Genomic DNA, 213,715 nt, shown 5'->3' with positions numbered 1-213,715 from the left:
ACCTAGCTCCTAACTATTATTAGGCCTAAGGAGCCCTGGTGATGTACTGGTTAAGCTCTGGGCTACTAACCAGAAGGTCAACCATTCAAACCCACCCAGCAGCTCTGTGGAAGAAAAGACCTGGCAATCTTCTCCTATAAAGATTACAGTCTAGGAAACCCTATGGGGGCAGTTCTACTCTGTCCTATAGGGTCGCTATGAGTTAGAATCAAGTCGATGGCACACATTGTTAGTCCTGCCACACTGTACTGCAGTTCTTGGTTATAACCACCAGGAGGCACCAGAGCTCCACACATGAGTGCTTTCATAAATTATGGCTGCCTTAAAAAAAAAAAAAATTACCACCATTACTTCAGATTTACCACAATGTAACAGTTACTATTTATTAAGCCTTAACATGCTTAATAAACCACTTTGCATTCATTATTTTATATATCTCTCACAACAACTCTGAGCTGAGACACGACTTCATTTCATGAATGAGAAAAGTGAGCTCAGTGATATTAAGAAACTCATCCAAGGCCATACAGCTAGCAAACTCTGAAGCTAAGATTTGAAACAAGCCGCCTGTCTCTGAAGCCCAAACTCTTAACTATTTCCTCAGTGAAGGTCACAAACCAGACACGTTCATGCTGCGTTTGACTTCAGCCAAGCTTGGCTTGTTTGGCTGCAAAACACATTAAATTCAAATGCTTTTTGGTGGGGCAGTCACTCTGCACTTAGCCACAGCCCTCACTGCTCCCTGTTGTATGTTTTCCTGTCTCCTTTGTTTACGTGACCTACCTGACCCCGATGTCATTTAGAGTAGCAAATCTATTTATGCTAATAGCAATTTGCTGACTCCATTGTTAATAATGACATTTTGTGGACTGGAATCAACGGATGTACCAAAAACAAAACGAAAAGTGAAACAAAAAACCAGAGGAAACTTTGGAGGTTTAGAAGGCACCCAGGAAAAAGATGACACATGGTTGTGGCTCAAAGTCATTGTAGAAATGGGGGGGAGGGGGCGGGGCGGGGGAGAACAACCCTGCTTTGTCAGGGCTCTTCCCTGACACATCACTAAATGTCCTTTGAGCTCCTCCAGCAGGTGTGGCAGCATACCAGGTGTGTGGATTTCCTGGAATGGACAACAGTAGCTGGAGGTGTGGCACTTTGTGGTATTTCGACTTCACAGCATCCTTTAAGAAGATTGATTCTGTTACTTTATGCATAGATTAACCGCATCTGTGCAGAATGTTTCCCAATTTGTGTTTCTTTCCTTTTGCCTGGCCCATGAACCAGTGGTTGGAAACCCTGGTGGTGTAGTGGTTAAGAGCTATGGCTGCTAACCAAAAGGCCGGCAGTTCAAATGCACCAGACACTCCTTGGAAACCCTATGGGGCAGTTCTACTTTGTCCTAACGAATCGCTATGAGTTGGAATCTACTCGACGGCAGTGGGTTTGTTTTTTTGTATGAACCAGTAGTTAGACTTAGCATCATGGGATTTGTCATCCTTATTGAGGTCCCCATCTTCACCAAAGGTGGGCTGGGCAAGGGCTCAAACCTGGCTAAGTCTGTGGCCTAGAGCCAGCTTGAGGGAGGAAGATGAAGGAGCTTGGAGACCACCCTCCCACTCCTCACTCTTGCCAGCGTGAGACACTTATGTGGGGGAATTAATGGATGTGCTTTGTCCCTCACACTCATCCTTCATGGAGAGGAGCACAAAGAAGCCAAATTCTTGGCTCCGAAGTTCACAATTATGGCCAAGGAGTAAGACAGAAGAGGTTGGAAAGGAAGATGCAATCCAACATTCTGTGGGTTTATTCTTTTCACAGTTTACTAAGCAGCTGGGAGAACATCAGTGAATAAGAGACCAGGGGTGAATGAACCAGCATGCACAGCACACACTGGTGTACGCAGAGGCTTAATTGTGCTTACTGACTAATCTGCAGTGCACAATTTCACATGGGTGAAAAACAGGTGAATTTGTACACTACAGATTAGTCAGTAAACACAATTAAGCCCGTGTGTATCTTGCTTGTTGGGTAAATCTGTCTCTGAACAAGACAGACAACAATCTCTGCCCTTATGGAGCTTACATTCTGATGGAAGGAATAAGACAATAAGAATAATAAGTAAATTATATAGATGTTAGAAAGTGATAAGTGCTATCAAAGAAAGAACAAATAGAGCACAGTAAGGGGGAGTCCTGGGGGCAGGGACACTCTTCTGTGACTATGTGGTCAGACTAGGCCTCATCGAGGCAGTGACTTCAAGCAGAGTCTTGAAGGAGGTGAGAGAGTGAGCCAAGTGGCTGTGTATGGGAAGAATGCCCAGGAGTACAGTATGGATGTAATAAAGGCCCTAAGGCTGGAGTGTGCCTGGCATGTTTAAGATATTTGAAGAAAACCTCCAACAAGAATGCCAGCGGTTAAAGCAAAATAGCCTAAAAAAGGAATCCAGCGGAAATAGAGACAACGCAGGAAGTAGAAAAAAAGCTTTAGGGGGAAAAAAAAAAACTTCTACCCAGAGCGGGGATACCATGTCATCAAATCTAGGGGATAACATTTAAATTGTTTTTTATGTGAATGGCATTCCCTGGAGTTGTGCAACACAGCAGCCCTGCTTTAGTGAGAGAAGACACTGCATCCATAAAAAAGAACAGAATGCTATACAAACATAAGATGACAAGAAAGCTCATTTAGAAGTTAAGATATTACAGAGTTAGAAGATAAGTAAACAAAATTTCCCAGAAAATATCCCCCAAAGACAAATATATAGAAAAGGGGGAGGGGGGAGAAAAAGGAAAAGAAAATGAGGAGATTAATCTGTGAGGTCCAATATCTGTCCAAAAGCAGATTACAGAAGACAGAGGAGAGGAAATAATCAAAGAAGTAATTTAGAAAACTTCCAGGAAGAAGACAGGAGTCTTCAGATTCGAAGGGTCCACCTGATCCAGCATAATGAAAAAAGATCCATGTAAATGTATATCATGGTGTGATTTCAACACATAGTGGGAAAAGAGAAAATCTCGAACTCACCAGAGAAGGGGAAAAAAGCAAGCTACTTACGAAGAAATGGGAAGCACAATTGCTCTAGGCTCTTCAACAGCGATGTTGGAAGCTAGAAGGTAATCAAGCTATGCCTTCGAAATTTAGAGACAAATGACTTTCAACTTAGAAGTCTTTACCCAGCCAAACTATCAATCAGGTGCCAGGGTAGAATAGACGTTTGCAGACTTGCAAACTTATTTCCCATATACCCTTCCCTAGAAAGTTTACTGGGAGGTGTGCAGTAAACAAGAAAGAAGCAAAACAAGAAAGAGGACCAGGAGGAAACCAGAAAAGAGAGAACACTTCAGAGGAGAAAAACAAAGAAATTTGCTAAGTAACGATAAAGGGAAGCTTCAGATGACAGCTGTGGTCCCGTTTAGAGAAAAACAGACCAAATTGGAGCACAAAGTGACCATATTCAGAGGCTATTTACGGTTCTGTCAGAGTTTAGGAAGAATGGAGGGTAGAGGAAAATTATGAAAAACAAAGAGTAAAATCAAAAAATTATTCAAGGAAAAATATAATTAATGCATATACCTTGGCCTATTAATAAATAATAGCTACATAATAGTAACAATGTAAACATGGAATATTGATTTAACCAAAAATATTATGTAGCTTCATTGAGAGGATAACCAATTAAAAACCAGTTGCCACTGAGTCGATGGCAACTTATGGCAACCCCAAGTGTGTCTGAGTAGAACTACGTGCCACAGGGTTTTCAAGGACTGACTTTTCGCAAGTAGATCACCAGGCCTTTTTTATGAGGTGCCTCTTAGGCTTGAACCTCCAACCTTTAGGTTAGCAGCTCAGTGCCTTAACTGTTGGCATCACTCAGGGACCACTGGAAGGATAAGAGAAGGGGAAACAAAGAAATGTATGAGTGCTAAATCCTCTTTTTCCACAAAATACTATTTTAAAATGGATAAATCAAGAAATAGCAGGATATGCTTTCTTTATTTGGTGAATAACAGAAGAAAAACAGCCGAAAGAGTTCCAAGTATCTACGTCTAACTCAGAGCTGGGAGGCAGGAGCTGGAAGGAGCAGAGACCCATGTTTCACCCTGAGATTTACGGCACAGTTTAACTTACTAAGTTGCTAAAGTCAAGAACCTTGAAAATTAACATTCTTACGCCCGTGGAGGTGCTAATTGCTGTTATAAAACAGCGTGAAATTACTGTGTCAGTGTAGCACAGGCGTGATTTTACACTGTTGCTGCCCTGGCGAGTCCTGCATTCTCCCAGCACTACGGTGTCATAACTTTGCCTTGCCCCTCCAGAGCCCTTTCTAATTCTGAGGGCATCAGCCAAGTCACAGCTAGCCTCCGCGTCCCCCTCCCCCTTTAACTGTGTCACATCTGCAGTTCAGAAAGCCCTTGCGTGTCCAGTGCACCACAGGATTCCCTTCCCTTCCCCTGAAGGCAGTGTTAGCCTCATGGGACATGGAGGCATCTTGTCCAGAGACACATGGAGGTCCCTGGGTGGCGCACATGGTTTACTTTCGGCTAGTAACCAAAAGTTGGCGGTACCACGGAAAAAAGGCCTGGTGATCTGCTTCCGTGAAGATTACAACCAAGAAAACCCTATGGAGCAGTTCTGCTCTGTAACACATAGGGTCTCCTAAGTCACCAGTCAACAACAAAACAAAATCAACAGACCCCAGATTGACTGTCCCCAGTTAAGGATGTGATCCGTGGCTGCAGTGGCATCTGGCTGGTTAAGTGGCTGTGGAATGCAGGCCGGCAGCTCCGGGAGCACAGGGGGCAGAGTGGGGGCATCCATGGCCTCAGTGCCTTCAGAATGGGCGTGGCTCTGGGCTCTCAGGGGCTCCATGGGTTGTGGCCACCATCAGAGGACAGAACAGAGAGAATGCAGCAGGCACTGCTTCTCAGGAGAGGACTTCTGAGTGTGTGGGGACCTGGGCAAGGCTTAGGTTCATCAGGGGTTGGAAGTGCTGCTGCGTTTTGCAGGTAGGGTCTGAGCCAGTTAAACAATGTGGAATGTTACTGAGGTGGCCTCACGAGTGTCCACGGGCTCAGGTGGTGCCCGTTTCCCTGAGGATCCTTGTTCCAGTGATTTATTGAGGCAGTGATCTCAAAGGGGAGCAGAGGCGGCAGGGCACGCAGGGAAGGAGCTGAGCAAGGACGATGCTGCAGCTGGAGACCTGCTCCCATCTGACTTCTGGGAGCTTTGGAGCAGGAACGGGACCATGGAGTTGGTTCCTCCAGTGGCTGTGGCGGCTATGGGGGACAGAGCCTAACCTTCCGGGAGAGGTGGCTCCCTTCTGACCAAGGGCAACACTCAAGGCTATGAGCCCTGAGAAGCCTACACTCAGCAGCTGGGGGATGGGTGCACTGGCAACAAGGGGCATCTAGGTGGGGCGCCGCCAGCAGCCACCATGGCCAGTGTCCACCCATGACCTGGAATCAACATTCTTGCACCTTCCATTGGTCCACTGGCTCAGCTTCCATCCTCTGGGGCTACAGAACACACCCACCTGCAACCCCCTGGTATTCGTAGGCAGGGCACTTAGACTCTGCTTGGGAGCTGCTGAGTGTCCCTGGCAGGTGTGGGGCCAGCCTTGGCACCTGGATGCTTCCAATGGATACCTGAGACCCCAGTGCAGGCATGAGGGGCGGGCGGGAGGCCTTTGCCTCATGAGGGAGAATCTGAGAGCCTCACACTCTCGTCATTTTGGGTTGTCTGCATGGAACCCGATGATGCTGTTTTCTCAAATGTAAAAGCAAGAGTGGAATATTGAACTGTCTAACTTGTTCACTGTGTTACTGACAAGCTCCACATAGGAAAGGAAATTGTAACCACATGAAATATTTATGCTCAACATTGCAGTGATTCTTCTGACATGCCAGCATGTGGTTTTTATTTGCTTGCTTGGTTTTCTTTTTCCAAAATGGAGGACAAAATGCTCTCCAGTGAGGAAGCTGCCTGTACTCGGGGCTGTTAGCTGGGAGAAGGGAGAGCTGACCACGGTTAGAGAACCAGGGGCCCTGAGAGCTGTCATAAATGGGCTCCCACCTGAAATATCTGTGTCTTGAGGCCCAATAGCTGTAGCACCCCCCCTCCAACAACCCCTTCACACTAGGCCATTGTTATCTTTCTCCAGATACGGTCAAAGTTGTCACGTAATTATTGCTTTTTTTTTTTTTTTCCTTAAGTACCACTACCTAACATCCACCACCTGTCTGTTTCTTGCATTGTGGTAGTTTTCGTGTTGCTTGGATGCTGGAAGTTATGACACCAATATTTCAAATACCAGTAGGGTCACCCACGGTGGACAGGTTTCAGAGGCGCTTCCAGACTAAGACTAGGAAGAAAGGCCTGGTGATCTGCTTCCAAAAATTAGCCAATGAAACCCTATGAGTCACTGCAGAACATTGCCCAGTTCACTTGCTTTGGGCATGCCATCAGGAGGGATCACTTGCTAGAAGCGGACATCACATTTGATGACGTAGAGAGCCAGCAAGGCAAGGGAGACCCTCAATGGGATGGAATGGCACAACAGCTGCAACCATGAACTTGAACATGCCGAGGATCAAAAGGGTGATGCAGGACTGGGCATTGTTTCATTCTGTTGTACGTGAGTTGGATTTGACTTGACAATAGCTATTTATATCTTTACCTACCTACCTATCTATTATCTGTTGGGAAACCTGGTTTAAACAGTCCCCGTCTAGGTGCTTTTCTACACTCAGATTTGAACAAATGTTGACCATGCCAGCAGCCAGAACATTCTGAACGCTCCCTGTGTGGCCAGCACTCTATTCCATAACCCCTTTTAATCACTCCGAGAACCCTACGGATGCATACCATCATTATCCTCATTCCAAGGATGGCAAAACTGAGGCCAGGGAGGCCCAGCCACCTCCTCAGAGACCCACACGGGCTGGTGAATGGCAGGCAGGATTTTTACCCAAGTCTGCTTGACATCAGAGGCTCTGTCCCCGCCAAGCCCCCTCGAATGCCACGACGGGAGGCCTGGCCCCAGCTTATGAGGCAAGAAGAGACAGGCTTGTTTCCAACTTTTCATAAGTTTTATTATAAAGGAATTTGAGAGAAGCACTGGGCACCGAGACAGACATTGCCAGGGCCAGGAAACAGCTGCAAACAACATTAAAAACTTAAGCCGAAAAACCAAAACCCCCAAACAAAAAGCCACGCACACGTTATGCTAAACGGTAGTTTTGTTCTCCATTTTTCTTCATAAATAGACAAAAGTCGTCGTTGGCAATTTTAAATAGATGGACATATGGCTAAAAAAAAAAAAAAGAGCAACACTCAGCGTGTGGTCGTAAATCACCCAGGGCTCGCTGTACAGATAGGAACGGGTGGTAGTGCCTTTGTGCACGTCTTCCTTCAGATAAAATGTAAAAAAAAAAAAAAAAAGTACTAAGGGGCATATAAAATGCTTTTTACCTGAAAGGAAACTACTTTTTCCCCGACAAAATAATCTTACAGATGTCTTCAGCACAGTTCTAAAACACTTAGTCAACTACTTACACGGAGCCCACAGTTCACAGGTTTCAGAATCTTTTGTTCACGCTGTATCGTTGGATTTGCGCGTCCAGGGCTGGGCCGGTCCCCGCCCCATGCCCTGGAGGTGGGCTTCTGTTGGTAACTGAGCCAACTGGGGGTGGCCCACGAGAGCTGGGGCCGGTCCAGACGTCTGGACTGACGGATGGCGGAGCGGAGTGCAGGGCGTGGACGAGGAGGAGTGCGGTCCACAGCTACTCTGGAGCAAGCAGGTCGGGCAGAAGGTTCCTGCAGGTTCTGTGGGCCGGCGGTGGGCAAGGGCTGCCTCTGGAGAGTCCAGTGGGAGATGACGGAGGGGACTCAGCCCCGGGCATGGGTGTGTCACGGCTCTCTTGCTCACCCTGCTGCCTGCGCCAAGGCCTCTTTTCTGCAGTCAGCCCCTCAAGCTCTGAGCAGCGCCCTCCAGCGAGCCTCAGCAAGGGGGCAGGAGGGAGGCAGCATTAGGTGAGGTAGAGAGATTTGTCCCTGGGGAGCAGGCTGCAGAGAGAGGAGGGGCTGTCACAGCCGGTCCTCTGAGCTGCCTGGCCCTTGGGGGCCTAACACAGTGCCTAGGAGGCACCCGGCCCTGCACTCTAGTCCTGTTCCCCATGCCCTGGATTCTGCTGTCCCTCTGGACAAGGACTGAGGGACACGGGACAGGTCTATTCCCAACTCTCTACTAAGCAGAACCAAACACCCCTCCTGGCATCCTAGAAGGACCCACCCAGTCCTTAGCACATCTGCCCCTCATCCATACCCATTCCAACACACCACCACGCTTATATCCGTCTGTAATCATGTAATCACGGTGCTTCCAGTTGTAAATCTTATACAAAATTCAAGGTGGCAGGCACTTTCTATGTTTTTCACATAGGGCAGTGCTGTGGTCTCTTCTCCACGTGGGGAAAGTGAAGCTGAGGGCAAAGGGCTGGCCTCAGGAAGTTCTGAGAGTCTACGAGGTCCACTAAAGACTCCCATACTTTGGGGAGAAATTGTAGAGAAGGGAAAGGGGTAGGGTAGCAGGGTCTGTACCCACTTGGGGTGTGGGGAAGGGGATTTCTGCTGAGCTGAGTGCCCACAGTGCTGATCTCTCACCAGGCTTGTCAGAGACGGGGGCATGGCCACGCTTGACTGCTCTGCACCCAGGAGCTGCCTGAACCGATGCTGAACTGGTGGCCTTGGCACCGAGGGTCCCTGTGCTTGAAGGCTGACCGTTGGGGCAGGGGTGGCTGGCCACCCATCCATCCAACAATCACTAATGCTCAGCCTTTGGTGGTATGGAGCTGTTTCTGGGAGGCGGCTGCTCAGCACTACCTTTCCCAGGTGTGGCCAAGGACTGAGTCTTGCCGAGGGAGAGGGGCGAAGCAGGCAGGTTAAGGAGCACATGTGGCTCCTCCACTCTGTGTTTCCCCTTCTGTTGGCTGAAATGAAAGTCACTCTCCCTCAATTACAGGAAGCAGGAGGGATCACACAGATCAAGCTTCCTTGAGGACGGAGCCTGGGTTCAAGGCTAAGTGTGCAGACAAGGAGAAAGGCCCAGAGGCCTGAGCCCACAGGAATACCAGGGAGGAGCCCTGCAGTGCTGGAGTCTAGTGTCTAGTGAGGATGGCGGGCTGCAGAGCAGAGTGGAGGATACCTTTAAAGTTTGGGATTCCTTGGGTTAGATGCCTGGTCCCTTCTGGGTGCACTGAACACTGCTGGTGTTGCCCCCAGCTTTCCTTCATTGCATGCCCAGCTGCCACTTCTCCAGACCACTGCCCTTGCCTGAATGGAACTGCCTTGTCCAGGGACTATACTCCCCCAGGGGCAGCCCACAGCCAATGGCTGACTGGCACAGGGTACAAAAAGGCAGCTCTCTGACATCAAGGTGGGACCAACTCTGTGGTACCAATCATGCTCCAGAGCTCCCCATAGACTCAGGTGGAAGGAGGCCTCTAGCTGAGACCACGCCCTTGCTTAGCTCCCTCCTTTGCCCTGTCCTGCTGCCCTCCTTCCCCATCTCCCGAGAGCACTCCCTCAACACATCATCAAGTGCACCGAATCCCTGCCTCAGACCCTGCTTCCAGGAAACCTAAGACACAAAGCCTTTCAGTGGATGTCACATGGAAGCATTTGTGGGGGGCGGGGGGAGGAAGGTGGAAGGAAAAAAGGTAAGACAGAAGACCACCCTCATTTTCCCAAATAAGCCCTGGAATCAGACCAGCCCCAGGAGGCCTCACTTTGCTCTGCATCCATCTCCTGGATACCTTTAGCATCCAGTGCCCAAGAGGAACCCCAGCAGAGCTGGCAGTGACTTGCAGGGCCTCACCAGGTCCAAATCGCCCCTGGCCTTTTCGCCACCCCGCTGCCATTCCGATTCCCACTCTCCAAGCATCAACAGGGCAAAGGCAGTGCCAAGGGTGGGATGGGTGAGGACTGACCTGCAAGTGCTGATGCCACACTCCCCGCTGGGGTAACTGCTGTCCCAGTCCCCACTGCTTGTGGGGTTGGATGGGCCAGGTGAGCGGGACCCCGAACCACTGGGGAACTCAGAGATGTGAGGGAAGTCCTGCAAAGAGGGAAGAGGAGACAGGTGAACAGGAGAGACAAAGTGGTGAACTGTCTCTGTCAGGAGAAACAAAGGGGTGGACTGTCTCTGGCAGGAGAGGAAAAGGGGTGGACTGTCTCTGGCAGGATGAGGGCTTTCTGTGCTTGAGGATGTTAACACTCTAAAGAGACACTTCCTCTGGGTGACACAAAATCTCCACTTTGCCTCTGCCTGCAATGTGGCTTCCTTTCCCCAGCAGAGCACCTTTTCAAAGGTGCTTGTCTGAGCTGAATCTAAGAGTGAAAGACTTTGCCTTTTGAGTCCTTCCCCTTCTGGGCCTCAGTTTCCCAACCTGTAAAATGGAGTTATACATTCTCCTCACTTATAGACTATCTCATTATCAGACATTTTGCTTTTACAATAGTAAGAAATCTACTATCTAGCTATTTTGCACATTAACAATGTACGTCTGCAGTAACAAACACTGAGGCGTGAGGCGAGAGTAATGCTGGCTGTGATGGTTAAGGTTATGTGTCAGCTTGGCTGGGCCGTGATTCTCAGTGGTTTGGCAATTACATAATGATGTAATTTGGTAGTTGTGTGATGATGTAGTCATCCTCCATTTTGTGATCGGATGTGGTCATCCTCCATTTTCTCATAATTTAATGCCAATTTTGCATAATGACCTGGTCTTTCGAACCTAACCGTTTTGCTAAATGAGGAGAGGGTGTATTGGGCTGGATGACCTTCAGAGCCATGTGAGCCCTGTAACAGTCTCTGTGGAACAATTAGTGGGAATCAGGTCTCCAAAGCTTTGGGGAGAGCCCTAGGGGAGAAGCCACTGTGCCTCAGATCCTTGAGTCAAGGAGCAGAGGTGGACAGAAGATAAGATGAGGAGAGCCTGGAATAGCCAAAGGATGTATCTGGCAACTTGGCAACTGTTCACTGCAACCAGTACAGCTCAGGTAAGGTGTACTAGACACACTTCATAGATGTGGTAACTGAGGCTCATTAAGGTAAGGTGCCTAGGCTAAGGCTGCATAGCTGGTGAGTTGCCAGGGCCAGGATTTGAAATCACAAGCTGCCTCCCCTCTCTGCAAGGATCACCAAAGGGCCCATTCCCACCCTGCCCCGCTTACCTGTGGCCCTGAGGGCGAGTGGCTCATAGCCAGCTGCACTTGGAGTGCCATGGGGGTGGGCAGGACGGGAGGCTGGGGAGCCGGGGACATGCTAACAGGTGGGCTGAGGAGGGTACCCTGTGCATGGTGGGGCAGTGGCAGCTGCTGGTGCAGAGGGGGGCTGAGTGAGAAGGAGGGCGGCGGCGGTGGGGAAGATGCGCTGAGGCCTGGCAGCAGTGACTTGGAGCCCAGTGTCCGGGCGAGGCTGGCGGGAGAGGCCCCACTGCGGAAGGCCTGAAGGTCCGATGGCGTCAGGAAGGAGGCCAGACCTGGCATGGCGTACATGGGCTGCTTGGGCGGGAGCATTTTGGCTGGAGGGTTCGCTTGAGTGCTCTTGGTCTCACACTGGTCTGGGGAACTCTGGAAGGAAACAGAAACTAGTCACTCTGGAGAAAAGGGAGAAGCTAGAACAGGGGCGGTGAGACCAGGTGGTTGGTTATGCAACCCACTGACATGGCCCCTGGCTGGCATTCTAGCCCCTTGAGGGAGAACTGTGCAGTAACCAGAGATCATGCAGGTCCTTGATACACTTGGATGGCGGTGCAAATGATTAACATGCTTGCTGCTAACCTAAAGTCTGGAGATTGAAGTCCACCCAGAGGCGCCTCAGAAGAAAGGTGATCTACTTCCAAAAAATCAATCCCTGAAACCCTATTATGGAGCACAGTTCTGTCTGACACACAGTGTGATCACCATGAGCTGGAACTGACTCAATGGCAACTGGTTGGTTGGTTGGCTAGTTCCCTTGGCTCTGACCATCAGATCACCCCTGCTTTAATCCCTGTAGGCTTTCCCCCATCATGGGGGAATTCCATGCTTCTCACCAGCCAATGAGGCCAGCATCATCCAGTTGAACTAACCTTCCTTCATGCTTCTCTCCAGCCTCTATACCTTTGCACATGCTGTTCTCTCTACTTGGAACACCCTATTTGCTTGATTCTTTCTGGTGGAACCCAGAAGTCATCTCCTCTGCGGCAGCTCCAGGACAACCCTCTACCCCACTTGGTCTCTACGCCCACAGCCACACCTAGCATCCTGACTTGCTGGTGTTCAAAGAAGTGACAGTCAGTGTGGTCGGGAGTAAAGGCCAAATTGGAAGACCAGCAAAACTGGGTTTGAACCTATACATCCATTTAATAAGCCAGATAATTTTGGTCAAGTTACTTAACACTTCTGAGTGTTGGGTTCTTGTTGGGAAAATTAAATGAGACGCATGTAAAGTGCCCAGCATGAGCCTGGCATATAGTGGGGACACTGTAGAAGTGACCACATTGGCTTTAGTTATCCTTTCCAAGATCTATGTTGTTGTCAGCTGTTGTTCAGTCAGCCCCTGACCGCTGATAACTCCATGCACAGGGAAACAAAATGCTGCCTGGTCCGGAGCCATCCCATGACTGGCTGTGGATTGGACATGGATCGGACCATTGCGATCCATAGGGTTTTCACTGGCTGATTTTCAGAAGTAGATCACCAGGCCTTTCTTCATAGTCTCTCTTAGTTTGGAAACTTGGCTGAAACCCGTTCGGCATCATAGCAACACACAGCGCACCATTGACAGATGGGTGGTGGTGTGCACGAAGTGCATTAGCTGGGCATTGAAATCGGGTCTCCCACACGAAAGGCGAGAATTCTACCACTGAACCATCACTGCCCCTAGTGCTGGCCATTCCTGCAGGCCCTGGTTCTTGCTCTATCCCTCAAGTGGCCCTATTCTTAACAGTGCTGTGCCCAGGGATTCCAGTGTTACCTTGGAGACGAGGCTGGCCCTGTAGGCTGCCAGAGCCTTTAGATACTCCTTCTTAGCAGCTTCCGTCTTCCTCTTATAGGCCTGAAACATCCAAGAATGAGCAACGTTGGGGAGAATGTCACAGAGGAGATGCGGCACAGGGGCCTGGGATGGGAAGGGGCAGTCAGCAAGGCACGGATTTGAGAGATGGACCTGAATGAGGGTGGTGAGATCCGGAGCTGGTCGGTCAACTGCTGGCCCCTCTCTGGGAGCACTGCAGAGGGAGTCTGGAGAACAGGCTATATATCTCAGTTCTTCAGCCAAGTCGCTGTGTACCCTGGGGCCATACACTTCACTGGGCCTCCAGGTCACCATATCTGGCTGTAGGAAGACAAGGCCCCTCAAAGACCCCTATTCTGACCTAGTGCAGTACAGATTTCCCAATGCTGAACCATCTTTTCATCCTAGAATGAACCCTACTTGTTCACAGTATGTTACTCTGGATTCAATTTGCTAATATCTTTGTTAGGATTTCACACCCAGGTTCATATAGGTAGTGGATCGATTGCAGGAATGGCCCCAGTTTGTTCATACCTCCCTTTTGGCAGTGCCCTCTCACAATGACCCTGGGCTTAGACTGTGACTGGCTTTGCCCAATAGAGCAATAGCTAATGTGATATAAGTGGAGAGCTGAAAAGTGCTTACACATTGGGGCTTGCTCTCTTGCTGCTCTTGGAACTCTGAGTTGCTATGTGAACCAGCCTGAGCTAGCATGCTGGGTGATAGGGACACACGACCCAGCTTGCCTCGGGTGCTCCAGCTGACAGCCAGCCAACCCCCAGCAGCAGAGCCACCTGACTGGCAGCTGAATACAGACATGTGAGTGAACACAGATGGAATGGCGGAAGAACCACCCAGCCAAGCCCAGCACAATTCGTGGACCCTCAGATTTATGAGCTGAACAAATAGTTGTTTGAACCTACTATGTTTTGGGGTTGTTTGCTATACACTCAAAACTAATTAACTTGGAACTAACTGACACACTCCAGCTCCCTCGCTGCTCAGATGCTGTAACCCTAAGGCCCAGTGTGTTCTGTGCTAGCTCTCAGAGTTGCCCAGTGCGATTGCCCTCTAGTTGCCCACAGTGGTACCTTCTTTGATAACACACCCTTTAGCAACTGCCTTCCCTTCCCTGACTCACTTTCCCGCTCCCTTACCAGCAGATCCTGGGGTCACCTCCTGAATAAACTCCTCATACTAATATATTCTAAAAATACTTTAAACTTCAGAATATGATATAGGAAGCATTTCAAATATGTAAAGACAGGACTGGTAAGTCACCAATCCATTTCTCTGGCCCCAAACCTGGTACTCTTCCCATGTTTCTCACCTTAACGAATGGCATCTCCATTCACCTAGAATGCTAGCCAGAATTCCAAGAATGAGTCTTCCTCAGCCTGTCCCTCAGCCTCTACCCCATCCACCTGGTCCAGGCCACCGTCAGCTCTCACCTGGGTGACTCTAAAAGCCTTTTGCTCTGCCACACCCACTCTTACCTGCTCCAGGCTGCCAGACTGATCTCTCCTCTGCTTAACACTCTTCAAGGGTTTTCTCTGCTCTTAGAACAAGGCCCATCTCCTTCCAAGGCCTACAAAGCCCAGCATCGTCTGGCCCCTGCCCACCTCTCCAGCTTCATCTGTATCACGATGACTCTCACTACACTGTAGCCATCCTGGTCTCAGTTTAGTCCTGTGTGCTCGCCAGGCTCCTTCCCACCACCAGGCCTTTGCATGCACGGCTCCCCTGGACCAGGATAACTCACTCTTCAGTCTCACCAGGAGACATGACTCCCGTGACTCTGTCCATTCCCCTTCTTTTGCTCTCATGCACCATGTACCCACCTGGTCCATGACACAATCGCAATTATAATTTTACATTTATTTATCTGCTTATTTGATTAATGTCTCTTCTGCCAACACCCCAGTTGATCCCCCCAGCTCTACAGGTCTGAGTTCAAATCCTGACTCTACCCTGACTCACTGTGGTGACCACGGGCATGTCACCCAGCCTCTCAGTGCCACCATCCCCTCCTATCAAAATAGGAAAGCAATGGCGAACTCCACAGGGTGCTGCAAGGATAAAGTGAGATAACGGAGGGAGAGCCCAGCACAGTGCTTAGCACAGACACAGCTTGGATAATGGTTGCCAGTATTGTTTCACAGATAAGGAAACTGAGGCTCACAGAGGCTAGGCAAGCAGCCTGAGGTCACACAGCTGGTAGCTTGCATTTACTTACAAGCTAGTGCTGCTCCCTACTCCCCTTGGAGGCCCTTTAGAGGGGGCCCATAGGCATGCAGTCAGTGAGATGGGGAGCTCTGGCTTGGACTCCAGACGTTCAGAGTTGGAGGGACAAGATGGATGGAGATGCTTGTCCTCATTTTATAGATGAGGAAGCAGAGGCTCAGAATGGTTAGGTTGCTAGCAAACACAGCTGGTAAATAATAGAATTGGAAGAGGCCTAGCTTCCCAGCTTACAGATGGGCAAGCTGAGCCCAGGGGAACCTCTGCAAGAGTCTCAGGCTTCAGGACGGCCTGGTTTTAGACCTTCAAAGTCTGTCCTTGGCTGCAGGACCACAAAGCCTTGGGGACCGCCCAGGATGGGATCAAGACTCACCTGCTTCTGCTCCTCTCCCAAGCTGTCCCACATGGAGGCCACGATTTTGGACACGTCACCAAAGGTAGCGCTGGGGTTCTGTCCCTTGATGGCAGCCTGAGTGTCTCTGAAGAACAGCGCGTATGCCGACACCGGCTTCTGGGGCTCATTGGGGTCCTTCTTCTTCTTCTTCTTTGGGTTCTTGGCCTTTTTTCCTGGGTCAGCTGAGGGTCTCTTCTCTCCCGAGATCTGCCCAGGTGACAGAGGTCAGAAAACCTTAGCAGCCAAGGACCTCCTGCTGAAGCTGATACAACCCAGCCTTGGCCAGAGCTGGACTTAGCTCAGTAGCCTCATTCACGGGCAATGACAGGGAACTAACCACTGTCTGGACTCAAACATGTGCAGAACAGGCCGCACTGTCAGGCTGACCATGCACCAGGTGGGGAGGCAACTGAAGCCCTGCCCAGGGTTGGACAGACAGACAGATGCACACACACATGCGCACGCGCACACACACACACACACACACGTCCTAGGTAGGAGCCCTGGGTTTCTGTTTAACTCATTAATGAGAGAATCAGCATGATAGTAGAGCTGGCTCAAAGAAATATAGGAAGAAGTATTTACAGTCTCTGAAAGAATGCCGGGATAAGATTACTAAATCACACGTAAAACTGGTTAATAACCCTATCAAGCAATCAGACTATAACCTCTAGGGGTTTTACTCTTTTCTACTGGACAGAAATCATTTGCATCCCTATAGGAAAAAAATAATTTGCCTTGTCATCAGACAAAACCATTCACAGCTCTGTTCCTCTTTTCCAGGTTAACATCTGTTTTTACAGAGCTACAAAACACCCTAATCCATAATCAATAATGAATCAAACAAAACAAGGGTACATTCTCCTAGAGAATCAGGTAATTTCTGAATGAGCCTGTTGGACAATGCTTTGGGATGACATCGAAAGAATATGCAGTTGTTCTTTTTGTTTTGCCCTGTTCCTATGTTTTGGATATATATATGTTCTCTTAACAGCCTTCCCCCTTGTGATCACAGATAATCTCCAAAGATTATTCTTGATTAAAAAGCACTGGTGTCCTCCACCACATTTCAGCTGGGCATCTTTGGGCAGGTTGTTTAATCCCCATGTGAGGGTGGTTGGAGGGGAGAGACCAGCACTGGAGCCAGTGGCCTCATCCCAGACACCTGGGTCTGGAGCAGTCAGATTTCAAGACCATAATCCTGTGAGTGCCTAAGGGCTTCCAGGGGCAGCTATGGGGTGCTTACCACACACCTCAGGACACGTAGGGACCCAGGACTTTGGCAGAAGGCCCTGGATCCTGCAGTGATGACCACAGCTCTAACTGCCAAGAAGATGAAGGTGACACCACAGAGTGATAAAGAAACCATGGGCCTGTGGACAAGATTCAGGCCTCCAAGTCTGAGAGACAGTGAAGGGCAGGGGTCTGGGGCAATGCTGGTTCTGTTCCTGAGTCTTTCATGGCAGCCACCCACCTCTCTGAGCCTCAGTTTTCTCAGCACCTTACAAGGTAAGGGATGAAGATGCACCTTGTAACTGATGAAGAGCTCAATAGACATGGTCGCGTGCACATATGCTGGGGCCAGACTGTGAGCGTCTGGGCTTGAATCCCAGCTCGGCCACTTACTGCTGTGTGATAGTGGATAAATTACTTAACCTCTCTGGGCCTCAGCTTCCCCATCTACCAAATGGAGATAATCAGGGTAACCTACCACATAGGGCTACTCTGAGGATTACAGGGATGAATACATACCACGTGCCTAGAACAACGTCTGGTCCATAAGAAGTGTTTTGTGTTAGAAAATATGAAATAAAATAAAAACCCTGTCTGGCCTATGACAGTGGCCGAGTGATCCTGAGATCAAGTTGGACCAAGATTCAGAGGCACCCACCCTAGTCGACAAGGTCAGGGTCTCTGACAGTTAGTATGGGCGCCATGGCTACTGCCCTGGGCTTCTGTAGGAAATGTGGAAAAAATCTGAGAGGCCCTTAGGAAGAAGAAAGGGCACTGGACTGACTGTGGGAGGCACCAGTCATGGGATCGAGTCTGGATTCTGTCACCAGCTCATTGGGAGACCTGGGAAAGCACTTCCACCCCTGGCCTCTCCCGGCCTCTCTTTCCCTTCCTCATAAAACAAGATGCTCTGACCAGGAGACAGAATTGGGAAGTGCAAAGACAGGACCGCAGTGGCCAGGTGGTGGCTCTTATCACTGACATGTTCTTGAAGAGCCTAGACCACCCCTGGGCTCCAGGGATATTGCAGGGGGACCCCCCAATAGGAGGGTGCATTTTTAGCACCCCATCCCCATTGTCAGTGCTGAACACCTTGGGTCTAGAGGTACCCTCTGCTGTACCCCACATTTTTGCTGGAGCATCTTCTAAAAGGCCAAGGTAGCCATAAAATGGGACCCTGAGGATCCTACAGATGCCACTGAAATGACCCCCTGGCCATTCAGGTATATGCCTTCTGCCATGTTCTCATGGCATCCTCTCACCCCAGCCCATTGACATTTATTGGTGTTTTCTCTGCTTTATACACAAGGCTGTGGAGGCACAAAGAGGATAGAGCTTGTCAAGGACACACAGCCAGTTTAGCAGCAGCAGGTGCTATTCCCATTGACAAAGTGTTCTGGTCAGTGGTCCCTGTTCTACTTGCTGTTTTTCTTCCTCCTCCTTTTCCAGCAAAGGGTACAGACATTCTTCTAGTCTTTTCTAGAGGTGGTGATGCCCATCTCCACGCAGGGCCCACCCCTGCTGATGGGAGGGGCATCTGCCCCTACGTACCTTGAAATGTGCTTCCGACTCCTCCTCCTGGGTTGAACTGGAGGGAGAGGGGGTCGCTGACTTGCTCCCTGGGGGTGATGGGGAGCTGTGGGTGATGCCGCTCCGGATGCCCATCTGAGAAATGAGCTGGGATTGGCTGAGGGCGCTCATGTGACTGGCCAGCATCCCCGGGCGGCCCAGCAGGGGCCCTGGCCGGCCTGAGTCGTAGGCAGCAACCTCCGAGTGGACCATCTCCTGGATCTAAGAGGAGGACAGGGCATTTTGAGTTAGAAGAGATCTGCCCCACCACACCATCACGTCTGCATTTAGGGACTCGGGGGAGGGGGCATTGTAGGGGCGACATCAAGGGTGGCCCGGCTCCACTCTGGGCTGTGGCTTCCCCGTGGGTCTCCAGGTGGAGTGGCCACCCCATTCCACTTTGACCCCTGCATGAGTGGGTGCACCTGTGGGGGTTCTTCTACTCCTTGACAGTTTGTCATCTTGTTGGTATTCACCCTAGATGAAAGGTTAGTATTTCTGCCCTTGCCAGAAAGCTCAGTCCAGTTGTGAACTAATCACCTTATGATACTGAGTCTTCTCTCCTGGAATGTGCTACGTTTCTGCATTCATTCACTACACAGCTCAAAGTGTACAGATGCTGGAAACTAATTGCCTTTTGAATTCTGGTTCTGTCATTTATAAGCTGGGTGACTTTGGCCAAGTTTCTTAACCTCACTGTGCCTCAGTTTCTTCATTGGTAAAATGTGGATTATAATCAAACCTACCTATAGGTTGTTAAAGGATTAAATGTGCCTGGAATTAAAACAAAACAAAAAACAGTTGCTGTCTAGTCAATTCTAACTCATGGCAACCCCATGTGTGTCAGAGTGGAAGTGTGCTCCATAGGGTTATCAATGGCTGATTTGCAGTAAATTGCCAGGCCTTTCTTCCAAGGCACCTCTGAGTGGACTGGAACCTCCAACCTTTTGGGTAGCAGCCAAGCATGTTGTGTTAACTGTTTGCACCACTCTGCGACTCCACCTGGCACACAACAAGCTCTATATTGTATAAGGGTCTGTGAAATGCATAAAATAAATAAATCCCTTGATAAAGTTTAGCATTTTTCTTCCTAACTTTATTCACCATGATAGTCTCTAACTGGTTAACTTTGGAATACAAGAAAGCTATTGACTTTTACATATAGGCATTTCTCATATTAAACACATATTTAGCATAGTGTGTACTTTTAACCTACACATTATATACAGACACACACGGTAGGGCAAGGCATAACAATTTGCACACTCATAATTATTTTTATTTCCTCTGTATCTGTGGTTTTTCCCTCTTTCTAACCTGAGATATTGAGTATCCAGGTTTTCCTCCACTTTTCTTTATTAGGCAAGCTAATGGGTTTTCTTATTATGCGAGTTGTTTCTCTTCTCCTTCAAAGAATCAGCTCTTAGATTTATCACTTCTACTGCTTCTCTGTTTTCTAATTCTGTAATATCTAATTTTATCTTTATTGATCCCTACCTCTGCTGTATAAGGGTTTACTATTGTCACTCCCCTCTCAATTCTGAGTTGCATGAAATTTATTTATTTTCAGTCTTTACTTTTCGTAACATATTTAATGCTATGAATTTTCCTGAGTATAACTTTAACACTTCTCATAGACTTCATCACATAAAAAGCTTTCGTTATTATGACTTTCAATTTATTTATTTCCATTTCATTTCCTCTTTGATCTAAGAGTTGTTTAAGAAGAGTTTTTAAATTCCTAAATGGTTAATTTTTTTGTTTTCTCTTTTTGCTTACCATCATATTTTCGCAAACAGCGCACCCATGTAAATAATGTGTGCACGCATATAACGCGGGGCACGTCTCGCTTATGAAAATGGTGAGGTGGGGTTTGCGTGGTGGGCAAAAATGTGTGCGTTATTTGTGTAACATACAGTGATTTCTAGAAACTAAAGTGATCAAAGAATATGCTCTGCATTATTTGCCTTTTGAGAATTGATATGCACCATTGGCATCAAATCACGCTCACTTTTCTCCTGTCTTTGAATAAAAACTTCCCTTAGCTCCAGGTCTCCTAAAAGCTTCTGTCCCTGCGCAAACTTCTTCAGAGAAGAGTCTATCCTCGCTATCACTAGCTCCTCTCCTCCCAGTGACAACACATCTGGAGTCTGTCCTCATCAAGACCCCTATCACTTTAATCATCTTCATCGCTCTCAACACCATCTTCAGCATCAGGAGGAAGAAGAGGACAAGGAGGAGATAGAGGAGAAGGGGAAGTTTTTATTAAGCATTTACCAGGTGCCAGAACCAGTGCTAAGCATTCCCGTATGTGACTCGTTAACCACCACAACTACCCTAAACCAAAAGACCAAACCCATTGCCATCGAGTCGATTCTGACTCGTGGTGACCCCACTCCATAGGGTTTTCAATGGCTGTGATCTTATGGAAGTAGATTGCCAGGCCTTTCTTCTGCAATGCCACTGGGTGGATTAGAATCGCCAACCTTTTGGTTACTAGCAGAGCACAAAGCATCTGTGCCACTCAGGGGCCCCACAACTACAGTTGAAAAAAAAAAAACCAAACCCATTGCGGTTGGGTCAATTCCAACTCATAGCGACCTTATAGGACAGAAGAGAACTGCCCCATAGGGTTTTCAAGGAGTAGCTGGTGGGTTCAAACTGCCAACCTTTTGACAACTACTACAGGAGGCAGGTAATGTAATCATCCCCAGCCGAGGTAACCAAGGCTCAGAGAGGTTCAGAGATTTGTTCATGACGGCATAGCAACTAAGGCTGGAGGTGGCTTTCTCCAGACCATCACATTTTCTCCCTAAGCTAGGAGGATTCCCCAAACATGCCTCTGTCCTCCAGCCCGGGGGGTGATGCCTACCCTGCAGCACTTCCCCTTTGCGAGGGCTCAGCACTGGGCTGTCAGCTACCTCTCCACCCAGGCCTTCTCAGCTTCTTCAGCCCATCCTCTAGCTCTGTCCACCTGCCCTCCTCTCTCTTACACTCCCCTGGGTGAGTCAGCTGCTTCTACATGGATAACTACAAACCAGGGGGCATGATTCTAAATTCCCATCTTCCACCCAAGAAAGTGTTTCATATAAAGCCAATTACTGGCTTTCAAAAAAAAAAAGGTGAACTCAGAGGAGAGGGACAGAGAGAGTCTGATGACCACGTCTACCCCCCGCAAACCGTTCCCGGAGTACTCCACAGCTCACAGGGCCCCTACCCAATCAGAATCTACCCCCTCTGCCCAACATGCTCAGTGATCATTCCCTTTTGTCCTAGTCAGCTACAGCAGGTGCTGTGGGGGCACTGCCTGTGTGCCCTTGGCCTAGATTGAAGGTTACTGTCAGAGGGTCACTGTCCATGCTAATGGTTTCCAGTGTCTCCTTACCTGAGAGCATTCTCTGACCCGAGGCAGGCTAGAAGTGCTGAGGAGCTGAGGTCTTAGAAGTGACCTTCAACAGATGAGGGACATGAGTTTGTGGCTAAAATCTGGGCTTCTACTGCCCTCAGTGTGACAGTTTTGAGGTGTATTCTATCCCATAGTTGTTATCCTTGGGTGCTGTTCAATCGATTCTGACTCAGAGCGACTTCACGTGACAGAGTAGAACTGCCCCATAGGGTTTTCTAGGCTGTAATCTTTACAGAAGATCACCAGGTCTTTCTCCCATGGAGTCACTGGGTGGATTCGAACTGCTAATCTTTTGGTTAATAGCTGAGGGCTTAACTGTTGCACTACCAGGACTCCTTAACATCCTGTTGGTGTTGTTTTTGTTGTGTGCTGTCAAATCAATTCCGACTCATAGAGACCCACAACTACAGTTGAAAAAAAAAAAAAAAACCAAACCCATTGCCACTGGGTCAATTCCAACTCATAGCGACCCTATAGGAGAGTAGAACTGCCCCATGGGGTTTCCTAGGCTATAATCTTTATGGAAGTGGATCGCCAGGTCTTTTCTCCCATGGAGCAGCTGGTGAGTTCGAGCCGCCAACCTTTTGGTTAACAGCTGAGTAATTAACTATTGTGCCACCAGGGCTCCTTAACATCCTATTAAACTCATTGCCATCAAGATTATTACAACTCGTAGCGACCCTACAGGGCAGAGTAGAACTGCCCCCATAGGGTTTCCAAGGCCGTAAATCTTTACGGAAGCAGTCTGTCATACCTGACTGTCATACCTTTCTCCTGTGGAGTGGCAGGTGGGTTTGAACTGCCGACCTTTCTGTTAGCAGCCAAGCACTTAACCATTATGCCACCAGGGCTAATTAACACCCTATTAACTCCACCCTCCCCAGCTTATGGCCTTTCTTCCCTTCCTGGTCTCACCTCCCCTTCCTTTGCAGCGCTTCCTGGGATCACCCTTCAAACTACTTGTACCCAAACCTTTGCGTCAGGGTCTGCTTTTAGGGGGATCCCAAACTAAGGCACCAGCCCTCCCCCTACCCCCCAGCCTGGCTTCCTTGGGCCCAGGCTCCATGCGGGGCACCAGGGTGGTCCTTCTGGGGTATAAAATGTCCCCTCCATGCTTAGAATCTTTCAGGGGCTCCCGTGTCCCCCTGTGGGATGGCAATGCTCTGGCCTTGTAAAATGCCCTGTAAAGATCTGCACAGTCTCCTAACTCCAGCTCCTGGGGACACGTGGGCTTCCCTCCAGGATGGGAACCTCTTACCCTCTGGTCACTGTCCTTTTTCTCCATGTCATCATCCTTCGAGGCTCACCAGAAGCATGACCTCCTTGGAGAAGACTCCCCTGACCTCTCTCCCCTCCTGCTTCCTCTGACTGTGCCCTCTACCTAAGCCTTTCCCAGCATTCCCCAGGTGTGTCTCCCTCACCTGCTTATGTGCAGACACCTGCCTGCCAGCACAGGGCAGAGGGCTGGCACCCAGCCGGTGCTTCCGACATGTCTGGGAACCAAAGGAATGGAGCCACCCGCTTCCCTCCTGGAAACATATGGCCATACTCAGGAGTACATCTGCACCCACTCCAGGCAGGATGAAGCACAGGGAACAGTAAGGAGGCAGCATTGTGAGCCTAATGAGGTTCGCCTGGTATAACAGATTCTCAGGGCTGCAGGCACACAGAGCCGCTTTTCACAAATTCCCCACTCGCAGTCTCTCCAGAGACAGCCAGTATATGCTGAGGGTAACCCCGCTCAGTGGGGAGAGAAGAAGTCACAGCTTTTCCTTCCCTCCTTCTGCCGCTGCACAGAGCTAACGCCCCGCCCGCTTCCTTGGCAGCTCGAACAAGGTGTCATTAAACACAGCTTTGCATTTTGCCTGGGGAATTGGCACGTTTCTTCCCGTGGAGGCAGCAGCACTGTTCAACTGTATTCTCTCAATTAAACTGCTGCCTCAGAGGGTCCAGAAACTTCTCCTTCATTTCTGAGCACAATCAGGCCCCAAAGGAACATTACCAAGTCGCTGACCAGCATTTTACAATCCCTCCCACGGTCTCAGAGTAGCCCTCTCCAACACATTCTAAGGTTCCTATTTTAGAGAAGATGGTGGTGTAATGGTTAAGCGCTCAGCTGCTAACTGAAAGGTTGGTGGTTTGAACCCACCCAGCAGGTCCCCAGGAGAAAGACCTGGTGATCTGTTTCTGTAAAGATTAAACCCCCCAAAAACCCTATGGGGCAGTTCTACCCTGTCACATGGGTTCGCTAGGAGCTGGAATTGACTCGATGGCACCTAACAACAATGCAGAAGATGGTAACAAGAGTAATAATGACAATAAGACTATTATGTTTAGTGAGTGCTTACTATGTGCCCCATGCTAGGACCTTCACAGACAAAGCTTTGACATAAGCACTATTATCATTCCCATTTTACATTAAAGACACTGAGGTGGAGTGACTTTCCCAAGGTCACACAGCTAGGAAGTGGGAAGACCGAAGTCTAAGCTCTTCGTACTGCTCCCGCACAGATCTTAGTGGCTCTCACATGGCTGGAGGCAACAATGAGCCTGCCCTCATGGGGCAACGGGTGGCCCTCAAATGAAAAGATAACTTTACACAGAGCCCAGCACACAGTAGGTGTTCAACATGAGGTTTCCTTCACCCCCTCACGAACTTGCTCAAGGTGTGAGCTTGAACCAGATCTCAACTGGGCTAAGAAGAGATCAAAAATAACAGAAGGTTCTAAAAAAAACGAGCAGAGAGTGAAGTAGAGAGGGGGGCTCCCATGACAATAAAAACAACAGCACAAGGCGTGGCATAGCCTGATGCTGATCAAGAGTTGGCAAACTTCTTCTGTAAAGGGCCAGATGTTAAATAGTGTAGGCTTTGAGGCCCAGATGGTCTCTGTCGTAACTACTCAATTATGCTGTTGTAGTGCAAAAGCAGGAGACAATATGTAAATAAGTGGGTGTGACTCCATGCCAATAAACCATTATTTACACAAACAGGGTGGTGGGCTATTTGGCCTATGGCAATAGATGCCCAAGCTCTACGTTACACGAATAGAAATACACAAATGGTAGCGGTGCTTCCCTTCATTTGGTAGCTACCATTTGCCAGGCACTGACCTTCTGACCCGTTGTGCATGGGAGGAAGGTTCGTTTATCATCAACATTTTACAGAGGAAGAGGAGTCTCAGGAAGGGAAGTAACATGCCCAAGGTCATTGAGTTGCAGGTGATAGAGGTGAGATTCACACCAAGGTCTGTCCAGTTCCCGAGCCTGATCCTTACGTTCTGTGCCGTCAGCCCAGCCTCCTGTTGAGCATGACCTCAGCCCACACCTGCCCAGTATGCTCTCCCTCGGCTCAGCCCTGCCCTGGCCATCAGCTGGGCTCTAGTTCTGCCCCAGCTGCCAACCTTGCATCCCAGCCTCTCTCTAATCCATGCAGCCACAACCCCTATAGTGAATACCGTGGTGCACCACCAATCTCTTGCTTCAGGACCATGACACTCAGCACCCAGCTGCCAGGAGTGTTGGCTGCTGACGGCTCACAGCTGCATTCCTCCCCGGGCATCCCTTTAGGTGATGGAGCTGCCTCAAGATTACCATCCCTCCCAAGGGCCGGGCTGCATCCACTGATGTGGGGTGCAGAAGCCCAGCCTCCCCGCCTCAATTTGGGACATCTTGAAAGGCGCATCCCAGCTCCAGAGTTCCCCATGGAATCGGCTGAGGCCCCTGTAGCAATACATTATGGTTCACATTCATTCTCTGTGCAACCCTGCCTCCTTTACTCTTCATGGGTGATGCTCCAGAGGTGCTCCCCAATAAACTTCCTGCGGACCACCTCCATCTGTTTCCAGGGAACCTGACTGATGACAGCCCCTTGCTGGCCCCTGCTAACTCCTCACTCAACACGGTCAAGTTCTCTGTACCTCCCAGACCTTGGACAAGGTCCCGCTGAGCAGGGGCAAGGACCAGCCACTGGCTGATGAATTCAACATGCCCCCTCCATTCCTGGAGCTAACCTTGTTGAGCATGACCAGATGTCAAGTCCAGATGCTGCGTTCAGAGAATACAGGGTTGACCAAGACACATCCCTTCTCTCAAGGTTTGGGTGGTAGCGATGGGAGCAGTGGGGGCAAGACCTGTGCAGATACCCCCCACCCAGTCTGGAAAAGAAGTGAAGTTCTGAGAGGAAGTAAAGTCTACACTGGGTCTAGCAGCTGATCAGGAGTAAGCTGGGGAAGGAGGGGGAAGGATGTCCCGGAGGAAGGAAAAGCCTATGCAAAAACCTGGAAGGGGAAAAGGATGGAGCAGCACCCTTTGGAGGTCAACAGGGATCAATAGTGAGGGGCCTTGAATGCCAGGTTGAGAAGCCTCTCCCAGGCCAGTAGGGAGCCATCAAAATGTTTTAAGCAGGGGAGAGGTGTATTCAGGACGATCCTTTGGAAAGCCCATTCTGGCTGCATATGGACAACGGAGTTGGAATAGGAGGGAGGCCATGTGTGGTGCAAATGGTTTAACCAAAAGGTTGGTGGTTTGAACCCCCCAGAGGCACCCTGGAAGAAAGACCTGGTGATCTGCTTCCTACAGTTCACAGCCTTGAAAGCCCTACGGAGTACAGTTCTACTGTGCAATACATGGGGTTGCAATGAGTCAGAATCAACTCAATGGCAGCTGTTTTTTTTTTTTAATAACTTTTATTGTGCTTTCAGTGAAAGTTTCCAAATCAAGTCAGTCTCTCACACAAAAACCCATATACACCTTGCTACTTACTCCCAATTGCTCTCCCCCTAATGAGACAGCCTGCTCTCTCCCTCCACTATCTTTTTTTGTGTGCTTTTCGCCAGCTTCTAACCCCCTCCACCCTCTCAAGTCCCCTCCAGGCAGGAGATGCCAACATAGTCTCAAGTGTCCACCTGATCCAAGAAGCTCACTCCTCACCAGCATCCCTCTCCAACCCATTGTCCAGTCTAATCCCTGTCTGAAGAATTGGCTTCGGGAATGGTTCCTGTCATGGGCCAACAGAGGGTCTGGGGGCCATGACCACCGGGGTCCTTCCAGTCTCAGTCAGACCATTAAGTCTGGTCTTATGAGAATTTGGGGTCTGCATCCCACTGCTCTCCTGCTCCCTCAGGGGTTCTCTATTGTGTTCCCTGTCAGGGCAGTCATCGGTTGTGGCATCTGGTTTTTGGGTAGCTAACCAGGAGAGGTGTGGACAATGGCAGTGGCCAAAGGGTGGAGAGACCTGGGTTGGTCTGAGAGGCTCTTAGGAGGACTGACAGTTGACTGAGTGGGATGTGGGGGATGGGCAGTGGCAGGAGCTGAGTGAGACTTGGGAGAAATGGTGACAAAGGGTGGGTATGGCTGTTCTTCGAGGCAGACAGAGGAGGAGGAGCAGGACTGGGGAGAGGGAAGGTAATGAGCCCAGGCTGAGATGTGCCAAATGTGGGGAGCCCATAGGGCATCTAGGGAAGGAGACATCGCAGGTTCTGAGGATTAGGACATGGAACTGTTGGGGGTCTGCTGTTCAGCCTACCACCCTCTGCAATCAATGATGTGGTAAGTCACTACTAGAGCGCCCCCATGCCAGCCTTCTCTGGGGCATACTGCTCTCTGAGATTTCCTCCTGCTTTAAAAGTCAGATATTTGAAAATGATTTCCTTTCGGGGGAAAAAAAAATTCCAACACAGAAGAAAAGAAAGCCAATCAGAAGCCATTTCCAATGCCTGTCCCTCACCCCGCAGCCTCATCAGTAAGTATTTCTAATAAACTTTCACGCTTGGTGGGAGATCCTTCGCATGCTGACAAATTCCTCCTGAAATTTGAGATGTCTTGCTCAGAGTAATAGCTACGGTGCACAGGTGCCCAGCTGCTATTGTAAAATCAGTAAGCATTTAATTGAAACAAACGACCATAATAATAGTACATTATCCCTGCAGGCCGAGTGCTATCACAGTTTTAATTATTGAGTTAAGAGACTAATTTATCCTTTTGAAGCAACAGCCCCATTCCTGGTTACACTGATCATCCTGTTACAAATATGAAGACTCCAGCAGGGAAGGATGGAAATGGAAAGCAATTTGTCCCCTCCGAGGCTGCTTTTCTCTTGGAAGAAAGGTTTGCAAACATGCGTTGCTGAGCCACTGGGTCTGGGACTGCTCAGCTGGGGGTGTGAGATTTCTATGCAGGTTGGGTGGTGGGCTGTGGTCCTTCTGCTTCCTATTTCGAGGATGCAGACCATTACTCCTCTGCTCGGAGCCTGCACTAGCTCCCCACTTCATTCCGAGGAAAAGCCAAAGTCCTTCCTATAGTCATGGCCCCTATAAGGTCGCCCCGCCCCCATCACCTCTCTGGCCTCCTCCTTCCTCCTGTCCCCTCACTCTCTAGGCTCCAGCATACTGGCCCCCTTGCTATTCCTTGAAGGCCCAGGCACGCTCCATCTCAGGGCCCTTGCTCTATCTAGCTCAGTGTGATTTTGCCCCTAAGGGACATTTGACAATGTGTGAAAATATTTTTGGTTGTCACAAGTTGGAAGATGCTACTGGCATCTAGCGGGTAGAGGCCAGGGATGCTGCTAAAAAAATAATCAAACCCACTGCCGTCGAGTTGATTCCAACTCATAGCAACCCTATAGGACAGGATGGAACTGCCCCGTAGGGTTTCCAAGGAGCAGCTGGTGGATTCGAACTGCTGACCTTTTGGTATAGCAGCCAAGTTCTTAACCACTGTACCATCAGGGATCCAGGGATGCTGCTAAACACCCCATAATACACAGGACAGCTCCGTGCAACAAAGAAGTATGCAGCCCAAGTATGGTGCCAAGGCTGAGAAACTCTACAAGTTAGCTGTTCCCTCAGCAAGAATTGCTCCTCCCCCCAGATACCCACCTGCTCACTCCTTTACTCTTACAAGTCTTTATTCAAATCTCACCTTTCCAAGAGGCCTTCCCTGACCATCCTACCTATCAAGTCGGTTGCCATTGAGTTGATTCCAATTCATAGCAACCCTACAGGACAGAGTAGAACTGTCCCATAGGGTTTCCAAGGCTGTAATCTTTACGGAAACAGACTGCCACATCTTTCTCCTGAGAAGCAGCTGGTGGGTTCAAACAGCCAACCTGTCCATTAGCAGCCAGGTGCTTAACTACTGAGCCACCAGGGCTCCTTAATTCTGCCTATGGCATGACCTAATACCATATCCCTTCCCCACATCCACCCCAGCATTCCCAACCCCATTTATGCTTCTGTTCCTTTTCTTTTCTTCCGAAGCACTTATCATCTACTAACACGCTCTAGGACTCAATCATTCATTGCTTATTATCCTGCTCCCCCCTGCTAGAATATAAGTTCCATATGGGCCAAAACAAAAAGATCCTTGCCCATAAAAAAAAAAAAAAATTTTTTTTTTATGGGCAAGGATCTTTTTGTTTTGGTCACGAATCTATCTTCAGCACCTAGAACAGCGCCTGACACATAGTAGGGGTTCAATGAACGTTCACCATTCGTTCAACTGATAGCAACTAATAGCAGAGGAATGAATGTTTGAATGAATCCTTGTTGAATGAATTATCTGCCCGAACTCCGCCTTCCCTTCACCTCCCACATCCACTTGTCTGACACATGCATCTCCTCATTATCTCCCCAAGCCACCCCTCTTCTCGCCAACCTCGCTGCAACCGCCAGGGTTCAGAGTCTGTTTATTTCTTCTGGCTAATGGAAAAGGCTCTCGACAGGCTGCTCAGGCATTTCTCCAGCAAGCAGCTTTGGGTAATCCCCTTGGTTTCTGGAAGGCAGATACTGACGCCGGGGGTCTGCCAGAGCCCCAAGCCCATATGGCAACTGTCCATGAGCCACAGACCCTGGGCCACAAAGAAGGCAGAATCAGGCCCTGCCATTCAGCAAGCAGCACCATGTCCATCCGGACAGACAGCCAGGGGAGTCGACCATGCCCATACAGTGTTGCCTGCACCATTAGTGCACCCAGTATCGACAAACAGCGTGGTCCCTGCAACACAGTGCATTCCACCACCACCGCCATCACCCCCATTAAGTGGAAGCTCTGTCCAGGCATACGCGGTTCTTCCAGCGTGTTAGTATTTTGTGCCACCAAGTAGCAGCCGCTGAGCAGAGGACACTGACACAGCTGGACCCAGCAAGCAGTTAAGTGCTCTTCCCAATGTCCACTCACTCGCCTTCTTGCTCCTGTTCCCTGTTGGCGTCATGCCCTGGCTTCAAAGTGTGTACTGCATGCTTCTCCCCAGTCTTTGCGCATTTTGCTCTGGTTTCCATAACCCAGCAGCCAAACTGTGTCCTTCCACCCCCTGCCACCAAGCTACCTTCCCAGTTTCTTCCAAGGCTTTATTTAGTAAGAATTTAACGAGTATTTTTTAACTGTGCTGATGTAGCCATTAGGACTGTGATGGGCTTTTGTTAGTGCTCTGGTTACAACGGCGCATAGACCTTGAGTGGTTTGTCCCAACTCTATCTTTCCGATACGCCCTGTTATTTTTAAGATTTTGCAGGTTTTTCAGGAAGGCATCTATGACATTGTAACAGAAATGTCTGTGTTTATTACATACCCACTTCAAGTCCACCCAGAGGGGCCTTGGAAGAAAGGCCTGGTGATCTACTTCTGAAAAATCCGCCACTGAAAACCCTGTGGAGCACAGCTCTACTCTGACACACATGGGGTTGCTACATGTCAGAGCTGACTCACCGGCAACTGGCGATGGGCTACGTGCCAAGTATTGTGCTAAGCACTGGGTGAGTAAATAACACAGGCACAGTCCCTGCTCCATGGAGTTTATGTCTCATGGGGAAGACAGATGTTCATGAATTCAACACCCAAGTCAATATACGGTCACAATGGTGATGAGTGCTAAGAAGGAAAACCATAGGCCGTCATGAGGCTGTAAGAAGGGGGCCACAGCAGACTGGGGGTTCAGGAAGGGCCTCTGTCTGGTTGGAGTGAAGGACAGTGGATGGGAATTATAAGCTTAGAGAAGCAGCAGGGCCAGGCTGGGAACGGCCTTGAATACCAGGTGAAGATGCCTGGACTTTATCCTGAGGGTCACTGGGAACTCACATGGGTTTTAGGCAGAGAAGAGACTTGTATTGACAAAGGCCGGTTTGGCTGCTGAGTGGCAGGTGGCAGTTGGCCGGGGAGAAGTGATGTAAGCACCAACTGAAACACAGACAGAAGCGAGAGGTGGGCATGAGAGGTGCTAAGTGGGAGACTGCAGTACGTAGAGTTGGTTGTGGCAGGTGGTCAAGGATGACACATCACTGATGATGGTCACAGCTGGTCACACAGGAGACGAGACGTGTCCAGATAGGTGGGGAGGAGTGGTCAGCTTTGAACTGGCTAACCTAGGGCACAACATCCAAGTGGGTAGACCTCCAGGTGGTACCAGGTTGATGGCACGGTCAGGTAATCAGGAAGGGGGACTGAGCAGCAGAGGCCGGCCTGGGTTCCCCATGGTACCCAGCCACGATGGTGGAGGATCAAGCAGAGAGACAGATGCTGGATGGGCCCACAGAGGCAACTGAGAAGGGGCAGCCTAAGCAGTGGGTGGAGCACCAGGGGCACATTACATTGAAAAAGCAGAAGAGGGAGAAAGTTTTGGGAAGGAGGGAGTGGGCAGCTGGCCTAATACAGCCAAATATCAAGTCTGATAAGACAGCACGTGCCCAGTAGACTTGGCAATATGGAGCTGCCATGCCCCTAACTGGAGCATCTCGTAGTCATGGTGGTGGCAGAGGCCAGAGTGAATGGAAGGGGAGGAGATATGGAAAACAGTGTTGACGATTACACCTGGAAGCTCCGCTGGCACCACACTGGAGAGTAGGACAGTGGGCCTGGGTCCAAGGGTGACACTCAGGGGAAAGTAAAAGTGTGGCAGTGGGGCGTGCCTGTCTCAGTAAGGCCCCCGTGGAGACCTTGACCGTAGAACCACCTATGTCTCCCTCAGGCCATGCTCTTGTCTTCTGTCTCCAACAAACCTTTAACAACCCTGGAGGGAGGTACTGTTGTTCCCACTTTACAGATGAGCAAATGGAGTCTCAGGGAGCTGAACTGAGCTGCTCTCTGTCTGCACCTCAGAGGGAGCAGAGGCTGGGTCCAAACCACAGCCCATCTGACTCCAAAGCCTGAGCTCTTTTTACTACTGAGGGCAGAGGGGCATGGTGTGGGCTGGCCTCACCACATCCTCTCCCCCAGGACCTTGTTATCACCACACGGGGAGTGAGCACAAAACTCTCTGTCTTGTTTTGACTAATGCTGGACTAGCCTGTATCTCAAGAGGAACCAGGAGGGTACTACAGGACAAAAACAATGACAAACCTACAAAATTGCTGTGGTTAGAACTGGTGAAACTTGAGGGTCAGGGGTTGCTAGAACCCTGGGTTCACTGTGGTGGAGGCAGGGATGAAGCTGCAGGAGTTACAAGGGCTGGATCACAAAGGGAGGACATGGTCCTGCAGTCATCAGGGTGGCGTCTAAGCAGAGGGCCCCAGCAGGTTTCTCTGTGCTCAGGGTGAGAGGCTAGAGAAGGGTCAGGAGGCACCCAGAGCAGATCCAAGGCTGAAGTGGATGCAACGGACAGGAGAGGGGCTGAGGAGGGGCCGCTTGCTGTGCTTGTTCGCAGGAGAAAGATAACCAAAAACGACCGACCTAAGCTGTGATCCCTCCAACTTCCTGAATTTAATCTTCAGTTTCTCTTTTGAAGGGGGCCTGATGTCCTTGCCCACAGCAGGGGCTGAGCCAGTTCTGGAAGGATGCCTTAGCTTATCTGGAAGAGAGCCTTTGCTTCCCCATCTGAGTGGTGCGGAGGGCGTATTTTACTTCATCTCATTGTCTACCCCATGAGAAAGGAAGCTCCATGGGCCAGAGACTGCCATCTCCTTTGCTCACTGCTCGGGGCTTGCCTGGGATCCCATTGTTGTTGTTGTTGTTAGTTGCCATTAAGTTGGCTCCTACTCTCAGCAACTTTACGTACAGTATCACGTTGCCCAGTCTTGCACCATCTTCATAATGGCATGCTTGCTGTCATGCTCGAGTCCATCGTTGTGGCTATTGGGTCAATTCATCTCATTGGGGGTTTCTCTCGTTTTCATTGACTCTCTGTCCAACATGATGTCCTTCTCTAGAGATTGGTCTTTCCTAATGATGGGTCCCAAGTAAGCGAGTTGAAGTCTCGCCATCTTTGCTTCTAAGGAACATTCTGGTTACATTTCTTCTAAGACTGATTCATTCATTCTTCTGGCAGTCCATGGTATATTCAATATTCTTCACCAATACCACAGCTAGAACGCATCAATTCTTCTTCGTCTTTCTTTTTCATTATCCAACTTTTGCAAGCACATGAGGTGATTGAAAAGATGATGGCTTGGATCAGATGCACCTTAGTCATCAAAGTGACATCTTTGCTTTTTAAAACTTTATAGAGGTCTTTTGGAACAGATTTACCCAATGCAATACATCGTTCGACTTCTTGACTTCTGCTTTCATGGATGTTGACTCTTGATCCAAGTAGAATGAAATCACTGAAGTTGTCAGTGGGACCTGTTAGCGGGCTCAGTATAAGTTTGTAGAATGAATGAACAAATGCATGCCTGAATCCTGATGAAATGTGGTTCAGAAATTCCACGGGACTTGGTCAAGGTCTTGTAGCAGGATTCGGGACCATAAAAGGGGACTGTTGTCCCTTCTCCCAATGAGCTTCCCAGGAAGAGACACCCATTCCCTATTACCAGTACAGCCCCACCCCAGGCAGCTGCAGGGCTCTACTAGACTCTCCTGTCCTTAGCACTTCCCCCTGGGCATGGGGCAGCCCTGAAGCCCTGCTGGCCCAGCTCCCTCCACCTGGAACCCTGTTTACTTCCCTAATCCCTATTTGCCTATCAGGGCTCAGCTCAAATGTCACTGCCTCCAGGAAGCCTCCCCTGGTCCTCCCACCTAAACCAGGGTTCCCCAGTTACTGCCTCTCATGGCGCCCTGCTATTTTTCTCTGGGCTTACCACAATTTTTAATTTCACATTCATCTCAGTGTGTACACAACTCTGGCTGTGAGCTCAGCCACAAAAGCAAGGACCATGGCTACTTTCCCCGGGGCCATTTCCCAGTGTCCAGCCCCAGACCTGGCATACAGCGGGTGCTCAGTCAATACTGAATGAATGAGCCAGGTGGGTCTGGGAGCTCTAGGCCCCTGAGTGGCAGCCTCCCCGAGCTCCAGGCCAGGTCTGTGGACACTGAGCCCTCAGTCAGGGCCTGCTTCCTGCAACCTCCCTGTCCAAGCATCCAAGGCGCTCCATGGCTGGGCCCCTGCCTCCTCCAAGCTTCCCCATATCTGCTCCCACTGGCAGCTCACACACTACACCTTCTGCCTCCTGGCCTTTGCTTGTGCTGGTCCCTCTGTCACTGATGGCTCTCCCATCCCCTCAAGCCAGCTGGCCCTGGTGTGCCCCTCAGGACCTGCATGGCCTTGACAAGCCACTTCATCTCTCTGGGCTTTCTCAGTGGAGGGTCCTCAGAAGGAGTGAAGAAGGAGTCAGATCTGCGTTTCAGAAAGCCCTCAATGGCTGCCCCGAGGGGGTTACTGGGGTGGGGGCTGGGGGACAGAGCAAGGATGCCAGTGCAGAGCCTCTGTGCCAGTCCCAGCAATGACGGTGGACATCTGAGCACAGACTGGGCAGTGGGCATTCCCGAGGCAGGACCTGAAGAGCCAGGTAGCGGGCTAGGGGCGGGTTCAGCATGGGGCAGTGGAGCCCCACATTACATAAGAAACATAGGAAAGGTAGAGTTACCCATCCCCTCCCCCTTCACGTTGAACATTCTACATTCTGAATTAGCACGCGTGCTAATTAAAACCATCTTTTCAAAGAATTTATTATAGGATATTCCAAGCTAATTATAAATTCTCTGTAGCTGATCCTGAGCAGTCTGCTAATGCAGTGTTGAAATCTCTTTGGCCACCCTCATTTAAATTATTCATCAGGCCCTGCAACAGTTGTGAACTGTAATTTAAACAGTCAGCTCATGAATATTCAATTACCACAACAAACACTGGCGTGTTTTACTGCCTTGCTGCTCAATATTTTGTATCCTCGCCTGTGTTTACATGTTTTTATGAACTCTCGAGAAACGTGTTGCCTGTTGAAGTTCCTGGTTAAGCTGAGAATGAAATGCCGGGAAAGGGCGAGGACGCAGCCAGCAAAGCTTCTGTGCTCCTTTTGCAGAGGAATTGCAGGTGGTCAGTCAGGAAGGGCCCAGGGTTGAGGCTACTCAGCCACCTTGCTCTGGAGAAGAGGAAGGAAGCCCAGAGAGGGCCAGGACTGGCCTGAGGTCACACAGCAGGTCAGGGGAATAGATGGCACTTGAAGTTCTTGGGCCATTCCTGCTGCCTAAAATCTGTCACTAATTAATTGGTGAAGAGGGTCTGGAGAGATCTGGTCTCTGAGGCAACGCCAGGAAGGCAGTCCTTGCTTCCCAGCCTCTTCTGGGTACCGACCAAACGTTGACAAATCAGGTACAGCTTGTTCAAGGTGACAGGATATCTTAGAATCCAGGCTAGCTCCACTCTGAAAAATTAGGGCTGCACCCCTTCATGGCCAGGTCAGAGGAATATGAGTCCTCTCCCCCCATGAGTTTGGCTCCTCACTTATTCTCACACCCCTCCTATGAGGAGAGTACTGTAATGATTTCCATTTTTAGGGATGAGAAAACTGAGACTCAGAGGGCTAAGAAGCTTGCTCAAGGTACAGCCGGGGCTTGAGCTAGGTCTTTGAGCCCCAAGGTCCCACCTCTCCTTATTGCATCAAACTCTTCCACCACTGGGGATACGGATTCCAGGTTGGTGGGCTGTAACATATTTTTACTAAGGATCCAGAAAAGTGGGGAGCAAAAAATACTACGTCTCAATCATCTGATTAGTTTAAAAATTGAAAAATCTGTAAAATCCAGTGCTGACATGGATGGGAGAAAGCTAGCACCTTTGGCACCGTAACTGGGGTATAAGTTGATGTACCCATTTGTTGGGCTGTGTGTGGCGATCAAGAGCTACAACACTGGGGAGACAGACCAGGTTTGAACACTGGATCCAATGCTGACTCAACAGCTCCATAACCTTCAGTTGCCTTATCCATACAATGGGAGAGGTCAACAAGCTTAGCTATTAACCAAAAGGTTGGAGGTTTGAGTCCACCCAGAGGTGCCGGCCTGGCAATCTACTTCGGCCATTGAAAACCCTACAGAACACAGTTCTACTCTGATATACCTGGGGTCTCCATGAGTTGGAATCAACTCAACGGCAACAGGTAATGGTACCTCATAGCTTTGTGGGAATTAAATCATGTACAAGAATGCACTTAGCACAATGCCCAGCAAATAGTAAGAAAGTCCTTAGTAACTTTATCTATTATCATCCTCATCAAATTGCCTGGCAACAGGCTTATGAACAAGTAATTATTGAGTGTGTACTACATGTGAGGTGTTGTTTTAGGTCCTCACGACACAGCAGTACAAGTCCCTGCTCTCAGGGCAGCACATTCCAAAGAGGGAGATAGAGATAAAGAGGGGAAACACATAGCATTTGAGGTAGTGGTAAGTGCCATAAATGAAAATAAAGCAGGGAAGAGGGCTAGAAAGTGTTGGGGTGGGAGGACTGTCATTTTAGAAAGGGTGGTCAGAGAAGGCCTCACTGAGAAGGTGACATTTGAGTCACTTCTAAGACATGAAAGAGACATGGGCACAAGCCATAGAGATCTCTGCAGAAGGAGTACGCCTGGCAGAGGGAACAGAAATGCCAAACAAAAGAGAAGCCCTAGGACTAAGCCTTAGGGCCTTCAGTGCTTTCGTGAACCCAGTAGACTAAGGTGGTAAGGCAGAGAAAAGTCAGGAAAGTGTGTGTTTTGGAAGACAAATGAAGAACATCCCGAGCAAGGATAAGTAAGTAATTAATTGTGCCAAATGTGATGACCAGTCAAATAAGATGAGGCCCAAGAACTGGCGGCAGGGTTTAGCTCCATGGAAGTCACTAAGACCATGACGACACCAGTGTCAGTGAGGTGACTGGAACAAAAACCAAGAGTAATTGGGTGGACAGGGTTTGGGAACAGTGAAGTCAGATAAGTACTTCAAGGAGTTCTGGGGTCCCAAAGGAGATAAATACACAAATAAACAAATACGAAAAGAAAAACCCACAAAAATGTGTATTTCAAGATTGTTTACATAGTGCAGGATTTCTCAACCTTAGAACTATTGATAGGAAACCCTGGTGGCATAGTGGCTAAGTGCTACGGCTGTTAACGAAGAGGTTGGCAGTTCATATCCACCAGGTGCTCCTTGAAAACTCTACGGGGCAGTTCTACTCTGTCCTATAGGGTCGCCATGAGTCGGATCGACTTGACGGCACTGGGTTTGTTTTTTTTTTGTAGCACTATTGATATTTTGGGACTGAAAATTCCTTGTTGTGGGGGGCCGTCCTGTGCACTGCCAGTTGTTTAGCAGCATCCCTTGTCTCTATCCACTCCAATTGTGACAATCAGAAATATGTCCAGACATTGCCAGATGTTCCTTGGAGGGCACAACTGCCCCCAGTTAAGAACCACTGATGTAGTGGCAGCTTTTGGAGTTCTATCCAGCTAGATCTTCTTCACTGGGCCAGTACACCCTTCTCCTGAGAAACTTCTTTGGCCAACAGGGGTTGCCTTCCCTGAGGAGGTTACCCACCCCCTTCTAGAGTCTGTGGGCAATGACCGACTGACATGAGGGTACAAGAGGCCAACCCCCTTGCCTCAAGGTGGGATCAACTCTGTGGTGCAAGACACGGTCTAGGACTCCCTGTGGGATCAGGCTGAGGGCAGTCTCCAAACGACAGAGACTCCAAAGGATGCCTTCCTCACCCCCCTTTCCTGAGACCACATACTCACAATATCATTTTCATAGCTTCTAAGGAACCCATCCTAAGAAATTATATGATAGAGAAAAATCAGAAACAGCCTAAATGTCTGTCAATAGAAGATTAAGTTCATGACGGAACATCCATACAATGGAATGCTCTGCAGGCCATCAGTGAAGGACACAGACCTATACTTATGGACAAGGGAATACATCCATTAACACTGTTGTGGAAAATTGGCAGGCTACAGAATAGCTCCAATAGAACAGACTAGAAAGTAAAGGAAAAGAAACCATACTATGGTCTCATTTATGCAAATTATATACATATAATGCATAAAGGGAAGACTGAAAAGATACTTAGCAAATGGTAGGGTTAATAATGGTTATTTATGGATGGTGCAAATTTTAATGATTTTCATTGTATTTGCTTGTGTTTAAGTTTTTTGCAATGAACATGTGCCATTTTTATAAAACCAGTAAAGCTGTGTTTTTGGAAGAAAGAAGTCAAAGATGTAAGAACATTTCATTTCAAAATTTATGGGATGCAGCGAAAGCCATACTCAGAAAAAAATATATACGGTCATAAAATTTTTATTATTAAACAATAAACAATACCAATAAATGAACTAAAGAATCTTAAATGAAAAATTAACAGAAAGAGGGGGAATTAATAAACATAAGAGGGGAAATGAATAAACTAAAAAGAAAAGTAATAGTATTGAAACTTAGCTTTGATGGTTTGTTCTCCGAATAAAACAAAGTAGATAAACCAATAAAATAGATAATCCTCTAGTAAAGAAGAGCATGAAAAAAAGAGATTAAGCATAACTACACAACATTAGAAATTAGAAATATGAATAGGGGTATAATTACAGGTACAGAGGCTATCAAAATTATTAGATAATACTATACACAATTCAATGGTATAACTATACAGATCTCAGTGAAATATACTTTTCATTTTATGAAGATGGTACAACCTTGATATAGAGAAAGCTCTTCTAAAAAGAAAATTACAGACTGATTTCACTATAAAGTATATTTAAAAAATCTTAAAATAGTAAATTAAATCCAGTCTCATATTAAAAAATATATGCATATATGTATGTATAAATACGTATGTTTATATCACCATAACTAAGTAGAATATATTAATATTGGGGAATCTACTAATAAAATTCATCACTTCAATATGCCAAAGAAGAAAAATTATATGGTCATCTCAATGCACACTTAAACGGCATTTGATAAAACTCAACAAAAACTGGAAGTAAACTGAAATGTTAAGAATGTTTTTTAAAGTATGCTAAAGAATATTTACTTTACGACAATGGCGAACCACTAGAGGCATTCCCATTAAACTGGGGGACAGGGCAAAAATCCCTGGTCACTGATAACATTACTATTTAGCGAAAGTTTAATCCAGTGGAATGAAACAAAAAGAAATGAGTTACAACCATTGGTAAGTACCTTCTTTGTATATGTTATAGCATTTCCAGAAACCTCAAACAAATTCTTAAAAAAAAATTAGAATTTGAGACATCTAGATAAAAACCCTGGTGGCATAGTGGTCAAGTGCTATGGCTGCTAACAAGAAAGGTCAGTAGTTTGAATTCACCAGGCGCTCCTTGGAAACTCCATGGGGCAGTTCTACTCTGTCCTACAGGGTTGCTATGAGTCATAATCAACTTGACGGCAGCAGGTTGGGTTGGAGATAAAAATAAATAAATCAATTGATTTCTTATTTACCAGCAAAAAAAAAAGGCTAGAAAACGTAAGGGAAATGTTCTAATCACAACAGCAATGCAAAAATATAAAATCCCAAGGAATAAAATTTACAAGATATATGTATGTGTATGTATATACCTATATATGCATTCTTTTCTATTCCAATTAGAAAAAAGCAGCAGAAATCGTTCGCAATCATGTGGGGCAGACAATATTCATTTACAGTTCTGCCTCAGAGCTACACTAACTCTCTTGCTCTCTGTTAACAGTCTGAAGAGCTCTGGGCATCTCACAGAACAGCACACTGATCCGTTACATTGATGACATTCTGCTGACCAACCAGGACAAGAAAGAGGTGACTGGTATGCTGGGGTCTTTGGTGAGATTCATACATGCCAAAGGGTAGGAGATAAATCACATGAAGATTCAGAGACTTTTATGAAGTTCTTAGGGATGCAGTATTCAGGGGCACACTGGGGTACTCCCTCCAAAATAAAAGATAAATATCTATATCTTACTTCCCCACCACAAAAAAAGAAGCACAGGACACCGTAGGCCTCTTTGGGTTCTGGAGGCCAAACATTCCACACCAAGGTTTATGCTCCAGCCCATATCCTGAGTGACAGAAAGCTGCCAGCTTTGAATGAGGGCTTAGAAGAGGAAGGGCTTTACAGCAGGTCAAGGGTTCAGTTCAAGCAGCATCCACTTGGACAATCTGATGCAGCAGAGCCTATGGTGACGGAGATACCAAAGATGGGAAAGATGCACTTTGGAGCTTAGAATCACAATGCAGATCCCTGGGGTTCTGAGTAGAGCCGTGCCATTTGCAGCACATAATTATACTCCTTTTGAGAAACAGCTCCTGGAGTGTTACTGGGCTGTGGTAGAAATGGAATGCTTGACTATGGCACACCAAATAACCATACATCTGGAACTGCCTTTAAAGAGGTGGGTTCTGTTGGACTAGCCAAGTCATGTTGGATGAGGCCAGCAGCCATTCATCATAAAATGGAGACGGTATATCTGGGATCAGAGGGCATAAGTAAGCTGAATAAGAGGATAGTCCACACCCCCATGTCACATACCATAGTTGCACCAATGCCCCTCCCTCAGCTGACACATATTTGGGAGGGGAGGGGGTCCTGTACAACCAGCTGAAGAACAAGAGAAAGGTCCAAGCATGGTTTACAGATGGGTCGGTTCCATACCTGAGTACAAGTCACAAGTAGACAGTGACTTTAATATAACAACATCCATGGGGGACCTTGAAAGGGAGTGGAGAGGGAAAAAATTTCCCAGTGGACAGGGCTGTGAGCCTGCACCTGACCATCCACTTTGTTGGGAGAAGTGGCCAGAAGTGAGAATACAGACAGATTCACAGGCAGTGGCCAATGGCCTGGCTGTCTGGTCAGGAACCTGGAAGGAAACGAACTGTGAACTTGGAGACAAGCAGGTCTGGAGTAGAGGCATGTGAATAGACACATGCGGATAAAGTGTGATTTTTTGAATCTCACATTTTGCTAATCGGAAAGCATTCACCACAGAAAAGGCACTGAACAACTGAGCAGACAAAATCGCTCAGCCAATTGGCATTTGTTAGCCTTCATCATCGGCCAGCAGAACTGGCACTAGGTATACAAGTGGAGTAGACAAGGTGGCAGAGATGAAGGCTACACATGGGCCCAATGGCATGAAGTCCCCCTTACTGAGGCCAAGCTAGTTGCAGCTGTCTCTAGGTCCCATTGTTGTGCAACTAGTCAGCAACATAGATCCCTGCTGAGTCCACAACTGGCACTATTCTTTCAGGAGACCAACCAGCCTCTTGATGGTATGTCAACTACACTGGGTCCCTTCCATCACAGAAGGACCAGCAGTTCATGCTCTCCGGGATAGATAACAACTCTGGGCATGGTTTGCCTTTCCTATCTATAGAGCCTCAGCCAGCACCACACTGTGGGCTGACAAAAGCTTGACCCATAGCCAGGGAATCCCACACAGCACAGCATCCAACTAAGGGGTTCACTTCAGAGTGACAGAGATGTGGAAATGGGCCTGTCACCATTGGTCATATCACATATCACACTTTCCAGAAGCAGCTGGCCTCACAGAGTGCTGGAATGGCCTTCTAAAGGCACAGCTGAAGTGCCAACATGGAGGCAACACTCTGAAAGGAGGGGCTGCTGTCCTTCAGGATGCAATATATGCATTAAATCCAAAAGCTCCATATGGTGCTGTGAAGATACACGGGTCCACAAACCAAGGGCTGGAAGCAGGAGTAGCCCTATTTACCATCACTCCCAATCGGGAGAAAACTATTGTTCAAAAGAAATACACTGATGACCTGCCTGGAGTGGAGGGTGGATTCCAAGGATGCTCAAGTAGGAGCAAATGGTTGCTAAACTGTTGGTAGGGAGGCTTTGTTTAGGTGAGCACAGAGCTAAGTCTGGATCTGCAAGTGGGGGAAGACGCTGAGGCTGAAGGAGTTACATGAGATGGAACTGGGAGGATTTCCAACACTGAGCAAGCCATGAGAACTCATCACAGTGACAGTGTGGCCACAACGGCACTTGGGAGCATAATAATGTATAAACTGACTGTGGTGGCACTCCTATAAGATCCCCAGGGAACCGACTTGGCTCACTAATACTTGGGCAGGTAGATTCCTTTGGGGAACCAGAAAGGGTACAGATCCTCCATGTGGGTAGGCTGGACGCAAACACAGAGGCAGCTCACACACAAAGTGCTTAGAGATAAATGATAGCATTGTTACGGCTACCAGGCTGAGCATTTTATAAGCATTGTATCATTTAATTTTCAAAACAACCCCATAGGTAAGAAAAAGGGATTATTAAAATATCCATTTTACACATAAGAAAACTGGAGTTCTGAGGTTTCGATGACTTACTCAGTGGGGCAAGTAGTTGGAGGAACTCAGATTTACATGCAGGTTTTTCTAAGTCCAAAGCCAGTGATGTTAATCCAACAATGGACAAGCCCCCTTCCAGCAGGGCAGTGGGCACAGAGATGTGGGACAAGTGTCCAGGCTAAGGGGCCGCAGTGGAGGACAAAACCAGTTTCCAGAGGACAATTCTGGCTCCAGCTCCATTGACTGGCCTTCTACCACATGCGGGGGGCAAAGTGAGCCTCGTCCCTATCAGGGTTGGGGATCATTTTTTGCAGGGGGTTAAGGGAAAACTACATTTCCAGTTTAGTATGAGCAAGATCACAATGGTGGGGCATGCAGAAGGGTGGGGCCAATTTGCTGGTTGGGCTAATTCTGCTTCTCATAGCAGGAGAACTGGAGCAGCAAGTAAGGCTGTGTCAAGTTCACAAGGCAGACGAGACGGAGGGATGAAGATGGGCCTAAGGTCTGGTGTCTTCAAGGCAGAAGAGGAGTCCTGTGGGATGGGTTTGCGGCCATCTCCAGCTGACCTTTTGGACCCAGGATCTCAAGTGGGCGTTCTACCTTTTGCTATCTGTGCTTTTGACCAAGGTCCAATTCTTCTGGCCCAGCTGCTGCCAGCACTGCAGATGTCTGGTTTGAGTTTTTTGCTCACACTCTGTTTTCTCATGATTTCTGAGAATGGGCTTCACTGATTACCCCGTGTCTAGCACACATGCACACTCACCCCCATGCTGCTGGCAGAGCCCTGCCTACTGGGCACTCCCCTGCCCTGGGCTTTCCTTTCTTTTTTCCTATTGCATTTTGTGTTCCTGACTCTGCTTAGGCTCATGATGCACAATTACCCGTGAAGCCTCCCAAGGATGACGCATTCTACAATTTCAGGTGACCCGAGCCAACAGGACATGTGAGGGGTTGGGAAGATTCAGAACCACAGGCACAGGTGTAGAGCCCTTGTTTCCCTGGGAGGAAAAGGTTTGCAACTGTCACAGGTGTGACGAAATCCTCAAGGCAAACAAACACAAACGACAGTGTCCTAGAAACAGGAGAGCTGGGTGGCTGCAGCCCAGTGGTCCTGAGTGTGCATCAGAATCACATGGGGAGCTGGTCAAACCAGAGTCCGATTCAGTGGGTCTGGGGTGGGGTCCGAGAATCTGCATTTCTAACGAGTTCCCGCTTGCCGGCTGTGTGTCTTTGGACAAGCCACATGCTCTTCTGAGTCTCGGGTAAAAACTAAAAAAAACACAAAGCCATTGCCATGGAGTCCATTCTGACTTACGGCGAGCACCTGTGTTACAGACTAGACCCATGTTGCATAGGGTTTTTTTCCTGTAATCTTTATGGGGGCAGATTGCCAGGACCTTCTTCTGTTGCGCTGCTGGGTAGGTCTGAAATGTCAACCTTTTGGTGAGCAGTTGAATGCAAACTGTGCCACACAGGGACCTCGTGAGTCTCAGGTACACATCTTTAATTCTGACCATAATTCTAGCTCCCTCCAAAGCTGATGGGAGATGAGATCAGGTGGACTGTACTATAAGACAGAACAAGCTATCAGGCCCCCCTCCTGCTCACTCTCCAACATGGATGCAGGCAGCACTCTACAGTTTATGAAGCGTTGCCACAGGCAGCATTTATTTTTCATTCATTCATTCATTCACTCAGTCAGTCAACAAACCCTTAGCAGACACCCGCTAACTCTCACACACATACCAGGAATATTTCATTAGCACGTTTGATCCTCACAACCTCCCTGCAGAGTAGATATCATCAGTTCCATCTTACTTGAGGCTCAGATGAGGGAGAGTAACTTGCCCACTGGGTCAGAACAGGGACCCCAGGACTCCTGGCTAAGTGCTCTCACTTCAGTACCACCACAGTCCAGTCCGCAACCCAGCTAGGGTGCTTAACTCTCCAACAAGACACTCTTCTCCCCAGAATGCTGGCGGCTCCTTGCCTTCCATAGCGCATGGATGCTCTCTTCTGGAGCTTTAATATTGAGATGAGTTGTATTTGTCTTGCTGCCTTTTATAAAGACTCCGAGTTCTAAATGGGCAAAGCCGCAAGATGGGAGAGCAAGCGCGCAGGAGGCTGACTTTTTATTATCCAGCCAGAGCAGGGAGAAAATGACGGCAATAAATCTCAAGTTTTATGTGCTCCAGACATTCTGCAGAGCCAGAGATGGCTTCTCAGCAATGCCGACGGTACATTAAAAGCTCATTTTCCCAAACATGGTACTGAATATGCACTCAGAGGAAAGAGCCATTATACCAAGTAATAGCGAAGCAGCAGCTGACGGATGCTGCTGTGATTTTCCCTGAATTTTCCCCCATGGCTCGGAAGCAGATCCCACAACTCTTACTCTGCCAAGCTTGGCATCCTGCCCAGAATGGAAGTTAAATGCCTGGCCCTCGCACTCTTCATGGGCAGGGGGTCACGGCTCCGATTAGGAGTCTGGCAGGGGGTGGCGGGGGTGGGCACCAGAGGGCACCTAAGTGAACATTACAAACTGGTTTGTAATGTTCCCAGGGGAAGGACCAGTTCACAGTGAAATGGGCAGCGGTTGAGCCCAAACAGGGAGGTCTGTGCAGGTGAGGCTTCTTCTCAGGTTTTGGCCGCTGTCCTCTGGCCCCCAAGGCCACCGCCTCCAGGAAGCCTTCCTTGTCCTGACCGCCTCCTGCACTTCATCGGTTCCTTATCCCACTCTCCAAGCACCTTCCACTTCAGGCTATGTCATTTATGAACACAAATGGCTCGGCTCAGAGTCAGAGAGATAAAGCAGGTTTCAATCCTGGCTCACACCCTGGCTTGCTCCCTCCCTTGCTCATTCATTTACTCATTCGCTCATTCACTGGAAGGCCGTACAGGTTCGATATTGAGAGCGCAGGCTGGGGAGCCAGACTGCCTGGGCTCAAATCTCAGTGTCATCATTTAATGGCTGTGTGGCCTTGGCCAAGTTATTGACTTCTCTGCACCTCCATTTCTTCATCTGTAAAATGGCATCAATAATGGTATCTCCTTCTCAGGGTCATTATGAGGACCAAATGAGATGACAAATGTAAGGGGCTTAAATGGGTGCCAGACACAGAGTAAGCACTAGATAAATGTTAGCAGGTGACATAGTCACAGATAGTGCATCCAGTCACCTAGAGAACACAGGGTTAAACAAGGCGTAGCCTCGGCCCTCCAAAGGTCAAGACAAGGAATCCGTGACCACAGTGAGCATGATCAGTGCTCCACAGGGCTGCCTGTCATGGTTCTGTTCTTGAAGATGCCCCACGTCAGTGAGATCTGTATCTCAGGTCTTGCTTGGCGCCGGGGTTGTGAGGCTGGAATGAAGATTGGGATAGGGAGAGCCAAGTTGACACTGAGCTGAAATCACAGCTGCTGTTATCTGCTCCCCTCCTTCGGGCTGTGAGCACCCAAGCATCTTTGAATCCTTCATGGCTTAGGTATCATTATTCACCCACAGGCAACTTGACGCTTTCAGAGAGCACTGGACTCGGAGTCTTAGGCTCTGGATCAAGTTCTGGCTTCACCCTTTCTCCAGCTATGTGACCTTGGGCAAGTAATCTCTCTTCTCCCACCCATCCCATCAATAAACAGATATTGAGGGTTATCTGTTTGGCAGGCTCTTTGCTTGATGCTGATGCTAGAGAAAGGTACAAAGCACAGACACAGCCTTCAGGCTGTCCCAGGCTGGTAGGGCAGATGGCCGTATATATAGACGCCCACACATTTCCATGAATTCAGACTCATCTCGCCTTTATTTAAAATTTGATATTTTGTTCGGCACCAATTTTTTGCATTAATTTTGATTAAAAAAATATTGCATTAAAATATTATCTTGAGTACCGAGTTTTCTGGCATACTCTTAGATTTTGTACTGGAGGTGAATGCCTCACTTGCCTCACCCTAGTCCCCATTCTGATCCAGAGAGCCTCAGAAAGAAGGTAACTTCTGAACCGGTCCTAACCCAGGAATGAGAGTTCACCGGGCTGACAGGAGGGAAGAGCCTTCCAGGCAGAGGGAACAGCGCGCAATGGTTTTCAGCTGGAGGTGATTTTGCACCTGCCCTCCCCATCTGGCATTGTCTGGAGACTTTTTTTGGGCGGGGGGGTATTGTCAAAACTGAAAGAGGCATCTAGTGGGCAGAGGCCACGGATGCTGCTAAACACTCTACAAGGTACAGGGCAGCCCCCATGACAGAGAATTCTCTGGCCCAAAATGTCAGTGACATTGACGTTAAAGAATCCTGTACAAAAGCACAAAGGGGTGAAGCGTTATGGCACACGACGCTACCTCGGGCTGACTCCTTGACTTCTCAGCCTCAGCTCCTGCATCTGACAAATAGGGATAATAATGGTACCCACCTCACACGGTTGTTGTGAGCCTATATACACAGTAGGTGCTCAATAAATGTAGGTGCCCCATTCTGTCCTCACTTTGAACACGCCCTAAATGTTAGCACAAACAGTTCTCAAAAAAGACAGCATCCTCAGGTTCCAAAGAAAACTGGGACAAGGAAAAAAACATGTTTTGTTCTCTTCCGACCTTTCTTATAGAAAAAAAAGTCTTATCTCTCAACAAACGTGAGCCTGTTCACAGAGAACGCGCCTGTGTGTTAGCTTATCACTGGCCCCAGTTTTAACAGGGAGTGAATTTTTATGACCAAGTTATAAACCTTTGCAAAAACCATTTTTAAACTAAAAAACGCTGACAGATTCTTAACTACTATAGCTGCTAAATTAAGTATGAGGGATGGGGCGGGGAGAATGTGTGCAAAAGAAAACAAAAGTTACCCTAATAGAGTTAGTGGAGGTAAAATAATGTTCATTAAAAATAGAAAAACAAACACACACACACACACACATAAAATCTTTTGTGTTCAACTTCACACTCGTACATCATAATGTTCCAGTAAAAGGCCATTTCCCCCTGAGATAATAAAAGAATTGAATTTTTCCTTATCGGTCATCTATTTTTCTAGCAGAAGCTATTACTCCCGCTCTGGGGTTGCTAGGCAACAAGAAATATTAATAGCAGCTTTTATTAGCTTAGCTTTTGCAGCCGAGTACCAGAATGAGAAAACGGGAAACATAAATGTGTTACATAAATCTTTCAACCTTTCAGAGCTGGTGTTAGTCTCTGTTTTCATAATGATTTATGAAAAGAAAGAGGAGCGCAGGATAAGAAAACGGAGCCGTCTCCTGCAGGAGTGTTTGAAAATAAATAATTATAGCAGGGGAGCAAAAGCTGTTTCAAGCCATTTTTCTGAGTTTTATAAAATGTAAAAAGACATATTTCTTTCGTTGAGTGCCTTGGAGAAACACAGGGAGAAAGTTTCATCCGGACTCTGCTGCATACGATAAAACCTCCGGGCCTCTGGTTACCCCCATTTAGGCCCCTCCGAGGGCCCATTTGGGAGATCAGTCTCTCCATGGCTACCCCCAGAGGGAAATTAGAAAAAAACATGGCACTCTGGAAAAGCCCAAGCTGGAGGGTCCCCTCTCGACGCCCTGCTTTTACTAAGATGGATCCTTCCCCTGATCCTGGAGCCAAGAAGACATGGGTCTTGGGTCCTGGCTTTCTTGCAAGCAGTAGAACTGTTGTCTTAGTTGTTGCTCACAGGTTCTGAGCCTGTCCTGGTGTAATTAAGCGCCTCCCTCCCCAGCTCAGCCCTCTCCCTACCCCCAGCCACCTTGGACTCTGATCTGCCTTTCCCAACACCCACGTCTTGGATCCCCCTTTGGTCAACCAGTCTGGCCACTGCCCCAGCAAAGCCAACATAGATCCCCAGCAGGTCAAGATGGACAAACACTGATATAGGGCTGAAGATGCCCAAACCCAGTCAATTAAATGGCTAAATTAATAAACACAGTAGCTTATACTTATTAAGTGCCTACTGTGTGCCAAGCAGTGGGCTGAGCACTTTACCTACATCTGATCATTGAGTCCTCATAAGTTCCTAGGAGGCAAGTGACATTACTTTCATTTTAAAGGTGAAGAAGCTGAGGCTCAGGGAGGATTAATGTGGGTCACAGGGGTGGATAACAAATAGAGGAGCTGGACTTGGAGCTTAGGTTGGCCTGACCTCAGAGCCCATGCTCCTAACTACTAGGTGATATTATACATCAGGAAAAAACAAAACATTATCATGGTAGATTACAAAAATGACCACACATTTCTTCCCTCCCTATATCCAGGCCTTTCTGCAATGTGACTTTGCCACTTATCCCTTCAAGAGCTGGGGTCTATTTCTCTACTCCTTGAATCCAGGAAATGGCCGCGTCACTTGCTTTGGCCAATGGGTGACTAGCAAATGTGATACAAGCAGAGATTTGAAAAGTGTTGCATATTGGGGCTGACACTCTCTTGTTGCTCCTGGAAAACCTGTGACCATTATCATGTGAACAAGCCCAGGCCACCATGTGATAAGGGAGCCAAGGCCAAGTCATCCTCATTGCCCCAGCTGACACTGTGTCATCCTCATTGCCCCAGCTAACAATGGGTCAACTGCCAACACACAAGGAAGCCCATCCTAGATCATCCAGCCCTAGCCAAGCTGACCCCAGAGATCAGCTGAGCCAGTCCAGATTAAAAGAACCTTCTTGCTGACCCACAGAATTGTGAGGGATAATCACAGTTCATTGTTTAAGCCTCTAAGTACTCGGATGGTTTGTTACCCAGCAAAACCTAATGGACACAATCATAAAACAAAAACATGTTACGTGTTAAAAGCAATAAAGTGAACAGGCTGGGCTAAGAGGTCTTTAAGGAGCCCTGGAGGTGCAATGGTTAAGTGCTCAGCTGCTAACTCTAAGGTCAGCAGTTCGAATCCACCAGCCACTCCACTGGAGAAAAGATCTGGTGATCTGCTCCTGTAAGGTGACAGCCTAGGAAACCCTATGCAGCAGTTCTACTCTGTCCTCTAGGACTGCTATGGGTCGGAATAAACTCCACAGCACCCAATAACAACAACAACAACAACAACAATGAAGGAGGTCTCTACTGCCCCCTGTGGCTGAGAGGGCCAGATAACAAGGGCTGGTGGTCTTTGGCCTCTGCCTCAGGCGCTGGGTATCAACTTGTGAGAATCAAACAGAGATAGGCCAAAACTCCTGGGGGAGGAGAGATAATGCAGGCTCCGGGCAATGAGAAGGTGGAATAAAGGTGGAGGAACAGAGAACAGGAAGAGAAGAGGGTGGTGTTAGAAGGTATATTAAGGACCTCCCAGAGTCAGTACATAGGCCTGCCCCTAAACTCAGGACTCTGCCCCCAGGCTCCAGGCCCTAAACCAGGGCTAGGCTCTAGCATTGGAACCATCACTAAAGCAAAGAGGTAAAAGGAAAACTAGGGTACTTCCCAGTCCCCTTCCCAATAGTCTACCTCAGGATACTGGCCCTTCACGTGGGGTGAGGGTGCCTGGGCCATGGCCCGCATCCTCTCCCTGTGGGGAGAAGGACCAGTCCTGGCAAGATGCTTTGAGGCAGGGAGCTAGAGCACAAAGGATCTAAAACAACAGTCCAGCACTCAGGTGGCAGTGGAGAGCTTATCCAACCTCATACAATTGTCCAGTGTGGCACAGCTGACAAAGCAATTATGCCCATTTTCCTAATTGTGAGTTCACAGAGCCGGAAGCCCAATCCCCACTTCATAGAGGAAGACTTGAGGCTACGAGAGAAGTGACTTGTCCAAGGTCCCAGAGAAACCAAGAAAGAGTCAAAGCTAGGAGGAGAAGGCCTGAATAACAGCTGCATGCCACTCCTGTGCTAACTGAGGCCCAAGACTGGACCACACAGCCCCAGTGACCCAGAAGGCTCCGTTTAGGACAAGCTCATATTTTCCAAATCACTAGACTCCATGGCTGGTGTAGAGAAAGCTTTGCCTGAACTCATTCCCCACCAGGCCCACCTCTGCCCACCCAAGGCACTTCCAGAAGCTTCTCTGGTCTTACAAAAGGGACAGGTGGCCCACGAACTTGTCCGAGGAACGTCAAGCTTTGTGTCTTTCCAGGATAAATCCTCTCCTGGGTAAGACCACAAGCTTGAACACTTTCCAAGGACGACTCCAAAATAAATTATTTCAGACTTAACAGAAGCTGCTTAATAAATTCCACTCTTCTAGTTTCCTTGGGTATTTTAGAAACTGATTTATACATATAATATCTCTCTCAAAATGAGACAATCAACACAGGATAAAATTATTGAGTTATAAAAATAGGGGTCAGATGGAGGTGCAGTGCTTTAAATTAAACCGGCAAAATACATCTTTCATACTAAATTGACTCTTTTTGTCTTGGAAATGAATGTTTAATCAGTTAAGACACTGAAGTTGGAGGGACAAGCCTTAAGCATATTTAATTTTGTAAAAGGCGCCTGATTCCAATACTGTTCATGATTCCTGCTAGCAGCCGTGCCTTCAAAGCGGAAAGGCTGATTCCCACGCAAGCCCAGGAGGTCCAGCAGGCTGGGGCAGGGGGACAGGAGGACTCCGTGGCCTCTGGGATCACAGCCAAGGAGGGCCTGACATGAGATGGCTGTCAAACACCTTGGCCTCACCCACCCCTCCAGGGACAACACCGTTGACTCATCTCAGTCTCTGCAGACAGCCACGGAGGCACCCTGGCCCCCAGGGCATCCTCTGTGCTACCTGCAGCCCAGTGGCTGACAGCTCTGTCCCTTCATCACCTGATAAAACTGAGAAGCGGATGGTAAGGGACAGAACTAGGTTTGAATTCTGGTTTTGCTGCTTAATAGCTATGTGACATTAATTTATTCATAAAATACTTACAGAACCTACTAAGGGTCAGGCCATCACTTTCCCAGGAAGTGATAACCCCACATCGGAGCCAAGTGCCTCTTCTGGGTGCATGGAGACCATGTGTGGACCTTCTTGGAACATTTACTACATTTTTAGAAAGGGGTGCTTTACTTGTCTCTCCATCGGCACCGGAGTTTCTCAGGGGCATCTCGTAGATCCAGAGCCCAGAACAATGGCTGGTACCTAGCAGATGCTCAATAAAGGCTGTTCTAACGCTGAAGATCACTGTGCTGCAGGACTTCAAACCAGTTCATTCCAGGTTTTTGGGTTTGTTTTTTTTTTGCATTTCCACCCCCAGATATACTGAATCAGAATCTACATTTTAACAAGACCCCAGGTGATTCTTATGTGTAATAAATTTTGAGACCCACTGCTCTACTAGTGGTTCTCAGAATTGGTTCCTAACCAGCAGCATTCACATTACCTGGGAACTTGTTAGAAATGCATGTTCTCAGCAGGGGTTTGAACCTGAATGAACCAGTTCAAAGCCTTGCTGTGCTGGCTTGAAAAATGCGCCCACCCCCGTCCCCACCCCCGTCCCCCCTCACACAAAAAGATATCAGAACCTAATCCCAGGAACCTGCAAAGGTTACCTTAATTGGAAAAGGGTTCTTTTTTTTTTTTTTCTGCAGGTATGATTAAGATAAAACCAAAAAACCAAACCCGTTGCTCTCGAGTCAATTCCAACTCATAGCGACCCTATAGGACAGAGTAGAATTGCCCCATAGGGTTTCCAAAGAGCACCTGTTGATTTGAACTGCTGACCTTTTGGTTAGCAGCCATAGCTCTTAACCACTATGCCACCAGGGTTTCCATGATTAAGGTAAGGATCTTGAAATAGGGGAATTATCCTGGATTATCCGGTGAGCCCTAAGTGCCACCACAAGAGCCCTTATAAAAGAGAGGCAGAGGAAGGCTCTACTGACAGCAGAGGAGAAGGCCATGTAAAGACAGAGACCAAAGAGTGGAGTGATGCAGCCACAAGCCAAGGAACTCCTGGAGCCACCAGAAGCTGTAAAGGGCAAGGGACCAATTCTCCCTTAGAGGCTCCAGAGGGACCATGGCCCTGACAACACCTTGATTTCGGCCCAGTGATTCTGACTTTGGACTTCTGGCCTCCAGAGCTGGGAGAGAATAACCTTCTGTTGTTCTAAGCCACCCAGTCTGAGGTAATTTGTTACAGCAGCCACAGGAAACTAATACCATCACCTACTTCCTCTCAGCCAGTGCCCATTAGGCCAATAGGGCTTATTCCACGTCCTTGGTTTATAGCAATTCCTACCTCACTTGTTTCTTGGGAGCATTATGTGAAAAACATTTATAAAGCCCTTTGCTCAGTGCTTGACACCTAGTAAGTGTTGACACGAATTCCAGCATCGCCCATATAGTGTACGTGCTCACACACACACATACGCACACACACACAATCCACCATCATTCTGCAGTTCAGACAAATTTAAAAAATTTCTTTCTCTGGCTCTGTGTCACTCTTTGCCAGACATTCCCCATGTATGTACATATTCTTATCTGGTTTTCCCAGTTGGTCTGGCCGCCCTCCCCTGGGTCCCTGGGTAATACGGCTTGGCTTATCTCTCATTACATAACAAGGGAATATAAAAATCAGCGAACCCTCGCAAATTCTGACTAATGGAAGAATTAAAGTGATCTGAATTTGTGAGACATCTTACACTGAGCTCATTTTAAAGAAATCTGGAAAACGACTGCAAAGTACCTATTTGGACAGAGCCCAGCAAAAGCATTTCATAGGCGGGGCTGCCAGGGGGTTACCGCTGATAAACAGATAATACACTTTGTAATTATCAGAGCTATTTTTTTTATTATAACCAGGTGGTCCTACAAATGTACCTGACAATCTGTGCCGTCTATTTCTTTAGGTCAATGAGACTTAAGGGAAAACACCGCAATTTGGTTACTGGGGAATTTATTTTTTTTCCAAATAATAACAATAGCAAATATTCCCTGATTGCTTCCTCTCTGCAGACATTGGTGAAGACTTTACACGCATTATCTCCGATGCTCTGCACCAAGAACTTAAGGTGGGTACTATTATGATTCCCAAGACAAGGAAACAAGCTAGAGGGGTGGAGCCAGGATTGTTAACACAGGTCCGTGGGACGGCAGAGTCTACAAATTAGCCCTTCATACTAAAAAAGCACACATTTCCTTAGCATGGGATTCAGGACCCTTATGATCCAGGCCCTGCTGGGCTCTTTTACCTCTTTTCTCCCTCCTTGGCTCCAGGTTCCTGCCCAACCCAATAAAGAATGAATCCCATGTCAGTCTCCAAGCACGACATGAGCCCTCCCACCTGGTGCTTTTGTATATGCTGTTCCACTGTTGGGAAGAGTCTTTCCTTCTTTTTCTACTGGCACATTGGTCTGCCTGCCAAATTTCTACTTCTCCCACAAATTTCAACTCAAGAATCACCTTCTTCCGTGGCAGCTTCAACAAGATATATTAAAAAAAAAAAAAAAAAACCCATGGTTCCATTTATATAAAATATCCAGAATAGGCGAATCTATAGAAACAGAGAGTAGATTAGTAGTTGCCTAGGGCTGTGGGGAAATGGGAGAGTGTGGGGTGATGGCTAAGGGGTACAGGGGGATGGTTGCACAATTCCAGGGATATACTAAAAGCTGCTGAATTGTACACCTGAAACGGGCGAATTTAAAGCATGTGAATTATATCTCAATAAAGCTGTTAAATAAAAATGAGGTTATACTACATAAAAAAAAATACTATCAAGATACATAAACAGCCCTCCAGAAGCAAGCAGTGTGAAGACATTAATTTCCCTTCACACCCACCCCCAACATTCCGTAGATCCCCATGCAGGCAGCCAGCTGAACCCAGGCATTGCACATGAGCAGAGGGTGTGTTCCCTATCCAGGCATTGGCATTCTGCTCCCCTCTCAATTCTCTTCCCTGACGGAAACCATTGTGGGTGATGGGGACTCACCGTGGGCAGTTGGCCTGACAGCAGGTGGCTGTCCTGGGCCAGCATATTGGACACCATGATGGCCGGGAGGTCCATGGCCTGGTAGGAGTAGGCAGGGAGCAGACCGTTGGGTGTGAGGCCGTGGCACAGCGAGTGGTAGCCGGCTTCGTGGTCCCCCAAATGCAGGAGAGATGGCTCAGGGAGGTTGGGAGGTGTTATTGGGGGGATCTCATAGTCTTCGTTGGTCTCGCTCTGGCTGTTATAGGTCTAAAACACCAAAAGGACACGTCTTTGGTCAGAGTCGTACAACTTGAGGATATGCTCCACAGCACCAATAATAAAATAACAATAACAACCCCTTAGCAAAGGAGAGAAGGAATGATCCCCTTGTAAGGCAGAAGGCCAAGGTGGACCCCTGATCTGGTCATACTCCTGCCCGATCTTCAAATGGATGCTCCCTCTTACTAGAGGCTCCCTCTATGTATACAAAATCCTGCTGTCCTGGAGAGTGGGGGCCTGCTCCTGTTCCCTCATGCCTCTCTGTTTTCCCACCAGATATGACCACTACAGCTCACCCTGAGTCCATCTTTCCCTACTCTACCCATTTTACAGATGGAAGACTCAGGTCCAAGAAGGAAAGTGGTCCTTCCAAGGTTAGTAGAAGTGTTGGGAATGGAGCTAAAGTATCCTGACCCTTGTCTGGTAGTCGGGGATCCCAGGGGTCTGGTTCCTCATAATCCTTATAATCAGCCTTATGCCATGGCTGAGTGGATGGCCTGGGCACCCAGAAACAGGATTTGGTCAACCTTGTTATTGAATGAGCTTGCAACAGGCAGAGACGCTGAGTGTTCTGTTTTTGTTTTTTGTCTAATTTTGTGTATTAGTTTCCTGTTGTTGCTGTAACAAATTACCAGAAATTTAATGACTTAAAACAATGCAAATTTATTATTTTACAGTTCTGGTGGTCAGAAGTCCAAAAATGGGCCTTTTGGGCTAAAATCAAGACATCAGCAGGGCTGCATTCCTTTTGCTGGCTCTAGGGGAAAATCTGTTCCTTGCCTTATCCAGCTTCTAGAGGCTACCGACATCCCTTAGGTTGTGGCCCCTTCCTCCATCTTCAAAGTACATCATTCCAATCTCTGCTCCTATCATCACATCTTCTTCTCTAACCCTGACCCTCCTATTTCCCTCTTAAAAGGACTCTTGTGATTACACTGGACTCACCCAGACAATCCTCTGGAAACACAGAGGCAGGCAGACCCAGAAGGAAGACAGCTATGTGAAGACAGAAGCAGAGGTTAGATACCTCTATAACTCAAGCAATGCCAAGGACTGCAGGAAACCACTCACTGGCAGCTAGGAGAGAGGCATAGAACAGACTCTCCCTCAGAACCCTCCAGAAGGAGCCAACCTTGCCGACATCTTGATTTCAGACTGCTGGTCTCTAGAACTGTGACAATACCTTCCCGTTGTTTTAAGCCACCCAGTTTGTGATCATTTGTTATGGCAGCCATAGGCAACTAGTACAACTATGCCTGATATCCTTGTCCTTGCTGCAAGCAGAGACATTAAGAGATTTCCCCCAAAGACACAGAGCAAGTAAACAACAGCACACTGGCTCAGTATCCCACAATCCTTTTTACCACTGTGAACATTCCTAACTGCTCACATCACAGGTCTGTGTGCCGTGGGCTGATGTCTGTATTCAGCCTGGCCACCAGGATGGTGGGAATCAGCCATGGGTATCATATCACCCCAGGAAGCACAGTCCCACTGCTAGCTTTTCTGTTCAGAGTCACCTCCTCATGGAAGCCTGGCCATCTTAAGGCAAGACTCCCCTCCTCTGACTCCCTGCCTGCAGCCCTTTGTGTGGGTCCTCCATAGTATTCATTACCACCTACAATTTTTTTTTTGACTCTTACCTTTTACCAGCTCCCTCCCTCCTCCCAGATCCTAGGTTCCAGGAAGCCAGGAATGAAGTCTGTCTTGTTACCAGTGCCTAGCAGTGAGGATGGCACATAGTAGGTGCTCAGTTAAAATGTGTTGAATGAGCACATGAAATGGGGGAATGCCCCAAGCTCTAGGTCTAGACCTCACCAAATGTTTCCATGTCTGTCCCTCGCAACAGGCTGTAAGTCCCTCAGCTGTCCACTGTCCATACCTGTCGACCACCATCCTCAGCCCCCTCGGCACCCAGCACAGGTGCTGGCACATAGTGGGTGCCCAGTGAATGCTAAATGAATTCACGAGTCCAGTTCTTTCTGTTAAAAAACAAAACCTCAATATATTGGAACCCGCCCAGTCAACCAGAAGCCTTTGGAAGAAATAAGCATATGTTGTATCAAAATATTGGAATAACACAATTATGACAATTCATTTAAAGAGGCAATTAGCACACTTAAAAATCACTAAACTCGCAAGCATGTACATGCCTCCTCCAAATACAGTCAAATCCTAAGTGTGTGATACCTGATCACCAACCCATTCTGCTAGTATTCATACTGAGCACCTACTGTGTGCCAGTCACTGGGCTTGCCACTTCCACATTCTCCATTTCAACCACTGGAGTTTGGCAAAGGAGTGACTATTATCTCCATTTTGCAGATAAGGAAGATGAGGCTTAGGGAGTGGAACTGTCACATACTCAGTAAGTCTTAGTTGGGATTCAAACCCAAGTCTTCAGAGTCTGACTCTGACATTTTCCTACACTAGCTCAGATGCCTCTTCAAGATTTGTATCTCAGACTTCCTTAATTAAGATACTGGCTGCTAATTTGTTCTTACTACCAGTGTCCTCATGAAAATATAGAAAGACATCAAGTTGTAAAGCTCCAGAAATTAAAAATGTTAGTAAAACCTTCCAGAAAAAACCTCCTTGAAATAGTTGTCTCCAATTCCTTCTGTCCACTTTCTCTCAAACCCACTTTAATCACATTTTCGTTCCACTCACCGCCACAGCTGCTTGTGAAGGCTACCAATGGCTTCCATGTTACTAGATCCAGTCATCAACCTCAGTCCTCACCTGGCCATCTTATTTGACCTTCTCAGTAGCATTTGTTATAATTGGTCACTCCCTCCTCCTGGTAACACATTTCTTCACTTGGCTTCGGGAACACCACAAATGTTGATCTTCCTACATCACTGGCCATTTCTTCCCCATCTCCTTGGCTGGTTTCCATTCTTTTCCTCAACCTATTAATGATGGCAATGTGCCAGACCTCAGATCTTATACCTCTTCTCTAAACTCCCTCACTCCCTTGGTGATCTCATCTAGTCTTGGGGCTTTAATTACTACCTATAAGCTGCTGCTGACTCCCCAGTTCATATCTCCAGCTTGGACCTCTGCCCTGAACTGCAGACTCACATACCCCACTGTTATTTGCAATCTCTGTTTGGATTTTTTATAGACATCTCAGAGTTAACATGCCCAAAAGAGAACTGCTCCTCCCATAGTCTTTCCCACCTCAGCTAATGGCAATTTCATCCTTCCAGTTGCTCAAGACCAAAACTTGGATCTGTCCTTGACTCCTCTCTTTCTCTAATAATCTATACCAAATCTGGCAGGAAATCCTATTGGATCCACCTTCAAGATAAATCCAAGATGCGACAACCACATCTACTGCTATCACCATGGTCCAAGCCACCGTCATCTTTGGCCTGGATAATTGCAGTAGTCCCAACTGGTTTCCCTGCCTCCACCCTTGCTATGGTTTATTTTCACTCAGTGGTCAGAATGATCCTGTTAAAATGTAAGATCATGCCACTCCTCTGCTCATAACCTTCCCGTGTTCCCTTACTCAGAGTAAGAACAGGGTCCTTACCATGCATGGCCTCTGACATTCTGCTACATGGTCTAGCTCCCCGACTCCCACCCCTTTACCTCTCTGACATCATCTCCGGCTATTTCCAACCTTGTTCATAGCACTCTAGCCATATTGGGCATGCTTCTGCCTCAGACCCTTTGCACTGGTGTTCCCTTTCTCTAGAACACTCTTCTCTCAAGTATTCACACAGCTCTTTCTTTCATTCCATTTGAGTCTTTACTCAAGCATTCTTTTCTCAATGAGATCTACCCTCACTGTTCAATTTAAAATCACAAACCATCATCCCTGTTCTGTTTCTTCTATTATTACTTATCACCTTCTAACATCCTATACGGAGCCCTGGTGCTGCAGCAGTTAAGAGCTTGGCTGCTAACCGAAAGGTTGACAATTCAAATCTACCAGCCACTCCTTGGAAACTCTATGGGGCCATTTTTCTCTGTCCTATAGGGTTGCTGTGAGTTGGAATCAACTCAATGGCAATGAGTTTTTTTTAACATCCTATACATTTTATTTATGTTTAGTATTGATTATGTCTCACTCCACTAGAGCAATTTTCATCTGTTTTATTCACTGCTATATCCTCAGTTCCTAGAATTGTGCTTGTCATGTAGTGAGCACTCAAAAAATATTTGCTGAATGAATGAATGAACAAATGAATATCTACTCACCAAATGCCAGAAGAAACAGTGGTAAGAAATGAACTGATGGCAGAAGATCATGATTCTCCCTCCCAGGAATTCCAGAAGAAGGCTTACCCTTCTCTAACTCAAGGGTAAGTCATAGGTCACCTGAATCAGTCCAGCGTTCTTCCCTTCCAGTAATCAAAAAGCAAAAACCAAACCCACTGCCATCAGTTGATTCCGACTCATAGTGACCCTACAGAACAGAACAGAACAGAACGGAACAGAACTGCACCATAGAGTTTCCAAGGAGCGCCTGGAGAATTTGAACTGTTGACCTCTTGGTTAGCAGCCATAGCTCTTAACCACTACGCCACAAGGGTTTCCTTTCCAGTAATTGGTACATGAAAAACCTTAATGGACAGACTGTCCTTCTAAGGGGAGTGTCAGAGGCTGGCATGGGCAAAAGGCGAGGTTAGGAGATGGAGATTTAAAAACAAGTGAGAAGATAGAGCTAGCCTACCAGGGACCGATGCAGTATGATGCTGCTGGAACCATCTTGTCCCTCAAGTTCTCCATTGTGCTTCTCTTCCCAAATCAACCAAGGAATGGGAATTTAGAGCAAAGTAACATGGCTGGGGTAGAAAGGGCAATCAGAAGGACAGACTGTCAGTTATGTTTTTCATGCATCAGTTGTAGGGAGGGAAGAACGATGGACTGATTCAAACAAACTGTGGCTCACCCTTGGGCCAGAGAAGGGTAAGACCTCTCCTGGAATTCCTCATGAATCACTGAGGGCAACAGCTCCCCATGGCAGGGGAGTAGAGGGGCAAAGGGGAAGTCTCTGGGACTTGAGGAAGTGGTGGGGAGGAAGGAGTTTGAAGACTATCCAATGGACCAGAAAAGCCTGTTGCAATGGTAAGTTTATGTTCTATCAAATTATCATAATAAACTCATTCACTTACCACAATAAAATGACAAACTAATAAAAAATTCTACCACAGGGAAGTTTAAAAAAGAATATTCTGTTAAATGATTCTTTCTGAAAATGTACCTAAAGCTAGAACCTGGTTATGAAAAATGAGCAGAAGAAAAGTATTCTAGAAAGAATTGAGCAAAGAAAAAAACCACTACAACTTATATTAATTCAAAATAGTTTCTGATAAGATGACTGTGGAATCTAACGTGATGGTCAAATAAGGATTCATAAAATAGCAGAGGATAGGATTAGAAACCGTGTAACAACCCCAAATTAAAAATCTAGAGGATTTCAGCTAGAAGCAGTATCTTCCTTAACAGGGGAGATTAAAGTTGCTGATTATTAATATTGTCAGGAAAATATAAGTTTAAATATGTTTGTTATAATTTTAAGGGTAAACCATCCAAAATATGGAAGTTTGAAGCATAAATTTCACACCATTGGAGGAGCATAAAAAGGAAAAAGAAAATACAAGAATAAACGAAGAAACATAATAGATAAACTCTCACCAAAAAAACCAAACTCACTGCCCTTGAGTTGATTCACAGATAACCTACAGAAGACTAAATATTAGTAATCACAATAAATACAAATGATTGAAATTCCATTAAAAGATAAAAAATTTAATATTTTTGTTAAAATAAATGAATACGATCATATGACATTTATAGTAGGCATGCCAAAAATAAAATGACACAGAAGATTAAATACAAACATATACCAGGCAAATAAAAACCATAAATGGCAAAATTAGTAACAAATTAAGTATAATTTAGGGCAAAAAGCTTTAAAGATACCAGGAGCAATACTTAAGTTGATAAATGATACAATCCCCTAAGAAGAAATGACAGACATAAACTGCTATGTAGATAGATAATCTGCAGGAAAAAAAAAAACTGTTGGAAGTACAAAGAGGATTTAACAAAACTATAATCACAGAGAAGCACTTTAACACATCTCTTCAAAAACTGACAAATCAATCAGATAGAAAGGAGTAAGAATAGAAGATTTGAGTAGTACAATTTATCCTCTTGATTTGTTCCAACATTTAAAGAATACATTCTTTTTAATGTCTACAGAACATTTACAAAAAAAATGACCATGTACTAGCTACAAAGATAATCTCAAACTTTTCAAAAGGTAGAAATGATATGGACCACAGTCTAGGATCCAAATGCAATAACCTAGTTATTAACAAAGCATAAAAAAGGAGGAAGGGGGGTGGGGGGGGGAAGAAAGGAAGGAGAAAAAAATAAGAGGAGGAAAGGAAATACAAACGAAACCCATTGCCATCAAGTCAATTCTGACTCATAGCAACCCTACAGGACAGAATAGAACTGCTCTATGGGGTTTCCAAGGAGATATGGGAGGAGGGGAAAAAATAAAGGAAGGAAAAGAGAGAAGGAGGAAGATGTTCTTGGCAGGGCTTTGAACTGGTTCATTCTGGTTTGAACCCCTGATGAGAATTTGCATTTCCACCCTGGATATACTGAATCAGAATCTACATTTTAACAGATCTCCAGGTGATTCTTATGTATAATAAATTTTGAGAACCACTGTATTCTAAGAATTGGTCCCTAACCAGCAGGATTAGCATTAAATGGGAACTTGTTAGAAATGCAAATTCTCAGTAGGAGTTTGGACTGGAATGAATAGGCTCAAAGCCCTGGTTCTTGGACACTTTATGGACAATATTCTAAATAATTTTTGGGTTAAAGAGAAAATCACAACTGAAATTACATACAACGAGGACACTATCCAAAGACCCTATGGGAGATAAGCAATGGGAAATGTATAACTTCTACTTAAATGAGTTTATTAGAAAACAAGAAAGACAAAATGAATGAACTCAGCCTTCATCTCAAGAAACTAGAAATAGAATAACAAAATAAGCCAAAAGTCAGCGGAAGAGTGATAAAACAGAAAACAAATTTTAGATAAGAAATATAAGGAAGAGCTGGTTCTTTGAAAAGGCTAACAAAATTGGTAAACCATTGACAAGGAAAAAAAAAGGATACCCAAAAAAGAATGAAAACAACTATACTGATTGTTTGAAAGTCATTGAGAATTCCTTTGTAATGCCAATTCCTTTGTATAAGGCCAATTTTGGTAAACGTTTTTTATTTAAAGAAAAAAAGTTTTTTATTTACAGCCTGTTAATTCTGTTGTTTAAATCTTCTAAAGAGCTTTTTTTTTTTTTTTTTCCCCTGCTTGATCCACTGGTTTCTGAGAGAAGTATGTTTAAAATTTCCACCATCATCATGGTGCTACACACAGAAGCTCCACACTGTCCTGCCATAGCAAAGACCCAAAAAACTAAGTAAAACAGAGACAAACGTCAATCCTGGAACAATAAGCATCAAATGAAACCAAAACCAAACCCTTTGCTGTCAAGCTGATTCCGGCTCATAGCGACCCTACTGGACAGAGTAGAACCGCCCCATAGAGTTTCCAAGGAACACCTCATGGATTTGAACTGCCAACCTTTTGGTTAGTAGCCATAGCTCTTGACCACTATGCCACCAGGGTTTCCAAGCATCAAATGAAGAGATAAAGAACTCAACCAAACACTGAATGGAATAAGAAACTCACAGAGAACAGAGAGTGAGGAGAGATACAGAGTGGAGTTTCCCTATAAGCTAATGTGGCACGGATTCGCCATCTTGGATACCTCAGCCACCAAGAACGGAGGACAGGGAGTACGGGAAGGCAGCATCACGGAGCTCCCAGCAGGAGACAGAGCACCCGCTAACCAGGGATACATGCTTCCCCACCATCCACCCTTCTTCTCCCTGCTCAGCCTCTGCTGCTTTCTGGCGGGTGGTGGTTGATCCGCCAGAGATATGCCAGCTCTTTGTCATTTGGATTTGCCCTGCCCACATCGGCTGGCTTCTTCAATGCCATTTTTTTGTTGTTGTTGCCTTTGTTGCTTTTTTCAGCTTTTGGTTTCATCTCTTTCACCTCTTTCCTCCCCTTTCTCTTGAACACCTGGCTCCGTGTGCCATCTCCACTCTTTGACTGGCTGTAAAACACCACTCGGCTGGGGAACCACTTCCCTGGTCCATGCTGCCACGCCAGTGGGTTCTCTGGGGGCATTTTTTTCCTTTTTATTTTTCCTCATTTCTCAGTTCCTTGTCTCTCTACCTTTCTTTTTTCCCTGTCTCCTGAATACTTGGTGCTGTGTGCCATCTCTGCTCCTTCTAGACAGGTTGAGCAGTGCCGCTCAGCTTGGAAGCCATTTCCCTCATCCACACCAAGCCAGTGGGCTCCCTTGGGGACTCTTTTTCTTTTCTCAGTTTCCTGTCTCTGTCTAACATCCTTCCCTTCTTTTCTCCTGAACACGTGGCACTGTGTGCCATGTCTGCCTCTTCTAGATGGGCTGATCAGTGCCACTCAGCTGGGGAGCCACTTCCCCAGTCCATGCCACTACACCAGTGGGCTCCCTCAGAGCATTTTTTTTTCCTCTTTTCTCAGTTTCTTGTCTCTCTCTACCTTCCTTCCTTACCCATCTCCTGAACACCTGGCACCATGTGCCATCTCTGCTCCTTCTTGACAGGTTGTACAGCACCATTTGGCTAGGGATCCACTTCCAGTGGGCTCCATTGGCACATTTTTTCTTTCTTCTTTTTTTTCTTGGTTTCTCGTCTTTCTCTACCTTCCTGTCTTACCCTTTTCCTGAACACCTGGCACTGCATGCCATCTCCACTCCCTCTTAACGGGTTGTACAGCCCTGCTTGGCCAGGAACCCACTTCCAGTGGGCTCCCTTGGGGCATTTTTTTCTTTTCTTTCTTCTTTTTTTCCTCAGTTTCTTGTCTGTCTCTACATTCCTTCCATTCCTTTCTCCCAATCACCTTGCCACGTGTGTCTTTCTTGTTCTCTTTTTTTAGTCTAGTTTCTTATCTCTCTCTCCCCTCCTCCCTTTTCTTTCTCCCACCCACCTAGCTGCATGTGTTGTATCTGTCCCTTCTTGCCGGGCTGTGCCTCACCACCTGGCTAGAGAGCCACCAACACACAGCTTTCCTGGGTCTGTGCAGCTCCAATGGCAGGATCCCTCAGCACTCTTTTTTTGGCTCTTATTTCTTTCTCTTCTTTCACTTTTTTCCCACACCCACTTAGCTGCACACATCACAACCTCCTCCCCTCCCTCCTGCCTATCTGCACTGTGCACTGAGCATCACACCCCCAAGCAGTACAGGTATGGTCTACCGGAACCTGCTTTGCCTTGACCCCCCCCCAACCCCGCCCTGTTGGCCCCAGTACATGCCACAAATGACCCATCCCAGCCCCTCCCCCTATGCTGGACCTGTCCTGCTGCACCATAGCTGAGTGACTGCCCTTGCCCATTGGACAAGGTGGTGAGAAGTTTTGTGCCCACAGATGATCAAACAACAAAGAACACCCAGCCCGCCTGCTCAGGCATAATCAAATAAAACAAAAAAGGGGGACAAAACAAACAAATCTACAATCAATAAATGAAGAAAATGATTACTGAATGTCCGGAAGACAGCAGACAACATCAAAACATGTTAAAAAACCAGAACAGGATGGTTCCAGTAGGCATCCAAAATAAAGCACTAGATGACCTTCCAGTAGAAGAAAAGGCACTGGAACTACCTGATAACAAATCTCTAATATTCAGGGTGAACCAAGAGTTAAAGGAAAATGCAGATAAAAATGAGGAAAAAATAGACAAAATCATGGAAAAGACAGATAAAACAATGGAAGAATTCAGGAAAATAATATAAGAACAAAATGTCAAAATAAATTCACAACCTGAAATCATACAAAAACTGCAATTACAAATCCAAAAGATAACAACAAGATTTCAGAAATAGTGTCATAGAGGGTTTGAGGAGTAGGTTTTAAACAACAGAAGGAGAGATCAGCAAAATTGAAGACAACTACTTGGATATCACTTTGAGGAAAAATCTGAGAAAAGAATGAAGAAACCCTGAAAATGATATCGGATACAATCAAAAGCAAAAATTTGTAAGTTATCAGAGTTCTAGAACAGGGGGAGAAAATGGGAAACAGAAAGGGTCATTGAAGAATTGCTGACAGAAAACTTCCCTAATATCATGAAAGATAAAAAGATGACCACCCAAGAAGTTCAATGAACCCCATACAGGGCAGGCCCCAAAAGAAAATCACTAAGGCATATCATAATCACACTTGCTAAAACCAAAGACAAAGAAAGAATCCTGAGAGCAGCTCAAGAAAAACGAAAAGTCACATACAGAGGAGAAACAATAAGACTAAGCTCTGATTACTTGGCAGAAACCGTGCAGGCAAAAAGGCAATGGAATGACATATATAAAACCTTGAAAGCAAAAAAAAAAAAAACCTACCAACCAAGAATATATATCCTGCAAGACTCTTGCACAAACATGATGGTGAAATTAGGACATTCCCAGATAAACAGAAATTAAGAGAATATGTAAAAACCAAACCAAACTTACAAGAATTATTGAAGGGAGTCCTTTGGTTAGAGAACCAACAACATGAGATGACAGCCTGAATCTAGGACTCGGGACTGCATCAGCCAGATACCAACCTAGGTAATGAACTCTGAAAGATAAATCAAAACTAAAACATTTACAACAGGGAACCAGAGACGTCAATCTGTAAATGACAACAATGTCAGAACAATAAAAGAAGGAATAAACGGTGTAGGTATAGAACTTTCAAATGGAGAGGAAGTCAAGGCGATACCAAGTAATAAAAGACTAGTTCAAACTTAGGAAGGTAAGGATAAATTTCAAAGTAATCACAAACAAAGTTAACAAACCTACTCATCAAAATAAAGAAGAAAAACATAAAGTCTCTGAAAACACAAAATCTACAAAATCAAAAGAAATGAAAAAAAATCCACAAACAAAAGGAATTTGGCACAGGAGAATAAGAGGATCAAAGAAAACATCAGCACCACAAAAAAACCATTACAAAATGACAGCAATAAACTCACACCTATCAATAATTACACTGAATGTAAATGGCCTAAATGCACCCATAAAGAGACAGGACAAAAAAACAGGATCCACCAATGTGCCGTCTACAAGAGACACACCTTAGAAACAGAGACATAAATTTACTAAAAATCAAAGAATGGAAAAAAATACATCAAGCAAACAGCTACCAAAAAAGACCAGAAGTGGCAACACTAATCTCAGATAAAATACACTTTAAAACAAAATCCACCATAAAAGACAAAGAAGGGCATTATACAATTATTAAAGGGACAATGCATCATGAAGACACAACCATAATAAATACCTATGCACCCAATGACAGGGCTCTGAAATACATAAAACAAACTCTAACAGCACTGAGAAGGGAAGGTGACAGTTACAAAATAATAGTAGGAGACTTCGACACACCACTCTTGGTGAAGGACAGAGCATCTAGAAGGAAACTCAATGAAGATACAAAAGATATAAAGGTGGCAATCATCCAACTTGACCTCACAGATATATATAGAACACTCTGCCCAACAGCTGCAAGATACACATTCTTTTCCAATGCACATGGAACGGTCTCCAGAATAGACCACATCCTAAGCCACAAAACCACCCTCAACAAAATCCAAAACACTGAGATAATACAAAGTATCTTCTCTGGTCACAATGCCATCAAAGTAGAAATTAACAACAGGAAGAGCAAGGAAAAAAAAAATCAAATACATGGAAACTGAATACACCCTGCTTAAAAGCCATTGGGTAGAGATGGAATCAAAAAAATTCCTAGAATCAAACAAGAATGAAAACACATCATACCAAAACCTTTGGGACACAGCAAAGGCAGTGCTCAGGGGTCTATTTATAGCAATACACACATCAAAAAAGAAGAGAGGGACAAAATCAAAACATTAGCCACACAACTTGAACAAATAGAAAGAGAACAGCAAAAGAAGCCCACAGCCCCCAGAAGAAAGGAAATAATAAAGGAAGAACAGAAACAAATGAAATAGAGACTAGAAAAATCAACAAAACCAAAAGCTGATTCTTTCAAAAGATCAACGAAATCAACAAACCACTGGCCAAACTGACAAAAGAAAAACAGGAGAGGGTGCAATTAACCCAAAAAAGAAATGAAATGGGGGACATTACAACAGACCAAACTGAAATAAAAAGGATCATAACAGAGTACTATGAAAAACTATATTCCAACAAATTTGAAAACCTAGAGGAAATGGATACATTTTTAGAAACACACTACCTACCCAAACTAACACAACTGATGTTGAACATCTGAAGAGACCTATAAACTCCCAACAACGACAACAACAACAAAAGAAGCCTTAGCCCAGATGGCTTCACTGGAGAATTCTACCCAACATTCAGAGAAGAGCTCACACCAGTACTGCTTAAACTGTTTCGGAAAGTAGAAAAGAAAGGGATACTTCCGAATTCATTCTATGAAGCCAGCATAACCCTGATACCAAAACCACGTAAAGACATCACACACACAAAAAAAATTACAGACCAGTATCTCTGTAATTTTGAACACAGACACAAAAATTCTCAACAAAATTCTAGCCAATAGAATGCAGCATCATATCAAAAAATAATACACCATGACCAAGTGGGATTCGTACCAGGTATACAAGGATGGTTCAACAGTAGAAGATCAATCAACATAATCCACCATATAAAAAAAATAAAAGATTCACATGATCATCTCAATCGAAGCAGAAAAGGCATTCAACAAAGTCCAACACCCATTCCTGATAAAAACTCTCAATAAAATAGAAGGGAAATTCCTCAATATAATAAAGGCATCTATACAAAACCAACAGCCAACATCATTCTTAATGGAGAGAAGCTAAAAACATTCCCCTTGAGAACAGGAACAAGACAAGAATGCCCTTTATCACCACTCCTATTTAACACTGTGCTGGAAGCCCTAGCTAGAGCTATAAGGCAAGAAAAAGAAATAAAGGGCATCCAAATTGGTAATGAAGAAGGTAAAATTGTCCCTATTTGCAGATGATATGATTCTATATATAGAAAACCCAAAAGACTCCATGAAAACAGTAGTAGGATATAAGATAAACATATAAAAATCAGTTGGATTCCTATACACCAACAAAGAGAATGACGAAAAGCAAATCAGGAAAACAATGCCATTTATATAGCCCCTAAAAATATGAAATACTTAGAAATAAATCTAGCCAGGAATGTAAAAGACTTATACAAAGAAAACTACAAAACTCTACTGCAAGAAACCAAAAGGGATCTACATAAATGGGAAAACATACCATGCTCATGGACAGGAAGACTCAAAATTATAAAAATGTCAATTCTACCCAAAGCAATCTACAAATACAATGCAATCCCAATCCAAATACCAACAGCATTTTTTAAAGAGATGGGAAAACTAATTAACTTTATATGGAAAAGGAAGAGGCCCCAGATAGGTAAAGCACTACTGAAGAATAAAGTAGGAGGACTCACACTACCTGACCTCAGAACCTACTATACAGCTACGATAGTCAAAACAGCTTGGTACTGGTACAATGTCAGATACTTTGACAAATGGAACAGAACTGAGAACCCATATGTAAATCCATCCACCTACGGTCACCTGATTTTTGACAAGGGCCCAAAGTCCATTAAATGGGGAAAAGACAGTCTTTTTAATAACTGGTGTTGGCAAAACTGGGTATCCATCTGCAAAAAAATGAAACAGGACCCATACCTCACACCATACACAAAAACTAATTCTAAATGAATCAAAAACCTAAACATAAAACCAAAAACTATAAAGATCATAGAAGAAAAAAATTAGATCAATGCTAGAGGCCCTAATCCACGGCATTAATAGAATACAAACCATAACTAACAACACAAATTCCAGAAGATCAGCTAGCTAACTGCAATCTTGTAAAAATTAAACACTTATGCTCATCAAAAAACTTCACCAAAAGACTAAAAAGAGAACGTACAGACTGGGAAAAAATTTTTGGCTATCACATATCCAATAAAAGTCTAATCTCTAAAATCTATAGGAAAATCCAACACCTCTACAACAAAAAGACAAATAATCCACTTAAAAGGAAATGAACAGACACTTCGTGAAGGAAGACATTCAAGCAGCTAACAGACACATAAGGAAATGCTCGAGATCACTAGCCATTAGAGAAAGGCAAATCAAAACCACAATGAAATAACCATCTCACCCCAGCATCATTGGCACAAACAAAAAAAACAAAAAACAGGCGATAACAAGAGAGGCTGCAGGGAGACTGGAACTCTTATGTACTGCTGGTGGGAATGCAAAATGTACAATCATTTTGGAAAATGATATGATGCTTCCTTAAAAAGCTAGAAATAGAAATACCATATGATCCACCACTTCCACTCCTAGGGACGTATCCTAGAGAAAGAAGAGCTGTCACACGAATAGACATAGGCACACCCATGTTCACTGCAGCATGATTCACAATAGCAAAAAGATGGAAACAACCTAGATGCCCATCAACAGATGAATGGATAAAAAAACGATGGTACATACACATAATGGAATATTATGCATTGACAAAGAACAATGATGAATCTGCAAAGCGTCTCACAACAGATAAATCTGGAGGGCAGTATGCTGAATGAAATAAGTCAATCACAAAAGGACAAATATTGTATGAAACCACTGCTATAAAAACTCATGGAAAGATTTACACACAAAAAGAAACAATCTTTGATAGTTATGAGGGAGGGGAGGGGTGGGGAAGGAAAAACACTAAATAGACAGTAGATAAGTGGTAACTTTGGTGAAGGGTAAGATAGTATACAAGACTGGAAAAGCCGGCACAACTTGATGAAGGCAAGGTCATGGAAGCTCCAAAACCACAAACCAAGCCCACTGCCGTCGAGTCGATTCCAACTCATAGCGACCCTATAGGACAGAGTAGAACTGCCCCGTAGAGTTTCCAAGGAGCGCCTGGCGGATTCGAACTGCCAGCCTCTTGGTTAAGAGCCGTAGCGCTTAACCACTATGCCACCAGGGTTTCCTGGAAGCTCCACAGACACATCCAAACTCCCTGAGGGACCAAATTACTGGGCTGAGGGCTGTGGGAACCATGGTCTTGGGGAACATCTAGCTCAACTGGCATAACATAGTTTACAAAGAAAATGTTCTATATTCTTCTTGGTGAGTAGCATCAGGAGTCTTAAAAGCTTGTGAGTGGCCATCTAAGATATTCCACTGGTGTTACCCTGTCTGGAGCATGGGAGAATGAAGAAAACCAAAGACACAAGGGAAAGATTAGTCCAAAGGACTAATGGACCACAACTACCACAGGCTCCACCAGAATGAGTCCAGTACAACTATATGGTACCTGGCTACTGCCACCAACTGCTCTGACAGGGATCACAATAGAGGGTCCTGGACAGAGCTGGAGAAAAATGTAGAACAAAATTCTAACTCACAAAAAAAGACCAGAATTACTGGCCTGGCAGACTGGAGAAACCCCAAGAGTATGGACGCTTGACATGTTTTGGCTCAGTGATGAAGTCACTCTTGAGTCTCACCCTTCAGCCAAAGATTAGACAGACCCATAAAACAAAATGAGACTAAATGGGCACGCCAGCCCAGGGGCAGGAATGAGAGGGCAGGAGGGGGCACAAAAGTTGGTAATGGGGAACCTAAGGTTAAAAAGGCGAGAGTGTTAACATGGCGTGGGGTTGGCAACCAATGTCACAAAACAATATGTGTATTATAACTGTCTAATGAGAAGCTAGTTTGCTCGGTAAACCTTCATCTAAAATACAATTAAAAGAAAAAGAAAAACATTTCCAGCATGATTGTGATTTTATCAATTTCTTTTTGTATTTCTGTTCATTTTTGCTTCATATACTCCAAAGCAAAAAGGCATATATAAATTATTATTATATCTTCTTGATGAAGTGTTCCTTCACTTTTTCAGTGGTTTCCTACTTTATCCCAGTTAATGTTTACTACAAGACTGACATTTTGACTATCAACCTCCATCACCCACTGCAACGCTGGATAAGAGATAGGTGGAAGTCCATCGAGAGAAGAATCTGTAGGAGTAGAGCGTAATTTGACTTTTCTCCCATCCTTGCCTCACACTCTCAAGCCAAGTCAGAAGCCCTCCAGTAGAACAGCTTATTGAGACTCAAGAAGCAAAGCATGAAAGGGAAAGTTGCACCCACTCTGTGGTGAAGCCTGGTGAGAAAACATTTTTTTGAGAACCCAACTTCTGTTTCCAGGAGTTGAGAGGCCAATGGGGCCACCAGCTGGTATCTGCCTTTCACTGGGAGCTTTTAGAAGGTGGTAGGATAACTGAAGCTGCTGAAGAAATGGTAGGGTAAGGATAGAGAAATAGAGAGATGACAGAGATAGAGAGGGAAGGACAAGGAGAGAGAAATAGATAGAGAGGGATAGAGAGAGAAGCCATCATGTGTAAGATTGGCAAAGCAAGGACTTATGAATTCCTGTCAAGGGGCTGGGGGAGTGAATACCAAAGAAGGCAGCCAGCATCTAGAGGGGCTCCATCCAAGAAGGTAGCCTCATAGGGCAAGGAGACCTCAGCAGCAGGAAGTATGTCAATAAGTGTATTAGTTAAAGGGTGGGTCTCAAGATGTTGGCCGAGAGTGAATCTCCAAGTTAATGTGTCTCATGGAAAAGAGCCAACATGTGAAGGCTGCTATGACAATGAGCACCAATGGAAGGATATCAACAATACAAGTCAGGTAAGATGTTCTGACCCCAGTCCTTTAATCCTACCTCACCCTGCCCTGACCCTAGAGTCTCCAGCAGAGGAAATGGAGTAGGGGAGGGGGTAACAGACTACCCCCCTCCCTATGACAGATTCTTGGGGCCATGAGATAGGCAAGGAAAGAACACGGGCTGGGCCATGAGATTGAAGTTTTGATTCTTAGAGCTGAAAATGCGCAAAAAATCTATGGGATCTACCAGAGATGCCTTCCAAGAACAGAGAAGGGTGATTTAGCAAAGCAAGTCTGAAAGCAGTGGTCGGAGGAATTGAGTCCATGTCTTGCATCCAGTGGAATCCAGCTAACTTAATAAGCCAGAGTTACAATGACAGCAACAATACCTTATGTTGATACACGGCTTTGGGGTTTTCAAAACCCCTTCACTTATTTCAAATATTCTTCCCAACACTATAGGGTCGCTATGAGTCGGAGTCGACTTGACGGCACTGGGTTTGGTTTTGGTTTGGTTCTTCCCAACAGACCTTGAAGATTCTTGGAATCCGTAATTAGTACTATTTTTTGATCTGCAGAAGGAAGGCTGGCTTTGGAGTTAGACTGATTTAGGGAATTCCAGTTCTGTCACTTACTTGTGGAAGGACCTTTGGCAATTTACCTAAACTGCCTACTCCTCCATTTCCTCATCTAACACCAAAGAGAATTACATGAGCTAACCGATGTGAAAACACATTAATAGAAAGTCAACATGAAGCACCCAGAGGAGGAGAAGATCCCATGTGGTAAGCAGAATAAGTATTTAAAGCCTTTGCCACTTGTTATGGGTTCAGTTATGTTTTCTCAAAAATATGTGTTGAACTCCTAACCACTGTACCTGTAAATATGACCCTGTTTGGAAATAAGGGTTTTCTTTTGTTATATTAATGGGGCATACCAGAGTGGGTGGGTCCTAAACCTAATCACTTCTGAGTTATAAAAAGAGCAGAACAGACACAGAGTCACACACATGGGGAAGACAGACACGCTATGAGGACCTGTCTATAAGCAAAGAAACACCAAAGGTTGCTGGCAAACACCAGAAACTAGGAGAGAGGCTCACAGAAGGAACAGACACAAGTGAGACCCTGATTTGGTCTTCTAGCCTCCAGAACTATCAAAAAATAAATTTCTGTTCTTTCAAGCCACTTACTTACGGTATTTCTGTTACAACAGCACTAGTTAACTAAGACACCATTTTACAGATGAGGAAACTGAGTTTCGAAAAGGTGACATGTCTTATCTGAAGTCACATGGATAGCACTTCTGGGAACCAAGATGAGAAGGTCTGACTATCTGAGGTCAAATCACCCTCTACCACAATCAGTGCCCTCTCAACACACAATAATCCCAGTTAGCCCAGGACAGTCTGGTTTACATCTCTTCTCCTGGGGTATTTTTTAATAGCGCTTTCTAAAAAGTATCCTGGAAGGTCAGCTCAACTGGACTGGACCAAAAGCAAAGAAGTTTCCGGGATAAACCGAATGCTTCGAAGGTCAGCAGAGCAAGGACGGGCGTTTGGGGACTATGGCTTAAGGGGACTTCTAAGTCAATTGGCAAAATAATTCTATTATGAAAACATTCTGCATCCCACTTTAAAATGTGGCATCTGGGGTCTTAAATGTTAACAAGCGGCCATCTAAGATGCATCAATTGGTCTCAACCCACCTGGAGCAAAGGAGAACGAAGCACACCAAGGTCACACGATAACTATGAGCCCAAGAGACAGAAAGGGCCACATGAACCAGAGACTTACATCATCCTGAGACCAGAAGAACTAGATGGTGCCTGGCCACAACCGATGACTGCCCTGACAGGGAGCACAACAGAGAACTCCTGAGGGAGCAGGAGAATAGTGGGATGCAGACCCCAAATTCTCATAAAAGGACCAGACTTAATGGTCTGACTGAGACTAGAAGAATCCTGGCGGTCATGGTCCCCAAACCTTCTGTTGGCCCAGGACAGGAACCATTCCTGAAGACAACTCATCAGACATGGAAGGGACTGGACAACGGGTTGGAGAGAGATGCTGATGAAGAGTGAGCTATTTGTATCAGGTGGACACTTGAGATTGTGTTGGCATCTCCTGTCTGGAGGGGAGATGGGAGGGTAGAGAGGGTTAGAAACCGGCAAAATCGTCATGAAAGGAGAGACTGGAAGGAGGGAGTGGGCTGACTCATTGGGGGAGAGTAAGTGGGAGTATGGAGTAAGGTGTATATAAGCTTATATGTGAGAGACTGACTTGATTTGTAAACTTAAAGCACAATAAAATTAAAAAAAAAAAGTATCCTGGTTTGGACAATAAATTATACAGCCACTCTACCAATCTATTCTACCACCTGTCTGCCAGTTTGCCATACTGTGGTGGCTTGCATGTTGCTATGATGCTGGCAGCTATGCCACCAGTATTTCAAATACCAGCAGGGTCATCCATGGTGGACAGGTTTTGGTGGAAAATAAGACAGGCTAGGAAAAAAGGCCTGGTGATCTACTTCCGAAAACTAGCCAATGAAAATTCTAGGGATCACAACCGAATATTGTCCTATATAGTGCTGGAAGATGAGCCTCCTAGGTTGGAAGACGCTCAAAATACACAGTAGCCGCAACAATGGGCTCAAACATACCGACAATCATGAAGATGGTACAGAACCAGGCAATGTTTTGTTCTGTTGTACATGGGGTCGCCATTAATCAGGGCCTAGTCCACAGCAACTACCAACAACCGGTCTACCATTGTAACAGGTCAAACTCTGTGAGAACATCTCAGTTAAAAGACTGTGTTTCCCAACACTGTTTTCAAAACAAGGAAAATGGTATCTTACCCAAACCCAAACCCCTGTCAGCTGGAACAGGGCGCCCAGTCTTATAACTTATGTGTACAGTGAGTTTACGAATTCAGCAAGGAATGAAATGCAATTTTGTCAGGCTTGTCTGTGTCCATAATGACTGAGTCAAATTAATCATCTTGGATAATACCCCTGTGTCACCCACCCCAGAGACGTTTAATAGAATCTTCCTGATTCCTGTCTTGCAGTACTTCACATCTGGAATATTGCCATGCTTCTGAAAATCAGTACAATTATGCCTTCTTCTTGGCCTGTCATTTTTCTGGACTAAAGATGCTCCTAAAAAAAAAAAAGAATGAAAAAAAAAAAAAAAAAAGCCCATACCATATATAAACAAAATGGGCGTGAAAAAGCCATACAGTTAAAATTAAATGTGGATTCTGGAGGAGGTGGGGGACAGGGAATTTAAAATCTTTTTAAGCCTTTATTTACAGGCAGCATCTCTGAGCTATGGCGATGAGGGCGGAGGAGGGTGTATAACACCTTCCTACTGATGGTCCACCACGCTGTTGCCCAAGGCTGCTTTGTGGTTGCTCCTAACCCTGAAACATTTAGATCAGAGCAGACAGGAACATTGTGATGCGACAATGACAGGAGTCATTACACATGAGTTTTATTTCCTAAAACTGTATCTGGGCACAAACATGAAAATCTTCACATGTTCTTGTTCTGGGAATTACCTGACTTACTCTAAGGCTGGGGAAGCTTTCTGGGGCAGACAAACCTGGGGCACAGGGACCTGGGGTGCTTTGTGAAGATGACGGGTTAGCAGTTGGGTTCCTCCTACTTTAGAAAGAAGCAATCTTGGCAGAACTTAAGTAACAAGGCTGGGATAACTTTGGAGCAATGCCCTCACCTTACAAATAAGGAAGGTCACATTCCCAATAAGTGATAGAGCTTTTGTTTGTTTGAATAACATTTTCATATACCAACTTCCTCTTTGACACTTTCCCTTGGATGTCCCAGTGCAGGGGTCAGCAAACGTTTTCTCTAAAAAGCCAGATAATACTTTTGGTTTTGTGAACCATACGGTCTCTGTCACAACCACTCAACTGTAGCATGAAAGCAGCCACAGAGAATACATAAACTAATGAGCGTGGCCACGTTCAAATAAAAGTCATTTACAAAACCAGGTGGGCAGCTGGATTTGGCCCACAGGACATAGTTTGCCAACACCTGTTCTAGAGGTATCTAAAAGTTAACATGTTCAAAACTGAGCTCATGGTTGTCTTTCCCATACCCACCAATCTTACTTCTCCTTCGGCCTCTCCCCAATGCCTCCCCACCACTCTGCAGCCCATGCTGGAAACATAGGAGTGATGCTCAACTACCCCTCCCCCGACCCCCACCTCCAACCGGTCACAAAGTCCTGCCAACTGGCCCTATTCCTAAGCATATCTTGAATCTACCCATTTTTCTCCATCTCCAGGGCTACCGCTTTAGTCCGAGTGGCTACAATCTCACACCAGGACAGCTGCCATCACTTCCTCAATGGTCCTGCTTCCATTATCGCTCCCTCTAGTCCATCCTCTCCATAGCAGCCATCTTTCAGATACATCTCCCAGATCCTACAATCCGCCCCCTCACTCCACTCTACTCATGTTCCTCAAATACAACAGGTACACTCCCACCTCAGGGCCTTTGCACGGCTGTTCCCTCTGCTAGATGCTCTTGTCCAGATCTCATGGCTCACTCCCTCACTCCTTCAGTTCTGTGCTCAAATGTCACCTTCCCAGTGTGGCCTTCTCTGACCTCCCTAATTGCCATCACAGCCCCTGCAAGCATGCCTAGTCCTACAACTATTGATCTCTACTCGTTCAGAGCAAAAAAGAAAGACGCAAAGAAGAAATTAGTCTACAGGACAAATAGTTCATATGAACCATGGCCTTATCTACCCTGAGACCAGAAGAACTAGATGGTGCCTGGCTACCACTACCAACCATTCTAATTAGGACCACGGTTGATGGATCCTGATAGAATGGGAGAAAAATGTGGAACAGAACCTCAAATTCCTAAAAAACAAAAACAAATAAACAGATCTACTAGACTGGTTGAAACTGGAGGACTCCCTGAGACTGGTGCCCTGATTTATTCTTACAAACCTTGAACCGAAACTAACCCAAAGTCACCTTGTAGCTAAATAACAAATTGGCTGAAAAAATAATGAATCTCACCCATAAGTACTGTGCTCCTTTAAAAACTCACCTATATGAGACCAAACAGCCAACAATTACTATAAAACAAAGATGAGAATGTAAGGGGGCAGGGAAACTAGATTAATGGGAATGGAAAAACCGGAACAGAAATAACAAGAATGTTCACACATTGTGAAGAATGTAACCAATGTCACTGAACAACTTGTATAGAAATTGTTGAATACGAACCTAAACTGCTATGTAAACCTTCACCAAAAACACAATAAAAAAAAGTCCTGTCTCCCTTAACCTGATCTGTGTTTCCCCCCATAGAATTATTTTCTAACATGCAATATACTTGGCTTTTTAGAAATATTCATTGCCTGTCCCTTTCACTAGAATGCAGATGACACGGTTTGGTCACTTGATATATCACAAGGACCAAGGACAGGGCCTTGCACATAGTAGGCCCTCAATAAATATTTGTTGAATGAAAGAATTGATGAATTAATTACGATAGGTATTTTTGGGTCTTTTGTTCAGCACCTAGAATACTGCCTGGCACACAGTAGGTGCTCAGTAGATATTTTTTGAATGGATGGATGAATTTATTGATGACCTACTGTGGTATACTGGGTTGGGCTCGGCACCACCTTCCCTGTAAGCTCTAAGAAGTCAACAGAGATCTGAAATGGCCCTCCCCCTAGAGATGCTGCTCAGTACGAAATAATTCTATCTCGGCCCATGAGGGTCTCCTGGTCCCCTCTCCTCATCTTGGAAAATATCCCCCATGAAGGTTTGAGTCCCAGCTCTGCCCCCTGCTAGGCTGTGTGACCTTGGGCAAGTCATTGCCCCTTTCTGGGCATCAGCTGCACCACCTGTAAAAAGAAGGAGCTGAACCAGGGATTTTTTAAAGCCCAAATTGAATTTGTACTTGTGCTGCTGGTTTGCAGGTACACAGGCAGGGACAAGGCAGTGCTCGTTTTAAAAGCATTTTTAAATGATGAGTAGGCTCTCCAGTTGTTTCAGCGTTAAAATAGCTTCTGGAAAAATTATGTCTATTTGCAGCTCTTTTTTTTTTTTTTTCCCCTCCCATTTCTACCTTTTGAAAACCACAGAAGCAGCATTTTACCCAAAAATGTGCAGAGGCGGCTGCCTGCGGACAAAGGTGCCAGAGCTCTGGAGGCAGGTTCTTACAAGTGCCTGAGGTCTGGTGACACCTGTCTAAGCAGAGAAGTCCCCTAGTCCGTGCTGGCCCAGGGGCACTGCCCGACTCAGATCCTTCAGAGCAGGACTCCAGCACCTGTCTGGCATCCAAAATGCTGTCTTTCTAACCAGTTCCCAGGTGATCCTTCTGCATTAGGCATTAAAACAGACTTTGGACTCAGTTTGGCCACATCCCAGCTGGAAGTCCTTAGAGTTGCCCAGAGCCACAAGCAGAACCCTGTGTTCTGACTTTCAGTCCAAAGTCCCGAACTACAACTGAACCCACCCTCCTGAATTCTGCCTCTGTGATGGCTGTGTTCGTGTGAGTGTACGTGTGCCCCAGTACGAGTCTATACTCATGAAGGAACATGCCTGCCGGAATGTACAAATGCCTGTGCAAATGTGCTTGTGAACGTGTCTAAATGTCAGTGCGCGTGCCAGTGGGTTTGTGAGAGCTGTTCATGCATTCATTCATTCATTCATTCATTCACTCCCTTGTTCACCAGGTATTAACCCAGCTCCCACTATGTGGCCGATACTGGTAGACAATAATGAACAAACACACATGGCCCCTGCTCCCACGCAACCCACGTTCTAGGAGAGAGGCAGCCAGTCAACAAACATGCAAATAAAAATCTCATCTGTGCACATGTGTGTGAGTATTGCTCACCACAGCCCTAAGAGCCAGGTGTTATTATCACCTCCATTTCACTGAGGAAACTGAGGCACCAAGAAATTAAGTAACTTGCCCAGGGTCACACTGCGATGCTTATATGTGAGAAGGTGGGTATGAGTGAGTATATCTGTGCAAGCACAATGGGTCACATGTGCTTCAACTTGTTCATGGCTGTGTCTGTGTTCAAGGATGTGTCTGTGTGTTTACGTGTCTGCGTGTGCCTGTGGGCACTTTTCCATACACGTGTGGAAATACCCCATAAACAAGATTTTCTGTGACCACAGCATAGCATCACAAAACACACCTACACACATGTACACAAACACACACCTATTTTACGATGTTCAAATTTTCAAACATTTCCTAAACTCTGACCACAGAGAAACGGGAGTGAAAGCTGGAGCCTGCAGTGCCAAGCCAATGGAGGAAACCCACGCTACCTGCTTCCCTGGGCGAGCTCTGCCAGAGCAACTTCACAGCTCATCATCCACAATGACCCTAAAATCTGTCTTCCCCTCCCAGGAAGTTAAATAAACTGTTCAGGCTGTGAAGGGCTGGTCTCTTCACACCTCCAATGGGAGGTACTAGCCTAGTGATCTGATTAACACAAGGTACAAATGACCCCACCTGGCCAGGTCCTGTCCTCCCCACCTCCTGCCCTGCCCCACCCAGGCTTGAAAAATGGAGACACCTGTGCAAATACCTCGATTTTTTTTTTTTTTTAACTCTTTATTGAAGCACAGGATACCAACAGAAAAGTGCACATATCATAAGTGAACAGTTGGATGGATTTTCTAAAATGAACACTCTGGTTAAGACAGCCCCCAAATGAAGAGAGAAAATATTACAGCCCCCCAGAAGCCCCTTACAGTCACTCCCCAGCCCCCATCAGGGTAATCACAATTCAGACTCGTATCACCGAAGGTCAGTTTTGCTTGTTTATGTATGTGGTGTAAACGGAATCACACAGGAGGCCCCGTTGTGTTGCTGGCTTCTTTAACTCAGAGTGGTGGCTGAGATCCACCCACAGCACTGCATGTGGCTGTAAGCTGTCCGTTCTCGTTGCTGTATAGTATTCCACCATCTGAGAAGATGGCCCAATCATTTATCCAGTCTACTGCTGATGGGGAAACCCTGATGGCGTAGTGGCTAAGTGCTACGGCTGCTAACCAAAGGGTTGGCGGTTCGAATCCACCAGGCTCTCCCTGGAAACTCTCTGGGGCAGTTCTGCTCTGTCCTATAGGGTTGCTATGAGTCGGAGTCGACCCGACGGCACTGGGTTTGGTTTTTTAGTGCTGCTGACGGACACTGCCTTGTTTCCAGCATTGTGCTTTTATGCAAGGTGCCCCTGTGAACATTCTTTTGTGAATACGTCTCTGTCTCATAAATGCCTAGGAACTGAACTGCTGGGTCATAGAGGTAAGTGTTTAGCTTTCTTATTAGGTGCTGACGAGTTGATTTTGACTCATAGTGACCCCATGTGACAGAGTAGAACTGCTCCATAGGGTTTTCTTGGCTGTAATATTTTCAGAAGGAGATTGCCAGGCCTTTCTGCCTGGCCTGACTGAATGGGTTCAAAATGCCAACCATTAGGTTAGTAACCAAAAACTAAACCCATTGCCACTGAGTTAGTTCCAACTCATAGACTCTATAAGACAGCGTATAACTGTCCTACACGGTTTCCAAGGTTGTAAATCTTTATGGGACGGCCACGTCTTTCTTTTGCAGAGTGGCTGGTGCGTTCGAACCACCAGCCTTTTCGTTAGCAGCCAAGAGCTTAACCACTGTGCTACCAGGGCTCCTTTAGGTTAGCAGTCAAGCGCAATCTGCCTGTGCCACCCAGGTACCTAACTGACGGGATTCAAATAGTTTTATTTTATTTAAACAACACTTACATGTCAGATTCCACTGTATCAGGCACTCTTGTAATGATTTTACAAGTATCAACTCTTTTTTTTTTTTTTTAATTGTGCTTTAGGTGAAGGTTTACAGAGCAAATTAATCTCCCATTCAATAAATATCAACTCATTTAATACTCATAAAGACCCTTTGAGGTAGGAACTATAATTCTCATCCCAATTTTCTAGATGAAGAAACTGAGGCACAGAGAGGCCAAGTAACTAGTCCAAGGTCACACAGTATAAGTGATTGAGGTACAATTTGAACACAGGTAGTCAGGGTGGCGCAGGGGGCTTGCAGGTCTGATTACTTCCCTGTATCCCAACCCCTGCTCACCAGTCCTGTGGGGACTGTGCAGTCATCCACACGACCCATCTCCTTGTCCTTCCCCAACCCAGCACACCCTCCTCTCAAGGCTATGTACCCCAGTTCCTCCACAATCTCCTGTGATTGGGCCTCCCAACACGGAGCTTGGTGTCCTAGATGGGTATTCGGTACAGACTCCACCATCTGGCAAACAGAGGCATCCTCTGAGCTGTCAGTGTCGGCCTGACTCGAGGGCTTCAGGAGCCTATACTCTGGGCTGCATGTCTTTTTACCTGTAGCACAAGCTTCATTATATTGATCCCAGCCAAGTTCCCCAGGCCTGGGTGAAAAATGTTCACAGAAAACCTAGCTTCTTCACTACTTTGCTTCTCTTCCCTAAATTGCAAATCCTAACAACAACAAGGACAATAACAAAACTTAACAAGCTCCTATCACAGCCGGCAGACCAAGCTGGTTACCTTACACCATTTCTGACCCTCTTAGCTAGCCTAACCCATGGCTGTGATTCAGTTCCCACTCAGCGACTCTACAGGACTGAGTAGAACTGCCCCATAGGGTTTCCGAAGCTGTAGTCTTTACAGAAGCAGACTGCCACATCTTTCTTCTACAGAGCAGCTGGTGGCCTCAAACCACGACCTTTTGGTTAGCAGCCCAGCACTTCACTGTTGTGCCAGCAGGGTTTCTTAAGTAACCCACAGGTAGGTATTAACACCCCCATTTTACAGAGGTGGAAATCGAGGCCAGGAGAGGTTAAGTAATTTTAGTCGAGGCCATCCTGTGAGAAGAAGGCACAGCGGGGTATCACACAGAGCATGGCCCTCGTACCCTAGTCCCTCATGCTCCACACTCTCCCAGTAGTTAGCAGGATAAAGGTGCTAGGCCTGCTCAGAGCTACAGGCTTTGCATTATCAGAGATGCAGAAAACGGCTGATTGAACCACATAAAAGCTTTTTTTTTTTTTTTTTTTACTGTAAGAATACATATAACACAACATTTGCCAATTCAACATTTTTCCCATGTACAATTCAGTGATGCCAATTACGTCAATCATGTTGCACAATCATCCCAAATACCCGTGGCCAAATGTTCCATCGCTGTCAGCAGAAACTCCGTGCTTCCTAAGCAGCGATTCCCTCCGTCCTGGCCCTGCTGACCACTATTGATCTCTCTACGTTTGCCTATTCCAGGTATCTCATATAAGTGAGATCATAGAATAGCCATCTTTTCGTGACAGACTTCAGTCAGCATGTTTTCAAGGTTCACCCACGTGGTAGCATGTCTCAGGGCTTCCTTCCTCTTTCTGGCTGAGTAATGTTCCATTGTGTGTTATATACCACATTTCGTTCATCCATTCATCTGCTGATGGACATTTAGGTTGTTTCCACCTTTTGGTTATTGTGAATTGCCTTTTAATGTTAAAGAGCCGTGAATCGAGGAGGCTCAGCAAACGCAGCTGTTCCCTGGAGGACTGAGTTGGAGGGTGCTCAAACGGAGTGGCTTGGAAAGGGAATGAGCCTCTTCATAGGCTGAAAACTGTCAGGAGGCATCTTTTACTAATTTTGCTATTTTGGGGGGTTGGGTATTTCTCAGTGCATTTTAAAAGCAACATAGCTCTGATAGCATCTTCTCAATTTCAGTTCCTAACATAATACAGTCAGCTAACAAATCCTAACATAATGTGATCAGATCAGCTGGCCAGCCTCGGTTTGCTGATGCTTCCAATTCTGCATTTGGCTCCCGATGCTCACCAGGCCCTGGGCAGGTGACCCCGGACAGGTTATCTAAGCTTTCTGAGAGTCAGTTTACTCCCCTGTAAAAGGGCGCTTTCACAGCAACCTCACGCGGACTACCAGTCGCTGAAGACCCGCCGTGCGTCAGGCACCTGGATAAGCACTTTGGGTGTCAGCGCATCTTCTTCGCTTCTCCCACATCACTCCGAGGAACTTCTAAAGACCCCCATTTTACAGAGGAGGCAAATGAGGCTCAGAAAGGTTGGTTAACTCATCTGAAGTCACCCAGCCTTGATGCGTCCACCAGAATTTAAGCCCAGGTCTGTCTTCCCATGTCATCACCCTTTTGACCCACCAGACCAACAGCAACTCCTCACTGTTGCCGATGGTGGGCTGACATCTCACTCAGAGTTACTGGCCTCCATCTCTGTGACCCCTCAGCACTGATGGTGACTGAGTCAGGTGGGAAGATCAGGCTCTGGCCTTCTGGACTGACCACTGCCCCTGCTCGGTTCTTGGGCAGGGAGTAGAGGAGGAATCAGGGGCTTAGAACCAATTTCTCAGCCCCAAGACATAAGCTGGAAGGTCCCTCAGAGCCATCCATCCAGCCCCCATCCACATATGCAAAAGCAAGGCCCGGAGGGGACAAATGACCCAACTAAGGACACACAGTGAGAGTTACTGAAGAGGGTTAACATCCAGGCTGCTGACCCTCGAGAAGCTAAGCACCCAGGGCCATTCTGGAAAGGTCTCCACATCCTGCCTCACTTCCACTTCTTGGTCACAAAGTGGGCTTGAACGCTGAACTCAGCAGTGAACAAACGTGTGAAATCAGGGGGCTCTCCCACCCTCCCCAGAAGAGATCCAGGCCCTCCAAGGGATGCTAAATTCAAGGTGGCCAGGAGTGGGAGAAGGGTACTGTTTTCAAGAAAATCCTTAAAATTACATTTCCAACTCACTGCTGTCCCCTCCCCCAACCAGGAACCTTCCCGCACCATCTTCATTGTTTCCAACTCATTTAGAGAGAGTGAACATTTCCTGGGATTCAATTTCTCTCATAATAGTTGGAAGGAAACAAAACTATAGGCTGTAAACATTCACTGCATTGTATCAAAAATATCTTTATTACAGGGAAGGCACAATAAATGTAGACCAAGGTCTTCCCCCAATTCATCCCCTATGGCCCACCCCCTAATGCCTGTGCCTTGGAATATTAAATATGTTGCAGGCAGGAATCCATGGAGTTTTTAGATACGTATTTCAGCAACTGGAATACAAAATCAAGATGGGTGAGGGGTAAGTACCGACTCCTTCTCAGCAGTTTTCTCTCAATGAAAACAAGAGAGGCCAGTCCACTTTTCTGAGCACCTGTTTAGGGGTGATGGCGGAAGCCCATTAGGTCAGTCTGATATATACTCAATTCTTTCCATATACATAGGATGGGCTTTTTTTTTTCTTCCATGTATTTTATTCACCAGCTGAGAAATGATATTAAATTTCATCAGATTCGAACAAAATCTATGGTCTCAAAACAGTTTGCTTCAAGGCCCTCATATTTATTCAGAATTCATGAATCATGTTCCAATAACACAACCATAATTATTTTTAAAGTGTGATGTTTGTGGGTTTAATAGGAAATGCTCACAAAAGGCCTTTTCTCTTTGATTGTAATCTTAGCAGTAATAGCTGCTGTTACCTTCTTAGCACCACAGCAGGCAAAACACAATTTCATTTTAATATGAATCTCAAGCTTTTCACCCAGGTTTTAATTAAAGCAATAAAAGCCGTGCCATCTTTGCCCTTTACAATGTACACAGACTCAGAGGCCAGAGTTACGAAGCCTAGAATCTGAGATCTCAGCAACTGCTGGCGGAAGGGCCTCCTGCCTCCAAATACATTTACCGGGAGTTGGGTTTTTGTTGTTGTTGTTGTTTTTCAGAAAGATTCAGCTACCTCCCTGCTCTCTGTGCTGCAGTTTCCTCATCTGTAAACCGGGGACAGCAATAGCACCTACCTGACAGGGGAGGATGAAATGAGACCAGCCACGTAAAACATTTAGCATAGTGCCTGCTCCCAAGGAGCCTGGTGGTACAACAGTTAAGTGCTCATCTGTTAACAGAAAGGTTGGTGGTTTGAACCCACCCAGGAGCTCCACAGGAGAAAGACCTGGCAATCTGCTCCCATAAAGTCTACAGCCTAGAGTACCGTATGGGACAGTTCTACTCTGTCACATGGGGTTGCTATGAGTCAAAATCGACTTGTCGGCACCCGACAACATCATCACCACCATCATTATTTAGGGTTGGATTAAAACAAGAGACCATGTAGCCTCATTATTCACATGAGGAAACTGAGGTCCAGGGAGATACCAACATGGGTGAAGGGAACAGAGTAGGATCTTACCTCCAACTCATAGCCCCTGGTTCCTTTTCCCATTCCAGGCACCTACACTGCTCCCTGCTGGAAGGAGACTGTAACTTCAAAGCCAAGTAGGCTTCTCCAGGCCATAAGGACCGCGGTACTCAAAGACTACAGCCCTCTCTCCTGGTTATACCACCTATCTGCCAGAGGCTTGATGCTTGATTGAAGTATAAAAGTGCTTGTTTCCCCACAATGGTCCAGACAGTATGTTACCAAACCTTTAGATTTTAGCTAAACTGGTAGGTGAAAAATAATATGTAGTTTTGTTTTACTTGTGAATTATTCTTAGAGTCTTTTCATATATTTAATACCCAATTATATTTCTTTTTTTTTCTTTTTTGTAAACTACTGGTTCATATCTCCCATCCGTTTTCTACCTGGGTTTTTACTTGATTTCTAGGAGTTCTTTGCATATTAGGAAAATTAGTCCTTTGAATATATCATAAGTCAAATATATTCTTCCTCCATTTTCATTTATTTGTCTTTTGATTTTATTTATGCTGTTTTAGCCATACAGAACCTTTTTTTTTTTTTTAATTTATGGACAAATTTTTAAGTTTCTTTCTCTTAAGGATTTGAGTCACAAAATGTCTTCCCCCACTTCAAAGTTGTGAAGTACTTTTTCTCCCCCTGGTGCCTTTATGGCTTCCTTAAGTACATTTATATCTTTGGTTTATTTAGAATTTATCCTTGGGTAAGGAAGGGCTGTGGATCTAACATGATTTTTTCCCTCCTTCTTATAACACTCTGCCCTTGGCTTCTAAGACTCTGTTCTCCTCTCACCTCTGGCCACTCCTTTGCAACCTATTTCACAATCTTCTTCTCCTCTCCTTTGCCTTCAAATGATGAAGCTCAGCACTTCAGAGTCATTGATCCTCTACTCTTCTTACTCCATAAATCTCATCCACTCCCAAGGTTTTAATACCACGGCTGAAGATGTCCAAATTTACTTCTCCTGTGAGTTCCAGGCTTGTACAACCATCTGCCTACTTAGACATCTCCATTTGGATGCCCAATAAACATGGCAAATGTAACCTACCCAAGTCTGATTCATCAAACGTATACCTCCCCGGGCCTTTCCCCAACTCAGAAAAAAACCACCATGTGCTGGAAAATGGGCTCATGCTAGAAACTTGGGAGTCATTCTTTACTCCATTTCCTCTTCCTCCACACCCACCACCATCAAGACCTACCAACTTCATTTCCAAAATATATTTCAGATCCATCCACTTCTTTCTACTTCCTCTGCCTCTATCACAATTTAGGACATTATCCTTTGTTTGACCTATTATCATGCCCTCCCAACTGGTCTCCCTGAATCTACTCTTACTACTGACAGCTTTTTAAACCCCAAATCCAATCATGTTGTTCAACCTCAATCAATATATCTAATCTATCTCCCCCCCTTCTCTCACCTTCCTTCTGCTCTCTTACACACACACACGTACGCACTTAAGTTCTTTCAAGAATTCTCAGGAAAAAAGTCAGAAATTTTTAGCAGAAGAGGTATTTAAAGCCATGAGAATGGAAAACTTACCCCACAAGCAGGAAGGCTATAATGAGGGGGTGACATTTGCAGTGCCCCTGCGAGAACAATCAGGCATTTGTTGGGTGAAAATAGCTAGGGGATTCCCACCAGAGGAAACAGTGCTCTCACCAAGGCACAGAGTTGGAAGTGAGCACGAGGGGTGACCAGGGACTCATCTCATGAGACTAAATCATTACAGGTAGTGCCCAGTTTATGACGGGGTTCTGTTCCAACAACTTCATCCTAAGTTGGTTCTCATGTAAGTTGAATACCTTTTTTTTTTTTCAGTTTTCATTATTATAGCCATAGCCTGCTATATGGCAGTGTTTTGAACAGCAAATCATAACATTGAACATCTGTGAGTGAACACCTGAGAACGATAACATCAGCAAATTCCGTGGTACAACATTGTATGTGGTATATATTACTAACAACAAGATGCACAAACAGAAAAACAGATGGTCGTAAGTTTGGTTCGTCTTAACATGAATACGTCGTAAGTCAGGGACTACCTGTATTTGTGGTAACAAAAACAATAAAAATAAGTAACGCATATGTGCGTGTGTGAATTTAAGCAAGTTTTATCAAACACTGGTGTTTTACGTAGGTTGGGTTCCCAAGAAATAGAGCCTGAGACAATTGCTATGAAAGTAACTTACTGAGGGAATCTATCAGGAGATGGGGAGGGAAAGCAGCAAGACAGGGCAGGGGAGGGAGCTAAGCAAAGATGTGGTCTCAGTGGGAGACCTGCTTCAGCCTGAGCCCACAGGGAGCTCTGGAGCAGGAATGGTATCGCAGAGTGGGTCCTCCTTGAGGCAAGGGGCCAGCCTTCTATACCATCCCCACATTTCCCTTCTATGTCATGGTTCCATTTGGCTGAGGCCAGTTTTCCAGAGAAGAGAGCACGTGTGAGTAGTTAGCAGCCAGCACTCTCAACAACTGGACAATGGGTGCAGTGGCTTGGACAGGGGAATCTGGGTGAGGAACCAACAGCATCCACAACCAGTGGCACACCAAGGGTTCTAGACCAGCCCTGGGTGTGTGGCGCCCCTGAGCAGTTTCTATTAACCCAGTATGGCCCAATGTCCTTCCTCAAGCATGCTAATGTGTTAATTAAAAGATTAACGACCTTGGATTGTATTTTTGAGCTGATATTATGGTAAAATTATCTATAAGAAGGGTGTCGGACACGTGGAGACGCATGCAACTTCAGCGCTTACCACAGGTGCCATTTTCCACAGATACGCCGCAGGCCATGCCGGGTTAATAGAAACTGCTCAGGGGCACCACGTGCCCAGGGCCGGTGCAATACCTGCCATACCTTAGTTTCACGTCTGTCTACAACACACACTTCATTTACTTCTTCTGACACCCCAGGAGGCAGGAGTTACTCTCTTCTCATTTGACAGAAAGCTGAACTCACTTTTACAAGGGCACCTGGCTGGTGGAAGAGCTGGAATTTGAATCCAAGTCTGCTGACTCCTGAGCTCAGTTCCTTTCCTCTTCGCCCTCGTCCCAGGAAGGAGACTCAGAGCCAGAAAATATCAATCCCTGTAACTCCTAAACAGGGTCTGCTCTCAAAAGGGGTAAGATGTGACCTCTACCAGGGCCCCCTCCCCAGAGGCTGCTGGTGGCTCTGAAGCCCGGACTGAGAATTTCATCAACATTCTCAGACCACCCAGGCAAGTCTGGCACAAAAAACGTAAGGTCCAGGGATGGGAGAAAAGTGATAATTTGTGAAAGCTAAGGCAGCTATACAGGAATTTTGTGGAGGCTTGCAAAAATCAAACAATGGAGCATGCATTTACAAAAGACGCTTCAAGCCCATAAGAGCTGGTTTGAAAAGTTTTAAAAGGGGACATAGTCAGCATAATATATGCCCCATGGGAGACTCTGACGCAGCGAGATTTCTAAATAAAGAAGATGGTGTTTCAGGAGTAGGGTTACATTAAAGAGCAGGTTTTTAACATGATAAAACTGGACTGTTCTAGAACCAAGCACCTTCCAAAAATGCCTTCCCACTCATGTCCAGGCCTTGCGCACAATGTTATTGTTGTTATCTGTCATGGAGTTGGCCCTGACTCGTGGCGACCCCATGCACAAGGCAACAAAACACTGCCTGGTCCTGTGCCACCCCCGTGACTGGTTGCAGGTCAGACAGTTGTGACCCATCAGGTTTTCACTGGTTAATTTTTGAAAGTAGATTGTCAGGCCTTTCTTTCTAGTCCTTCTTAGTCTGGAAGCTCTGATGAAACAAGTGAGGCATCACAGCAAAACACAAGCCTCTACTGACAGACGGGTGGTAGCTGCGCATGCGGTACATTGGCTCGGAATCAAACCCGGGTCTCCCACGTGGAGGGCAAGACTTTAACTAGATTTATAAAATATTTAGAGTGCTTTTTTTTTTCCCCCTCTGATCCCTTACTGGCTATGACATTTTCATTTTTCCCACATTATTATGTCAGTCCTTCAGTAGTTGGGAAAACAGACTTCCTTCAAGTGATGAGAAAACACACCGAGAGAGGGTGTTCATGTACGTATGTGCACGTGAGTTCAAGCGAGCACTCCAGGAAAAAGACTGGAAAGAAATATACAAAAATTTTACCATTAAAGACTACAAGCCAGTAGAGCCCTCCTGAGCCACAGGGAGCTGCAGATACTGAGAACCTAAGCTTTGATTTCAGCGAAAGCAGCACAAACTACATCTCAATTGTTTCCCATGTGTAATAGTTTATAAAAAGACCAGTGTTTTGCAGCTCCTCCCATCAAGCTCTATTTCCCCATCCCCTGGATCTGGGCCGGGCTTGTGACTTGTTTTGACCAATGGAACGTGCAGAATTAGTCATGTGCCAGTTCCAAGCCTAGGCCTCGAGAGACCATGCAGCTTCTGCGCTTGCTAGTCTTGGAGCCCTTCTCCCACCACGTGAACTAGCTCAGGCTAGCCTGCTGAAGAAGAAAGACCATGTGGAGCAGAATCCTAACTATATCCCTCCCATACCAACCAGCTCATCGCTGACCTGCAGCTCTTAAGTGATCCTAGCCAAGACCAGAAGAGCCGCCCAGCTGAACCAGCCAAACTGCCAACCCATGGAATCACCACCTAGATAAATGTTTGTTGCTTCAAGGCATTAAGTTTTTGGGTGGTTTGTGTGGCCCAGTGGTTAAGAGCTATGGCTGCTAACCAAAAGGTCTGCAGTTCAAATCCCCCAGGCATTCCTTGGCAACCCTATGGAGTAGTTCTACTCTGTCGTATAGAGCTGCAATGAGTCGGAATTGACTCGACAGCAGTGGGTTTGTTATGCAACAAAAGCTAACTTAGCAAGAGCTAAGAAGTCTGGATGGCAAATGCTAAATCTGCTCACATCAAGATTGGCTCATGCCAGTGGGTGGGCTTGGTCAATCTCAGAGAATCCTGATGTCTTCTTCACAGAGTCCTAAGTTAGGAAGACCCCCTAGATGGCAGCAGAAGAGACTTCGAAGGGCCCTCGGGAGCCCAATGACCTCGTTCCGCTGTCAGGGAAACTGAAGTCCAGAGAAGGGAGGGGCCACATTCACTCATTACTCAAATATTTCCTGAGTGCCTCCTATGTGCCAGACACTGTATGCCACTGGAGTACACACCAGTGAACAAGACAGACTAGCTCCTGCCCTCATGGAGGCCAGTCCAGTGGGGGAAATCAGAGGTTAACCAAGTCATCACACAAACCAGTAGATGATCACACACTGTGACAAATACCGTGGATTAAAAGAACATGGTGCCATGAGAGAGAATCACGGGGAGGGGACCTAATTCGGATTTGGGGATCACAAAGGGTTCTGTGAGGAAGTCACATTGACGCTGGAACAAGTTGGTGGCAGCCCTGGAGTGGGAACAGGGCTCTCCACAGACAGGACAGGGCAAACAAGTGTGTCAGGCTTTGAGTGAGTCCCAGCTGGGCAAGTTCAAATCCCTGGCTGGGTAACCTTGACAGAGCCAGTCAACATCCTTGAGCCTCAGTTGTCTCATCTATAATATCGGTTAACAATGTCTACTACTTCTCAAGGCTGCTGTGAAGATCAGCTGAAATAACCACTGAGAAAAGGGCTTTGCACACTGTAAAGTGTTCAGCAAACAACAGATGTGCTGCTGTTAATAGCTTAGGGAGGCATTTATTCGTCCCACGTCTCTTCTCCAAAGGACTGTGGTCCCCTTGGCCCAAGCCTAGAGCAGACACAGAGCCCCACAGAGTCCCACTCTCCCTGATTGGTAGAAGGGCAATGCCAACACCCTCCACCAGGGTTTGAGGCAGAACAAACTCCTCTACGCTATCGTTCTGAAAGCCAGGTTCGATATGTTAACAAACACAATTTAAACATTGTGAAAGGGCTCGGATGAGATGTTCATGTTAAGCCCCAGTCTGTTGAGACAACCATATTTCTAAAACTGATTATGCACACTTAAATGACATAAGTGGCCTCTTCCAAAATAAGCTCCAGGACCTGGAGCCTTGCCCACCAGCATCTTCTAGGGCGGCATGATGCTTACACAGGGGTGGGCCAGAGAAGGGGCACGGTAGGTGATCCCAGCACAGAGTGCCGCCCTGGGGGTGCAGGGGGCAGGGGTGGTGCACACTGTCCTGCAGTGGAGCTTTCATGCCCCACTGGGTCTACTGTCTCTTCCCTCACTGGCAGGGCTCCCTAAGGGGCACAGATCCCATCTTACTCATCTCTGTCCCCCACAGGACCTGTCACATAGCGGGGTACATAAATGTTTGTGAGCTGGTAGGCTGCTATTTCCCCAGCTAGAAAATGTGGGCCCAGCATGATGGTAAAGGGGCCACCCAACTTGGACTGCCACAGCCCCCATGACTACACAGAGGGTGGAGGTCAGCTCCAGGGGCAGGCTGGTCCTCCAGCTCCCCAACTTTCTCAGCAGCTATGAAACTCCTCAGCCCTCTGGCAGTACCACTGCCTTAGGGCACCATCCTCCAGGATCCCACAGCCTGAAGTGAACATCTCTCTACAGGTACATAGGTCACCTTGAGGATTCTCCTGCCTCCCGTCTGTGCCACAGCCTGCAATGAGGACACAGCTGCCCACCAGGCATCGGTGCCTGTACCTGTAACTCTGACCCCTCCTGAAGGATGGCACACCTTGCAGTGAGGACTCACTAGGTTCCTGCCCGCTCAGGTCCACCGGCTTAAGGAAGGAGCTCCTGCCTCCCACCTGAGCCACAGCTTTCAGTGAGGACACCCTCCAGCACCCCATTCTGAACCTAGTACCCTCTTCTATCCTAGTCTGCAGTGAGGACCCTCTCTGATACCCCATCCTGTTGTGAGGGCCCTTCCTGGTACCCCAGCTTGCAGTAAGGGCCCTCCCCAGCACCCCAGCCTGAGTGGGGACCTTCCCCGGCACCTGAGCCTGAATGAAGACCATCCCTGGTACCCCAGCCTGCAGTGAGGACCCTCCTTGGCATCCCAGCCTGAGTAGGGACTCTTCCTGGCATCAGAGTCTACTGAGGATGCTCCCAGCTCTGAGGGATACTTCAATTTCCAAAGACCAGGCACGCAGGGAACAACCTAGTTCCAGCTGGTATCTGGGCCTAGGATCCCTGAGACTCCCAGAGAGCTGGGCTGGGCTGGGACTTGGCCCCCTTTGCCACAGAGGAGAACCTCACAGGCAGCTTCTGCTCTGCTCCCTCTGTGCCATGCCCAACGCCATGGCATTAGACAACTCTAGGTGGGGAGACCCTGTGTGCTCGGGAGTGGGCGTGTGCAAAGCATACCAGTATAACACGCAGCAGAACCCGGGAGCACATGACACCTCTACTCACTGCTGCTGAAACCCCCTCTGAGCCTCCACTGGCAACACGTTTCAGTTCCATCAAGTTTCGAAACACTTCCATTTTTAAGCCAACAATGGTCAGGTAGGTGATTTATAGTAACCGCTATAGTCCAAATTTGGTTGTCCTTCTCATGGGGACTCAACTGGCATTGTTGATCAGTTTGAGAGGAGCTAGCAGCGGGGTGTACCCACCCTCCCACTCTGTGCCTCTCCCACCCCCACCCCAAGAGCAGCAGGGCACAAGCCAGCCCAAGGTTTGGACGCACTCTGGGAGAACGGGCACCCACCTGACTGGCCGACAGGAGCTCTGGGTTTCCGTCACTCATCCCCACGTAGGCGCTGTCACCATCAAACTGGAACAGAGACAGAGAGGGAGCTCTGATTAAAGTGCTCTCAAGATGGCAGCAGGAAAAGCAGCCAGAGGAGGTCAGAGAACTGTACAGGAGCCAGAGACCCAGCTCCGAATGCAGTGAGGGTGGGGGGCTGGGGCTTGGAAAAGCAAAGTCCAGAGCCCAGGAGGCCCGGGGCTCTACTGCAGCAGGGATTGGGCAAGAGGAACAGCCCCTGTCCTGTGCTCACACTTACGATGGCAGAGGAAACCTTTCCACCCTTCCTACCCTGTCCATAGACACTGCAGGCTGCCTCGCCAGACACTGAGCTTCCTACCCCCAAAAGTATGCAAACGCCCAAACACCTTCCTTGGCCACAATAAAGTCAGGTGAAATCCCACACCCCCAGGTCTTCCCATCCTACGTGGCTTTGCTCCCTCAGACATACAATCCTAGCCCTTAAGTCACCCCTGGACATGGGCAGTGAGGACTGTGGTAGAAACCACTTCTAGGAATGACAATTCCGTGTTTTGACAAGTGGCCGAGTCTGGATTCAGAGAGATTTCTCTGTAATAGGAGTCCCTGGGTAGTCCAAATAGTTAATCCACTCAGCTGCTAACCAAAAGGTTGGAGGTTTGAGTCCTCCCAGAGGTGGCTCAGAAGACAGGCCCAGTGATCTACTTCCAAAAAACCAGCCACTGAAAACCCTATAGAGCACAGTAGTATTCTGACACACATGGGTCGTCATGAGCCAAAATCAACTCGACAGCACCTGGTTTCTCTGCAGTAGAGAGAAGTGCTGGCTCCCCTGATGTATGGCCTTGAGCTGGGGTCAGAATGTCTGAGGCTCCTCATCTGTCAGACAGGGATAATGTTAGTAGTTCCCTCTTCACAGGACATTACGCGAAACATGCAGAGGACTTGGCTCCGTTTCAGCTAGTTCCCTTTCTTTGCAAGGTGCCTTAAACAGGGTTCCCCAGGAGGAGAGCCTGAGACAAAGATTCAGGTGTGTGTGATTTTCAGGGAGTGCTCTTTAGGAAGAACCTCTAAAGGAAGGAGGGCAGCAGGACAGGGCAGGGGAAGGACCTAAGCAAACACGTGGTCTGGGCTGGAGCACAGACTTGGTCCCAGCATGAAGCAAGGGGCCGGCCAGCCTTTTGTAGCCCTATGCAAGAAAGTCACCGGCTGTGGGCTGCCCTTAGAGGACAAGGGAAGCATAACCTTCTGGGCAGGGTAGCTCTCATCTGGCCAAGTGCAATTCTCCAGAGAAGGGGGCAGCTGTGAGCCATTTGGAGCCGGCTGGCAGTGGATGGGAGATGTGTGCACCTGCTGGCTGGTAAAGGGACGTGGGTGAGGTACCAATAGCAAGGGGCACATTTTTAAATTGAACAACTGTTTTTTTTTTTTTTTTATAAGTGTTACGGATTGAATCATGTCCTCCCCCCAAAATATGTGTATCAATTTGGCTGGGCCATGATTCCTGGTATTGTGTGATTTTCCTGTATGTTGTAAATCCTGCCTCTATGATGTTAACAAGGGAGGATGGGCAGCAGTTGTGTTAGTGTGGCAGGACTCAACCTACAAGATTGGATTGTGTCCTGAGGCAATCTCTTGAGATATAAAAGAACCAAGCAGAGAGACGGGACCTCATACCACCAAGAAAGAAGGACCAGGAGCAGAGCGCATTCTTTAGACCCGGGGTTCCTGCACAGAGAAGCTCCTCCACCAGAGGAAGATTGATGAGAAAGACCCTCCTCCAAGGCCCACAGAGAGAGAAACCTCTCCCCTGGAGCTGATGCCCTGAATTTGAACTTTTAGCCAACTTCACTGTGAGAAAATAAACTTCTCTTTGTTAAGGCCATCCACTTGTGGTATTTCTGTTACAGCAGCACTAGATGACTAAGACAATTAGGTAATATATTCACATGGTTCAAAATTCCAAAGGTACAAAAAGGAACACAGTGAAAACTCTCCTTCCCATGCCACCTCCCAGCTATCTGTTTCCCCTCCCAAGAGGCAACCACTGTGTCTACCAGATTCTTTGATCTCTTCCCAGGGTCGTAGAGTTGTTTCTTTTACACAAATGACAGCATCCTATACACACACTAGTTTGCACCTTGATTATTTTTCTCTTAGCAACATATCAAGGAATGCTTTCCATCAGAATGTAATTCTTTTTTCCAGTCCCTAGTATTCCTAGTCTTCCATGTATAACATAAGACATCTAATTCTCCATTAGTGGGCAGTGAGTTGTTCCTAGTCTGCCACTATTCAAACATTGCTCTGATGAATATTTTTATACAAACAACACTCAGCATGGGTGTGAGCTTATCTGCAGGATTGTGTACGAGTGTAACTGCTGGGTCCAACTGTATGTGCATTCGTAATTGAGACACAGACATCACCGAGCTGCCCTCTGTGGTATGCGTGTTTATCCACACCCCACAACCATGGGTGAGATGTCAGCTCACACAGACTCCTCCACTCAGACAGGCTTTCCTCAACCCCCGCCCAGATACCAGCCCCTACCCTTGGGCTCTGAGCCCACCACCACCACCATTCCTGACCACCAGCCATTCTCCTCCTTGTTCTTTATTCCAGGGCCTCCGTTACTTTGTAACATTCTATATAGTTTAGTTACCATGTCCATTGCTTATAGTTGGATTCTCCCTACTAAAAGGAAGTCTCCAGGGATGGCGAGAGGCCCCAAATAAACGATGTTGAAAGAGAAGAACAACGTAGGAGGGCTCACAGTAGAGCTCGGCTGTTAACCGAAAGGTTGGCAGTTTGAATCCACTGGCCACACCCTGGAAACCCTACGGTTCTACTCTGACCTATAGTGTCACTATGAGTCAAAACTGACTTGACGGCAATGGATTTTTTTTTTTTTTGGTATACAGCTACAGGAATCAAAACAGCCTGGTACTGGTATAATAATAGACACATAGACCAATGGAATCGAATTGAGAGTTCAGAAATAAACCCACACATTTACGGTCAACTGATTTTTGACAAGGGTGTTAGGTCCATTAGATGGGGAAGAGTCTCGTCAATAAATTAAAAAAAAAATTTTTTTTTTTTTTAGGGTGCTGGGAAAACTGGATTTCCACAGGCAGAAAAATGAAACAGGATCCAGGCCTCACACCATACACAAAAACAAATTCAAAACAGATTAAGGACCTAAATGTGCAAACTAAAGCCATAAAATTCTTAGAAGAAGAAGCTGGGGCAACGTTGTCAGGCCTAGCTTTTAACACTGGATTATCTAATATAATAACAAAAGCACAAACAGTAAAAGAAGAAATTAATAAACAGCACCTCATAAAAGTTAAAAACTTTTGTTCATCAAAAGACTCTACCAAAAAAGTGAAAAGACAAGCTACCAGCTGGGAGAATATCTTCAGAAACTATATATCCAACAAGAATCTAATAACCTGTATACATATATATATATATGTAATCTTGACAACAACAAAAAGACAATTGTTAAATGGGCAAAGGACTTGAATAGACATTTCGCCAAAGAGGACATTCAAATGGGCACCAAACACATGAAAAGATGCTCATTAGCCAGCAGAGCAATACAAATCAAAACCACAATGAGATACCATTCCTCTCCCACTAGGATGGCAGTTCTACCCTGTCCTATATATACGGTCACGATGAGTCAGAATCAGTTTGATGGCAAAAAAGAAAATAAATGTTGGTGAGGATGTGGGGAAACTGGAACCCTTATCCATTGCTGTTAGATATGCAAAATGGTACAGCTGTTGTAGAAAGCAGTGTGGTGGTTCCTCAAAAAACTAAAAATAGAACTACCATATGACCCAGCAATTCCATCCCTAGGTATATATATACCCAAAAGACTTGAAAGCAGAGAACCAAACAGAGACCAGTGTTCATCGCAGCACTTACTCACAATAGCCAAAAGGTGGAAACAACCTAAATGCCCATCAATAGATAAATGGCTAAACAAAATGTGGTACATACATATAATGGAATACTATTCAGCCAGTAAGAGAAATGAAGTCTTGGTACATGCTGCAAGATGGATGGAGCCGGAAGACACTATGCTGAGTGAAATAAGTCAATCAGAAAAGGACAAATATTATATGACCTCGCTTACATAAAAAGACAAGAAAAGGCAAAGGTATGAGAACAAAGTTTATTAATGGTTACCAGGAGCAAGAGAGAGTGGAGGAAAAGAGTGATTAACAGTGATGGAAATATTGCACTGATTAAGGGTAGGGTTGCATAACCAATTATTGTAATTGCTGTCAATAAGTTGTACACCTGTAAAAAGTTGTGTGATAGATATATTTAAAACAATGACCAAAAAAAAGGGTTAGTAGTTGCTGAGGCTGCTTATGTACAACCAACACCTCAGGGGTTTGGTTCCTTGGTTGGAGGTTTAGTGTCGTGGTTTCATGGGACATCCCAGTTAATTGGCCTAATAATGTGTTTAGTGCTTTTTTTTTTTTATTCTACCTCCTAGTTCAAGGTGTAGTGCCTGGGGTCTTAAAAGCTTGCGAGTAGCCATCCGAGGCACAACAATTGATCTCTACTCACCTGGAGCAACAGATGAAGAAGGAGAGGCAGGAATAGGAGGAGGATATGGGATGTGTGGCTAACTGCCACCATGAACAACTACCTCCTTTGTCATGAGACCAGAAGAACTAGATGATGCTTGGCTGCCATTACCAAACATTTTGATCAAAGATTCCATAGAAGAAAATGAAGAACAGAATTTCAAATTCTCATGAACTCTGGACTTCCTGGAGCCACGGAGGGTAGATGAACCCCTGAAACTATTGCCCTGAGATAATCTTTAAACCTTAAACCAAAAACATCCCCTGAAGTCTTTTTAAAACTAAACAGTAAAAAAAAAACAGTAGTTTAGCTTAACTAGTAAAAAATGCCTGCCTTGAGTACTGTGTTCTTTTAAGATCTATCTGTAGGAAATCAAATTGACAATAGTAACTTGGAAGATTAGATAGGAACCTTAGGGGGCAGTGAGTTTATGTTAATGAGGGAAGAACAGCTCAGAAAAGGAGGGAGAGAAGGGTTGCACAACTGGAAGAATGTAATCAGTGTCACTGAGCTGTACAATGTAGAAACTGTTGAACTGGTTTATGTTTTGTTGTATATGTTCTCAACAAAAACAAAATAAATAAAATTATATTAAAAGTAAATAAATAAAAAGGAGGTTCCAGAGGTCAAGGATCTTGGTCTATTTGTACACTTATGCCTCCAAAGCACCTAGAATGGTGCCTGGCAGGAGTAGGCACTCAATAAATGCTTGCTGAATGAGTGAAGGAAGGAACGAAGCAATCACTACACCATTCATATTGTCTCTTACCAGGCCAGTCTTCCCATGTAGGTGGTGGGGTTGGTGGTTATACCTAAGCACCTTTCCAGAACAGGGACAGGCACAGAGTCCCTTGGTGACTGCTGAATTATCAAAAGAAAAGGCCATGCCATGTATACAGTCTGGGCACCTGACCCCAGTGCAGAGCTCCATTCACCATCCTGCACTCAGAGCCAGTGCTTCAAGGCCCTGCTCAGAGGCCACCTCCTCCAGGAGGCCTGCCATGCCTTCGCCTCCTCTGTCTGTTCCTCTGACAACACAAATCATCTCTACATCTGTCTTCTGCACCACAGGAGAATGTGGAGGCTGGAACACGTGGTTGCCTCACACGGTGCCCTGGGACATGCCGGGCTGGGGACCTGGTCTCTGCCCAGGGCTCCATCATGTCAGGGCCCATGGAGGGGACAAGGAAGGAGGGAGGGGCACCCTGAGACTCCTAGGCTTCCCCTGGCTTGGCCTCTGAAAACACTGAGGCCTGGGGCTTACCTGTTCAGCCTCTTCTCTTGTGGCATCCTTTCTGGGAGAAAGAACTTATAAACCAAGGGCAGAGATCACAAAGCCAGTCTCTGTCCTCAGACACAGGCAGGGCTACCTCCTTCTCCACGTGTACACAGATGAGATCAGAAATGCCCACACCCACATCCACCACACAGTTTATGCTGAGCGTGTATGCAAATACACCAAGCTGACAGTGTGTACAAGCTTGTGGACACACAGTATACCACAAACCAGTGGACCCCATGTCATGCACAACACAGCTTTCAATACAGCCTTTAGTCACACAGCCCAACACAAACGTGTACACAGCACAAGCATGAATGTGCATATACTCATAGACCCATTACATGACGGGTACACAATACCCATAGCATGCACACAGAGGAAAAGAGTGCACACCCAGATCTACATAAGTACATTATGTACCTGCAACGTATAAATATATCGTTGCTGTTGTTGAGTCAGCTCCAATTCATGGTGATCTTATGTACAACAGAACACAATGTTACCCAGTCCTGCATCATCCTCAGGAGTGCTGGCATGTTCAAGTTCATTGCTGTGGCCATTATGCCAATTCATCTCATCAAGGGTCTCCCATGCCCTGGTTGGCCCTCTACTTTACTTAACATGATGCCTTCTCTAGCAATTGGTCCCTCCTGATGACATGCCCAAAGCAAGTGAGTCAGACAATGTTCCATCGTGATCCATGTTTTCAGTGGCTAATTTTTGGAAATAGATCACCAGGCCTTTCTTCCTAGTTTGTCTCAGTCTGGAAGCTCCACTGAAATCCACCCACCGTGGGTGACCCTGGTGATATTTGATGGCATAGCTTTCAGCACTGCAGCAACACGCAAGCCACCACAGTACAACAAACTGACAGATGGGTGGGTGGTGGTGTGTAACTCACATCAGTGTGAACACAAACATACACTGCATGTTGACGTAGGGACACACAAAGCAAGGATATACATGAACTTGAATTCTGTGTATATTTCACAATTTACCCCTCAGTCAAAAATCTTTTTTCACACCACACAGCCTTCCTTATGCTTTAAAATGTGAAGAAAAAAAAACAAAAAACGTAGAGGAAAACATCGGCCTAAGAATTTCTGTGAAACGCCAGGAGAACATCCTCTTACCACTGACTGGAATAGATTAATTTTCCCCATTTCATATTCTAATTATAATTCCTTTTCCCATCACCATCTTCAGTCCTCATTACGGCTGGAAGATTGTTCTGCAAAGCCAGGCCTAAATCTTCTCTTCCCAAGAGTTTTGTCATGGAAATGAGTTTTGGAATCTGCAAGAGCCCGTATTTTTGCAAATTCGAATGTGTGGGGATAACCCTTTCCTGACGGTCGCCAGGGACTCGGCTCATAGAGGCTTCTACAGGGTCTGTCTCTCCCCACACTATGTGGTCTCCCCAAGGAGAGGGGCTTCTGAGCCCCTGTTCCAACAGGACCCCAACCTAAGCACACCATGTTCCCGTAAAGGATTTTTTTTTTTAATCTTTAAGTAAACTTGGAAAATAGCCCAGGTAAAAGGTGAAGAGCCCTGATCTTAGTGATGATCCCAGCTCCATTTGTGCCACCTGGGGCAAGTTCTTTAACTGTTCTAAGCCTCAGTTTCCAAATTCTTCTGTCCCACAGAGTCACTGATACATAATAGCTACAGATTAAATATCTGTGGGATGGACAGATGTGGTAAGTGGGTGGATGAATGTAGGGAAGTGAAGGTGGAAGAGAAGGATGGGATGGAATGGGTGGATGGTAAATCAGCACTGTCCCATAGAAATGCAATGTGAGCCATGTATGTAATTTAAGATTTTCTAGTAGCTACAGTTAAAAAAGCAAAAATAAACTGGTGAAATTAATATTAACGATACATTTTATTTAACCCAATATAGTCACAATATTATGATTTCAACACGTAATCAAGACAAAAAATTATTGAGACAGTTTACTTCCTTTTTTTGTACTAAATCTTTGAAATAGTGCGTGTTTTACCTTACAGCACATCTTAATTCAGATTAGCCACATTTCAAGAGCTCAACAGTCATATGTGGCTGACAAATTGAACAGAGCAGGAAATAGTTGGGATGGGTGAGATGAGCAGATGGATGGTGGCTGGTGCATGGGTGGGATGGATGGATGGACGGATGGACGGACGGATGGATGGATGGACGGATGGACGGACGGATGGATGGATGGGTAGACAGGGAAGGGAGGATAAGTTGCTTAGGGAATGAGATAGATGGGATCCACAGATGGAATGAGTAGATGGAATAAAAATATGACTGGGATAGTTGGTTAGACTGGATGAGAGAGTGGGATGGGTGGATGAGATGGATGGATAAATGAGTAGATGGGTGGTTGGGATGGGTGGACTAGATAGTTGCAAAGAGAGGATGAGTGGATAGATGGCTGGATGAGATGGGATGGCTGCGTAAGTGTGAAGAGATAGATAAGAGGATGACTGGGATGGTGGATGAGATGAACAGATGGCTGGTTGGAATGGGTGTCTGGGATGGATGGATACATGCTTGGATGAGTGGGATGGTCAGGTGGATGACATGAGATGGGTGGAATGGATGGGCGAGTAGATAAGTGAGTCTGGTACTTTCTCCTCACTCTACTCATATTTTCCTTGGACTATATCATAGCCTCCCAAGATTACATGTCATTGACAATCCAGTCCTCGTCTTCAGCCAAGTTATCTCCAGTTTCTGATGTACAACCTCCCCTCAGACATCTCCATTTGGTTCATGAATACCTCAAATTCAACACTAAACTCAGGACATGTATACAAACTTCCTTTCTCCAGTGCTCTTCATCATAATTGAAGGTGTTACCTTCCACAGAGACCCACAGTTAGTACCCGTTGGGTGACTCTGGATCCGTTCCCTCCCCACACGTACAAAAGCTTTCTGCTTAGCTTCCCCACCAATCCATCTTCTACATCAGCTGTCATTAGCGATCTTTGGGCAGTCATTTCACTCCTCAACTCAAACCCTGCAGTGACTTCACATCACCTTATCCTTGCAACTAAGACGCTCCGTGACAACTGGCTCTGAGCCTCAGCTCCCATTGTGTCCCTTGATGTTGCAGGAACCTCCAGAGTCCTTGCCTTTGTACACACTGTCCCGTATCAGCCCAGAACACCCTCTCGTTCCCTTTCTCTATCCACTGAAATCCTACTCTTCCTGGGTCTACCTTTCCTTCTGGCTCTGCACTCCAACTTTTGTGAGTGTGTGTGAGTTTATGTGTGTGTGTGTGTTGGGTGAAAGTTTACAGCACAAGTTAGTTTCTCATTCAAACATCTATACACATATTGTTTTGTGAAATTAGTTGCAATTCCCACAATATGACAGCACACTCCCCCTTTCCATCCCATGTTCCCTGTGTCCGTTCAACTAGTTCCTGTCCCTTTCTGCCTTCTCATCCTGCTTTTTGGACAGAAACTGCCCATTCAGCCTTATAGATCTGATTGAACTAGGAAGTGCATTCCTCACATGTACAGTTTTTTGTTTTTATAGTCCTGCCTAATCTTTGTCTGAAGAGTGGGCTTTGGGAATGGTTTCAGTTCTGGGTTAACGGTGCATCCAGGGGCCATATTTTCAGGGGTTCCTCCAGTCTCCGTCAGACCATTAAGTCTGGTCTTTTTACATTCATTTTAGTTCTGTTCTACATTTTTCTCCTGCTCTGTCTGGGACTCTCTGTGGTGTTCCCTGTCAGGGCAGTCATTGGTTATAGCCAGGCACCATCTAGTTCTTCTGGTTCCAGATTGGTGGAGTCTCTGGTTCATTTGGTCCTTAGTCCTTTGGGCTAGTATTTTCTTTGTGTCTTTAGTTTTCATCAATCTCCTTTGCTCTGAGTGGGATGGGACCAACCGATGCATCTTAGATGTCTGCACTCCAACTTTAACAGTGTTGCTTGCTTTTATAAACCATATAGGTCCTTAAAACCTCCAGCCAAGATCAGCTTTAAACTTAATTCACATAGGGTAGTGTAAGGGGTCCTGGTGGTGCAACGGTTAAGCACTTGGCTGCTAACCAAAAAGTCGGCGGTTACCCATCAGCAGTATCACCGGAGAAAAGACCTGGTGATCTGCTCCTGTCAAGATTACAGTCTAGGAAACCCTATGGGGAAGTTCTGTGCTGTACTATAGGGCCACTGTGAGTCAGAATCTTCTCGCCGGCATACAACTACAGCATGTGTAGTGTAGTATTCTGGTTAATGGCATTGACTTCGGGATCTGAATATTGGTTCTACCACTTCCTAATTGTGTGTGACCTTGGACTTAACTTCTCTGTGTCTTAGTTTCCTCACATGTAAAATGATAATAATAAAGTTCTTGATAGAATTAAATGAGTTAATATCTGTAGCGCAAGTCTTAATAACGTTAGCTATTTTTGACAAGTGCTTAATGAAAAGTATTATTATTGTTGCTATGTATATACTAAACTTCTATCCCCTAACCAGTCCCAACCTCCTCAATCTAGCAGACAGCCACATCTCCCACATCACTGAAAAACTGAGACCACCAGATAACCCCCTCAACCTTCTGCCCTTCCCCATCATAGCCATCCTAATTTCCTTTCCTCAAGTCTGAAAATATGAAGTGTCTCCCTCTTGCCCAAGGTTAGTCCCTTCACCTTGATTCTGCCCTTCCCACATTCCCCGGGGCCCGGTTTCCCCTGGTTCATTCCCACTCCCTGTCCTGTGACTAAGATCTAATTTAAACGTGCTGAATGAAAATGAAATCAGCTAATGCCTTTTTTGTATCATGTAAACAATAAGTAAATAAACAATAAGTAAATCAACCTCAACCAGCACGTACCCAGCACCTACAATGTGCAAAGTAGCATATCCCCAACAACGGGGATTTACAATAAATGAAGCTTGTCACTACCCCATGGGAGCTCACACACGTGAACAGGCACTGAAAAGTGGTACAAACCAGGAGATTTGGAGATTACAGCTGTTGTTCATTAAACAATAGTTACTGAGTGCTTACTTCGTGCCGGAGCCCTGGTGGCACAGTAGTTAGGAGCTTGCTTGCTAACCAAAAGGTCGGCAGTTCGAATCCACCAGCTGTTTCATATAAACCCTGTGGGGTAGTTCTACTCTGTCCTATAGAGTCGCTGTGAGTCAGAATCGACTCGGTGGCAATGGGTTACTATGTGCCAGGCACTGCACTAGATGCCAGGCATACCATGGTGATTATGACACAGCCCCTACCCTCAAGGAGCCTCCAGTCATTTGGAGAAGGCTAACAGGTACAGGAGAGAAAAAAAATGTTCCTATTCTCCAAATCCAAGAAGAGAAAAGACAGGCTGTTCTTTGGTTATAGTCCTGAACCTTGAACAGTCAACCTCCAAAAAAAAAAAAAACTCAAAGCTGGTTTAAAGCCTGTCCTGACTGGTCAGTGACAGCTTCGTAATCATCTAGCCTCTGAAAGTCAAGTGATCAATACCAGCCTTGCTCCAATAGCCACATGTCCATGGCTGGAGGTCAGCCAGTCTTGGAACCTCCCACTTGTGAGTCTCCCCATCCCAGAACTCCATGCTTCCCCAAACCCTACGAAAGATCAGCTCTTGCTTGACTTGGAGACATTAGCTTTGAAAGTACAACAACGGATTCTGCTTCTTGTTTCAGATATTGAGTGGTGGCCTCTTCTCTGACAAGTGTGACAAAGGTCAGGATAAGGTTAACACACACGGACAAAAAGGCTGTCAAGTCGATTCTGACTCGTAGTGACCCCATGTGTGTCAGAGTAAAATTGTACTCCATAGAGTTTTCAATGGCTATTATCTTTCTGAAGTAGACCACTGCACCTTTCTTTGGAGATGTGTCTCGGTGGATTAGAACCTGCAACCTTTCAGTTAGTAGCCAATAGCTTAACCATTTGTACCAACGAGGGACTTCCAAGGTTGGCACAGGGGAGTGGAAAAAAGGAGGAGAGCCTTTCAAGAGAGGCAGCCTGGAAAAGATGACTTGGAATCCCCATGAAGTAGGACACACAAGTTGGCCGGGCGAAGAGCAGGGAAAATGATAAGCAAGGATGCTGCCAGCATTGGCCAGTAAGCACCTACTGTACACCAGGCCCCATCCTAGACCCGTGCCTGGTGATCTCATTGGAGCTTCCCAGCAACCCTAAGGCTCCTGTGACTAGTCCCACTATAGAGATGAGGAAGGTAAGGCTCAGAGCGGTTGGAAGCTAGCCCAAAGACATCAGCCAGTTCTGAACCTGGCCTTGACCCCAGGCACCAAAGTAGCAGCTGTTCTGTAGAAGCTGCTGCTCTGCCGTCTGCACAGAGATGCAGATCAAAGACCAAGGACGCACAGCCTTCAGGCGGGCCCAAGTCGCAGACACCGAGAGATACACCTCCCAGAGATCTAAAGAGGAAACAATCAAAGCAGCGTACACTGCTCCCACCTGCTCCCACGTCAGGTGTGTGAACACTTGTTCTGCACAGATAAAACACGGCTCAAGAGATAGAGGCAGCGATTGTGGCAGCTGTACCTGGGGCCCCACCGAGAATGTGGTTTTATGTGGAAGTCTCACGGAGAGATACGTATCATCACTAGGAGGCGCTGGGGGAGGGGAGCAGAGAGGCGCTGCACAGATGGATGGGGCATGGGGCTAGAACATGGCCTGGGAAGACTCAGGCTCAGGACCAGGCTAAAACTATGGCCCAGGCCCTGTGTGTCTACTAACCTCAGGCCCATCACCACTTAGACCAGGATGACAACACAGTGGTTATGAATGTGGACTCTGGTGCCTGGCTGCCTAGGTTCAAAACCTGGGCTTGCTGCTTTTAGGCTGTGTGATTTTTTTTTAACTAAGTTAGTTACTGAGTCTGAGTTCCTTATCTGGAAAATATGTATGACTGTTGTTTGAATTAAATGAGTTATTATATGTAAAGTCCTTAGAACATTGCCTGGTACAGAAAAAGCACTCAATAATCATTAGCTATTAACGTGTATTATTATTTAATCGTCATTGCAACCCTGTTGCTATACTTGGCCCTCTTTTATAGATGAAGAAACTGAGTGGGGTTCACGCAAACCTCTGAGGCCCTAAGCATGAGACAGACTGTGAATGCCTCCATCTGCTGCATGTAACTTGACATAAAAAATCCTAAATTAGAACCTGTGTAAGAAAGTCCAGCTATGGACTTTCCCATGATGAAGACTTGCATGTTTGGTTTCTGAAATATCAAATATCAAGTTTTCTGGTTACAAGAGTGGGGAGGGAGGGAGGAAAAAGGATATTCACTAGATAGTAAACAAGAACTATTTTAGGTAAAGGGAAAGACAACACATAATAGAGGAGAGGTCAGCGCAACTGAACTAAAACTAAAAGCAAAGAACTTTCCTGAATAAACCAAATGCTTCAAAGGCCAGCATAGCAGGGGTGGGGGTTTGGCGACCATGGTTTCAGGGGACATCTAGGTCAATTGGCATAATAAAATCTATTAAGAAAACATTCTGCATCCCACTTTGGAGAGTAGTGTCTGGGGTCTTAAACACTAGCAAGCCGCCATCTAAGATGTATCGATTGGTCTCAACCCACCTGGACCAAAGGAGAGTGAAGAACACCTAAGACACAAGGTACTTAAGAACCCAAGAGACAGAAAGGGCCACATAAATCAGAGACTATATCAGCCCGAGACCAGAAGAACTAGATGGTGCCCGGCTACAACCAATGACTGCTCTGACAGGCAACACAACAGAGAACCCCTGATGCAGCAGAAGAGCCATGGGATGCAGACCCCAAATTCTCATAAAAAGACCAGATTTAACGGTCTGACTGAGACTAGAAGGACCGGAGGCCATGGTCCCCAGACCTTCTGTTAGCCTAAGGCAGGAACCATTCCCAAAGCCAACTCTTCAGACAGGGTTTGGACTGGACTATGGGATAAAAAATGATACTGGTGAGGAGTGAGCTTCTTGGATCAAGTAGACACATGAGACTATGTGGGCAGCTCCTGTCTGGAGGGGAGACGAGAAGGCAGTGGGGGACAGAAGCTGGCTGAATGGATATAGAAATAGAGGGCGGACAGAAGGAGTGTGCTGTCACATTACGGGGAGAGCAACTAGGAGCATATAGCAAGGTGTATATAAATTTTTGTATGAGAGACTGACTTGATTTGTAAACTTTCACTTAAAGCACAGTAAAAATTTTAAAAATTAAATAAAAATATCAAGTTATCTTCCATTTTTTTTTCTCCTTATTGGTCCTCCTGCTTTGCCAGGCATAATATGCATTCTTATTCTGCCTATCAGTAAATTCAGGCCCAGAAAGGTTAGGAGACCGGCCCAAGGCCACAAAGCCAGGACATGCCCGAGCTGAATCTGAAGTACAGGCTGCTGGACCCTAAAGCCCGTACTGGCTCCCACCCCCACTGTTCCCAAGCCCTGTGACCCAGGGCAGGTGACCTCACCTCATGACCTGGAGCCTGGGTCTTTATCTACCAGTGAGAGGGGGCAGAGCCCTGAGGCATGGCCTGCCAGAGAGGCTGGGTCTTGAACAAGCGCCAGTGTTGTGGGCCACTCCGCTGCAGAACCCTCCTCCTCACTGCTAAAAAGAGCTGGCTTGGATGGTATCTTTGTTTTAGCCAATAAAAACACTGAGAGGTAGTGTAAAAATCACAGAGGCCATTACGGCTCCATGGTTGAGTGGTACCAGGCACCTATGGGACTCTCATCCACCTGTACCTTCTCTGGCGGGTAGGAATCACTGTCCTCGTTTTGCAGGTGAGGAAGCTGAGCCTCACACACCTGCCTCTGAGTATGCTCCTGCTAGGCCTGAGCTCCACAATAGGGCTGCCATGAGCCATATGTGGTCACTGGGCACTTGAAATGTGGCTGGTTGAAACTGAAATGTGCCCCCAAGTAAAAAATACAAAGACATTGAACAACTACAAAAAATATTGTAAAACACATCATCAATAACTTTTATACTGATTACATGCTGAAACAGTAATACTTTGGATATACTGGGTTAGGTTAATTAAAATATATTATTAAAGTTACTTTCACCTATTCTTCTACTGTTTTTACTGTAGCTACCAGGAAGTTTTTCAAATTCCATGTGTGGTTCGCATGATATTTCTATTGGATAGTGCTGGTGTACATGCTGTTCCAGCCACCCTCTGCTCCAAACCCAGTTCTCCTTCATGGCCATTCCCACTGTCCCCTCCCAAGTAGCTCTCAGAACCTCAGGGAAGGTCCCAAGTCCTGATCCAGAGCCCATAGAGGCCCTCATGGTACCTGGAGCCCCTCCATTAGGGATCTGTTACAGACCCAGGCCTTTGCAATGGAAGAGTCCACATCAGCGGTGCTGTTGTTAGCTGCCGTTGGGTCAGCTCCTGACTTGTGGTGACCTCATGCACAACAGAACAAAACGCTGCCTGGTCCTGCTCCATCCTCGTGATGTGATCCATAGGGCTTTCACTGGCTGATTTTCAGAAGTAGATTGCCAGGCCTTTCTTCCTGGTCTGTTTTAATCTGGAAGCTCCACTGAAACCTTTTGGGCATTATAGCAACATGCAAGCCTTCCCTGACAGATGGATGGTGGCTATGCATGAGGTGTACTGGCTAGGAATTGAACCTGGGCCTCCTTCATGGAAGGTGGGAATTCTAACTGAACTACCAATGCCCCTCTATCAACAATAGCCGAATTCAATTCTCCATGGTAGCTCCGGGGAAGCTGAGGCCCACAGAGGGACAGTGATTTATTTCAGGCAAGAGAATGGTGCAGAGGCATTCATTAACTCAGCACATGTACACTGAGGCCCTACTCTGTGCTGGGTGCTACTCTGCATGCTGGGATACAGCAGGGAACAAAACACGGAGCCACATCCCAGGCCAGTGCTCTGCCTTAATGCCAGCTTGCATGCTAGAATGAACAGAGTGATACTATGAGATTTCTTGCCTGGACAAGTCACCTGGGGACCAGGGCAACTGGACTCCACACCAGCCCTTCATCTCGCCACAGTTGGCTCTGATCACAGAGCTCATAGCCTGCAGATGGAAAGGCCTGATAGGAGACCCAGTGCCAACCCAGAGCAGATAGGCCTCCAAGACCACTGGTGAGTGCAGCTGCCAGAGGGCCCAATGGACAGGACTGCTCAATGGGCAGGGCACGGCTACCTGGCAGGCCCATGTTTCTTCCTCAGTGCTGCCACTGGCCGCTCAAACACTGTCTACATTACCACAGATTTATGGCAAAAATTATCCTCCCTCTCAGCTCCATTTAAAGCCATTTGGAGCTTGCTCCCATCCTCGATTATAAATCTAATTGCACATTCCAAACAGACAAGCGCTCATTAAGCTTTAATTATGCACATGTTGTTTTCAACAAACATTTTCATTTGGCCGCTGTGACGGGAAATGGTTCCAAGGAGGCTGTAGACGCTGCCTGTGCTGGGGTGGGGGTGCTGGGCCCGGGAAGTAGGTCAGGGTGTGTCCAGTGAGGCTGTTCAAGGGGCAGAGCTGGGACCCCAGCAGATACGGCTCGTGACTTCCATGGCCTTCTACCTGGCTTCTGCCACAGGAGACTCTAACGTGTGTATTCTCAGCCAGTCCCAACCGCAACCCCCCAGCATCCCTGAAGTCTCATGCAAGCTGGCGCCAATGGGTCTCTCCGGAAGAGGGCAGGGAGGGAGGCTAAGGTCCCACTCTCCTGGCTCTGAAGGATAACCGCCCCCCAACCAAGAGCTGGTTTCTTCCAAGCCTCAGGGCTTGTCCCTGCTCCCCCACCCTCCACACAGCAGCTGGAGCCATCTTTTTCCAGCCCAGTCTTCCACTTCCCAGTTCGTTCACGCATTTATTCCACAAATATTCACCGAGCATCTACTTTAAATAAGCAAGCACTGGGTCAGGTAATGAGGAGCCAGCGGGAGCCATGACAGAGGAGGTCCCTGGTCTGGTTCTGCCCTGGCCATTCTCCTCCAAGTCCCATCTCCCCATTGGAGAAAGGTCCAAATTCTTTACCATGGCATTCAAGGCCCCTGACAATCTGCCTTTGCCCACTGACCCTCTAGCCTGGCTTCCCACCCCCCTCACCCCCCACTCCTCCCATGTTCCTGCCTTTCCAGGGCCCTTGAGGTCCCTACAGGTACCATACCCTCTCAGGCATCCATGCCTTCGTGGCCTCTGTGCTCGCCACCTGGGCCTGCCTTCTCCTCTTCTCCACTCAGTTACCTCCCATTCAACTCCCACGCTGAGATCCACTTCCAGACAGGACTGGTGGCCTCCCTGCTGTGGGGGCATCTAAAGCATTTATTGGACCATTAGAGCTTGTCTGACTCCTCAGACCAGCCTGACCCACTACACCCCCAAGGCACTATCACCTCCAAAGGGGCTGAAAGGAGAGGCACCCACTTACTGCGTGGCCTTGAGCAAGGCCTTCCCATTTCTGGGCCTCAGTTTCCTCATTTGCTCAGGAGGGGTTGAGTGGGTGAGGCTTTCTGGGCTCCTTACAGTTAGGTCAGTTTTAAGTTTTGTGGTTCACCCAGGAGCTAGACGTTCTTCTTCCCACCTGAAGAGGGATCCTGGAGCCACCAGCTCCCTGCAAACATTCAGGCGCCCTCCAGGATGCAGATGGAGCTCACAAAGCAAGGCTATGGTGTACAAATGTGCACACCCAGAGATGCCGGGGGTGGGGGTGAAGAACCCCAAGGTCACTCCACAAAGAGCTTCTGTATATGTGAGTGAAATAAACATGTATACTAAAAAGGAAATCGGGATCCTTTCGGCATCTGGACGGCTCCCACTGTTTTAGGGCAGGTTCTCTGGAAACAGACGTACACGTGGTAAGTTTGCTGGAAAGCACGAGAGGGGAGTGAGGGAAGCAGGACTGGGCAGCAGAAGGTGGACTGCGATGTGGTCGCTATAGAGGCCTCAGCCTGTCCCAAGGGGGCTCTGGAACTAGGGCGTACCTTCAGAGATGTCCCAAATTGAGGCAGGGAACTGAGCCTTCGTACTCCCACACTGAGCAGCCATCGGATCCAGGCTGGCCTGGGGAGGGTGTGTAACCTTGGGCAAGGCATCTTCCGTCCACGAGGGTCAATCCCAGAGAGAGACTCGGCTGTGAGACGGCAGGCACCAACACCCTCAACAGCTGGCAGAAGGCCCCAGTCCTGAGGGGGTCTGGGGCGCCAAATGACAGCATCTACCACAGCTATGACTGTGCCTAAATTTTAACTAATTTATGTAACATTTACATAGTGCTTACTGCGAACTCGTTTACAAATATTAACTCACTGGATCTTCACACAACCCTGTCAGCTGAGTGGCTATTACTAAGCTTCCCATTTTACAGATGAGGACATTGAGGTCAAGTTAAGGTTAAGTAGGGGCACTGGTGGTTCAGTGGTAGAATTCTCACCTTCCATGCAGGAGACCCAGGGTCAGTTCTCAGCCAGTGTACCTCATGCATAGCCACCACCCATCTATCAGTGGAGGCTTGCTTGCTGCTGATACTGAACAGGTTTCAGCAGAGCTGCCAGACTAAGATGGACTAGGAAGAAAGGCCTGGCAATCTACATCTGAAAATCAGCCAGTGCAAATCCTATGGATCATGAGGATCTGATCCACCACCATTCATAGGGGCTGGTACAGAACTGGACAACGTTTTGTTCTGTTGTGCACAGGGTTGCCAGGAGTCAGAGGCCTACTTGATGGCAGTTAACAACAACAAGGTTAAGCAGCTTGCCTGAAGCCACACAACTAGTAAGTGGTGGAGTTGGGATTCAAACCCAGAATGTCTAACTGCAGAGTAGACGGGCAATAGTACTTCTGAGGTCCCGCGTTGTTTCCTCACCAAGGCGGGGAGCTATCCAACGCCTAGCCTCCTCCCCAGGGGCTGGACTGCGGTCAGTGGCCTCGAGCCGGCACTGCCAATATTTGTGCCTGATAATTATCTATCATCCAAGCAGTTGGGAACAAGTCCCAAAACTGATTCTTGCCAAAGACAATTAACTCAAAGCCACATGAGCGTGTGTTGGATGGGACTGTGGTGTGGAGGGAACAAGCGAGAACGAGACAATGAACAGCAGATGATTCGGAAGATATTTTCTCCCCAGCCTACAAAACAAGCCCTCAATCATGCCACAAAGGGCTTGTATTGTTGCCGGGGAAATATGTCAACGACGGCAGCGTTCAACTGGGGGGCGGTTAAAGAAAAAAAAGGAAGAAAAGAAAAAAATCTTTTGAAATTGTAATTTGACCTAGAAAGGTTTTCTAGGTCACCTGAACTTGGCACTTAGGCATCTGACCCCAAAATCTAACACACCCCACAATGAACCAAGTTCATTTCCTCCTGTCAGTACCAGATAACACAGGAAATGATATTTGTAAACACTGTAATATACTTTTAAGTGCCTCATTAAAATCAGCCTTTGGATTTGGGGACTGAGAGAATGCTGGAGCCATCTAGCCTTGGAAGCCCAGGCTCTGTACCTAGTTGCTGTGTGGCCAGAGCAGGGATCTCGCTTCTCTGACCCTTGGACTCCTCCTCTGTAAAAGTGGAATGGAACTTTCGACCCCTCAGGGCTGCCATGAAGTCCTGGTGCTAGAAAAGCTAGTTCTTCCTTTCACCTTGGCTGCCTTTCTCAGCTAGGGGCCACCCCTCTGCTCTTTACTCTGAAACCCCCATGGTCCAGATCTGGGTTCTCCCTGGGGACCCTGCAGCACAGGGGCCAGGAGGGCAGTGGGGCTTCTTTTCTAAAGGGTCTTTTCTCCCCAGAAAACAGAGAGAGGCCAAACCACACCCCAAGGCACACCACACACTATTGAGTTATTCTAATTCCTCTTCACCCCGGAGATGCCCAGTTCAAGATGAGTAATAGGCCTCTGGGCTGCCAGAGCCTCAGAGATCTTCTCAGCATCCCACTGGGGAAACTGAGACCAGGGCTGGTGAATGGCTCACAGTCACTGGCAAGGGCACGTCCTGGATTCCAAGTGCCACAGTGTAAGCTTCCCGGAGCCTGTGCTGAGAAGCCAGATTTAGCTCAGTTGCCATCAAAGCCCAAGGGCATGGCAACCATCCTTGCCTTCCCCAAGTCCTGACCTGAGCACCCACAATGTGTTCAGCCACCTGTCAGGCTCCAAAGGGTCCTGGGACACAGAACGCAGTCTCAGGGGAGCTCAGGGTCAGGAAGATTGACATAATGGCTGCACAATGGACTGACTCAAACATACCAATAATCAGGAAGATGGTGCAGAACCAGGCAATGTTTCATTCTCATAAAGTCACCATGAGTAGGAGCCTTCTCAACAGCAGCAAAAGCAACATGTGAGAAAACGTACGACTAAGAAAGGCACTTACTATATGCCAGGTACCATTTTAAGTGCTTTACATACAATATGTCACTTAGTCTTTGCAATAGTCCTATAAGGGAGACACTATTACCCGTCTTACAGAGAAGAAAAGCAGCTCAGACTATTTAAGCAACATGCTTGAGGGTCACATGGCCAGAATGTGGCAAAGCCAAAACTTAACTCTTCCAATGCTCATGCTCATAACAACTACTCTATTTTGTCTCTCTTTTTGGCAACAGAGACAAAGACCAATTATTTAGTAAACAGAATGGGGATAACAAGGTTATCTTGTTCCTGTTTAGGAATGCTGAACTAGATACCTATAGGGTCGCTACGAGTTGGAATCCACTCGATGGCAGTGGGTTTGGTTTTTGTTTTGCAACTAGATACCTGCTTAAAGCCACCACCAAAATGCATCCCAAAGGGATTAAAGAGTTAAGTATAAAAAGTCACGTTATAGAGAAATGATCAGAAAACAGAACGGAATGTTTATCAGATCTGTGCAGGCAGGATAACCTGCTCAGTCCTCGAAGCAATCACCAAGGAAGAGAGATTGGCAGATTCAAATATGTGTGCATTAATATCTTCTGCAGATGGAAGCATAATAAAGCCAAAATGAAAAGGACGTCAGACTAAGAAAATATCAGCACCAACTATGCGACAGTTAATATATAACATGTAGAAATGGCTCAGTCAAATTAAACAAAAAGCAAGATGCTGATATACAAAGACGACACAGGATACAAGCAGAAAAGGCACACAAGAGGCAATGTACCAGGAAACAAATACATAGGGAAAAATGTACACTCAATTCAACGGCAATGGAGAAATATTTACGGAAACAAATCTACTATAGTAAAACTCGTATATTTCACACCACTGCTGACATGGAAAGCAGTTTCTAGCCTACTAGAAAGCAAGACTGTGTCTGTCTGTCTCATGTACAACCCCCTACCCCCTGAAAAAAAACAAAACGTTGCTGTTGAGTTGATTCCGACTCATAGCGACCCTAGAGGACGGAGTAGAATTGTCCCACAGGGTTTCCAAGGCTGTCTTTTTGGAAGCAGACTGCCACGTCTTTCTCCCACCAAGTACACCCAGTCTGGCTTGAAATAGCCTTTTGTTCTGAGTGCTGGGGTTGGCATCAATGATGTACAGCGGACAAAGTCCTTGTCCTCCTGAAGCTTATGGTCTACTGAAGGGAGCAGGACGAGGAATTATAACATGGGGTGATAAGTATAATGCAAGCCATGGTTTATGGGAGTCTTTGGGTAGTACTGAAACCCTGGTGGTGTAGTGATTAAGAGCTACGGCTGCTAACCAAAAGGTCAGCAGTTCAAGTCTACCAGGTGCTCCTTGGAAACCCTATGGGGCAGTTCTACTCTGTCCTATAGGGTCGCTACGAGTAGGAATCAACTCGATGGCAATGGGTTTGGTTTTTTTGGTTTTGGGTGGTACAAATGGTTAATGTTCTTGGCTGCTAACCGACAGGTTGGAGGTTCAAGTCTACCCAGAGGCACCTCAGAAGAAAGGCCTGGCAATCTATTTCCAAAAATTCAGCCACTGAGAACATTATGGGGCACAGCTCTACTCTGACACACATAGGGTCACCATGAGTCAGAACTGATTCAATGGCAACATTTTTTGTTTGTTTGTTTAAGAAAAGGGGGGTATAAAAACACTTCAGAGAGGGGGTTGCTTTTAAGCAGACCTACCTGCACTGTGAGCAGAATTAGCCAGGTGAGGGGAGAGGGCATGGGAGGGATGGATAAGAAGGGTAAGGACAGCATTAACCAAGGCTTGGGGGCTGCAGAGCAGGGTCCATTCTTTGAGTGGGGCAGCAGTGAGAGATGAGATGGAAGGGCGTGCAGGGCTTATCACGACCGGGCTTTTGGTGCTTCACTGAGGAGTGGAGACTGAAGCCCAGAATGAAAACTGCATTTTGAAACGGGCCTCTGGCTTCAGGTTGCAGAAGATAAAACTGAAGCCTGTCTAAAAAGCCAGGCAGAAGCTGCTGTGAGGAACCAGAGACGGCACCGGGGAATAGGACCCTGAGCAGGGCTTGGGCAGGGAGAAGAACATTTGATAAAGCAATAATAATTAAAACAGTGTGGCAGTGATTCAAAAATAGAAATTGATATTGACGGCTAAGGAGGGAGGCAGGTTTGGAGCCAGAATAAGACCACGCCAGTTCCAGTGTGGTTTCCAGAAGGCAGAACTGAGCGTCTCGGAGATGAATGAAAGTTGCCAAGAGACAGGGATCACCCAGGAGTCAGAAAGGGGGTGACTCACCCCATGTTCAAACCCTAATTTCCTCTCCTTGGTCACACGCTGCCTTCTGATTTCTTTTTCTGATGATTCATAAGAAAAAAAAATTTCCCCTTTTAAATTCAAACCAGAAATGCTTAAGCACCTGGGCTTACCCTGCCCCAAGCCTTAGCCTCTGCCCCTGAGCCAGCAAAACCCAACTTAACCCCAGGTGACTAAGAGGGCACTGGCTGCTAAAAAACCCAGAGGAAACAGGAGGCTTCAGTCTCCACCATGGCTTTTAGGGGCATCCGTGGGCCCTTCATGACCCAGGTGGGTCTTCAGTGGCAGCTCACACACGCACAGGCCCACAGACCTTTAACCAGACCCCATGGGCCGGGTGCCTTCCAGAACTTGTTTGGATTTCAGAAAAGTGATGTCAAGTACAGATTTTACGAGTTATGTAACACCTCCAGTGAGGTCTGGGGCAGCACCTGTAATCAGACACGTTCACATTTATCCAGTGAAATGTACGAATCTTCACACAAGTGGGTTAAATAAAGATTATAAATAGCCTTGCGTCAGTTCAGGTTAGGTTTTGGGGCTAAATGAGTTTGCAGTATATTTACAAAACAACTTCTGGTTTGCAACGTTTTTTGGATTTCAGATAAGAGTTTGGAGCTGAATCAAATATTTCCTCTGATCCAGGGACACGTGTGGTAGGCCCTTGAAGGGAGACTGTCTCCCCGTTAATCCTCACAGCAATCCTGCAATGCAGGCAGTATATGCCCATTTTACAGAGGAGGAAACTGGGGCTCAGAAAGGTAAAGGAACCTGCTCAAGGTCACAGCTATTAAATGTCTGAGATGGGATTCAAATCCAGATCTGATGCCTTTCATTCGAATTCAGATCTGATGTCTTTCTACGCACCCTCACAGATCCTCCAGGCTGCTGAAACACCAGGCAAAGTGCTGGCTACTTTAGCAATCACAGGGAATGAGGATGACACGGGGCTGGGTCAAGAACAGGTGCAGGAGGAATCAGGTAGCTCAGGTGGCTGAAGAAACCCCACCCTCTTCCTGAGGTTGCCCCAACGGCTGCTATTTTTGCTTTTGTTTGAGGTTGTATAGAGGGCGCCTCTGTGCACAGTACCGGGGGTCACTGAGCCTGGACTCTCTGTGGGTTTTACTGAGTTAAAAGTCAAGGTGTCATCAGGCTAGTTCCTCTGGAGGCTCTAGGGAAGAATCTGCTCCTTGCCTTTTCCAGATTCTAGTGGTTATCTGGAAACCCTGGTGGTGTAGTGGTTAAGAGCTACGGCTGCTAACCAAAAGATGGGCAGTTCAAATCTACCAGGTGCTCCTTGGAAACTCTGTGTGGCAGCTCTACTCTGTCCTATTGGGCTGCTATGAGTCGGAATTAACTCAATGGCAACAGGTTAGTGGTTGTCTGTATTCCTCGGCATGTGGCCCCTTCCTCCATCATCAAAGCACCAATCACCTCAATGTCTGCTTCCATCCTCACATCGCCTTCTCCTCTGTTCTGACTCTTCCTGCCTCCCTCTTGTAAGGACATTTGTGATGATATCAGGCCCACCAGACAGCCCAGGATAATCTCCATTCTCAAGCTCCTTCAGTTAATCACATCTGCAAAGTCCTTTTGACATATAAGGTAACATTCACAGGTTCTGGGATTAGGACGTGGATATATTTGGGAGATATTATTCTGTCTACTGCAGGCGAGTTCCACCAGGCCAGTGATTAACTGTGTTTCAGTTTCCCCATGTGTGTGGAGGGGGCAGGGAAGGATCTGCCTACTGCGGTAGACTTTACTACTGCTCCCCAATATCTGGCTCTCCTCTCCTTCTAGGCACCTGGAAGACTATACCTTCTGCCCCCGCCCCTCGCCACTTGCTGGGGCCATGTGTCTAGTTTAGGCCAATGGGCTTGGGGGCTCTCCCGGGTAGAAGCACAGAAAAGCACACAAGCGATCTCTAGGCTTTCTCTGGGGGACCAGCAATGTTTCAGATGGTCAAGGCTCAATCAACTTCTGTCCTTGAGTGACTCAGTGGGGCAGAGCTCAACACCCTACTTCACTGCTGGCCATCATGGGACATACAGTAACGGTAAAAATAAACTTCTGTTGTGGTAAGCAATTGAAATTCTGGGGGCTGTTTGTCACTGCAGCATAACCCAGCCTAACCTAACTAATATACTCAATGAGTTTAAGAGTAGCAATCATTTGCTGACAAGACCTCTTATGAGCAAGGCCAGGCACTTTGTATATATTACACGTAATCCTCACAATTAATACTCAAGTAAGGTCAGAATTATTTACTCCATTTTACAGATGAGGAAACTGAGATACAGCGAGGTGAAGGCCCACAGCTAGAAAATGGTGGAGCTGAGATGCAAATCCAGAACAGTGTGATTCCAAAGCCCAAATGCCTAACTGCACCAAGGGTCCCTGCTACAAGGCACCACAGGCTTCCAGGGCCTTCTCTGGCCCCAGACAGTTGTCACCCTGGGGTCAGCAAGGACTTCTGGCCAATGCAGGTGAATCCTGGGACCAGAATCCCAGTGACAACGTAAGCCTGACCCTGTGTCATGTAGCCCTGAAACAGGACCCCCAAACAAATCCAGCCTGACCCTCTTCTGACTGCTGGGCTGATTCCTAGTCACTTACTCATACACCCATTTGCTAAGTAGTATCTTCCAATCACCTGTTTTGTGCCAGGCACTATTTTGCACACCTAGGATACACCAGTGAACAAAGATCCCTGGAGCTTGAGTTCTTGCATTGAAGACATAAAACAACATAGAGAGTAAATAACTAACTTATATACCATGCTAGAAGATTATAAGTACTATGGAAAGAAGAGAAAGTTGAATAGGTGAGGTGAATCAGGAGTGCCAGGGTGGGAGGTGCACAAATTTATATAGGGTAGTCAAGGTGGGCTTCATTGAGAAAGTGACAGTCAAGCAAAGATTGGAAGTGAGGGAGTGAGCCAAGCAGATATGTGAGGGAAGAGCATTCCAGGAGGCAGGAACAGCCTGTGCAAAGGTCCTGAGGTTGGGAGTGCCAGTGTAACCTACAACAGCAAGGAGGCCGTAAGGTAGAGCAGAGGGGGCAAAAGGCGACAGGTAGGAGAGGCCAGAGAGGTAAGGGGAGGGTGTCATTTCTCCCCTAACCCTGGGGGTGCATAATAACTGACTTAGGGCTGTACCTGAGTATGTGTGTGTGCCCCCAGATGGCACTAAGATTACCCTCCCCAGAAAGAGGAAGCCAGCACTTTTTCCACCGTTCTTATCTGATGCTGTGGTCAGAGGAGCCAGCAGGGCAGGCGTCAGGGCTGCACAGCTCGGCACATCCGTGGAACCTCAGGGGGGCCTCGGAGCAGCTGACATCCGCTCACTCTGAGGCTTCTTCCTGTGCCTTCTGCGTCTCAAGTTGCCCCGGTGCTGCTATTTTTGTTCTGTTCTGGGCTCTATGGAGGCTCCTCTGTGCACAGTACTGGAGGCTGCTAGGCTTGGCCCCTCTGTGGGTTTGCTCTGCTTGGAGCAAAGCCAGGGGTCATTTAAATGTTCTGAGCCTCCTGGGGACACTTACTGTCCAGCAAGTGGAAAAGAAGAGGAAATTTATTATCCGGGCCATCTTGTTGATCTTCACGATCCTCTAAGCTCAGAGAGGTTAGACGGCGCGTCCAAGGTCACAAAGGCAAAGCAAACCACAGGCTCAGGACTCTAACGCAGTCTGTGTAGGTCTGAAAGCCCTAATGTGCAGGGGGTTCTCTGCATTTATTGCCTAAACTGGTGTTTCCCCAGCAGCTGCTCTGTGCCTACCCAGCCTTCCAACAGGCATGGTGATAAAAGGTCATCACGCACAGGTCCCGTCTACCTGGAGCATCACAGTGATGGTGAGGATCGTGACGGGATGGGCAAGGGAAGGGGCCCCAGGTCCAGACTGTTGGGCACAGTGGAATGAGGGGGCAATCGTATAAGCAGGAGTTTGGGGGTTAGAGGAAGCAGATTCTGGACCAAAAACCAGTTGCCATCAAGTTAATTCTGACTCATGATGACCCCACGTGTGTCAGAGTAGAACCATGCTCCATAGGGTTTTCAATGGCTGGTTTTTTAGAAGATCACCAGACCTTTCTTCCGAGGTGCCAATGGATGGACTTGAACCTGTAACCTTTCTGTTAGCAGCCAAATGCATTAACCATTGGCACCACCCAGGGACTCCATTCAGGACCAAGGGGTCTGCATATACAAAATCGTAAGACATGAGAGCTTGGACAGTGGGGGAGGGGCCCTGAGGAAGCTGCAGGGCAGTGATTCTGGAAAGGGTGGAAGCTAGCTTATTGACTGCAAAAGAGATACAACCATACAGATGCCCCAGCCCCCATGAAGGCACAGGAAAGGTATCAGAAAAGATCCAGAGGGCTACAGGGAACCATCCAACAGAGGGCTCTATTTAAGCAGGGGAGGGGTGTGCGTACTGGGTGGTTTGCGGAAATGCCCAGGTGGCTGTGAGAACAAGCTCTAACGGTGGAGGGAGGCAGGGAGGCACAGGAGGAGCTGCCTGTAGTCATCCAGGTGACAGGTAACAGTGATGTGAGGGGGTCTGACTGTATCCTGAAGGTAGAGCCAGCGGCACCTGAAGGTGGGTGAGATGTGGGGTCTGAGGCCAGGATGACTACAGGTGTGTGACCTAAGCAAATGGGTGGACAGCAGTGGAGTTTACCAAGGTGGGTGTGATGGGGGAGGGGCGTGCTTGGGGGCAGGGAGTGCAAGTCAAGACAAGGGCCCCTGGGGGTGAGGCCGTGCACATCAAAGCTGCCTTTCTATACTAAACGCCTCCCCCCACCCCACCCCTGCCAAAACAAAACCCCATCGCAGTCAAGTCCATTCAGACTCATGGTAGTCCCATGTGTTACCGAGTAGAGCTGCTCCACAGGGCTTTCTTGCCTGTGATTTTTACACAAGCAGATCACCAGTGCTTTCTTCTGTAGTGCCACTGGGTGGGTTTGAACAGCCAACCGTTAGGTTAGTAGCTGAGCACAAACTGTGTGTACCACCTGGGGGTGTTTTTCTATACTACCTCATGGTTATTAAGGGGCTGCTCTCCCATGGCCTCAATTGTTCCTCACAGCAAGTAAGACCCAGAGGGAGTGAGTGAGTTGCCTGAAGTCCCACAGCCAGAAGTCAAGAAAGCCCAGACTGAAAACCCAGGCCTATAATTCCTATTCTAGTGCTCAATCTCGGCACACCCCCGACAGCAGGAGGCCCCAAGGCCCTCCCTGGAAATGGTGCCCAAGCGGTGGGGGGTGGGGTGGGGAACTAGAGCATCTACTCCCCACCTGCGCTATCTCAGGGCTTCGTATGCAACTGTCCACATGTCCTTGCCAGACAGAGACAGCGACTCCCAAGCAGCCCTGAAGCCCCCACAGCCACCCTCAGGCAATCACAGTGGGTGCCGTAGAGGCAGCCTCCCATGTCCTGAGCTGCCTCCTTGGGAAAGCCGAATCGCTGCCTCTGCATCCAGTTCCACTGATCACTGGTTTCTTGCATGAGTGGGGGCGGGGGGGCCGGGGGCGGTCATCACAGGGGCTGCTAATTGTGGAAACAAATTGATTCCTTCTCTGGAGGTCCCCACACACTCTGCTTTCCAACACAGGTAGGAGAGTGGGTGTTGTTTGGACCAGCCTGAATTATTTTTCAAAGGAAATCCGAGACAAAAGAGGCCAAAGAACATGTCCAAGATCACACAGCAAAGACATGGCAGGTGAGCCCTATAACTTGGCTTCCCACTCCAGAGCACCGTCCTTCTTTCCATAAATATTTAGTGTGCACCTGCTGTGTGCCAGGCCCTTGGTGCCAGCCCCCATCATAGGCTCCCCGGATATTTTCTCCAGGAGGGGGAGTGTTTTTATTTACTGAGCACCAACTATGTGCTTTATATCCACTTGCCGTTGAGTCAACTTCAATTCATGGCAACTGAGTTTGTCTTAGAGAAGAACTGTGCTCCACAGGGTTTTCAATGGCTGATTTTTCAGAAAAGGCACCTCCACGAAGAATCAAACCTCCAACCTTTCAATTAGCAACTGAGTGTGTTAACTGTTTGTGCCACCAGGGACTTTATATACCTTGTCCCATTTAATCCTAATAATCCACCTTTCTATAGGCAAGGAAAGTCTGGCTCAGAGAAGTGAGGTGGCCTGCCTGAGGTCACAGAGCAAGGAAGGAACAGAGCCATGGCTCAAAGCCAGGTGTTAACCTGGACTCAAGGAAGGGCCCGGGAAAGGGGTGCAGGTGGGGCAATACTCCAGCTACTCCCTCTCTTCCAAGGCTTCTTCCTTAGCTTAGGGCTCTCAGCAACCAGGTTATAAGTAGCAGCCTGAACACCTGTTTAAGGCTGTCCTCCTGAAATCCCAACTATGCGACGCTGGTGACTGGTATTCACTAAGTTGTTCAGAAAATATTAGAAATAAAAGGATCAGCTCTGCTTCAATATAGCCAGTTGTTGTTAAGTGCCATCGAGTCGATTTCAACTCATAGTGATACCATGTGACAGAGCAGAACTACCCCATAGGGTTTCCTAGCCTATAATCATTATGGGAGCAGATCACCAGCTGCTGGGGGTTCAAACCACCAACCTTTCAGTTATCAGACAAGTGCTTAACCATTGCACCACCAGGGCTCCTATTATATAGCTAGCTGTTGTTGTTAGGTGTTGTCATTGAGTTGGTTCCAATTCAAAGGACCCTATTTACAACACAATGAAACGCTGCCCAGTCCCGAACCATCCTCCCAATCATTGTTATGATTGTGCCCATGTTGCAGCCACTGCGTCAATCCACCTCGTTGAGGGTCTTCCTCTCTTTTGCTGACCCTCTACTTTACCAAGCATAATGTCCTTCTCCAGGGACTGGTCCCTCCTGATAACATGTCCAAAGTACGTGAGACAAAGTCTCGCCATCCTCACTTCTAAGGAGAAATTCTGGCTGTACTTCTTCCAGGACGGATTTGTCCATTCTTCTGGCAGCCCATGGTATATTCAACATTCTTCACCAACACCATAATTCAAAAGCGTCAATTCCTCTTCAGTCGTCCTTATTCATTGTCCAGCTTTCACGTGCATATGAGGCAACTGAAAATCCGCTTGGGTCAGGCGCACCTTAGTCCTCAAAGTGACATCTTTGCTTTTTAACACTTTAAAGAGGCCTTTTTGCAGCAGTAAACCCCTGCAATTAACTCTTCTCCCAGTCAAGTACTCATGATCACAGACAGAGAGAAATTAGCAGCCAGGGCTCTGAAACAGACAGTGGTCCGACATTCGAGCTCCGTAGGAAGAGAAGCAGGACACAGAGCTTCTGACTATACAGCACTAGGGTGAATGCCCCAGGTCACACACAGACGCACATGAACATGTGCCCATGTTCTGAGCCATGCAGTCCCTGTCCTGAGCAGAGGCAAATGTTCTGGGACAACTGTCCATTTGCTCAACATTTATGAAGGTTCCACCATATGCTAGGCAAGGTGTCAGTCATCACAACACAGGGAAGTATCATAAAATGGGTATCCCATCCCATTTTCCAGATGAGGAGACTAAGACTCAGCAGGCTTAAGGAGCTTGCCCTATGTCACAGACTGAACTTGTGGCAGATCCGAGATTTGAACGCAGTACCTAAGGGAGACCCTGGCATACAGTCGGCACTCAATAGCTATTTCTTCAATGACTGGCTGGTTTCAAAGCCTTTTCTAGCAGACCTGTGGCCTGTTGCCTCTTGCTTCCTTCTAGGCCCAGTGTGGAGAAAGTGGAGGTCATCGCGGGAGGAATAGAAGCTGCTGTTTCTTGGTCTCTTCCAGCATATTCCAAATAAGAGAAAGCAGGCCTAAGAAGGCGCTTCCATTTCTGGGACACAAATGCATGAACCGATTTCCAACAATGACTGATAAATACTAAGCACCACAAGGTGCCCGGCCTCCTGGTCTGACCAGGGCAACAAGCCCCACCCCCAACTCAACCAATCCTATCACAAAGACAATCCCCCCAAGGGACAGCTGGAAAATGCCATTCATATTATGCTTCTGTATTCTAAATCTCTTTAACCTATTTTATATATATGTGTGTTTGCCCTTAAATCTGTGACTATGTCCTTCCTGGTTTTTTGCCATCCTTCCTTCTATAAACAGATGGTGATCGGACATTCCTACTGGTTACTTTTTTAACATCCTTACTTGATCAAAGGAAAAAGTGGCATTCACCAAATTTTAAGAGGAATTTTTAGTGATCCTCCAAACTCCAAAATCCAGTGGAAGAGACAGCTCAAACTTTGCTCCCAGTGGCATCTCCAGCTACTCCTCATCTCTCCTGCCTTGGAAGGTCCCTCCCCTTCCTCATCTCAGGTATCTTTCTGGGTTGCTTCCCTGCCATGGGCTACCTCCACCACTACTCTCATTGTTTCTGGTCTGAGTCAGCCAGACCCCAGCACCTAGTCTGGGGCAGGCCCACTGCAGGGAGTGCTGAGTGAATGAAGAAAGGAACTAATGCTTCTTGAGCACCCCGGGCACCTATGCCTCTCTGGGCACCAAGACCACAGCCAGACCCTGCTCTCCCGAGGCCAAACCCAACCACCTCCAGAATTCTTGTTCAAGAAGGAGTGGCCAAGTGCAGGCCTCCTGGACCCTCCAAAGCATTTTCTTCCCAAAATGTGATGGGCACCAATTCAGATTCCCTGCCTGCCCCCGCCCAGCCATCATCTGTCTCCACCCAAGGGCAATGGCCTGACCACCTCCACCCCATAAGGCGGTGGGGACTCCTTACCTTCTGCCAACCCACACCTGCAATGCACCAGCGTCTTGCAAGCAGAAGGAGCCCGAGTCTCATTCCACAGAAGCCCAGGCAGTGAGAGAACGCGCCCGCGACAGGCTCTGTGCAATTCTGCTGCATAATCAGCAGAGAAGGAGAAAAAATGCCAGAAATAGCAAGCTTTATAAGCCCTCCTGACAACTCTTGGTCCTCTATTGGCTGGAGGCCTGGCACCCCCACCCCCCATTCCTGTTCCTATAAGGTGAAATAGGAAAACCTGTTATTTAGCCTCTTTTCTCAAAAATCCATCTTCTATCCCAATTTGGGCCTGTGTGTTCGGAGCTCCTGGTGGCGGTCTCCATGCCAGGTCTCAGGGAGCGGGAGGGGAGGCAGCCCCTAAACACAGCCCAGCTCTGCGTCACTTGCGGTTAAGAGCCTTCCCCACTCACATATGCCGCCTTGAGAACGGCGTTGAGCTGGAAGGGCCTTCAGAAAGCAATTTGGCAGCACCTGTCAACGTGTAAAACTCACACACCCTTTCATTCAGCAATTAGGCGCTGAGCGCCAGCCCTGCAGAAATACCTGGACTCATGTGCCTAGATCCATGTCCAAGGATGTTGCTGGTTCCAGAGAAGACTCAGAGGCAGGCTCGATGTCTAAGCCTGGCGTCTGGGTGAATAAATTGCCATATATCCATCCTATGGAAGATGATGGGATGAGGAAGGTCTGTAGGTGCTGACCTGGAACTGGCTGGGTGAAAAAGGTCAAGGATATGGCCTCACTTTTATAAAAACGATAATCTGTGTGTGCGTGTGTAGATATGTTTAGGTATTTGATGAAAAACATGCCTAACTGTTAACGGTGGTTATCCTGGGGAGCAGGAGAAGGACATATTTTCAGTTGCTGCTTTTTTTCTTCCTTGTTTCATTTTTCTTTTCCACAGGCATGTAATACATTTGTAATTTAAAAAAAAAAAAAAAGAGCCTTCCCTAGTTCTTTCCCTCTACTCTGAAGCCAGCAGGCTAAGGGCCAAGGTCACTCACCATGGAGCTGGACCAGGCATGGGGGCAGTCAGTGCTGGCCAACAACGCTATGGATCCCGCTGCAGTCTCCTTAGCTTTTGTGCAAAACCAAAACCAAACCCACTGCCACTGAGTTGATTCCAACTCACAGTGATCCTATAGGACAGAGTAGAACTGCCTTGTAGAGTTTCCAAGGAGCTCCTGGTGGATTCGAGCTGCTGACCTTTTCGTTGGCAGTCGTAGCACTTAACCACTGCACCACCAGGGTTTCCAGTTTTTGTGCAAGTGCAGTTAAATTAGGGCTCTGTGAGACTGCAGGCTTTGGAGTCAGACAGACCCAGGTTCAAATCCTAGTTCTGCAGGCTGGAGTAGTTAACTTCCCCAAGCCTCAATTTTCTCATCTATAAAATAGAGACAACAAAAACTATCCTATACAGTTGAAGAGATTAAATGTGAGAATTGTGTAAAGTGCTTAGTGGCTCACACTAGGCTCAAGAGAGATCTTGGCTATTTATTTATTCATTTATTTGGCTAATAGTAACTGAGTACTTATTAAGTAGGATTCCCTCGGAGATGCAAATGGGTGAGCAGCTCAGCTGCTAACTGAAAGTTTGGAAGTTCAAGTTCACCCAGAGGCACCTTTGAAGAAAGGCCCGGCGATCTACTTCAGAAAGATCAGTCATTGAAAACCCTATGGAACACAGTTCTACTCTGACGCACACGGGGTCACCATGAGCAGTTTGTATGTACTTGTTAAGTGACATGTATTGTACTAGATGCTATAAAACTACTTCTAATTTTCTGGACATTTCAGAAGCACCAAAGGCTGCTAGTCAAGTGTCACAGAGCCGAGAGATCATCCAGGACTGAGTGGCAGTTCTAGGAAACCTTATAACAATAATCAAATAAGTAACAGGAAGAAGGGCTGGGGAAGAGCAAAGTGCCATGAGATAGAAGGGGCTCACACCCAATGTGTATGTATGGGGGGTGGGGTAGCGGAGATTAGAAAAGGCTCCAAAAAAGGAAGAAGTCTTGCTTTTATGTCTCTGAGCCTTTCTCATGCTGTTCCCTCTCCCTGAAATGCCCTTCCCTGATCTTCACATAACAGCCTCATCCTTCAAGTCTCTGCTCAAAGATCTCCTTCCTCCCCAGAGAGGGTTCCTCTGGTCTCACCCACACCTGAATTATTTTCTTCATAGCACATTCTTCCAGCTGATGGTTTCTTGTTTGTTTTGCTGGCTTTTGTTTCTGTGTTCATTGTTCTTCTCCCCTGCAAGGCTGTTAGCTCCTTGATGGCCAGGACCATCTGTCTTGTTCATCTCTCAGTCCTAACTCATAGCTCAAGGTCTGACACACAGGAGGTGCTCAACAAATAGAAAAGTACACACAGACTTAGATCCAAGACCAAGGACTGGGAGGGTTGTCCTAAGCACATGGAGCTTATCTGAAAGAGGAGGATGCAGACTTTACACCATGATATAAAGATGGATGAAAATTTCAGATATATTGAAGATTTGGGCAGGAGACACACCCACACAAACCCACATACACAGTTGAAAGGAACAAGAAGAAACCAGTTGATTATTTGTATAATCGTAGGGTGGGAAAGAACTTTCCAAGCATGACACCAAAGCTGAAACCATAGAAAAGATTGGCAGATTCATTTGCAAAACTGGTTTAACACAAACCTAATCAAAATAGAGAATAGGTTAATATTCTTTACTATACAAAGAGTGCTTATGAATCAATAAAAAAAGGTGAACAACCCACAGCCAAATTGGCAAACAACATAAATAGGCATGAAATATAAGTGGCCAATAAGCATTCTTAAAAAAAAAAAAAAACCAACTACAAGTAATAAAAGAAATACAAATTAAAGCAACGATAAGGTACCATTTTCCATCAATCAAAATGGGAAAGATTTTCATATATGATAATATTCAGTAAGAGCAAGAGTGAAAGAGAAATAAGGATACTGGTTCCAAGAGTATACATTAGTACAACCTTTCTAGAGAATAATTGGGAAGTTAAGTACCAAAAACCATACATAAAATCAGCAGCTAGGAACTTATCCTAAGGAAATAATTAGGCAAGGGCCCAAATTCGTATGGACAAGGATGCTTACTGCAACATTATTTATAAGAAAATGGAAATGAAGGGTAAGACAATACAAAATACTGGGGAATCTAACACAGCTTGTCCAAGGCAAGGTCATGGAAGCTCCACAGACACATCCAAACCCCCTGAGAGACCAAACGACTAAGCTGAGGGCTGTGGGGACCGTGGTCTTGGGGGCACATCCAGCTCAATTGGCATAACATAGTTTATAAAGAAAATGTTCTACATTCTACTTTGGTGAGTAGGGTCTGAGGTCTTAAAAGACTATGAACGGCCACCCAAGATACTCTACTGATCTCACCCCTTCGGGAGCAAGGGAGAGTCAAGAAAACTAAAGACACAGGGAAACATTAGTCCAAAAGACTAATGGACCACATCTACCACGGTCTCCATCAGACTGAGTCCAGTACAACTAGATGGTGCCCGGCTACCACCACTGACTGCACTGACAGGGATCACAAGAGGGTTCTGGACAGAGCTGGAGAAAAATATGGAACAAAATTCTAATTAAAAAAAAAGACCAGACCTATTGGCTTGACAGACACTAGAGAAACCCTGAGAGTATGCCCCCCGCCACACCCAGACACATTTTAGCTCAAAAATGAAGTCACTCCTGAGGTTCAGCCTTCAGCCAAAGATAAGACAAGCCCATAAAACAAAACAAGACTAAAGCGGCACAACAGCCCAGGGGCAAGCACTAGAAGGCAGGAGGGGACAGGAAAGCTGGTAATAGGGAACCCAAGGTTGAGAAGGGAGAGCACTGACATGTTGTGGGGTTGTTAACCACTGTCATAGAACAATATGTGTACTAACTGTTCAATGAGAAGCTAGTTTGTTCTGTAAACCTTCATCTAAAGTACAGTAATAAAAAAGAAAATGGAAATGGCAACAAAGTTCATTGATAGGAACAAACCAAAAAAACCCATTGCCATTGAGTCAATTCCAACTCATAGCAACCCTATAAGACAGAGCAGAACTGTCCCATAGGTTTCCAAGGAGAGGCTGGTGGATTCGAACTGCTGACCTTTTGGTTAGCAGGTGAGCTCTTAAGCACTGTACCACCAGGGCACCCCACTGATACAAGGGTTGGTTAAATAAACCATGTGGTAGAATACTATGCAGCCATGAAAACCAATTCATTTTATTGATATAGAAAAAGGCCCATTGCTTGCTGGATGCTAAACTTGCCAGCTGGAAAGTAGAGACTCAGAGAAGTAAAAAGAAGAAATGAATGTCACAGAGAAAGCGTAAAGGTAAAAATCCTTCAGTCATCATTTATTCATTCACTCAAGCCATTTTCTTACCATCTACTCTCTGCTAGGAACTTTTCCAGCTGCTGGGGGAATGGGTGAAGACAATACTGTCTCTGCCCTCAAAGACATCCCAACTCATCCATGTAGGTGGGTAATTTTGATATGAGACAGTATTTGTGGCCAAGAGCCCTGGGGTGATCGGCTGGTTGAGGGCTTCATGGGAAAGGTATCATTCCAGCTAGAATGTGAAGGAGGGCGGGGTTTGGGTATAAAGAGAAAGGAGAAGGCATTTTAACAAGCAGAGGTGACGATATAGGACATTCTTCACCAAACACTGAGCTCCACCATGTGCAGGAAAGGGAGTCTGTGGGAGCTGGCCCTGGGGAGAGAAGATTCTGGACTTGATTCTGCACATCTGCTGGGAGGAGAAATTCTGGGGCAGTGACCATGCCATCCACAATAGCATAGGTGAGGAAGCAGCTTCACCACCATGACTCCATTCACTCTGAGAACATTAACTCTGTGGAGCAGGTGAGGCTGGTGCAGGTGCACCCACCTGGCAAGCTGGATAACTGAGGCTCAGAGAGGCGAACCCTGGAGTGCGGAACTCCAGGAGCAGCACTCTTTGCTTTGCACTAAGTATTTAGGCCAAGGTTCCCACTATGGGGGTGGGAGTGTCCCAGCTCAGTGGTCCCCCTGTTCAGCTCCTCCCAGGGTGCAGCGAGAGAGCATCCAGAAGAAGCTCAGCATTTTTTGGTTTTATTTTTATTTTCCAGATTCTAAGGCAGCTTGATGGTTATGGTTCAAAACAAAGAGAGATGACTCAGCTTCCTGTGGAGGAGTTGAAGCCTTTTGGAAAAGATAGTTCTAACGCTTCTCTCTGCTCAGCCATAGAGGTAGTTCACCCAGGCTGTCTGGTCGCCTTGTTTTTCGGCTCCTCCCAGGGTGAGGGGCAGGGCCAGCTGTAAGGAGGTTCAGGGGCCAGAACGCCTGAGTTTTCCAACTGGCCCCGCCCCTTTCTCACTGAGAGACCCTGGACAAACCTATAGTGTCTCCGAGCCTCTGGTGACTTATCTAAAAAAAAACGGGAATAATTGTTCCTTCCTCACGTGGTTACTGTGCAAAGCAGCAGTCACCTATGGAAAGGGTCTGGTCCAATGTCTGGCACAAAGCAAGTGGACAGTAAATATCACTGTTAATATTAACAGCCACCTTTGCTGAGGTCCTGTTGTCACTGCTGTTATTAGCTGCCATCAAGCTGACCCTGACTCATGGCAACCCCATGCTCAATAGAACAAAATGCTGCCCAGTCCTGCCTCATCCCCACGAACAGTTATGGACTGAACCTTTGTGATCCATAGGGTTTTCACTGGCTGATTTTTGGAAGCAGATCACCAGGCCTTTCTTCCCAACCCATCTTAGCCTGGAAGCTCTGCTGGAACCAGTTCAGCATCAAAGCAACACGGAAACAGTTATGGACTGAACCTTTGTGATCCATAGGGTTTTCACTGGCTGATTTTTGGAAGCAGATCACCAGGCCTTTCTTCCCAACCCATCTTAGCCTGGAAGCTCTGCTGGAACCAGTTCAGCATCAAAGCAACACGGAGACCTCCGCTGACAGGTGGGTGGTGGGTGCACATAAGGTGCATTGGCTGGGAATCGAACCTGAATCTCCTGCATGGAAGGTGAGAGTCCTACCACTGAACCACCACAGCCTCACTGGCTGAGGTCCTCCTGTGCCTGGGGTCTCTCATTTGATCTCACCCCTGCACGGCGCAAGTCCCTTTTTCAGAAGAGGAGACTGAGGCTCACAGAGCAGTGCACACACCCCAGCCAACTGAGAGTCAAATCTCGACAAGCTTTGCCTTCTGTCTGACCCTCTGCACTGGCAAGCAAGTCACGCATCGGCCCCTCATTGTGTTTATCTGAAAAACGGGGACAAATATTCTGAGCTTGTTGAAGGCGTAGTAAAAATAATCCCGTGAAGGACTTGGAAACCTCCAATCACGTCACATCATTCCTTCCTCTAGGGCAAGGAGGAGGCAAGGAAAGGCTGTACTCCTCACATGCAGCACCTCAGAGAGGAACACAAAGCTGCCCAGCAACCCTCGAGTCTAGAGGAAACACAAAAGCTTAAAAAAGAGGGCAGGAGCCCAAGCAAACAGAAAGAACAGGACTTTCAAACAACCCACCATTCATTCAAACGGCCACCCTTCTCCATGACATGAACACAGGTTTCTCCAACCTTTGTCCTGAAACTAATTAAAAAAAAAAAAAATCCGGTGCAGGTGAACACAAGGTAACTCCACAAAGTCAAAGCCCAGGTTCCCGGCCCCCTCCCTTGCGTCACCCTGGAGCGTGTGCTCTCAGAGCAACCTTAACAGTAAGTGACTAATTTTAAAGCCTGTGATTACCAGGGTTGATTTCCACGGAACCTTCCTTTCACAGCACCGAGAACCTCACACAAGCGGTAATTGCCAAGTTCAATTTTAGCTCTGTCATACCCAACCAGCAGCACTAACTAAGGCGGCTGCTTCCTCACCAGGTTAGCTGGTAATGAAGCCGGCTTTACAGCTTAATTTCACAATATTGTGATGCTCCCGTCAGCACCTGTAAGTACTTAGAAGCTACGAGATTTTATTAAACAAATCTTGCCCAAGGGAAGTGACTGAAGCTGCTTTGCACCTCTAAGATGCCCTATCTAGATCCTCACTCCCATGGGGACATTTTGGTTGGCTCCTTGCCACAAACCACCCTAGGGCCAAGCCACACACAGGGTAGGGGCTGACCTGGCCCCTGCCTCCCCTCATCCTCTGCAATCACCTCCCATTTCCTTCTCTGCATCCCTGCATCCTGGTCCAGCCCTCGCCCTTCTCACCTGGATCCCCAAAACAGCCTCCTAACTCGCCCTCTTCCATTCATTTTCCAGGCCAGTCAGCAGAGTGTTTTTTGTTGTTGTTGTTGTTTTAAAGCAACTCTATGCCTGTGTTGTTAGGTGCTGTTGATTTGATTCCAACTCCTGGTGACCCCATGTGACAGAGCAGAACTGCCCCCACAGGGTTTTCTAGGCTGAAAAAAAACCTCTAGAATTTGTTCTATTTTATATTTTCCTTGAGCCTAATATTGTAATTTATTATATATATACTTTTATATCTTCACATGTATTCTTATGAATGAATGACCAAAAGTAAACAAGCAACTACCAAAAATGGGACTTGGAAAGGTTAGATGGATGTTCCCAGTTCACCAAGCCAGCCCAGCAGTCTATCTACCCTGGTACTTTTTCTACTACCTGACTCTGTCTCATTCCTCCCCTCCTCAACCAAAAGGCAAACCATTTCCACATACTTGCTACCTGCAGATCACAATGACAGGTCCTGCTACAACCACACTAACTTTCCAACAACTCCATGAGATAAAGCTAATAATAGCAAAAACATACACAGTGCATACTCTGTTCCAGGTACTGTTCCCTGTGCTTTACATACGTTCATTCTTGTAATGATTCTAATAAAAACCAAACCCACTGCCGTCGAGTCGGTTCTGACTCATAGTGACCCTATAAGACAGAGTAGTACTGCCACATAGGGTTTCCAAGGAGCAGCTGGTGGATTTGAAGTGCTGACCTTTTGGTTAGCAGCTGAGCTCTTAACCACTATACCACCAGGGCTCCAACAATCCTAACAGGTAGGTGCAATTATTATTCCCACTTTACAGTGGAGGAAACTTAGGCATAGAGAAGTTAAGTAACTTACTATCTGTGCCAAGGGTGCACAATTGGTGTCAGAGGCAGGGTTCAAACTAAGTTCTGGGCCCAGCCATCTATGCTTCATTCCCACTAAACTACACGGCCCACTGAATCACCGATTCCCTCATTTTACAGATAAGGATACTGAGGATCCACGAGATGAGGGGCTTACCAAAGCTTGGGCTTTGAACGTTCACTCTGGATGGCTGTAGACCTCAGGGTAAAATCAGGGACACCAGTAAGCTCCACCCTAACTTCCAGCAAAGGCAAGGCCAGGTTTTTGCAAAAGTATGAGGCCACTCCTATTGGGGTCAGAGCAAGGAAGCTACCAGGTAGAAACACAGCCTGTCTTCAAGGCCACCTCAGCTGCCCCACTACCACCCTAGACCCCTCTCTGTTGGGGCAGGCATCGCAGGCCAGTACCTCCACGCCAAGAGCTGACAAATGTGTCCTTCCTTGCCACACTGGCCACCAAGCTGCCAATTCTGCCAAAGGCAATGTGGAAATGAGTTCCAGAGCAAAGACCTGGGTTGAAACCCCAGCTCTGCCATTTACTTGCTGTGACCCTTGAGTAAGGAGCTGAGTCTCTCCAGGAAGTGGGGTATTACTGCCACCATCTCACTAGGTGTCCATGAGGACAGAAAGAGCCGAATGGCCCCTCCCTGTCAGAGGAGATTTGCTGACGTTTGGGTGCCCATCCCCAGCGGCATCTTGGCAACTCTGTTCAGGAGATGACAGAGGGGGAGGGCAGGGAGTTTTGCACCAACTCATCCTTTCTGGGACAAGACAAAAAAATAATGATAAATTTGAGGTCGACTAGAAACCCAAAGTCAGGATTGCTTTTTCTAGGAATTCTCAGTCCTACCTCAGGCAGGAAGGGAGGGTTGAGGGGGTCCCCGTGGGTCACCCCACAGCCAGTGGAGTCAGAGAAAAAGTCGCCAGTGGGGCCTACATCTGTGACTAGCCCTTCTCCTGGCCATCAGTGGGAGGGGCTGTTGGCCCACGTGACACATCCAGGTTGCCATGGTTTCTGTTTATTCTGGGGAAGACAGCTTCACTGACATCCAGGCCTGGTAAAGGGGAGTGTTTCTTCACTCCGACAGTGTAGTCACAGGGGTTCTGCATTATCCTCCGCCACGTGCATATGTAGAAAGGCGCTAACGTTAACTCAACCCACACGTGTTCCTCTTCACCCAACCCAGTGAGGACATACAGACCCCAATTACAGAAGAGAAAACCCAGGCTTGGGGCTGGGCAGTGACTTGCCTAGAGTTTCATGGTGGTAAGTGAGAAGCAGAGATTCAAACTTAGATTGGTCTGACTTGTCCCATTTTTCTAACTCTGGGCTGGCTCGTTTATGATCATCATCTACCAGACTGGCTCCCACAACCCGAGGCCTTTTGAAAAAATCACAGTCCCTGCTGAAGGCTCTGGGAACAGCAAAGGCGGTTCATGGGAGGAGGTGGGCGGTCCCCTAGGGGAAAATCCCTAACATTCAGGTCCCTACCGCAGGACACCCCACTGACCCTGACACATAACGCATGAAACTGGGTTAGAGTTAGGGGCCTGGAGTTGGGCTGGTGAGGACAGTCCCCCAGGCATTCCTGCTGTGGGCTTCATCCCCCTGGGAGCAGTCATCTCCCCAGAGGTCTCTGCCCCCAGGTCTGACTGCATCATTCTCAGCTCACGGCTCAAAGATACCAGCCAACAGAACTAAATCCAAACCTCTTAACTTAATCCGGAATCACCGTGTGGTGCAGTTAACGCGCTCTGCTAACCGAAAGGTTGGAGGTTCGAGTCCGCCTAGAAAAAAACCAAAAACCCATTGCTGTCAAGTCACTTCTGACTCACAGTGACCCTATAGGACAGAGCAGAACTGTCCCATGGGGTTTCCAAGGCTGCAATCTTTACGGAAGCAGACCGCCACAACTTTCTCCCGTGGAGTGCCTACCGGATTTGAACCACAACCTTTTCGTTAGCAGCAGAGTGCTTAACCACCGCACTGCATACCAAAGAAACAAAAAAAAAACCCACTGCCATCGAGTAGATTCCGACTCATAGCAACCCTACAGGATAGGGCAGAACTGCCCGATAGGGATTCCAGGGAGCAGCTGGTAGATTCGAACTGCCGACCTTTTGGTTAGTGGCCAAGCTCTTAACTACTGCACCACCAGGGTTCCTCACTCACATACCAGTCCTTCTCAAATCCTACACAACTGTCTCTTCTCTTGCTGCCTCCTCTCCCTACCTCAAGCTGAACTTTGCCTGTGATGCCCTTTCCAGGCTCCAATCCCTCCTCTTCCACAATGATTTCCTGGGTCCCCACATAGCACCAACCTCTCCCTCCTCCCAAAGCTCACGAAGCCTGGCCACCCTGAGTGTGTGTGTACCCAGGAAGGTCTAACTCCCCCTCCCTCCCGAGAAAGTGTATCACACAGGGATGCTCTGGGGCATATGATGAACCAAAGTTTCCTTTCCCAGACCAAGGTTGCTGACTCTTAAAAGGAAATGGCACTTGACTGAAATATTTAGCAGCTTTAACTGGAGCTCAGCTGCTAACCAAAAGGTCAGCAGTTCAGATCCACCAGCTGTTCCTTGGAAATCCTACAGGGCAGTTCTATTCTGTCCTGTAGGGTCAACGTAAGTCACAATCTACTCAACAACAATGGGTTTGTTTTGGGGGTTTTTGTTTGTTTGTTTTAACAGGATAGTTTGAGTTTGGTTGCTCACGGTGAAATACATAGAAAAAATATACACACATATATAATATCTAATTTTTAAAAAAGGAAATGGCACTTCATTTGGTGCTCAAGTGTGCCAGCTCTTTCCTGCCACAGGGCCTTTGCATGTGCTGGTCTCTGCCTGGAATGTTCCCTTGTCCTCTATACCCCAGAACTCTTAAGTCATTCTACAGGTCTCAGGTTAAAAGCCAGCGAAGGCCTTCCTGGCCCTCCCTGTCACCTGGTCTCACAGCACTGTGCTGCTCTTCTTTGCCACACTTACTATGCTTACATTACATGTTTAATTATGTGACTATTATCAGCTAGACTAGAGGCCTCATAAGTACAAGGACTGGGTCTGTCTGTTCACCACAGAGTCCCTGCCACAGTGCCTGGTACACAGCAGGGGCCCAATGCAGATTTACTGTCTGGAAGAGTAAGGGCAGCTACGGTAGATTAAAAACGTGACTGTGAACTCTCCCATTCCTGTACGTGTGCTGTACTGGTTCCCCGGATGGTTGTAACAAAATAGCACATGTCTGACAGGGATCACAATAGAGGGTCCCAGACAGAGCTGGAGAAAAATGCAGAACAAAATTCTAACTTACAAAAAAAGACCACACTTACTGGCCTGATAGAGACTGGAGAAACCCTGAGAGTATGGCCCCCAGATACCCTTTTAGCTCAGTAATGAAGTCACTCCCAAGGTTAGCCCTTCAGCCAAAGATTAGGCAGGCCCATAAACAAAACAAGACTAAGGGGGCACAACAGTCCAGAGGCAAGGACTAGAAGGCAGGAGGGGACAGGAAAGCTGGTAACAGGGAACCCAAGGTTGAGAAGGGGGAGTGCTGACGTGTCGTGGGGTTGTTAACAGATGTCATAAAACAATATGTGTACTGTCTAAGGAGAAGCTAGTTTGTTCTGTAAACCTTCATTTAAAGTACAATTAAAAAAAAAAAAAGCACATGGTGTACGGATTTAAAGAACAGAAATTTATGGTCTCACAGCTGTAGAGGCTAGAATCTGAATTTAGGACCAGGCCCTCTCTCCACTCTAGGGAAGGTCCTTCCTCGTCTCTTCCTGCTTCTGGCAGCCCCAGGCGTTTCCTGGCATTCCTTGGCTTGCAGATACATCTTCATAAGCGCCTTTCCCCTGTGTATCTCTCTGTATCTGTGCTCTTTTATAAGGACAGCACTCAGACTGGATTAGGATCCACCCTACTCTGGTATGACCTCATGATAACATCTTCAAAGACTCTATTTCCAGACAAAGTCATGTTCACAGGTAACAGGGGTTAGAACTTCAACATATGTTTTCAGGGGATACGATCCAATCCATAACCACCCCCTTTGCCATGATGTTGTTGCTTCTCTTATCCAGAGACACAGGGTCTATTTTTTCACAGTCTTGCATCTGGCCTTGGCCATGTTGCTTTATTTGGCCAATGGGATAGCAGCAAATGTGACGTAAGCAGAGGCTTGGAGAGTGCTCGTGAATTGAGGCTGCTTTCTCTTGCTGCGCTGGGAACCCTGAGAGCACCTGGTGAACAAGCCCGAGTTAGCCTGTTAGAGGATGAGCTGCTATGGAGAGAAGTGAGCCAGCAATCAGCCAGCCCCCAGCCAACAGCCTGCCAACTACCAGACAGTGAATGAGGTCATCCTAGGTCATCTAGCAGCCGGGCAACTGGCCAGTTGGCCATGGGTGCAGGAGAGAGCCTTGCAGAGACCAGCCATCACAGACCAAAAGAGCCATCCAGCCAACCCACAGAAATCACGAGCTAAATAAAATGGTTGTTGCTTTAAGCCACTAATTTTAGGGTGGCTGGGTTATATAGCAATAGATAACCAATACAGGAACTAATAGAACAATGTTTGCCACAATACGCTCACAGCCAAAGAACATGTGTCTAGTCTATACAACATCAAGTTGAAAACAACAAAAGCCTCTCGGGAGGTAGAAAGCAGCTGTGGGTGGGGGTCAGGCCCCTGGGTTTGAGCCCTGCTGGCCTATGACTCTCAGCTTGAGCCTGGACAAGGTGGGTACTCAACTTTGCCCCTAGATCTGCCCATCTCCACAGTGGGAATAACACCTCCTATGCCAAGCCTTGGAGCCCTGGTGGCACAATGGTTAAAATGTTTGTCTGCTAACCAGAAGGTCAGCAGTTCAAATCCACCAGCCATTCCTTGGAAACCCTATGGGACATTTCTACTCTGTCCTATAGGGTCGCTATGAGTCAGAATCAACTTGACAGCAACAGGTTTGGTTTTTTGGTTTATGCCAAGTCTTAGGAGTTCCTGGGTGGCGCAAACGGTTAGGCACTCAACTACCAGCTGAAAGATTGGTGGGTCAAACCCACCCAGAGGCACCTCAGAAGACAGGCCTGGCAATTTGCTTCTGAAAAGCCACAGCCTTAAAAACCCTATGGAACAGTTCTACTCTGCACACATGAGGTCGCCACGAATCAGAACTGACTCAATGGTAACTAAAATTGGCAATAACATGCCAAGTCTCCTCATGGGACAGTTTGTCTAAAAGAGGAATGTGTGAGAAAGGGTTTCATAAAAGAGGCCAAACACTCTGCACACAAGCAAGGACAAGTGGTACAGAATAAAGATCATGACTTCAGAGCCAGACAGGCTCAGGTTCACAATCCACTCTACCCTTACAGGCTGTGTGACCTTGGGCAAGTTTCTCAACCTCTCTGAGTTTCAGGTGTCACATCCATGACCTGGTGACAACAACACGGAACTTGCAGGGCTGTTATGAGGGTTAAATAAGATCATACACATAAGACATCTAGCCCAGCAACTGGCACACACTAGGTATTCAACCAGTAATAGTTCCTCCTCCCTCCCACCTCCTCTCCACTGGTACCTCTCACACCATCTTAGCTCTGCCACCCTGCTTAGTGGCAACAGATTCCGTGTTTGATATCAGCCTCTTGTGCCAGATGCCAAATTGTGACTGTAGCTTAGTTAACACCTTGCAAGGGAGAGGTTTACAAACAGGATGAAGGAAAAAGAGTTGGGCATTGCCAGCGCTGCCTGCTAGATAAAACTTGGGCCACGGAAGGTGGGAAACAGTGAAGAGGACTGAGATGATTAGGACTCACCCCCAAAGTCTTAACACGCCCCAAGCCCACATCTGTCTTCACCGGGGATAACTCTTTGTGGTCCTACTCCATTCACCTCCAAGGCACCAGCATCCAGCCTGTGGCTGGCCACCCACAAGGAGGGAGGCAAGAAGGCAGCACAACCAAGACCCCGTGGCCAGCAGTGTGATTCCGGGCCACCGTCAGCATCTTAGCTTGGCCTCTGACCCACAAAGACCTGTAGCAAAACCAAGCACCCAAAGGGTCTACAGGAAAGGCCCAGGATGGCCTCCCATTCCCACGCTCTCACTACTGAAGAAGTTTGAATCCAGGTAGCACAGTGTGAGGAAGATGGCCTAGAGTGGGGGCACATAAGGGGGACCCCAGAGCAGAGGAGCACAATGCTGGATTAGTCCCCTGCACACATCACACCTGCTCCAAAGCCCTCTGTGGCTCCCCACTATAGCAACCAAACTCTGGAGCCTGGCACTCAATGCCCTTCACTAGCCCCAGGTTTTGCCTCCTCCTCTATACTAGCCTATACTCCATTCAGACAGAACATGCTACCATGCCCCTTTTACCATGCCCTCTCCCTCCATGGCATGGTCCCATAGGGTGGGGGGGAAACTGGCAACCCTGGCAAACAGACTGGGGTCCAATCCCACTGTGAGCCTGGCTCAGTCACCTTAGCCCTCAGCTCCTATTCTGTACAGTGAGAGTGGCTCCTACTTCCAGATCAAATAAAATTACATAAATGAAATACACATAATTTGTTGTTGCTCTTGTTGTTAGGTGCCATTGACTTGGCTCTGACTCATAGTGACCCTATGTACAACAGAACGAAGCATTGCCTGGTTCTGTGCCAGACTCAACAATCGTTGCTGTGTGTGAGCCCACTATTGCAGCCACTGTGTCCATCCGTCTCACTGAGGGTCTTCCTCTTTTTCACTGATCCTCTACTTTACCAGGAGCACTGGTAGCACAGTGGTTAAGAGTTCAGCTGCTAATCAAAAGGTTGGCAGTTCAAATCCACCAGCTGCTCCTTGGAAACCCTATGGGGCAGTTCTACTCTGTCCTCTAGGGTCACTATCAGTCAAAATCAACTCAACGGCAATGGGTTTGGGTTTTGTTTTTTTTTTTTTCCCTACTTTATCAAGCATGACGTCTTTATCCAGGGAAGTCTCTCCTGATAACATGTCCAAAGTACATAAGATGATGTCTCGCCATGCTCACTTCTAAGGAACATTCTGGCTCTACTTCTTCCATGACAGACTTGTTTGTTCTTCCGGCAGTGGTGGTTATGGTTAAGCCCATTGTTATGGCCACTGTGTCAATCCATCTCATAGAACGTCTTCTTCCTCTTTTTTGCTGACCCTCTATTTACCAAGCATGATATCCTTCTCCAGGACTCTTCCCTCTTGATCACATGCCCAAAGTACGTGAGACAGTCTCACCATCCTTGCCTTTAAGGAGCATTCTGGCCATAAATCTTCCAAGACAGATTTGTTCATTCTTTTGGCAGTCCATGGTATATTCAATATTTTCTGCCAACACCATAATTTGAAGGCATCAATTCTTCTTCAGTCTTCCTTATTCACCGTCCAGCTTTTGCATGTATATGAGGTGATTAAAAACACCATGGCTAGGGTTAGACGCACCTTAGTTTTCAAAGTGACATCTTTGCTTTTCAACACTTTAAAGAGGTCTTCTATAGCAGATTTGCCCGATGCATTATGTCATTTGATTTCTTGGCTGTTGCTTCCATGGCATTGATTGTATATCCAAGTAAAATGAAATCCTTGACAACTTCAGTATTTTCTGCTTATCATGACGTTGTTTATTGGTCCAGTTGTGAGGATTTTTGTTTTCTTTATGTTGAGACGTAATCCATACTGAAGGCTATATGGTCTTTGATCTTCATCAGTAAGTGTTTCAAGTCCTCTTTGCTTGAAGCAAGCAAGGTTGTATCATCTGCATATCGCAGGTTATTAATAAGTCTTCCTCTAATCCTGATGCTGCGTTCTTCTTCATATAATCGTTTCTCAAATTATTTGCTCCTAATATGGATTGAATAAATATGGTGCAAGGATACAACCCTGACATACACATTTCCTAGCTTTAAACCGTGTAGCATCTCCTTGCTCTGTTCAAACAATTGCCTCTTGGTCTATATTCAGGTTCTGCATGATCACAATTAAGTATTCTGGAATTCCCATTCTTCACAATGTTATCCATAATTTGTTATGATTCACACACAGTCAAATGCCTTTGCATACTCAATAAAACACAGGTAAACATCTTTCTGGTATTCTCTGCTTTCAACCAAGATCCATCTGACATCAGCAGTAATATCTCTCATTCCATGTCCTCTTCTGAACCCGGCTTGAATTTCTGGCAGTTCCCTGTCAATGTACTGCTGCAACTGTTTTTGAATTATTTTCAGCAAATTTTACTTGTGTGTGATATTAATGATATTGTTTGATAATTTCCACATTTGGTTAGATCACCTTTCTTTGGAATGGGCACAAATATGGATCTCTTCCAGTCGGTTGGCCAGGTAGCTGTCTTCCAGATTTCTTGGTATAAACAAGTGAACATTTCCAGAGCTGCATTCGTTTGTTGAAAGAAACATCTCAAGTGGTATTCCGTCAATTCCTGGGGCCTTGTTTTTTGCCAATGCCTTTAGTGTAGCTTGGATTTCTTCCTTCAATACCATTGATTCTTGATCATATGCTACGTCCTGAAATTGCTGCATATCAACCAATTCTTACCGTACAGTGACTGTGTTTATTTCTTCCACCTACTTTTGACACTTCCTGCATTGTTCAATTTTTACCCACAGAATCCTTCAAAATTGCAACTTAAAGCTTGATTTTTTTTTTTCAGTTCTTTCAGCTAGAGAAATGCTGAGTGTGTTCTTCCCTTTTGGTTTTCTAACTCCAAGTCTTTGCACATTTCATTATAATACTTTATTTTGTCTTCTTGGGCTGCCCTTTGAAATCTTCTCTTCAGCTCTTCATCATTTCTTCCATTTGCTTTATCTACTCTGTGTTCAAAAGCAAGTTTCAGAATCTCTCTGACATCCATCTTGGTCTGTTTTTTCTTTTCCGTCTTTTTAATGACCTTTTGCTTTCTTGATGTATGATGTCCTTGGTGTCATTCCACCATTCATCTGGTCTTTGGTCATTAGTGTTCAATGTGTCAAATCTGTTCTTGAGATGGTCTCTAAATTCATATGGGATATACTCAAGGTCATACTTTGGCTCTCGTGGACTTGCTTTAATATTCTTCAACTTGAACTTGCATATGAGCAACTGATGGTCTGTTCTGCAGTCGGCCCCTGGCTTTGTTCTGACTGATAGAGTTTTTCCATTGTCTCTTCCCACAGATGTAGTAGATTTGATTCCTGTGTAGTCCATCTGGCAAGGTCCATGTGTATAATCACTATTTATGTCGTTGAAAAACATATTTCCAATGAATAGGTCATTGGTCTTACAAAATTCTATCATGTGATCACCACCATTGTTTCTATCACTAAGGCCATATTTTCCAACAACTGATCCTTCTTTTTTCCCAACTTCTGCATTCCAATTACCAGTAATTATCATTGCCTTTTGATTGCATGCTTGATCTCTTTCAGACTGCAGAAGTTGGTAAAAATCTTCAATTCCTTCACCTTTGGCATTAGTGGTTGGTGCATAAATTTGAATTATAGTAGTATTATGCTAAATAAATCCCTGCCCCCTCCCTCCTGCACATATCCCTATCCTATGTTCTTGGAAGTCCTGCCTAAATGCTCCCTCTGCCAGGAAGCCCTTCCTGGACACTATGGGTCTCAGGGATGAGAGTAATTCTCTCTTCCTCTCCTCCCCTTCTTTTCCTCTCTCTCTGTTTCTCTCTCCCTTCTATTCTCCCTCCCTGCTTCCTCCTGGGTTCTGAAATAATAGCTGTCTCCTCCTGTGTAGATCCCACCTCATTCCTACCTCCAGGCTCCGTTACAGCCTGAGGAGAAGGACCAACCACGACCCAAACCTCTGTGAGCCTTTAGCACAAACAGTGCCCAGAGAGAAGAGTGGCTTACCCAAGGTCACGGCAGTCTAAACTAAAGCCTGAGCCCCACCTCCCAGTCTAAACCACATTCCGTAAGTCCATACTCAGCAAAGATGCTGTGTCTCCAATTCTCTAAGGCCGTAGTGGATGGATGCTCCTGGGGTCTCCCGCAGACTCCCCTTTTCAGGCTGGTATACCCATCCCCAGTGGTTGTGAGTGCTGATGCTCACAGCTACCCTCTGTACCACAGAACTGCCCTTGGATGATGAAGAAAACTTAGGAGTTACAACACCTCTCCCCCCACCCCTCCCTATCATCCCATGACCAATGAGTGTCAGACATGGGGAGTAGAAAAGGCTGCTCCCACCCCCAGCCTCAAGGTGGGACTAATTCTGTAGCGTAATCCATGCTCCAGAGGCCCAGTCCCACCACACCCCTCTGCCGTGCGCTCAGGCTGAAGCAGGTTTCCAGCTGAGACCACCCCCTTGCTCAGCTTCTTCCCATGCCTTATCCTGCTGCCCTCCCTCCCTTCTCCTGGAAGCCCTTCCTCAACACATCATGTGTACGAAACCCCGGCCTCAGGCTCAGCTTCCAGGGATCTCAGTCCAACACAAAGGCCTTGATGCTCAAATTGGGGATCACTTTCCAGCAGCTCAGCATCACCTGGAGCTTATTAAAACCCGTTGCCATCAAGTCGATTCCAACTCATAGCAACCTTACAGGACAGAGTAGAACTGCCCCCATAGGGTTTCCGAGGCTGTAATCTTTATGGAAGCAGACTACCACATCTTTCTCCCATGGAGCCGCTGGTGGATTCAAATCACTGACCTTTTGGTTAGCAGCCGAGCACTTCACCACTGCACCACCGGTTCTTCTTTGGAGATTATTAGAAATGCAACATCTCTGGCCCCACCCAGACCTACAGAATCAGAATCATCATTTTAACAAGATCCACACGCATATTAAAGTTTGAGAAGCACTGGCTTAAGGTAGGTAGTGAGCAGCCTGCTGTGGGGATCAGCCAACTACTACGGGTATTAGCCAAACTTGCCCATCCATTGTGCCCACCATATAGCTAATGTGGATGTTATCCAACCCCAACCATCTCCTGTGGAAATCAGCCAGCTAATGTGGACATTAGCCGCCCCGACCATGAGCTGTGTGGTCTATAGGGTGTCTTTTGCTCTGCATGAGTGTGAATCCCAATATTACAAAGTGGAAGCTTCGTGTCTTCCTGGTTTGAGCGCCAACCCCATGCGCTTTACTTGGTCACCGGAATTCTGTTTCTCTTTTGAGGCCACAGGAACTAGTTACGTTTGCAATTATAGAGGAAAACCTTTGCCCCTATATCCTCCTTGAAGGGACTTCACTCCTACAGCCAGACAGCTAGGGAGAGTTCTCCAAGAGCACCACCAGGGAAAGGTGCAGGAAAGAGGGGGAGATGGGATCCTCTAGGGCCTTGAGCAAGTGGGGAGGGTGAGCAAGGCCCACTGATATCCCAGCTTTGGAGGACAAAGCCCCAGGTCTGCGTGGGGTCTGAAACGGCAGGGAGCGCAGCAACCCTTCTTTGCTGGCCCACCCCAGGGTATGAGCCCCTCCAAGGAGATGTTCATGACCTTTGAAAAACTCAGTGCAATAACCAAGTCCTATGCACCAAGCAGACCCCAGGGCCAGCCCCGGAAGCTGCAGTAATCCAGACTTGTATTTGGATAGGAGACACCCTGCAAAGCTCAGTCAACTCTGTCTGTCGCCTGAGGAGAGAAGCGGTTCACCTTTTGTTAATCGCCCTAATTCATTTTTTATTACTAACTTTCCTGTTTCCTATTTGCCGTCTGATTGAAGATATTACAGAAGGCATTTAAACAGCATCAGACCGTATCACAATGGCAAACATACCTCTTTTTATTGAAATCTGCATTAATATACATATAATTCCCTGATCACAGAGACCTCACGGTCCACACGTCAGACACTAAATGAAGGCAGGTTTGGCAGAAGGTACATGCACAACTGAAGGCTTTTCACAGGACAGTAAGGCATGCCAGGAGGGTGTGATGAAATGGACACCTTCACATGCTGTTGGTGAACACAGAAGGCCCTAATGAAAAATGCCACAGCAATATAAAGAGCCATAAAAATGCTCAATTTTTTGACCCAGGAATTCTACTTTGGTCACAGCCAACAACGTGGGTGTTATCCTTGACACCCACTCTCTGTCACACCCCACATCCAATCCATTCTCCAAATCTCGTACATTCTACCTCCTAAATATCTCCCATATCCATTTACCTCTCTCCACTCCCACCCAACCACCACAGTCCCAGCTAGTTATCCAACAGAACTTTCTGCAATGATAGAAATATTCTATATCTGTACTGTCCAATGGGGGCTACCCACATGTGGCTACTGAGCACTTGATATATAGCTAGTGTGACTGAGGAACCCAGTTTTATTTCACTGACTAAAATTTAAAAAGCCACATGTGGCTACCATATTGGATAGCACAGAGCCAAGCCATCAATCAATTCTCTTCTGAGCCATAGTAATCACCTCCCAATTGTTCCCCTGCATCTCCACTCTTGTTCTTCCAATGTTTCCCCCACAAAATACCCTCAAAGATTCTTCTAAAATGCAAAATGCTTCCATGACTCTCCACTGCCCCTGAGACAAAGTCCAAGATCCCAGACATGGCCTTTGAGGCCTCTATATCCTGGGGACAGAGAGCACACTAGCGCTCATGGGTAGCGCGCTATGCCAGGTTGTTCTAGTTAATTCATTATGCAAAAGGTCAAAGGGTGAGTCTTCGCTATTTTATACTATAAATTTATCTTTCATTGTTCCCTTGCGGTACTGCCTCATGACACCACTGTTTAATTTCTATCTCCTATACTTTTATTTGTAATTAAATGTTTTGATTTAGTTATAAGTATTAGTTGAGTTACGGTGAGTAGGGCTAGGTTTAGTTCAAAGCGGTCAGTGTTATATGATGGCCTCTGGATGTAAGCCTGGTGCTTTGAATTCAGCTACACTTTGAGTGACCCAAGGACACTTTGCCGTATGCTTACTTTGTTACAACGTCTGTCCTCCTATATCTAATTAAGTAAAAATATGATTACTCAATTAAAAATATCTGAGAAGGATGACGGGCGGTGTGTGCGTGCTTCACGGCCTGATTCAATTACGTTCTCTATTCTTAATTTGGAAACCCTGGAGGCATAGTGGTTAAAAGCTATGGTCAGCAGTTCGAATCCACCTGGCGTTCCTTGGAAACCCTACGGGGCAGTTCTACTTTGTCCTATAGGGTTGTTATGAGTCAGAATCGACTCAACGGCGATGGGCGAATGGGTTTATTCTTAATTTACTGCTAAATCCTCCTTCAGTCTTTCGTTTCATAATGACGTTCGTGAAGAGCGGCACAAATGACAGCAGCAAGGGCCTCCCAGAGGAGATGGCACTTGAACTGAAACTTAAAAGACATGTATGTAGGAGTTTGCCAAGTAGGTGAGTATACTGGTTTCCTGGTGTTGCTGTAACAAACTCTCACGGATTGAATGGCTTAAAACGATAGAAGTTTATGCTCTCTCACAACTCTGGAGGCCAGAAGTCTGAAATAAAAGTGTCGGCAGGGCCGCGCTCTCTCTGAAGGCTCTAGGGGAGGATCCTTCCTTGCCTTTTTCAGCTTCTGGTGGTCCCAGACATTCCTTGGCTTGTGGCTACATCACTCCACTCTCTGCCTCTGTCTTCACTGGGTCTTCTCCCCCGTGTGTCTCCTCCTCTTCTTATAAGGACACCAGTCACCAGATTTAGGGCCCACCCTAATCCAGCTGGAGCCCTGGTGGCACAGTGGTTAAGAGCTTGGCTGCTAACCATAAGATTGGCAGTTTGAATCCACCAGCCACTTCCTGGAAACCCTAGAGGGCAGTTCTACTCTGTCCTATAGGGTCGCTACAAGTTGGAATCAACTTGACAGCAGTGGGTTTGATTTGGGGGTTGGCCTAATCCAATATGACTTTATCTTAACTAATTACATCTGCAAAGACCCTACTTCCATATGAAGTCACATTCTGAGGTCCTGAGTGGACATGAATTTCGGGGGGGACACTATTCAACCCAGTACAGAGGAGAATGCCAAAACCAGGGCCACAGTAGCTAGTGTTACGCTGTGTGAGGCTCTGACAGATACATCCACGAGCATACAGCCAAGACCCCTGCATGATATTCCACGGCGAGTGTGTGCAGGGCAAGGGGACACAAACAATTAACATGAAGAAAAGGTAAACTACACAGTGCTAGAAGGAAAAATAAAAATGAGGGTTAGGGGTTTCTGGAGGGCCAGTGGTGGGGTGGGGCAGTTTGCGGCAGTGAATGTTAAGAAAATGCCAAAGTCAGCACTGTCCTGGAACCCTTGAATGGTGGGAGAGTAGCAGGTGAATGCCAGCCAGGTCCTGCCTCTTTGGCAGGCAACCGATTCTTCCTAATTTACAGTTTAATAAAAAGAGAGGAATGAGAACTTCAGGAGGGAAGTCACCCGCCTCCAGGGCCCTCCCAAAAAGTCCTGCTTGGTCAACAGAAACATTCCCATGGGCTGGGGAGAGATTTCCTTATCTCTGAAGGCCAGGCCCACTGTGCCCCAGATACCCCAGCCCAAGCAATTGGGAGTGACGCCTCTCCTCAAAACGCCAAGGTCACCACCCGCAGGGAGATGGGGAGTGGACAAAACAGAGGGCGGAGGTCTGCCAGCCCCAGAGAGGCAAACTTTGATTAAAAACTCTAAGGACAAGATTTTAAACATCAACCCTCTTGACTCACATTCCCACTTTCTTCCTGGGGCTCGGACGTGAGGATGGGCTGTTGCTACGTGGGAATTCACATTTACTAACACTTGCAGGCCCCAGACACTGTGCCTCACGTATTTACTCATTTAATCCTCCCAGCAGCAGTGTATAAACAAGACAAGTGAGGCCCAGAGAGGGTGAGTTAAACTTGGAAACACAGCCTGGGGTATCTCACAATGGCCATCTCTGGGAAATACCATCTGCCACAGTCTGTTTTTCCCTCTCCCTCTCTCACACAACACGTTTTATTGAACAGCTTCTATATACCAGACACCATACTAGGCGCTGGAGTCTCAGTGGTGAGCAAAACAAACATGATCCCAGTGGTTTTAAAGCTTACTGTCCTGACGAAGCACTAGACTAAATAATTTAAAAATACATCATGCCATTAAAAGAAATACATTCGAGGCTGTGATAGAGAATAATGGGGTTAACTGTATAGACTGGGGTTCAGGGTACGCAGCCATATGAGGTACTGAGGGAAGAGCATTCGAGGCAAAGGGAACAGCATGTGCAAAGCCCCTCAGGCAATAAACAGCACAGTGAGTCTGGAAAAAACAAGAAAGCCAGGGTAGCTACAATGGAGTCAAGGAGGGAGAGGCTGGTTTGGCTCACTCTGTATCCGTAGCATGAAGCCTGGTGCCTGGCACAGAGTAGCTGGGAATGAGGTTGGAAAAGCAGGCAGGGGCTAGATGGTGCGAAAGTGTGTGGGCCAAGAAAGGAGTTTGATGTTATCCTACACACCAAGGGAAGTCACTGAAAGGTTTCAAGTAAGGTCTGATGGGGTGAGACTAGGTTTGTAAGAGTTCACCAAATTTCAATGGGAGGCTATTGAACAGTGTGACCCAGAGAAGTGACAGGATCAGATTGACACGTCAGAAAGATCTTGATCACAGCCACATGCTCCTCGGCTCACCTGACAGGTGGCTTTTGGTTACCGGATACTCAAATGTCTCCAAAGTTTGATGAAAGCTAATGGCCCCCAGCTGGTATGTGGGAGGTCGCCACCTTTCAGAAAAGCAAGATAAGGCACCAAACGACAGGACGTGTTGACAAGCAGAAGCATGGCTGTTGGCAGATGAAAAACTGGCCAGAGAACGCCTGAACAGTGCCATGGCTTATAGTTAACATTGAGCCATTAGGGAAATCGCTGATACTCTGAGACACAACCCAGGATAACGTGAAAGCATTTAGTGCTCCATCCAAAAGAGAATAAAGATGACAAGCCCGAGAACAACCAGAGAAAACGTTTGCATTGTACAGGCAGGTGGCCAGGCCCTCGAGTGTTTTTTTTCTCCTTGTCACATTTTAAATCAAGGCCTGGCTCTTAGGCATCCATAGATAGATTTGAAAAGGAAATTAAAGTTAACTATCCCAGGGGCTTAAACATACATTATGAGCTCATTTAATTTCATATGCAGGTAAGCCTATGTAATCCCATTGTATAGATGAGAAAACTGAGGCCCAGAGATAATAAGTAGCTTTCCAAATGCCCCTGCTCTCCTCTCCAGCCTCCTCTCTTGACATTCTCACGCCCTCCTATGCCTTTTCACATGCTGTTCCTTCCACCTGAAATGCTTTTTCTTGCCTTCTTCATCTGGCTGATTCCTACTCACCTTCAAGCAGAGGCCAGGTGTTCCTGTCTCTGAGAAGCCTCACCTGACCACGCAGCCATGGTCCCACAGTCTCCTGTGCTCTTCTTTCTAATGCATATCACACATACATCTTACTTAAAACCTTCCAGTGGCTTCCCTTGGTGTGTAGAATAACATCATTCCCTATCTCTCTAATAATACCATGGCTCTCCAAGGGCAAGGACTATGTCCTAGTCACCTCTCCATGCTGGTGCCTCCACAAAGCCCCATATGCAGAAGGCAGTGAATATTCTTGGGAAGCCAAAGGAAGGAAGAAATGAATAAGTGAATTGGCTTTTAATAAATGGCAAAGCCAGGATTGGATCCCAGGCCAGTGTAACTCCAGAGCATATCTCTTGGCCGGAGTGTGTGTCTTATATAGATCCAATCAGAAGACATACATAAGATATATACAAACATATCATATACATCATATATGTGATATATTTGTGAGAATATTATTAACCACTCATTCACTCATTCATCCAAAGTTGCTGCAGAAAAGCACAACCCCTCAAGGGAACGCAGGATGATGGGTGTGGATAAACGGTTAACAAAACCGTTTCCCTTCTGCATGAGAATTTCAGCTTTGTTAATTGTCTAGCCTAACTTCCCTGGAAACCTGAAAAAGGTAGGATGTTTGCGATGTTACCAGGCAATACTGCTTATGGTAAAAATGACCCCTGATTGGTAAACTGCCTCTGAACTAGGAGGAAATGTAAATAAATTACATAAATATCTGATAAAGAAGCCATGCTTTGGGTTTCCCAGAGTGCAGTGACTCTTGTAAGTGGCATGTCTCTTGCAGGGACTCTCAAAGCTAAGCCTATGCAATTGTTACAAGAGATTGTGCACCCACAGGGAATAAGGATTCTAAGGCAGGGTGGCTACCAACCCCACCCGTTGTGGGTCTCACGTCTTTGCACTTGAGTTAAAACCTAGGCGTACAGGGCAAAAGAATAGCTCCTGGACATCTCCATGGGCTACGTCATGGACTGCTGTAAGGACTACTCCCCTGGACAGGGTATGGTTTATGCTGCCCTGCCAGGAGGCTGTGCTTCCTATCCCAAATCTTTCTAAGCATACTAGTTCCAAGTGTCACCTGTGTTAGTCTTGTGAGTCTGAATGTTTAATTGAAACTTGAAGACACCTTGTGGGAGCTGCAATGAGAAAGAAGGGAACTGATATCAAGAGATAAGAGACTGTCCAGATATCCAGATCAGAACAACTGAAAAGCATCTTAGACACTATAATTTATAAAAGCGAGAAAAACCTGGGATGCAGCCTATACTCGCTGCTCTCTAGAGGGCTCAGGTGACCTGCACAGCACCTGGAAGCAGGAATGAGGGTGGCAGTGACTTGCATGATTTCCCAGATGCCTCATCACACACCTGAAATGCAGGTGTGATTATGTGAGAAAACTGGGGCTCAGAGAAGCTAAGTGACAAGTCCAAAGTCACACAGCTTGTAATTGTTTGAGTCAGAATATGAATCTCGGCCTTTCTATCCAACTCAAAAATCACATCTGAGTCCACCCTCTTTGCACAGAAATTAAGTTACAGCCCTGGTAGAAGCCTAGAAGCGAGAAAGCCCAGGAGGAGGGATAGAGGAACCTCCTTAAATAGCGTAAGTAGCACACAAAAGGCACTCGGTAAATATGTGCAGAACCAATGAGCAACAAAACGCTCAGGACCCATCTTCCACGTTATAAAGTTCAATTCAAGTCAAAACAGAACACAATGGAACAATAAAAATTTATGCATGAGATTGACCCTGGGTCATACTACTGAGTCGGATTCATTTCCAACAAGGTTCTAAATCCTTTCTGCAAATGAGGCCCAACTTCGAGATAAGCACGTTTTAATTAGCTATAATGTGAAGGCATTCTATTAGCAAACGATATTTGAAGTTAGATATGGAGGCAGGAGGCCCAGCTGGGGACTCACGGGTCCCCAGAAGAGCCAATGCATCACTGATAAAAACAAGTGGGGAGCTGATCCCCGATGCCCTCCCCAGCAGAAGGAGGGGGTGCCAACCTGCACAGCAGGGGCTGCAAGAAAGAGGATCAGGGAGAACCCAGTTTACACCCCGGTTCTGCCAACAAGCTCCTCCATGGCCTTTTGTTACTTGTGATCTCAGTTTCTTTACCTCCAAACTAAGGACACTTTTGCCTAGTGCAGTTTCTGCGAAGGCTTAACAAGCTTAAATGAGTGAAGGAACCTAAGATGCGGTGAACCCCCAGTGAACAAAATTCTCCTTACCTGTACCCTACCCCTGGTGGCGCAGTGGTTAAGAGCTCAGCTGCTATCCAAAAGGTTGGCAGTTTGAATCCACCAGTCACTCCTTGGAAACCCTATGAGACAGTCAGTCCCTATTCTGTCGTTTAGGGTTGCTATGAGTTGGAACGGCCTTGATGGCAACAGGTTTGGTTTTTTATTCCATAAGATGCCACAAAAGTAAAAAAATAAAAATCACTGAGATAGGACTTTTTGTTCAAGATGGCTGACAGAACACACACTTTTTTTTTTTTTTTAACCTCTCTTCTAAGCCCTAGTAGAATGATTCCCACCCTCCAAAACTTGTATGTGGGGGCGGGGGGGGAGGGTGTCACACACACATACATAGATGTAAATATGTATATATGTATATGTGTGTGTATATGAACAAATATGTACACATATATATATTTGGAGTCCCTGGGTGGTACAGAGTATGCACTTGGCTGTTGACCAAAAAGATGGACGTTTGAGTCCACCCAGAGGTGCCTCGGAAGAAAGGCCAGGTGATTTACATTCAAAAATCAGCCACTGAAAACGTATGGAGCCCAGTCCTACTCTGACACATGGGGTCACCATGAACCAGAGTCAACTGGACAGCAACTAGTAATGTGGGGGTGTGTGTGTATATACACACACACATATACATATACATATATGAATAAATCCATAAGAGCTCTAGAAGACAAGAAAGTGCTAGGGCTCAGAAGCATTTAAGAGATTGCTGGAAGGTAAGCAGACTGACACATCTAAACCTAACAGCACTAAGGAACCAGCACACCAATACATGACATCTAAAAAACTTATTTCACACTTGAGACTGTGTTGGCGTCTCCTGTCTGGAGGGGAGATGGGAGGGTAGAGAGGGTTAGAAACTGGCAAAACCGTCACGAAAGGAGAGACTGGAAGGAGGGAGCGGGCTGACTCTATAGGGGGAGAGTAAGTGGGAGTATGGAGTAAGGTGTATATAAGCTTATATGTGACAGACTGACTTGATTTGTAAACTTTCACTTAAAGCACAATAAAAATTATTAAAAAAAAACTTATTTCCCTAAATGAGCCCCCCCCCCCCCCCCCCCGCTGGAAAAAAAAAATCTCTAGAGAGAGGTAGCAGGGCTAGAAGCTCTGGGCAGGATAAGTAACTGGAGGCCCACGAAACAACTAGGTCAGCTCATAGGAGCTGACTGTTGGTTCTACCCTCAGGCTAAAGCCAGGGAGAAGAGCTCTCTAAGAGATCTGCCTCTGGGGTTCCCCCGCCCCGTGGACATGCGGCGGGAAAAGTAGATGCACCAGGGCCCCCGGGTAACCGCTGGCCTACACGAGGGGCAGAGATACCCAACCTGAACTGAGTTTGTACCACCCCCAAGCAGAAGCCCCCAGCTACAAGTCTCTATCCACACACCACACCCAGGACACTTACAATCAACATTCACGCCGTCTGCCCACACAATGCACAACACAAAACAGATCAATATAGACCTCCATTTACAAATATGTCAACTAAGAACCACCAGGCATTTGTAAAAAATGGCACAAAAGAGAGGTCTAAAAGTGAACAGAAGAGCTAACCACCAAGTTAATGCAGGTAACAAAAGTTTTGATTTTTAGCAAGGTAACTCCCAAAGCCTCATAAGGTCTTTAGAGAGGGGACACCTTGCTTCAGCGGGCTGGGGAGGTGCAGAAGAGGCTGGGAGTTGGTGGTCATCCGATTCCTCTGAATTCTTTTATACCTACAGTTTCAATAATTTATTTTATTTTTTGTTGTTGAGAATATACTCAGCAGAACATACACCAATTCAACAGTGTCTACATGTACAGTTTAGTGACACTGATTACATTATTCGAGTTGTGCAACCATTCTCACCCTCCTTTTCTGAGCTGTTCCTCCCCCATTAACATAAACTCACTGCTCCCTAAGGTTCCTATCTAGTCTGTCGAGTTGCTGTCGTCAATTTGATTCCATATATACATAATTCTTAAAATGATTCTTAACTGTTTAAAAAATTGTCATCCTCATAAACGTACAAGGTATTCATGTACTTATCCATAGAAAAGAACAGGCTACTATGTGATGAGATCAATCAAGAAACAATACAGAATTCTGGGAAATAAAAACAGTGATTACATAAAGAAAAAAATACATCAACGTATGAGAAGTGTTCAGCTGAAGAATGGATATGACTAGAAAACCACACACGCTAAACTCCTCAGTGGTTACCTCTAGGGAAGAGGATGCGGCGGGGAGGGAAAGAGTGAAAGAACTCCATCTCTTTCCTTTATATTTTAAAGTATTTCTGTTTATTTTATAAAGAACTAAATCAATTCTTAGAAAAAAGAATTGAGGGATTCAAGAAAAAGGGGAGAAATGATTAAAAAAAAAAAAAAACTCCAGATGAAATCGTGAGTTAATGAACAAAAGACTTGCCATGATATACTGAGTTATGATTCTAAGTTTGCCTCTGAGCTTCCTGGGACCTCAGAGAACACGAAGAGAATGGTGAAGACCAAAGTCACAGACACTGCTCTTCATCAGAGTGGGGTAGGGCCAAATAGCCTCTTGTTGAAGAACTTGACAGGACTCCAGACCAAAGAAAAGGCCACGGTCCCCTGCACAGAGGTCCCTTGGGCATGGCCAGTAGCTCCTCAGAAATCAATCTGGAGTCCTCCTACCTACCACACAGGAAAATGTGTGATCTTAGCTCAAGAACTCTAGAATCTTGAGCCCCAGAAAACTCCTTTAATTATCATTTTTCTTCACTCAGACCTATCCTGCATCTCCTACAGAGGGCATCACTCGCAATCTCATGAGACAGAGAATAATCTTCAGAACGTGACTCAGAATCGCTAGAACTCATCCACATGCTGGCCCTCGAATTCCTGAGAACCAAGGAAAAGTGAGTTTTCTCCCCAAGATGTGTCTCCCTGAAATGGATACTGTGGTGCTCCCTCCAGCCTCCCTTGTACACACTCATCTCCCAACTGCTGGGAATATCCACTGTTGGGCTCACAGCTCTGCCCCCCACCCCACTGAGAACTGCTCTCTGACACACGGAACTGCCTCCCTGAAGGGAAATGCCTGTAGCCAATGACTGGATAATACCAGAATCAAAGGCAGCCCCCTTGCCTCAATTTGGTACAACTCTGAAGAGCCATCCAGCTTCAGAGGTCCGTGTGGAATTGGTTTCCATCAGTAACCATGTTACAAGCCAGCTTCTCCCTCTGCCCAATCACACTCTTCTCATGCCTGTACAGGTGCACCTCCCAAGAACTTCCCCCGCTGACCCCAAAATAAACCTTCCACATGCAGCACTTGTCTGTTTCCAGGGAGCCCAATGTAAGACTGTCCCCAAGGTAAAGGAGACTCTTCCCAGACCTACAGAGGGCTGAAGAAGACAGGAATCTACAGGAACCTGACTGTGTCTGAGCCAGGGATACAGGCTCCAGGGCAGCAAGAGATCCCTACTGTCCAAAGGCAAGGCTGGAAAACCTTCCCATGTTCTAGTCTACAGCAGTGGTTCTCAAAGTGTGGTCGCCGGACCAGCAGCGTCAGCAAAATTTCAGCCTCTCTCCAGACCAAAAATTTCAGCCTCTCTCCAGACCAAGCCAATCAGAAATTCTAGGAGTAGTGCCCAGCAATCTGTGTTTTAACCTGTCCTCCACATCATTCTGAGGCATGCTGAAGTCTGAGAAGGAGAGCATCGCTGGCTACTTGGGGGACATCAAACACAAGTCATTCAATTTTTCCATCAGCAGAAAACCAAGAGGCAGTCATTGAGAATAGCCAGAATTCAGCAATGCGCAACATTCTACACTTCTGGACCACACTTCTGGTTCCAAAGCACTCCTCTTCTTCAAACCAACAGGCTGGGATGCAGTGCTCTTTAAGACTGTCTCTGCCAGCCTCCCAGCTCCCACCTAGGTAGGACTCCCCCTTTCCAGCTGGCAGGATTCCCAAACCCCCCTCCAAGCCTTTGCATTTCTCTTTGCCCGGAACACCCTCCCACCACTCAACCACACCTCCCCCCCCCCCCCACTTAGCCTACCTGGTATTTCCTGTAAGACTCCGCCATGTGAAACTTTCCCCCACCCCTGGCACTGCCACTCCCGAAGGCTCCCATCATGCCTCACACCTACCTGCCCTTCAGCCCTCCTATCCCTGCACTGCCAGTATCAGTTTCTAGAAGTGTCTGTTTCCACCAATTAGGCTGAGAGCTTCAAGAGGGTGGGCGCACACCTTGTCCACTTTCTCATCCCCAGTGTCCAAAACAGGGTTTGGCATGTGATTCTGGGTTTTGTTATGAGACACATACAATTATATATTTAATTATTTCTGCATTTTGAGCCAATATATTACCGGGCCACACAGCCTTTCATCCAATAAACAAAGGTTTCCTGTTGAGTAATTAAGTCTTCAGGACGGAGCTGAATCCCCAGCATCAAACGTGTAGTAGGTACTCCATAAAACCCTGCTGAACATCTGAGAAACCCAGCAGGAAACAGATAATTCAGTACTGAAAAACCACAGCCTTACTGCTCATTAGAGCAGGCACCAGAAATCGTAACTGTACAGTAGTGTGTTTCAGCATCAGGATAACTGATCAAAATTTATTATCCCACGTTTATACAGCATCTTTTCCCTAAGATATAAAATTACAATTTACCACGACTCATTAAGTTAATAATTACTTACCATATGTTTTTATGGCTGCTCCCAAACCACCCAGAAGAATCACCATGTAGGGTTTGGTCCACGTAAATAAGATGCCTGTGGATCACGTGGATACAGAACATAACTGAGAGTGAGACACAGAGCCAAAATGCTGGGCAGAAAGCGTAGGCCTCAAAGCTCTACCACAGCCAGTACCATCATCTTCTAGCTTGCCTGCATCACACTGTCTAGATCAGTGGTTCTCAACCAGGGGTGGTTTTTCCCCTCAGGGGACATTTGGCAAAGACTAGAAACATTTTGGTCATTAAGACTGAAGGGTCACTACTGGCACCTAGTGGGTAGAGGCCAGGGATGCTGCTAAACATCCTACAATGCACAAGACAGCCCCCACGACATGGAATTATCCAATCCAAACTGTCAACAGTGCTCAAGTTGAAAAACACTGTTCTAGATTAGGGAGCACTTTCATATCTGTTATTTTAATCTGAGCCTCACAGCAACAACATGCGGGAGGCATCTGGCATGGATTGAATGTGTCCTCCCAAAAGACGTACTGAACTCCTGGTACCTATACCTGTGGGTGTGATCCTGTTTGGAAGGAGGGGTTTGTCTTTTGTTATGTCAATAAGATCATACCAGAGTGGGGTGGGTCCTAAACCTAATCACTTCTGAGTTATAAAAAGAGCAGGACAGACACAGAGACAGACACAGGGGGATGACACTACTGTAGAGGAAGACACACACACACAGCAGATACATCTACAAGCCCACGGATGTCAACCACTGCCGGCAGCTATGAGAAGCTGAAATAGACAAAGAAGGACCCCTCTCTAAAGCCACGCCCTGAAGTCAGACTCACAGCCTCTTTAGCTATGAGAAAATACATTTCTGTTCTTTAAAGCCACCCACTTTTGATGACTTTTGTTACGGCAGCACTAGGTAACTAAGACAGCATTATTGTCCCCTTGTGCATATGAGAAAACTGAGACCTAGACAGGTTAAGTAATAGGTGCGAGGTGACTAACCCAAGCCAGTCAGTGCAGCAGCTGGAAATGTGAACCAGTTTTGTCTCCCTCCAAAACCCATATTCTCGCCCACAAATTCAAGAAGGAAACAAAAGATGCTAAGGAAAGAGCAGTTCCCTCCTGATTCAGCATCTCGAACAGTCTAGCAGAGACCTCTACCATTGTACCACCAGAGCTCCCTTCAAACCAGAAGCCCAGAAAAATCAGATCCAGAGATGGAGGATGGCAAACACCCAATATTAGGAAAGCCAAGCCTTTTCCCTCAAAAGAACTGGACAGGGCAGCTGTGGGAGCATTTTCCAGTCCTCCCTCTGGCAGCTGGTGCTGAAAAGCAGGTTCCTTTTGCGTTGTAACTTTCAGTTGTGTTGCTCTTTGTGAATGGAAATGAAAGCCGCATTTACTGCTGGTGTCAAGTGCTGTATTTGTGTAACCTCCAGCCCTTAAGGCAACCCCGTGAAGAAGGAGTCCAAATGTCCATTTTGCAGATGAAGAGACTGAGGCACAGAGGGGTTAAATAACTTCCCCGTGCTGATGATGGTGAAGGTAGCATTCAAACCCACATCTGCTGGTTTCCAGAATCCACACTGCCTCCAAATTCTAAAACCAGCTCTAGGAAACAGGCAAGCAAAATACACCATCCTACAGAACGACACAGGGCTGGTAGCTGCACTGCAAGGGGATTGTTAGAAGGAGGAGGGGAGGGGCTTATTGCATGTGCCCAGCCTCAGAGCTGCTTTTCCCTGCTTGCTGGTTGCTCTACATGCTGGACGATGTCCTCTGGGCCACGCGGAGAAGATCCTCTGGAAGTATCAGGCCAGCCACAAGGCTCCAGACCCCCGCCCTGCCCTAGATACAATGTGCTCACCACAAAGTCTCCAGATTATAAGAGCCCAGCAGATGCCAAGTTCCTCATGCCATAAGGGGACAACCAGCCAGGTCCAACTTCATTCATTCATTCAGCTAATATTTGTTGTGCACATACTATGCACCAGGCCATCTCTGGGTATACAAAAGTAAGAGGCGGGCCCAGCTCCTCCAAAAGCATTGTCCTCATCCCTCCCAAGTGCACCACATTCTACAGTTATAAAGGCCATTTCCAGCCTCTATTTCACTGTTTCCACACCATAGCTCCCATCCCACTAGGCTGATGGTCACGGATTTGCTTTCCCATTGCACAGGGGAGAGCAGGGACCCCGACAGGGGCACTGACATGCTCGCAGTCACCCAGCAGACTGGGGACAGCAGTGCCAGGCCTGAGTTGGCACTCCTGACATGTGCAAGGTACAAAAGTGTGTTTCTGGAGACCCAGAACAAGGATCCCAGCAGAGGTGAATTAACCCGTAAGCAAGGTACACACAGGCTTAATTGTGTTTACTTACTAATCTGTAGTGCACAATTTCACCCCATTTAAATGAAATTGTGTACTACAGATTGGTAAGTAAGCACTAATAAGCCCATGTATACCTTGCTTATGGGGTAATCGCTCCATGACCCCCAGGGACATGCAAAGGGAGATCCATTTAGATGGACAGTAAAGAAGAGCTTCCTAACAGAGAAGCGGGTGGCCCTTCAGAGTTCCATGAGACCAGCCACCTCAGCTCAAAGCTATCACGCCCAGGGCTCCCTCCATCCACAGCCACCTGTACCCCTGCAGAAAGAAGCGTGGGGATCTCACCCTCAAGTATCTCAAGTCCAGGTGAGGCAAGAACCCACGTGATGAACACTGGTCAAAAAGAGGCTCCAATCATTCATTCACCAAGCTGGTCTAAATCCCCATCCAGGTCTGGGACGCTGTGCACTGAGCTGCGTAAGGGAAGCACAGAATCACTGACACACCCACAGCACACATTCTCCAGGAAACTATGGGTCAGGCTCTCTGCCAGGCCCTAGCCGTGGTTCCTGTCTGCCGGAGTCCACAAAAACCTGTGCACAAACCACCAAACCGCTGCTACTCCAAGTGTGGCCCCTGCATCAGCAGCAAGCAGCATCACCTGGGAGCTTGTTACACATGCAGATTCTCAGGGCCCCACCCAGGCCTGCTGAATCAGAATTTCTGGGGGCGAGACCTAGCAATCTGTTTTAAAAATGTGGGCCAAAATTTGAAAAACACTGGTCTAGACCACAAGTTCTTCCCCAACCTCCCTATTTAAAATTGCCAACAACCCCCAGGCTTTGGTACCCCGTAACCCTTTCCCCTGTTTCATTTTTCTACATATTTGTATTACCATCGTTCATAATACCATATATGTCACCTGTATATTTACGACTTCCCCCATTAATACGTAAACTCCAGAAGACAGCAATTATTTACTTTCCATCTAAAATGCTCAGCAATTTGAGTCCCTGCACCATCAGCTGCCGAGTACAGTGCCTGGTACAGAGAAGTGCTCTATAAATATTTACTGATAGAATGATGGATGGCGGACCATGCCACATTCCATGCAGTACCAGTGCCTGGGGGAGCCTAGAAGAAAGGAGAAGGTTGCTGGCCATGGAGCATGGAGAAGGTGGTACCCAGGTTGGCCTTGAAGGATGCTTGGACCAGGGATGAAGGATGCTTGAAATAGAGATGCTAAGCCTCTTACCGGAAAAGATCCCAGATGGCTGATATTGTTTTGTAATTAGTAGCTGGTGTGTGCCAAAAACTTTTCTAGTTTTTAGCCTACATCACCTACATCACCCCACTTAACCCTCCCAAACCTCAGAGGTAGGCAGTGTTGTCCTCAAGAGGATACCAAAGCTCAGAGATATTAAATAATTTGCCCAACCCACAAAAAAGACTTACATAAGCATATTCACAGCAGCTTTATTTGGAATGGGCTCACGCTGAGGTCTGAATTGTGTCCCCCCAAAATATGTGTTATAAATCCTAACCCTGTACCTGTGGTTATAATCCCATTTGGGGATGGGCTTCTTTGTTATGTTAATGAGGCAGCATTAGTACAGGGTGTGTTTGAAATCTATCTCTTTTGAGATATTAACTGAGCAGAGAAGCAAGCAGAGATCGGGAAGACAGAGGCCACACCACCTGAAGATCACCAAGGAACCAAGGAACAAGGACCTGCCCTAGAGTGGACAGAGACAGAAAGCCATGCCCTAGAGCTGACATCTTAAATCTGAACTTCTAGCCCCCTAAACCGTGAGAAAATAAATTTCTGTATGTAAATCCATCCATGTGTGGTATTTCTGTTACAGCAGCATTAGATAACTAAGGAACACCCCACCTGGAAACAAACTCAAATGTCCACAGACAGGTGAATGAATAAACCAATTTTGTTATATTCATACAATGTCATATTACTTAGCAATAAAAACAAATGACAGATACATGCAACAACATGGATGAATCTTAAAGACAATATGTTAAGCAAAAAGAAGCCACAATATATATGCTGCATAGGAGGGTTTAGAACTTAAATAAAGCATTGGTGATAGAAATCAGATAAGTGGTTGCCTTGGGGGATGGGGAAGGGAGTACTGACTGGGGAGGGACAGGAGGGAACTTTCTGGGCTGATGGAAATGTTCTCTAGCTGGACTGGAATTGTGGTTACACGGTGTTTATATTGGCCAAACTCATGGAACTACGTGTTTAAAATCTGCATTTTGTTGTATGTAAATCATACCTCAATTAAGAAAAAAAAAAAAAAAAGAAGAAGACAGAGCTAAATATCATTTGCCCTAGGTCACAAAGCCACAAATGGGGATTTGAACTCAGGTTTGCCCAGTTCCAATGGCCAGTTTATACCAGTCTGCAGTGAATCCCCAGAGAGGGTTGTATCAGGAGCCCCCAGCAACGCCCCAGCCTGGTAAAGGACCTTGCCAAAATCTAGAAGAAGACAATCTAAAGTTGCCCTAGAAACAATACCACAGCCCCCTGACTCCCAAACCACGACGGAGACTTGCCGGGAGGTCAGAAGAGTATCGAGCTGAGAATCAAGAAGCCTGGGTTCAGGCTCCAGCTCTGCTCTGCACTTGCTATGTAACCTCTGAGTACATCACTCTGTGACTCAGTTTCCCCTTCTCTGAAGCAAGGAAGATGGAGGGAATCTTGGGGGCCACAGGGCCACAAACCCCTATACTCACTAAGCACCATTATTACATTAAATAAATAATGCGCCTGCCTCATATCTAGTAAGCTATTTTTCAAATGCAAACATTATTATGATTAATAAAACATCTATTTCAAAGCAAAAATAAAACCACAGCAGCTTTTTGTCATTGTGTATCTTCTCAAACAAAAGATACCCAAAGAACAACCCCTGTCCATGACTTTGGTTTAAAGAGGCTGGGAATCTGTACAGTGGATTGCTAAGGGGTCAGTCACCAAGGGGACGGTCGCTAAGGGGACAGTCGCCAAGAGCCCTTCCAAGTCAACTGCCCTGTGGTCATCTGGCATCCCTAGGGCAAATGTTTGCCCATTTGTTTCTCAGGCCTGGGACCCTGTAGGGACAAGGCTCCTCTCTGGACTCCAAGGACTGAACCCCCAATGTGTGGGCTGTGTCCTGGTTCTGCAGCCCAGAGTGCAGGCCCCAAGTGTTGTCACAGCTGCACCTGGACCTCAGTTTCTCTTCCAGCTCTGACAGTGATGAGTTCTAAGGCTGGAGCCTGGACACCTCCCTCCCTGCCCCCATCAGCTTCCGGGGCCTGAGAAGAGGACCCCCTGCTCACCATAGTGCCCCACCACCACCACCACTGACTGCCAGGCCCATTCAGAGTCTGCTTCCAACAGACATCTGCCCCTGGCCCCCCCACACCCCCCCAACCCGGCTCAACTGAGCCAAGTGACCTCCCCCACCTCACCCTGCCACAGCCTGGATTGAGAAGCAGGTCTCACAACCAAGGGCAAGGTCAGACCTTCTTCCTTTCACCAATCCAGGTGGCTCTCAGTTGGAGCACCCCCCCCCACCTTGGGCACAACCCCCCACTGTGGGCCAGGGGCACTAGGTATCAGGCAGAAACCAGAGTCACCAGCTGCTCACTCTGCTCCGTTCCCTCTCCACCCGTTTTCACACTGGTTCTCGGTGCTGAGTCAGAGGTTCAGGGAGCATCAGAGTAAAGCAGAGGCCTTTGCTGGGTCCCCCACCCAGAGGCCCCGATTTGGAAGGGCCCACTCTGGCCGGGTTTACAGAAACACCACCCCCAAAGACAGCACTCCTGGTGAAACCCCCACCTACCCAGAGTTTGGAGCACAATTCCCCACTCCCCACCCATGCCCCCATACCAGGGGCTGGAGCCTTGCCAACTTCATATTTAAAGAAAATAACACAGCCAAGGCAGAAGGCAGATCGGCTGTCCCCACATGCAACCTCCCTCTCCTTCCCACTTTTAATCCATTTTCCCTCCTTCAGACTGGAAGCAGCCGAGAACTGGCCTTCTCTTGGGGACACCATGCCCCCTTTTCGCTTCTAACTTTCGCCCGTCACGGGACATAGGATAACCACCCCCACCCTCCGCGAGACCACAGTGCCGCCCATTCCTGCCCCTACACCACCCCACGCCCGCGTGGCCCGGGACCCCCGTTCTGGCGACCTGCGAAGGAGGCTTTGCCCAGCGACCCCAGCAGCCTCTTCCCCTAGGCCTGGGGACGCACTCGGCGAGACTTGGCCCTACGCGGGGACGACCCCTCCCGCAGAACCCCCACAGCAAGGGGTTCTGCGAAAAACTCATAGGGGGTGGGGAGGAGACCCCGGGAGAGCCGCTTGATCCAGCCACCCGACGCGCACTCACCACGCAGCGCCACGGAGCCCGCGCGTCTGCGCCGGGGCCGCGGGAAACCCACGCGCGCCGTTCAATCCGGGCTCCGAGTGACGAAAAGCCGCGCTCGGCCCTGACCAGCCCCGGACCGACGCACCGACCCGCGGACGTACAGATGGGCTGGCTTCGTAACTAAGTTTGAAAGTTAGCTCCCGGGCGACGGAAGGGGAACTGGACCGGGCAGCAGCACTTAGCCATCACCGGCTGAGCAGGGCTGGGGGCGCCGGCGGACGCTCTGCCCCGGGTTCTGGCACCGAGCTCCATCGCGGGAGGAGGCGCCCGGAGCTGCACCAACCTGGCTGGGAACACGGGGGCACCTAGCTCGGAAAGTGGGGGGAGGGGCATCCGTCACTGCAGCCCCAGCCGGGAGTGCAGCCCCGCTCCCCGTTCCCCGGAGGGCGCAGGCCGCCATTGGCCGTCGCCAACTCGGAATCCGAGGCCCCGCGGGGCAATGACGGCCAATTAGTAAACGGCCCCAATTAGTGCGCAACGGCAGCGCCGAGAAGTTAAAACCCTGGCCCGAGAGTGGACGGCCGAGGTGGAGGCGGGGGGGAGGTGAGGGACGGCGCGGGGTCCCTGGATATGACCGTGTGTCCGTGTGTAAGTGCGAAGCCGTCAGGGCGACTTATGTGTCTGAGATCCACCGTCCAGGGTGGCTGTGTGTGCCTGTGCGCTTGTGTGGGTCACTATGAGTGCGTGTGTGACTGTCGGAAAGACTTCTTTGTGTGACCGTCCCCAGTTGTGACTCGGTGTTACAGAGGATGGGGGCATGCTACGGTGTGTCACCAGTGTGTGTGAATGGGTGGCTTGAATGTAGCAGTGTGACAGTGCGTGTGGGCGAGTGACTGTGTCATTGTGTATAAATGACTGTCAGAGTGACTTGTGTGGGACCGTAAGACATGTAAGTAGGTCTCTGCGTGTGACAGGGGGTCACTGTATGTCGGTTTCTGTATGGATGTGCGGCTGTCGGGGGGACGTGGGTGAGTGTGAGTGTCACCGTGTTATCATGTGGGTGGCTGTCGGGTGACTTCTGCCTGTGACCCGAACTCAGGGCGTGAATGTAACCACGAGGGTGGCTGTGTGAGTGGCATGTGCCCGTCGGCGGGGCTGATGTGTGCGTGTCCTGCGTGCTCACACCGCAGACTTCTGCCCCCGTGTGTCCCGGGCCGCCAGGTGACTCCTGCCCTGCGCTCCAGCCCGGGACGCTCCAGCCCCGCCCAAGGTCCGAAGGCGCGGGCAGGTCCGCCCGCTCGCCCCCGCCCCGGCCCCCGCCTACCTTGCCGCAGTGGTAATAGTCCAGGTGCGCCAAGGCGGCTGGCTCGGGCCCTGGCCGTGCGCCCACCGCGGGCGCCGAGGGGTACAGGCGGACGTCCATGGCGGGCGCGGCGCGGCGCGGCGGCGGCTCCCGCGGGCAGTGCCTGGGCGGGCGGCGGTGGGAGCCAGTGTGCGCGGGAGTGCAGGCGCGGGGGGCGGGCCGGGGGCGGGGCCGGGAGGTGCGCCCCGCCCCCGCCCCGCCCGCGCGCTATTGTTCCGGCCTCTGGCGCCGCAGAGGGCTGGGGGCCCGGGCCTGGGCGGGGAGGTCTGTTTTCCGGGCTGGGTCGCCGCCGAGTCCTCCCGCTGGCCCTCAGCCCCTGGGGGTCCGCTGGGGCTGCACGCCTGTCCTTGTCCTGCCTTTCACCACCAATGGTGAGGGGAAGGAGAAGCCTGTAGAACAGCCCTCCCCAGAAGTGAGACACTCTCCACCCTAAATAGTTGGGGCGACCTGAGCCACAAACGACGTGGAGGTGGTGGTGGGGGTGACAGGAACATTTGCGGAAGTGTGTACCGCCTTACGGGGGAGCGGGGGCAAGGGAGGGGACGTGGCCCAGCGCCTGAGGCTGATTTTAGGATGCCCTCCCTCTGTATCCCGTTGATACCAGTCATCGCGGGAGGGGCCCCGAGGAGTTTGAGCGTTCATGTTCCATATGGGGGAAACTGAAGCAAGGACTTACGGCATCAGTTAATAGAGGTCCAGGTGGGTGGGCTCCACTGCCCCAAAAGATCCAGGTCTGAAACCTTAGGCAGAAGGCAAAAGAATCTCCCTTATCCTTAGTGATAGGGAGGGAAGGGGCCATAGGAAAGGCCTGGAGCCAGAAGCTCCCAAGACGGGGTCCCAGACTGCACCACCCCCACCCCTTCAGGGTCTCGGACTACGTAGGTCTTCCGGACCTCCGGAGGAAGGAGGTCGGATGGCTGCCCCAGCAGGATAAGGAGGTGATGTTAAACAGGCTCTTTCCTTCAGATAAAAACGACCCCTAGCCCCTCACACCACTGCAGTCACCTAGCCTGTTCCTCCTCCTCTTTAATCCACTAATTGTCTACGCTAGCAGTCTACCTCCCTCACCCCCCATGGACTGCTCCACCCACTTCCCTGGCTTCTAGCTCCCTCACATCCCTGATGCCTGCCTGAAGAGGGCCAGAAGGAGACAGAGGTAGTCAGAATGAGGATTCTTGGGCAGCTGCATGGCGTGGAATGTTATCTGGAGAAAAGGGGATGAGCCTCTTTCCCACTCAGGAGTTAGCTTGGACCTTAGCTTCTAACTGCTGCTTGGATTTTGCTGGTCCTGGCCTAAAGTTAGGACCACTATTTGTGGCCACAAAGATCCACTAACACAAGATACGTGTAGAAAGCAGTTTTCACTGAAGGCTTGAGGGCCACGGGGACATTACAGCTCAGGCAGGAAGGAACTTCTACATAAATTTCAGCAGTCATTGTTTCTAGAAATCCATTAGCACATCTCATCAGACGGAATTTCCCATTGGCCCCTCTCCCTTTTTTCCATCTTTATATCCAACAGACCCAGCATTATTAATTGAAAAGACCTTCTTTACCCATTTCACTGAAGTTTCTGAACTCTTTATTCTGTCCCATCAGTCTATTTTTCTCTCCTTGTGCCGTTATCACACTGTCTTAATTACATAGCTTTATAATAACTCTTAATATGCCATAGAATGTCTACCCACTTTGTTCTTCAAGACTGCCTTGGTGATTCTTAACCTTTGCATTTTTCATAGAAATTTTAGCTTCTCTTTTTCCACACACACAAAAATCCTGCTGGATTATGTTGAATCTTTAGGTCAATTTGGGTAAAACTGACATATTTTCAATATTGAGTATTCCTATCCATGAACATGGTATGTCATTCATTTATTTAGGTGTCTTTGGATTTTTCTTAAGTTCCCTCAGTAATTTTTAGAGTTTTCTATGTAGAGATCTTGCGTATACTGTATTAGATTTAGTCCTGGGCATTTTATGTTTTTGAGGCTATTATAAATGGTTTCTTTATATTCTATTTGTTGCCAGTATGTTATTGTTGTTAGTTTCCATCAAGTCGATTTTGGCTCATGGCAAACCCATGTGTATAGTGGGGTGATTTTAAAACATGTCCACAAACTCTTTGATACTGCACCCAAGGGGTGGAGCCTAATAACATTCCCCTTGAAAAGGGCTGGCCTTAGTGAGTGGAGCCCTGGTGGCACAGTGGTTAAGAGCTTAGCTGCTAACCACAAGGTCAGCTGTTGGAATCCACCAGCCACTCCTTGGAAACCCTATGGGGCAGTTCTACTCTGTCCTATAGGGCTGCTATGAGTTGGAATCGACTCAACAGCAGTGAGTTTGGGGTTTAGTGAATGGTTTTTAACAAATAGAATGTGAAAGAAGTGATGCTGCATGACTTCTGAGGCTGAGTCATACAAGGTAATACAGCTTCTGCTTGGCTCCATCTCTTGGGACCTTTGTCTGCAGAGCCCTAAACCACCAACCCACACAGAGGGACCATATGCAGAGATCCTGAGACTAAATGAAGAGGAAATGGCTAGCCAGTACCCAGCTGACCCAGCCCTCTGCTGTTCCAGCTCCTTCCACTGTCTGACGGCAATCACAGGAGAAGCCCTGAAACATCCAGCTGAACTCTTCCGGAATCTGAAATGAACAGAAACCACAAGAGATAATAAACGATTGTTGTTATTTTAAACCATGAAGTTTTGGAATGATTTGTTATTCAACAATATAGGTCTGAAATATATATATGTAAATATATACATAAACCCACTGCCATGGAGTCTATTCCAACTTATAGCGACCCTATGGGGTTTCTAAGGCCGTAAACCTCTATGAAAACAGATTGCCACATCTTTCTCCCCTGGAGCTGGTGGTAGTTTCGAACTGCTAGAGGGTAATTACCTAATATCTGCCAAACCACTGAGAATCATGGTCTAACCAAATTGACACATAACCTTAACCATCACAGACCTGATACGGCAGCCTGGGCTTCCCTTCTCAAAGACTCCACATGTGGCCAAGAAGAAGAGAGGAGGGCTCAAGCCCCATTCTCCTCCTAAGGACAACAACTGAGGCTGGGGTGGGGGAATTAAGTCACCAAGTTCCTACCTAATCAACTGCTAACATGAAAGAGCAAGCCCAAGCTCTGGGGCCTGCATGGCTTCCTGCTGGACTTCACTGCAGGACTTCTCAGTGGAGGGTGCTCAGGCCAGCTTGGTCACACACAGTAGCAGCCCAGGTCAGGGGCACAGAGTGTCCCCTAGTGAATCTTCCAACTCTCAGATCCTGGCGCGATAAATAGCCGTGGAGCCAGAATATACATGCATCCACTTACCCATGAGATTCCAGCGAGAAATGAGTCCCACTACATCTATGACCCCTTTATTTGGGGAAAGTCTTGACTTAAAATCAAAATGACCAATGCTAAAAAAAAATAGCTTCCTCAGAGAAGCTAAATATCCAACTCTGGGAATCTTCAGGTCTGATCATGAATATTCCATCTCTCTCTCCTCATGGGTACTTCCTTTCCCACCTAAAGTGTGATTTTCTTTAGCCAACAAAATGTGAGTGGAAGTGTGTAAGTCACTTCCAGGCAGACACTTGAAGGGGCTGGGCATACTTAACCCTATTCTCTTCCTTTAGCCATGAAAACCCCAAGAAATTCCAACTCATTCTTTAAGACTCAACACAACTCAAGTAATACCTCTTTGGTGAGGACGTCTCCATAATTCCAAATCAGTGCTCCAAGATTCTGTACACAGGACTATCCATGACGACTTCACTGAAGTGTAAAAATGCAATTACCACATTTCTCCAGGGCAGGGACCGTGGCTTGCTCTTCTTGGTGCCGATAGTGACTATGGCAGGGCTAACCCACACAGATGCTCCATGTCCACTTCTAGGGGAGGCAGAGCTCTCAAGAACCCTGTCTATACACACACACACACACACACACACTCATACACACACACACATACACACACATGCCCTCCAGAAGAAGAAGCCCTCCAAATTGTTCTGATTCCGGGGCTCAGTGGGAACAGTCACAATCCAGCTCATATGGGTGAGTGCCAGCCATATCTGTCTCTCTGTTCCTTCCTTCCCAGTAGGCAGAGTACATAAAATCTGACTCTGATTTGGAATGGGGGACATGTGAAGGTAGAGAGGGTGTGGAAAATGGAGGTCCATAGGGTAAAGCTCATCTCTCTTCTTTTGAGTTCTTCCAGAAGCAGATCCAGACTCCTGTGCAAATAGTTTATGGGGGAGTGATCCCAGGACACACAGGTAGGGGACCTGGGAAGTGAGGCAGGAAAAGGAAGACAGCCAATAAAGGGTTTGTTATCAAGCAAGTTGCCACTTTGGGCAACCAGAGCTTAACTCCACTGGAGAATTCTGGAAAACACTGTAGAGCAAGCCCCTCAGAGTTATTCCACTTATGGAGCAAGGGAATTTGAGTCTTTACCCAACAACTCCCATCTGTTTCGCTTGAGAGATCTTCCCAAGGGGTCTTAACTTCCAGGCAATTCAGTCTGGCAGACAGAATGGGGCTCTGGCAACTAGCAGAAGCTCTTGGGCCAAGAGATTCATGTCCAGTGGTGGCTGGAATGGTAAGGTTTGTGGGGATGTGGATGGAGGACTGGTAGTGTCTGCTGCAGTCTCAGGTCTATCTAATAATGAAGCAAAACTCCACTTTCCTTGGGTGCTCCAGCTACCTGTGTATGTGTACACGCATGTGTACATGCATGCACCTCCTTCAGAAACTTGCTTGAGGTGGGTGGCTATTGCCTGGGACAGCAGCTGGACATTCCTGGGTGCCTGGCCTTTGTACCCCCTTACAGCACCCCAACCTGTGGAGTATTTCTGACAACTGGACAAGTCAGCCCATAACTACCACTCAAAAATGTCTGCAGGACAAAAGAACAAATGGACCAATATATGGTCTGTGTGACAGAGAATTTGGCACAAGATGATCCACACAGGCCCCTGCACGCCGCAAGAAGAGCACTGGGTGAGACGTCAAGGACTCTAAGTCAGGAGTCCCTGACAACGTGTTTGACCTTAGCCAAGTCACTGTACCCCTTTGAGCCTCAGTTTCTACTTCTGCAAAGTCAGGTGGCAATGCCTACCCTATTGGCTTGTTGTGAGAAGCAGTAAGAAAATAGCTAGTAAAGCACTTCTAAAACTTTAAAGCCAGGACTTCTTGGAGCTGGAATCCATACCTGAAATCCATGTTCCTAGTACAGCAGGCTACATATGAGGTTAAATTACATCATGTAGATTGTCTTACAATATAAAGAGTCTGTAATGGGTGAACTATCTGGAATATATTCCCTGAGAATTCTCAAGTCTCCTTACCTTTTTCTGGCATACGCACACCTGTATGTTAATATGTGCTAGTTACAAAGAGAGAGAACTAAGAAGAGTTAGGCATAAATGAACCCCACTCAAAAAAAAATAACAAAAAACAAAACAAAAGAAACTACCATGTACATCTATCTAGGGGCAAATAAAAAGGAGAGCTAACACCAGCCAAGGGTCACTGAAGGCTAGATGTGTGCTAGGCACTGTGCTAATACTGTGCATCTATTACCTTGTTTAATCTCAACAACAACCTCATGAGGTAAAGCTACTATTATCCCTATCTTACAAATGAAGAAACTGAGGCACAGAACAATCAAGCAACTTACCTACAGTTAGTAAATGGTGTAGCCAGGATTTGCAACTAGCTAGCTTGTCTCCAAAGCTCACATTTGTAACCACTAGATTTCTCTGTCTCTCTCTGATCTTTCATATAAATGTGAGGTTATGCTAAAAAGAAATCCCCGTTAGTGTTTTGATTGGAATTACACTTAATTTTTTAAATTAACTTGTGGACAATGTAATTTTTTTATAAAAGATATTTCAATCCACAGAGAGATAGAGGAAGGGAGAGGGATGTAGGGAGGGCAAGAGAAAGACAGCACCGTGGTGGTGCAATGGTTAAGCACTCAGCTGCTAATGGAAGGGTCAGTGGTTCAAACCCACCAGTGGCTCAATGGGAGAAAAGACCTGGCAATCTGCTTCCATAAAGATTGCAGTCTAGGAAACTCTGTGGGGCAGTCTACTCTGTCATATAGAGCCACTGAGTCAGAATCGACTCAATGGCACATAACAACGTATATATATATAGTCATTGATATATACATATTTCTGCACTTATTATATATCCCCTTATTTGTGCCTTCTTTTATATTCTTTTAGCAATGTTTGGCAAATTTCTTATAAAGTCTTGCACATATTTTGTTAGTCCTTTTCCTAGATACCTTATCATTTTTGTTGCTGTGGTGAACGAAGACTTCCTGTTACATTTTCGTAGTTATTACTGGTATATAGGAGTACTACTAAGATTTGAATGTTTATCTTATATCCAGAAACCTATTAAACTCTCTTATTTGTTCTGACAGTTTTATCATAGGCTCTCTGGGATTTTCTGAGTAGATGATCATGCTATCTGCAGAGAAAGAGGGAATAAAAAGAAAGACAGAAACAGAGAAAGTGAATCATCTCTTCCTTTCCAATCATCTTACCTCTTCTTTCTTTGTCTTTTCTTATTGCATTGCCCAACCCTTTAATACCACTGTAATAGGGAAGCAATGATATCAGGCATTCTTGTCTTGTTCCTTACTTCTATGAACAAACTTCATATATGCCACTATTAAGCATGATACTTACTGTAAATTTTTGGTAACAGTCTTTATCAATTAATAAAGTTTTCCTTTATCCCTAGTCAGCAAAGAGATTATTTTTTCATTTGGTAATTTACTAGTGCTTTTTCAGCATCTGGAGTATATATTTTAATCTATTATTATGATGTATTATATTTATTATTTTATTTCATATATATTATATTATTAATTATATTGACTATACCATGGACTGTCAAAAGAACGAACAAATCTGTCTTGGAAGAAGTACAACCAGAATGCTCCGTGAAAGCAAAGATGGCGAGACTGCATCTTACATACTTTGGATATGTTGTCAGGAGGGATCAGTCCCTGGAGAAGGACATCATGCTTGGGTCAGCGGAAAAGAGGAAGACCCTCAACGAAGTGGATTGACACAGTGGCTGCAACAATAAGCTCAAGCATAACAATGATTGTAAGGATGGCTCAGGACCGGGCAGTGTTTCGTTCTGTTGTACATAGGGTCGCTATGAGTCGGAATTGACTCGACGGCACCTAACAACAACCTAACAATTATATTAATACATATTATGCATGTTGAACCATCTTTGCATTCCTGGAATAATTGCTGAGACTTCTATTTGGTTGTAATTTGTTTTTTAATACACTGCTGAATTCAATTTGCAATTACTACATTTAGGATTTTTTGCATCTATGTTAATAATAATTGAGAGTGGTCTAAAATTTTGTGCTGTCTTTGCCAAGCTTTGTTTATCGACGTTATACTGGTTTTGCTTAATGAGTTGGGGAAGAATTTTGATAACGTTTTTAATTGTAATTGGACCATTCTGTCATATTTTTCTTCAGTAAACTTTTTTTTTTTAACTTTAGTAAAAAGTACTTTTCTAGAAAATTGATCCTTTCCTCTAACTTTTCAAATGTATTGGCTTAAAGGTGTTTTTAGCACTATCTTATGATTTAAAAAACTCTACTGTATCTATTACCTGTGCTTTTCCCCCCCTCTTTTCTTAATTAATTATGCTTCAGGTTTGTCTACTTCGTTAGCTTTTTGAAAGAACTAGGTTTTTTTCCCTCATAGTCTACTTTTTCCTCCACTTTCCAAATTTTCTAAAGCAAGTAGATTAAAAAAGATTAAACATTTTTAAAAATAAAGATAATATATGTAAATTTATTAATTTAACCCATGTTTGCCAAATACCTGGTACTTAGTAGCTGTTTGGCAAATATTGGTTAAATGAATAAATGAGAAATATTTTTGAGCATGTGTTAGGGGTAGATTCCATTATGATCAAGACATGATTTGGGTTCTCAAAGAGCTCATTGATGAATTGGGGAAATGGAAAAGTAAATAGCCAATTAAAAATATGGTGTGGTAACTATAACAGAGTTGAGCACGAGGTGGAATGGGACCACAGAGGGGGCTCCCTGGGGGAGGTGATGCTGAGCTGGGCATTTTAGGTTGAGTAGAGTTAGGCAGGTGAAAGAGGTGAGTGCCTCTTGGCACTGCCCTTGAATCGATCTTCAGTTGGTTCAGCTCTGAACAGGGGTGGGCTGCCTGCCACTCAGGAATGTGTGATATTATGGTGCCTTCATTTCCACAAGAGAATGTCTGCTCACCTTTTTCCTTTCTAAGGATAAGGATACCCCACTTTGGTTACCCACCCCTCTGGTTCTGTATTCTCCATTACCTGCAGTAGCCTCAGAGATGTACAGGCTAGGCCAAGGAGAATCAAGATAGGGTTGGTTGCTATTTCTTACCCTGAAGAAGACATTTGACAAAGCCTTCATGGTGATGGCTACTTCCCAACTGCTGCTGCCATTCTAAACAGTCCACCCTTAAAGGGAACATCAGGACAAGGACATGAAAATAAAATGCAGGAAGGTGTGCAACTCCTTGGACACCCCTACCACCACCATCACCACCATCACCAATTCTCCTCCTGGGCATGAGCCCTGGGAAATCCTTCTGTAGAAGCCTAAATGTCCTGGTCCAAAGATGTTCAGAGCAGTGTGGTTTTTAATGCCCAAAAATTGGACACAGACAACTGTTGGCTAATTGTCATAGCAGAAGAGTTTCACAGCCCTGGAGTGCTGACAGCAATCACTCAGCCGCGGGCTCCCTCAAGACACAGAGTTTCCTTAAATTGTTTTGGCTATACTTACTGAGCATTTCCTGTACACCAAGGAGCCTTTGTGATGTAGTGGTTAAGAGCTCGGCTGCTAACCAAAGGGTTGGCAATTTGAATCCACAAGGCACTCCTTGGAAATCTATGGGGCAGTTCTACTCTGTCTTATAGGATCACTGCAAGTCAGAATCGACTTGACGGCAATGGATCTGTTTTTGGTTTTTGGTTAAGGAGCCCTTGGAGCCCTGGTGGCATAGTATTGAAAGAGCTCAGCTGCTAACCAAAACATCGGCAGTTTGAACCCTCTAGCTACTCCTTAGAAACCCTCTGGGGCAGTTCTACTCTGTCCTATAGGGTCACTATGAGTCAGAATCGACTCGATGGCAACGGGTTTTGTTTTTAGTAAGGAGCCCTGGTGGTACAATGGTTAAGTGCTCGGCTGCTAACTGGAATGTCGATAGTTTAAACCCACTGGTGGCTCTGTAGAAGAAAAGCCCTGGCAATCTTGTCCCTTAAAAACCATAGCCTAGGAAACCCTGTGAGGTGGTTCTACTCTGTCATAGAGGGTCTCTATGAATCTAAATGGACTCAATGCACACAACAACAACAAAGGCTTGACATGTGTTATCTCCCCTAATCCTCCCCATATCCCTCTGAGGTCATGGCTAATGGCACCACCCCTAGCTTACAAATAAGGAAAAGGGAGCTCAGAGAGGTTAGGTGGCCTGTCCTAGCAAACACTGGAACTAAGATTCAAACTAGTAATGGAATCACGTCCCCAGCACCGGGGGCAGAGAAAACGCTGGCTAAATAAAGAATGAATTGAGTGAGTGGACAGAAGAATGAATTACCAAGAAGATTAGGAAGCAACATGGGAAAACAGTTTTGTTATAAAGGTAAGTGTAAAGCAAGTAACAAGATGTGTGTGTGTGTGTGTGTGTGTGTGTGTGTGTGTGTGTGTGTGTGTGTGTGTGTTGACTGGGAAAGAGCATAAGGAAACTTTTGGGAGTGATCACAACGACCTATATCTTAATAAGGGTTTGAGTTACACAGGCAGATGCATTTGTCAAAACTCAACGAATATACGCTTAAGATTCATATGTTTTGTTGATTGGAAATTTCAAATCAAAAGAAAAACACGTTCTAATTAATGTTACGCATGCTGAAGTATTTTAGGGAAAGTGAAAGAATTCTGCAATTTGAAACATGTCAGATGAGATGGATTGATAGAGAAATGGCTAGAAGAATATATATAGTAAAATGGTAATGGTGAATTCCAGGTGGTGAGTATACTGGTGTTCGCTGTCAAACCCTTTTAACATTGTTTATTAAACTGTCATAATAGAATGTTGAAGGAAAATATTATGGGTGTTACGGCAGCAAATGTGTAAACAGGTTTGTGCCTAACACTTTTGCCCGCCTTCTGCTATTTCCTATGCTTTCCCCTTTAAAAGAATGCACAGCTATTCCTTCCTCCCTCTTTTCCCTTCTTCTCTCCCTTTCTCCCCCTTTTCATCCAGAAAATAGCAACAAAGTGCTAATGCTGGGTTGGCAGCAAATTCCTTCCCAGGTTTCAAGATTCTGTTCCACTCTCCCCTTCTCCATCAAACCCTGCTCAGTCCCTTTCCCCAGGCAGAATCAGTTCCTCCCTTCCGTGGGCAACTGCCTAACACACTGCCATGGAGTCGATTCCGACTCATAGTGACCCTATAGGACAGAGTAGAACTGCCCAATAGAGTTTCCAAGGAGCACCTGGGGGATTCAAACTGCCAACCTCTTGGTTAGCAGCCGTAGCGCTTAACCACTACTGCACCAGGGTTTCCATGGCAACTGCCTAGGCCTCAACTAAAGGCTGCATAGAATTGTACGAAGGAGCCCTGGTGGCGCAAACTATTAAGCTTTCAGCTGCTAACCTAAAGATTGGCAGTTTGAACCCGTTCAGTGGCTCCAAGGGAGAAAGACCTAGTGATCTGCTTCCATAAAGATTACAGCCAAGAAAACCCTATGGGGCAGTTCTACTCTGTCACATAAGTTCACTGTCACTGTGAGTCAGAACCGACTTGAGGGCACCCAGCAATAACAACAACAAGAACAGAGTTGTGCTGTGATTACACCTACCTGTGAACCTCAATATACCCTCAGCCTTGGAGAGCAAGAGCCTGCCTTAACAGTACGTTCCCCATCCAGCTCCTGTTCAGGATCCTTGGGTGAATGCAGGAATAGAAACAAGGAGAATGTGTCCTGTGTCCATGAATACAGATGACTTTTTTTCCCCCCGAACTGTCTTAAATGGTGTCGAATTGCCTTTTGAATGAGCTCACCCAGAGGCCCCAGTGATGTCCTCAGCTAGGCTTGTCACTCTGCTTGTTAACCATGAGAGGAAGAACCAGCAAGCTGACTGTCACGGGTCTGTTTGCTTGGCTATGTATTTATTGCTGCCTTCTTTATCTTTTCTTTTGTCTTCCATATGGTTCCTTCAGAGTAACCAGAGAAGGAAACCAACCACTATACATAAAGAAATGGGAGTTTTTGAATGCCTGATTCCCATCTGAAATGTCACTTGCACGTTAAGTCTGTGTCCCTGAGTTGCTGTGGCAACCTCGGCTGCACTCTTTGCCTGGAGTGACAAAGGGGCCCTTTGTTAGCAGGGAGGCCAGGTCTGGGTGCAGGAACATCCTATTCAGCCTGTCCTAACAAAGGAGCACACGTCCCCCTCTCTGCACGGGGCGGCGCTGGCCCAGTGATGGCTGTGCTGCTGACTGTCTTACATGGGGAGGCCACGGAAAGAAACCCTCGATTATAGGCATCTTTGAGCCAAAGTTTTTTTCTGTTTTTTTTTTTTCCCCCCTCCCTGTACTGCTTGCTGGACAAAAAAACCCTGCGAAGGGCCCCAATCATACTCTCCCACGGAAAACCACCACTTGTAAAGCCCCCCCGGAAGAGGGATGAGGCTCCCAATCTTAATTGAATCTCCTAAACTTGGTTCTTAAAATGGCAACTCTAGCAGCAGTGGGTGAGATGATGGGTGCTTCAAGTTTTAGCAAGCAGCTGGGCCCGGCCATTGTTGCTGAAAGGGGCCCTGGCTGGCCTCTGGCTCTGTAATAGCTGCTGTGCCCAAGAGCGAGGGGCTCATGCAGCCTCCGTGTACTAGGATCAAATCTGGAGGCTCTAGTTTCATTTGGCTTTGGGCTTTCTTACCCACTCAAAGTGGAAGCCCAGCGGGGTCAGTGCCTGGCCCAAGCCCTCTGAGCTAGTCACGTCACTCCACACTGGAGCCCAGCATCCCGACCTCCAGGCGTAGGCTCTTCAAGGTCACAGATGTGTGGGGAACGACCCCCAGGCCCAGGCTGCAGCCCACACATGGCTCTCAGAACCACAGGGTCCCACCCCCAGCATCTGACAGACAAGTGATAAGAAACTTAGGGCCGCTTATTATAAGTGTGTTTTCATTGTCTATAGAAACATGCATACGGTTTCCCCCTTCTATTTGTTGATCGAGTGAATTAGCATGCATGATTCCCAAATGCTCAGTCATGCCTTTATTTGACAGGTATTTGTTAGGCCCTTAAAAAATAAAAAATATCAAACCCACTGCCGTCGAGTCGATTCCAACTCATAGCAACCCCATAGGACAGAGTAGAACTGCCCCATAGAGTTTCCAAGGAGTGCCTGGCAGATTCGAACTGCCAGCCTCTTGGTTAGCAGCTATAGTACCACTATGTCACCAGGGCTCTTAGCTCCTTCTAATTTCCTCTATCACTGCTCCCACCAGAATCATCATTTCACATTTCTCTCTCAGATTGGTTGATATATGTAAAAGCCAAGACCAGGAGCTCCAACACAGCTGGACCTGTGTCTGTCTTGTTTGCTGTGCATCCAGGGCCAGCACAGTGCCTGATACATAGTATGTGCTTAGAAAATGTTTGTGGAATGGGGGAATCATGAATGAATGAATCCATTGGTATTGACTCATTGCATTCTAGCTACTGGTAAAGAACACAGGGTGTGGCAGAGAGGCACCTGCATGCAATTGGAGAGGCAGGGCCAGAGGGAGGGTCCCATGAACCAGGGTGAGGATCTCGAAGCTGAGGTAACAATGCACAGTTGTGTAGGTTGTGCACTGCGCAAAGAAGATGAATGACGTCTAGCCTGTGTTTTGCTGATCATGCCCTATGGCCATGGCTGCATCCTTCCACTTAAAAAGAAGGAGCAAGATCATCTTGCAAAGGTGTCAGTAACTCTGGTATCTATTCCAAGGGATGGGCAGCAGTATCCTTAGTACAGAGTTCAGGCAGTGGATGGTGGGGAGGCCAAGTCCAAAGGGAGGAAAGGCAAGAATCAGGAAAAATGAATAGCCCTTGAGGACCTTAGGGGATGCTTGGGCCACCAGGATGTCTAAGCATTCACACCTCAGTCCAGCAGGTTATCCAGCCTTCTGCACCAGTGGGTGAAGGCATTTGTAAAGAAGCAGTGTAAACCCTCAGCCTTCAAGTGTATGCTGCATTAAGAAAGAAGGCAAGGCAGGAGGGGGCAGATTAGGAAAAAGGCAAGAGGTTCTGGTTTTGGAGGTTTCCAGGGGATAGTGCTGGAGGATAAAACAGTGAGTCCTGAAAGTTGGGTGTCTTGAGATGGGGGAGTGGCAGTTCTGAAGGGTGACAACCTCTAGATTGCGTTCTTGGCAGTGAGGACAGGATGGTCTTTGGGAAAGGGGAAGTCGAGGACTAAGAGACTGGTGGATGGCCTGGGTCCCCAGGTGAGAGGATGAGGGCTGCAGGCTAGCAGCTGAACTTGGTGCTGAGGCGGCAACTAGACCATGATCTCCTCAAGGAGGCGTAGGGGTAGAGCCTGCTTTCTGTCCTTGGTGCCTAGCCCTGCCCCTCATACATAGTAGATGTGAAAAATATTTAATTTAAAAAAAATATTTATTTAATCAATGATTTAATTGATAATATCACCAATCCAGATGCCCTGGATCTGCGTGAATGCTGTCTATGAATGGCTAGGAGGTCTGGGAGGAAAGGAAACTGGGGTTGTGCCGGGAGAGGTATGTGGAGAATGTAGTAGGGTATCACTAGCTGCTGTAACAAGTAAGTCCAAATTTCAGTGGCTTAAAATCAAAATAGAAGTTCATTTCCTGCTCACTGAAGAGCCCAGTCTAGTTGTTCCTTGTTGTCTGACAGCTTTCCTCCAAGTGGTGACTCAGGGATCCAGACTTCTTCTATCGTAGGCCTTGGAGTCCTTTGCATTCTTCTGGCTGATAGGGGCCAGGAGAGCAGAGAAGCTCCATCTGCTTCTTATAAACCCCAACCAGGAAGTGACCCATCACTTCTAATCACCTTCCACTCGTGAGGACTAGTCACGTGGCTAAACCTAGATGCGAGGTGGTCTGGGAAATACAGTTCCTGACTGGAAAGATGCTTCCTCAAAACAAGCTTACACCATGGAAGGAGCAGCAAAAATTTGGGGTGCACTGCCACAGGAGGTGACAGGAATGAGGAAGGTGGGGACTCAGGGCAGAGATTTGTAGCAGTGGCCAAGGGCAAGAGCAGCCACCATTTGAGACTTCAACGAAGAGAAGAGTCAAGTGTGTGGGAGGATGGGCACCGGCAGAGGAAAGCGGGGCCTTAGGCAGCAGCATGAGCAGTGATGTTTGTCTCACTCACCTATCGCTACATTTGATCTGCACTTAATCTTGGGAAGTAGGGCTCATTAGCTCATTATGCTATGAGGATATCCTATGAGGCAGTGCCTTGAGCAAGGGTGCTCTGAGTTAAGCCAAGACTAGAACCCAGGGCATCTGATCCTAGTCCTGTGCTGGCAATTCCAGCCAATAAATTTAAATTGATTCTCCAGAGCACCACCCACACTTTTGTGTTATTCCAGAAAAGTAGCATACAGCATGTCCTATTGCAATTATTTTTCCAAAAACTGAGGGTGCGGCATGTTGTCATCAGGACTGGGCAGTTTCTTTCAATGATGGCTGGGAGGGGACCTTGATTCCTCAGCCCCTGTGGGGGGTAAGGGAGCTTGGCCAGACTCACCCTGCTGTGTCAGGAATTCTTCCATAATTGCTCAGCAACTCTGTTACAAAGTACAAACTCTCCAAATATATTTTATAACACTATCAACTCTGCTCTCTGTGTGTTACATTTCCCTTGTTCCTGAAGCTGGGCCCAGACAAAGACATTTTTTCCAACAGAAATTCTAGGGGCAGCTTGCAAAGTGACAGTTGGTTAAATAACTGTATTTATGATAAGATTTCTCCCCATGCCCTTTTTTTTTTTTTTTGGCTCAGCACCAAAAATCAAATGCCAAAAAGGCAACTGATCTCAGCTGCTTTGCAGCGGGATGTCCAAGGGTTGCTTCACTCTGGGCAGTGGTGACCCCTGTGTTTGGGCCCTATTAAATTAATAACAGCATGAGTACAGTCAGCGCTGTATCCCCAGTGTCGTACAGAGCGCCTACACACAGTAGGCTCAGAAAACTTTGGATGAAAAACCACACCCTGAGTTTCTCTGACCTTCCTGAAAGACAGTGAGTTAGAGTTGGCAGAGAAATCTGTTGTGGTATTCTGTGATTTTTAAATGCAGTCTTTCCCACATTATCTTAAAATTTGTTTAAGTGCACGTATACCCAGTGTCATATACCCAGTGCCTTTTTTTTTTTAGTACAGTTCAGCTCAGAGCAGGGCTCAATAAATCATTTGCTGAGTGAACGAACCAATTAAGTAATTAATGTTTCAAGATGGGCTTGCAGGCATGGTTTTATTCCCTGAAAACAGGGACACAACACTTCCTTCCCTGTAACAAGGATTAGGAGGAACAAAGTGACAATGCTGGGACCTGAGACACCCCCATCTGGTACCCTACCTGTGCTCTGAGCACAGACCCTACCTGTGGCTCCCACCCCCATTCTTCTTCGGATGGGAACACTGAGCACAAAAGCTGTGGAGAAGATAAGTCCTTGTCTCCTTAGTGCTGACTGCAGATCCTGGATCCCACAGGGCCAGCTGGGCACAGCAAGAGAGCTTTGGGAGACTTGGGTGAGAAATCCACCTTGTCTTAAAGTAGAGCCTTCATGTTGAACTGTGAGTACGGCAATCTCAATGTGAAATGCAAATGCAGAGCTTTATTTAGAAAGAAATTGTGGTAGATTGCAAAAAGCAAAAAATGACCCCTTGTCCACACTTAGGAAAATGACCTCTGGAGTAGGTTAGTCCTGGGCTCACAACTCAGCTTTTCTCATTGTGATGCTGGGGAAAATTACTTAACGTCTTCTAAGTTTCCATTTCCTTTTTTGCAAAATGAAGAATATAATACCTACCCCTTAAAAGATATTGGGAGAATTCATTCATTCATTCAACAAATATATATTGTAAGGCTGCCATGTGCTTGATACTGTTTCAGGGGACCCAAAAACCAAACCTACTGCTGTCGAGTCAATTCTGACTCATAGTGACCCTGTAGGACTGTGTAGTAGAACTGCCTCCACAGGGTTTCCAAGGAGTGGCTATGGATTTCAACTGCCAACTTTTTGGTTAGCAGCTAAGTTCTTAACCACTGTGCCACCAAGGCTCCTTTAGGGGACCCAACACTGATAAAACAGACAAATATCCATGACCTTCTGGAGCTTATATTCTAGCAGAAGACAGATAATAGCAAAATAATGAAGACATATACGCTATGAGCGCTAGTAATATGTGCTAAAAAGAAAAATAAAGCAGAAGAATGAGATAGCAGTAATGGAGTTGCATTTGAGTTGGAGGACTCAAAGGACTCTTCTTTAAGGTGACATTTCACTGCAGCAGGTCAAGGGTGGAAGCTGGGAGAGCACTTAGATGCTACGGCAGTTATTTAGTAGAGAGGTGATAGTGGCTCAGGATAGAGTGGCAGCAATGAGGATGGTAAGAAATTGTTGGATTCTCAACATATTGCAAGGGGCGAGTCAATGGAATTTGCTCATGGATAGGGTGTAGAGTGTGAGAGAAAAGTTAAAGATATGTTCAAAATGTTCAGCCTGAAAAACTATAAAAATTAAGTGGTCGTTAAGTAAGTTGCTATTAAAGCTGAGGGTGGAGCAGGTTTGGGGAGAGATCAGGAGTTTGGCTGAGACAAGTTACATGGAAAATGTCTGTTCACACCCAAGTGGAGAGAGCAGGTGGGTAGCTGGATATATGGGTCTGGAGGTCAGGGAAGTGACCCAGACTAGCAATATAAATTTAAGGTTAAACAATACAATGCACATGAAGTTCTTGTTGTGTGCCATCAAGTCGATTCTAATTCATGGCGACCCTATAGGATAGAGGAGAACTGCCCCATAGAGTTTCCAAGGCTGTAACCTCTACGGAAGCATCTTTCTCCCACAGAGTGGCTGGTGGATATGAACTGCTGGCCTTTTGGTTAGCAGCTGCGCACTTAACCACCGTATACACCACCAGAGCTGCACAGAAAGTTCTTAAGCGCATTGTAAATCTTGGAAAGGAGGCAGTCAGGTAGGTATATATGAGACTTGTGCCTAGGCCCACCCCCTGCTAACTAATGTGCCTCAGTATATCCATGTGTACAATTTAAATTGATAAAAAAAAAATTTTTTTTTTTTGATACCTCTGCAAAATCACACATTTTTACATGTCAGAGTCCTTCTAGGCCCCTGTTTTTAACAAAGTGTGTATATCAGGAGGGCCTGCAGAACTTTTTTCAAATGCCCATTCCTGAGTTGTGTTCTCACGTAGTTCAACTCCATGGACCTCTCCACTGCCATCGAGTCAATTCCAACTCACAGCAAACCTATAGGACAGAGTAGAACTGCCCCGTAGGGTTTTCAATGAGTGGCTGATGGATTTGAACTGCCAACTTTTTGGTTAACAGCCAAACACTTAACCACTGCACCACCAGAACTCCTCAATAGACCTAGGACTTTATTTGATCAAAGCTCCCCAAGTGATTCATGGATACCCCAGGTATGACCCATTTGTCACAACCTTGAAAGCTAAATCCATAAATGTCATGAAACTTGTAAAAGCAGAGAAAAAAATAAATGGAAACAACCTGAATATCCAAATAATAGGGGCAGGTATTCTTTCCCTCATTGCCGCTGAGAGGTAAAGAACATTCCTAAAATCACACAGCTGATGACTGGCAGCTGAGATTTGAACACACGTTTGAGGGTCAAACGTACATTCTTGCCATCATGCCATGCTGCCTCCGGCTGGTGGGACACTCACAATCCCACTGAGAAGAAGGAAGGGTGTAGTGATGATGTGAGTGACAGATTCCTGTCAGGAGTTAAGTCCCCCTGCCCTCTTAGTCAACTCTTCCGCCTGAAAGAGGTAAGGTTTTGGTCAGTGCGTCTCAGGTTCTAGTGCAATCAGAACCCCCAAGGAGATTCATATATCTCAGCCCCACAGGTTATGCTTCATTAGGTCTGAGTAAGAAATACAGCCTTCGATTCAAAGTGCTAGCTGCCCCAGATACTCACTTGTTCCACAGAACCATTCTCACACTTCTCTTTGGGTACCCAGCACTAGCTTATGAACCTCCCCACCCCAGCACTGGTCCTTGAGGTCCTGGCATGAGGGGGTTAAAGTCTTGGGGACGCTCTCAGGAGAATGGAATGTGGAGCCAAGAGGGGAGCTGAGAAGCTAAGCACAGCCATTGTTGCAGAGCAATTGACCCCCAGGAACAGAACAGCAGACACTAATTATGGGACACTTGTGTTGTCCTGTAATTATGAGGCCTTTGTGACCATTAGCGTAAGAAACTAAGCTCAAGGCTTGTTTTGGTTATAATTATCCCCAACTCAGGAGTCTGAAGAAGTAAAACTTAACTCGGGCATCTTAAAAGAGAGTCTCCAGTTTTGGCCACATTAGAATCACCCAGATGCCTGACAAACATGTAGACTTTTCAGACCCCCGCTTCCAGAAACTTGGACTTGGTGGGTCTGAGAGGAAGTGAAAGTGGATTAGCCATTGAGATCCAAAGGTGTCTAAAATTTAGCTCTCCTTGGGAAGTTGACAAGGGTCTCTAGCACCTGTTGCCATTGAGTCCATTCCAAATCATAGTGACCCTAAAGGACAGAGTAGAACTACCCCATAGAGTTTCCAAGCGGGGGATTTGAACGGCCAGTCTTTTGGTTAGCAGCTGTAGCTTGCCACAGCCCTTAACCACTGCGCCACCAGGGCACTCAGCTGCTAACTGAAAGGTTGGAGTTTCAAGTCCACTGGAGGCACCTCAGAAGAAAACCTGGTAATCTACTTCTGAAAAACTAGTCATGGAAAACCCTATGGAGGAAATTCTCCTCTGACACACATGGAGTTGCCATGAGTCAGAGTTACCTGATGGCAGATGGCTGGTTTGGGGAGCTGACAGAAGTCCTGGCAACCACAGTGAAGTTTTCTAAGATACTTCATTCTCTTAGCGAGGGCTTTCAATGCCCCTGCTGATGCTGTCTGAGCCTTGCAAGGTAATCAATACATCCTCAAACACTGACTGAACCCCAGCTGTTTTACCAGGAACACCAAGTTGACTGACTTTTTCCCTGGCCACACAGAGCCTCAGATCCAGTGCAGAAGGTAAGAATCACATAGTTGTTGTTGTTGTTGCCATCGAGTCAATTCTGACTCATAGTGACCCTAGGACAGAGTAGAACTGCCCAATAGGGTTTCGAATGAGTGGCTGGTGGATTTGAAATGCTGGCCTTTGGTTAGCAGCTGAGCACTTAACAACTATGCCACCAGGGCTCAAGAATCATGTAGAAAGGACAGTAATACAAACTGGAGTGGCTCTGAGGACAGGAAGGAATAGAGGGGAAAAAATGACCTCATGAGAGCTCCCCCAAGCCCTGACCTCAGCGTGAATCAGGTGACTTCTTGCAAGGGTCAGAAACCTGTCTTAATCTGGCTTGAGCAGAAAGGGTAATTGGTGAGTGGGTTTGTTTAATGTGGAAAGGGTTTAACCAGACCCCAAAGTTAAACATCTCTGAGCTCTCTCTAGGCTTCTTTCTTTCACACTGGCTTTCTGGGTGATGTAGATGCCACCAACTCCCTGCCTCACATCTTCTAAGCTCTCCCATCTGAAATAGCTTATCTCTCTTCCTTTAACTGTAATGTTAAAACTCCCAGGAAGGCTTTACATTGGCCCAGCTGGATCCACATCCCTCCCTCTGGGTCCCGGGAAGTAAGGTGCAATGATTGACAGCCACAAACCCAAAAAGTGGAAGGGAAGGACAAAGCAAGGTTTGTTCTCTATAGCTCTTCACATGCCCTATTGCATTTAATCCTTATGACCACTCAATACGGTAGGTCAACTTATTCCCCCATGTTGACAGATGAGAAAAGTAAGACTCAAAGAGTTGAAGTGAATTTCCTAATAGTTACACAGCTAGTCAGTAGCAGAGCTGAATTTCCCAACCAGGTTACCCTGTATCCCAAGCCCATGTTTTCTATTGTATTGTGTTGAAAGGGATGTTAGAACCATGAGGGAAAAGTACAGGTTCAATGGCATTTTTGGTCAGGTGTACTAGAAAAAGATGGAAGGATTTGGGGAAATATTGTGCATGAGATTGGGGGCCATATTATAAAGAGATGTAAATGTTAGACTAAAATTTATGTTCTAATTTAGAATTCAATGGGGAGCCAATAAAATTTTTTTGAGCAGGTGTGTTGTATTATCGGATTTTTGGTACTGACTCAGTTCTCTAAAAGAGCTCAATATGTGTTAGTCAGTGAAAAGAGAGGTTAGGTCCTCAAGGACCATACTTGGCTCACAAGACCATGGACTTTCAGCTTTTCCGTCTCAGCAGCTGCCTTCTGGTCATCCTCACTTTTACATCCCATATTAAACTCCCTCTATTTTAAATACTTAGTTTCACTTGTTTCTGTTTTCCTGGTTGCATCTTAACAAGACCCATCCTCTAGCCAGCCAGGGAGCAACCAGATGTTCCCCATGTCAGAGAGAGTCTGAGAGGGGACACTGAGGCAGCCATGCTCAAAGTGTTTGTGGCAGTGGCAAATGGCCCCAGGTCAAGGACATCATGTAGGTTGTGCCCTGTATAAGGGTACTCAGCTGAGGGAGTGAGTGGGGCCTATGTTCCGCTTCTAAATCCATGAGCTCTAGAGAGGGGTTGCATCTGCCTGGAAGAGAGGGACTTTTTCTAACTTACCCAAAGATGACATTTTGGCTAGAGGTAGCCCTGACCATGCACCAGTCATACCCAAGGCCAGAGGGGGCATTGCTACTGTCATGGATTGAATTGTGTCCTCCAAAAATATGTGTCAACTTGCTTAGGCCATAATTCCCAGTTTTGTGTGGTTGTCTTCCATTTTGTGATCGATGTGATTTTCCTATGTGTTGTAAATCCTACCTCAATGTTGTTAATGAGGTGGGATAGATGGCAATTATGTTAATGAGGCAGGACTCAATCTACAAGATTGGATTGTGTCTTGAGTCAACCTCTTCTGAGACATAAAACAGAAAAGTGAGCAGAGAGATGGGTGGGGGTCTCTCATACCACCAAGAAATCAGCTCTGGGAGCAGAGCACTTCTGCGGACCCGGGGCTCCTGCATGGAGAAGCTCCTAGTCCAGGGGAAGATTGAAGAGGTGGACATTCCTCAGAGTCGACAGAGAGAAAAAGTCTTCCCCTGGAGCTGATGCCCTAAATTTGGACTTCTAGCCTACCAGACTGTGAGAAAATAAGCTTCTCTTTGTTAAAGTCATCCACTTGGGTATTATAGCAGCACTAGATGACTAAGATAGCTACCTAGTGGACATGTACAAAAAAAAAAAAAAAAAAAAAAAACCCACTGCCATCGAGTCAATTCCAACTCACAGCGACCCTATAGGGCAGAGTAGAACTACCCCATAGAGTTTTCAAGGAGTGCCTGGCAGATTTGAACTGCTGACCACTTGGTTAGCAGCCGTAGGACCTAACCACTATGCCAACAGGGTTTCCAGTGGACAAGTGCAGGACAAAGCAAATCCAAAGAGTGGACTCTCCCCCACCACCTTATACTACACCACTGTACAGTTCCCAAAGACTTGAATTAACCCCGGATCTAGGGAATCTGGAAACAGCTAAGAAATCACTAATCAAGTTTACCTGGGGGTGAACACATCAAGAATTCTGCCATCAAGCAGAACTGGGATGTTGAGACAGAAATTACATCTGCTTTTAAGAATTTGTGACTTGTCAAGTTCATTTCCATAATGTAAATACTCAGGAGATTTGAAGGAACAAAAGGTGAGGAGAGAATGGAAAAAGTGAGGGAAAAGGTGGAGCACAGAGCACCTGGGAGAGGACAGCCTTGGGGAGGGGCATAGTATGGGAGAGAAGAAGACCCCTATGTGGGTCTTTTGGGCAAGGATATAACTGCTTCTATTGCTGAAAAGACCAGAACAGAGATGCTGCCTCCTGTTTCAGCCTCCTTGATTGGAGAAGTCAGAAATGCTGTGGCCCAACTATGCACATTGTCACAGGCACACTGTCAAAGGCAATTTATATTTTGCCTAGAAATAAAAACATGTTTGTACATCTCAGAAATGTTTTGATCAGTTCAGCATCCTTAGAATTAGGATAAGCTGACTGTGGCTAAAGCAAGAAGGTGGCAGTGAATCATCTCCTTAAGCCCATGCAGCGTTTCCCAACAGAACAAGGAGAAAGTTAGGATGATGTGGACAAGACCTTGCCTATCAGTATCCATATGTATGGGGCCTCAAAGGGTCAAGGTGATGGCAGGGGGTCCACTTGGATATATCCAGCTGATAGATGTAGGATACGGGAGAAGGTCCCTTAGACTTTAGAGTCTTTCTACTCACCCCTCCATCCTTTTTTAAATTGAGATATAATTCATACACTATAAAATTCACCTTTTTAAAGTATGTAATTCAGTGGATTTTAGTATATTCAGAGTTATGCAACCATCACTATTATCTAATTACAGAGCATTTTCATCACTCTTAAAAATAAACACCATATTGCACAGGCAATTAATGTAATTGCTGTCAATAAGTTGTACACCTGTAAACAACTGAATTGGCAAAAGCTGTGTGACAGATATATTTACAATAGTGACAAAAAAAAAAAAAGAGAGAGAAGCTGCTGAGGCTGCTTATGTACAACCAAATACCTCACAGGATTTGGCTCCTTTGTTCGGAGGCTTAAGGTCATGGTTTCATGGGACATTCCAGTTAATTGGCCTAATGTTGTGTTTAGTGCTTCTGTTCTACCTCCTGTTTCATTGCTTAGTGTCTGGGGTCTTAAAATCTTGCAAGCAGCCATCCAAGGTACAACAATTGGTCTCTATTCCCCTGGAGCAACAGAGGAAGAAGGCGAGTCAGGACTAGAAGGAGGATATGGAATAGGAGGCTGACTGCCTCCATGAACTGCCCCCTTTGTCATGAAACCAGAAGAACTGAATGGTGCCTAGCTACCATTACTGAATGTTTTGATCAAAGATTTTATAGAATCCTGATCAAAAGAGGGAAAATGCAGAATCGTATTTCAAATTCTCACGAAATCCAAATTTTCCAGAGCTGTGGAGGCTGAATGAACCCCTAAAGCTATTATCCTGCAATAATGTTTAAAATTTAAACTAGTACGCAACAATAAAGAACAGTGATGAATCTTTGAAACATCTCACAACATGGCTGAATCTGGAGCGCATTACGCTGATGAAATAAGTCAGTCACAAAAGGACAAATATTGTATGAGACCGTTATTATAAGAACTCAAGAAAAGGTTTAAACACAGAAGAAAGCATTCTTTGATGGTTAAGAGGGTGAGGAGGGAGGGTGAGGGAAAATCACTCACTAGGTAGTAGACAAGGGTCAACTTTGGCGAAGGCAAGGGCAACACATAATACAGAGTAAGTCAGCACAACTGGACCAAAGCAAAAGTAAAGAAGTTTCCTAGACACAACCGAACACTTTGAGGGACAGAGTAGCTGGAACTGGGGCCTAGGACCACAGTTTCGAAGGACATCTAGGTCAATTGGCATAACATAGTATTATAAAGAAAAAGTTCTACATCCCACTGTGGTGAGTAGTGTCTGGAGTTTTAAAAGCTTGAGAATGGCCATCTAAGATAAATCTATTGGTCCCATCCCACTGGGAGCAAAGGAGAGTGAAGAAAACCAAAGACACAAGGAAAATATTAGCCCAAAGGACTAAAGGACCAAAGGAACCAGAGCCTTCACCAGCTTGAACCTGAAGAACTAGATGGTGCCCAGTCACCACCAATGACCACCCCGACAAGGAACACAACAGAGAGTCCTGGACAGAGCAGGAGGAAAATGTAGGACAGAATTCGAATTCACGTAAAAAGACCAGACTTAACAGTCTGACAGTGATTGGAGGAACCCCTGAAACTATTGTCCCCAGACACTCTTTTAACCCAGAATTGAAGCCATTCTCGAAGCCCACTCTTTAGACAAAGATTAAACAGGACTATAAAACAAAAAATAATACATGTGAAAAACATGCTTCTTAGTTCCACCAGATATACGAGACTAAACAGGCAGCCCCTGTCCAAAAGCAGGATAAGGAGGCAGGAAGGGGCAGGAAGGAACAGGAAAGGAACGAATGGACACAGGGAGCCCAGGGTGGAAAGGGGGAGGATGCTGTCACATTGTGGGGATTGCAGCCAATGTCACAAAACAATATGTGCGTAAATTTTAAATGAGAAATTAACTTGAGCTGTAAACTTTCATCTAAAGAACAAAAAAGAAAAAAAACCAAAGATGACTGGGAGGTTTCCGGCCTGGATATCTGGTTGACTGGTGTCACAATTACCAGAAGAAAGGAAGACAGGAGAAACAGCTGAAGGAAAAAGTTCAAGTTGGACATGTTGCATTTGACAGGCCAGGGTTGTATTTCACACTCGCTGGAAAAGTGAGTCTGGAAAGAGGATGAGAAGTCAGGGTAGAATTATGGATTTGTAAGGCATGAAAGTGATGCAGTTCAGCCAGGGAGAGTATAGAAGGAGGAGAAGGGTGCAGATGACACCTGGCAGACTGACTTCATCTGGGAGTTGAGGGGAGAAGAGCAACAGCTGAGGGAACAGAAGAATCAGTGAAAGTGTTGGGAGGAAAATAAGAATTGTTAGGTTCAAGGAGGGAAATACCATGCAAATGTCAAGGAAAGACTGGTCACGGAGAAAAGGTTGAGGTAAGTGCTGGGGAGGGAGTGCAGGGAATTTAAACCAAAAATATGCCCTGAAGTCTTCTTAAAACCAAACAATAGTTTAGCTTAACTAGTGAAGAACGCCTGCCTTGAGCATGGAGCTCTTTTCAGATCTCTCTATGTGGAATTAAATTAACAATAACTCAAAAGATTAGATAGGGAACTTAGAGGGCAGTGAGTTTATGTTAATGAGGGAGGAGCAACTCAGAAAAGGAGGGTGAGAATGGTTACACAACCCAAAGAATGTAACCAATATCACTGAATTATACACGTAAAAATTGTTGGTATGTGTTCTGCTATGTATATTCTCAACTGCAACACAAATAAAATATATGTTAAAAAAAAGAAACACCCTACTTATTAACAATCACCCCCACTCCCCCATTCTCTCAGTCCCTGGTACCACTAAACTCTTTCTCTATGGATTTGCCTATTCTGGACATTTCATACACAGGCAGTCCCCAGGTTATGAACATCCAACTTCTGTACAACCCGTAGTTATGAGCCAACTCCTGTAAAGCCTATTATATTAAAAATTCTAGGTACATACAATGGTTCATAATAACAAACAGGCAATGCTTTGTGATGCACATCAAAACATTAGTATTGTTAATACTGTATTATTATGTTAAAGATGTTTTAGTGTATCTGGAAGTGTTTCTTCAATGTTTTTTATGCATGCAAAGGTACACTATGTACTACACACTAAGACAAACATTTAACTGACATTAGATACAAACCGTACCTAGCTGTTGCAACTCCCGTACAAATTCAACTTAAAGACAGACTTAAGGACGGAACTTTTTCATAATCTGGGGACTGCCTGTAAATGAAATCATGTATAATATTGGCTTTTGTGTCTGACTTCTTTCTTTTATTGTAATGTTTTCAAGGTTTATCTATGTTGTAGCAGAAATCAGAGCTTCATTCCTTTTTATGGCTTAATAATATTCCATTGTATGGATATACCACATTTTGTTTATCCATTCTTCAGTTGGTGGAAATTTGGGTTGTTTCCACTTTAGTGTGATTATGAATAGTGCTGCTATGAACATTCACAAACAAATGTTTGTGTGGACATATATTTTCATTTCTCTTGGGTATATATTTAGGGGAGCTCTGGTGGTGGTGAGTCAAATTAAACATATAGTGGCTCTATGTTTGACTTTATGAGGAGTTGCCAGGCTATCTTTCACAATGGTTGCACCATTTTACTTTTCCGCCAGTAATGTATGAGGGTTCCAGTTTCTCCACGTCCTTATCAACGCTTGTTATTATCTGTCTTTTTTACTATAGCCATCCTAGTAAATTTTAAGTACTTTTATTGTGGTTTTGATTTGCGTTTCCATGATGGTTAACGATGTTTTACATTTTCATGTGCATATTAGACATTTGTACATCTTCCTTGGAGAAGTGTTTATTCAGATACTTTGCCCATTTTTAAATTGAGTTATTTGTCTTTTATTGTTGAGTTATAAGATTTCTTTATATATTGCTAGATGCAAGTCCCTTATCAGATATAGAATTTGCAAAACGTTTCTCCCACTATGTAGGTTGTTGTCTCCTTTTCTTGAAGATACTTTTTGAAGCACAAACATTTTTATTTTGATGTTGTAAAGTAATTTAATGTAATTAATGATGATAGGATTTAATGTAATAATTGATAACATAGGGTTTACGTCTGTTATTTTACTATTTGTTTTCTATACGTTATATCTTTTTTTTACTCTTCTATTCCTCCATTACTGCCTTCTTTTGTGTTGAATAGATATTTTCTAGTGTACCATTTTAATTCTCTTGTTGTTTCTTTTACTATGTATGTATATATATATCTTATATATATATATATTTTTTGTTGTTGTTATTTTCTCAGTGATACCCCTGAGGGTTACAATTAACAATTTAATTTATAACAATCTTGTTTGGATTAATACAAACTTCATTTCAATTTTAATAAGAAATTTTTAAAGCTTTGCTCCCATATAGCTTCATTCCCTCTCTCCAGTGTTGTGGTGTTTTTGTCATACAAAGTTCATCTTTATACATTATATACCCATCAACACAGATTTATAATTTTTGCTTCATGTAGTTGTCTTTTAAAAGAAATAGGAGAAAAATGAGTTAACAAAAATTCAGGCCCTACCCCAGACGTATTGAATGAGAATTCATTTTAACAAGATTCCCTGGTTATTTGTATTCCCATTAAAGATTGAGAGGCACCATTGTGAGTCACATAAGGGCTTTGGATTTTATTCAAAGTGTGAGAAGAATCCACTCAGGGGATTTGAGCAAAGGGTTTATGTTTCTAAAAGGATTCCTCTGGCTGTTGTGTGCAGAATAGGCTGTAGAGGGTTACAAGGGAAATCTGGGAGACCAGTTTTGAGGCTTTTTACAATAATCCAAAGGAGAGCGAAAAAGAGAGCAAATGAATGAGATTAGTAGTTTGCACCAGTATGAGAATGGTGAAAGAGGTTAGATGTGATCAGATCAGTGGTGAATTCTGAAGAGCTAACAGAACTTGGAAATGGATTGGGTATGACAGTTGATGAGGGAAAGAGAAGAATCAACAATGGACTCTTAGATGTTTGAACCTGTCTTAGTCATCTAGTGCTGCTATAACAGAAATACCACAAGTGGATGGCCTTAACGAAGAGAAATTTATTTCCTCACACTGAAGTAGGCTAGAAGTCCAAACTCATGGTGTCAGCTGCAGGGGATGGCTTTTTTCCTCTGTCAGCTCTGGAGGAAGGTCCTGCTCATTGATCTTCCCCTGGACTAGGAGCTTCTCTGAGCAGGAACCGTGGGTCCAAAGAATGTGCTCTGCTCTCTCTGCTTGTTTCTCTCTTTTCTATTCCAAAAGAAACCAGCTCAGGACATAATCCAATCCCAAAGATTGAGCCCTGCCTCATTAACACAACTGCTGTCCATCCTCCCTCATTAACATCATAGAGGCAGGATTTACAACACACAGGAAAATCACATCAGATGACAAAATGGTGGACAATCACACAATACTGGGAATCATACCCAGCCAAATTGATATCCACATTTTTGGGGGGACACAATTCCATCCATGACAGAACCTGAGCAAAGGTGGATGATGTAATCATTAACTGAGATAGGGAAGACTGAATGAGAAACAGGTTCTAGAAGGGAGAGAGGAGAGCGATCAGTATCTCTGTATTGGACATGTTAAGTCTGAGATGCCTATTAGATGTCAGTTGGAGGTGCTGGATTGTCAGATGGATATATGAGCTGGAGATCAGGGAAAATGTCAGGACTGGGGATAGAAAACCAAGAATCATCAGTGTGCAAATGATATTCAAAAGCCACTGTACTTAGGGCCGACTGACTACGGGATCAAAGTAGGACCCAGAAACAAGAAGCTTATGATGAAAGAGGACCAACAATAAGCAATAAGACCAGCTGAGTATAGAATTTACTCCAAATATTGTATATTTATAAAATTTAATGCTCAGGAAGAGTTACCCTCTCTTTGAGTCCTTACAAAATCTCTCCTCCTGTGGGAATACGTTCTTAAATTCCTTATTTTGAACAAAAATCCTGTCTGGGGAAGAAACATCAATCTGAAATGACTTCAATCGATGCTGGTTTGGGATGATTAGAGGTGTCACCTGACAGACTCAGTAAATAGGAAGGCAAAGAAATTTGACACAGATTTAGTAATTATTGCTGGAGGTACCACCTCACAATTGCAAGCGTCAGATGCCTTTGTAAACAAGCCTTTTAAAGCTCACTTTAAAACCAATGCAGGAGATGATTGTCTTGTGGAAATCATGCGCACACGCCACCAGGACAAATTACACAACCAAAACCCTATCCTGACATAATGGGTTATTGTGACTTATAATAAAAATTTCTGTGGTAACAAAAATACAGATTCAAATATTAACGTATTTGAAAAACCTCAGATGGAAATGAAGGTGATGTTCTGTAGAAAACCATGTTGGATGGTTCAAAATATGGCTTTACTAATGACAAAGACCATCATATCCAAGAGGCAAGTAAAGAGTTTAAACAAAATTGTTCCTTAAAAATATGAAAGGAACAGGCAGTAGATTGAGTTATTTTATTTACTATAACTTAAAATGTGTATAGGTAATGAAATTATTTCAATAAAATTTATAAGTAAACATCTATTTCATCTATGCCCTAAGAGATTTTTTTTTTATTAAAGTTGGCCAAAATTTTGGGGGTAGTCTCAATTGGAAAGTGGACAGAGGTGCTTTATATTCTCGGTTGCCTTGTATTTGAGAATATATGGTATTGGAAACTATAGCTATAAAATGAAATGCAATTTCTGTGGGGAAGTGGCAGCCAAAAACAATATCAAAGCATGTCAGTAGGAGTGGCAAGAGAACTTTTAAAAATCTTTCCTCCGACCCAATGGGCCTTAATCTTTGTTCTCCATCAGAATCATGTGCAGAACTTTAGAAAAATGCCGCCACCACAGACCAGTGAAATCAGAATGCCTGTCATGGGGCCTGGAGGTGAGTGTTGGTTTTCCCTACTTTGTATTTTGTGAAAAATTCAAATGGACAGAATAGTTGAAAAAATAGTACAGTCGACATCAACTTGATTCCAACTCATGGCAACCATGTGTGTGTCAGAGTACATCTGTGCTCCACAGGGTTTTCAATGGCTGATTTTTCAGAAGTAGATCACCAGGCCTTTCTTCCAAGGAACCTCTGGGTGGACTTCAACCTCTAACCTTTTGGTTTGTGGTCAAGCACTTTAACCACTTGCCCCACCCAGGAACTCCATAGAATAAGGAGGCAAAGAACAATGGACTAAGAACAATCACAGGACAGACAACAGAGATTCAATATGTGGATAACCGGTGTTTCGAAGAAGAGACCAGACCAACCTAGACAGAAACAATTGTTTGAAGCATAAAAGATCTTTTCTTATAGGAAGCAAAACCTCAAACTGAAGCCTGAAGCAGCCTACCTAATTGCAGACTGCAGCAGCCTACCAAGAAAAAGAAAAAAATAAAAGACAGTATCAAAGCAAAGCAAATTCTGAAAGCTATTTCATTTTGAATGTATCTTATAATGGAATATTGTGGAACTCTTAATATTTATGTACAAGAATTTTCAAAAGGATGAAAAGATTTTTAAATAAAAATTTCTGTAAACATTCCCACAGAAGAAGCAAGACCCTGATTTTTCTGCCACACGATTCGGTGCCAGACGACCAGCCAGAGTTTTAAGGAATAAACAGAACACGTTTCCAGAATTCTCAGGCCAGGCAAGGTGTCAGTCACCTGTTATGAAAACAGACAAGGTGTTATTATTAAACATTGGAGAGCTGGAGGAGGAGATCCCTTAAACACTTTCTCAATAACTAATTGAATAAATAAGACCCCATGTTTTTAACATGAAAGCTGTATTGTGGCAGGATTGGACTGAGAGTCAAATCCACGGCAATTCTAAACATGGAATTAAGACTCAGTAACTGTGGGAAATAAAGTTATAAAACAGAGTGGAAATATTAAACTCCTTGACAAAGAAAGGCACATAATATAAACATTGATGATAATTTCACCACAATACACTGAGACAAAAATTCGGGATACACAAACCTGGTAGCATTGGATTTGGAGTTAAATTGACAGAGGAGAGGATGAAAGGAACTAAAATTTAGGTACAATTTTCTACTCTTTCATGGAGACAGACAAAAGACAAGGCCTTACGTCTAAAACTGATTAATTGGGGGAATCTAGGATTAATCAAGTTATTTAATTATGAATAGGTTCTAAACAGAGAATCTATATAGTCGTTAAGTTACTTTAAAAGTTATAAACAATACAGTAGAATACACAAAGAAAATGACACTGCAATGAATCACAACAGCAAACAACAAAATAAACTGACAAAAATTTTAAGCAACGTAAATTATTAAGACGATAACTGAAAATGGGAAAAACACATATATTAAAAAGAAAAACCTAGTTGGATTAAAATACAGCTCCCTACTGCTACCAAACACTTAAGTAAGACGAAATGGATCTGAAAGGCTGTGAGTAGGGACAATCAAAGATGTTCTAGGGAAAGCAAACGAGAAGAAAGCAGGACCACAATGTTAACATCAGACGAAGTGCAATTCTCTTGAACATTCAAAGACTATAGACATCTGTTGCCATTTAAATTATTCTAATACATAATGAAAGAAAATTTTCAATTATTTTTATGAATTATACACAGCTTAATATTTAAAAAGCAAAGAACCAAATGAAAAGCTACAAACCCAATTATGAATACAGATGCAAAACACTAAATAAGATATTAGCAAATATTATGAATAAAGACTACATTAAAAGAAGAAATGTGAGGTTAAGCAAGGATTGTTCAGAACTGGATAGACTGTTCATATAAAATGAAAAAGAATGTTCACATAAAACAAATGCCTAAAGGTCAATGTTAAAAAGTAACACCTATTCCTGGTAGCAATGCTTCATAAAATAAGAACAGAAGGATATTGCCAAAACATGACCAAAAAAATTACACACACGCACACACACACACACACACGGCAAATGACCATTGGTATCATGCCCAGTATGAAGGCAGTCAGGAGCATTCCTCTTAAATCATTAAAAAAACAGACGAAGGGGACCGTCATTACCACCATTTTTGCACTCTCTTCTGCAAGTGCTACCAAAGTCACTAGGCAAGAGAATGAAATCAGAGGTTAAAAAATTAGGAAAAGAAGCAAAATGATCCATATCTGCACGTTGTATAATTATCTTCCTAGAAGAAAAAAAAAAAGAACAAGAAAAGCCATTAAAAACTGTTAGAAATAGTAATTTTTCATTATTATAATAGGCAGATGGTTTAAAAATAAATATACTAAAATCAATAGCTTTCTTAGATTTCCGATAATGACCGGTGAGAAAATATTTAGAAAATACAATAAAACCTGCAAAAGCTGGAATCTGTCTAAGACGGAAACCTGTCAGAGAAGGAAAACTCTAATATGTCCTACCAAAACCAATGATAGAAAAGTGGTAGGACTGCACCCGGTCAAAGGGGAAAAACTTTCAAGACTTGGAAAAGCAAGGCAGTCCTGTCGAGTTCTGGCCCTCACAGGTTTCACCGTATAATAGATTTAAATACAGATTTTATTCATGCCAGCCATAAAAAGCAGAGAGATACTTAACTATAAACTTTTAAACATGTGCACGATCTACACGAAAAAGAACAGCTATCTAATTCTGAAGTATCTCCCAGAAAAGAGAGTGAGAAATAGCATGTTCCTGAGGGAGGATGTTCATGTTTTTAAGACAATTTGGCTTTAGGGGACAGTGAGTTTCTGTTACAGGTGATGACAAAAATTGAAAACAGTGGTGATGGTTGTTCAACATGGTGAACATAAGGGTTGTCACTGAATTGTACATGTAAAAATTGTTAAGGGGCAAATGTTTTGTTTTATATATTTTCACCACAATTTAAAAAGAAAGAAAGAAAAAAGGCAATTTGACAGTGCTTACCACAACGGCAAATGAGGATACTCTTTTATTCAGCAAGCCCATTTCCAGGGACCCCACAGAAACCCTTCCACAAAGTACAAAAGTATGATGTATAGAATTTTGACTTGGGCATTGGGTGAATCATGCAGTTTCCAAAGTGAGCAAATTTCATTCAATCAGCAACATATAGCAAAGGCCTTAAAAAATGCTTACCTTTTGAGTTGGCAATTGCAAACGAAGGAATTTATTCTTAGGAAATTATCATTGCCATGTTCTTAGAATTAGTTTCTAGGAATTGTATTGCCGTGGTGTTCACATGGAAAAATGGAAACAATTTAAATGTTTAACAACAGAATATTGTGGACCTTTAATATTTATATAAAAGAATATTAAATGGCATGGAAAGATTACATGAATCACTGTTCTGTGAGAAAAAAAAATCCTGTTATAGGATAGTATGCTCCGTTTGTATAATATGATCTGAGTTTTGTTGCAAGAAATCTGTATGGATAGACATGCTTTCAGAAGAAGACTAGAAAGATACAGACTGAGTTGTTGACAGTGGTAATCTCTGGGCTGTGGGCTTCTGAGTGGTTTTGTATTTTCTTTCTGAATTACACCAATAATTATGTTTTACTTTTGTGAAATTAAAAAAAAATGTTTAGACATTTTTTTTTTTAAGTTGCTTTTCAGGTCTGACCCAACTTCTAATTGCCGTCATCTGCATTTCTTTGCCTATGGACTTTCACTGGTGTCCAGAATGGCTCTACCCATCCCTGCCCAAAAAACCAAACCAAACCCACTGCCGTCGAGTCAATTCCGAGTCATAGCGACCCTATAGGACAGAGCAGAACTGCCCCACAGAGTTTCCAAGGAGTGCCTGGCGGATATGAACTGCTGACCTTTTGGTTAGCAGCTGTAGCACTTAACCACTACGCCACCAGGTTTCCCCCATCCTTGCAGCCACCCTAAACGCTGGGAATTTAAGGAACCCCCAACTGGGAGCAGCCCTAAAGCAATAACCACCAAGAGGTGCATAAATAATCCCAGTTCCATTGCCTCTTGAGTGGTTTCCAGAATTCCCCAACAGGACGGAACATCAGTTGCCCACAGTGGTAGTCTGCTCTTCAGCACGCCCTGTACTGGCACTGGCTGCCTTCCCTTCCCCGTCTCACTTCCCCGTTCCCCTACCTGTGTGTCCTGGGATTGCCTCTATACAAATGACATGCCCTCAGATTTTTACTTGGAGTCAGATTCCCACCCTCCTCATTTCCTTTCTGTTCAAATCTCCAACTCCCAACCGCTCCCACCCTCAGCTGTTGACCTTGCCTTTTATTTTGTAGAAGAAATTAGAAGGGGACTTCCCATGCTACCACTCCTTAATTTGCTCTACCTCCCCTTCTTCTGATCAGGCTCTCAGTGCCTGAGCCTCCAGTAAAGGAAAGAGCAATGGATTTGGAGTCAGTACATATGGGGTCCAGTCCTGGGTCTGCCACTTAACAGCTGTGGGCCTAGGGAAAGTTACTTCCTATCTCCAAACCTCAAGTTTGTTAAATCATAAAATGGGAAGAATAACTCCCATCCTTTGAGAAGAAAATGTAGAAATACTGTCGGAGTAGAGAAGGCTTTCATAAACAACTTACATAAACGTACACACACAAAAAAAATTGATTCAAAACCTTAAAATTTCTGTGGTCAAAAACACCAAAACCAAAATTAAGAGGCAGACTACAGGGTGGGAAAATATATTTGCAACACATATAGCTGAGAGGGGATTAGTATCTATAATACATAAAGAATTTCCATGATTCAACTAAAAATAAATAGAGAGACAAAGAATATCAACAAGTATTCACAGAATAAACACTAAAACGCAATAAATATACAAAAACATGCTCAGCTTCACTTGTGATCAGGGAAATGCAAACAACCAACAGATCATTTCATAAATATCAGGTTGGGAAAAAAAAATACGACAATACCAAATGTTGCAGAGGAGGTGGGAAAAAAGGAACTCTCACACATTTCAGGCGGAGTGTGGCATTCTTGCTTTGGGGGGCAATTTGGCAACATCTAGTAAAAATGGTAAAAATGGAGAAACCCTGGTGGCATAGTGGTTAAGTGCTATAGCTGCTAACCAAAAGGTCAGCAGTTCAAACCTACCAGGTGCTCCTTAGAAACTCTATGGGGCAGGTCTACTCTGTCCTATAGGGTTGCTGTCAGTCAGAATCGACTCAACGGTAATGGGTTTGATTTTGGTTTTAGTAAAAATGGAGCTGTGCATCCCTCTGACCCATTTCACTTTCAGGTAAATGCCCCAGAGAAACTCTTATTCATGTGTTCAACGATGTTCACTGCAGCATTGATTTTATTAAAAAATCATCTATTTTATTAGGGTAGGAAAAAAAAGAAACAGCTTAAATGCTTATCAATAGGGGACAGAATAAGTAAATTTTAAAACATCCATGCACTAGAACGATATATATTAATCAAGGCAAATGAAGTAGATTTGCTTGTAAGAAGGTGAATAAATCTCAAATGCACATGTTGAGTAAAACCAGGTTGCAAAAGGACACGTACACTATGGCACTATTTTATGTGCGTGTTAAAAGCCTATCTAGCAATGCTGTCTATTCTTTGTGATCATGCATAATGCAGTAAGAGTTTTAAAACCTGGGTGGGGAGGATGCACACTGACTCATGAGTGGTACCTTTGGGGATTGGGATGGGGAAAGCTCCAGCTGTATCTGTAGCATTTCATTCCTTTAAGAGCTTTATTTCTTTAAAAAAGAGGGTAAGTTAAGGGAGGTGGGGAGAGAAAGTGAGAATAAGAACCAAAGCTAATAATTAATAAAGAATATCTGCCTTGAGCGTCGTGCTCTTTTAAAAAACAATCTATCTGGGATCAAACTGACAACAGCAACTTGAAAGTTTAGATAGGAAGCTTAGGGGGCAATGAGTTTATGTTAATGGGGAGGAACAATTCAGAAAAGGAGAATGAGAATGGTTGTACAACTTGAAGAATCTAATCAATGTCAATGGACTGTACATGTAGAAATTGCTGAATTGGTGTATGTTCTGCTGAGTATATTTCAAAAGTCATGGCAAAAATAAATTATTAAAAAAAAAAAAAGAACCAAAGGAAAACAAACAAACAAAAGAACCAAAGCAAATATGATGAAACAGTAACATTTGTTAAATCTTTGTGGTAGGTTTGTGTTATTTTGTGACATTAACCTCTGTACTTTTCTGAATGGTTGAAATATTTCTTAATGTAAAAGAAAAATTATTGGGATAATAAAAAAAAAACCCCAAACCCATTGCTGTTAGGTTGATTCTGACTCATAGTGACCTTATAGGACAGAGTAGAACTACCTCATAGGGTTTCCAAGGAGTGGCTGGTGGATTCAAACTGCCGACCTTTTGGTTAGCAGCCGAGGTCTTAACCACTGCGCCATCAAGGCTCCATTGAAATGACGGGTAAGTTCTCTATCTTGGCTGTGGTGGCAGTTACAGGGATGTAGACATCTGACAAACCCCATTGAACTGAACTTTTAAAATGGATGTACTTTGCTGTATGTAAATTATACTGCAATAAAGTTAATTTTTAAAAGGAGAAAAATTAAATGGGATGTTGACTGGTGGGGGCAGGGAGCTCAGCCTCTCTTATGGGATCTGGTTCCAGACGGAAGTTGCAAGTGGGGCGAGAGCAGAGATGCCACAGACTCCTGCTCAGCCTTGAGGGCCTTTCCCCAAAAGTGGGTCTCTCCTGCCGCCCAGGACCTCAGGGCAGATGGGACATCCTTTGCTTTGGGGCCAGAGCAGACCAAGCCCTCCCCACAGGGTTTGCTGAGTCTAATTTTAGAGCTTGCGGGCGGATGGGGGGAGCAGCTCTGCTTCTGCAATGAGTGCATCGTGTTCCTTGGCACCCCAATGTTCTCTCCATTTAATTTTTCAGAAGCACCAACAAACCAGAAAAGAATTCTGCCCTGAAATTGATATTTGGATGAACGTGACGTTTGTAGGCCAGCGAGGGAAGCTGGAGGAGCCGATGTGTTTGCAGCTCATAGCCACATATCACAGCCCAGACTCCAAACAATGCACATGCTTGTAGGAGGAGAGCTTTTGCCTGGATGGAAAAATACAGCTAAACAGACAGACTCTCAAAGAGGCCAGGAAGGAAGGGAGGGCAGACAGGTGGGCTAAAATATATCAAGGCCTTAGTATGTACCAGGTCCACTGTGTCTCATTTAATTCTCAAAACGCATATCATCACCCCCATCTTACAGATAAGGCAACAAGCTGTGTTATTTAGCCAAAGGCTCAAAGCGAAGAAGGAGCAAAGTTAGATTGGACTTGATATGTTTACTGTCAAATTCCTTGTAATATGCTTAGCAAAGAGAAGGAGCTCAGTTAATGTTTCCCTCCTTTCATCTTTCCTTCTCTATTTTTCCTTCCTTCATGAGGAAACTGAGGTGTAGAGAGATTAGGGAATGTGCTCAAGATGACTCAGTTGTATTGGGGGCAAATCCAGGACAGGATAACTGGTGCTAATTGGGTGGTGAAGCTGAGGAAGGTGGAAGAATCCAGTATCAGTTGCAGGTTTCTGTTTGGCTGTCGTGAACCAGATGAGGTTCCTTCACAGTAAAGGAGCTGTTGGCGGGGGAGTAGGGGAGGGTGTTAGGGTTGAAGTATCTTTGGAACAACCCAATAAAGAAGTCCTCAGACAACTGGACATTCGGTTGTAGAGTTGTGGAGAGAGAGCTAGCCTAAAAAAATCAGATCCCTCTAAAAATATGCCTCACTGACACATAGACCAGTGGAACAGAATTGAGAACCCAGATATAAATCCATCCACATATGAGCAGCTGATATTTGACAAAGGACCAGTGTCAGTTAATTGGGGAAAAGATAGTCTTTTTAACAAATGGTGCTGGCATAACTGGATATCCATTTGCAAAAAAATGATACAGGACCCATACCTCACACCAAGCACAAAAACTAACTCCAAGTGGATCAAAGACCTAAACATAAAGACTAAAACGATAAAGATCATGGAAGAAAAAATAGGGACAACCCTAGGAGCCCTAATACAAGGCATAAACAGAATACAAAACATTACCAAAAATGATGAAGAGAAACCAGATAACTGGGAGCTCCTAAAAATCAAACACCTATGCTCATCTAAAGACTTCACCAAAGGAGTAAAAAGACCACCTACAGACTGGGAAAGAATTTTCAGCTATGACATCTCCAACCAGCGCCTAATCTCTAAAATCTATATGATTCTGTCAAAACTCAACCACAAAAAGACAAACAACCCAATCGAGAAGTGGGCAAAGGATATGAACACACACTTCACCAAAGAAGATATTCAGGCAGCTAACAGATACATGAGAAAATGCTCTCGATCATTAGCCATAAGAGAAATGCAAATTAAAACCACGATGAGATTCCATCTCACTCCAACAAGGCTGGCATTAATCCAAAAAACACAAAATAATAAATGTTGGAGAGGCTGTGGAGAGATTGGAACTCTCATACACTGCTGGTGGGAATGTAAAATGGTACAACCACTTTGGAAATCTATCTGGCGTTATCTTAAACAGTTAGAAATAGAACTACCATACAACCCAGAAATCCCATTCCTCGGAATATACCCTAGAGAAATAAGAGCCTTCACACAAACAGATATATGCACACCCATGTTTATTGCAGCACTGTTTACAATAGCAAAAAGCCGGAAGCAACCAAGGTGTCCGTCAACGGATGAATGGGTGAATAAATTGTGGTATATTCACACAATGGAATACTACGCATCGATAAAGAACAGTGATGAATCTGTGAAACACTTCATAACATGGAGGAACCTGGAAGGCATTACGCTGAGCAAAATTAGAGGCAGAAGGACAAATATTGTATAAGACCACTATTATAAGATCTTGAGAAATAGTATAAACTGAGAAGAACACATACTTTTGTGGTTACGAGGGGGGGAGGGAGGGAGGAAGGGAGGGAGAGGGTTTTTTACTGATTAATTAGTAGATAAGAACTGCTTTAGGTGAAGGGAAGGACAACACTCAATACATGGAAGGTCAGCTCAATTGGACTGGACCAAAAGCAAAGAAGTTTCCGGGATAAAATGAATGCTTCAAAGGTCAGTGGAGCAAGGATGGGGGTTTGGGGACCATGGTTTAAGGGGACTTCTAAGTCAATTGGCAAAAGAATTCTATTATGAAGACATTCTGCATCCCACTTTGAAATGTGGCGTCTGGGGTCTTAAATGCTAACAAGCAGTCATCTAAGATGCATCAATTGGTCTCAACCCACCTGGAGCAAAGGAAAATGAACACCAAGGTCACACAACAACTAAGAGCCCAAGAGAAAGAAAGGGCCACATGAACCAGAGACCTACATCATCCTGAGACCAGAAGAACTAGTTGGTGCCCGGCCACAATCGATGACTGCCCTGACAGGGAGCACAACAGAGAACCCCTGAGGGAGCAGGAGAACAGTGGGATGCAGACCCCAAATTCTCATAAAAAGACCAGACTTAATGGTCTGACTAAGACTAGAGGAATCCCGGCGGTCATGGTCCCCAAACCTTCTGTTGGCACAGGACAGGAACCATCCCCAAAGACAACTCATCAGACATGAAAGGGACTGGACAGTGGGTAGGAGAGAGATGCTGATGAAGAGTGAGCTAATTATATCAGGCGGACACTTGAGACTGTGTTGGCATCTCCTGTCTGCAGGGGGGATGGGAGGATAGAGAGAGTTGGAAGCTGGCAAAAATGTCACGAAAGGAGAGACTGGAAGGGCTGACTCATTAGGGGGAGAGCAAGTGGGTGTATGGAGTAAGATGTATATAAACTTATATGTGACAGTCTGACTTGATTTGTAAACGTTCACTTGAAGCTCAATAAAAGTTAATAAAAAAAAAAAATGTGCCTCACTGATTAGAATATCATTGACTCCTGAGTGCAAGGAGGGGTAAAGACATCATACAGCCTGATAGCCATGAAAGAGGGAGGAAACCATAGAAGAGAAAAATGCCAACTAAAGAAGCCCAGTCATTGTGGACATTCAGTGAGGGGGCACACAACCATGCCCACTTAACCATGTCCTCAAGGCATCACTGGGGCAATGTTGATATTCATAATGATGATTTTTAACACTGAGGAAATGTTAACTCTGTTCACTCTCATGTTGAATAAAGGAAGAAGTCTAAATGCACTCTGATTTCCATTCAATACCATTTAATACCAAATCAAAATGATGATTAAGTTTTAGTTTCTAAGACTGTTCTCCTGGAGGAAACTCCTTCAGAGGAGAGGCTACATTGAAGAATATCTCAGATCTATTTATTTTTTTGTTAACAATAAAACACTTTTTGCAAATGTAACCTTACTTAGAGGTCAAACATATAACACACTAGCTCAGCCTCTTCTTTCCTCCCTCCACAGTTCATAGGAATCCTTGGGACACAGTTTGAAAAACAATGAACTTATCTAAGAAGTTTATTTTACAAATGGATAAACTGAGGCCCAAAGAAAGTTATCAATTTGCCCAAAGTCACCAGCAATATATAAAGCCCAGGTTGGAGCTGTGGTCTGGGCCAAGTCCCAGGTGTGGATTTCATGGAGTCTGAAAATGCAAAGGCTGGCCAGAGAAAGATGAAGCCCAGAGATGTCAAATAACTTGCTCTTGGTCACACAGCAGAAACAGGGACCATGGAATTCTTTATCCCAAATAACCTTATTGAACTGATCTATCCCGTAGTGGGACAGAAGATAGGTACAGGATATAAATTTCAACCCATGGTGAGCCAATACTTTTGTTAGATTTCTTCCATTTCCAATAGGCACAGAAGAAAACCACACTTATATGTAGTTGTACCTATAACGACCCTTGTTTTAATGATGGTAAATTTTTGCAGTTGTTTAACAGTAAGATAGAAAAAGTAATAATAACATTAAACAGCCCTGGGTTGTTGTTCCAATTAAGTTCAATTAAATATGCCCTTAGGTAGAGTAGATACAGTGAGAAATGTCTTGCCAGAATTCAATTTCCTCGGATAAACACACTCATCAGCAGACAACAAGGAGGTTAGTATTTCATTTACTGAAAAGGAGTACAGTGTAGTGGAAAAGACACAAAATTTAGAGTCAAGCACATCTGACCCACATCAACTCACTAGACATGGATAAGTGGAAAAAAAGTGAAAGCGACTATAAAATGAATATCATTAATACCTACTTCAATAGGCTGCCAGAGGATTAAATGAGATAATGCACAGCAAAGAATGATTTGAAAATGTGCCCCAAATAAAATTACAATCATTTCTGATATACGCATTTGAATGACCGAATTATTTCTTGAGGTTTTCTTTAAAATTATCTGGAACCTCCAAGGAAAGATGGCAAAGTAAATGCAGGTTTACCAGATGTCCTTCTCCCCAGATTGAATGGAATGGCTGAAAAGGAATAAAAAGTGGCCAAGTCTGTGCCAGCAGTTTTGAAGCTACAGATGGAACCCCTAACCACATGGGCTGAATTTTGGAAAGTATCTTCCTGAAAAAGAAAAATTAGGACCAACTTGGAAGAAGATCTCAGAACTGATATGTTGATCCTCTTTGCAATGGAGAAAATATTGGATGGATGAGATCCAGGGAACCTCATGGCATCACCAATCTGGTGGGGTGGGGACTAGAAAAAAATGCATAGCCCAGGACAAGGCCACGTAATGTCAATCTAGAACAAGGTTTCTCAGCTTTGCACTATCGACATTTAGGACTGGAGAATTCTTTGCTGTAGGGGCTGTATTGTGCAGTGCAGGATGTCTAGCAGCATTCCTGGTCTCCACCCACTAGATGCCAGTAGCAATACACCCCCACTTGTGACAACCAAAAATGTCCCCAGACTTTGCCAAATTTCTCCTGGAGGAGAGGAGGTCAAAGTTGTTGCTAGTTGAGAACCACTGGTCTAGAAAACCCTTCTGTGCTCTAGAAAATAGCAACTTGGCCAATACCAGACAAAACCATGAGACTTGCCCTTTTTTCCCTCTAGCTAAGAAGGAAACAGAACTCTTTCAAAGGGATAAACCCCAGGACAAAACACTTCTGGACAACAAAGAAAAGCTTTACAGAAGGAGAAAGAAAACAAAATCCCTGTGGCAGAGGAAGCCCAGGAGAGAGATGGAGAATGCAAAGGAGAACAAAAGTTGGCCTCTCTCCCGCACTGTGAACAGGTAGAGTCCAACAAAATCCCTAGAATTCAAGCTCACGAGAAAGCAGAAGAGCTTAGCTGGGGAGTGATGGCCTGAAACCGATTGATCTCAATGGCAAAGACTTGGCTTCAAAAGATGGGCTTTGTCTGAATCTAGGAACCACCTGAAACTGAGATTGTCCCTCTTCCCCAATACCCCCTATTGGACATGTCCCCAACCAGGCAGAATGACCCCCACTTCAGGGCTTTAGACCATGTACCATATAGAGAAAATCAAGAAAATTTCACTTATTGCCTCTCTTCCCTCCACCTTCCAAGCAACAGAAGAGCAGTTTTTATATTCAGTTCTGAGTGGTACATAGAAGACCCAGTAAAAAGGGAAGGAGGTTAGAGAGACTCTAGCTGTTCTATATTTAGGCAAATAATAGATCTAATGAAACCACTGTGGTTCAAAGATAAATAAGCAGGAATAACAATAGCAACAACAAAATAACATCAAAACTATGGAAAATCTCAACAAAATAACGATAACAGAAAGAAAGAAAGGGATTGTGCTAAAAGCAGATAAAGACCGTTTTGGAAAGAGATGGCCTAGGAAACAGAAAAGTAATTAGATTACAAATGTATTGCAGTCTCAAAGAAACTAAAATGACATGATACTCCAACAGAATAATAGAGTTGCAGAGCCAAAGTAAGAAATTATGAACCAGAATAATAACACTATACTATTATTAAACAGATAAGAAACAGCGAGGACAGAACTGACACGGCAGGAACTAAGTTGGGGGTGTTAAGACAGGGTATAGAAAAATCATACAGAATGCAAAGCAAAAGATCAAAGAGACAGAAACAACTTAAAGGATATGATTGTTGTAAATGACAGACTGTGAAATGGTAATAGCAGTAGTAGCATTACAGCCTGTCTAACTTCAGGTTAGACATCAGCCCCAAATCAGACCAAAACCAGCCCAAAGCTGATCCCTGTGAGGTGGGGATCAGACATACCTCTACCCTTCAACCTTTTTTACCAATTTTGACACCAGCCGTCCTTACCACGGCATTCTTTATTTCTCTTCTGGGTTCGATAATCCATTGCAATGGCCACACAGAACTCACAGACGATACTTACAATTAAGTGATTTATTAAGGAAGTAACAAGGTACGACTCAGGAACGAGATCAACAGGCTACAACTCGAGATCAGGAAGAGGAAGCATGTAGGCAAAGTCTCCCTTCTTCGGTGCAGGACAGCTGTCTCAGCTCCTCTCGGCCGTGCAGTTCTCTCAGTTCAGTCCCCGCAGGACAGGCCTCCTGTCAGCCCCTTCAGGACAGGCTCCTCTTGGCCCTGTTGTCTTGTCACCACCGACCCTGCGGCAAGGCCCCTTCTGGGCCTATCACTGCCAGCTCTGCCACTAGCCCCCTCCAGGCCATCTTTGTCTTCAGTATTGCAACCCTTGACCAGTGTTACAGCTCTTTGAGGAGGTTCCTTGCCTCCCTTCTCTCTGCTTCTCTCTTCTCTCTCTTGCCTTTTCTCCTCCCTGCTTCTTCCTACTTCCTGTATGAAAAACCTCTCTGGGGTTGGCTGCATATATACACAAACTTCTCATCAATTTCAAGGCATGGCCCTCCAAACAAGGCCAGGAACTGACCAATCCCCTCTTGGTAGGTTACAGATGCTTCATTTGCATAGTCTATAGTCACTTCATTTGCATAATACATTAACCAAATCCCTGCAAGATGCATACCAATCAAAGGGCATACTGCAGTCCAGGACCAGACAAAAAGTATCAAACCACAAATTGTTTACAGCTTACCCAGGAAACGTCAATCAACCTGGACAAAAGTAACAAACCCTCTGGGGTAGAAAACTAGGGCAAAGGTAACTCCTCGGGGCTTAAGGGAAAAATCTCACAAGTTGTTTTTCTAAAGAACCAAGGCAAAAGGCCACATAAAGGAACTCATTTCACCACACAGACAATGGACGCAAACACATCCTTAAAGAACAGAAAAAATAATTTATGAAAATAGTCCATTGTATTATTATTCCCTTTATTAAGGGGAAAAAACTAAATATGAAGATAGAAGGATATATGCCATTCCAAAAAAATTATTAGAGAAAGACAAAAATGTAGCTATATTCTGATAAAAATATTTACCTTGAAGGATTTAAATGGGAATTACATAAGCATCTAGTTAGGAATGCAAAGTTATCAACAAGAGGAAGACCATCAGGCTGCCCTTATCAATTTCACCACGTTAGCACTTGATATCAGAAGTCCTATGTAACACCTGCAAGGTTCTGAGGGATCAAAAGTATGACTTAAGAAGTTTATGCCAATAAAGTCTGTATTTATTTTATTCAGGGACTAGAGGATCCATCCACATTTCTTTTAAGGAATGTTTTTTGATAATGTTTTTGAAAAAATAATTCAAAATGAAGGAGTCAGAAACAGGGAAGCTATTGAAGGAAAGGACAAGACATAAGCCTCAATAATTGTGAAGGTTAATTTTAAATAAAAACGTGAATGATATATTTCCTAAAAGAAATCCAACTTACATAAAAACAAACAATAAAAAAAAAAAAAAAACCCAAACCCATTGCTGTCAAGTTGATTCCCGCTCATAGGAACCCTACAGGACAGAGTAGAACTGCCCCATAGGGTTTCCAAGGAGCAGGTGGTGGATTTGAACTGCTGATGTTTTGGTCAGTAGACGGAGCTGTTAACCACTACACTACCAGGGCTCCAACAATATGAATAGATTACCTATAATGGGCTACTCTAAAAATCTCAGATTATAACAAAATTGGGACAGGGAGGAAACATGAATGTGGTGATCTTGTCATCTTTCATAGTTAAGAATTTACATATACTATTATACACTGTTCTGTTTCTTGAGTTGAAAAATTAAGAAGAGAGGTTTGAATATATTATTTTTAAAAAGTAAAAGCATATAATTAACTGTATCAGTTGGCTGAGTTGGGGACAGAGGGAAGGGAAAGGAAAGAAAAGAACTGGGCAGAAGTTGAAAGTAAAACAATTTTCAAAGACCTACCATGCAAACACAAACTGAAAGCAACCAGGCTCCCTGATATGAACATCAGACAAGGCTGAATTGACTCAAAAAATTATTAAATGAGACCAAGCATTCCCCACGCTGATAAAGGGTATAAAACACAATGCAGATAACTGCCGTGGAACTTTGTGTTCCAGATAATTTAGCATCAAACTACATGAAGCAGAAAGCTTATCTGTAATTTTTATCTCAATTTTGATGTAGACTTTATCTACATACAAGGTGAAATTAACAGAACATGAAAGTAGGAAATTTTAACTGCCCTTTCTCAGTTTTTGACAGTTAGCTTAAATAATTAAGAAAATAAATGATTTTTAAAATATAATTTATAAAATTGATCAAACGTGTATATATATTAAACTCTGTCCACAGAGAATAGGGACTATTCCTTTTATTCCCATGCCAATGGGATATTTGCAAAAACTTGCCATGAAGGAAGCCTAAAAATTTTAAAAGTAGATATATTACAGTTCATAAACCCTAGCCTTGATGCAATAAAAAACACAAATTAATAGCAAAGGCAAAAATTAAAAATTGGGAAATTTCCTCCCCTCAACAACTCTTGGATCAAAAAATAAATCAACTTTAATGGCTAACAAATGTTAACTGATATGTCCTCAGAATTCAGTAGTGGCCACAAAGTAATTTTAAGATTCATATTACTATGACTCTTAGCATCCCATCCCATAACCACAATCCATCATTCTACTAGGTTCCCCCATAAAGGTATTTCTGGAAACTCCCAAGGAGTGCATGCTTCTATGTTTCCCAAGGTCCTCCTGATGAATTCTCATTCTCTTCTCTTTCTCTGTCTCTCCTTTGTCTTCTCCCTCCCCTCCTTCCTTCTCATTCCTCCTTTTCCCTTTTCCTTTGGTTAGCAACTACGCAGGAGCTCTTTGCGTGGTGATGGAACTGTTGTGTACTATAATTACAGCCATGATTACGCAAGTCCATACATGTGTTAAAATTCATGGCACTGTAAGCCTCTCCCCCCACAAAAAACCAATTTTATGTGTGATAATTTAAAAAATAAAATTAAGAAACAAAGATAGCATTCCGAAGAATTTGGAATCATTAAACTTGCTGATTTTTTCATAAAGAAAGTTGGCATAAAGGTGACACTAAAAGCTAAAAAAAACCGGCAAGAAATAAGCAAAATGATTCCCAAACATTAAAATATTAACAAATGATTCTAGCAGTGTATGAAATGCCTACCATAACGGGTCCAAGCAGGCTTTGCACCAACACGACAAGGACAGTGTAATACTAAAAAAAAAAAATACTAAGAAATCTATAAATACGATTCACCATATTAACAGGTCAAAATAGAAAAACGACAAGGTCATCTCCTTAAATGACAAATAAAAGGTATTTAATAAAATAAAATCTCCATTTCTGATGAAAAGGAATTTAAAATGGTTTCATAATACTATTAAATATATATCTAGCTATTCAGATATCTATAGATATCTACTAGATGGAGGTACATATATATCTCCAAAAGCCCTCATCTTACTCAAAGGTTATGCAACAGGAGCATTGCTGATAAGACAGAAACAAGATCAGGACATCTGCAAGTAGAAAAGAAAACAAAATCAAGTATACATTTAAGAAAGGGGGCAGAAAAACATTCATAAATTATATAATTTCCTTCCTAGAAAACCTAAGACAATCAACTGATAAACTATTAGAAATAAGACAAGAGTTCTGGAAAATGGCTCATTACAGAAATTCTAAATAATAATAGTATTTATTGAAGACTTACTATGCACCCGGGACATAGCCATGAAATAGGTACTTTCCTTGCCCTTATGTTATAAATGAAGAAACTGAGGCTCAGAGAGGGGAAGTCCTCTGGCCATAGTCACACAGCTTGTGAAAGAGCCAGGACAGAGACCCAGAGAGCTCCATCCAAAGCCCATGTATTTAACCATTAAGGACTACTTCCTCCCAGTAGCTTCAAATATACAAGTACTGTCTAGTTAGCAAATACGGTGGAATACATGACTCATTTCACAACAGCAACAAGAACAAGAAAACAGGAATGAACAAAACAGAAAACTGCAGAACCTATACTGCAGAGAAACACTACACTTAGGGACATAAAATATAAAAGAAAAACTTGTGTAAATAGTGAGAGATACCCTTTTCTAAGTAGGCCTAACATCATAGAAACATAAATTCTCCCAAAAATAATCTAAAATTTAATGCAACCCAAGTTAAAACCTCAAAAACATTTTTGGGGGCTCTTAATAAAATAATTATAAATTTTGCCAAGAGAATGAATGTGTAGAGCTGTAAAAGTCTTTTAAAAAGAACAATGAAGAGAATTTTCCCTAATGAGTATTAAAATGTATTATAACACTATAGTAACAAAACAGTGTGGTGATGGTACCTAAAGAGAGATAAGTGAAACAGAATGGAGAATCCAGATTAGACCCACATACATTTTTTTATATTGTAGTTTAATTTATATACTGCTGACATTTCAAACTAGTTAGGGGATGATGAATTATACAACAAAAGATTGTTGGGATAACAGGCAAGCCATTTGCAAAAAAAATCCCTCCTAGCATCAAAATATATTCTAGAGCAGTCAGTGATTTACATATTTAAAAATTATTAAAATGCTAGGGAAAATATTGATATAAAAATTAGGAATATGAAACTCTGGGGGAGAAATGGCTAATTTCATCACATCAAAGCTTTAAATGGTAATGAACACCATAAACAAAATCAAAAGAAAAGCAAACTGTAGCGTATGACCAAGAACCAAGGTCTCTAGCCAAAGCTGAACTTAAAAAAAAAAAAAGAAAAAGGCAAAATAAATAAGCAAGTTATTCAAATAAGAAATAACATGAAAAGACAGTCGACCTCACTAACGATTAAAGAAATTCAAATGAAAACACTGAAATTTCTTTTAAACTATAAATTATTTTTGCAAACTTTAGTGGTTGAAAATGCTGAAGTAGGGGAAGGCGTGTGGAGGTGCTAGTCAGTGTCGAGGACTCATGACAGGGGTGGGGGATCATGCAAAGGTGTGGGGCTTGGGGGCCTAATGACAAGGGAGCTGGGTGGTGAGGGGGCCTAGGCAGCTGCCTGGAGGTATGGGTTGACAGGCACAGAAGCAGGCAAGGATCCAAGACAGTGAGAGGGGATGCCAAGGAGGTAGGCAGAGATGTCTTCAGGCCAGGTTGGACGTGGGTTATACTCAGCAAATAAGTAAATTGAAAAAATAAATATATTGAGGGTAACAGGAGTCAAGATTCTCACTGCCAAAGAAGATATTTACAAACATGGGAGGGGAAGGCTAGAAAGAACCCTGAGGTAATGGATTGAAATTGGAGGTATCGATATGAACTCATTTATAACAACAAAAAATGAATAAATATGGAAGTAATTATAAACGAATAAGTGTAAGTATATGTGTGTATACACACATACATGTATTTCCTAGCTCTGTGTACTGAGTGGGCCTAGAAGCAATGACAGCTAAGTAGCAACGAACATACCGAATGCCCAGAGGTTAGTTTGAAATACTATCCTCCAATAAAGCCAGCCAGAGCTACTCAAAGAAGTGACTGATTCCAACACTGGGGTAGGGAAAGTACAAGATGGAAAAATGAACCTATATTATTCCATTGTGCCAGAAAGTCAGGAAATGCTCAATGCATGGTGGAGATGCATCAAAAAGGCACAGGAGCAAGTAGAAAGGGATCCCATTGGTCAAATCTGGGACTATAGAGCATCGAAATAAATAATGATAGACGTGGATGGAAAAAACCATTGCCATTGAGTCAATTCCCACTCACAGTGACCCTATAAGACAGAGTAGAACTGCCTCATAGGGTTTCCAAAGAGGGCCTGTTGGATTCAAACTGCTGACCTTTTGGTTAGCAGCTGTAGCTCTTAACCACTACACCACCCAGGTTTCAAGAAATGGATTATAAAATAGGAATCCATGAGCTCCTACTAAGAAGAATAAATAAATGGGGGAAAGAGAAAGCTTTTTCTTACAGTAGAGTGCTAATAAATGCAGAAGGATAATGGGAATAATAGAACATCACCATTTGGCAACTATCGCAGAGATGGTTGATCCAGGCTGGAATGGTCTATGGAGGCTAAGGCTGGTGAGTGGAGGTTTGATGAGCAACAGGACATTGGCATAATCTCAGAAAACCTCCCCAGAGCATCTAATCAAATACAAAAGGGAAATGGTGAATTTAAGGTGGAGACGCCCAGCAGACACCAACATAACCAGGTAAATAGGATTAACAATCTTCTGGGTGGGATGGGTCGCCATAGTGTGCCCCCTGACAAGATGCACTGAAAGAGCACAGCATCATTGCTGTGGTCTTCCTGCCCAGGGAGCACACCCTGAATCTGGACACCAGGAAATCTCATATGGACCTGAGCTGAGGCTCATCTTAAGGAATGTAAGAAACTGTGAAGACGCACAAGACAGGGGAAGATGGAGGAGCTACGCCAGACTGGAGGAAAGTGAAGACCCATGATCGCTAAATAAATCACTATCCTTTTTTTCTTTTATTGTGCTTTAGGTGAAAGTTTACAGAGCAAATTAGTTTCTCATTCAATAGTTTACACACAAATTGTTTTGTGACATTAGTTGCAACCCCTGCAACGTGTCAATAATCTCTTCTTCCCCACCCCAAGTTCACTGTTTCCATCCATCCGTTTTTTCTGTCCCTTCCTGCTTTCGGGTATGTGTTGCTCATTTGGTCTCACATACATGATTGAACTGAGAAGCACGTTCCTCACGTGTGTTGTTTGTTTTATAGACTTGTTTAATCTTTGTCTGAAGGGTGAACTTTGGGAGTGGTTTCAGTTCTAAGTTAGCAGGGTGTCTGGGGGGCCATAGTCTCAGGGGTTCCTCTAGTCTGTCAGACCAGAAAGTCTGGTCTTTTTTTGTGTGTGTGTGAATTTGAATTTTGTTCTACATTTTTCTCCTGCTCAGTCCAGGACACTCTATTGTGATCCCTGTCAGAGCCACCAGTGGAAGCCAGACATCATCTAGCTGTTCTGGGCTCAGGCTGGTGGAGGTTGTGGTACTTGTGGTCCATTTTTGTCCTTTGGACTAATATTACCCTTATGTCCTTGGTTTTCTTCCTGCCCCTTTGCTCTAGACGAGATGGGAAGAGTAGATGTGTCTTACTGGATGGTAACTCGCAAGCTTTTAAGACCCCGGATAGAGTAGATAAGTGTTAACTTCGATGAAGGGAAAGACGGTACACAAAATAGGGAAAGTCAACACAACCTGACCAAGGCAAAGTCATAGAAGCTTCATAGACACATCCAGACATTCTGAGAGACTGATTTACTGGGGTCAAGTGCTAGGGAGCCTGGTCGCGGTGGTCATCTAAGTCAATTGGTATAACATAGTTCATAAAGAAAAGGTTCCACATCCAATTTTGGCAATACCTGTTCTTGGAGAAGATCCTGAACCAGAGAGTGAAAGACAGTTGGGACAGTTGGTGAGATCTAATGGAGTCCATGGATTGCACAGCCGTGTTGCACCAGTGTTGACTTCCTGATTTGGAGGGTTTCATGGGGATCACGTAGAGAGATGAACTCGGTTTCAGGAAATGTGCACTGCAGAGACAACACCATATCATGTCTGAAGCTTGCTCTTGAAAGATTCAGAAAAGAAAGAGCACACAAATGTGACAAAATGTTACTAATTAGAGAATCTGGGTGAGGGGTAAATGAAAGATCTTTGTATTGTTCCAGCAACTGTTTCGTTAGCTTGAGTTCAAAATGTATTATTTTTTTAAAGTATTCAGTGTCACTGAGGGAACAGATAAAGAGATTCTCTGGTAATGAAACTGTAAATTGATACAACCTATATGGAAGGCAATTTGGCAAGATCTATCAAAATGAGCCTT

At 45.7% G+C, this 213,715-nt stretch overlaps 1 protein-coding gene across 2 annotated transcripts; it reads right to left on the bottom strand.

Annotated features, from left to right (window-relative positions):
* Positions 1-7,071: 7,071 nt before the first annotated feature.
* TOX2 (TOX high mobility group box family member 2) lies at positions 7,072-163,088 on the bottom strand. Of its 2 annotated transcripts, XM_023550264.2 has the most exons (9): positions 162,990-163,088; positions 92,222-92,287; positions 54,216-54,461; positions 18,477-18,716; positions 15,672-15,899; positions 13,019-13,099; positions 11,233-11,631; positions 9,987-10,114; positions 7,072-8,064 (listed from the first exon to the last, which is right to left on the bottom strand). In XM_023550264.2, exons 1-9 carry the CDS (start codon positions 163,086-163,088, stop codon positions 8,028-8,030), a joined length of 1,524 nt encoding a protein of 507 aa, XP_023406032.2. In that variant the 3' UTR covers positions 7,072-8,027. The 2 variants fall into 2 exon arrangements, with proteins under 2 accessions (XP_023406032.2, XP_023406031.2); XM_023550263.2 differs by having other exon boundaries at positions 7,072-10,114.
* Positions 163,089-213,715: the final 50,627 nt, after the last annotated feature.

The sequence above is a fragment of the Loxodonta africana genome, chromosome 24 (genome assembly GCF_030014295.1).
Source record: "Loxodonta africana isolate mLoxAfr1 chromosome 24, mLoxAfr1.hap2, whole genome shotgun sequence".
NCBI lineage: Eukaryota > Metazoa > Chordata > Mammalia > Proboscidea > Elephantidae > Loxodonta > Loxodonta africana.
The sequence above is the reverse complement of the archived record's forward strand: the minus strand, read 5'-3'. Positions and strand labels throughout refer to the sequence as shown.

Coding starts and splice junctions, on each gene's coding strand:
- TOX2 (XM_023550263.2), bottom strand. CDS start 163,088: ATGGACGTCCGCCTGTACCCCTCGGCGCCCGCGGTGGGCGCACGGCCA. Junction 18,717..54,215: donor TGTCAGGCCAACTGCCCACG/GTGAGTCCCCAT, acceptor TCCTCCTCTTAG/ATCCAGGAGATGGTCCACTC. Junction 11,632..13,018: donor GGGCCAGCCTCGTCTCCAAG/GTAACACTGGAA, acceptor GTTTCCTTCCAG/AGTTCCCCAGACCAGTGTGA.